Here is a 288,358-nt window from a genome sequence, read left to right on the forward strand (position 1 = left end):
CCTTTTAATTGATTTACCCCAATGCAAACAGAGTCTGGGAAAGTTTTCTGAAGACCCTAGTATGTTTCCTGAAGGGTTTCAGATCCTAACTCTGGCCTTTGATTTAACTTGAAAGGATATCCAAATAGTCCTATCTACTTGCTGTACCCTGAGGAAAAACAGAGAATTTTGGCCGCAGCCCATGAGTATGCTGACCAACTCACGAAGGACTAGTCCAAATATTGCTTTATGGGTAGAGATACAGTCCCAATTCAGGAGCCTAATTGGAATTATAATTCCTGGGAAAGAACAGAAGCCAGGAAGCACATGATCCAATGTGTATTAGAAGGGATGAGAAAGTATATCAAAAAGCCAGCTAACTATGAGGTTAAAGGAGTGACCCAAGAAGAAAAAGAAAACTTAGCCATCTTTTAGGGACAACTTGTGGAAGCTTTTAGAAAATTTACTAACATTGACCAGTCCATTCCCTAGGATCAATCCATGCTGGAACAGCATTTTATCAGCCACTCTGCCCCTGATATTAGGTGGAAACTCCAAAAGTTACAATCAGGCCCACAAACCCCAATGCCCCAACTCCTAGAGGTGGCCTTTGGGGTATTTAATAATCAAGATCAAGCTAAGGAGGAAGAGAGAACCTGACATGAAAACAGGCAAGCCAGGGCTTAAGCTAAACTGATGGCCATAGCTGTCACCCATGCCTTGCAACCTCAGAACAACCCAAGGAGGCCAAGGAAGTTTTAACCATTTGCTTGGAGATAAATCAGAAAAGGGGAATGCTTCAAATGTATGTCAACTGGCCACTGGGGATGAAAATGCCAGAAAGAAACTCCTGTCCATGCCCACTCTATCAACAAACAGGTCATTGGAAGTGGAAAATGTCCTCAGTCCCAAAGGGAATGGGGGTTTCCACTACTAAGATAGCCATGCTGGATGACTGAGGTGGCCCAGGGATTCTGGTGGCTCCTGCCAATGAGATATCCATCTCCACTGAGGAGCTCCAGGTGGTCCTTGATGTGGCTGGTAAGAAAATCAGCTTTTCTAACTGATACAGGAGTTACCTATTCTGTCCAGATCTTTCTCATTGAGCCTCTTTCCTCCAAAAGTTGTACTGTGACAGGTGTTGACAGAAAGCCTCACACTCATTTCTTCACTGGGTCTCTCACTTGCCAGTTTAAAGGGTGTTTGATCTCACAGGTCTTTTTAGTTGTGCCTGAATGTCCTACCCCACTAGTGGGGAGAGACCTTCTGGACTCCCTCAGAGCCATATTATAATTAGGAAGCTCCAAAGCAGCCCCTTTGCTTGACTCTAAGACAAATCAGCTAGAAAAGCAAGGTTTTATTCCTAGTCATATTCTACACTCAGTAAACCCTGAAGTTTGGGACAAAGGAATTCCCAGAAGGGCCGTAAGTGCCCAACCTGTAAAAATTAGCCTTAAGCCAGAACTCGCTTATCCTAACAAGAGACAGTACCCCATAAAGTTGGAATCAAAAAAAGGTTTGAAAACCCTCATAGAAAAATTCTTAAAACATGTTCTTTTAGTGCCTTGTCAGTCTTCATGCAATACCCCTATTCTACCAGTTGTTAAGCCAAATTTAGAATATCAAATGGTATAAGACCTTAGAGCAGTAAATGATGCAGTGGTTCCTACATCCTGTTATGGCCAAAGCTTATAATATATTAGTCCAGATTCCTGGAGATGCCAAATGCTTTAACTGTGCTTGACCTCAGGATGCCTTCTTTTGCATACCAGTTTATCCCTTATCTCAGTATGTTTGCCTTTGAGTGGACTAACCCTGACTCAGGCCAAATGCAACAATATACCTGGATAGTATTATTGCTTCAAGGGTTTCAGGACAGCCCACACTTGTTTGTCTATGCCCTCAAATAAAATAAATAAAAGAAAGGGTATGTAGATGTACATAGTACATAGATAACATATTAATATGTAGTCCCACCATGGAGGCCTCAGATCAGAATACCATTCAAGTTCTTAATATCCTGGAGGTCCAGGGCTATAGGATCTCCCAGAAAAAAAGCACGAGATCTCAAAGCCACAAGTTAAATACCTGGGATATATTATAAACCCTGACAGTCATCTTCAGATAGAAAACAAGCTATATTAGGTCCAAATGCCCTGAAGACCTAAAAAAATACCTTTCATACTTTCTTAGGCATGGCAGGACTTTTCAGAATTTGGATTCCAGGATCCAGACTAATGGCTAAGCTTCTATATGAATCCACTTAAGGCTTAAATACAGAATCACTACTTTGGACCGGGGAACAAGAAAAGGCTTTAAATAATATCAAACAGGCCCTCACCAAAGCTCCTGTTCTGGGTCTCCCCAATTTAAAATAATTTATCTGGTATATGGCTGAAAAACTTGGGACAGTCCTGAGGATCATTGTACAAAAGCTACTAGAAGTTCCACAGCCTATAGGCTATTTTTCCAAACAACTAGATTCCATGGTCCAAGGGTGGTCTGGTTGTCTCCAGGTGGTAGCTGCCATTGCTTTATTAGTGGAAGAAGCTAACAAGCTTACCTTTGGACAGCCACTGGAAGTCCAGACTTCCAAGGGATTCTGGAGATTAAAGGCCACCACTGGCTAACTGGAGACTGCCTTAATAAGTATCAGGCTTTACTTCTTGACTCCTCAGAGGTAACCCTCAAAACCTGCCACACCCTCAACCCAACTAAACTAATGCCTCTGGAAAACCCAGAACTAACACATTCCTTGAAATCCTAGACCAGGTTGAAGCCTAGAGGCCTGATATAACAGATCAGGCCATAGAAAAGCCTGAGGAAGAATGGTTTACCGATGGCAGAGTTTCATTAAAGATGGAGTCAGGAGGGCAGGGTATGCCATTGTGAGTGTTTATAGTGTTACAGAAGCAAAACTTTTGCCACGTAACTCTTCAGACCAGAGTACTGAGCTAATAGCCATAACTTGAGCTTTAACCTTGGAGGAAGAGAAAATTATAAACATATGTATATAGACTCAAAATACGCCTTCTTTGTTTTACACGCCCATGAAGATATCTGGAAAGAGAGAGGACTTTTAAATGCAAAGAATTCCTCTGTATGGGGCTCAGATTTTACATCTCCCAGAAGCAGCTCAAAAAACCAAAACTACTAGCAGTCATTCACTGCCGTGGGCACCAAAAGGAAAATTCTCAAATTACCCAAAGGAACAACAGGGCAGATTGGGAGGCAATAATGCCCATACCAGCTAGAAAACAACATGGATAAAATTCAACAATGAGCCACTTGGCTTCAGCAGACAATTAATCCTTAATTAACCAATCCTTACTATTTATTGATGTTAGTCACTCAGTCATGTCTGACTCTTTGTGACTCCATGGACTGTAGCGCACCAGGCTCCTCTATCCACGAATTCTCCAGGCAAGAATACTGGAGTAGGTTGGCATTTCCTTCTCCAGGGGTTCTTCCCAACCAAGGGATCAAACCCGGGTCTCCATCATTGCAGGCAGATTCTTTACCATTAGAGCCACCAGGGAAGTCACTATTCATTATGGGTGGGGAAATTAAAAACTAGTTCTCTAGTTTGTTCTCTTGGATCCCACAAGGTATAAAAAACTTTCTGGCAGGAGATTTTCATTTTCTTATAGCCCTTTTCTCTTTAGTCATCATGATTTATGCTATATTTTGTCTAGTGCTTTGTTGTCTTCCCTACTATTGTAAACCTGTGACTAACACTTTTTGGTCCAAGAAAGAGACCAGTTCAGTTCAGTTTAATTCAGTCGCTTAGTCATGTCTGACTCTTTGTGACCCCACGGACTGCAGCACACCAGGCCTCCCTGTCCCTCACCAACTACTGGAGTTTACTCAAACTCATGTCCATTGAGTCGGTGATGCCATTAAGAAGGAGACCTAGGACCAACAAATCCAGACCTTCCATTCTAAAAATAGAGAAACATGTTAAACTTTAACCCTCAGATTAGTAAAAAAAACATATACTGAAGCAGAGTGGCTTCCTGGCAGGGGTGACACTGCCTCCCCTCTTTGATCAACAGTTAAGGAAGCCCTCCCAAAGTTACCCTGGTTCCTTTCCTTTATAGGCCCTTTAGTGGCTATTGTTGTTCCTCTCATTTTTAGCCTTCATTTTTTTAACCTTTTGGTTAAAAGGTTAAAGGTTATGTCTTTTAGGCTCCAACAGTTTGAAGGAAGGCTCAGGATGGCTCAAAAAATTCAACCAATTCCAGTGGAGGACGGCCCAAATCCCTATAGGTCCTTGGAATAGTCAACGAGGGACTTCTATACTTTTAGGGTAGGCCAGGGTCTATGGCCCTGATTCAGTAGGAAGAAGTTTCAGAAGAGAACTTCAGCCCCCTAATCCCTTAAGAATAAGGGTGTAGAGTCTCTAAGGGGGAATGAGACAGATCGGGACCTGGGGCCCTTTGCTGCAGTATTATAATCCTTGTACCTGGACATAACTCTCCTGGAACAACAACATACAAAGAAGCTCTAAAGGACTGAAAATAACAGCATGCATGCAGAGTTAGGGCAAATTCTGGACAAAAGATACAAAGAGACCAAAAAACCCGGATGCCACTTCTGAACAGCCTGGAGAAAGGGTTTTGGGGGCAAAAGCAAGGTACTGATCATACCCCCTACACACAAAACCACCAGAGAGGTTGGCAAACCACCTATGCTATCCTTCTATCCCAACTCCTGGACATATCCCTACACTTACTTCATATAAGGAACAAGCTCCACTCAGTAAGGAAGCAAGAAAGGGAATCTCTTGTTCTCACTCCCCACTGCTGCAGCAGGAACCCCAATAAAGTCTTGCCTGAATTTCTTGTCTGGCCTGTAGTGAATTTCTATTGATTGGGGAAGGCCAAGAAGCCTTGTCAGTATCATGAATATAATTATGAAAACTGCCTTGACCTCACAGACTCTGAAGAATCTCATGAACCCTCAGACCACATTCTGAGACTCTCTGATCTAGATTTCCCACTTCCCAATATGACATGGAGCCATTCAATTAATTTCTACATGTTTTCTTACTTGCAAGATGAAGGAAATTTAGGCTGGGTGACTTTCTGAAATTGCTTGCAATTCTCAGATAGGAAGACAAATGATTAACATAATAATTATTCATAATCCTCCCTAAGTTTATTTATTTCCCATTAGATCATGATTATGATTCACTTCAAATTTGATAATATGCCTTTTCCAGTCAAAAGTAAAGTATTGAGAACAGAGCAGTCATAGAAAAGGTAGCCTGTACATTTTCTCCCCAAGCAACAGTTTCCAATCCTTCCCTCCTTTCTCCTTAACAAATTAGTTTCTGAAACAGTAAAATAGTTATTGAAAAATATCCTTAAGTGTTGTGAACAATTAAAATATTTTTACTACTGCTTCTTGGCAACTGTAAAGACAATACCTATAGAAATTACATAAAGAAAAAGAGAAAAAAATCAAAACCTATCAGTACAAAAACAAAAACAATGACAACAATGAAACAAACTAACAAAACACAAAGGAAGCCAGCAAAGAGAAAAAGAGGGATAAAAGAACTACAAGACAATCAGAAAACAGTCAACAAAACAAAATGGCAATAGTAAATCCTTTCCTATCAATAACTACTTTAAATGTAAATGGACTAAAATACCCAATAAAAAGATACAGTGATTACATGGACTAAAAAACCAAGATCGCACTGTATGTTGCTTACAAGAAACTTACTTTAGATTCAAGAACACACATATGCTGAAAGTAAATGGAAGGAAAATAATATTCTTAGCAAATGATAAGAAAAAGAGAGCAGGAGTGACTACAATTACAGCAGACAAAATAGATTTTAAGTCAAAAACTGTCTCTAGAGACAAAGGTCAATATATAATGATAAAAGGGTCAATTCAAAATGAAAATATTGCAAAGATAAATATATGCACCAAACATCAGAGCACCTAAGTATACATGGAAATATTAACAGATCTGAAAGGAGAAATTGACAGCAATGCAATTATAGTAGATTTCAATAACTCACTTTCAATAATGAATAGAATATCCAGACAGAAAATAAACAGTTGACCTAAACAACACTATAGACTAAATGGACATCACAGATGTATACAAAACTTTCTACCCAACAGCAGAAGAATACATTCTTTAGAAGTGCACATGAAACATCTCCAGGATAGATCATGTTATGCCACAAAACAAGTCTTAATAAGTTTAAGAATATTGAAATCATACCAAGTATCTTTTCCAGCCACAGTAGAATGTAACTAGAAATCAGTAACAGCAAGAAATGGAAAAATTCATGAATATTTGGAAGCTAAATGACATACTCTTAAAGAACCACTGGGTCAAGTAGGAAATCAAAAGGTTAAAAATGATTTTGAGACAAAAATAAAAATGCAGGATACCAACATGTATGGGATGCAGCAAAATCAGTACAAAGGGGGAATTTTATGGTGAAAAAAATGCCTACATTAAAAAAGAAGAAAGACTTCTCTAGTAGTCCAGTGGTTGGGACTTTGCCTTCCAAATGCAGGGGCTGCAGGTTTCATCTTGAGTCAGGGAGCTAAGAACCCACTCGCTTTGTAGTCAAAAAAACCAAAACATAGAGCAGAAGCAATATTGTAACAAATCCAATAATGACTTTAAAAATGGTCCACATTTTAAAAAATGAATGTAGATGGAAAAGTTCTCAATAAAATACTAGCAAACTAATTCAACAGCACATCAAAAAAGACCAAGTGGGATAGGTCTGAGATGCAAGGTTGGTTTAACATATGCAAATCAATCAATAAGATATACTACATTAATGGAATCAAAACTACATGATCATCTCAATAGGTTCAGCAAAATCATTTGACAAATTTCAACATCCATTCATGATAAAAGCTCACAAAAAATAGGTATGGAAAGAACTTACCTCAATACAATAAAAGCCATGTATGAAAACCTCACATCATAATCAGGGAAAATCAGAAAGTAAAGATGCCCACTCTCCATTCAATATAGTACTGAAAGTACTAGCAAGAGTAATCAGACAAGAAAAAGAAATAAAAGGCATCAAAATTGGAAAAGAAGAAGGAAAATTATCTGTTTGCAGATGACATAATCCTATATATATAGAAAACCCTAAAGACTCCATTAAAAACTTTTAAAACTAAGAAACCGATTCAGTAAAGTCATAGGATAAAAAGTCAACATATAAAAATCAGCTGGATTTCTTTAAGCCAACAGTGATCAATCTGAAAGGAAGAAAATCCCATTTAAATAGCATCAAAAAAATAAAAAGCTTAGGAATAAATTTAACTAAGGAGGTGAAATATCTGTTCACTCTCAACCAAAAAACATTGGTGACAAAAGTGAAAAAGGCACAAATAAATGTAAAGGTATCTGTTTTCAGGCACTAGAAGAATTAATATTGTTAAAATGTCCATACTACCCAAAGCAATCAGATTCAATGTAATCCCTAACAAATTCTTACAGCATTTTTCACAGAAAGAGAACAATCCTAAAATTTGTATGGGTCCACAAAAGACCCTGAATAGCAAAAACAATTGAGAAAGAATAAAGCTGGGAAAACTGGATAGCCACATGCAAAAAATCATTGCCAAGACCAATGTCAAGAAGATTTTCCCTTATGTTATCTTTTAAGAGTTTTATGATTTCAGGTCTTACACTTAAGTATTTGATCCACTTTGGAGTTATCATTGTGTATGGTGTAAGATATGGGTCCAATTTCATTCTTTTGCATGTGACTATCCAGTTTTCCCAGCAACATTTATTAACATTAAAGGAAGTGTTCTTTCTTCATGGTGTATTCTTAGCATCCTTGTTGAAAATCAGTTGATCGTATATGCTTGGGTATGTTTCTGGGCTCTGTATTCTGTTTCATTGGTCTACGTGTTTGTTTTTATGCTAGTAACATACTATTTTGATAGATTTCTAATGTGATTTAAAATCAGGAAAAGCCTCCAGCTTTATTCTTTCTCAGTTGTTGTTGCTATTCAGGGTCTTTTGTGGACCCATACAAATTTTAGCATTGTTCTACTTCTGTGGAAAAAACCCTAGTTAATTTTGCAGTATGATGCTTTCTGAATGTACTGAAAACAGAATTTCCCAGTGGTTTCTACTCATACCTTGACCCCGTCCTTGGAAATTCTCACCCATTTGTCCTAGGCTCTTCAGATATGTATCCAGGATTGAAGGAGTTGAGAACCACTCCTTGACTCCAACATAATTGAATAGCCTTTGCAGATCATTTGATGGGGATTACTTTGTCAACAAAGGTCCATCTAGTCAATGATATGGTATTTCCAGTAGTCATGTATGGATGTGAGAGTTGGGCTATAAAGAAAGCTGAGCACTGAAGAATTGATGCTTTTGAGCTGTGGCATTGGAGAAGATTCTTGAGAGTCCCTTGGACTGCAAGGAGATCCAACCAGTCCATCTTAAAGGAGATCAGTCCTAGGTGTTCTTTGGAAGGACTGATGTTGAAGCTGAAACTCCAATACTTTGGCCAACTGATGCGAAGAGCTGACTCATTTGAGAAGACCTTGGTGCTAGGAAAGGTGCTAGGCAGGAGGAGAAGGGGAAAACAGAGGATGAGATGGTTGGATGGCATCATCGACTCAATGGACATGGGTTTGGGTAAGCTCTGGCAGTTGGTGATGGACAGGGAGGCCTGGCATGCTGTGGTTCAATGGGTCGAAAGAGTTGGACACGACTGAGTGACTGAACTGAACTGAACTGATGTGGAGCAGATTCTAGCTCTGCTTGCTGTCAGTTGGCTAACTCTTGGCTTGTTGCTCAGAGATTCAAGATCTCAAATTCATCATGGTTGTGGAGGCTTGATGTCCAAAACAAAGGTATTAGTAGTGTCACGGTCCTTCCCAAACCTCTGGGGGAGGATTCAGTCTTGCCTCTTCCAGTTTCTGGTAGCCTCAGGCATTCTTTGGCATGCAGATGCCGTTACTCTAATCTCTGCCTCTGTCATCAAATGGCTATGTTCTCCTTGTGTCTGTCCTCACACATTTTAAAGTGGAGTCAAGGAGTGGTTCTCAACTCCTTCAATCCTGGATACATATCTGAAGAACCTGGACAAATGGGTGAAAATTTCCAAGGACGGGGTCAAGGTATGAGCAGAAACCACTGGGGAATTGATTTCAGTACATTCAGAAAGCATCATACTGCAAAATTAACTAGGGTTTTTTCACAGACATAGAACAATGCTAAATTTTGTATGGGTCCACAAAAGACCCTGAATAGCAAAAACAATTGAGAAAGAATAAAGCTGGAGGCTTTTCCTGATTTTAAATCACATTTAAAACGTTTTAATGTGTTTTAAATGTCCACATTTAAAACGTTTTCACATTTTTCTGCCGTATTTACTGAATGAGTGATATTCACACAAACCCTATTTACCAGGGCCTGAAAACTTTTGTTAACCAGAAGGAGTTCATTAAAAAACTTTACCACACTTGTGTTAGAGCTGGTCTTGTTAATCATCTTAGAACATTAACTATAATTTTAAACATTAAATTAGGATGGCTACACAAACGGATGCAGAGACCACACAAACAAGATGTATTCTGAGCTAGAGGTTAAATGATAAACTAATAGATTTCATGTGATCTTAAAATATGAAGAATAGTGTTAATATCTCTGAAAACTTAGAGAGAGCATGACCACTTGAAATTGCTATGAAATCTTCACTTGATATTATTACACTTTTCATTTTTTTCAAATGCAGATAGAAATGGCAGGACCTTAGGGAAACCAAAATCCTATAGTGAAATATTATTTTTGAAAAGGACACTCAGCAACAAGTCTAGAAAGCTGTTCTTTTCGTTCTGAGTGCTCTCCTTACAAAAGCCTTAACACCCGAGTTTTAACATGAAGGGAAGTCAGCTGGGAGAACAACTGGCTCAAACAAGTACTCACTTAGTTAATTCCTAATTATTCCATAGCTGAAAATTTTATTTTCAGATTATCAATGCCTAAACTTTCTTCTTCCTTTGTGTATTAGACCTTTGGTCATTTTGTCATTCCTCCCCATTATCACTAGGCTAAAATGAGATAAAAGAAAGGATAAGCAACTGATTTTCATATGTTAATAAATCTGGTGGTGAATAGGAAATTGAAATGGGACTTAAAATTTTTATGAATTTCATGTATTTATGACAATTCCTGACCACCATGAAGTTCACTGTTCTAGTGGCAGTTACTTATTGTTGTACAAATGAGTGATATGTTGCATTGAAAGGAAAATAAACACAAGGAGGGAATATATAAGGCTAGAAAACCTACAAACTAAATTAAGGGAGTCAAACATGGGAAAAATCAGAAACTTTCAGGAGTGTGGAGTATTTAGATACTGCCTTTACAGAAAAATTTTGCTGAACACTGGACTAAACCACCTGAGATTTCTTCAAATTCTGATCATCTATATGAGACTATTAATTTTGAAAGTATTAACTATAATTGCATCTTATTTTTAAACTTGCAGCATCTAATTTATGTAGTGGCTTTTCTTTATAGACAACCTGGCATATAATATTACTGGTAGGAGAAGGGTTTGTTTTCCATGTTTCATGAGTACTGTTAAAGGCAGCATCTGTAGACCCTTTTTTTTTTATATCATCAATATTTGAAGTAGGTAAATGAAACTTTGGAAATAGCAGTTGAAGATTCCTATAATTGAGACCAGAAGAAAAACTGAGGCTACTGATTTCTTACTTCAATGCACCTCTTGAAATACAGAAATAAAACACTAGCAACATACTACAGTGTCAGCATATGTACAAAACACATCTGTGTCATGAACCACACAACATGGGTATAGTCAAAACACTTATCCTGTATCCATTATCAGTAACTTCCCATCTACCCCCCACCATACTATCTATATGCAACTACTAACCTACCTTCTATCTTTATAGATTTGCATGTTCTAGAATGAAAGCCTACAATATGCAGGAAGCAGCCATAAGTAACACGGATTTGTTCTTTTTTATGACAATAAAAATATTCCATGGTTTGGATAGAAAAGATTTTATTTACCATTCATCAATTGGTGTATATTTGAGTTGTTTACATTTTTGGTTGTTAGGAATGATGTTACTATGAATGCTCATGTACGAGTTTTTGTGTGAACATATATTTTCAATTCTCTTAGGTCATATATCTAGAAGTAGAACTTCTGGGTCATACAGTAACTCTATGTTTAAGTTATTAAGGAACTATCAGACTGTTTTCCACATAAGCCACACCATTTTACATTCCTACTAGCAATGTATGAGAGTTTCAGTTTCTCCACATTTTTGCAACATTATTATTTTCTTTTTGATTACAGTCAGTGTGAAGTGGTATCTCTTTGTGGTTTTGATATGCATTTCTCTAATGACTATCTTTTCATGTTTTTATTAGACATTTGTATATCTTCTTTGGAAAATTTCTATCCAGCTCCTCTGCTCATTTTTAATTGGGTTATTGGATTTTTAAATTATTGAGTTGTAATTATATTCTTTATATATTCTGGATACAGCCTGTTATCAGATATGATTTGTAAATATTGTGTCCCATTCTAAGGGTCTGTTTCTTCATAGTATCATTTGAAGCACAAAAGTTGAGTTGTTGAATTGCTAATTTGATGATGTTCAACTCATCTGTTTTTCTCTTTTATTACTTGTGCTGTTTAGGTCTCATCTGAGAAACAAGTGCTTAATCCAAGGTTATGAAGGTTTATTTTGTTTTCTTCTAAGAGCTTTAGTTTCCATACATTTAGGTTTATGATCTACTTTTGACTTTATTTTGCATGTGGATATCCAGTTGTTGAAGCTCCGTTTGTTAAAGAGAATGTTCAGTCTTTATTGAATCATCTTGGCACCCGTTGTCAGAAATCAGTTGGCTATAAATGTAACGGTTTATTTCTGGACTCTCAGTTTTACTCCACTGATTTGTATTTCTAGCCTTAGGTCAGTAATATATGCATCTTGATTACTGTAGCTTTGGAGTAAGTTTTACAGTTTGGAAAGTTGAGTCCTCTAGCTTTGTTTTTATTACCTAATTGCCCTGACTAGATCCTCCAGTGCAACAGTGAATAGAAGTGGAAAGACCAAACATTCTTGTCTCATTCCTGATGTTAGGAGGACAGCATTCAGTCTTTCACTATTAAGTATAATGTTAACTGTTTTTCATAGATGGCCTTTATTAGGTTGATGAAGTTTCCTTGTATGTCTAGTTTATCAAGCATTTTTGTCATGAGAGGGTATTGGATTTTGTCAAATGCTTTTTCTGCATCTAATGAGATGATCATATGCTTTTTGCCCTTTATTATGATGGTGTATTACATTGATTTGTGCAAGTTTTATTAATTTTGTATGCCTCCCACTTGACTATGCTGTACAGTTGTTGGATTGTTTATCAGTATTTTTTGAGGATTTTAGTATCTATACACATAAGGGATATTGTTCTCTAGTTTTCTTGTGGTATCTTTTATTTCAGTATCAGGATGATACAGGTCTCACAGAATGAGTGCAAAATAATTCCCTCCTTTAATTTTTTTTTGGGGGGGGGGTGTTTGTGAGGTATTGGTATTAATCTTTTCTTAACTCTCTGGCAGAATTCAGTGACGAAGCACTGGGCTTTGTCTGGGCCTAAGCTTTTCGATTAGTTTTGGATTAGTAATTTAATCTCTTTACTGCTTACAGATCTATTCAGCCTGGCTATTTCTTCTTCAGTCAGTTTAAGAATTTGCCCACTTCCTCTAAGTTATCTACTTTGCTGTCATACAATTTTTCATAGTCTTTTACAATCTTTTTATTTCTGTTAGATCAGTAGTGATATCTGCTCTTTCATTTTTTTTACTACTATGAATCTTCAGTATTTCTTACTGGTCAGTCTAGTTAAAAGAGTTAACAATTGTGTTGATCTTTCCAAAGAACAAGCTTGTGATTTTGTTAATTTTCCCCATTAATTTTATATTATTTCTTTTCTTCTCCCTTTAGGTTTAGTTTGGTCTTCTTTTTCTAGTTTAAGGCAGAAGTTCAGGTTATTGATTTGACATGTTCCTTTTTTAAAATATAGATATTTACAGCTATAAACTGATCTCTAACAAAAATTTTAGCTGCATCCCATGTTTTTGTTGTGTTTTCATTTTCATTCATCTCAAAGTATTTTCTAATTTCCCTCGTAATTTTTTGACCCATATTTAAAGTGTCTGATTGCCTTCTGAAGTCCCCAAGTTTTTTTCCTTTATTACTAATTTCTAATATACTGTAGTCAGGGAACACTCTTTATATGATTTCAATCTTTTTAAAACTTATTGAAGCTTGATTTATGGCACAGCATATGGTCTATGAAGACTGGTCCATGTACACTTCAGCAAATTGCATATTTCATTTTTCTTTTTGATCTTCTCTATAGTTTTCTATCCATTATTAAGTGGGGTCTTGAAATCTTCCACTGTAATTGTTGAATTGTCTATTTCTCCTTCTAAGTCTGTCAAGCTTTTGTTTCATCTATTTTGACAGGTTCTTAGGTGCATACATGTTTAAAATTGTTATATCTTCCTGACAGATTGAATCTTTAATCATTGCAAAATTTCCATTTTTATCTTTCAGTTCAGTTATTCAGTCGTGTCCGACTCTTTGTGACCCCATGGACTGCAGCACGCCAGGCTTCCCTGTCCATCATTAACTCCTGGAGTTTACTCAAACTCATGTCCATCGTGTCAGTGATGCCATCCAACCATCTCATCCTGTTGTCCCCTTCTCCTCCCACCTTCAATCTTTCCCAGCACCAGGGTCTTTTCCAATGAGTCTGTTCTTTGCATCAGGTGGCCAAAGTATTTTTATCTTTAGTAACATTTATTTAAGGTTTATTCCATCTGATATTAGTATAGACACTCTAGAAGTTTATGGTTGGTGCTTGCATGGTATATATATTTTTCCATCTTTTTATTTTTGATACTCCAACTTTATGGAGTACTTCTCCTATAGACAGCATGTTTGAACAAATTGGACTTATGAATGTGCTCTTGGAATGGAACTTGTTCACATGTAGGAGACATACTGCATTGAGCTCCTCTAGTATATTTCTTATTTATTGTACTTCTCAACTTCATAATTTCCAGTTGGTTTTTTTTTTCCTATTTCTTTATTGACAAATCTTTACTACATCCACCATCTGGGTCCTATCTAAGGCAACGTTTATTGCCTGCTTCCTGCCTCCCTCCTCCCTTGTGCAAATGGGTGACTTGTTTTCTTTGCATAAAACTCAACATTTTATATAGTATCTTTTAATATCTGTGGATAATGATCCACCTCCTCCGGGGGACTGTTATCTGCTTGGTTATTTTCCCTGCAGTGTGCAGTCTGATATTAGGCTTTCTCTTCTTTTAGTCTAGGTACCCAAGTGTTGCCCCTGGGTTGGCATAAAGCAATTAGTGGTCAGTAAGATTTTTACCCTTTACCATTGGATGTGTGTGTGCTTGGAGGGTGCTACCATAGTATAGAGTTTACTTTTGACCTATATTTAGCCAGAGACTAGTACTTGGAGGTTCCTTTTTTGTTCTGAGTGGGCAGTCTTGGACATACAGTGTTTCAAATTGCCAGGAATGCGTGCGGTTTTACTTTTAAGCCTGTGTTCCTAGGAGTCACATCTGGGTGAGAGCAACTTTTTGCTCAGTCAGTATTTTGTCTAGTTCCATGTGCCAGTCAAACTTCTCCCATGTGCTGATGGTCTTCATGTATTGTGAAATACTTTTAAGTCTGTCCCATGTTCCACTCTGACTGTCCTGAGTGAGTGCAGCCCAGCACATGCACTCAGACTTTTCAATTCTCAGAGCTGCCTGTGTTCCCAGGAGGCACTTCTGGGCTCTCTCTGGTTTAACTTCTGGCTGCCCTACTGATTTGCTTGCACCAGCTCCTCCTAGTAGCTCTCCACCAAGATCTCCAATGTTTTTGACAATGTTTTCTCCAATGTTTTGATCTCCAATGAGTTCTGCATGCTTTGTTTCAATGAAATCAGTACCCTCAGGTAGACCTGTGGAACTTTTTGTATTCATTGAATGCCTTCCCCTTTGGAAAGAACCTCTGCATCAATGAACCAGAGCTGGGGGCAGAGGGCCCTGAGTGAAACCACCACTCTATGAAAAGGCACCAGGACATGGTGGCAGTCCATGGTACTCCTGGTTTATCGCTCCTTGAGTGAAACCTGAGTTAGCTGAGGTGGAAAAAATCAGGGTCCCAGTATTCTCAATCTGTGCATGGAGTGGTTCCACCCTAAGAGTGGGGGGTTGGGTGGTAGAAAGGATCTCTAGTCCTCTTGCTTGTGCTTTCCTGGAATACATTTTTTGCAGCACAGTGTTGGGGAGAAGACAAATGCAAGCAGTTACCTTGCAGGGTGAAACTGTAGCCCCACAGTAGGAGTTCGGGAAAGAGGAGCCCTATCTCTCCCTAACATCTTCACCACACTTGAAAAGAACAGAGCATTGAGAGAAGAGCTTCTGTAACAAAGACCTGGTGAAGTGGAGAGTATGTCAGTAATTCCTCAAATGTCAGACTCTTGCTGTTCTTACTGAGACTTAATAGGTTTCTCAAATGAATGTTTTTCCATTTGCTTTATGCCCTTTGGATAATTTCTAGATACTTCAAATGATTTTTTAAAAAATAATTTTTTACCAGTTAGGCTGTTATTTTGTTGAAGGTCTACAGAGCCCCTTACTTTACCATGCTGGATGTCTCAACCTCAATATATTTTTGAACATAACTTCTGGGTCAAAATGTGGTTCAGCAAAAAGCATCAAAGACTGATGCTTTTGAACTGTGGTGTTGGAAAAGACTATTGAGAGGCCCTTGGACTGCAAGGAGATCAAACCAATCAATCCTAAAGGGAATCAACCCTGAATATCCATTGGAAAGACTGAGGCTGAAGCTAAAGTTCCAATACTTTGGCCACCTGATGCAAAGAGCTGACTCATTAGAAAAAATCTTGATGCTAGGAAAGATTGAAGGCAGGAGGAGAAGGGGACAACAGAGGACAAGATGGCTGGATGGTATCACTGACTAAATGGACATGAGTTTGAGCAAACCCTTGTAGATGATGGACAGGGAAACCTGGCGTGTGCGGTCCATGGGGGTCACAAACAGTTGCACACGACTGAGTGACTGAACAACAACAACAACAAAGAAATGGACTGGATGTCAGGACCCAGAATTTTCATCCACTTGGCTAACAGTAAGTTCAGTGACTTCTCCTGAAATAGTTTCCTCATTTTTAGAATGAAGAAATTTTATTAAAGGACCTCTAAATTCCTTCCAGCTCTAAAATCCAATGATATTATAAAACAGAAAGTCATCAGTGAAAAACATTCTAGTGTAGCTGTGTGAGAACAAGAAATACGCAAACAATCCATTGCCTTTGTTTTAAACCAAAAATGTTCCAACCCATTTCTAGTTAAAGCTAGTACATTTCCAATTCTACCTAGCTAATCAAAATACTAATTTAATGCATGGTTTGCAGTTAAGGCATTTTTCTACCCTAAAGGTTTCTTTCTTAGTCATTAGAACTGAGAAACTGGGGGCAATAGAAGGTTGCCTTTCACTGACTGGTCATTAGAAGTATGACAGCTTAATGCTAAGTGAAAGCACTATAATTTGCTACCATTTTACCCATATTATGAGCACTGGAAACAATTACTTTCTCTTTGAGACAACTTCAAGTTTTCACTTTTTGCATAAGGCTGTAAGGCCATACTCCCAGAGTGTCTATTAAATCTGTACTTATTTGGAGTGTGTGAATAGCAAAATATTAATTCTCCCTATGCATTGCAGAAGAGTTGCTTCAATGGGACACCCATTTCGAGCCACAAAGACATAGTTTATTTAGTACTGATTATCTGCACAGATTGTTACAACAATACATCTGTGGTAAATATGCTTCCACACTGAGTTATTTTATCTTAAACAATTTTAACCAGCTGATTTGACTTCATACTGTCATTTACTATGCAGTTTATATTCAAAATCTATATACTCAAAGCAGGAGAGAAGGGACCTTTCTATAAGAAAGCTGACTTTGTAAACATATTTAAATGCTTTCAACTACCAATACACAGCAGAATATCCTATGATGAAGTTACAAGGTAAGAGAATCATGAGTATATACTGGTCAAAGTTGCATTTCCTGAGACAACCAGCAATAAAGAAGGATAGGAGCAAGATGGCAGTGTGTGCAAAGTGATCCAGAAATAAGGAATCATATTAATTTTAAATATCTTGCCTTTAAAAGCAAAACATATTTTTAAACTAACCATCTTCACACACTGAGCTTTGTCAGCATCTAAGGGAAAAGGCAAAATATTTAACTAAAGGTATAGAAAAGGTTCAAATCCCTGCAGAGGAGAAGTAAATGCATATATTGAGTTTATCCAAATGCTAAGACCTCCTTCTAATTCTCACAAGTGACCATCAGACTTGAGCTGTTCAAAAATTTCCAAAGGAGCCCATCTCCTCACCAAAATATTTCTATGTTAAAACCTTCAGGAAGGCATCTGGCCCAGTTTTTATGATCCCAAATTACCTTGGCTTCAATTTAATCTTTGTAAACTGGGATTCCCTTAGGAAGAAAGTAAAATCTTCAATCTTAAAAATAAAGGGATATTAAGAAACAAAACACTATCCCCTGCTCCATTTTCAGAGCCTATATGCCAAAATTATAGCTTATTAATCCCAAGACATTTAAAAAATATTATTTTGTGATATTAACTTTGAAATTTGTACTTTTGTGTGTAATATTTTAATGTAAAATTAGTACATTATGATAAATGTCCCTATCTTGGAACTTCCTCTGAGTGAATAATCCTAGGAAGTTTTTCTTTCATTTTAATTTGTCTACTATGTCAGTGTATAGAACCACCTTAATAAGATGGAGTTAAGAGAAAAAAATTTAAGACTTAGTTGTAGCCCCTACAGTAACTGTGTTTTTCAGGTAATTAAAGCTTTTATTAGCTGAAAATACTGGTTAATGACCACAGTGACCCAATGGTCTAGAGACCACCTCCAATCATATGAAAGTACTTTCAAATTTCTTAGTGGGGGAATTATCCCCACCCTAAAAACATTCCTGTCCTTCTTTGACTATATGTTTCCCATATCACAAAATCACTTACTTTGAAAACCACTATTCACATTCAAAATGAATATTACTAATGGTTATTTCAATTTTACCTGCTTGATTATGCAACAAAATTAAATATTTTCTATCAGCAACATTAAAAATGTACAGAGGAATTAACAGAAGCAGAATTTCTATCTAGACTAACCATTATTTCTAGTAATGGAGCTGGGTTATTCAAAGGACATGTTTTTTTGGTTGCTGTTCCTCAGAAAAGCAATCACATCTATGGTATTAGAGTAAGAAATGTCCCAAACCTCCCCTCATATTGCAGCTGATTAAGCATCTCAGTGTTAACTTCAACTCCAAAAGCAAAATCCTACCACTTGCTCTGGTATCAAAGACTAACCACAAAATACTAGCTTCAAGCTACTTATCTCATCATCTTTATATAACAAAACTGGAGACTAGACTTAGATAAGCTTAGATATATACCTACTAATGACAACAACATAAATCGGAAAAAAAATTAGTCTCATCCATACCAAATTATCATTTAAAACACAATAAAACCACAGACCAATAAAATAGATATTTTAACACCTTTTCTGAGAAACAAAGCCTCATTATATACAGTTATGAGAAACAAAGCCTTATTATATACAGTTTTTCAAGCTGAATGATTACTACCAAACAAATTAAAGCAAATTCAAGCTGGAAAAGGAAAGGAACTTTCTAAGTGAATATATACCAACATTTTATTAATTATTCCTAACCAGTAAAACTTAATTATTTTGTTTGGGCTCCTCCTTGTTATTTCAAGCTTAAACTCATTAAACTACCGAAAAAGGAAGGGAAGATCTGGTAATAAAGTAATTCTGAAGTGTCAACACAGATTAGAGGCTTGATCATCTAAATATTTTTGTAATCCTCTATTTGTCTAAAGGTTATTAATAATTGTTAAATAGATTTTGCTTTATACACATGTGTGTGTGCACACATCCCATTCGGTTGTTTCTTTGTATAAATTCAGATAGCAAAAGCAGTGCATTTAAGATGGAAACAGAAAATCCAATTAACATCCTAAGCTTTTTAGATCACTCCCAGTATGCTGCTGCTGCTATATCGCTTCAGTCGTGTCTGACTCTGTGTGACCCCAGAGATGGCAGCCCGCCAGGCTCCACCATCCTTGGGATTCTCCAGGCAGGAACAGTGGAGTGGGTTGCCATTTCCTTCTCCAATGCATGAAAGTGAAAAGTAAAAGTAAAGTTGCTCAGTCGTGCACACCCAGTATAGTAAGTCTCAAATTATAACAAGGTTTGAGAGTCTTTAAAGACAAATTATGATTTTTTGTCCAAAACAAAAGCTACATCTCATTTGGTGGAAAAATAAAATTCCCAGCACTAGATGACAGTGATAATGCTGATTAATGATGAACATTCTATATATCAACATGAGAATCAAGGTTTTTCCTCTTAAAGATATATGGTGGCAAGTATTTCTAAAAACTTAAGTATTGTTATCTATCATTCAAGTATTTCGATGGAGAAAGAAAAATCTACACTTTTAAAAAAAGAAATAGATACTTTTCTTCTAAATTGTCAGCATAAAACAGATTTGAAAAACTACAAAAATTTTGGAAACCAAGCTGATTTATCTGGTTATTGATATCAAATGACTGTCAGGCCTCAAAAATGGAAATGGGGTATAGTCAAGTAGTAACAACAATTATGCTTTGATCACAACTAAGGCAGTAACAAGAAAATAATTAGGAGATAAATACAGATTCCACATCAAATAGATTGTGAAAGATGTAAAACTCAATTCCCTTTTCAAATAAATCTTATCTAAAAGAAGGACTATAGAAAATGGGAATGTCTAATTTTTTTTTTTAATAAAACAATCCTGCCTCAGTGCAAATGTGTAGTCAAGGTAAAAAGACGAAGGAAGGAAGGAAATGAGAGAGGGAGGGAGTGAGTGAGTAAGGGAACGATGAAGGAAGAAAAGAAAATGTGAAAAGAAAATGTTTCATATGACTTAGCAGGAACAGTTTCCACAGCCTTTGACACTGTTGAAAATTTCTTCTTGTAGTCTCTTCCTTTCTTCTTCTTTGGACACATTTTCTTTCTCTGCATCCCATTTGGGGTTATCATGGTTCTGCACACGGCTGCTCTGTGTATGCCACATTTCTGAATAGATACTGCTAGGGTTAGCAAGCAAATCATGGTGGGTACCACGTTCAGCTACCTTACCCTAATAAGCAAAAATAAGAGAAACATATACAAAGTCATATAACTAGCATAATAATTGAAAACACATAATACTTTCCAAGTAAGAATTTTGAAAGATTGCATTCATTAAAATAATTTTCCCTATTTCTTAATTACAGTATATGTGGGAAAATTCAAGGTAGGAATGCCTTTGTTACTGCTGAGCTACCAGTATGATAAAAAACCAAAAAGCTATGAAATTCTATATAACATAAAGTATTTCACTTAAAAAAAATAAAGTCTGAATTTTTTTTTTCATTTTGAAGAGCAGAAAAGGAAGGTGAAGATTTTCTAAAGGTGGTGTTTTCTGTAATCAGTAAATCATATTTAAATCAAAAGCACAGTTATACAGAGATTTAAAGGATTTAAAAATAATATGCCAAAACCCTATGTGTACTTTGAAATAAACAAGATTCCTCCATGATGTTTATTTCTTCCAGTAGCTATTTTTCTTTTTTTTTTTTTTTGAATTTTTAACTTAATTTTTTTCCCCCATTTATTTTTATTAGTTGGAGGCTAATTACTTTACATCATTACAGTAGTTTTTGTTACACATTGAAATGAATTAGCCATGGATTTACATGTACTCCCCATCCCAGTCCCCCCTCCTACCTCCCTCTCCACCCGATCCCTCTGGGTCTTCCCAGTGCACCAGGCCCGAGCACTTGTCTTATGTACCCAACTTGGGCTGGTTATCTGTTTCACCCTAGATAATATACATGTTTCAACAATAGCTATTAAACACTGCATAGATTTGGTATTGATGCCAAACTCTTACATCTGCAATTAATTTGTCTCTTGAGAGCTACTGTTAAACATACTGGAAGACAAAAGTAATTTTGTCACTTTCAGTGGTGCTCCTGGTGATATGACCTTTAAAAATATAACCTTAAGCTAAATAACTGAAATTTGTATGTGCCCACTTCTGAGTGGTTAATTTAAGCATCTCCTTGATTTGGCTGGAGAGTCTGAGAATTATTTTGCTCTGCTAATTGAATTCCTCTGGATCCTGCATGTAGTCCTCAACCCCAAGGTGTGTGGACAACTTCATTGGCATAAAAGTCCCCATGGTTACATATTTTATACTTTTTTATTTACCACTGTAAAAAAACAAAATAAAATTCTCAATGAACAGATACAGAAAACAAATTTATGGTCACTAAAGAGGACATGGAGGGGAAAAGGACAGTCGAGTATGGAGTTAATAGATACAAACTACTATATATAAAATAGATAAGCAAAAAGGATTTACTGAATAGCACAGGGACTTTCCTGGTGGCTCAGACGCTAAAGAATCCGTCAGTAGTGCACGAGACCCAGGTTCAATCCCTGGGTTGGGAAGATCCCCTGGAGAATGGAATGGCTACCCACTCTAGTATTCTTGCCTGGAGAATTCCATGGACAGAGGAGCCTGGCAGGCTACATTCCATGGCATCGCAAAGAGTCAGACATGATTGAGCAACTAACACTTTCCTTTCACTCACAGGGAATTTTATTCAATATCTTATAGTAACTTAAAATGGAATATAATCTAAAAAAAAAAAACCTGAATCACTAACACAACATTGTACATCAATTATACATCAATTAACAAAATCTTCTATGAAAGCTGCATCAAAAAATATTAGAAAGAATGGAACTATTTTTGCAGAAAAGTAATGAAATAAATTATAAAAATTTATCCTGTAGTAAAAATGTGTAGTTTAAATTATTTTACTTGTATTAAAGCATAAATGTACATAGCTTAAAAGTAATTACAAAGCTGATAAAAAGTACATTCTTTTGTCTCCTCCTTCTCTACTCTTGAATACCTCCTTCTTATCCCCCAATTTGTAGCTATTTATTCTAGCATTTACACACACAGATACATATTAATGAGATCCAGCACTTTCAACTATTCCACTTTCCCATGCCTCAAATTCACTCTCCTAATAACATTGGTTATATCATAAATGTTATTTAATATACAGTGTTTGCTTTATCATAACTATGTATTACCTGTTGTCAGGTACTAGGACTTTATATATACTTTCTCCTAATTTCTTATTCTTCCTGGACTTAGTAATTGCCTTATTTTTTAATTTGCTTAATTTTCTATGTCACTATTGGTAATCCGTTCTAAACTTTAAGCTTGTCTGAACAGTGTTTTCCTCATTATCAACTATGTTATGTAATCTATTATTTAGCAACCCCCCCACCAGAAGATATTTCTCTTACAGCTTTTAAGCTGTTTTCCTTATCCTCAATTCTGAAATTTTATGATAATTTGTGTATTCTTTTTCCTCCCTCCGTTTATTGTGGTGGCTATTTGCTAGGCCCTTTCAATCTGGAAACTCAAGCTCTGAAGTTCTGGACATTTGGGGGATATTAGTCTTTGGTTATATCCTTCCTTTGTCTGACTGCCTTTTTCTAGAATGTTAGTCAAATGTTGGACCTCTTAAGACTAATTTTCTTGTTTTCAAATCTTTCCTCTATTTTCTCTCTTTTTGTTTTACTCTTTAGAGATTTCCTTGACTTTATTTCAGCAATGACAGTTTTGATTTCCAAAATCTCTTGTTCTCCAATTGTTTCTTATTTATTTACCATCCCATTTCAAATTTGAAATGATGCAAGAATGGCAAAAATGAACACCTATATATGCTTCTCCTGGGTTAGCAACTGTTACTTTTTCCACATTTGCTTTCTCTCACTTGATCCTATCTCTAAATTTAGATTACTTTTTGCTAAATTATTTAAGAGTGAATTGTGGACATCATAACATTTCACCCTAAGTATTTGATTAGCATGTATCTCCTGAAAGGGCTTCCCAGGGGGCACTAGTGGTAAAGAATCCGCCTGCCAATGCAGGAGATGAAAGGTTTGATCCTTGGGTCAGGAAGATCCCCTGAAGAAGGAAATGGCAACCTGCTCCAGCATTCTTGCCTGGAAAATTCCACGGACAGAGGAGCCTGGTGGTCTACAGTCCATGGGGTCACAAAGAGTTGGACATGACTGAGCATGTACACACACACACCTGAAAACAAGGACATTCTCCTATATGACTGGAATACAACTATATCACACCTAAGAAATTCATCTAATTTATAGTCCATATTCAGATTTTACCAATGATCCCAATAATACACACACACACACACACACACACACATATATACATATTTTCCATCCAGGATCCAATCAGGATCAACATGTTGAATTTATAAGTTTTCTAGTCTGTGTGAGTATAATAACATTTCTAAAATATCCAGGCTTATTTTCTAAAGAATGAACTTCAGTTTGTATTTCTCTAGTTTTTCCTGATTCTTAGATCTAGGCTAAACATTTTTGCTGAAATACAATATAGGTGATGATACGTCCTCAGTGTATCATATTAGAAGATATATGATGTCAGTTTCCTCCATAATTAATGATATTAAGTTTGATCATTTGGTTAAGGCAATGTCTACCAGATTTCTCTATTTTAAAGGTATTTTTTCTTTGTAATAGTAAAGTAATCTATGGGTTAAGTGACTATTCTATTCCCCAATAGTTTTTTACCATATGGTTTTAGCAAACGATGATATTTATCTAAATCTTTTACTACAATGGTGGCTGTAAAATGATTTTCTAAATGTATCATTGCTTATATGTGTGTTAACATTCTTCTTTTTATTGAGTTACAATTACCATACAATATTGGGTGGGATGGAGGGCCATGAAGGAGAGGATATATGTATACATACAGCTAATTCACTTTGTTGTACAACTTTGTAAAGCAACTACACCCCAATTAAAACAAAAGAAAGCATACAATATATGTTTCAGATGTATAACACAGTGATTGTTTTTATATATTATGAAATGATTACCTAAGTTCAGTTACCATCTGTCACCATACAAAGTTATTATATTATTGACTATATTCCTTATGTGTAAATTAGTTTGTACCTCTTAATACCCTTCACCTATTACATCTATCTCCCCACTCTCTCCCCTCTGGCAATCACCAGTGTGTTCTCTGTATCTATGGTCTGTTTCTGTCGTTTGTTCATTTGCTCAGTTTTTTCAGACTCCACATATGAGTAAAATCATACGGTATATATTTTTCTCTGATGTATTTTCATTTGGCTTGGCATAATACCCTCCAGGTCCATTATGTTGCTGTAACTGGCAAGATTTTATTTTTAAAGAAGAGCTTTCCCTAAGCATTACTATAGAATTATAGATTTACTTTTTATTCAGTGTGTTGTAATTTATAAGTATCATTTTTTAATGTTCAAATTATCCCACATTTGGCCAGTGGGAATCCACTCAAAATGCTCCTTCATTCTTTTTGTTGAGGAATAGCATGTTGTGTAAGATCTAGGTGCTAGTTATACTCAGTACTACTGGGATTTCATTGCTTCTAGACCTTTTCCCTGAACAGTTAGGAACTTTTCATCATAAACTAATGTTGATAATTCTGTTCCAATATAACATCACGAGGTTCTTCCTCCCGTTCTCCTATTCCATATCTGTATCTTTCTTCTCCCAAGTAAGACCTTTATTTCTCAACAACATCAATATATTAACTCATATGCTCAGTCATATGATACACAGAAAATAGTTTCAAAATAGATACTCCCATACTACCAACAACAAACTTACTAAGTTCAAATCTGAGTTATATTTATCCTTATATTCTACTAAGGCTAAAAAATAAGAGTAATATGTTCAAAAGTTATTACTTGGGTTGGTTCTACATGCTATTTTTCTTCTTCATGGTTATGTTATCAATTCTTTATGCAGATAGTTTTATTTTTTTTCTGTTTGCTTTAAATTCATATATTTTTTTAAATTTAGTTTTTTTCACTCTCCTGTTTCACCTTCATCAAGAGGCTCTTTAGTCCCTCTTCACTTTCTGCCATTAGAGTGGTATCATATGCATATCTGAGGGTGTTGATATATTTCCCGGCAGTCTGGATTCCAGCTTGTGACTTATCCAGCCTGTCATTTCACATGATATACTCTGTATATAAGTTAAATAAACAGGGTGACAATATACAGACTGTCATACTCCTTTCCCAATTTTGAACCAGTTGTTCCATGTCTTGTACGCTTCTTGACCCACATACAGGTTTCTCAGGAGACAGGTAAGGTGGTCTGGTATCCCTATCACTTTAAGAATTTTCCAGTTTGCTGTGATCCACATAGTCAAAGACTTTAGTGTAGTCAATGAAGCAGAGGTTGATGTTTTTTTGTAACTCCCTTGCTTTCTGCATGATTCAGTGAAATGTTGGCAATTTGATCTCTGGTTCCTCTGCCTTTTCTAAATGAAGCTTGTACATCTGGAAGTTCTCGGTTCACAAAGTGCTGAGACCTAGCTTGAAAGATGTTGAGTATAATCTTACTAGCATGTGAAATGAGCTCAACTGTACAGTAGTTTATAATCTTTGGCACTGTCCTTCTTTGGGACTGGAATGAAAACTGACATTTTCCAGTCCTATGGCTTATACTTGTTAAGGTACTTTTAATGTTTTATATTTATAAGAAAAGGCTCTATGTATATGATGGCATACAATTGAAAAGTTCAGTAAAAAGCATAAGAGCATATTTTACTTCAGATACTTAAACATCAATGAGATAATAAAGTATATTTATAAAACTTCCAATTTTAGACATTCTGGACAATTATACTGAAAAAAATCAGTATACTCTTTAGTGAATATTAGCATTTTTGAGCAAGTGGTAACATAAAAAAGAAATAATATCCATATCACGGAAGTAAACATCCTATAAGAAATTTTAGTGATGCAAAAAATTCTCTCTCAGTACAGAATGTAGAGGAGAATGCTTCTCTCTCAACTCCCAGTACTTATGCTTTCAAAATGATAAAGAATTGAAGGTTTACTTGTTAGACGGTAAAAATAAACATAGAGAACATCATTAGAAATAATCAAGTACAAAGGTGGGTGGAGATAAAATATCCCTACAGAGAGGAGAAAAGTAAAACTATTACAATTTTCAAATCTACCAATTGCAATAGTGGCACTCTGATCTGTTCAGAATATTTAGAGAGTACACTCTTATAGTAATTCCCTCAGAGAAATAAAGTAGGCTGTCATTTTTCTTACTTTCCTCATGAAGAAAAATACAAAATAAAAATGGCCATGTTTGAAAATGACCACTTTATTTTATGGTAATTTTCTTTTAAACATCAAGGGTGTGTGCAGGTATTAGGAAAATGAAAATATGAAATACACTGAAGACATTAAGCAAACATTCTGTACGGAGCAAAAATGAATGCAGAAAAATTGTTTTAAATACAAAACCTTTAAAAGTGTTTCTAACATATTACGATTTAATGCTTTCCTCATCTAACTTTGCTCTTAAAATGTTAATAAAGTGTGAATTAAGCTCCTCATCCCTCCTCCTCTTCCTACTCCTTCCACCCCCTTCGCAGCCTCCGCCTCCACTTCCCTGCACCCACTGAGGAGCTCTGGCAATAAGAGTGGTGGCCGCGGTGGCAGTAGTGCCTGCAGCTCCAGCTCAGGTCCATCTCACTCTGCAGCAGCCATTAGACCCCCTGCACTCCAGCTCGATGGGCTGGGAGCAACTCGCTCCTCTGGGCCACAGCGACACCGCCCTCCTTTGGTGCTCCTCCCCGAGGAGCCGAGTTTGCGCTGGGTCAGCCTGTCCGCCTGGCACTGCCCTGGCCCTCTCGGGCCACATGAGACTGCCCATGCCCAGCTCCGCTGCCATGGGCTGTCTTGAAAACAGAATAGACTGAGGACCAGCACAACGAGGAGAAAGAGCAGCGTGAGGCCAACAAGAAGATCAAGAAGCAGCTGCAGAAGGACAAGCAGGTCTACCGGACCATGCTCCATCTGCTGCTGCTGGTGAATCTGGTAAAGGCACCACTGTGAAGATCCTGCATGTTAATGGGTTTAATGGAGAGGGTAGCAGAGGACCCACAGGATGCAAGGAACAACAGGGATGGACTATATAACCCCTAGATGATGGCTTCAATTTCTCATCTTCCTGGCTATGTCCTATCACACTTCACATGCTGGAATTGCCAGTGTTCAGTTCAGTTCAGTTCAGTTCAGTTCAGTTCAGTCACTCAGTCATGTCTGACTCTTTGTGACCTTGTGAATTGTAGCACACCAGGCCTTCCTGTCCATCACCAACTCCAGGAGTTTACTCAAACTCATGTGCATTGAATCAGTGATGCCATCCAGCCATCTCATCCTCTGTCGTCCCCTTCTCCTCCTGCCCCCAATCCCTCCCAGCATCAGGGTTTTTTCCAGTGAGTCAACTCCTGGAATGAAGTGGCCAAAGTATTGGACTTTCAGCTTCAGCATCAGTCCTTCTTAAGAACTTCTAATAAGAATACTATTGTGTTGTTGGGGGATGGGCCCCAACACCTAACCTCTAAAGACAACTGAAAAAATTTTTTAAAAACAAACAAAAAACAATAACAAAAGTAATCCCTAACTGAAAAATATGTAGTGTATCAACCAACCAAAGCATCTAAATAAACAGTAATTGACAGCTTACTGTACCAAAAGTTGGCATTTGAGAGCTATGATCCCTCTCTATTGAACCACCTCCCTATTGAACCACCTCTTGTGTACTTCCTAGATGCTATACTAGATTCCTGATTGAACCCTACTAATACCTACTAACAGCCTGCTCTTCTACTGGTGACTCTGTTCTACAAGTAAAACTTAAGTATTAACAAATGTGATAAATAAAAATTCTCTGCATGTCTCAGCAAAAAAAAGAGTGAATTAATACATTTTATTCATTTTTGTAAGTGGCATAGGTTGTTCCTATCAATGGAGATAAAAATGGAATCCTATCAGGATACAATCTTATTCAAAGAACACAAATTTTAAAATTTTCTTTAGAAACAATGTAAGTTGCTTGTGTTTGCAATAATTTCTAATGTACTTCAAACATTAAACTTTAAAGTTAAATGTCTTACCTGGTTCAAGACAATAATTTCATCTGCATCAACCACTGTTGACAATCTGTGTGCAATGAAAATAGAAGTTCTATGTTTCACTGCATCCCTCATGGCACCAAGAATAGTCTGCAAGTTTGACAACAAGAACAGTAAGGGGGAGAGATTTATCTATTAGGTAAATGTAAATTAAAATATCAATATATTTCTTAAAAGAACACATAAAATGCCAGTTAATTTTGTTACATAAACTTTATACCACTACCAAATATTGTACCCAATCTAATAGTTACGAACAAGAGAACAAATCAAAGAGAGAAGGCAAACATGACCACATTATCATGGAAAAAGCTAGCTTTAAGATAGGCAACCACTTCTTTAAATTAGGTGGATATTTCCCATACTTAAAAACAAACAAATAAAATGAATCCACTGATGGCGGGAGAATAGCTAGGTATGATGTTTATCTGGCCAGACAGCAAAAACAAAATAAATAGGTAACCAAGTGATATGATGCAGAGAAATTTTAAAAAATCAAGAAAAGATATAAGACTCAAAGAGCACAGGAGCATTTTATTTTCCTTAGTTCTAACTCAGAGGACAGAAAGATTGACAAGGATAACTGTTCATGTCTAACTTGAAGAAACTTCTTTTTCAGAAGTATTCTGACTTCTTGAGGTATTCTGGAAAACACATCTTTTTTGCTTACTGTCTATAAAATATAAGAGAGGGCTTCCCTGGTGGCTCAGTGGTAAAGAATCCACCTGCAAGGCAGGAGACACAGGTTTAACACCTGGGTTGGCACAATTCCTTGGAGAAGTAAATGGTAACCCACTCCAGAATTCTTGCCTGGGAAATCCCTTGGACAGAATAGCCTAGTGCGCTATAGTCCATGGGGTCACAAAAGAGACATGACTTAGCCACTAAACAAAAATAACAAAAAAGTAAGGCAGCTGTATATATATTCAGCTATACTTGGAAACCTGGGTCTAAGTACAACTAGCTAGATGGAAATAGCAATATGGGGGATGGGGATAGGACCAATGTCTTCCTATAGGCATATCTAATCACTGTATTTATTAAAGGAATAAAAATACCTGAGTAGATGGTTACCCAGGAAAAGAAGACCTTAAACTTTACTATGGCAATTCAAACTTACTAAATCTTCTGATAACTCATTCCCTCAGCAGGGGACTCTCTTCTGCTGGCAATTAATGGATTATGCTCCTTGAGATAATAAAGGTATGTGACTCAAATAATGACTGTTGTGGGGACTCTGAATTTGCAATACATGTGGATGACACATTTTTAGATTTAAAGTTCTTGTAAGCAGATTCCTAGTCTGCTCGTGAATGGGGTCTAATGCAGCTTAAGGTTCTCTTTAAATATAACAAATTGTCAGATTAGCTTAAGATGGCAGAGTAGAAAGACATGAGCTTACTCTTACATAAACACCAAAATCACAACAGACTACTGAATAACCAAAGGCAAAAAAAAAAAAAAGCTTGAACCTAGCAAAAAAGATACCCTACATCCAAAGGCAAAGAAGACACAATAAGATGGTAGGAGGGGCGCAACATGATAAAAATTATACCACAGAAGTTCTTCCACAGGAGTGAAAGTCCTAAGTTTCACGTCAGGCTTCCCAGCCTAGTTCCAAAGAGATGGGGAAAGCAGAAATGCCACTCTAGGAGGACAGACACAAGGTTGTGTGTGCACCAGGACCCAGGATAAAAAAGCAGTGACTTCATAAGATACTATGCAAGACCTATCTGCTAATACTAGAGGGTCTCCTGTAGAGACAGGTGGCAGCTGTGGTTCACTATGGGGATAAAGACACTGGCAGTAGCAGATCTGTGGAGTGCTCATTGATGTGAGGCTACCAGGAAGCCACCATTAACCCCACCCCACCACAGACAAGTGGCTTCAAGTCTCCATGAGCATGGCCCTACCCACCAGAAGGACAAGACCCAGATCCACTCATCACAGGGTAGGAACCAGTCCCTCCCATCAGGAAGCCTACACAAACTCCTTAGACAGCAGCATCCACCAGAGAGCAGACAGCAGAACCAAGATGAACTACAATCCTGCAGCTGGCAGAATAGAAACTATATCCAATAGAAAGTTGGATAAAATGAGATGGCAGAGGAATATGTCCTAGATGAGAGAACAAGATAAAACCCCAGAAGAAAAACTAAGTGGAGACAGACACCTATTAGAAAAATAACTCAGAAATGATAGTGAAGAAGATCCAAGATCCTGAGATTAAAAAAAGACCAAAGATTGAGAAAATGCAAGAAAGGTTTAACAGAGACCTAAAGGAACTAAAGAACAAACAGAGATGAATAATACAATAACTGAAATGAAAAATACATTGGAAAGAATCAACAGCAGAATAACTGAAGCAGAAGAAGAGATAAGCGACCAGAAAGACAGAATGGTAGAAATCACAGAATAAAGAAAAAAAAAAGAAAAGAAAAGAAGTCAGTCTAAGAGACTTTTGGGCCAATATTAAACACAACAACATTCACATTATAGGAGTCCCAGAAGGACAAGAGAGAAAAAGGACGTGAGAAAACATTCTGAAGAGACAATAGCTGAGAACTTCCCTGACATGGGAAAGGAAACAGTCATCCATGTCCAGGAAGCACAGGGAGTCCCAGGCAGGATAAACCAAAGTGGGATATACCGAGACACATAGTATTCAACTTGACAAAAATTAAAGACAAAAAAATACTAAAAGCAACAAAGGAAAAACAACAATTAACATACAAGGGAACTCTTTAAGGTTATAAGCTTATTTCTCAACAGAAACTCTGCAGGTCAGAAGGGATTGGCACAATATATTTAAAGCAATGAAAGGGAATAACCTACAACCAAGAATACTCTACCCAGCAAGGTTCTCATTCACATTTGATGGAGAAATCAAAAGCTTTGCAGAAAAGTTAAAGCTAAGAGAATTCAATATCACTAGACTGACTTTGCAACAATTACTTAAGTTACTTCTCTAAGCAGAAAAGAAAAGGCCACAAATAGAAACAGGAAAATTATGAATGGAAAAACTCACTGTATATAAAAGAAAATATACATTAAAGGAAGGAAACAATCTACACAAAAATATGATATCAAAGCCAGCAACTGTGAGGAGAGGAGAGCACAAATGCAGGGTATTGGGAACAAATTAGAAATTAAAAGACCCGCAACTTAAAACAATCTTGCTAATATAAAGACTGCTTTATCAAAACTGGGCTTCCCTGGTGGCGCAGCAATAAAGAATCCATCTGCAATGCAGGAGACACAAGAGACTCGGGCTCAATCCCTGGGTTGCAAAGATCCCCTGGAGAAAAAATGGCAACGCACTGCCAGTATTTCTGCCTGGAAAATCCCATGGACAGAGGAGTCTAGTGGGCTATGGTCCATGGGATCACAAAAAGTTGGATACGACTGAAGTAACTGAGCATGACAAATACCAAAACCTCATGGTAACTGCATACCACAAAACTAAAATATTAACAGATACACATACAAATAAAAAAAAGGAATCCAAACACAACACTAAAGTTAGTCATCAATTTACAAGAGAACAAAAGAGGAAGAAGAGAAAAAAAGACCTACAAAAAAATCCGACAAATCAAAACAGTGAACAAATGGCAATAAGGATATATATATACATTGATAATTACCTCAAATATGAATGGATTAAATGCTCCAACCAAAAGACACAGACTGGCTGAATAGATACAAAAATAAGACCACTCTATATGCTGTTTATGAGAGACCAATTTTAGACCTAGGAACACATATGGACTGAAAGTGATGGGATGGAAAAAGGTATTCCATGCAAATAAAAATCAAAAGATGGAGTAGCCATACTCCTATGAGAAGAAGCAGACTGTAAAATAAAGACTGTCACAAGAGACAAAGAAGGACACTACATAATGACCAAGGAATCAATCCAAGAAGAATATATAATAATTATAAATATACATGCATCCAATATAGGAGCACCACAATACATAAGGCAAACACTAAGAGCCATAAAAGGGACAAATCAACAGTAACACAATAATAATGGGGGGACTTTAACACCCCACTCTCTTCAGTGGACAGAACATCCAGACAGAAAATTAATAAGAAAATACAAGCTTCAAGACAGACTTAACTGAGATTTACATGACATTCCATCTGAAAGCAGCAGAAAATACTTTCTTCTTAAGTGCACAGGGAACATTCTTCAGGATAGATCACATTTTGTGCCACAAATCAAGCCTCAGTAAATTTAAGAAAACTTAAATCATATCAAGCATCTTTTCTGACCACACTACGAGATTAGAAATCAATTACAAAAAGAAAAAAAAAACCTGTAAAAAACAAAAACACCCAGAGGCTAAAATATATGTTACTAAATAACCAACATGTCACTGAAGAAATCAAAAAGGAAACCAAACAATATCTAGAAACAAATGACAATGAAGACATGATGACCCAAAACCTTTGGGATACAGCAAAAGCAGTTCAGAGAGAGAAGTTTACATAGCAATTCAATCCTACCTCAAGACACAAGAAAAATATCAAATAAACAACCTGACCTTATACCTAAAGCAACTAGAGAAAGAAGAACAAAAAACTCTTAAGTAGTAGAAGGAAAGAAATCATAAAGATCAGAGCAGAAATAAATGAAATAGAAATGAAGAAAACAGTAACAAAGATCAATGAAACCAAAAGTTAGCTCTTTGAGTAGATCAACAAAACTGATAAACCTTTAGTCAGACTCATCAGGAAAAAAAGGGAGAAGATTTGAATCAATAACATTAGAAATGAAAAAGAAGTTACAACACTACAGAAACACAAAGGATCATAAGAAACTACTACAAGCAACTATATGCCAATAAAACGGACAACATGGAAGAAATGGACAAATTCTTAGAAAAGTATAACCTTCCAAGACTGAACCAGGAAAAATAGAAAATATGAACAGACCAATCACAAACTCTGAAATTTAAACTGTGATTAAACATATTCCAACAAACAAAAGCCCAGGGCCAGATGGCTTCACAGGTGAATTCTATCAAATATTTAGAGAAAACCTAATATCAATCCTTCTCAAAATCTTCCAAAAAATTGCAGAGGGAGGAATACCCCCAAGCTCATTCTACAAGGCACCATCATCCTGATACCAAAACCAGACAAACGTATCACAAAAAAAGAAAATTACAGGCCAATATAACTGATGAAAATACATCCATAAATTCCCCAAAAAATACTAGCAAACATAATCCAACAACATATTGAAAGAATCATACAACATGATCAAGCTGAATTTATCTCAGTGATTTAAGGATTCTTCAATATATGCAAATCAATCACTATGATAAGCCATATTAACAAACTGAAGAATAAAAACCATATGGCCATCTCAATAGATGCAGATAAAGATTTTCACAAAATTCAACACCCATTTATGATTAAAAAAACTCTAGAAAATGAGCATAGAGGGAACACAACCTCAACACAATAAATATGACAAACCCAGAGCAAACATCATTCTCAATGGTGAAAAACTGAAAGCATTTCTGTTAAGATCAGGAACAAGACAAAGGTGCCCACATTCACATTATTCAATAATTACTGAATTATTTCATTTTTTGGAAGTCCAAGCCATGGCAATCAGAGAAGAAAAATAAAAGGAATCCAAATGGGAAAAGAAGTAAAACTGTCATGATAACATGATTCTATACATTGAAAATCCTAAAGATGCAATCAGAAAACTACTAGAGCTAATCAATGAATTTAGTCAAGTTGCAGGGTACAGAAATCTCTTGCATTCCCATATACTAACAACAAAAGATCAGAAAAAGAAATTAAGGTGACAATCCCATTTACCACCGCAAAAAAAAGAATACCTAGGAATAAACATACCTAAGAAGGCAAAAGACCTATATGCAGAAAACTATAATGATGAAGGAAATCAAACATGACAAAAAAGATGGAGAGATATCAAGTTCTTGGATTGAAAGAATATTTTCAAAATGATTATACTACCCAAGGCAATCTAGAGATTCAGTGCAAGCCCTATGAAATTATCAATGGCATTTTTCATAAATTATAGACAAAAAAAATCTTAAAATTTGTATGGAGCCACAAAAAACCCTGAATAGACTAAGCTAACTTGATAAAGAAAAACGGAGCTGGAGGAACTGGGCTCCCTGGCTTCAGACTATACTACAAAGCTACAATCATCAAAACAGTTATGGTACTGGCACAAAAACAGAAATATAGACCAATGGAATAAGACAGAGAACCCAGAGTTAAGCCCATGCATCTATGGGTACCTTAGTTTTGACAAAGAAGGTAAGAATATACAATGGGGCAAAGATAGCCTCTTCAATAAGTGGTGCTGGGAAAACTGGACAGCCATATGTAAAAAAAAAAATGAAATTAGAACATTCTTTAACACCATACATAAAAATAAACTCAAAATGGATTAAAGACCCAAATTTAAGATGAGATATTATAAAACTCTTAGAGGAAAACATAAGCAGAACATGCTTACACAAATTGCAGCAATCTCTCTTTTGATTCATCTCACAGAGTAATAGAAATAAAAACAAAAGTAAATGAACCCTGACTAAACACAAAAGCTTTTGCACAACAAAGGAAACCATAAACAAAATGAAAAGACAACCCACAGAAGAGAAAATATTTGCAAATGATATTACTGATAAGCGATTAGTCTCCAAAATTTACAAACAGCTCATGCAGCTCAATATCAAAAACAAACAACTGAATCAAAAAATGGACAGAAGACATAGAGACATTTCTACAAAGGAGACACACTGATGGCCAACAGGCACATGAAAAGATGCTTGACATCACTAATTATGCAAATCAAAACTACAATGACGTATCACCTCACAATAGTCAGAATGGTCATCATCAAAAAGTCTAGAAACAATAAATGCTGGAGAGGGTGTGATGAAAGGAGAATTTTTCTACACTGCTGGTAGGAATGTAAAACGGTACAGCCACTATGGTTAACAATATAGAGGTTCCCTCAAAGCCTAAAAACAGAGCTACAATATGATCCAGCCATCTCACTCCGTCCTATAATCTGGAAAATAAAATGGCTCAAAACGATATATGCCAGGGTTCAATGAACCCAGTGTACATTATGGCACTGCTTACACAACAGTCATGGCCTGAAGCAGCCTAAATGTCTATTGACAGATGAATGGATAAAGAAAATATGGTATATGTACATAATGGAATATCATTCAGCCACTAAAAAGAATGAAATAATGCCATTTTCAGCAACGTGGATGAACCTGAAGATTATCATACTAAGTGAAGTAAGTCAGAAAAAGATAAACATCATAAGATATTTATATGCAGAATGGGGGAGGGTTAGATTGGGAGTTTGGGATTGACATGTACACAATGCTATATTTAAAATGTCAGATAAAGAGGCTGGGTTTCAAGATGGCGGAGGAATAGGACGGGGAGACCACTTTCTCCCCTACAAATTCATGGAAAGAACATTTGAACGCTGAGAAAATTTCACAAAACAACTTCTGATCGCTAGCAGAGGACATCAGGTGCCCAGAAAAGCAGCACATTGTCTTCGAAGGGAGGTAGGACAAAATATAAAAGATAAAAATGGAGACAAAAGAGCTATGGATGGAGACCCGTCCCGGGAAGGGAGTCTTAATAGAGGAAGTTTCCAATCACCAGGAAACCCTCGCACTGGCGGGACTGGGGGAAATTTTCGGCAATCTAACTGGGAGGAAAAATTGAACAAGGCCCACAGATTACGTGCCTAAAAGCAACTCCCAGCAGAAAAGTACCCCCAGACGCCCGCACCCGCCAGCAACAAGCGGGGGTGGAACGGAGAGGAGCGGGCGGCATTGCTTAGGGTAAGGACCAGCCCAAAGACCCTGAGAGCAACCAGAGGGAGCGTTTTTAAACTGTGGGATAGCAAGGGTCAGAATTAACCGGCCCGAACACACTGCTGGCGGTTCGCAAAACAAAGGGACTGAGAAACTCCAAAGAAGAGCCTGCCCATCCCCGCTGGGGGTAGGAAGCAGGGGGGAGGGGAAAAGGGCAAACTCAGCCCCTGAGAAGCCACCCCCTCCCACACTGCAAACAGGCCCCCGGTTCCTATCTAAAGACTTCCTGAGACCCGACTGGCGGCGCATGCTGGGGCCTCGGAGGGAAAAAGTGCGCCGTACCCGGGGAGATTGCGCCCAAGCCTCTGGCTGCCTGAGCCGCTCGCCACGGAGGGAAAAGGCACGCTGCATCCGGGGAGAGTGTGCCCAAGCCTCTGGCTGCCTGGGCTACTCGACGCGGAGGGAAAAGGCGCGCCACACCCGGGGAGAGTGCGCCCAAGCCTCTGGCTGCCTGAACCGCTCAGGCCAGGGAAGGCACAAAACGCAGGCGCAACCGAATCTGCCCCTTTGTGGCGTACCCGAAAACTGGAACCGCACTCAACGCAGGGCCTGCTCCATATAGAGCAGCCGGAAGCCTGAGCAGTGTAGACTGGGAAAGCACTGACACCCGTGAGCGAGGCAAACGCACTGTGGCCGGTGAGTGCTATCCACACAGAGCGCTATCTGTCTGCAGTGCCTCGCCCTCCCCGTAGCAGGACTGAACTGAACTAGCGAACCTAAATAAGAGATCACCTCCGCCCACCAGTGTCAGGGCGGAAATTAGACACCGAAGAGACAGCAAACAGAAGCCAAATAAACAAAGGGAACCACTTCAGAAAGGACCAGTGCAACAGATTAAAATCCCTGAAGGTAACACCGACTACACCGGAAGGGGCCTATAGATATCGAGAAGTGTAAGATGGAAAGAGGAGCTATCTGAAATTGAACTGAACCTACACTGACCGCAACAACTCCAGAGAAATTCCTAGATATATATGTATATTTTTTTTAATTAAAAAAAAATTTTTTTTCTTTCCCTTTTTTAAATTTTTTATTTTTTCTCTTTTATTTTCTTTTAAAATTCCCTATTACTCCCCCATTACTCCTCAACTTTCATTTTCATATATTTTTATGATTTTTTTATAAAGGGAAAAATTTTTTTTTCTTTTTTTTCTTTTTCTTGTTTTTCTCTCCTATTTCCTTTTAAAGTCCTCTAATACTCCTCTATTATTCCTTAATTTTCATGTTCATTTCACTATAACCTTGCCAAAAAAAAAAAGAGAGAGAAACCCTATTTCTAAATGGAACTTCATATCCATTTCTAAATTTTTTTTGAGTTTTTGTTTTTGTTTTTCGTGTATTGTATTTCAAAGAGTCTAACCTCTACACTAGATTTTTAATCTTTGTTTTTCAGTATGTGATATAAATTTTAGACATTAAGAATCCAATATTCAGTTCCCATTTCTATTCAGGAGTGTGGTGATTACTCTCCCACTTTTGACTCTCTGTTTTCTACCTCAGAACACCTCTATTTCCTCCTTTCCCCTTCTCTTCCCAATCCAACTCTGTGAATCTTCGTGGGTGTCTGGGCTACGGAGAACACTGGGAACAGATAACTGCGTAGATCTGTCTCTCTCCTCTTGAGTCCCCTTTTTGTCCTCCTGCTCACCTCTATCTCCTTCCTTCCTCTCCTATTCTTCATGTAACTCTGTGAACCTCTCTGGTTGTCTCACACAGTGGAGAATCTTTTCACCATTAACCTAGAAGTTTTATTATCAGTGCTGTATAGTTGGAGAAGTCTTGGGACTATTGGAAGAATAAAACTGAAATCCAGAGGCACGAGACTTAAGCCCCAAACCTGAGAAAACCAGAAAACTCCTGACTACACGGAACATTAAGGAATAAGAGACCATCCAAAAGCCTCCATACCTACAACAAAACCAACCACCACCCAAGAGCCAATAAGCTCCAGTACAAGACATACCATGCAAATTCTTTAGCAACACAGGAACACAGACCTGAGTGTCAACATACAGGCTGTCCAAAGTCACACCTAACACATAGACCCATCACAAAACTCATTACTGGACACTCCATTGCACTCCAGAGAGAAGAAACCCAACTCCATGCACCAGAACGCTGACACAAGCTTCCCTAACCAGGAAACCTTGACAAACCAATCGTCCAACCCCACCCACTGGGTGAAACCTCCAAAATAAAAAGGAACCACAGACCACAAGAATATAGAAAGCCCACTCCAGACACAGCAATCTAAACAAGATGAAAAGGCAGAGAAATACCCAACAGGTAAAGGAACATGAAAAAAGCCCACCAAGTCAAACAAAAGAGGAGGAAATAGGGAATCAACCTGAAAAAGAATTTAGAATAATGATTAAAAAAAAGTCAATTAAAAATTAATAATGAAATAAATGAGATCAAAAACACTCTGGAGGGAACCATGAGTAGAATAACAGACAGAAGATAGGATAAGTGAGTTAGAAGATAAAATGGTGGAAATAAATGAAGCAGAGAGGAAAAAAGAAAAAAAGAATCAAAAGAAATGAGGACAACCTCAGGGACCTCTGGGACAATGTGAAACGCCCCAACATTCGAATCATAGGAGTCCCAGAAGAAGAAGACAAAAAGAAAGGCCATGAGAAGTTACTTGAGGAGATAATATCTGAAAACTTCCCTGAAATGGGGAAGGAAATAGCCACCCAAGTCCAAGAAACCCAGAGAGTCCCAAACAGGATAAACCCAAGGCAAAACACCCCAAGACACATATTAATCAAATTAACAAAGATCAAACACAAAGAACAAATATTAAAAGCAGCAAGGGAGAAACAACAAATAACACACAAAGGGATTCCCATAAGGATAACAGCTGATCTATCAATAGAAACCCTTCAGGCCAGAAGGGAATGGCAGGACATACTTAAACCAATGAAAGAGAATAACCTACAACCTAGATTACTCTATCTAACAAGGATCTCATTCAGATATGAAGGAGAACTCAAAAGCTTTACAGACAAGCAAAAGCTGAGAGAATTCAGCACCAGCAAACCAGCTCTTCAACAAATACTAAAGGATATTCTCTAGACAGGAAACACAGAAAGGTGGTATAAACGTGAACCCCAAACAACAAAATAAATGGCAACGGGACCATACCTATCAATAATTACCTCAAATGTAAATGGGTTGAATGCCCCAACCAGAAGACAAAGGCTGGCTGAATGGATACCAAGGCAAGACCCCTATATATGCTGTCTACAAGAGACCCACCTCAAAACAAGGGACACATACAGACTAAAAGTGAAGGGCTGGAAAAAAATATTCCACGCAAACGGAGACCAAAAGAAAGCAGGAGTCACAATACTCATATCAGATAAAATAGACTTTCAAATAAAGGCTGTGAAAAGAGACAAAGAAGGACACTACATAATGATCAAAGGATCAATCCAAGAAGAAGATATAACAATTATAAGTATATATGCACCCAACATAGGAGCACCGCAATATGTAAGGCAAACGCTAACGAGTATGCAAGAGGAAATTAATAGTAACACAATAATAGTAGGAGACTTTAATACCCCACTCACAACTATGGATAGATCAACTAAACAGAAAATGAACAAGGAAACACAAACTTTAACGGACACAATGGACCAGCTAGACCTAATTGACATCTATAGGACGTTTCACGCCAAAACAATCAACTTCACCTTTTTCTCAAGTGCACATGGAACCTTCTCCAGAATAGATCACATCCTGGGCCATAAATCTAGTCTTGGTAAATTAAAAAAAAACTGAAATCATTCCAGTCATCTTTTCTGACCACAGTGCAGTAAGATTAGATCTCAATTACAGGAGAAAAATTATTAAAAATTCAAACATATGGAGGCTAAACAACACGCTTCTGAATAACCAACAAATCATAGAAGAAATCAAAAAAGAAATAAAAATATGCATAGAAATGAATGAAAATGAAAACACAACAACCCAAAACCTATGGGACACTGTAAAAGCAGTGCTAAGGGGAAGATTCATAGCATTACAGGCCTACCTCAAGAAACAAGAAAAAAGTCAAATAAATAACCTAACTCTATACCTAAAGCAACTAGAGAAGGAAGAAATGAAGAACCCCAGGGTTAGTAGAAGGAAAGAAATCTTAAAAATTAGGGCAGAAATAAATGCAAAAGAAACTAAAGAGATCATAGCAAAAATCAACAAAGCTAAAAGCTGGTTTTTTGAAAAAAATAAACAAAATTGACAAACCATTAGCAAGACTTGTTAAGAAACAAAGGGAGAAGAACCAAATTAACAAAATTAGAAACGAAAATGGAGACATCACAACAGACAACACTGAAATACAAAGGATCATAAGAGACTACTACCAGCAGCTCTATGCCAATAAAATGGACAACTTGGAAGAAATGGACAAGTTCTTAGAGAAGTATAACTTTCCAAAACTGAACCAGGAAGAAATGGAAGATCTTAACAAACCCATCACAAGCAAGGGAATCGAAACTGTAATCAGAAATCTTCCAGCAAACAAAAGCCCAGGACCAGATGGCTTCACAGCTGAATTCTACCAAAAATTTAGAGAAGAGCTAACACTTATCTTACTCAAACTCTTCCAGAAAATTGCAGAAGAAGGTAAACTTCCAAACTCATTCTATGAGGCCACCATCACCCTAATTCCAAAACCAGACAAAGATGCCACAAAAAAAGAGAACTACAGGCCAATATCACTGATGAACATAGATGCAAAAATCCTTAACAAAATTCTAGCAAACAGAATCCAACAACATATTAAAAAAATCATACACCATGACCAAGTGGGCTTTATCCCAGGAATGCAAGGATTCTTTAATATCTGCAAATCAATCAATGTAATATACCACATTAACAAATTGAAAGATAAAAACCATATGATTATCTCAATAGATGCAGAAAAAGCCTTTGACAAAATTCAACATCCATTTATGATTAAAACTCTCCAGAAAGCAGGAATAGAAGGAACATACCTCAACATAATAAAAGCTATATATGACAAACCCACAGCAAGCATCACCCTCAATGGTGAAAAATTGAAAGCATTTCCCCTGAAATCAGGAACAAGACAAGGGTGCCCACTCTCACCACTACTATTCAACATAGTTTTAGAAGTGTTGGCCACAGCAATCAGGGCAGAAAAAGAAGTAAAAGGAATCCAGATAGGAAAAGAAGAAGTGAAACTCTCTCTGTTTGCAGATGACATGATCCTCTACATAGATAACCCTAAAGACTCTACCAGAAAATTACTAGAGCTAATCAACGAATACAGTAAAGTTGCAGGATATAAAATTAACACACAGAAATCTCTTGCATTCCTATACACTAACAATGAGAAAACAGAAAGAGAAATTAAGGAAACAATACCACTCACCATTGCAACAAAAAGAATAAAATACTTAGGAGTATATCTACCTAAAGAAACAAAAGACCTATACATAGAAAACTATAAAACACTGATGAAAGAAATCAAAGAGGACACAAACAGATGGAGAAATATACTGTGTTCATGGATTGGAAGAATCAATATTGTCAAAATGGCTATACTACCCAAAGCAATCTATAGATTCAATGCAATCCCTATCAAACTACCAATGGTATTTTTCACAGAACTGGAACAAATAATGTCACAACTTGTATGGAAATACAAAAAACCTCGAATAGCCAAAGTAACCTTGAGAAAGAAGAATGGAACTGGAGGAATCAACCTGCTCTACTTCAGACTATACCACAAAGTCACAGTCATGAAGACAGTATGGTACTGGCACAAAGACAGAAATATAGATCAATGGAACAGAATAGAAAGCCCAGAGATAAATCCACGAACCTATGGTCACCTTATCTTCGACAAAGGAGGCAAGGATATACAATGGAAAAAAGACAACCTCTTTAACAAGTGGTGCTGGGAAAACTGGTCAACCACCTGTAAAAGAATGAAACTAGAACACTTTCTAACACCATACACAAAAATAAACTCAAAATGGATTAAAGATCTAAATGTAAGACCAGAAACTATAAAAATCCTAGAGGAGAACATAGGCAAAACACTCTCCAACATAAATCACAGCAGGATCCTCTATGACCCACATCCCAGAATTTTAGAAACAAAAGCAAAAATAAACAAATGGGACCTAATGAAACTTAAAAGCTTTTGCACAACAAAGGAAACTATAAGCAAGGTGAAAAGACAGCCCTCAGATTGGGAGAAAATAATAGCAAACGAAGCAACAGGCAAAGGATTAATCTCAAAAATATACAAGCAACTCCTCCAGCTCAATTCCAGAAAAATAAATGACCCAATCAAAAAATGGGCCAAAGAACTCAACAGACATTTCTCCAAGGAAGACATACAGATGGCTAACAAACACATGAAAAGATGCTCAACACATCACTCATTATCAGAGAAATGCAAATCAAAACCACAATGAGGTACCATTACACGCCAGTCAGGATGGCTGCTATCCAAAAGTCTACAAGCAATAAATGCTGGAGAGGGTGTGGAGAAAAGGGAACCCTCTTACAGTGTTGGTGGGAATGCAAATTAGTACAGCCACTATGGAAAACAGTGTGGAGATTTCTTAAAAAGCTGGAAATAGAACTGCCATATGACCCAGCAATCCCACTTCTGGGCATACACACCAAGGAAACCAGATCTGAAAGAGACACGTGCACCCCAATGTTCATCGCAGCACTGTTTATAATAGCCAGGACATGGAAGCAACCTAGATGCCCATCAGCAGACAAATGGATGAGGAAGCTGTGGTACATATACACCATGGAATATTACTCAGCCATTAAAAAGAATTCATTTGAATCAGTTCTAATGAGATGGATGAAACTGGAGCCCATTATACAGAGTGAAGTAAGCCAGAAAGATAAAGACCATTACAGTATACTAAGACATATATATGGAATTTAGAAAGATGGTAACGATAACCCTATATGCAAAACAGAAAAAGAGACACAGATGTATAGAACAGACTTGTGGACTCTGGGAGAAGGCAATGGTGGCATGTTTCAAGAGAACAGCATCGAAACATGTATATTATCTAGGGTGAAACAGATCACCAGCCCAGGTTGGGTGCATGAGACAAGTGCTCGGGCCTGGTGCACTGGGAAGACCCAGAGGGATCGGGTGGAGAGGGAGGTGGGAGGGGGGACCGGGATGGGGAATACATGTAAATCCATGGCTAATTCATTTCAATGTATGACAAAAACCACTGCAATGATGTAAAGTAATTAGCCTCCAACTAATAAAAATAAATGGAAAAAAATAAAATAAAATGTCAGATGTCCCTGGTGGTATAGTAGATAGGAATTTGCCTACCAATGCAGGAGACATTGGTTTGATCTCTGGTCCAGGAAGATTTCACATGCCATGGAGAACTAAGCCTGTGCACTACAACTACTGAGCCTGCATGCCACAAGTACTGAGCTCTAGGGCCTGTGAGCTGCAATTACCGAGCCCATGTGTCTAGAGCCTATGCTCCACAATAAGAGAAGCCCAAGCACCACGCTGAAGAGCAGCCCCACAACTAGTGAAACCTGCACATCACAACAAAGACCCAGTGCAGCCAAAAATAAATAATTAATTTTTAGAAAAGTCATTCCATTAAAAAATATATAAATAAGATTTCAAATTTTTAAAATAAATAAATAGAACAAATCCTCATGCTAAACAACTGACCTGGAAACTAAGCTGTTTTAAACATATGGTAGAACAACTAGTATCCCCTGAACCTTAACTCCATATGCAAATATCAATATATGTCATACATGTTGTGAAGCTGAATTCAGCCCTATCCTTCAACAACATGGTTTTACTATATATTCATGTAAAATGTAGGTGAATGGAGGCAACTGACAAATTACATCACTCTTATCTTCAGTGCTTGGAGAAGGAAATGGCAACCCTCTCCAGTATTCTTCCCTGGGAAATCCCATGGACACAATCTTCAGTTCTAGATTAAGGGGATTCATTTATGATGTTATGACTGCCGGCAAGTCTTTAGTTTAATACAAAAATGTTATGAAGTCTACTGTGTTTTTTGGGTAGTACCATGACATCAATTTCATAACATCTTAGAGCTTCACAATACTTGTTGTAAAATGAACATAAATTGATATCAGCACTGTAGCACAATACTTGTTGTAAAATGAACATAAATTGATATCAGCACTGTAGGCTGTGTGTGTCAAGTTTACACCTTAGTGAGCTGCTCCATGATAACTGAAAGTTTTTCTGGTATGTACTGTGTCAGAACCATTTACATGACTTGTTTCAGTGTGTGTTATGTGGCAGATTAGGTGATTCCCAGAGCTTTGCAAGATGCAAGCATTATACAATAAGATCAAAAGGTGCCACATAGTTTCAAAAGGAGATATATTTGCAAACAGACTTAAAATATGTGATATTCTGGCATTCTTACTGTCAACACTTCCTTTATCAGAGAAAAGGGCTAAGCACCTCCTTTTGAAGCTCATTCAAAAAGCAAAAGAATGTAGCTACTTACTGAAATTTCCATGGAAAAAAGTTAAGCAATGAGAATTGAAGAGTTTTATGTTTTCACCATCATTTACCTCTTCAGTAATTGAGTCTAATGATGAAGTAGCTTCATCATACAGAATGACTGGGGGGTTCTTCAAAATGGCTCTTGCAATTGCTACTCTTTGCTTTTCTCCTCCTGGTAAAGAAAATTTTAACAGAGTATAACATAAAGACATATTTTATATTTCCAGTATTTTTCCATTAATCATAACCACCAAGTAATACCTTCAATATTTATTTTTACTCTTGATTATTCATTTTACTCATTTCTAAGAGTCTATATTCATATATAATATCCCTTGACAAACTATATTCCCTGGAACATTAATGTAATTCTGGATTCTGACTTCATGGCAGGCAAAAAGAACAAAGAGGGGAGGTGACAATTTCAATTCTAGAATTACTTCTCTCACCAAAAATATGCTCATGACATACATTATTTTATATGTACTTTATATTACTTCCCAATGAACAGTGACTTCAGATAGAAAAATTCCAATATGACAGAATCCACAAAGCCAAAAACAAATTCAATATATGAAGTCTGAAAACCTGAAGACATGAAACTATGAATATCTAAATTTAATTCTTAATATAACAAAGTACCATTCAGCCAGTATTCTGAAAGACTTTTTTTTTTTACAGAAAGCTATTATTTTCACAGCACTCTTTCAATGTTAAGGCTGTATCCTAGGACCTCTTATTTCACCTTAGTTCTTTGCTATAGGGCTCTAGCACAGCAGAATTTTAAAACAGAAAGACTACAGAGGCCCAGAAAAGTTAAGTGATTTGCTCGAGGTCACAGAGCAAGTTCTGGCAGAATCTGAACAAGACTCGACTAATTCCCAGTCCAATGCTTTTTCTTTCACAATGTACGAACCCACAATTACTCCTAAATATACTCTAAAGAAAATAAAGAAACCTTCCTTTCTTCATTGGGACTCTCATAGGTCTAAGGCCATCAATCTTACATAAAACTTTGGTTGGAAGTATAAAAGATTCCCTGGTGGCTCAGACAGTAAAGAATTTGCCTGCGATGCAGGAGACCAGGGTTTGATCCCTGAGTCGGGAAGATCCCCTGGAGAAGTGAATGGCTACCCACTCCAGTATTCTTGCAAGCTGCTTGCACACAGAATGTACCTAGTCAATGTTGTGATGCCAGTTTATCATGAGAAATAAGATTCATTAAAATTCATGTGGATATTCTTCATTCTCTTTTTCTTACCCTCATCCCTAATCTATAAAGCTCCCCCCGAAACTAAGCTAGAATGAAGAGTAAATGCAAAGAGTGTAGGATGTTTATATGAGTTACATTAATACTTTCAGGCACTAGATATTATCATACTTCCAGAGTTCAAATAATTCAGGGCAAAGAAACATTTTTATGAATCCTCAAGAAAATTCACTTTAGGATAGTCCATTATAAAACTTAATAATCATCTCTAATTAAACACTTAAAATGAAGAAGCCCTAAAATTTACTTGGTCACTGAACCAACAAAGACAGGAAAATGAAGCTGGCTATAAGGAAGTATACCAAGTATCAGGAAGTCTCAAGTATCAAAAATATCCCATAATAATCTAAGAAATTATGAGGAGATACACTGTGCTGTGCTTAGTTGCTCAGTCGTGTCCAACTCTTTGCAACACCATGGGCTGTAGCATGCCAGGCTCCTCTGTCCATGGGGGTTCTCCTTGCAAGAATACTGGAGTGGGATGCCATGCCCTCCTCCATGATCTTCCCAACCCAGGGATCAAATCCAAGTCTCCCACATTGCATGTGGATTCTTTACCATCTGAGCCACCAGGGAAGCCCATGAACACTGGAGTGGGCAAGGAATTGAACTGGGGTCTCCTGCATTGCAGGAAGATTCTTTACCAGAAGATACACTATTTACTATCAAATTACTTGTCTCTACTCTTCTTTCCCATGTGAATAATGATCTTGGCTTTCCTTCAAGATAATAAGTTAACACTGATCTCACCATGTATCAGTAACTTACTATTAAGCACTTACAGTGTTTGCAGCTGTGAGTGAAAAAAAAAAAAGAGACCTGCATGATTTTATAACAGTTACTTCTAGCATGTTGAACTGTTCATTTACAGTGATAGACAGGAAACTGGGAACTTTGCCAAAAGAGACTAGATAAGCATTAGGTTTGTACTCTGTCATTACATTTTTTAGTAAATGGTTCTGACAAATTAAAGTTTGAAGGGTGAATATAAGTGGGGGCCAGGTCTAAAATCTTTGATTACCTGAAAGCTTGAGTCCTCGTTCCCCTACTTGAGTGTCATATCCATGTGGCATTCGAAGAACTGCATCATGGAGTCCAGCTAATTTTGCCACTGCATATACTTGCTCGGGTGAAGCACTGATGTTTCCATATAAGAGGTTGTAGTAAATGGTATTATGGAAGAGGACAGCATCCTGGACCAGATTTATGTATATACACACATAGATACGCATATTTCATATTTTAAAAATTCAAACAATAGTAAAGACATAAAGAGCAGAATGTGATAAAAGGGGTCTTTTATTAATATCATCCCTCATGCCCTCTCCACTTCCCTTCCCAGAGCTAATCACCATGAACTGTTTGTTGTGTATCATTCCAAACTTTTTCTGATACATTTATATGCTTAAACATACACCTTTTTTTTTCACCCAACAAAAGTGGGGCCATACCATATAAGTTGTTTTTTTCACTTAACACATTCTGGGGATTGTTCATGTCAATAACAGAAACATACCTCATTCTTTTTAACAGTTCTGTGATACTAAGGATGTATCATATTTATCTTATCCATTCCTATACTGATGGATATTAGTTAAAACTTTTGCTACCATAAACAATGTTGAAATAAAATATCATTGTATAATGACTTATACATACCCATGTATTTCTATAAGAAGGATTCCTAGAAGCAGACTGATGGGTTACAAGCATACATTTACCCTTGGGTAGTACGGCCCAACTATCTTCCAAAAAACGCTCCAACAGCATATACTCCAACCAACAATGTATGAGGGTGCCAGGTCCCCATATCCTCAACAACCCTGGATATTAATAAGTTTTCATTGTTGCTACTTTTATGGGTAAAATGTGGTTTTTGTTTAAATTGGCATTTCTCTTATTACTAATGAAATTGAATATATTTTCATATATTAATATCTCAGAAGCTTTTAAATTGGATTTAAAGCACAGAAAGCAAAGAATTTATGCATTATAGATATTTGGGGGGAGAAAGTTCACTGCAAGCATTCATTTGATACTTCAATTTATTCTGACATGGCACACTAAAGCTAATTTACTTAATGCAAGTATCTACTTCCCACCTTAAGTATCCAATGGTTGTAAGGCAACAGTTAGTAAGATGAAACAAAATGATTCTATTGATTAACAGTAACCAATACAGTCAATTAATTAAGATCTTCTTTAATATCATAATCAGCCCTAGAGTTACAGATATTATTTCAAATCATATTTTAATAACTTTTACACCTACTACTAATATAAACTTTTCTTGTATGGAGGTGGTAGTTCAATCCAATGAGTTTAAAGTTCTGCAAAGAGAAAATACTTATTTTTAAATATTTTCTATTTAGAAAAAAAAATGCTAACTGGAAATGTTAAAAATACAAAATGTATGGTAAAATAAAAGTTAATTAAACAATACATAATCCCACCAGCCAGCAATAACTACTATTAACATGTTGGTGTATTTTCTCCAATTTTTTTCTGTTACATGTATTTATTTAATATTATAAATTGGAGATATTACATTTTGTTTAGAAATTCTTTTTCAACAAACTTTGTATCTGAGTATTTTTCCATGATACTCAATACTCTTTACAACATGATATTTATATTGTTTCCAATTTCTGCTATTATAAACAAACTATAATGAACAGCTTAGCATATAAAAATCTGTTCACTTCTCTTTATTTCCTTACTAAAACTTCCTAGAGACAGAATTACTGTAATAAAGACTAAATATTTTTCAGACTCTTGTTATATACTGCCAATTTGCTCATCAGGAAAGCTGTATGCTTCCTCCAGCAAGAGACTGGCCATTTCACATAGCCTTACCCAAACTAGACATCATGAATTTTTAAATCTTTACCAGTCTGATAGGTGAAAAGTGGTATACCACTGCTGATTTAATTACTAAGATTTCTAATGAGGATAAGCATCTTTTCTTTCATTTATTGACCATGTATATTTTTCCTTAGTGAATAAAACGCTTTATTTTTCAAAATAATTCAACATATAGTCTACAAATCACCTAAATCAAAATCACCTAGGAGGCATATTTGCAAATGCAGGTTTCCGAGGCTCACACTGCCCTCATAAACAGTGTGCGAAAGGGAGTTGGAATTTCAATAATCTCCCTAGGTGACTCATGCACTCCAAATTTGGGATTCTCAGTGAAAGGGAGGACAGGCAGAGTGGCATGCGTCAGATCACTTGAGGACCTTTTACTAGCTACATAACATGGACAAAGAAGCCTGGCAGGCTACAGTCCATGGGGTCACAAAGAGTTGAACACAACTTAGCAACTTAACCACCTATGCTACAACTAAGTCCCAGGTCTTTCTATTGGCTTTCAGCATCAGAAAAGCTTACAACCTATAAGGCCATCTCCTTATCTTCTCAGAGCTTACTCTGAACTTGTTTCCCCCTACAGTCACTCAGCAAATACTTGTTAAATGCTCACTATGGGTCATGCACTGTGTTTGGTACTTGGGGACAAGGCATACCAACTTGAAGTTGGCAGCCAAATTGTTTTATAATTTTTATAGATTTACTATGTCAAAAACTGCTCAAATAATAGTTTTCATTTACTGAACAGTTATGTGAGGGACATTGTACTTGGTGCTTTACACATATATCTCTAATCCATATTAATTCTGTCCCATAAGAAAAATGATATACTTATTTTACAGATGAGGAAACTGAGGCCCACAACTATACAACATATAAGGGTTAAACCTGGGCTTAGAAAAAAGTTCTGACTCCAGTCTGACTTCTTTCCTCTATGTTATGTTTTCTTCCTAAGGCTTAAAAAAAATCTTCCCATCATGAAGATTTTTAAATTCATGTTTTTTGGTAACAGAATATGGCCTGTAGGGCCTAACGCTTCCAACTTAAATTAACATATATTGACTCCTTGGATCCAAATTATTCTAGTAAAAGATCCAGCAACCCAACAAATATTCCCCCAAATAGGTATTTTTCCTTTTTGAAATACCTGAGGTACCACTCCCACTGCCCTCCGAAGGCTTTCCAGGCTCACATCTTGTATATTTTGACCAGCAAGGTAAATGTTACCCTTTCGAGGCTCATAGAAGCGAAATAATAGCCTCACTATTGTGCTTTTCCTGAAATGGAAAACAAGGAAAGGTTACATAGCTCCAACTGGCATTAAGGAACCCCTATTTTAAACTACAGTAATCATTTTATTATGACAAAGAAAAAATATTACATTGGGAATCATCAATGATGCAAAATTTTATAAACAACTAAATTACCCACCCTGACCCACTACCTCCTACAATAGCCACTTTCTTTCCTGCAGGGACTTCAAAAGATATTCCATTAAGGACTTTCTGCCCCTCAATGTATTCAAAATGCACATTATCAAAGGCCACCGTAGCTGTCTGTGGTGTGATCTGAAGGGGAGATGCCATCGCTTTGTCCTAGCAGGGAAGAGAAAAAAAAAAGCCACTTTATACACCGCCTAGAGTATTGCTATGCAGATAATTTTCTAATTCACAGAGATAAAAAGGAAAATAATGGGAAAGGAGAGAGTTTATAAGTGGAGTTAGACCACTTCTATGCATGCTTTTAAAGATCTGTTTTTTTCCTCACTGCTAAGGCAAAAATCCTGAATGCTCTGATTTCTAATCAATTTGTTTTGGGGAAGAAGAGAGATGGTGGGCAGGGGAGAAAGGAGGTTGAGACTATAAGGACAGGCAATAACATTTTGTATCATTATTAGCAAAAGTAAATCAAGTGCAAATACAAATAATTGAAGTTAACAAAATTTAGTGTCTAGGTATAAAATTCTTTGCTAATGTTGTAAGGTTTCTAAACATAGAAGTAAAAGCTGTAACAGCCTTTTAATACACATTATAGTCCCAATTCCTGCAAAAGATAAATTAGTTTGCTAACATGGTGATATAAGACTGTTATCCCAGAATAATATCATTATGGGATGATGCTTATATGCTTTTAAAAAGGTATTAAATACATTACTTACTTTAATTCGGGTGTCTACCTTGAGTAGAGTAAACAAGGTGTTCATATCTATAAGTGCTTGTCTAGTCTCTCTGTATACAGTTCCCAGAAAGTTAAGGGGTAATGAAAGCTGAAAAAGCAGTCCATTCACCATTACTAAATCTCCAACAGTAAGGGTACCTTAAAATGCAGTTGGTAGAGAAAAAAAATACTTTAGATGTCATGAACTTTCCAGTTTAAGATAAAGAAGTTTACAGTTTATTACTGTGGAATACAGTTCAAAACATACATAATCAGCAATGGTAAGGCTTACTCTAATTCCAAAGCATTTTAACCCAAGATTTAGGAATATAGGGAACTAAATATGTGCTCAGTGGAATGGGAAAAGCCTACCCATACACTACACATGATATATAAGAAAAAAGAATGGTTTAAAAAAACAGAATGGTTTAAAAATGCAGACTGAAATGGAAGGCTGAAAATCTTTCCTTTCTTCCTAAGATACTAGCATAATATAAAGTAGAATTTTTTAAAAGTATAAATTAAAACATTGGAGCAAATGGATATCATGATTGGGAATGATCAATCATATATTAAGGTCACAGTGAATGAAAGAATCCTAACTGAGCAGGCAAGTTACAGAAAAGAGGCAAGGATATTATTTATTTTTGAAATGTTTTACAAATGAACAGCCAATAGATAAAAGCGTTACTAGTAATTTTTTTATAAGACTTTTCACGCTTTAGTCCTTTGGACTAAACACTAAGTTAATTACACTTCTTTCCAGGTCCACAAGAGAAATTAGAAATATTAGATGATAAAAAGTATGTTACTCCTAAAAGAATCAGATTGAAACCCCACAAACAGCAATCCCCATCAATGAGAAAATCAGTGCTAAATTTGTAGCATTAAACAAAACAACATACCATCAAGAAAACATATTGTGATACAAAAATGAAAGTACTCCAAGGATGTTATAGTACCTTATTAAATATGCTTTATATTTAAGACTAAAATACATATTCCTTTCACTAATATTTATTTATAAAGGTGAAGTAAAACACTGACAAACATGAAAACCACAGATCTATTACCTGCCACAATTCCCTGACTGGCGAGCACCATTATGGCTGTTAAGCCAACACTGAAAATAGCACTTTGACCAAAGTTCAGCATAGCCAGAGTAGAGGTACTTTTCAATGAAGCAGCTTCATATGTCTTCAAAAATCCATCATATCTTTGTGCTTCATAATTTTCATTATTAAAATACTACAAAATACATAAAAATAGCAATTACATACAAGTATAATTGGAATCAGACTTCATCTATGGATACAATTTTGTATTGCACAGGAAATTTTAAAAACTAACTTTCATTACATTGGACTATGGTATGCCTGCAGTTTTCCACAATGAACAGTATTTTAAAAGTCCATAAAATTCATCCCCAAAATATTTAAAGAATGCCTAGTTAATTTAAATCCAGATCTATAAAAGCTGTCAAGGGACTTCCTTCACAAAGCCTTCCCTTGATCCCCTGAGACTCTCTGAATTCACAATTTCATTGCCCCCACCACATTATGCCTTTTTGTGTCATCACTTGCATACTTTAACTCTCCCAATGCTTGGCAAATTCTGGGAGGGCAAGAATTAAACAGCAATCATTGATTTTACTGCCCTCCTCATTACAAGACTTAGCATAGTGCTTTGCACACAAGAGGCATTCAGTAATATTTGTTAAATGGAAAAATGAACAAATAAATGAAAGAATTAGTGAAAAGCACTATGCTAGGCACTATGAAGGATAGAGAGTCAAATCTCTGTGTGTATTCTGAATCAAATGCTAACTATACTATCACTTATAAATTAATTTAGAAGGTAAAGTTCTGATGGTGCCACACAAAAAATGAGGTAGAAAGAAAGGATAATTCCTAAATAAAAGAAAAATAATAAAGTACTATTATTTCATCATACCAAGAGATCTTATCCTAATCTGCAGCTCTAACTTACAGCACCTATAATATTAAATGGCAGAACAAATCTTAGTGCAGTGTGAAAGGAAGAAAAAGCCAAATTAAACATATTACCTTCACAGTTTCATAATTCAGCAGCGAGTCTATGGCAGCATTGCCTGCATCATTATCTGCTTTGTTCATTTCTATTCTAAATTTAGTTCTGTAAGACAAAGGTGCATAGGTATGGAATGTCTGCTATAGAAGCATAACTAACTTCTTCACCTTGACTGACCTCTGGGGAATACCTTACCTCCACTGTGTGATGGCAACTGTGAATGCTGTGTATGCACCAAGTGTCCCAAGGGTCACCAATGCAAACTGGGCACCACATCTATAATACTGGAAAAGGCAAAAAAAAAGAAATGAGCTTGGTCATTATTCCTGTCAAATAGTTTATAATATATAATAACAAACCTCAAAGATTCTAATTAAAAATATGTTGGTATAAAGTTGTATACATGGAAAACTAAGTAAGAAAACAAATACCTTAGAAAACCAACTTTAAGTTATACACATACTTTTAATTATAAAATATGAAATGGTGAATCATTATGCCTAAAATGTTACGAATGGTGAATAGCAAGAAACCTAGATAATCTGAGCATACCAGTCCAAAGTCATATACCATAATGTCTGCTAACAACAAAAAAACTGCAAGCATTAAGCATTAGCTAAATGACTGATCTATGTGTAGAACTGAACAACTCTTTACAATAACAACATGATAAAAGACTTTAGATACAGTCCCTTGAAGCTCATGGCAAAATAATTAAACTGCATAATCCTTCTGGCATCATGGAATTTTGCTTTAAAATCATCAGCATGCAACAGTACAAAAGCTTCAAGTACTAAACATCTACTAACAAGAATGCATGATAAAAGGTTGTCATGAAAAATGTTTTACTTACCAAAACACCACTGACAAGAGTCACCTCAAACATGATGGGAAGCAGATTAAATACTAAAGCACTCAGGACAAAACTAATACCCCTTGTCCCTCTGTCAATAGCCTTTGATAAAGCTCCTGTCTGTCTGCTCAGGTGGAAAGCCAGATCCAGGTTGTGAAGATGGAGAAAGACATTTTTGGCGATTCTTCGGATTGAATTTTGGGCTACCTTGCCAAATACTGCATTTCGAACTTCATTAAAAAAGGCAGCTCCTGCTCTTGATACACCATCTAACAATACATTCAAGAAAGAATGGGGTGCAAAAACATTAGAATTGTTGCAGTGCAAAAAATGGCAAGGGCTCAGAAAGTGTTTTTACAATGAATGAGCATATCACAGAATACTTACACTAAAAGAAATCTAGAAAACATCTAGCTTAGTAAGTATTAATTTCCACCAATATGAAAATCTTTCATTGTTATTTACCCCCATAAGGTTCTAGATGTTGAAAGATTTTTTCCAAGTAAATACTTTTACTAAATAGCAACCCCAAAGATCCTGCTACTGGGAAAGATTGAAGGAAGGAGGAAAAAGGGATGACAGAGGATGAGATGGTTGGATGGCATCACCGACTCAATGGACATGAGTTTGAGTAGGCTCTGGGAGTTGGTGATGGACAGGGAGGCCTGGTGTGCTGCAGTCCACGGGGTTGCAAAGAGTCGGACATGACTGAGCAACTGAACTTAACTGAACTGAGCCCATAAGGTCTTATTATAGATAAATGCACAGTATCTGTTGAGGTTTTAAGATCTAATTCAATTCTCCCAAGAAACAAATGATAAAATTGATATCCTGAAAAATCCAAGTGCTTTGACTAAGCATGCCCCAATTCAGGTCTGAATTTCATAGAGTATCCTTTCTATGGCATGGGGACACAAAGCATTATATTCTTTATAAATTGCAGATCTGTGTCATGGCTACTGAATATAATTTAAAAACATATTAATACACATATATCATTATTTAGCCATTTCCTGTTTAAAAGCTAACAACAGCAGCAAGAATATAACTATAGTCTTGCTAAAAAGATATCTTAGAGGGAGTCTATTAGAAGTGGTTGTTATGAATTTAATGTCTTATTTCATGTTATTGCTTTCTAGAACTTGGAAACTTTTATTATATAATTTTTGGAAAGTATATCATACAAAAAACATTTAAAAATCACCTATCAAAAAAAATTGCACATAACACAAATATCCAAAATGCTAAGTTGTGTTTGTGGTAAAAGGTCATATGCTCAAGTATGATGAAACCCTCTTGAAGAAAGTCAACACCTGTAGACAGATTAAAGAACCACACATACAGCCAATCAGAACTGCTGTTGCCATGGTTGCAACTGTATTTGGTGCATCACTCAGGTTCAGCATGTTTCCCGACATCTCGTTGAGGCTGTCTACAGCATATTTAAACATGAAGGGAACCACAATATTCATGGCCTAAAAACATAAAAGTAACAATTATCCATCATATACAAATTATATTTTTTACAAAAGTACAAATATTTACCTTAAACTAGCATTTATGGGAATGTTTAGATATTAAACCATTTACCATGGAATCATTTTTCCCAGTTTATAAAGATAAAATCTTTGGCAGTGGGAGAGCCGTCATTTCAGGATTCCTACCTCACACTGACTGTCATGTTAATATTCGTTTATAAGCTATGTGCATTAGTCAAATGCTCCCGCCTCCATGAAATCACCCCTGATCATCCACTCAAAAATGCTTTGTTATCTAAAATCCTACAGAGCTCATGGCACATACAGCAAATTGCCTTATGTTATAGTTATTTGTGTATATATTTTTCTTTTCTACCAGATTCTTGACAGTCTATATCATATTCCTCTTTCTGTCCCACTTACATTGAGTACAATGCTTTGTAGGTAGAAGGTATTCAATAAATATGTGTAAAATTATTTATTCACCAAAACAATGGTAAAACTGAAATTACACAGCAAAAAGATCTCAAAAGCAGATAAATTATAAGTATCTGTGGCTGATTCATTCACCACTGGCAGGGGAAAAAGAAACAACACTGATAGATATATTTGCCCCAGAAAAAATCCCTTTGCTCCAATACCATATAAAACAAAACCCAATGAATACCAAACTAAATTTTCAAACACCAACCTATTAAAAAAAGATTAGGGGTACAATGCTTACATATATTCAAGATAAGTTAGTCAATCACTCACATTTCAAATTTTCTATAAAGTTATACTGTTAAAAACACTAACCATCATTTAGAAAAAGGAAGTTGGTAAAGCTGGCCATTTTCTTTGAAGAAATTAAATTAACATACATTAATAATGTGAAAACAATTTTATAAGACTTAACAAAAACAATGAAATCCCAGTTCTCACTAGCTCCATCATTATATCATTCATCTTTGATAAAGAGAAAGAATATGGTCAATAAACCTAAGATTAGCTACAACTGACAAGAACTACGTAAACCTTACCAATCAAAATTTCAAATGTATAAAAGTGTCTTAGCAACCAAGTAGGTACTGTAACATTTAATATCATTAAAATAGACAGCAGATGTTGGAATATTTTTAAAACTCAATGCTATGGAAAAAATTGCTTAAAACTTTAAGATTTATAACTTCCCAAATATAATCTAATAAACAGTTGTTTTCAAGTAATATAAAAATTTCTAAATTCTGATTCCCATATAATCATATAGTCTTAGGCATTTTGCTTCTACTTGAAATGGTCTCCCTGCTCAATTTACCTCTCCACTTTGTTCTTCAAAACCCACTTTGAATCTCATTCGCATCATGACACCTTTTCTAAAATCTGTAGCCTTTTTGGCACTTTCTATTTTCTAACCTTTCTTTTTTTATAGTTTAAAGCACAGCATTTATAATTTTTACCATATATTTATCACTCACTTTATCTCCAGGTGCATGTGTATGGATAACTCAGTGGAAACCTTTTGCAACAAACATTTTGTAAAAATAGCTATACAAGTCAGCAATGGTGCCTAGGTACCTATCACAAAGGTGAGAGCTGAATGAAATGGGTATTACCTCTAAAATTGAGAAAACTTAGGTTCTATGATTTTTAATGACTTGTTTAGTAAGCAGCGGGGCTGGAATTAAAATCTAGGTCCACTTTGAAATTCAGCATTTTTTGCAGTATACCATAAGCATATCAGCAGCTTATACAGCAGGGCCAATAGTATTTAATTACTTTTGTACCCTAAAATGAATGGAGAAGGAAATGGCAACCTACTCCAGTATTCTTGCCTGGAGAATCCCATGGACAGAGGAGCATGGCAGGCTACAGTCCATGGGGTCACAAGAGTCAGATACGACTTAATGACTAAACCACCACCACCACCACCCTAAATGGATACTCTTTAAGTGTAATGCTTAAACCAGTTACAGCTGGTAACAGATGAAAAATATTTAAATAAATCTGCACAAGTAATTTAAATAAATTTGAACAGATTCCAGGTTTTCTGTATAATAAGGCTAAATCCCCTCACTTGCATTCTAGTATACCAGGGACTCTTTGGTGGCTCAATGATAAAGAATCTGCCTGCAACTCAGGAGACACGGTTCAATCTCTGGGTCAGGAACTTCCCCTGGAGAAGAAAATGGCAACCTACTCCAGCATTCTTGCCAGAGAAATCAAATGGACAGAGGAGCCTGGCAGGCTAAAGTTCATGGGGTTGTAAGAATCAGTCATGACTTAGCAACTAAAACACTACCACACTTTTGAGTGCAAGAAAAAGTGATAGTTACAGCTAGCATGCAATTCTCACAATGCACAGCCCATTATATCTTTGCCATACTTAGAGTAAATCGTTACTGAAACTAACGTATCACCAAGAAAATTGTGCAATTTTATTTTTTTTAAACATATTTGCATTTGGTCAAATTGGGAGCATCCTTATAAGCATATAAAGAATTTGAATGTCATCTGTCTGCAGTTAGCACAGTGCTAAGAACATACACTACCTGTAATGATAACTGTTGATTACTGTCAGTTTCCCAATAAAAGTAATTTTTAAAAGAAAAGGAAAAACACCAAAGAAATGGAAAATATTACATGTAGATGTTATCTACATGTAGACCATTAGTATACCATTACATGTGATTTCCACTGATAATGTGATATTTTGAGGATGTGTTCAGTTGCTCAGTCATATCTGACTCTTTGTGGCCCCATGGGCTGTAGCCTGCCAGGCTCCTCTGTCCATGGAATTTTCCAGGCAGGAATGCTGGAGTGGATTGCCATTCCCTACTCTGGGGGTTTTCCTGACCCAGGGATCAAATCCACATTTCTCAGGTCTCCTTCTTTGGCAGGTGGATTCTGGGACTGAGGGTGGTGGTGGTGGCAAATATTAATTTTCCCCTAATATTCTGCCTTCAGCAGAACTAGACTTAAATCATCTCAGACAATTGTGATTTTTTAACTTTTCATTTTGAAATAATTATAGGCTGACAGGAAGTTGAAGAAGTAGTACAGAGACTCATAACCCTTCACCCAGCATCTCCTAATGATGGCATCTATTATATAGCTGTAGTTCAATATCAAAACCAGAAATATACATTGGCACATTACTGTTAACTAGGCTATAGAACTCATTCAGTTTTCATCATTTTAAAATGTATATTAGTATATGTGTGGTTTGTATGTGTTATCTATATGGTTCTATGCAATTTTGTCCCATGTTCAGATCCATGTAATCATCACAACAATAAAGACACAGAATTGTACCATCACCACAAAAGAACTTCCTTATGCTACTTATTTATATTCCTTCATCAAAGATGATGCATCTATCAACAGCTCATCTCTTTTTACTGCTGAGTACTAGTCCATGGATGTAGCAGAATTTATTCAACCACTCACTCATATCTTAAGAATATTATGGTTGCTTCTAGTTTGGGGCTATTATAAATAAAGATGTTATGAACATTTTCATACAGGTGGTCATATGTTTTCATTTCTCTGTGATAAATGCCCAAGTGGGTAATTGCTAAGTCATACAGTAAGCCTACACTGAACTTTTTAACACACTGCCATACTCTTTCAAAGTGGCTGGTACCACTTTATATTACTACCTGTAAAGTATGAATGATCCAATTCCAGTGCATCCTCATCAACATTTGGTATCATCACAGTTTTTAAAAAAATTTTGAAACTATTTTAATAGGTGTATAGTGATATTTCATTGTGGTTTTAATTTGCATTTCCATAACAGGAAAGATCTTTGCATGTACTCTCTGCGGTTCATATACCCTCTCTGATAAAATATGTTTGTGTCTTTTGTACATTCTACATTCGGATTGTTTTTTGCTACTGAATTTTAGGAATTCTTTATATTCTAGATATAGCCCTCTGTTGGTTATGTGATTTATAAATATTTTCTTCCAGTACATAGCTTGTCTTTCATCCTACTGAGGCACCTGAATTCCTAGCCCACCTAGAGTCATAAGGAGTCCCTTTCCCTAGGAAACAATGGAGGCCAAGGTAAGAACCAGGACTTTCAAATCCATTTGCAGAGCAGTGCCATGAGAGGCCTGCTAAACAGAAATATTTAAATGAGATCCAGTCTCATAGTACCCCAAATGCCTAGGTTTCAATAAAAAAATCACTCATCATCCCAAGGATGCCTAAGATAGCAACTTGAATAAGAAAATGCAATAGACAGAAATATTAGAACTACCTGACTAGAATTTCAAAGTAGCTATCATAAAAGTACTTCAAGGAACATTTATAAACATGCTTAAATCAACAAAAATAGAATGTCTCAGCAAATAGAGATAAAAGAAGCAAATGAAAAATCTGAAACTGAAAAATATAACTGAAGTAAAAAAACCTGAATGGATGAGATCCATGGCAGAATGAAGAGAACAAAGGAAAGAATATGTAAACTTGAAGATAAAACAATAGAAATTACCAAATATGAACAACAGAGAGAAAATAGACTTTAAAAAAAAACAGTAAACAACACCCAGAAACCTAAGGGGCCATAAGAAAAGATCTAGCATTCCTTTTCAGAGTGCCAGAAGAATAAGAGAAAAAGTGTGAAACTGGAAAATGTATTCAAAGAAACAAAAACTCCTCTAATTTGGCAAAAACAAACCCAAGAATTCAAGAAGCTGAGCAACCACAAATAGGGATAAATTCAAAGAAATCCACAATTAGACACATCAACATTAAGCTTCTAAAAGTTAAAGACAAAAAACTACTAAAAGAGCTAGACACAAATAATACATTAAGTATAAGAGAAAAACAATTTGAAGACAGAAGATTTCCAAGGAGGCTAGCAGGAAGTGGCATTTTTCAAGTGGTAAAAGAACTGTCAATCAAAATCCTATCACCACAAATTAGCCTTCAGAAATGAAGGGAATAGCAACACATTCTCAGAGTAAAGAAAACTAATAAGAATTCATTAACAGCAGACTTCATACTCATGGGAAATGCTAATAGAAGCAGTATGAATCCCAGAACATTAGGATTGAAGGAAAAGTAACAGAAATGGTAAATATCTAAGCAAATATATAGCATACTCTTAAGTTCTATAAAATACATTTGATGGTTTAAAGCAAAAATTAAAACACTGACTGATAGGGTTTTCAATGTATGCAGATGTAACACATAAAATGATTTGTAAACATAAAGGGGGTCTTAGAGGGTGGTCAAGTTTTTACATTTCACTTGAAGCGATAACGTTCTGATTCTAAGTAGACTGTGAAAAGTATATTATAATTCCTAGAGCAACTACTAAAAACTTATACAAAGAGATAGACCAAAAGGCACAATAGATAAAATGGGATAGCAAAACCTGTTCAAATAATGCAAAATATGGTAGGAAAGGTGAAACAAAGCAACAAAATAAAGAGACAACTAGCAGAAAACAAATAATAAAGTGGAAGACCACTATTTTCAATAGCTAGGACATGGAAGGAACCTAGTTGTTCATCGACAGATGAATGGATAAAGAAGTCATGGTACATATATGCAATGGAATATTACTAAGCCACAAAAAGGAACACATTTGAGTCAGTCCTAATGAGGTGGATGAACCTAGAGCCTATTTTACAGAGTGAAGCAATTCAGAAAGAGAAAAACAAATATCATGTATTAATACATATATATAGAATCTAGAAAAATGGTACTGATGAACTTATTTGCAGGGGAGTAACAGAGATGCAGACATAGAGAAAAGATTTGTGGACACAGTGGGGGAAGGAGAGGGTGAGACAAATAGAGAGAGCAGCATTGAAACATATATGTATTACCATATGTAAAACAGATAGCTGGAGGGAATTCCCTGTTCCCAAGGAAGCAGTTCAAATCTGGGGCTTTCTTACTACTTGGGGGGGGCGGGTGGAGGGAGGATGAAGTGGGGTATGGGAGGGAGGTTTAAGAGGAAGGGGACATACATACGCCTATAGTTGATTCATGTTGATATATGGCAGAAACCAACTTAATATTGTAAAGCAATTACTCTCCAATTAAAAATAAATTAAGATAAACAAACTCAACTCAGGTCAGCTCTCAAAAATAAAATGGGAGCCCAAACTCTGAATACATCAGTAATTACCAATACAATTAACATTATAATGAGCAATATAAATGAACAATTATTAATGTATCAATAAACAAGCAATGAACAACTGGAAACCAAAATTTTTAAAAATTTACAACACCCCCCGCCACAGAAACAAATCCTTAAGTATAAACCCAGGGGTTCTCAACCTTCAGTACTACTGACATTTAGATAATTTTTTCTTATAGGAGGGGCTGTTCTATGTACTTCAGGATGTTTAGTGTCTAAACTCTACTGACCACAAGCTAGTAGCACTCCCCAGCACTGTGCAAATGTGACCAATAAAATGCCTCTAAAGTGTTAAAGTTGTAGTCATTGTGTCCAACTCTTTGTGACCCATGGACTGTAGCCTGCCAGGCCCCTCTGTTCATGGAATTCTCCAGGCAAGAACACTGGAGTGGGTTGCCATTCCCTTCTCCAGGGGATCTTCCTGACCCAGGACTGAACCTGGGTCTCCTGCACTGCAGGCAGATTCTTTATTGTCTGAGCTACCAGGGAAGCCCTAGATACTGCCAAATGTACCCTGAAGGGCAAAATCACCCCTAATTGGAACCACTGATCTAATCAAATATGTACAGTATCTATATGTTGAAAGCTACAAATGCATATGAAATAAATTACAGAAGATCTAAATAAATGGGGAGACATACTGTGTTCATCAACTGTAAGAATCAACATAGTAGGGGGCATCAATTTTCCCCAGTTGCTCTAGAGATTTATTAAAAATCCATTTAAAAGTCCCATCCAGCTTGTTTGTAGCAATGATTGAAGAAAAGAAACTAGAAAAGTCAAAATAATTTTGGGGAAAAAATCAGAAGAACCATACTACCTCTCTTTAAGATGAACTATAAAACTACAATATGGAAGGCATTGTGGTGGTGATGAATGGAGAGACACATAGATCAAAGAAACAGAATTCAGAAAATGATGACATACAACTATCTATCTATCTGAGAAAGAATAATGGCTCCCTAAATATCTCCATGTACTAATATCCAGAACCTAGAAGATGCTACCTTACATGGTAAAATGGACTTTGCAGATGTGATTAAAATAAAGAATATGAGCTGGGGAGAGTATTCTGGATTATCTAGGTGGGCCAAATATAATTAAAAAGGTCCTTACAAGTGGGAAGTAGGAGGTCCAAAGTAAAGAAAAAAACGATATGACTATAGAATCCAAGAGTTAAGAGTCAAGAAGACTGAAGATGCTGCTAGCTTTAAGATGGAGGAAGGGGCCTCAAGCCAAACGATGCAGGTGACTTCTAGATGCTGGAAGTGAACGTGAAGTTGCTCAGTCGTGTCCAACTCTGGGACACCATGGACTATACAGTTCAAGGAATTCTCCAGGTCAGAATACTGGAGTGGGTAGCCTTTCCCTTCTCCAGGGGATCTTCCCAACCCAGGGATCAAAACCAGGTCTCCCACACTGCAGCGGATTCTTTACCAGCTGAGCCACAAGGGAAGCCCCAAGAATACTCAAGTGGGTAGCCTATTCCTTCTCCAGCAGATCTTCCCAACCCAGGAACTGAATGGGGGTCTTCTGCATTGCAGGTGGATTCTTTACCAACAGCTATCGGGGAAGCCCAGAAGCTGGAAAAGGCAAGGAAACTGATCCTGTCCCAAGAGACTCAGAGGGAGCACAATCCTGCTAAATGTCTTTATTTTGATCCAGTGAAATCTAATTTTGGACTCCTGACCTTTAGAAACATAAGATAATAAATTTCTGTTGTCTAAGTATTAAATTTTTGAAAAGTTGTTATAGCAGCAATAGGAAACAAAGAAAATTCAATGGGGAGAGAGGAGAGCCTTCATGTAGGAACAACCAGACAAAACCATGAAACTTCATTTAAATGAAAAACAATAATTAATGCAAAATGGAGCATAGATCTAAATGTAAATATAACTTTTAGATGAAAACACAGGGAAAAATCATAATGACCTTAAGTTAGGCAAATAGTTCTTAGACATAACAACCAAAGCATAATCCATAAAGAAAATAATGATGAACTGAAACCTATTAAAATTTAAAACATTTATTCTATATAAGATACTATTAAAGGAACTGAAAAACAAGCTATACACTGGGAGAAAATATTTGCAAATTATATATCTGAGAAAGGTCTCATACAGAATATATAAATAACTCACTAAACTCAACAGTAGAAACAACAGTCCAAATAAAAATGGACAAAACATTTGCACAGACACTTCATCAAAGTGGACATATGGATGGCAACAAAGCACAAGCAAAGATATTCAACATCATTAGCCATTAGGGAAAGGTATATTAAAGCCACAAGAAAGCACTATGCCTGATGATACTAAGGGTAGTACTAGGTTTGTGCAAACGTAATCGTGGTTTTAGACCATGAACTTTAAATCATTATAACTAGGCTCAAATACATCTTTATTAATCAAAATAAGAACCATCACAATCAATACATTTTTGCCAATGAGGAATTAGTTTGTTTATTCTTATACCATAAAAATCTGTGCTTCAGGATTCAACAAACTTTTTTGGAAAGTATTTTCTGCACCTGCTGGCTGTGGAATCATTTTCCCCACAAAAATGGTGTCAAGATACTTGAAAAAGTGGTAATCAGTTGATGAGAGGTCAGGTGAATATGATGGATGAGGCAAAACTTCATAACCAAATTCATTCAAACTTTGAAGCACTGGTTGTGCAACGTGCAGCCAGACACTGTCATGGAAAAGACCTGGGCTCTTTCTGTTGACCAATGCTAGCTGCACACATTGCAATTTTTGGTGCATCTCACTGATTTGCTGAGCATACTTCTCAGATGTAATAGTTTTGTCAGGACTCAGAAGGCTGTAGTGGATCAGACTAGCAGCAGAACACCAAACAATGACCATGACCTCATTTTGGTGCAAGTTTGGCATTGGGAAATGCTTTGGAGCTGTTTCTTGGTTCAACCGCTGAGCTGGTCATCATCAGCTGTCATATAAAATTCACTTTTCATCACGTGTCACAATCTGATCAAGATATGGTTCATTGTTGTTACACAGAATAAGAGAAGACGACACGCAAAATGACAACTCTTTTTTAATTTTTGGTCAGCTCATGGAGCATCCACTTATTGAGCTTTTTCACCTTTCCAATTTACTTCAAATGCCAAATGACCATAGAATGGTTGACACTGAGTTCTTCAGCAACTTCTCATGTAGTTGTAAGAGGATCAGCTTCAATGACTGCTTTCAACTGGTCACTGTCAATTTTCAATGGCTGGCCACTATGCTCCTCATCTTCAAGGCTCTTGTTTCCTTTGCAAAAACTTCTTGAACCACCACTGTACTGTACATACATTAGGTGTTCCTGGGCCAAATGCATTGTTGATGTTTGGAGTTCTCTCCACTGCTTTACAACCCATTTTGAACTTGAATAAGAAAATCACTTGAATTTGATTTTTGTCTAACATCATCTCCATAGTTTAAAGTAAATATAAAATAAACAGCAAGTAATAAGTTATCAGCAAAAAACATAAAGCGAGAGATGTGCATTAATATGATGTATAACATAACCACATTTATTTAAGAATGTATTCCAATATCAAAGGTAAATTTCAACAATGCAAAAACCACAGTTACTTTTGCATCAACCTAAGGAACAACATCCCAGGTGGTGCCAGTGGTAACGAACCCCCTGCCAATGCAGGAGACATGAGTCTTTCAATCCCTGGGTCTGGAGGATGCCCTGGAGGAGGGCATGGCAACCAAATCCAGTTTTCTTGCTTAGAGAACCCAAGGGACAGAACAGCCTGGGGGGCTACAGTCCAAAGGGTTGCAAAGAGTTGAACACGACCGAAGTGACTTAGCATGCATGCACAATAAAAAGAAGTGAAGCAACTGATACTCTCATATATTGCTAGTGGAAAGACAAACAGCCACTTTAGAAATTAACCTGGCAGTTTCTTATAGAGTTAAAAATACACTTACCATAACCCAGCAATTCCACACCTAAGTATTTATCCTGGAGAAATGAAAACTCAGATTCACACAAACACCTGTACTTGAGTGTTTACAGCAACTCTAGTTATAATTGCCAGGAGTGTGGAAAGAAACAAAATGTCCGTCAGCAGGTAAATGGATCAATAAACTCAAGTATATCCAAACTATGGGATACTGTTCATTAATAAAAGAGAATAAACTAGTGATAGAATCAGCAACTTGCATGAATGACAAAGACATTACATTGAATTAGAGAAGCCAACTCAAAAGCTTATATATTTTATCTTTCTATTTATATGGTATTCTCAAAATGACAAAACTACAGTGATAGAAAAACAAATCAGTGATAACCGGCAGTTAGGGGTCTAAAGAGGATATATCTACAAATGGGTTGCAAAAAGGAGATTTTTTGGAATGATAACACTTTTCTGGGCCATGCTGTGACAGTAATTATACAAATATATACCTGGTAAAAATCATAGATCTATAAATCGAACAGAGTATATTTTATTGCATGTATACTAAAAATAAAGCCAGTATCACAGATCACACTACATCCAGCTCCCTTAGGGGCTGGAATTATCTAAAAACAAAGCTAGATGATATTGTATTTCATAAAAAGTGACTCAATATGAACTTTCATATTAAGAAACTAGTTATTTTTACTAAATTATAACCATATGACAAATGAATATGAAATAACTACAAAGTATCCATGAATTTAAGTTCAAGAGAAATAAAGGAACTTATTCTCACAAAACTTTTTTCTTTCCTAGATGAAAAACTTGAAGTTATATATATATAAATAATCTGCTAAACTCCTGAATTTTCACAGAGACTTGTATATCATTAGGGAATTGAAATCATTTAATTTTAACATCCAAAGGTACAATTTGGGACATGGAAGAACAAAGTTAAGGAAAAAGTAAAATCACCATAAACAATGGTCAAAGGTGCAATGTCAAAGATGACAGAATGATCTCTGTTCGTTTCCAAGGCAAACCATTCAACATCACGGTAATTCAAGTCTATGCCCAAACTACTAATGCCGAAGAAGCTGAACTTGAACAGTTCTATGAAGACCTACAAGACTTTCTAGAACTAACACCCAAAAAAGATGTCCTTTTCATCATAGGGGACTGGAATGCAAAAGCAGGAAGTCAAGAGATACCTGGAGTAACAGGCAAACTTGACCTTGGGAGTACAAAACAAAGCAGGGCAAAAGCTAACAGAGTTTTGCCAAGAGAACACACTGGTCACTGCAAACAACCTCTTCCAACAACACAAGAGATGACTCTACACATGGGCATCATCAGATGGTGAATACCAAAATCAGATTGATTATATTCTTTGCAGCCAAAGATGGAGAAGCTCTATACAGTCAGCAAAAACAAGACCAGGAGCTGACTGTGGCTCAGATCATGAGCTCCTTATTGCCAAATTCAGACCTAAATTGAAGAAAGTAGGGAAAACCACCAGGCCATTCAGGTATGACCTAAATCAAATCCCTTACAATCATATAGTAGAAGTGACAAATAGATTCAAGGGATTAGATCTGATATTCAGAGTGCCTGAAGAACTATGGATGGAGATTCATGGCATTGTACAGGAGGCGCTTATCAAAACCATTCCCAAGAAAAAAAAATACAAATAGGCAAAATGGTTTTCTGAGGAGGTCCTACAAATAGCTGAGAAAAGAAGAGAAGCAAAAGGCAAAGGAGAAAGGAAAGATATACCTATCTGAATGCAGACTTACAAAGAACAGCAAGGAGGGATGAGAAAGTCTTCTTAAGTGATCAATGCAAAGAAATAGAGGAAAACAATAGAATGGGAAAGACTAGAGATCTCTTCAAGAAAATTAGAGATACCAAGAGAACATTTCATGCAAAGATGGGCACAATAAAGGACAGAAATAGTATGAACCTAACAGAAGCAGAAGATATTAAGAGGTGGCAAGATTACATAGAAGAACTATACAAAAAAGATCTTATTGACCCAGATAACCATGATGGTGTGATCACTCATCTAGAGCCAGATATCCTGGAGTACAAAATCAAGTGGGCCTTAGGAAGCATCACTATGAACAAAGCTAGTGGAGGTGATGGAATTCAAGCTGAGCTATTTAAAATCCAAAATCCAGATGATGCTGTGAAAGTGCTACACTCAATACGCCAGCAAATTTGGAAAAATGCAGCAGCAGCCATAGGACTAGAAGAAGTCAGTATTCATCCCAATCCCAAAGAGAGGCAATGTCAAAGAATGTTCAAACTACCACACAACTGCAATAATTTTACATGCTAGCAAAGTAATGCTCAAAACTCTCCAAGTGAGGCTTCAACAGTACATGAACCGAGACCTCCCATATGTTCAAGGTGGATTTATAAACGGCAGAGGAACCAGAGATCAAATTGCCAAAAACCACTGGATTACAGAAAAAGCAAGGGAATTCCAGAAAAACATCTACTTCTGCTTCACTGACTACACTAAAGCCTTTGACTCTGTGGATCAGAACAAATGGTGGAAAATTCTTAAAGAGATGGGAACACCAGACCACCTTAACTGCCTCCTGAGAAACTGGTATGCAGGCCAAGAAGCAACAGTTAGAACTGGACCTGGAACAACAGACTGGTTCAAAATTGGGAAAGGGGTATGTCAAGGCTGTATATTGTCACCCTGCTTACTTAACTTATATGCAGAGTACATCATGCAAAATGCCAGGCTGGATGAAGCACAAGCTGGAATCAAGATTGCTGAGAGAAATATCAATAACTTCAGAAATGCAGATGACACCACCCTTATGGCAGAAAGTGAAGAAGAACTAAAGAGCCTCTTGATGAAAGTAATAGAGGAGAGTGAAGAAGTTGGCTTAAAACTCAACACTCAAAAAACTAACATTATAAAAAAAAACACTAAGATTATGGCCTCTGGTCCTACCACTTCATGGCAAATAGATGGGGAAACAATGGAAACAGTGAGACACTTTATTTTGGGGGGGGGGGGATCCAAAATCACTGCAGATGGTGACTGTAGCCATGAAATTAAAAGATGCTTGCTCCCTGGAAGAAAAGCTATGAGAAACCTAGACAGCATATTAAACAGCAGAGACATTATTTTGCTGACAAAGGTCCGTCTAGTCAAAGTTATGGTTTTCCCAGTAGTCATGTATAGTTGTGAGAGCTGAACCATAAAGAAGGCTGGAGGCCAAAGAACTGATGCTTTTAAACTATTGTGCTAGAGAAGACTTGGATTCCATGGACTGCAGGGAGATCAAACCAGTCTATCCTAAAGGAAATGAACCTTGAATATTCATTGAAAGAACTGATGCTGAAGCTCCAATACTTTGACCATCTGCTGCGAAGAGGTGACTCATTAGAAAAGACCCTGAAGTTGGAAAAGATTGAAGGCAGGAGGAGAAGGGGACCACAGAGGATGAGATGGTTGGATGGCATCACCAACTCAGTGGAAGGATGTGGAAGCCTGGCATGCTGCAGTCATGGGGTCGTAAAGACTCAGACACGAATCAGAGACTGAACAACAAATGACTATTACTGTACCTAAAGATAATAGACTTCACTGAGTTTAAAATCTGAATTGAGAGTTTTTCTTAAAAACCCAGTCATTATCTTAACTTTGCCTTATTAAAATGTGTTACTGCACAGTGATGGATTGAGGCGGCTTGTTGTTGTTCATTTGCTAAGTCTTGTCCAGCTCTTTGCAACCCCATGGACTGTAGCATGCCAGGCTTCCCTGTCCTTCACCATCTGGAGCTTGCTCAAACTTATGTCCATTGAGTTCGTGATGCCATGCAACCATCTCATCCTCTGTTTTCTCCTTCTCCTCCTGCCCTCGATCATTCCTTGCATCAAGGTCTTGTACCAAAATGCCCGGCTTTTTGGCCTTTTTTTTTTTTTTAAGTTTTTCTATTTTTTTTCCTTTTCCCCCCTTCATGTCACACTGCTGTTTATCACTTATGACTATCAATGGGCCTAAAATGTCTTCATCCTCTTCTCAATTTACTAGGAACTGAGAACTAAGCTTACCAGAAATATGTATCAATAAGAGCCAAAGGACTCTGATGAGCTTCTTTTATAGTTTCTTTTGCTTTGTTACATCCAATGATCTTGCATCTTACAAAGGTTTGAATTGAGTGGAGTGAATTCCATTAAAATGAGGCTGTTATAAGTCTGATCCATAGATAAATCAGACATTAGCATATAATTTTCTGCTGACTGCACAGAAGAGTTACATAAATTAGGGTCCTAAATGTTGAAACTACTACTCCAAATGTGGCTTATATCAGTCTGAGTTTCATTATTAGAAAATGTCATGGTATTTCTTAGCTATAGCAATAAACAAAACATAATTCTTCTTATTCTTACCTTTGCTCCACCTAAAAATCCCAAGGAAATGGCAACTCTAGCTCGTAGATCTGGTCTGTCTTTGGGCCATACATAAGAAAGCATTGCTTTTATGATTTTCCGAGTATCAACATCTTTTAACTGTTGGAAGAGAGAACAAAGCAGAGAGTATAACATGTCATTCAAATATAAGTATAGTTTAGTAATGTAGAATTATATAAATATTTGAGGAAAATACAAAAAACATTACAAATATAACTTTTATTCTGAATCTAAGGTCAATATCCTTTAAACTGAAACTAATTCAACAGATTTTCAAAAGCTACTTATTTCTCTTTATTTCTTACTTTCAGCTATAGCAATCCTCATATTGCCAAAAAGTTATTCATATACTGTACACTTATTTCTTATCTACTAAGCTATCAAAATATTATATAAGATTTAAGAAACATTTCTATATTTTCATCTTCATGGTCAAAATCTTATACACACACACACACATACATACACACACTCTTTATCTGTATGTTTATATAAAATATTTTGGAACCCTAATTCCAAACTCATGATAGAGCAAAGTTACAATACAGTGTTTAGTAAAGTATGAGTCTTGGGATTGACTATACAGAACAGAAGTTGGGTTAGGATTATTTAAAAAATTCAACAAAACCATATGTTTCAAGTCATACTTAATCTGACTTAAATCTACTGTACATTTTTCTTTTTCCCAAGTTCCCAAGGCAACATTCCCATTAATAAATCTTTTTATTTTAGTTTCAGCATTTGGAAACAGAATATTAAGAATCAAAATCACACTTTCCCAAAGCCAAAATAAGATCAGTGTGTGTACACTCTCAAACTACTATATTATTTTAGTTGGTGAAATAATCCCCATTTTAAAACTTGAAGTATCTACTCAATTTCTCAAAAACATATTAAAAAAGAAAAGTAAGTTAATGTTCATTGTTGGTGAAAGTGTATGGAAATAGGTACTCTAATAACTGTTAATGGGAGAGTGCACTGAAATAATCTTTCTGCAAAGTAATTTGATATCTGCCATTAAGCTTTGAAAATAATTCTGCCCTTTATGTCAAGAATTCCACTTCTGGGAATTTAATGCTTTAAAAACATATGAATATTCTCCAAGTTGAATCAATCTTACTTCCTGAAAATCTCTTGAATTTGTCTTGTTCTTTCTATTTCCACCACAAGTGTAATCTATCACCATTTCTCACACAAACCACTGCAACAGTCTCCTAACTGATCTCCTCCCATCCACTCTGCTCCTTGTCCAATTAGTTCAGCCTGCAAAGAAATATTGTTCTCAGTTTAAAACTCTTCAATGGCATCCTATCAATCTTAGGATTAAGATCAAAGTCCATAACATGGCTTATAAGGCTCTGCTTGGGCTGGCCCCTAGCTACCTCTTTAGTCCTATCTTATACAATTGATACCATTGTTCATTATACCTTTCTCCAAACTCCCAAAATAGACTATAATCTGTCCTGCCATGGGGCCTTTGCACAATACCTTTCACTTTGTCTGGAATAATCTCTCTCTCTCTCTGTAATACCAACTCGCCCTCAACTCCTTCCAACTAGTTAAAACTGCCAGCTCACGCAGCACTTCCTCAATGAGGTCTTCTTCCTTAATCCCAGTCAGGATCCTTGGCTCTATTCTCTCACAGAACAATATTCCTTTTCTTTCAGAGAATCCATTTCAGTTATAAACTATATATATAGCAATGTGATTACCTGATTAACTGCTCTCCTGCTAGAATGTAAATTCCACATGGGTAGTAATTTTGTGTTTTTTGCTCACTGTTGTTGTTCAGCCGCTCAGTTGGGTCCGACTTTTTGTGATCCCATGGACTGCAGCACACCAGGCTTCCCTGTCCTTCACTATCTCCCAGAGTTTGCTCAAACTCATGTCCATTGACTCGATGATGCCACCCAACCATCTCATCATCTGTCACCCTCTTCTCCTCCTGCTCAGTGTTGTAACTCAATACTATATACAATGGCTGACACACAGTAGGCAGTCAGTGAATATTTATTAAACAAAGACATGAAAATTTATCTTATAAGGATGTTTATTTGCATGCTGCTTTGATAGGGAAAAAACTGGGTTTAAACTAAATGATCACAATGGAGAATTATGTAAATAAGTCACAGTGAATGCATACAGCAAAATATAGCCATTCAGAAATATATACAGTGAAATAGAAACATGTTAAGTGAAAAAAACATAGTACAAAATGTATGTTCAGTGGAAAAAATGTTATATGTGTATGAGTTTTACACAGGCATACAAGTGGGTCTGGAAAGCAATACCCTTAAAGTGTTAACATTGAATCATTGATGATTTTTTATATTCCTTTTTGCTTTCTTATTTTCTGTAGTTCACATACAATAAGAAGAAAATGTAATTCATTTTGAGAGGGAAGAGTTAGATAATTTCAAGTAGATCTGCACAGCAAAGAATCAGGGGAAACTGTCAACATAAACCTAGGACAACATATTATACAGGGCAGTTTTTATATTATAGTTATTTTATCCAAGGCTCAGTATACTATTTTTCTAGTCTGTTTTATTCAGTTTATGGAGTAAATAGTAAAAGAAACAAAACTGTCTATATTTATTGAAAACAAGACTACCTTCTTAAGCTGGTTTAAATAAACTGTATTACAAAGACAGGAAATGCTGAGAGTATAATTCTTAATGCTTTATTTTACACACATATATAATCACACATATGAGCTTTCATAACTGGTAGGGTATTTTTAAAAATGGAATAAGGCTGTAATTTCAAAATTCATGTTTTGAATTGAACTACTACTAAATAAAAATAATTTAATGTGTTATAACACAAACTGGGACATTTCAACCACTCTCCCATTTCACAAGTTTCATCTGTCGTATTTTTCTTGGTGGAATAATGGAAAAAAGGCCTTGTTTCCATGTATCTTTAGAAACACTCTTTCCTGTCAAAAACCTTCTACAACATACCCCAAAATTTCTTCAATAAGGACACAGAGAAGTTATGGCTAAGAGCAAGGAAATTATCCTAGTTGGCTTAATAGTGCATAAAATGTCACCACTTCATTCAACAAAATGGGTTCTGAAGTTGTGTAATCATGCATTATGAGTCCATTAGGCTATAAGTACATGCCTTTCAGTTGCAGTGTAGATAATCAACTATAAAGTTTGGAAAATAATGACAGGCCAATTCAAACAACCATTTCAGAGGCTGAGGCATATTTTTAAAGTATTTTAAACCAACTTATTACTGCTGCACAAGAGTAAAAAAAAACTGAAGGCCTCAATATGGATCCTGAAATACACCACCTTTCAAAATTACCACAGTTAATTCATACTGGACACCCAATGGTAATTTTGAAAGACGAAAGATTATCTAAGCTAAAAAAAGACTAGTCACAGCTTAGAGACTGAATCAGATATAATCTTCACATCAACTAATCTTTTCATTTCAGACTGAGCAACAAATATAGCATAGCATATACACCATTTTAAGATCATATTATTAAAGAAAGGTGAAAATGTAGGAAATGGTTAAGAAGAATGATAAGAAATTGAATTATCTGAAAACACACCATGTGAGGAGTAATTACAGTATGGGGGAAAAACTCCAATTTTCTTAAGAAAAGAAAATTCTTTCTCAAGGGTCAAAATTCCTGAAGTAATCAATGTAGTTTTTCTTTAAACCATGTTTATTTATGAAATTCTTTAACTTTTCTGTTTATAATTTTCACAATAAATACAATTTAAAGGTCATTTAAAAAACATAACCATGATAACTATATATCATGACAATAGAAGTTCTCTAAAATGAATGCTATAGAAATACCATTAAAAAGGCCTGTAAAAGTAGCAGTCAATCTGCTTTCCTACCCTGCTAACATATGTAATGTGGCCTTCCTGCCATAGCTAGATAGCCTCAAATTCAAAACACAAACCTGATACTTTAAGCCCCATTAAACTAGAAAACTACTACTATATTAGTATGAGGAATAAAAGTTTTTAGAAAGGTCTCATCTATATACTGGAATTAGCTAGCCATAATAGAGGGAAACAATTAGATTCAGAATAAAACCACAAGAGTAACAAAAGAAGGAATTCAAACTGGCTCACTAAGATCTTTGAATGGTAACAAAATTGTACCTATTCTTTTTCCCTAGAAAGCATTTTTGGAAGAAAAGGTTTGGAGACATCAAAAAGCTGTCAAAGAAGAGATGAAAGTAAGTGAAAACAAGCTGGACAAAAACAAAACAGCAGGTGTCAGAGAAAGAAGCTTAATTCATAACAGACACAATGTCCATAAATATTTAACTAATGAATTAACTCTTCTTAAACACATAAGGACAAGTTCCAAGAAGAATACCTAAATGTATTCAATTTATCAATATACAGTTCTTTAATTATCTTTAATCTGAAAACTCTGAATACCTAAATGCTTGATTTATTAAGTTATCACAACTTTGCACAGATTTATAAATATTTACTTATTTGGTATTAATATACAGTTTAATAAGCTTTATGAGTCTGGGGAGATAAGAAAAATAATAAAAGGAATATCTACTTGTACAGAGGGAGCTGAAACTGCAATCATAGCATGGTATGCCAAAAACAAACATGAACGAAACATCAGAAGCACCTGACCCAATAGGGTATAACTAGAAAGCCACAAATTGTACTGCTTATATGCAGCAGTGTTCAATTCAACAGGATGACCTGAGGGAAAGATATAGTTGCTCACAGTCATAAGTGTTGTCAATGAATGTTTATGTGTGAAAGTCGCTCAGTCGTGTCCAACTCTTTGCGACCCCACTATGGACTACACAGTCCATGGAAATCTCCAGGCCAGAATACTGGAGTGGATAGCCTTTCCCTTCTCTAGGGAATCTTCCCAACCCAGGGATCAAACCCAGGTCTCCTGCATTGCAGGCAGATTCTTTACCACCTGAGCCACAAGGGAAGCCCAAGTCTACAGTGGGTAGACTATCCCTTCTCCAGCAGATCTTCCTGACCCAGAAACTGAACTGGGGTCTCCTGCATTGCAGGCGGATTCTTTACCAACTGGGCTATCAGGAAAGCTCTTGTAAGTGAATACCTACAGCTAACAATCATGTAGACAGGACACAAAAAGGACAATTAAAAAAAAAATTAAAACACACCTGAGTAGCTCACCTGGTAGAATTTCAGATATTAAAGATAACCGTATATTGATAAATTGAATACATTTTGCTTCTCAAGTCAGTAACTTCTTATTTCTCATCAGAAAAGGCTGTCCAGCACTGAATCAAGAGCATTTTTTTTTCCTACCAAAAGTCCATTTGTTTAAAGGGAGTGGAGCAATCTGGTCTCTGATAGGAAAATGAAGGAGTAAGAAAAGAGAAAATGATCTGTTGATAAAGACAACAGAATCACTTTTTCTTTAGCTGATGAATTTATATATGAATTCTAGTTTTAGAGACATTCCTAAATTTCAATAGCAAGAAATGTTCTTACAGAATCAAGGGAATTTGTTTAGAAGGAAACGAGTTAGGGTAAAACTTATGGAAAGGAAGAAAAATATACTAAAAATTTTTGGATGCTACTTGTTTTGTATAAATGTGGGTCATAGGCTGAATGTTTTCTCCCTAAAAACTAATTAAGCAGAGAATTTGGAAATGCCCACAATTTTGAGGAGAAGCAAACTGTCCAAAGAACTGTCTTTTCAATCCAAGCTAAAGATAACTAACTGCAATTAAAGGAATGATTTTAACCACTACTTCAATAATCTCAGGGATAACAGTAGCTTGATAAAAGCCAGGCAAAAGATAAGAAACTTGAGTAGATATTTAACAGAAAAATCTAGAAAGTACGTGGAAAACTTTTCCCACATTATTGGAGATATAAGTATAAAAAAATGGCTTATTCTATGAGATGGAGTTGTACCCAAGTCAATTTAATAGTTATAATTAAAAAAAAACTATGAAGTTGAATTATATTCACAACGGCCAGTAAGTGAAAACTTTATCCCAAAAGGAGGTCAATTTGAGAAATCAAATAAAGATCACAAGGCTGCTTGATGATGGATGTTATCAGAGCTGCAAAACAGCCTCTCCATGTCATCCAGGTATTCCTGTACACTGGTCTGTGTGTCAACTCATTTATTCCTGTACACTGGTCTGTGTGTCAACTCATTTTAACAAGTTTGAGGGCTTACTATTCCATTCTCTCCCCAATCTTCAATTTTTTAATATCCTAAGTTGCTACTTCACTTGATTATACCAATATTTATATCAAAGACTCTGACTGCTCTAGTAAATGCTCATCTCTCTTTTAATACTACTAGCTTCTGACAGCATTCAATCAATGAAGATATCTTTACACTTAAAAATGAGCTAATGCTTTCACTGTTGGGATAACAGTAGCTTGATAAAAAGCTAGGTCAAAAGATAAGAAAAAGCTGAGTAGATATCTAATGGAAAAATTTACAAAGTAACTAGAAGACTTTTCCCACATTACTGGGGATAAAATGTCAAGGAAAATCTGGGAAGTAGTCCTTATATTAAGTTCTGCATTATTCATGTATTTATTCAGTTCAGTTCAGTTTAGTTGCTCAGTTGTGTCCGAACTCTGTGACCCCATGAACCGCAGCATGCCAGGCCTCCCTGTCCATCACCAGTTCCCAGAATCCAGCCAGACTCAAGTCCATTGAGTTGGTGATGCCATCCAACCATCTCATCCTCTGTTGTCCCCTTCTCCTCCTGCCCTCAATCTTTTCCAGCATCAGGGTCTTTTCAAATTAGTCAGCTCTTCACATTAGGTGGCCAAAGTATTGGAGTTTCAACTTTAACATCAGTCCTTCCAATGAACACCCAGGACTGATCTCCTTTAGGATGAACTGGTTGGATCTCCTTGCAGTCCAAGGAACTCTCAAGAGTCTTCTCCAACACCACAGCTCAAAAGCATCAATTCTTTGACGCTCAGCTCTTTTTTATAGTCCAACTGTCACACCAATACATGACCACTGGAAAAACCATAGCCTTGAATAGATGACCTTTGTTGGCGAAGTAATCTCTCTGCTTTTTTTTTTCCATTTATTTTTATTAGTTGGAGGCTAATTACTTTACATCATTACAGTAGTTTCTGTCATACACTGAAATGAATTAGCCATGGATTTACATGTATTCCCCATCCCGGTCCCCCCTCCCACCTCCCTCTCCACCCGATCCCTCTGGGTCTTCCCAGTGCACCAGGCCCGAGCACTTGTCTCATGCACCCACCCTGGGCTGGTGATCTGTTTCACCCTAGATAATATACATGTTTCAATGCTGTTCTCTTGAAACATCCCACCCTCGCCTTCTTCTCTCTGCTTTTTAAAATGCAATCTAGGTTGGTCATAACTTTCCTTCCAAGGAGTAAGCGTCTTTTAATTTCATGGCTGCAATCACCATCTGCAGTGATTTTGGAGCCCCCAAAAAGAAAGTCAGCCAGTGTTCCCACTGTTTCCCCATCTATTTGCCATGAAGTGGCCGGATGCCATGATCTTAGTTTTCTGAATGTTGAGTTTTAAGCCAACTTTTTCACTCTCCTCTTTTACTTTCATCAAGAAGCTCTTTAGTTCTTCTTCCCTTTCTGCCATAAGGGTGGTGTCATCTGCATATATGAGATTATTGATATTTCTCCTGGCAATCTTGATTCCAGCTTGTGCTTCATCCAGCCCACACTTTCTCATGATGTACTCTGCATATAAATTAAATAAGCAGGATGACAATGTACAGCCTTGATGTACTCCTTTACTTATTTGGAACCAGTCTGTTTTTCCACATCTAGTTCTAACTGTTCGTTCCTGATCAGCATACAGGTTTCTTAAAAGGCAGGTCAGGTGGTCTGGTAATTCCATCTCTTTCAGAATTTTCCATAGTTTATTGTGATCCACACAGTCAAAGGCTTTGGCATAAGTCAATAAAGCAGAAATAGATGTTTTTCTGGAACTCTCTTGCTTTTTCGATGATCCAGCAGATGTTGGCAATTTGATCTCTGGTTCCTCTGCCTTTTCTAAATACAGCTTGAACATCTGCAAGTCCACGGTTCACACATTGCTGAAGCCTGGCTTGGAGAATTTTGAGCATTACTTTACCAGCGTGTGAGATAAGTGCAATTGTGTGGTAGTTTGAGCATTCTTTGGCATTGCCTTTCTTTGGGATTGGAATGAAAACTGACATTTTCCAGTCCTGTGCCCACTGCTGAGTTTTCCAAATTTGCTCATATATTGAGTGCAGCACCTTCGCAGCATTATCTTTTAGGATTTGAAATAGCTCAACTGGAATTCCATCACTTCCACTAGCTTTGTTTGTAGTGACGCTTCCTAAGGCCCACTTGACTTCACATTCCACGTTGTCTGGCTCTAGGTGAGTGATCACACTATCATGATTATCTGGGACATGAAGATCTTTTTTGTACAGTTCTGTGTATTCTTGCCACCTCTTCTTAATATCTTCTGCTTTTGTTAGGTCCATACCACTTCTGTCCTTAATTGAGCCCATCTTTGCATGAAATGTTCCCTTGGTATCTCTAGTTTTCTTGAAGAGACTTTTAGTCTTTCCCATTCTATTGTCTTCCTCTATTTCTTTGCACTGATCACTAAGGAAGGCTTTCCTATCTCTCCTTGCTATTCTTTGGAACTCTGCATTTAGATGGGTATATCTTTCCTTTTCTCCTTTGCTTTTTGCCTCTCTTCTTTTCACAGCTATTTGTAAGGCCTCCTCAGACAGTCATTTTCCTTTTTTGCATTTCTTTTTCTTGGAGATGTATTTATTAGTACAGGATTATCTTCCTGGCATAGGAAATGGCAACCCACTCCAGTATTCTTGCCTGGAGAATCCCATGGACAGAGGCGCCTGGCAGGTTATGGTCCATAGGGTCACAAAGAGTAGTACATGACTGAGCATGCATGCACAAGGTTTTTTTTTTTTTTTTTTTACTGTATGATTTCTCTTTTTTTAATTTTTTTTAATTTTTATTAGTTGGAGGCTAATTACTTTACAGTATTGTAGTGGTTTTTGTCATACACTGACATGAATTAGCCATGGATTTACATGTATTCCCCATCCCAGTCCCCCCTCCCACCTCCCTCTCTACCTGATCCCTCTGGGTCTTCCCAGTGCACCAGGTCCGAGCACTTGTCTCATGCATCCAACCTGGGCTGGTGATCTGTTTCACCCTAGATAATATATATGTTTCGATGCTGTTCTGTTCTCTTGAAACATCCCACCCTTGCCTTTTCCCACAGAGTCCAAAAGTCTGTTCTATACATCTGTGTCTCTTTTTCTGTTTTGCATATAGGGTTATCGTTACCATCTTTCTAAATTCCATATATATGTGTTAGTATACTGTAATGGTCTTTATCTTTCTGGCTTACTTCGCTCTGTATAATGGGCTCCAGTTTCATCCATCTCATTAGAACTGATTCAAATGAATTCTTTTTAATGGCTGAGTAATATTCCATGGTGTATATGTACCACAGCTTCCTTATCCATTCATCTGCTGATGGGCATCTAGCTTGCTTCCATGTCCTGGCTATTATAAACAGTGCATGCACAAGATTATAAAAATAAATATACTAATAGATGCTTCTTTATCTAAATATACTAATATCTAGTATCTATCAAAATATACTAATTTAGGTATCTAAATTAGTATGGTGATTTAGTTGCTAAGTCATGTCCAACTCTTGTGACCCCATGGACTGTAGCTCACCAGGCTCCTCTGTCAGTGGGATTTTCCAGGCAAGAATACTAGAGTGGATTGCCACTTCCTTCTCCAGGGAATCTTCCCGACCCAGGAAATGAACCCAGGTCTCCTGCATTGCAGGCAGATTCTTTACCAACTAAGCTATGAGGGAAGTCCCTACATCAGTATAGGATTATCTAAATATACTAATATTATCTAAATACTATCTAAATATACTAATTATCTAAATATACTAATAATATATAGTTTATTTAAATAATAATAAGTTTATCTAAATATACTAAAAGATGCTTCATTAAAAGAGGGACATAACAAAGTTTAAATGCAGAGATAAAGTCCAAAAATCCTTCAAAAATTTGAAGATTCTATTATAAAACAAGCAATACTTTAATTCATCTATTTTTAAAAAGAGGAGCTTCCAAATAGTGAAACTGCCACTCTTTTTTTCACCACCCCTTTACTATAGCCACAATGGGTAAAGGAATGATTTAAATGCCTTCTGAACAGAATTATTAATGCTTATTAAAAGTTTGGAACATACAAGTACAAATGCACAGAAAGTAAAGCGATAAGAATTTCAGTTGGTTATAAGTTAAAATCTATAGTTTGTAGAGTGATAAAATTTCTATATGGTACTGTAGATATCCTGCCATTTAAACTGTTAAGTTTCTGGGGACTTCCCTGGTGGTCCAATGGTTAAGAATCCATCTGCCAATGCAGGAGATGCAGGTTCAATCCCTGGCTCCACATGCTATGGCGTAACTGAGCCTGTGTGCAGCAACTACTGAAGCCCACACACCCTACAACCCATGCTCTGCAACAAGAGAAGCCATTGCAATGAGAAGCCTATGCACCACAACTAGAAAGTAGCCACCACTCACTGGAACCAGAGAAAGCCAGCAAGCGGCAACGAAGAGCCCATGCACCACAATGAAGACCCAGCACAGCCAAAAATAAATAAATAATAAATTAAAAAATAAACTGTTAAGTTTCTCAATAGCAGGGACTATGTCTCGTTCATTATTGTATCTCCAGTTACTTAACATAGTTTTGCACAAGGCAGGTATTCAATACATACATCTAAAATAAATGGATAATAGTATAGGACTTATAATAATCTCACATAGTAGTAACAGCAGATAATATTTACTGAACATTTCCTGTGACAGGCACTATTCAAGAGCTTTGAATGGTGTGAATCATTCAAATTCCCTTTGCTGTGTTTATCATCCCCATTTTCAAGATGAAGAAACTGATACATACAGAGATTAAGTAACTTGCTCAAAGTGTTTCCAGTAGCAAGTGATGGAGCCAAGATTCAAATCTAGGCAGTCAGTCTCCACAGCTCAGGCTCTTAAGTAAAACTCCATACCACCTCTTCCGAAATGAGTCTGAACAAGCTCTAGGAGGTAGTGAAGGACAGGGGAGCCTGGCGAGCTGCAGTCTATGGGGTTGCAAAGAATCAGATACAACCTAGTGACTGATCAACAATAATAACACTGCCTCTTTTCTAGTGTGCCTTCATGCTTTATTGTTCTCTGATTACTTTTAGCTAATGAGGCTAAAGTAACACAAAGATGGCAGGGAACAAAGGAAAAAGAGACCAAATATAAAGATTTACAATGAGTTTTGCTTTGCTTTTATTTTATTGGAGAATAAAGAATCTATCTTAAAGTCTACATTGCTTGAGTCTAAGAGACATGACTGCTTTCCTGCATTATTCAACATATTTTTGGTATGTTTAGAGCATTACTTATAAACTCTCCTTAAGAGGCCTTGCTGACAATCCTGAAAGCTGACAGACTGATGCAAACAACATGGTGTCATGCCATATCCATATATCAATAATATACAATAAATGTCAGTATTTATTTTTTAAAATTCTATTTTATAATGCACTGTTTCTAAAGACAACCAGGACAAATGTTAATATGCAAAAATGGGGCAGAAACATGAATGTGATGTGTTTTAAATTCTGTGAGAGAAGTTACATGGGGGATTAAAGAAACAGGGTGAAAAGCACTGGAAAGGTTTTCTTATCAATCACCTCCCACCAATAAAATAGTAAATTCATTTACCTCTCTGAAATTCAGAGAGCGCTTTTACATAAAATTTGTTCACTTGCCACTAACCCTGAAAATATCATTTCTACTTAGAGATACCATGTACATACTGGTTGGGTGAAGTTAGAGGAAGAAAATAAAGGCAAACTTAGAGAAAGAGGGCCAGATGGAGAATTGTATAACAGTATTCCAATGACAGTTCCACTCACTTAGAAAAAAGTGTAGTGCAATTTCAATCTTTTGATTTCAGTGACCCTACTGTTTAATCTTGTCTGTATAATGATAATGATAAAGAATATGGATAATTAAATAAATGGATCTGGTAAATGGAGTATTTACCATGAAGCTAGGGGACATTCTAGAATCTTTCTAAACCAAGAATATAGAAGGGAAAATGTTATCATTAACACACACACACACACACTACTTGTAAGAGCTAAATGTAATATGTAATTTATCTCATAAGGATAGATGATAAATAACCTCAACAAATACTACTTAAAATAATGTTTAGGTCAGTAACTAACTTTTTTATTTTTTAGTCAATCATTACATTTTTTGTCTTAAGCCTGAGAAAAACTCATCTACATAACCATATAGTTTTGTATTAGAAAATCTGCAGTTACATGAGTCAATCAAAATATTCTGGAATATAATAACTATATATATACATATATATAATTATAGCTATCTTCCAATCAGCTATAAGAATTTTCAGGTACTTGTTATTGTCTCTTACCCCTTCTTTCGGGTCTGTGTGGAGTCCTCCTCCTGCATGACCATGCCAACATGTCCTCTTTTCTATCAGTGGCCATGCCTGGAGAGCCTAGTTGAAGATAATACCAAGCCATCCATTAGCTATTAAAGAATCTCAGATCTTCAAAAATTTGACTTAGGCAGTCTAATCTGATGAATGTCGCCCCAACAAATTCAGAGGCATAGCTTTGAGCCTAGCATAGCTAAGTAAAATACCTTCATAATAAGCTTACAGATACACTTATACAAAGAATATTGAGATGTAACAAATTACTCATACAGAAGTTATTTTCTCTAAATAGTTTTCAAAATTAATATTTAAAAGATTTAACTTGTAATGTACTTCTATTTGATTTATACCAGCTTTCTTATTGTCATTTGCTATTAAGTACTGTGTAATCCTTAACTCTTATTACTGGCAAATATATAATACAGTTAATTAACTGCATCCCACTTGCTTTCCATGTGTATAACATTCTTGTTTTATAATTCAATATAGTTGATTTTACATAACTCATTCTTATTATTTTGACTTGCATATATATATAGAAACAAAGTATCTTTAACTACGTCACAGTCTATCTTATGTTACAGTAATTTGTATAAATCTTTTGTTTTTATTCCTACATGGTAAATTTCTTAAGATTAGGGACAGTCTCTCAAATCCTTGTATCTCCTATGGCCCATACCACCATGTCTTGCAGATGGGCGTGTTGAATTAGTTTATAAAACAAAGCTATCTACAAATTTCTCAACTAGTCTTGAAAATATCCAAACATCTTGCGTTTTATAATTTTTTAAAAGGCTCTATATTACTGATCAGTTTAAAAAAACAAAAATTAAATCTTTTGGAAAATATATAATAGTTGAAAAGATAGTAAAGATTAAGCTTTTTAAAATTTTAGTCTTGCTAATTTGAAAGTGTTTCCTCAAAAAAACACTTAATAAAGTACATGGATATAATAATGCTTCTCCAGTAGCCATAATAATAATTAGTGAACAAGGGCATAGTTCTTTACAATCACAACTGTGTATCAATACTGAATCCTAAGAGTATCAGCTCAGGGTCAAGCTATGAAAGTAGAATTACAGAAATCAAAAGTACCTTCTTGTTCTCATCAGTTGAGACACAAAAAGTAATTGCCATAAATGGGTCATTGATTTTTGGATCAACAATTGTAAAGCATTTTTAAAGGAAAAACATCAAAAAGTAATATTTACTGTGACAATGTCATTTTGTGACATTTTTTTCCCTTTAAAAGACTGATAAGTTATATCAAAGGGTCTGGTAAATAACTCACAAAATAATGAGGTCATCAACAAAGCAAAATATTTTATATATTTATAAAATATACATAAATAATGAGAAGATGGAGCACATTCTCCCTTAAAACTTTAATAATGGAAAACCTAATTCGTTTCTACAGCTTCTGCATAAATTAGAACAATGCCTTGTACCTTAATGGGAAATAACTGTTAAACAGAAAGAAAAAATAAAGGAAGTACTTACTACTCAGGAGCTAGACTGTCTTCTAATTTTCTTGTCTTTCTATCTTAAGAGATTTATTTGTTTCTTTTAAAGCACTGAGAATTTTTAAAGGTGTCTTTCACTTACATTAGCAATGAAAATCAACCCTCATTAATAGGTAAACTCAGCATTACCTACTCCGCGGACTCTAATAAGCTCAGAGTCCCTTGATATTCTGCTATGTGAACATCTTCTAAGGTAAAAAGAAACTTTACTCACTTAAAAAATGTACAGTATTCCATACATCACATACAAATTACAGGATAAATGTAAGCATCAATAAGCTGCCATTACATTTATAAAAGTTTTCTAAAAGCATTACTCTTGTTGGCATTGATCTCAAAAGATTCAAATAAATCTCTCCAAGTGTAGAAAAACGTCAAGATTTCTTTCTCCATTTCCAGTAGCAGAAATATATCTTGTTATTCATTTGCCAGTATTTAGAAAAAAAATAAAAATTAAAACTATTTGGAAAATATGTAATATAAATTAGAAAATGCTCAAAGGGCTAACACATTTTTCCTAGCTATATGCAGAAGAAATGTATGCTTCATCTTACCCTTGTAGCATCTAATAACTCTCTTGAATTGCCTTTTCCTAGTCTCTGCCATGAAGTATGTCTTAATAACTCTGGGATCTGCAGAAGAGAACAAAAAAAGAGGTCAGAAATTTCAGAGTGGACAGTTAATATTCAAATATTTCTTTTATAGTCCAGGTGCTGTGCTGTGCTTAGTCGCTCAGTCATGTCCAACTCTTTACGACCCCAAGGACTGTAGCCTACCAGGCTCCTCTGTCCATGAGGATTACTGTTCATGAACATGCATAAACTAAAACCATAGCCAATATGAGAAAGATGCTTCTAACACATATCTAAAATGGCAAAAAATGTGGCCCAGATATAAAATAAATTATATTGCCCATTAAAAGTATCAAATTGTACTTTCCATTTACCCTCTTTCTCCCTAGGTTTCTCTTTGTTTCTGAAAGCCTCTGAAGTCTTCAAATCCATTTCTTTCTTAAATGGTTACTCTGCTCTTTTCAAACACTCCTCCCTTTATTGCACTTTATTATGCACTCCTTCTTTAGTCTTAATTCTGAATGCTACATTTAGATAATGGTCATAAGATCAGTTTTGTCAAGGTTTATAATCAGGTGATGGACTCTTGGGCTAATCTATTGTGTTGATAATATTCCAAAAATGGAATTGAAAGAAAGCAGAAAAAAAATAGACATCTCTAAAATGGACATACATCCTTCTAAAATGCACCATCATATTAGTGAAGAAAAATTTGCATATTAGGTTAAGAGTCTCCCAAAAAGCAGGTAATATGTGGGCTTTCCCTAAGCTACAAATGAGTTGTAGAAATGATTAATGTTTTCATATAAAAGTCAATGCGGTACACTGCAAAAGAGCAAACATTAAATCAACCAAGAAAACAATCTCCATATACACACAAAAAAGCTAACCAAATTATTGAGAAAATTAACTCAGTTGCTTTCTAGAATGTAACCAGTGGGAGCAGTTTCTGTTTATGTATACTTGTAAACAGGGGCTTCCCAGGTGGTGCAGTGGTAAAGAATCTGCCTGCCAATGCAGGAGATGCAAGAGAAAAGGTTGAACCCCTGGGTCAGGAAGATCCCCTGGAGGAGGGCATGGCTACCCACTCCAGTATTCTTGCCTGGAAAATGCCACAGACAGAGCAGCCTGGCAGGCTACAGTCCAGGGGGTCGCAAAGAGTCAGACACAACTGAGCACATACTTCTAAATATATAGGCATTCCCTAAATTACAAAAATTTCAAAAATACTAATCACTATTTGCACTGTCTTGCCAAGCCCAAGCTCCTACAACATGTGATGTACCCTCAAATCTCTACAAGACTTCTATTGTCAATGATGCCTTTCTGGTGCTTATGTCAATTGTTCTCCTTACAGCTTTTCACCATGCTAACTAAGACCTCAAACAAGCTTTACTCCCTCATTTTCCTATTTTTCATAATCCCCCAGTTCAAGTAACTATAAATCAAGTAAGATATCACACGTTTACACATGCATATACAATTTAATCTTCTTTGCCTTTCAAAATTTGCCCCGTTATCTCATGATGACTATCTATCTTCTTTATTCTCTCTCAAAACACTGCCTCTATACTGCCAATAGGTAAAAGATAAATGTTGGTGATACACTCAAATTAACAACAAAAACATACTTTCTAAAGTGACATTACTCAAAATAAAGAAAATTTACCATAAAATCTAAGTAAGCCCCTGAAAGTACCCATAAAATCCCTTCAAATTTTCTAGCTATCTCTTTATCCTTCTCTAATCAAACCATATTTCCCTTATGCATCAGGATTCAATGTAAATAAATTTTAAATATTCATATTCACAAAGAACCTCATACTAAGATAGCATTGTAAAATTATGAGCTATTTCATGCATATAAAAAGCTCGGAAAATAATGAATACAATATGTATTCACTACCCCACCTAAGAAATAACACATAAAAAGAAAGACCTTGACATGCTCCTCTACAATGTCATCTCTTTCCTGATCCCCAGAGAAAATCATTTAAAACATCTTTCATTGCAAAAGCAAAAATGACAGTCACATAATGTGTTAACTCCTTTTGAGGGCTAGTCCCATCACTATTTAAAATATAATTTCTACAAGTCTGTTCTATACATCTGAGTCTCTTTTTCTGTTTCAGCCCAGGTTGGAGGCATGAGACAAGTGCTCGGGCCTGGTGCACTGGGAAGACCCAGAGGGATCGGGTGGAGAGGGAGGTGGGAGGGGGGACCGGGATGGGGAATACATGTAAATCCATGGCTAATTCATTTCAATGTATGACAAAAACCACTGCAATGTTGTAAAGTAATTAGCCTCCAACTAATAAAAATAAATGGAAAAAAAAATAAATAAAATATAATTTCTACTAAAAAAATGCTCTGATTTCTAAACAACAGACTTACAAACACTTCTGAAACACAATGTATTTGTAAGTTAGGGATTACCTCTACTATTAAAACGCTGGATGAAGGAGTTTATAGCAAAAAAAAAATTACTTAAAAATGGAGAAGGCAAGAGAGGGGACATATGTATACCTATGGCTGCTTCAGGTTGATGTCTGGCAGAAACCAACACAATTCTGTAAAGCAATTATCCTTCAATTAAAAAATAAATTTTTTAAAAAGTCAAAAAATGAAGGAGGGCAACAAGAGAAAACAAGATGATTAATTCTTTAAAATTTGATTAGAAAACTAGAGGATTGAACTAGATGCTCTAAGGTCCCTTTTAACTCTAAAATTCTGTGATTTTTATGGAATAAAATGATAATGCTGCAGTTATTAACTGGATTTTAAAACGCTTAACTGGGATTATACTTATTTCTTCAACAAATCTGGCATCTGATTTTATTTATAACCCCACCCCTCAAAAGACACACACAGAAATAAACCATATATTACTGAAAATAATAGGTACAACCAATATACACAGATACTCTACAAATGGAATATACTGGAAGTAACAATCTGCCAGTCTGTTTGAAGAGGCAGACAGATTAAAACACTGGAGAGTCATGTTTATTTTACCTAAAAAAGAAGAAATTCTAGCAGAGCCTAAAAGTCAAAGATTCTGTGGCATCCAAGCATAATAATGTATGCTCTCATTTTGATCAGCACTATTTGTCCACTAATTAATATAAATATTAATCTTTGATAGACAGTTGCATAGGCACAATATTCTACTATGTGTAGACATTCAATTATTACTTACAAAAATATTATCAACACTAAAACCATCAGTCTAGCAGACAGAACTACCTCCACGTAATGAGACTAAGACTCAAGCAAGCAAACCTACCCCAATTACATTTTTCCTTTAAGATACAAATTACATTTTACTAAAAAATAATCCTATTGGGCTTCCCTGGTGGCTCAGTGGTAAAGAATTCCCCTGCCAATGCAGGAGACGCAGGTTCAATCCCTGATCTGGAAAGATACCACAGCCGTGGAGCATCTAAGCCCATGCTCCACAACACTGAGCCTGTGCTCTAGAGCCTGGGAGCCACAACTACTGAGCCCCTGCTCTAGAGGTCACCGTGCCACAACTACTGAAACCTACTTGCCCTAGAGACCAAGCCAAGCTCTGCACAAGAAAAGCCACTTCAATGAGAAGCTTGAGCACCACAACTAGAGAGTATCCCCTGCCCACTGCAACTAGAGAAAAGCCAATGCAGCAATGGAGACCCACCACAGTGAAAAAATAAATAAATTAAATTTAAAAATAATCCTATTATATAATGCTTTAGTGATTATTAAATATGACTGTATCCTTTTTATTTATTTGCTGCACAGTCTTTAGTTGCAGTGAGTGGGGGTTACTCTCTAGTTGTGGTGTGCAGACTTCTCAGTGCAGTGGCTTTTTTTGTTGCAGAGCATGGGCTCTAGAGTGCTCAGGCTTCAGTAGCTGCAGAATACGGGCTCAGCAGTTGTGGCTCATGAATTCTAGAGCACAGGTTCAAGAGTTGTGGTGCACAGGCTAAGTTGCTCCACAGCATGCGATATCTATCCCGATCAGGGATCATACCTACGTCTCCTGCATTGACAGGCAGATTCTTTACCAATGAGTCCCCAGGGAAGCCCAAATGTATCCTTTTTAGAATAGTTATTTTTCATAATACAAGTTATGTTCAGTGTTTATGACACTTGAAGAAATACCTAATAATAGGTTAGAGAGCAATATATAAATTGTCAATTGGAAACAAAACTAAGTTTACAACTATCCATCCATGATGCATGTACTGCTTAACAATATCAAATAGTCATGCATGAATACTGTTATCATTAAAAAACATCAAACATTTAAAATTAAGCTCTCAATATATTTTAAGGAGAAACTATCATAATTTAAAATTACATTTATCTCACTTTAAAAGTTTAAAAGTCTGAGATAAATGCTATTTGAACTTGATTTTCTTCCCAATTTCTTCAAAACTAGCTGGGAGTTGCAGGGGGCAAAAAGGAGAGAAGGAAGTAGAGAGGTGGGTGGAGGACTTGAGGGGTAAGAATGGAAAGAGGAAAGAAAATGTGACTTTTTGGATTTTGTAATTGTATTTCTCAATTGTAAGTTGAAGGATAAAAAATTTCCTTCATTATGTTAGATATTCAATAAACGTGTGTCAAATGAACAAATAAATGGCAACATAGCTCAAGGATCACGGGCAGCTCACATCACCTAAGTATTCATTCATTAAACCACAAAATCATCAAACTACATCACCATAAAATTTGATGACTCTAGAACAGGGGTTATCAATTTTTTTTTCTCTCTAAAGGGTCAGAGAGCAAATATTTTGGGGTTTGCAGGCATACCACCTGTGTCACAACTACTCAACTCTTGTCACTGTAGCATAAAGACAGCCACAGATAATACACAAATAAATATGTGGCTATGTTCAAATAAAACTTTACTTATGAACACTGAAATGTGAATTTCAAATCATTGTCATCTGTCAAAAAAATTATTTCATTTATTTTTATTAGTTGGAGGCTAATTACTTTACAATATTGTAGTGGTTTTTGCCATACATTGACATGAATCAGCCATGGATTTACATGTGTTCCTCATCCTGAAACCCCCTCCCACCTCCCTCCCCATCCCATCCCTCTGGGTCATCTCAGTGCACCAGCCCTGAGCACTTGTCTCATGCATCCAAATTATTTTCCCACTCACTAACAAATGTTAAAAAAAATTCTTAGCACAGAGGCCCTGCAAACATAGATGGCATACTGGACTTGGCCCAATGGCCAGTAACTGCTGGTAACCTGCTCTTGATTTCTAAAATTCCTTTCAGCTGCTCCCTGCAGCTTCTAAGGATTCTCATAATGTCACAGCAAAACAAAACACTTCCACAAAAAAAAATTACTATCACAAAAAATAAACTCACGAACAAAAATTATCCACAGAATTCCCCTTTTCCTCAACCAATTTTCCTTTTTATCTACCAATTTTTACATCTCTGAGGGCATAACATCAGCAGCAGGCCTATTTAGTAGTTTGCACAAAAACTCTTCATATGTTTGTTTAGGCAACTTCTGTAAAGAAAGTTTAGACTTCATTCCCCATTCATATAAGAAACTCTTTGTCATCACATTTTTGTCATCATGAAACCTGTTAACTGTTTCATACGTTTCATCTAAGTGTTGGGAAATTCCATGCTGTTTGCTAATAAAGTAATAAAGAATTACAAGGCATTTGCCAAATTCAGGGTAATAAAAACTAATGACTCAATGTTAAAAGGTAAAAAAACTAACAAACAAAAAAAAACCACACACAAAACTTCAGAACCAGTTCATTTTAAATCATGAAATTAGGGAGAAAATACATGAAGAGAACCTCATCATATTAAAAGTAATTCAGCAAGGGCATATTTTAGAGACATTTAATTAGTGGATTATTTCTCTGGGCTGACTTCCAAGAACTTTAGGAAACTGGTATAAATCTCTGTGCTTCTAAGATTCCTAGCCCTATTGTGTTTGTGCACAGAATGGAGACATTGCTACACAGAGTGCAGCTGGAATGCTGAGATAATATGAAAGAAGTTGAGAAAGTAGAATTGGACCTATTTTTTGCTACTTTACAGTTTCAACTTCCATTTTGTTTTGTATATTTATTAATACGGACTTTGGAGAAAATTCTGAAGTACGTTTCTTAACTCTAGGTTTCATTGCGGACAATCTGAATCAGTAGCAAATCTGACACTTTTGTTTAGTAATATTTTTCTATAAATGTTCTCATTATGTTTGCTGCATTTTACTGATATATCAGATTGCCACTGGTGAGCAAATTACCTGGGATAATTACCCTAAACTCATACAGGATAGGGTTTTCATTTACTTGCGTCATTCTGCAAGGCTCACTTATGCAGGTCGTATCCAAAATACTTTTGTTTTCTTTATATGCATTCCAACAAAATCTAATAACAGTCAGTCCTTTGGTAGAAAAGACATAATCTTCGCTTATAACACAGGTAAAGATTTAAAATATTGATATAAACATAAAGCAAATTCCAGGACTTATAAATGATACCTAAAAGGCTTCAGATGAGCACTAGATGAAAAAGGTATTTTAAGGAAGGTATTTGGTTTTGTGAATTTTAAATCCCTTTAGACTTATTCATATTTAGTTTCTTTCCAGCATTCTAAAAGTTAAGTTCTTTTATAGAGGTTGGTAAACACACACAGCTGGAGCTGATAGCAATCTGCTATTCCCTTCAACATGGGTGTCTCCTCTTTATCGTTTTGCTACCTCCTTTTTCTAATAATGTGCTAGTAGATTTTTCTTTCTCTTCTATCTGCCTATTTTTTTTTTATCTGCTTATTTTTTTAACTGTTAGTTTAGTTCTTCTCGTCGCACTCAAACCTCAGAAGGTTGCTAGCCTCTACTCTGTTATCTCCTCATGGTCTTATTTAACAAAGAAAAGATGGAGAACACAACTGTAATATTTCTCATAACACAATTATTGTCCAAAACAATTGACTTACTTTCACAAAAGAAAAAAAGGAACGTTTTCAAAAGATACTGCACCCCTTCAAAAATATATACACAAAAATTTCTTAATTTTTCTCTTTCATTTCTCTCTTTGAGCCCTGAAAACTGTTGAGTTTTTTTCTAAAACTATCCATTCTTCTTCTCAATTGCACTTTGAAAATTCATAAGGTGACCATAATTCATACAATGGCTAGAACACTTGTTTTCATACAATGTCAGGAAGAAAACTAACAGCTCTCTTACAAGTATTTTATGAGCTGCATATTTTTCCAAATGTCTTCAAGAGAAGCAACCTAGAGCCTTAAAGTCATTCTAAAACTGTTTCAAGAGTAAACAAACCTTGCTGTAAATTGCCATATTAATGTTTTTAAATTGGATACACAGCTGCAATACAAAAAGGTTTTTATCTTACACACTGTACACAACAAATTTAAATAAGTGTTCATTACGTTTTCAAAGTTTATAAGCTAAAGCTAACAGATGTGGGCAAAAATATCACAGAAAGACCAATGCAAAGGTAGAATATATCTTGATCACCCTTCCACCATCGTCCACCCAAAAATACCCTTAAATTTTAGTTCATTCCTTGAGATCCTTAGCCAGAACAGAACAGCAGATTAGCTGAAGGCCAGAGTAGTTAGCATTTTATCCTATTTTTGTATTTTAATTTGGATTTGTTTGCTGAGATACTTTTTCATTATGAAGCAACATGGATTAGAAGCAGCTATACTATCTACAGACATACCACCCTGACAGCACCTAAGCTTGTCTGATATTGGAAGCTAAGCAGGGTCTGCCTGGATAGTACTTGGACGGGAGAAGCAGCTTTACTATAATCATTTTTAATAAGAACCACAGCAGCCACCATTCACTAAACAATCATTATTTGGCTGGCCTTTTGTCTAATACTACATTATCTCATTTAATTTTCACTATAATCCTACAGGGTATCTACTATTATTACTATTCCCATTATACAAACTAGACATGAGGCTCTGAAAGACTACCATGCTCAAATTCATATAGCTAGTAAGTGGTGGAATGGAGATGGACATTTCTAACAATATCAACATTGTCATTGGATCTAGTGAGTTTACTTTAGATCATTGAAAAAGCAAGATAATTCCAGAAAAACTAGAACTGTAAACTACTTTTACTTTATTGACTACACCAAAGCCTTTGTGTGAATCACAACAAACTGTGGGAAATTCTTAGATAGATGGACACACCAGACCATCTTACCTGCGTCCTGACAAATCTGTATGCAGGTCAAGAAGCAACAGTTAGAACTGGACATGGGAACTACAGATTGGTTTCAAATTGGGAAAGGAGTACATCAAGGCTGTATATTGTCACCCTGCATATTTAACTTATATGAAGAGTACATCATGTGAAATGCCAGGCTGGATGAAGCACAAGCTGGAATCAAGACTGCCGGGAGAGATATCAATAATCACCACCCTTATGGCAGAAAATGAGGAAGAACTAAAGAGCCTCATGAAGGAAGTGAAAGAGGAGTGTGAAAAAGCTGGCTTAAAACTCAACATTCAAAAAACAAAGATCATGGCATTCAGTCCCATCACTTCATGGCAAATAGATGGGGAAACAATGGAAACAATGACAGACTTTATTTACTTGGGCTCCAAAATCACTGCAGATGGTGACTGCAGCCATGAAATTAAAAGACACTTACTCCTTGGAAGGAAAGTTATGACCAACCTAGACAGCATATTAAAAAGCAGACATATTACTTTCCCGACAAAGGTCTGTCTAGTCAAAGCTATGGTTTTTCCAGTAGTCATGTATGGATGTGAGAGTTGGACTATAAAGAAAGCTGAGAGCTGAAGAACTGATGCTTTTGAACTGTGGTGTTGGAGAAGACTCTTGAGAGTCCCTTGGACTGCAAGGAGATTCAACCAGTCCATCCTAAAGGAAATCAGTCCTGAATATTCATTGGAAGGATGGACACTGAAGCTGAAGCTCCAATACTTTGGCCACCTGATGCAAAAAACTGACTCACTGGAAAAGACCCTGAGGCTAGGAAAGACCAAAGGCAGGAAGAGAAGGGGATGACACAGGATGAGATGGTTGGAGAGCACCACCGACTCAATGGACATGAGTTTGAGCAAGCTCCGGGAGTTGGTGATGGACAGGGAAGCCTGGCATGCTGCAGTTCATGGTGTCACAGAGTCAGACATGAATGAGCAACTGAACTAAACTGAATTTACCCTTCCTGATTGATAACCCTGAAATGCCTAGGTTAATTTTTCTGTTGTTAAGTAGGAAGATGCTCCATTATTTGTTTGCTTTTTTTTCAGTAAAAAATAACAACACAACTGTGTGTTAAACATAAAGGGCAACATCATCAAAAGTGGCAGAATATGAAACTTCAAAAAAGTGTACCTCCACTAAAACAATGATTAAACTGTCAAAAATTGACAAAAACAATTTTTCTAAAACTTTTGGAATCAACAAAAAAAATGTACAGCAAGCAGGGAATTGCATAATGAGGAAAGAAATTGCTAAATTTCAGCAGAGAGCATTATAACATTTGTGCATACCCACCTACCATATCCCATTCCCCAGATCAGAGGTAGCCATGGTGATCAATGGCATCTCTCATTCCTCCTATGGCTGGCTGCTACCAGAGGTGGAAATGTGAGGCTCTTTGCTCAAAGAACTGTGGTTGTATTTTTTAAACTGTCTGGCAACTTCCTAAACACCTTGCTCAGGAGCTTACCTTGTTGTGCATCCTTCAGAACTCTCTACAGGTTGGAAGTGTTTAATGTTGTTTGTTGTAAAGTATATAAAGTATACATACTAGCTGCAGATGCCTGGAGCAAAAGATAATAGGGCAAGCAGGATAAAGAATAAAAGTCTAGGAAGAGAGTCTGGGGCAGGAGGTACATGGGAAAATAAGGAGTAGAAATGTTATATTTTTTAAAAAGCAATGAAAGATAAATAAAGGAACACAAAAGTATATTAACATTATTTAATATGATGTGGATGGTGACCGCAGCCATGAAATTAAAAGATGCTTGCTCCTTGGAAGAAAAGCTATGACAAACCAAGACAGCATATTAAACAGCAGACATTACTTTACTGACAAAGGTACATATAGCCAAAGCTATGGCTTTTCCAGTGGTCATGTATGGATGTGAAAGCTGGACCAAAAAGAAGGCTGATTGCTTCTCGGCCTTTTGGCTAAGATCACGTGTAGAAGGCTGACTGCTACCAGAGGTGACTGCTACTGTGGTGCTGGAAAAGACTCTTGAGAGTCCCCTGGACTATGAGGATATCAAACCAGTCAACCCTAAAGGAAATCAACCCTGAATGTTTATTGAAGGACTGATGCTGAAGCTGAAGCTCCAATACTTTGGCCACCTGATGCAAAGAGCTGACTCATGGGAAAAAACCTTGTTGTTGGAAAAGATTAAACACAGGAGGAAAAGGGGACGACAGAGGATGCAATGGTTGGATGGCATCATCGACTCAATGGACATGAGTTTGAGCATCCTCCAGGAGACAGTGGAGGACAGGGAAGCCTGCAGTCCATGGATTGCAGAGAATAAGACACAACTGAGTGAATGAACAACAACATTGACCAAAACACTTTTATGAGAATTACATATTACAATGAAGAAGCTGAAGTAACCTTCAAGAAGGACAAAGTCAAGAACAGCTTCAGTGAAACAAAATGACCAAATTCACTTTATCTGCATGAGCCCCTCCCCCAACCCAGCAGAGCTCAGTGCCAAGAAAGATTACTCAGACTTGCAACTTCTCCTTCAGGGGAAAAGAGGGAGTGCAACGTGTCACCCACATCTCAGAACTATAGAGTGCTGCCCAAGGTACTGGATTCTCTCTCAGCTTACTCAGAATGCTGATGGGCCAGAACAGTTTAGGTGCTTGCAGGCGGCTATAAACAAAGGAAAGCTGGCATGGCTTTGTGTAATTGGAAGGAGGCATGCATCCTGAGGCTTCCCTTCTTACAGTGAAGGAGAGGAGTGCAAGAAACATGTGCTCAATATACAACTTTCAGAGTGCTGCCCAAGAGACTAGTTTCTATCTCTCCTCACTTGAAGCTCTGACAGAACCAGCATAGTTTGCATGCCTGGCGAATGCTGAGAATGATGGAAAATGGCAAAGCAGTGAACACCCAGGACTGATCTCCTTTAGGATGGACTGGTTGGATCTCCTTGCAGTCCAAGGGACTCTCAAGAGTCTTCTCCAATACCACAGTTCAAAAGCATCAATTCTTTGGCGCTCAAGCTTGGTGCTCAGCTTTCTTTATAGTCCAACTCTCACATCCATATAAGACTACTGGAAAAACCATAGCCTTGACTAGATGGACTTTTGTTGGCAAAGTAATTCCTCTTCTAGGTTGGTCATAACTTTCCTTCTAAGGAGCAAGTGTCTTTTAATTTCATGGCTGCAATCACCATCCGCAATGATTTTGGAGCCCAGAAAAATAAAGTCAGCCACTGTTTCCACTGATTCCCCATCTATTTGCCATGAAGTGATGGGACCAGATGCCATGATCTTAGTTTTCTGAATGTTGAGCTTTAAGCCAACTTTTTCACTCTCCCCTTTCACTTTCATCAAGAGGCTCTTTAGTTTTTCTTCACTTTCTGCCATAAGGTGGTGTCATCTGCATATCTGAGGTTATTGATATTTCTCCTGGCAATCTTGATTCCAACTTCTGCTTAATCCAGCCCAGCGTTTCTCATGATGTACTCTAGACATAAGTTAAATATGCAGGGTGACAATATATAGCCTTGACCTACTCCTTTTCCTATTTGGAACCAGTCTGTTGTTCCATGTCCAGTTCTAACTGTTGCTTCCTGACCTGCATACAGGTTTCTCAAGAGGCAGGTCAGGTGGCCTGCTATTCCCATCTCTTTCAGAATTTTCCATAGTTTACTGTGATCTACACAATCAAAGGCTTTGACATAGTCAATAAAGCAGAAATAGATGTTTTTCTGGAACTCTCTTGCTGTTTCAATGATCCAGCAGATGTTGGCAATTTGATCTCTGGTTCCTCTGCCTTTTCTAAAACCAGCTTGAACATCTTGAAGTTCATGGTTCACATATTGCTGAAGCCTGGCTTAGAGAATTTTGAGCATTACTTTACTAGTGTGTGAGATGAGTGCAATTGTGCAGTAGTTTGAGCATTCTTTGGCATTACCTTTCTTTGGGATTTGAATGAAAACTGACCTTTTCCAGTCCTGTGGCCACTGCTGAGTTTTCCAAATTTGCTGACATATTGAGTGCAGCACTTTCACAGCATCATCTTTTAGGATTTGAAATAGCTCACCTGGAATTCCATCACCTCCACTAGCTTTGTTCACAGTGATGCTTCCTAAGGCCCACCTGACTTCACATTCCAGGATGTGCTCTAGGTGAGTGTGAGTGACCACACCTTCATGATTCTCTGGGTCATGAAGATCTTTTTTTTAAACCACCATATGATCCACCAATCCCAGATCTGAGTATTTATCCAATAAGAATTGAAATCAGGAACTTGAAGTTATATTTGCATGCCCACATTCACTTCAGCATTTTCAGTATTGCCAAAATTCTTGAAGCTATCTAAATATTCACAGATAGATAGCTAGATAAAGAAAATATGTTATGTCCAAACAGTGTAATATGTTTCATTCTTAAAAACAAAACTGGCAATTCCCTAGCAGTCCATTCATTAGGAATCCATGTTTTCACTGCCTTGTGCCTGGGTTCAATCCATGGTTGGGGTACTAAGATCACAGAAGCCATGTAGCATGGCCAAAAAAAGGGGAAAGAAATCTTGTCATATGTGGTGACATTAGTTAACCTGGAAGATATCATGCTAAGTAAAATAAGCCAGTCACAGAATGACTAATACTGTATAATGCTCCTTATATGAGGTATCTAAAGTAGTCAAACTCACAAAAGCAGAAAGTAATGTGGTTACCATGGACAGGGAGAAGTGGGAAATGGAAAGTTGATGCTCACTACACATAGAGGTTCACTTATGCAATATGAAAAAGTCCTAGAGATTTCTCATAAAACAGTGTGATTAAAATTAACAGTATTGTACTACACACCTAAAAATTTTTTAAGAGGATAGATCTCACTCTACATGTCTTTTTTTTTAAATCACGATAGAGGAAAAAATAAAAACTTATGGAGGAGATCACAAGGCAGTAGAAGCATAATATTTTCATCTTGAATTCTCATATTACAAACAGATAACAATACAAAACAAAGAACAGAACTTATGAACAAAATACACAACAAAATTAGGACACAGTAAAGTCCCCTTGCACCTCATAACACAACCACAAGGGGAGTTTGGTTCAGCAACATGATCTGCATGGTAATGGCAATTCTATAGCAATAAGCAAATACCATATGCAGACCTTAGACCAGGAAAATAGCCATACGGTACTCACCAGAAAACACATCGGCCAAATAAGGAACAATAGGTGAAACTGGAAGGGCTTTGGTCCATTCCACTAGCGGATGAATGCAAAGAGTATCTGATAATAAGTTCTAAAGGAGGTGGAAGAGCCTAATCCCATGAATGCTAAAAACTGACCAAAAAGGCTCCTTTTGAAGACACTATGAGGGACTACCCTGGTGGTTCAGTGGTTAAGAATCCACCTGCAAATGCAGGGGACCCAGGTTTTATTCCTGGTCGAGAAAGATTCCCCATGCTGCAAGAGAACTAAGCCATGTGCCACAACTACTGAGCCCACAAGGCACAATTACTGAACCCATGTGCCTGCAACTACTGAAGCTGGCATACCCTACAGCCTGTGTTCTGCAACAAGAGTAGCCATTACAATGAGAAGCCTGAACACCACAACTCGAGAGTAGCCCCTGTTCACCACAATTAGAGAAAGCCTGCATGCAGCAACAAAGACCCAGTGCAGTCAAAAATAAATAAAAAATAAATTTTAAAAAAGACACATTGAGGACAAACTGCATGAAGTGTAATTAAAATTGATCAGGACTAGGGCAGAAAGGAAAAGAAGACCCAGACAAAGGTAACAGTGGAAAAGAGAGGCCAGATATCACCAAAAAAAAAAAAAAGATGAAAAAAATTTTTTAAAAAGCTCCGCAAAGTTAGAAAACCAAGCTGAACCAAGCTTCCTTCTAAAATTTCAGCCAGAACAGTGTGGAGATTCCTTAAAAAACTGGAAATAGAACTGCCATATGAACCAGCAATCCCACTGCTGGGCATACACACCGAGGAAATGAGAACTGAAAAAGACATGTGTACCCCAATGTTCATCGCAACACTGTTTATAATAGCCAGGACATGGAAGCAACCTAGATATCCATTGGCAGACGAATGGATAAGAAAGCTGTGGTGCATGTACATGATGGAATATTACTCAACCATTAAAAAGAATATATTTGAATCGGTTCTAATGAGGTGGATGAAACCAGAGCCTATTATAGAGTGAAGTAAGTCAGAAAAACACCAATACAGTATACTAACACATATATATGGAATTTAGAAAGATGGTAACGATAACCCTATATGTGAGACAGCAAAAGAGACAATGTATAGAACAGTCTTTTGGACTCTGTGGGAGAAGGCAAGGGTGGGATGATCTGAGAGAATAGCATTGAAACATGTATATTATCATATGTGAAACAGATCACCAGTCCAGGTTCAATGAAGCATGAGACGGGATGCTCAGGGCTGGTACACTGGGATAACCCTGAAGGATGGGATGGGGAGGGAGGTGGGAGGGGGATTCAGGATGGGGAACACATATACACCCGTTGTGGACTCATGTCAATGTATGGCAAAAACCACTACAATACTGTAAAGTAATTAGCCTCCAATTAAAATAAATAAATTAAAAAAATAAATAAAATCTCAGCCAAAGTAATTTCATATGAAAATCAACAGGTGGGAGGAGCCAAGATGTCAGTGAGGGAAGACACAGAATCTGTGTCTTCCCACACCTAGGATACCTAACAGGAGCCAGTGGGGAACTTCCTGAAGACAAGTGGACCAGAAGAGACCCGGAGAGAACAGGTACCAGGTAGGAGGAAGTGGAGAAGCTCGAGGCCTAGGGACCAGAGATTGAGGGGCCGCTGGAGGAGGGGGAGCAGTTTCGGTGCTGAAAGAAATTTGGGTGCCTGGGGCAGTTTGGGCACCTTTGGGCCCTGGGAGCAGGCTATCTGCTCACCTGGGAAGGGTTATATCCTTGGGGATTGGAAGATCTACTGGGAAAAGCCCAAGGGGTTCCCCCTTTCACTTTGCAGGAGTGAGAAGCTGCTGGGGAAGGGGAGTAGTTTTAATGCCATAAGTGGTCTGGGCACCAGGGGCAGTTTGGGCACCTTTGGACTCTAGGAGCAGTGTGCTTGCTCGCCTGGGACGGGTTGGGATCCTTGGGGATTGGAGGATCCACTGGGGAAAGCCCCTGGGTTCCCCTTTAACTTTGCTGTGACTGAGGGGCTGCTGAGGAAGGGGCAGAAGTTCTAGCACCAGAAACAGTTTGGAAGCTACTAGGTACTAGGAGGGGGAGAGATCTCTGAGGGGATAGAAAGATCCACTGGGCAAGCCCATGTTGTTCCCCTTTCATTTGGCCCTGGGATGCATTCTGGAGCCCAGGGGCTTGAACATCTGCCCTTCAGGGTCCTCTCTATTCACCTGCAGAGCCCTTTGACCTCTGGGGCATACTACACTCTTCAGGGACCTCTCCACCTGGGTGGGCCCAATGGATGTGAGAGGGAGGGGCGAGGCTCCTGCAAGGAGAGAAAAATGCCTGTTGGCTTGGGAAGTCACATGCAGAGTTTCAGGAACAGGGAACTGCCTACTGTCACTCCCCGAACTCAGCCCTGGGGAGCCTCCTAAGGCTCCCAGGCTGAGCCCTCTGTCCTTCTGGACCACCTCCACTCTTTGGGGCCACCTCCCCACTCCAGGGCCCTCCTCCAGGCCCAGTCCTTTGCCATTTGGGAGCTCCAGACCCAGGGTCTCCCTCTATTCTCTGGTTTCCTCCCGTCTCCTAGGTCCCCATCCTCTTCAGGTCCCTGCACCCTTCCAGAGACCCTGTCTGCCTGCTGGACTGGCCCTCCACCATCTGGGACTCCTCTCTACACATTGAAAAGCAAAAAATAACATATAAAGGAGTCCTCAAAAGGCCAACAGCTGATTTTTCGGCAGAACCTCTGCAGGCCAGAGGACAGTGGCAGGATATGTTTAAAGTGATGAAAGAGAAAACCAACAGCCAAGATTACTCTACCCAGCAAGGACCTTACTCAGATTTGAAGGTGAAATAAAAAGCTTTATAGAATAACAAAATTTAAAAGAATTCATCACAAAAAAGAAAAAGAATTCAGCACCACCAAATCAGTCTTACAACAGATGCTAAAGGAAATTCTCTAGCAGGAAACTCAAGAGAAGAAACAGGTCCACAAAACCCTAAAGGATTAAGAAAAATGGCAACAGGAAAACACATATTGATAACATTAAATGTAAACAAGTAAATGCTCCAACCAAAAGACACTGATTGGCTGACAAAAACAAGATCTGTGCACATGCTGCTTCCAAGAGACCCACTTCAGGTGTAATGACACATACAAACTGAAAGTTAGGGGATAGAAAAAGATATTCCATGCAAATGGGAACCAAAAGAAGGTGGGAGCGGCAATACTTATATCAGGAAAAATAGACTTTAAAAGAGATAAGGAAGGACACTACACAATGATCAAGGTATCAAACCAAGAAGACAAAGCAATTATAAATATTTATGCACCCAACATAGGAATACCTCAATACATGAGAAAAACACTAAGACAGTGAAGGGGAAATCAACAGTAACACAACTGTAGGGGACTTTAACACCTCATACCAATGGCAGATCATCAAAACAGAAAATTAATAAGGAAACACAAGCACTAAATGACACATTAGACCAGATGAACCCAGCTGGTATATTCAAGACAGTCCATCCAAATGAAGAAGAATGCACTTTCTTCTCAAGTGCACGTGGAACTTTCTCCAGGACAGATCACATCTTGGGTCACAAATCAAGCCTTAGTAAATTTAAGAAAACTGAAATCATATCAAGCATCTTTTCTGAACACAATGATATGAGGCAAAATATCAATTACATGGAAAAAATTGCAATAAAAAACCACATGGAGATTAAACAACACACTTCTACATAACAAGAGGTCACTGGTGGAATCAAAAATACCTAAAAACAAATGAGAGTGGAAACATGATGATCCAAAACTATAGGATACAGCAAAAGCAGTTCTAAGAGGGAAGTTTAACAATACAATCCTACCTCAATAAACTAGACAAATATCAAATAAAGAATCTGTCTTTATACCTAAAGCAACTAGAAAAAGAACAACAACAAAAACCCTCCAAAATTAGTGAAAGGGAAGAAATTGTTAAGACTAGAGCAGAAATAAATGAAAAAGAAATTAAGGAAATAACAGCAAAGTTAAATAAACCTAAAAGCTGGCTCTTTGAATAGATAACCAAAATTGACAAACCACACCCAGACTCATCAAGAAAATAAGGGAGAGGACTCAAATCAAAAAAATATTATAAATGAAAAAGGAGAAATAACAACAGACAATGTAGATACAAAGGATCATGAGAGACTACTGTGAGCAACTATACTCCAACAAAATGGACAAACTGGAAGAAATTCACAAGTTCCTAGAAAAGTACAACCTTCCAAAATTGAACCAGGAAAAAACCAGAAATCATGAATGGACCAATCACAAGCACTAAAATCAAAACTGTGATTAAAAAAATCTTCCAATAAAAAAAAGCCCAGGGCCTGATGGTTTTACACATGAATTTTATAAAAAGTATAAAGAACTAAAACTTATCCTGCTCAAATTCATCCAGAAAATTAAACAGGAAGAAAAATTCCCACTCATCCTAGGAGGGCATCATCACCCTGATACCAAAACCAGACAAAGATACCACAAAAAAAAAAAAAATTATGAGCAACTATCACTGATGAACATAGCTGCAAAAATCCTCAAGAAATTTGAGCAAAAAGAATCCAACAGTGCATTAAGATGATCATACACCATGCTCAAGTGGGATTTTCCCAAGGATGCAAGGGTTCCTCAATATCCACAAATCAATCAATGAAATACACCATGTCAACAAAATGAAAGATAAAAACCAAATGGTCATCTCAACAGATGCAGAGAAGGCTTTCTACAAAACTCAACACTCACTTATGATAAAAATGATCCAGAAAGTAGCCCTAGAAGGAACCTACCTCAACATAATAAAGGCCATATACAACAAACCCACAGCAAACATCATTCTCAATGGTGAAAAACTGAAAGCATTTCCTCTAAGATCAGGAACAAGACAATGGTGTCCACACTTGCCACTATTATTTAGCATGGTTTTGGAAGTCCTTGCCATGGCAATCAGAGAAAAAAAAAAGAAATAAAAGAAATCCAGATTGGAAAATTAGTAAAACTCAGTCACTGTTTACAGATGACATGAAAACCCTAAACAATCCACCAGAAAATTACTAGAGTTAATGAATGTACCAAACCTACAGGATATAAAATTAATACACAGAAATCCGTTGCATTCCTATACAAAAACAGATAAAGATCTGAAGAAAAGTTACAGAAACAATTGCATTCATCACTGCAACAAAAAGAATAAAATAGGTAAGAATAAACCCACCTAAAGAGACAAAAGACCAGTATACAGGAAACTATAAAACACTGATGAAAGAAATCAAAGATGAAACAAACAGAATGAGAGATATACCTTGTTTCTGAACTGGAACAATCAATATAGTAAAAATGACAATACTATTCAAAACAATGTAGAGATTCAATGCAATCCCTATCAAACTATCAATGGTATTTTTCACAGAACTAGAACAAAGAATTTCACAATTTGTATGCAAACAAAAAAGACCATGAATAGCCAAAACAATCTTGAGAAAAAAGAATGGAATTAGAAGAATCAACCTTCCTGACTTAGTTCAGTTCATTTGCTCAGTCGTGTCCAACTCTTTGTGACTCCATGGACTGCAGCACGCCAGGCTTCCCTGGCCATCACCAAATCCCGGAGCTTACTCAAAGTCATGTCCATTGAGTCAGTGATACCATCCAACCATCTCATCCTCTGCTGTCCCCTTTTCCTGGCTTCAACTGTTCTCAGCAATAGGGTCTTTTCCTATAAGTCAGTTCTTCACATCAGGTGGCCAAAGTATTGGAGTTTCAGCTTCAGCATCAGTCCTTCCAATGAATATTCAGTACTGACTTCCTTTAGGATTAACTGATTTGATCTTCTTGCAGTTCCAAGTGACTCTCAAGAGTCTTCTCTATCACCACAGATCAAAACCATCAATTATTCAGTGCCCAGCTTTCTTTATAGTCCAACTCTCACACCCATACATGAATACTGGAAAAACCACAGCTTTGACTAGACAGACCTTTGTCCACAAACTAGTGTCTCTGTTTTTTAATATGTTGTCTAGGTTGGTCATAACTTCGCTTCCAAGCAGTAAGCGTTTTCTAATTTCATGGTTGCAGTCACCATCTGCAGTGATTTTGGAGCCCAAAAAAATAAGTCTTACACTGTTTCCACTGTTTCCCCATCTATTTCCCATGATGTGATGGGACCAGATGCCATGATCTTAGTTTTCTCAATGCTGAGCTTTAAGCCCACTTTTTCACTCTCTTTCATTTTCATCAAGATGCTCTTTAGTTTTTCTTCGTATTCTGCCATAAGGGTGGTGTCATCTGCATATCTGAGGTTACTGATATTTCTCCCGGCAATTTTGATCCCAGCTTGTGCTTCATCCAGCCTGACATTTCTCATGATGTACTCTGCATATAAGTTAAATAAGCAGGGTGACAGTATACAGCCTTGATGTACTCCTTTCCCAATTTGGAACCAGTCTGTTGTTCCATGTCCAGTTCTAACTGTTGCTTCTTGACCTGCATACAGACTTCTCAGGGGGCAGGTCAGGTGGTCTGATATTCCCATCTCTTGAAGAATTTTCCACAGTTTGTTGTGATCTACACAGTCAAAGGCTTTGGTGTGGTCAATAAAGCAGAAGTAATGTTTCAGCTTGTGCTTCCTCCAGCCCAGTGTTTCTCATGATGTACTCTGCATATAAGTTAAATAAGCAGGGTGACAATACACAGCCTTGACATACTCCTTTTCCTATTTGAAACCAGTTTGTGAACTATACAAAAAAGATCTCCACAACCCAGATAATCACAATGGTGTCATCACTCACCTACAGACAGACATCTTGGAATGTGAAGTCAAGTGGGCCTTAGGAAGCATCACTATGAACAGAGCTAGTGGAGGTAAGGGAATTCCAGTTGAGCTATTCCAAATCCTTAAAGATGATGCTGTGAAAATGCTGCACTCATAATATGCCAGCAAATTTGAAAACTCAGCAGTGGCCACAGGACTAGAAAAGGTCAATTTTCATTCCAATCACAGAGAAAGGCAATGCCAAAGAATGCTCAAACTTTTGCACAGTTGCACTCATCTCATATGCTAGTAAAGTAATGCTGAAATTCTCCAAGCCAAGGTTCAACAATATGCGATCTGTGAAATTCCAGATGTTCAAGCTGGTTTTAGAAAAGGCAGAGGAACCAGAGATCAAATTGCCAGAATCCATTGGATCACTGAAAAAATCAAGAGAATTCCAGAAAAACATCTATCTGTTTTATTGATCATGCCAAAGCCTTTGACTGTGTGGATCACAGTAAACTGTGGAAAATTCTGAAAGAGATGGGAATACCAGACCACCTGACTTGCCTCCTGAGAAATCTGTATGCAGGTCAAGAAGCAACAGTTAGAACTGGACATGGAGCTACAGACTGGTTCCAAATCAGGAAAGGAGTACGCCAAGACTGTATGTTGTCACCCTGCTTATTTAACTTATATGCAGAGTGAAAGTGAAAGTGAAGTCGCTCAGCCGGGTCCAACTCCTTGCAACCCTGTGGATGCTAAGGCTACCAGGCTCCTCCGTCCATAGGATTTTCCAGGCAAGAGTACTGGAGTGGGTTCCCATTTCCTTCTCCAGGGGATCTTCCCCAACCCAGGGATGGAACCCGGGTCTCCCACATTACAGGCAGATGTTTTACCATCTGAGCCACAATATACAGAGTACACCATGTGAAATGCTGGGCTGGATGAAGCACAAGTTGGAATCAAGATTGCCAGGAGAAATATCAATAATCTCAGATATGCAGATGACACCACACTTATGGCAGAAAGCGAAGAAGAACTAAAGGGCCTCTTGACAAAAGTGAAAAGAGCATAGAGAAGAAGTTGGCTTATAACTCAACATTAAGAAAACTAAGACCATCACTTCATGGCAAATAGATGGGGAAACAGTGTAAGACTTAATTTTGGGGGGCTCCAAAATCACTGCAGATGGTGACTGCAACCATGAAATTAAAAGACGCTTGCTCCTCAGCAGAAAAGTTATGACCAACCTAGATGGAATATTAAAAAGCAGAAATATTACTTTGCCAACAAAGGTCCATCTAGTCAAGGCAATGGTTTTTCCAGTAGTCATGTATGGGTGTTAGAGTTGGACTATAAAAAAAGCTGAGAACCAAAGAATTGAAGCTTTTGAGCTGTAGTGTTGGAGAAGACTCTTGATAGTTCCTTTGGACTGCAAGGAGATCCAACTAGTCCATCCTAAAGGAAATCAGTCATGAATATTCACTGGAAGGACTGATGCTGAAGCTGAAACCAATACTTTGGCCACCTGATGCAAAGAACCAACTCTTTGGGAAAGACCCTGATGCTGGGAAAGATTGAAGGCAGGAGGAGAAGAGGACCACAGAGGATGAGATGGTTGGATGGCATCACTGACGCAATGGACATGCATTTGAGTAAGCTCTGGGTGTTGGTGGTAAACAGGGAAGCCTGGTGTGCTGCAGTCCACGGGGTCATAAAGAGCTGGACACAACTGAGCAACTGAACTACTACTACATTACATAGTTACACATATTTTTGTATCATATAATGAAATAAAACATACTAAGATAGTATGTGCTCTGAATAATCATTTAAAAATCACACTAGCTCTAAAAAAAGCATTATCACTTGCTAGTCAGAGTTTTTCTATCCTATGTGCCAGCTTAAACTAAAATATCAAATTTAATGTTAAGGGATTAATAAACACTGATATTGTGATTACTCAAGATATAGGTGCTTATTAATGGAATTAATGAACTTATGAAAAAGACTCCAGAGAGTCTTCATAGGTAGATAGGTAGGCCTATCTACCATATAAGGATACAATGAGAAGATAGCTATTTATGGATCAGAAAGTGGGCCCTCAACAAACAATGAATTTCTGGATACCTTGATCTTAGACTTTCCAGACTTCAGAAGTGTGAAAAATAAATTTCCGTTCCTTATAAGCCATTAATCTATGCTATTTTATTAGAGCAGCCTCAACTCAGACAACCTCAAATAAACAACCTTAATTTTCACTTCAAGGGTTGACAAAGAAAAAAACTAAATCCAAAAATAGCAGAAAGAAGGAAATAATGAAGGCTTGAGCAGAAATAAATCAAATAGAGAACATTTTTTTAAAAAATAGAGGGAATTTCCTGGCAGTCCAGTGGTTAGGACTCAGGTCTCTCACTGCCAGGGGCCCAGATTCAATCCCTGGTTGGGGAACTAAGATTCTACATGCCACATGGGGTGGCCAAAGAATTTTTTAATTAGAAAAAATAAACAAATTGAGAAAATATTTGTAAATCATATATGTCATGAGGTTTAATATCCTGAATAAAGAAATCCTACAATTTAGCAACAACAACAAAACCAAACACCTCAATCAAAATCTGAGTAAAAGACATCAATAGACATTTATTCAAAGATATACAAATGGGCAATAAGCATATGAACAGATGCTCAACATCAGGAAATATTAGAGGAATGTAAATGAAAATCACCACTAGATACCACTTCACACCCCTTAGGGTGGCTATTATTAAAAACCAAGCAAACAGAAACCAAACAAACAAAACCCAGAAAATAACCAGTGTTGGAAGGACAATGAGAAATTGAAATCCTTGTGCATTATTGCTGAGAGTGTCAAATGGTGCAGTCACTGATGCAAATACTATGGCAATTTCTCAAGAAATTAAAAACAGGGTTCCTATATAATCCAGCTGTTCCACTTCTGGGTATATAACTAAAACAATTCAAAGTAGGGACTCAGGCATTTGTACATCCATTTTTATAACATTATTAATCACAACAGCCAAACGGTGGAAGCAGCCTAAGTGTACACTGACAGATGAATGGATAAACAAAATGTAGTATATGCATAAAATAGTGTTATTCAGCCTTAAACAGGAAGGAAATTCTGACACATGTTACAACATGAATGAACCACAGACATTATACTAAGTGAAAAAACACCAGTCACAATAAGATAATACTCTATGATTCTACTTATATGAGGTACCTAGAGTAGGCAAATTCAGAGACAGAAAGGACAAACACATGTCGTTTTGTTGTACTTCACAGAATTTAAAAAAAAAACAAATTGAAGGTTTGTGCCAATCCAGCATTGAGCAGCTCTTACTGACACCATTTTTCCTACAGCATTTGCTCACTTCATCTGTCTGTGTCGCACGTTGGTAATTCTCACAATATTTCAAACCCTCTACCAACAAAAAGGTTATGACACACTGAAGGCACATATGATGGTTAGGATTTTGGGCAATAAATTATTTCTAAAATTAAGACATATACATTTTTAATACATAATGCTATTGCACACTTAACAGACTACTCTAGAGTGTAAATAATAACTTGTATGTGCATTGAGAAAATAAAAAATTCACGTGACTGGCTTTGTGATATTTGCTTTATTGTGGTGATCTGGAACTGTGGTGATCTGCAGTATCTTCAAGGTATGCCGATAGAATGGTACTTGCCAGCGGTAGGAAAGGGCATCCTTGGTGGCTCAGTTGGTAAAGATATGCCTGCAATGCAGGTGACCTAGGTTCGATCCCTGGGTTGGGAAGATCCCCTGGAGAAGGGGACGGCTACCCATTCCAGTATTCTGGCCTGGAGAATTCCATGGACTCTATAGTCCATGGGGCTGCAAAGAGTTGAACATGACTGAACAATTTTCACTTTCAGAGGCAGGAAAACAGGGAGAATAGGGGGTTAGTTTGTAGTTAGTGGGTACAGAGTATCAGTTGGGGAACATGAAAAAGTTCTGGAGATGGATGGTGGTAATTACTGTACAACAATATGAATATACTAAATGGAACAGAACTGGGTACATTTCAATATGGTCACAGTAGTAAACTTAATGTTACATATATTTAACCATAAAAAAATAACCAAAAACAACTGGAGAAGGGAACTACACCATGCAACATGTGGGATCTTAGTTCTCTGACTAGGAATCAAACTTGTGCCCCCTGCAGTGGAACTGTGGAGTCTTAAATGCTGGACCACCAGGGAAGTACAAAAGAACCAAATTTTTTAAAAATATCAGAATTTATAGGATACAGTGAAAACAGTGTTCAGAAAGAAAGCTACAGCACTAAGTACACATTAAAAATGAAGAAAGGGACTTCCAATGTGATATAGTAGATAAGAATCGGCTTGCCAATGCACAGGACACAGATTTGATCCCAGGTCTGGGAAAATTCCACATACTGTGGAGCAACTAAGACTGTGCACCACAACTGCTGATCCCACTCTCTAGAGCCTGTAGGCTGCTACTGAGCCCACTCTCCACAACCAGAAAAGCTAACACAATGAGAAGCCTGTGCACCACAATAAAGAGTAGCCCTTGCTCGCTGCAAATAGAGAAAGCCTGCCACACAGCTACAAAGAAACCAGTGCAACTAAATTAATTAAGTAAAATTATTTTTAAAATGAAAAAAGATATCAAATAAATAACCTAACTTTACATCTTAAGTAACTATAAAAAGAAAAGTAAAAACCTAAGGATACCAGAAAGAAATAGTAAAAATTCAAGTGGAGATAAAGAAAGAAAAAAACAATAGAGGGAATCAACAAAAGCAAAAGTAGGCTCTTTGAAAACATCAATGAAATTGACAAACTTTTAGTCAGAATAACAAGGAGACAAGTAACTAAAATTAGAAATGAAAGTCAAAACATTACTACAGGCCTTACAGAAATAACAAGGATAAATAATTGTATGTCAACAAATTAGACAACCTAGATAATGAGGAAAAACTCCTCTCATAATAAAAATTACCAAACATGGTGCACCAGCCTCAAGCACTTGTCTCATGCATCCAACCTGGGCTGGTGATCTGTTTCACCCTTGATAATATACATGTTTCAATGCTGTTCTCTCAAAACATCCCACCCTCACCTTCTCCCACAGAGTCCAAAAGTCTGTTCTGTACATCTGTGTCTCTTTTTCTGTTTTGCATATAGGGTTATCGTTACCGGGGAGAGGGAGGTGGGAGGGGGGATCGGGATGGGGAATACATATAAATCCATGGCTGATTCATGTCAATGTATGGCAAAAACCACTACAATATTGTAAAGTAATTAGCCTCCAACAAATAAAAATAAATGAAAAAAAAATAAAAATTACCAAACATAAATCACTCCAAGAAGAAACACAAAATATGAGGAGATTCACAACAAATAAAGACACTGAATCAGTAATACAAAAATTCCCAACAAAGAAAATCCTAGACTATATTGCTTTGCTGGTGATTTCCACAAAGCACTTTAAAAAGAAATAATTTAAATCCTCCTCAAACTCTTCCCCAAAAACTGAAAGGGAAGGAACACTTTCAATCTCATTCTTAAAACTAACATTACTCAGATGTGTGTGTGCTCAGTTGCATCTGACACTTTATGACCCCATGGACCATAGTATATCAGGCTCCTCTGTTCATGGGATCTCCCAGGCAAGAATACTGGAATGGGTTGCCAATTTCTCCTCCAGGACATCGTCCCATCCCAGGAATCAAACCTGCGTCTTCTCTGTTTCCTGCATTGGCAGGCAGATTCTTTACCACTGAGCCATCTGGGAAGCTCCTTAGAAGAAAACGAAATACCAAAATCCCTTATCAATACAGATGTAAATATTCTAAACAAAATATTAGCAAACTGAGTCAAAAAGTATGTTAAAAGGATTACATACAATATTTAGGTAGGATTTACCCCCAGGAAAGCCACAGTGGTTCAACACAAGAAAATCAACAAACATACTACACCACATTAGTACAATAAAGGGGAAAGAAACATGTGATCATCACAACTGATATAGAAAACCAGCTAACATACCCAATGTCTTTTTGTGATAAAAACATTCAGAGAACTGTGAACAGAAGGAAACTGCTTCAGCATGATAAATCATGTAAAAATGACAGCTAACATCATACTTTGTGGTGAAAAACTGAGTGTTCTCCTTAAATATGGATGACAGCTTTTAACTACTGCTACTCAATACTGTACAGGAAGTTCTAACCAAAGCAATTATAAAAGATAAAAAGGTGGTTGAGGATGGAGAAAGTTAGAGGACACACATTTCAAGATCAACTCTAAACTTAACAACAACTGAAAGTGCAGGACTGACATAAGGATAGACATACACACTAATGGAATAGAATTCAGAGTCCAGAAATATACCCATACACTGATGGCAACTAATTTTTAAAAGGGAGTCAAGTGCATTTCATGAGGAAAAAAAAAACTCTCAAAAAATGATACTGTAACAGCTGAATATCAACATGTAAAAGGAAGAAGCTGGACTCCTACCTCAATCATATAGAAAAAGAAGACCTGAAACCATAGAACTCAGAAGAAAATATAGAGGGAAATCATCATAATTCAGATTAGGCAATAGAAACGCCAGAAGCAAATAAACACATGAAAAGGTTCTTAACCTCATTAGTCATTTAAAGAAAGGCAAATCAAAACTACAATTCAGTATGACTTCATTTTCATTAAGATCGCTATACTTAAAATCTACTCCCCCAAAAATGTCAGAAAATAAGACATGTTAAAAGAAATATATAGAAATTGAAACCTTCTCACATTACTAGTAGAAATACAAAATGATTCAACTGCTGCAGATAACAGTTTTGCAGATCTTAAAAATATTTAAACACAGAATTACCATATGACCCTGTAATTACACTCCTCAATATGTACACAAAAGAACTGAAAACAGGAGCACTGAATTATATTAAGGCAAAAACAAACAGAACTAGAAGGAGAAAGAAACAGTGATACAATAATAGCTGTATCACCCAGATATACTTTACAAGAACACACAGAACACTTTCTAGGATAAATCATACATTAGGCCACAAAATTTACATTAGCAAATGTTAAGAACACTGAAATCATATCAAGTATCTTCTCATACAACAATGGTATAACACTAGAAACTAATAACAAGAAGACAACTGGAAAACTCAAAAATACATATAAACTAAAATATTCCTAAACAACCAATGGATGAAAAGAAAAATATTAAAAGCAAAATTAGAAAATACCACAGTCGAGTTGGCAGAATAGGAGGATGCAGAATTATCTCTTCTCACAAGCACATAAAGAATATGTCTACAAACAACATCATTCTCATAGAGCACCTGCTTAATATTAGTGTAAGACACACTTAAAAAGACAAGAAAAGTCTCTTTGCAACCAGGTAGTATGAAAAAAAGAAAAAATGATTCAAAGAAGAAACCGGTATCCCTGGAAGAAGCTGATTTTGTTGGTACTGCTTCTTTTTTTTTAATTAAAAATTTTTCTTCCATTTTGACTTTATTTTTCTGTTGTTTAGTGTTTTTACTGTTTCTGTTTTTCATTTTTCTGTCTGTTTTAGATTTTCTTTGTGTTTCTCCTTAGTCTGCTTTATGGTTTTGTTTTTTCATGCTTTGTTTTTCTCATTTTATTCCTTGTTTTAATTTTTGAGTCCTTTCATTTGTTCTTTTTTTTCCCTTTCTGTCTGCTTCTTTGTTCCTCTTTGGTTTTGTTTTTATCATTTTGTTTGTGTGTGTACTGCTGTTTTTCTTCTTGCTACTTGCCATGGGTTTTGTTTGTGTTACATTTTCCTTTTCTTTCTTTTTTCCTGTGGTCACAATGCACTTCTGCACTCTTAGTTCCCTGGCCAGGCATGGGGCCTGGTCCTCTGGTGGAGGGCTGTCAAGTTCAGGACACTGTACCACCAAACGATTTCGAGACCCAGGAAATATTAATTAGCGATGGAAGTGTCCATCTCAACACAAAGATTCAGTTCTATCAAAGACCCTGCATATTCTAGCACTGCACACCTCATTCAAAACAAACACTCATCAGCAGACAGTTTGCCTGAAGTCACACTAAGATCACAGACACCTGAAAACACACCACCTGATACAACCATAAGGATATCCCCATAAGGATAATAGCTGATCTTTCAGTAGAAACTCTTCAGACAAGAAGGGAATGGCAGGACGTACTTAGAAAGTGAGGGAAGAGAAAAACCTACAACCCAGATCACTATACCCAGCAAGGATCGCATTCAAATATGAAGGAGAAATCAAAAGTTTTACAGACAAGCAGAAGCTGAGAGAATTCAGCACCACCAAACCAGCTCTTCAACCAATGCTAAACGATCTTCTCTAGACAGCAAACACAGAAAACGTTTATTAACTCGAACCCAAAACAACAAAGTAAATGGCAATGGGGTCATATTTATCAATAATTATCTTAAATGTAAATAGGTTGAATGTCCCAACCAAAAGACAAAGACTGGCTGAATGGATACAAAAACAAGACTCCTATACATGCTGTCTACAAGAGAACCACCTTAAATCAAAGGACACATACAGACTGAAAGTGAAGGGCTGAAAAAAGATACTTTATGCAAATAGAGATAAAAAAAGAAAGCAGGATGAGCAATACTCATATCAGATAAAATAGACTTTGAAATAAAGGCCATGAAAAGAGACAAAGAAGGACACTACATAATGATCAAAGGATCAATCCAAAAAGAAGATGTAACAATTATAAATATATATGCACCCAACATAGGAGCACCGCAATATGTCAGGCAAATGCTAACATGTATTAAATGAGAAATTAACAGTAACACAGTAAAAGTGGGAGACTTTAATACCACACTCACACCTATGGATAGATCAGCCAAACAGAAAATGAATAAGGAAACACAAACTTTAAATGATACAATGGACCAGTTAGACCTATTTGATATCTATAGGACATTTCACCCCAAAACAATTACTATACTAAATTTGAAGTATATAAAATTAACACACAGAAATCCCTTGCATTCCTAAACACTAACAGTGAGAAAACAGAAAGAAAAAATAAGAAAACAATCACATTCATCACTGTGACAAAAAGAATACAATACTTAGGAGTAAATCGACCTAAAGGAACAAAAGACCTATATATAGAAAACTATAAAACACTGACGGAAAAAAAATCAAAGATAACACAAATAGATGGAGAAATGTACCATGTTCATGGATCACAAGAACCAATATAGTAAAAATGATTAAACTACCCAAAGCAGTCCATAGATTCAAGGCAATCCCTATCAAGCTACCAACAGTATTTTTCACAGAACTAGAACAAATAATTTCACAATTTGTATGGAAATAAAAGAAACCTCGAATAGCCAAAGCAATCTTGAGAAAGAAGAATGGAACTGGAGGAATCAACCTGTCTGACTTCAGACTATATTACAAAGCTACAGTCATTAAGACAGTATGGTACTGGCACAAAGACAGAAATATAGATCAATGGAACAAAATAGAAAGGCCAGAGATAAATCCACGCACCTATGGATACCTTATCTTTGACAAAGGAGGTAAAAATACACAATGGAGAAAAGACAATCTCTTTAACAAGTGGTGCTGGGAAAACTGGTCAACCACTTGTAAAAGAATGAAACTAGAACACTTTCTAACATTATACACAAAACTAAAATGGATTAAAGGTCTAAAGGTAAGACCAAAAACTATAAAACTGCTAGGGGAAAACATAGGTAGAACCCTCTGTGACATAAAGATACAGCAAGATCCTCTATGACCCACCTCTCAGAGTAATGGAAATAAAAACAAAAAATAAACAAATGGGAACAAATTAAACTTAAAAGATTTTTCCCAATGAAGGAAACTATAAGCAAGGCGAAAAGACAGCCTTCAGAGTGGGAAAAAATAATAGCAAATGAAGCAACTGACCAAGAATTAATCTCAAAAATATACAAACAGGCCATGCAGCTCAATACAAAAAAAATTAATAAATAAATGACCCAATCAAAAAATGGGCCAAAGAACTAAACAGGCATTTCTTCCAGGCAGGACAGACAGATGGATAACAAACACATGAAAAAATATTCAACATCATTTACTATCAGAGAGATACAAATCAAAACCACAATGAAGTACCATCTCATGCCGGTCAGAATGCCTGCTATCAAAAAGTCTACAAACAATAAATGTTGGAGAGGGTGTGGAAAAAAGGGAATCCTCTTACACTGTTGGTGAGAATCCAGCGTAGTCCAGATACTATGGAGAACAGTGTGGAGATTCGTTAAAAAACTGAAAATAAAACTGCCATAAAACCCAGCAATCCCACTTCTGGGCATACAAACTGAGGAAACCAGAAATGAAAAAGACATGTGTACCCCAATGTTCATCACAGCACTGTTTACAATAGCTAGGATATGGAAGCAACCTAGATGTCCATTGGCAGACAAATGGATAAGAAAGTTGTGGTACATATACACAATGGAATGTTACCCAGCTATTAAAAAACAATGCATTTGAATCAGTTCGAATGAGGTGGATGAAACTGGAGCCTATTATAAAGAGTGAAGTAAGTCAGAAAGGAAAACACCAATACAGTATATTAACACATATATATGGAATGGAGAAAGATGGTAACGATGACCATATATGTGAGACAGCAAAAGAGACACAGAGATGAAGAACAGACTTTGGAATCTGTGGGAGAAGGTGAGGATGGGATGACTTGAAAGAATAGCCCTGAAACATGTATGTTTCCATGTGTGAAATAGATCACCAGTCCAAATTCGATGCATAAAACAGGGCACTCAAAGCCCATGCACTGGGACAACCCAGAGGGATGGGATGGGGAGGGAGCTAGGAGGGGATTTGGGGATGAGAGGACACATGTACACCAGTGACTGATTCACATTAATGTATGACAAAAACCACCACAATATTGTAAAATAATTAGCTCCCAATTAAAAAATAACTCAACATTGAGAAAACTAAGATCATGGCATCCAGTCCCATCACTTCATGGCAAATAGATGGGGAAACAATGGAAACAGTGACAGACTTTATTTTTGGGGGCCCCAAAGTCACTGCAGATCGTGACTGCAGCCATGAAATTAAAAGACGCTTGCTCCTTGGAAGAAAAGCTATGACTAACTTAGACAGCATATTAGAAAGCAGAGATATTACTTTGCCAACAAAGGTCCATCCAGTCAAGGCTATAGGTTTTCCAATACTCATGTATGGATGTGAGAATTGGACTGTTAAAAAAGCTGAATGCCAAAGAAGTGATGCTTTTGAACTATGGTGTTGAAGACTCGAGAGTCCCTTGGACTGCAAGGAGATCCAACCAGTGCATCCTAAAGGAAATCAGTCCTGAATATTCACTGGAAGGACTGAAGCTGAAACTCCAATACTTTGGCCACCTGATGCAAAGAAATGACTCACTGGAAAAGACCCTGATGCTGGGAAAGATTGAAGGCAGGAGGAGAAGGGGATGACAGAGGATGAGATGGTTTGATGGTATCACCAAGTCAACGGACATGAGTTTGAGTAAGCTCTGGGATATGGTGATGGACAGGAAACCCTGGTGTGCTACAGTCCATGGGGTCACAAAGGGTTGCACATGACTGAGTGACTGAACTGAACTGAACCCTGATGGCTCAGTGGTTAAGAATATGCCTCCAAATGCAGGAGTCAGGTTAGATCCCTGGTCTGAGAGTTGGACATGACTGAGTGACTGAATTTAACTGAACTGACTAAAGGAGAGACACACAGAGACACACATTACTAAAAATTAACAAAAACTAAACACAAATAAAAATGATAAAAGCAGCAAGGAAAAAGCAACAAGTTAACATATATTGATACCCACATAAGATCATCACTGGATTTTTCAGCAGAAACCCTGCAGGCCAGAAAGAAGTGGCAGGACATATTTAAAGTGATCAAATGGAAAAATGTAAAACCAAGAATACTCTACCCAGCAAGGATCTCATTCAGATTCAAAGGAGATATCAAAAGCCTTCAGTTCAGTTAAGGTCAGTTCAGTTGCTCAGTCATGTCTGACTCTTTGCAACCCCATGAATCACAGCACACCAGGCCTCCCTGTCCATCACCAACTCCCGGAGCTTACTCAAACTCATGTCCATCGAGTCGGTGATGCCATCCAGCCATCTCATCCTCTGTCATCCCCTTCTCCTCCTGCCCCCAATCGCTCCCAGCATCAGGGTCTTTTCCAATGACTCAACTCTTCGCATCAGGTGGCCAAAGTACTGGAGTTTCAGCTTCAGCATCAGTCCTTCCAATGAACACCCAGTACTGATCTCCTTTAGGATGGACTAGTTGGATCTCCTTGCAGTCCAAGGGACTCTCAAGAGTCTTCTCCAACACCACAGTTCAAAAGCATCAATTTTTCGGCACTCAGCTTTCTTCACAGTCCAACTCTCACATTCATACATGACCACTGGAAAAATCATAGCCTTGACTAGATGGACCTTTCTTGGCAAAGTAATGTCTTTGCTTTTTAATATGCTATCTAGGTTGGTCATAACTTTCCTTCCAAGGAGTAAGCATCTTTTAATTTCATGGCTGCAATCACCATCTGCCTTACAGACAAGCAACAGCAAAGAGTAATCAGCACCACCACACCAACTTCACAACAAATGACAATGCAACTTCTCAAGGCAGGAAACAGAAGAACAAAACAAAACAAAAACGATTAAGAAAACTGTAATAGGAAAATCCTTCAAGCTATATTTCGGCAACACGTGAACCAAGAACTTACACATGTACAAGCTGGGTTTTGAAGAGATAGAGGAACCAGAGACCACACTGCCAACATTTGCTGGATAATGAAGACAACAAAGGATTTGCAGAAAAACATCTACTTCTGCTTCATTGACTATGTTAAAGCCTTTAACTGTGTGGATCACAAGAAACTGGGGAACATTCATAAAGAGATGGGAGTATCCAGAACATGTTACCAGTCCCTGAGTAACATGTATAGGGGTCAAGAAGCAACAGTTAGAAACGAGCTTGGAAAAAATGACTGGTTCAAAATTGGGAAATGAGTACAACAATGCTGTATATTGTCACCTTGCTTATTTAATTTATATGCAGAGTGCATGCTAAGTTGCTTCAGTCATGTCCAATTCTTTACAACCCTATGGACTCTAGGCTACCAGGCTCCTCTGTCCATGGGGATTCTCCAGGCAAGAATACTGGAGTGGGTTGCCATGCCCTATTTCAGGGGATCTTCCTGACCCAGGGATGAAATCCATGTCTCTCTTTTTTTTTTTTCCCATTTATTTTTATTAGTTGGAGGCTAATTACTTTACATCATTACAGTAGTTTTTGTCATACATTGAAATGAATTAGCCATGGATTTACATGTATTCCCCATCCCAGTCCCCCCTCCCACCTCCCTCTCCACCCGATCCCTCTGGGTCTTCCCAGTCCACCAGGCCCGAGCACTTGTCTCATGCACCCAACTTCGCCTGTATTTGCAGGCAGATTCTTTACAAGTAGCACCACCTGGGAATCCCTATATGCAGAGTACATTATTTGAGATGCAGGGCTGGATGAATCACAAGCTGGAATCAAGATTGCCAGAAGTCTCAACAGATGAGACTACTCTAATGGTAGAATGTGAAGAGAAACTAAAGAGCCTCTTGATGAGGGTAAAAAGGAGATTGAAAAAGCTGGCTTGAAACTCAAACATTCAAAAACTAAGATCATGGCATCCTGTCCCATCACTTCATGGCAAAAAAAGGGGAAAAAGTGGAAACAGCGACAGATTTTATTTTTCTTGGGCTCCAGAATCAGTGTGGACAGTGACTACAGGCATGAAATTAAAAGACACTTGCTCCTTGGAACAAAAGCTATGACAAACCTATACAGTGTATTAAAAAAGTCGAGGCACTTTGCTGGTAAGAGTCCGTATAGTCAGATTACTGGTTTTTCCAGCAATCACGTACAGATGTGACAGTTGGACTATAAAGAAGGGTGAATGCCAAAGAATTGATGCTTTCAAATTGTGGTTGAGAGTCCCTTGGACTGCAAGGAGATTAAATCAGTCAACCCTAAAGTATATCAACCCTGAATATTCATTGGAAGGTCTGCTGCTGAAGCTGAAGCTCTAATACTTTGGCCACCTGATGCAAATTGTCAGCTCACTGGGAAAGACCCTGATGATTGTGAAGACTAAAGGCAATAGAGAAGAGGGAAACAGAGAATGAGATGGTTAGATAGCATCATCAACTCAACAGATATGAATTTGAGCAAACTCTGAGATAATGGAAGACTGAAGATCCTGACATGCTATAGTCCATGAGGTCTTGAACTGTTGAACACAACTTAGAAAGTGAACAACAACAACAGGAACATACATTATCATTAATCATCTTAAATGTAAATGGATTATATGTTCTAACAGAAAGACACAGACTGGCTGAATGCTCTCACACACATACAAAAACTGTTTATACACTGTCTACAAGAGACCCACTTCAGACATAGGGACACATACAGATGGAGAGTAAGGGTATAGAAAAAAGATCCTTTCATGCAAATGAAAATCAAAAGAAAGCTGGTGTAGCAATTTGCATATCAGATAAAATAGACTTTAAAATGAAGACTATTACAAGAGACAAGGAAGGACACTACATAATGATCAAGGTACCACTCCAAGAAGAAACAGAACAAATTTAAATATTTATGCACCCACAATAGAAGTATATCAATATGTAAGGCAAACACTAACAGCCAAAAAAGAGGAAATCTACAGTAATACAATAATAGTGGAGGACATAAACACTCCACTTATACCAATGGATAGATTAGACAGAAAATTAAGGAAACACAAGTGGTAAATGACATATTAGAACAGGTAGACTTAACTGATATCTATAGGACATTCTATGCAAAAACAGCAAAATAAACTTTCTTCTCAACTTCACAGGAAATATTCTCCAGGATAGATCACATCTTAGGACACAAATCTAGCTTCCATAAATTTAAGAAAATTAAAATCATATTAAACAGTTTCTGACCACATCACTGTAAAATTAGAATTTACAAGAAAAAAAAACATAAAAAAATACAGACATATAGAGGCCAAACAGTATGACACTAAATAACCAAAAGGTCACTGAAGAAACCAAAGAAGAAATCAAAAAATACCTAGAAACAAAAGGTCATTTTTGATGATGCAAAATCTATGCAATACAGCAAAAGCACTTTTAAGAGGTACATTTATAACAATACAATACTACCTCAAGAAACAAGAAAAATCTCCAACTAACGTCATACCTAAAGCAACCTAGAGAAAGAAGAACAAAACAAAAAAAAAAAAAAAAAACAAAGTTAGCAGAAGAAATAAAAAAGACCAGAGCAGAAATAAATGAAATAGAAATAAAACAATAACAAAAGATCGATGAAACTTAAAGTTAGTTCTTTGAGGAGATGAACAAAATTCATAAATCTTTAATCAGACTCATCAAGAAAAGGAAAAGAGAGGAGACGTGAATCAATAAAATAAGAAATGAAAAGGAAGTGAAAAAGAGACTACTACAAGCAACTATATGTCAATAAAACAGACAACCTGGAAGAAATGGACAAATTCTTAGAAAAGTACAACATTCCAAGACTGAACCAGGAAGAAATAAATATTATGAACAGACCAACCACAAGCACTGAAATTGAAACTGTGATTAAAATCTTCCAACCAACACAAGTTCATGACCAGATGGCATCACTGGTGAATTCTCTCAAGTATTCAGAGAAGAGTTAACACCTACTCTTCTCAAACTCTTCCAAAAAATTGCAGGAGATGGAACACTCCTAAATTCATTTGATGAAGCCACCATCACCCTGATGCCAAAACCTGACACACATCACAAAAAAGATTACAGAACAGTATCACTGATGAACATCGATGCAAAAAGCCTCAACAAAATACTAGCAAAACCGAATCCAACAACACATTAAAAAGACCATACACCCTGATGAAGTGGGGTTTATCCCAGGGAAGCAAGGATTCTTCAATATATGCAAATTAATCAATGTGATACACTATATTAACAAATTAAAGAAAAACCATATGATCATCTCAATAGATGCAGAAAAAACTGATAAATTCAACCCCTATTTACGATAAAAACATCCCAGAAAGTGGGCATAGAGGGATCTGACCTCAACACAATAAAAGTCATATATAACAAACTCACAGAAAACATCATTATCAATGGTCAAAAACTGAAAGCATTCTGTCTAAGATCAAAACAAGATAAGGGTGCCCACTCTCACCACCATTATTCAACGTAGTTTTGGAAGTCCTAACCACAGCAATCAGAGAAGAAAAAGAAATAAAAGGAATCCAGAATGGGAAAGTAGTAGTAAAACTCTCACTGTTTGCAGATGACATGATTCTCTACGAACAAAATCCTGAAGATCCCATCAGAAAACTACTAGAGCTAATCAATGAATTTAGCAAAGCTGAAAGATACAAAATTAATACATATAAATACCTTGTATTCCTGTACACTAACGATGAATGTTTAGAAAGAGAAATTAAGGAAAATAATCCCATTTACCACTGCAACAACAACAAAAATATCTAAAAATTAACCTTCCTAAGGAAGCAAAAGACCTGTAAGCAGAAAAATTAAGATACTGATGAAGGAAGTCAAAGACGATACAAACAGATGGAGAGATATACCATGTTCTTGAATTGGAAGAATCAATATGGTGAAAATGACTATATTACTCTAAGCAATCTACAGATTCAATGCAATTTCTACCAAATTACCGATAGCATTTTTCACAGAATTAGAACAAAAAATTTTATAATTTGTATGGAAACATGAAAGACCCAAAATAGCCAAAGCAACCCTGAGAAAGAAAAATGAGACTGGAGGAATCAACTTTTCTGATCTCAGACTATATGACAAAGCCATAGGCATCAAAACAGTATGGTACTGACACAAACAGAAATATAGATTAATGGAACAGAATGGAAAGTCCAGAGATAAACTGACACACCTAGGTCACCTAATCTATGGCAAAGGCGGCAAGAATATAAAATGGAGAAAAGACAGTCTCTTCAACAAGTGGTGCTGGGAAAACTCAACAGCTACATGTAAAAGAATGGAATTAGAACACTCCCTAACACCATACACAAAAATGAACTCAAAAGGGATTAAAGACCTAAGTGTAATGCCAGACACTATAAAACTCTTAGAGGAAAACATAGGCAAAAGACTCTCTGACATAAATCGCAGCAAGATCTTTTTCGACCCACCTCCTAGAGTAATGAACATAAAAACAAAACCAAATAAATGGGATCTAATTAAACTTAAAAGCTTTTGTACAGCAAAGGAAACCACAAAGAAGAATGAAAAGGCAAACCTCAAAATGAGAGAAAATATCTGCAAATGAAGCAATTGACAAAGGATTAACCTCCAAAATATACAAACAGGTCACACAGCTCAATATCAAAAAAAGAAACAGCCCAATCAAAAAATGGGCCCAAGACCTATACAGACACTTCTCCAAAGAAGACATACGGATGGCCAACAAACACACGAAAAGATGCTCAACATCACTAACTATCAGAGAAAAACAAATCAAAGCTACAATGAATTATCATCTCATGCTGGTCTGAATGGCCATCATCAAACAATAAACATTGGAGAGGGTGTAGAGAAAATAGAACCCTCTTATGCTGCTGATGGGAATGTAAACTGATACAGCCACTATGGAGAACCTTATGCAGAACACTATGGAGAATAGCATGGATAGAACTACCATATGATCCAATAATCCCACTATTAGGGCATATACTGGAGAAAATCATAATTCAAAAAGATACATGCATCCCAATGTTCACTGCAGCACTATTTACAATAGCCGGGACTTGGAAGCAATTTGAATGCCCATCAACAGAGGAACGGGATAAAGAACATGTGGTACATATATACAATGGAATATCATTCAGCCATAAAAAGGAATGAAACTGTGTCATCTGCAGAGATGTGGATGGACCTAGACACTGTCATACAAAGTAAAGCAAGTCAGAAAAAGAAAAATATAGATTAACGCATGTTGTATATAGAAAGATGGTACAGATGATCTTATTTGCAAAGGAAAACTAGGGACACAGACATAGAGAACAAACACACAAATACCAAGGGCAAACAGGGACGGGAGATGGCATAAGTCAGATGAATTGGAAGACTGGGATTGACATACATACAGTACACTGCATAAAACAGATAACTAATGAGAACCTACTGTATGGCACAGGGAACTCTACTTGATGCTCTGAGGTGATCTAAATGGGAAGGAAATCCAAAAAGGAAGGGATATATGTATATGTATGACTGATTTACTTTGCCGTACAGCAGAAACTAACACAGCAGTGTGAAGCAAATGTACTTCAATTTTAAAAATTAAAAAATACTTTGAGACAAAAGTGAAAACACAACATACTAAAACTTATGGGCTGCAGTGAAAGTAGTTCTAAGGCAAGTTTACAGTAATACACATTGGGGAAAAAGAAACAACTGAAATAATCAACCTAATGTATACCTCAAGGAACTAAAAAAATCAGAAACTAAGACCAAACTTAGCAGAAAGAAGGAAACAATACAAATTAGAGCAAAAATCAACAGAGAAGAAGAGAACAATAGGAAAGATTAAAAAAATTAGAAATTGGTTCTTTGAAGATAAAACAAAATTGATAAACCTTCAGCTAAACTAGCCAAGAAAAAGAAACACCAAATAAAACCAGAAATTAAGAGACATTATCACTGATACCACAAAAATACAAAAGATCATAAGAGTTATATGCCAACCAATCCAATCGGACAACCTAGAAAAATGGATACACTCCTAGAAACATTAAATCTACCAAGACTGATCAGGAAGAAACAAAAAATAGAGCATAGTGACTTTAGATAATAATATTGTATTTTATAATATTAACTTAAACAACAAGGGTCTGAACTGTGAGGGTACACTTACACAATCTGGGGTTGGTTGAATCCACAGATGCCAAGTCATGGATATGGAGGAAATGCCTATACAGAAAACCTACTGTATGTTACATGCAGATTTTGAACTGTGCAGATGGTTGGTTCCTCCAGCCCCTACATTGTTCAAGGGTCAAGTGTATATTTGAAAGTTGCTAAGAGAGTAAATTTGAAAGTGTTTATCACAAGAAAAAAAAAACACTAACTATGTGAGGTGATGGATGTTAACTAATTGTGCTAATCATTTCACAATATATACATATATCAAATAATTGTTTTATATCTTAAATTAATACTGCTATATGTCAAATATATCTCAATAAATCTAAAGAAGAAAAAATTGAAAACAGGAACTCAAACAAGTATAATACATGTGCATGCTTGTCTACAACAGCATGATTCACAATAGTCAACAGGTAGGAATGGCCCAAAGGTCCTCAACAGATGAATGGATTAAAATTGTGGTATATGCATGTATATACAAAGAAACAATATTGAGCCATTAAAGGGATGAGATACTGACACATTCTACAACATAGATGAACCTCTGAACTATTATGCTAAATGAAAGAAGCCAGACACAGAAGGTCACATATTGTAAGATCCGATTCGTACGAAATATCTAGAACAGATAAATCAAGAGACAGGATGCAGACTGATGGGGCCTGGGGGGTGATAGGAAAGGGGAAAAGTACTTAACAGATAAGGAGTTTTACTTTGGAGCAACGGAAATGCTTCAGAGTTAAAGGTGATGGCTGTACTACATTGTAGACATATTAAATGTCACTGAATTACTGAATTTAAAATGGTTATTTTCTGGGTCCCAGAGGGATCGGGTGGAGAGGGAGGTGGGAGGGGGGACCGGGATGGGGAATACATGTAAATCCATGGCTAATTCATTTCAATGTATGACAAAAACTACTGCAATGATGTAAAGTAATTAGCCTCCAACTAATAAAAATAAATGGAAAAAAAATAAAAAATAAAAAAAAATAAAATGGTTATTTTCATATTATACAAATTTCACCTAGTAATTTTTAAAAAGTAATAGAATATGGAGTTATATCAAGGGCATTTAATCAGAAGTAACAAATGAAAAGCCAGACATGCATTTCTGAAGATAAGTTTATCAATTAAAATAATAATCACAATTAAATGGTTTTTCCAGTCTTACATGAAATTAATTAGCATTCCTAGTTTTGTTATCAAAACCAGTAAATACATTTATTTGTGGATACTGGCAGTCCCTAGAACTCAGAACTGATTACTTTTAAAAATACACAGTCAATCTAGCATCTAGATCTTCATTTCTACATACCATTTTCCAATAAAAGGCACAAGATTCCTGGTAAAAATGGATGATTTCAACACCAGGTCAGGGAAAATATAAGATGAATTTGGACACTGCATGGTGTCAGAAAGTAAGGAAGCAATGAAAAAGGACAGATGTTGGTCCGAAGGACAAACAAGAGCCAATCTAAAGGAGCTTCTAGTGGCCCAGAGCTAGGACAACTAGAGCAACAAAATAAACGTTTAGATTATTAAGTTATAATCCATAGAATATATTTTATTAACATCTGTGAGTTCACCCTGATATAAATAAGTGAATAACTAAATGAGGGAGAAGGGAACAGCTCTTCTTTACAAAAGATATCCCATTAACAACTGTAAAACGAGGAAACAAAAAAACCAATGTATTTATTAGCTGAACATCACAGTAATAACTGTCGTAGGTATGCTAACAGTAGCTGGTGAAAGTTTAAGGAGAAACATGGTATTTGCATATTATCAAAGAATCTACCTCAAGATGTTTTTTAATTACAAAGGAGAAAATAGTACTTCTCACTGGAGAAACCCAGTAGACATCACCTTAATCATGCAATGGAGGTTAACATCACTAGTAATAAGACATATCAATACCATGTATCCTCTGATATTCTTGTTGTTGTTCAGTCGCTCAGTTGTGTCTGACTCGTCGTGAACCCCATGGACTGCAGCACACCAGGCTTACCTGTCCTTCACCATCTCCCAGAGCTTGCTCAAACTCATGTCCACTGAGTCAGTGATACAATCCAATCATCTTGCCTTGTCGTCCCCTTCTCCTCCCACCTTCAATCCTTCCCAGCATCAGGGCCTTTTCTAATCAGTAGGCTCTTCACATCAGGTGGCCAAAGTACTGGAGATTTCACTTCAGCATCAGTCCTTCTAATGAATATTGAGGGTTGATCTCCTTTAGGATTGACTGGTTTGATCTCCTTTCAGTCCAAGGGATTCTCAAAAGTCTTTTCAAACACCACGGTACAAAAGCATCAATTCTTCGGCCCTCAGCCTTCTTTATGGTCCAACTCTCACATCCATACATGACTACTGGAAAAACCATAGCTTTGACTAGACAGACATTTGTCAGCAAAGTAATGCCTTGGCTTTTTAATATGCTGTCTAGGCAATTTGTCATGGCTTTTCTTCCAAAGGAGCAAGTGTCTTTTAATTTCATGGCTGCAGTCACCATCTACAGTGATTTGAGAATCCAAGAAAATAAAATATGTCACTGTTTCCACTGTTTCTCCATCTATTTGCCATGAAGTGATGGGACTGGATGCCATGATCTTCGTTTTTTGAATGTTGAGTTTTAAGCCAACTTTTTCACTCTCCTCTTTCACCTTCAACAAGAGGCTCTTTAGCTCCTCTTTGCTTTCAAACATAAGGGTGGTGTCACCTGCATATCTGAGGTCATTGATATTTCTCCCGGCAACCTTAATTCCAGCTGTGTTTCATCCAGTCCGATATTTCTCCTGATGTACTTTGCATGTAAGTTAAATAAACAGGGTGACAATATACAGCCTAGATGTATGCCTTTCCCAATTAGGAACCATTCTGTTGTTCCATGTCCAGTTCTAACTGTTGCTTCTTGACCTGCATACAGGTTTCTCAGGAGGTAGGTCAGGTGGTCAGGTATTCCCATCTCTTTAAGAATTTTCCATAGTTTGTTATGATCCACATAGTCAAAGGCTTTAGCGTAGTCAATGAAGCAGAAATAAATGTTTTTCTGGAACTCTCTTGCTTTTTCTATGATCCAACAGATGCTGGCAATTTGATCTCTGGTTCCTCTGCCTTTTCTAAATCCAGCTTGAACATCTGGAGGTTCTCTGTTCATGTACTGTTGAAGCCTAGCTTTGAGATTTTTGAGCATTACTTTGCTTGAACATTCTTTGGCATTGCCCTTCTTTGGGGCTGGAATGAAAACTGACCTAATATGATGCAGTGAAAAGGACATAGCATAATGTTGTACTGCTTAAGACACTGTAATATGGCTTCTACCACCATATCACCATAAATACTAAATGAGCTACTAATTGTTAACTTCAGCAACATTTTGCATATTCATCTTATATGCCCTCTCTGTCATATAATACTATTGACCATTCCCTCCTTCTGTTTTTTTTAGATATTCTTTCATGTAGACCATTTTTTAAAATTTTTTATTTTTTTCCATTTATTTTTATTAGTTGGAGGCTAATTACTTTACAATATTGTAGTGGTTTTTGTCATACATTGACATGAATCAGCCATGGATTTACATGTATTCCCCATCCCGATCCCCCCTCCCACCTCCCTCTCTACCCGATCCCTCTGGGTCTTTCCAGTGCACCAGGCGCAGGCACTTGTCTCATGCATCCAGCCTGGGCTGGTGATCTGTTTCACCCTAGATAATATACATGTTTCGATGCTGTTCTCTCAAAACATCCCATCCTCGCCTTCTCCCACAGAGTCCAAACGTCTGTTCTGTACATCTGTGTCTCTTTTTCTGTTTTGCATATAGGGTTATCATTACCATCTTTCTAAATTCCATATATATGTGTTAGTATACTGTATTGGTCTTTATCTTTCTGGCTTACTTCACTCTGTATAATAGGTATAATGTAGACCATTTTTAAAGTCTTTATTGAATTTGTTACAATATTGCTTCTGTTGATTATGTCCTGGTTTTTTGGCCGCTAGGCATGTGGTTTCTTAGCTCCCCAACCAGGGATCCAACATACAACCCTCTGCAGTGGAAGGCAAATTCTTAACCACTGGACTGCCAGGGAAGTCCCCCCTCCTTTCTATTGATAAAACCCTCTCATTTCTTGCCTTCTAGCATACCAATCTATCCCTATTCCTTTAACGTCTCTGGCCAATGCATATTCTCCCTGTTGGGCTATTCTTTCATTTAAATTTTGGCAGTCTCATGAGTGTCTTCCTTAGCCCTCTATTTTTTTCTCCTTCTACATAATCTGCAGAAGTTATCCACGGCCACTATAAAAAAATTACCTCCATGATGATTCTCAAACTTTACTGCAAGTCTAAATCTCTTTCTAGAGTACCTACCCCATATATACAACAGTTTGTTAGACATATTCATCATGATGTCTCATAGATAGCTTCAACTCCACATACTCCAAGCTGAAATCACCATTTTCTCCAACTTCTCAAATCTGCTCCTCCACATCTTAGTTAATAGCATCACTCTCCATCTCGCTGCCTAAGCCAGATACCCAGGAAGTATACTCTTTTATTTTTTTCTTTACTCTCGGTATTGAATCACACAGTAACTCCTGCCCATTTTACCTCCTAAATAACTCTATAAACACTGTCATAATCTCCCTTGAGATTCTCATCCCTTCTCTCCAATATTACCATTAAATTCTCTGAAGTTCCATCAAGTCAAGTGTTTCCCCACCTTCAATCTCGTCCATTTTCAATCCACACTCCAAACTACAGCTTTTACAAAGAAGACATGTTGTTTAGTATCTTTTGCCCTAAAATACCCTCTTCTCCTTTATCAACCAGACCAGTATCTACCTACACAGCCTTCAATACTCACTCATAATTCTTTATTTAGAAAATTTTCCCTGACTTCTCTAGACTGAGAGTGGTTCCCATCAAAAACCCTACACATACCTCTACTAAAGCACTTAACATGCTTTATTTTGAACAGCTGGTTACCTGTTTTCTCCTCTAAATTGTGATTTCCTGGAGGGCAAAGGCTATGCCTTGTTCATAGTTGTAGCTCCAGTACCTAGTACAATGTCTGACAAATGGCAGGTAACCAATAAATGTTTGTTAAGACTGGCTAAAGATGGTATAATGTTCTTTTTGTAAATGTAAAGCTGTAATAGGCAGTAGTAAACTCTAGAAACATTAGTATGATTTTGCTACTTTTGTATGTATGACAATATTCTAAGCTAGTAACACTAACATATAAGAATTCATTTAAAAGTTTTACAGTAGGCTTATTTAAATAGATTTACTCAAGTTATTCATTAAAGCAATAGATTATAGTTACACAAAAGGTCCTAAATTAGAAGTAAAATTTATCAGTTTGAGTTGTGGAAAATAGAGCTAGCAAGAAGAAGGGGAAAGAGACGAGTGAAAGGACTTGGGTTGTAGTGTCACTAATTAGCTGGACTGCTTAAGCAGCATTCAAAACAGAAACAATGATAGTAGCCTAACCACACGAGCTGTATAGGCAGTCCTCATAAAATCCATTGCCAAAAATCATGTTTTATTACAGAACCATAAGCCAAAATTGCAACAGCAAAATTTAAAGCACTTTACAATTCACAAACTGCTTTCATATCTATCGTTTCACTTGATTCTCCCCAGAATAGTGGGTGATAGGTAAGTTTTATTCAAATGTCTATCATATAGCCTAAAAACACTGAGACTAAGGTAAAGTAGCTAAGACAAAGTAATACTCTCATGCTTCAAAATCTTTCATAATCCTTCAAAACCTTTCAAAATCGTTTCATGATATTAGACTGCTTGGTGACAAATCCTGACAACTCTTCCTCATGATAGGCAGTGCAGGCCCTTATCATTTCTCTTCTATATTACTTCAATATCCTCCTAACTGATGTCCCTCTCTCCAATCCCTGTCTATTTCCAATCTAGCCTTCAAACTCCAGGCAGAATCATATTCCTAAAACAAATTTGATAATATCATTCCTACTTCAAATTATTTTCTAGGCCAGCCATGTCCAGCAGAACTTTCTGTGATTATGAAAATGTTATGTTATCTATGTGGTTAAATAGCCACCCGGACACATGTGGCTATTGAACACTTAAGATAAGTCTTGTGTGACTAAGCTACTAAGTTTTAAATTTTATTTAATTTTAATTGAAATTTAAATAGCCACATGTGGCTAATGTCTACTGTATTGAAAGTACAGCTCTAAGCAAATAGGAAGCCCTTTTTTTTTCTGATCCTGGTGAAGACCGAAGAATAAATAAATAGGTTATACCAAAGTGTTTAGCTGCCTTTTTTCTTCTCTTTTTTTTTTTGTTTTTTAAACTTTCAGTAGCTGGTATGTACTATTTTGGTAATTTTTTTGTAAATACAAGAACTTGATTTTGAAAAAAGAAGCATGAGTATAGATCATTATTGAAGTGAAGAGAAGTGAATTTGCTCAGTTGTCTCCGACTCTTTGTGATACCATGGACTGTAGCCTACCACACTCCTCCATCCATGGGATTTTCCAGGCAGGAGTACTAGAGTGGGTTGCCATTTCCTTCTCCAGAGGATCTCCCCGTAGATGCTTTACCGTCTGAGCTACCAGGGAAGTTACAGATCATTATTAGGGAGCATAAAATATGTAGAATACCTATGTTACACAAATTGAAGAAAGTGCTGAAATGAAGAGGAAATACAGGGAAACAATATTCAATAAACCCACAATTGCCTAGTAAAGTGATAACCAAAACTGGCTAAATCTAAAAGTTGCAGAATATTTCCAGGAAAGCTTCTTAAACTTGTTAAAGACTGTTTTACATGTTAAAAATTAATCATTAAGTCATATGCAAGAATGCTAAAATGCATTACTAGTAGACAAAACAGAGTTCATATGAAGATATTAATACAACCTATTCAAGAAGATCAGAGCACCAACTGAAAAATTTAAACATGAAAATTTTGTCATTATAAAAACAACTTTACTAAATGCCAAACTAGAATAACAAGTGAAAGTTCCTTTTTACTGTCCTTTGGCCTCCCAATCCTCTCCTCTCCAGAAGCATGTTTGCAGTATACTATTCCAACTTTTTATGTATTTACATACACACATACTATCATGGACTGAATTGTGTCTCCTCCAAATTCCTGTTTAAGTCCTAACTCCCAGTGTCTCTAATGTGACTGTATACGGAGACAGGACATTTAAAGAGGTTAATTAAGATTAAACAAGGTCATTAGGGTGGACCCTAATATATGACTGGTATACTTAATGAGAAGAGATAAGACACAGACATGCACAGAGAAAAGACCTTGTGAGGACACAGAAGACAGACACCTAACAAGCCAAGGAGAAACGTCTCAGAAGAAATCAACCCCGCCAACACCTTATCTCAGACTTCTAGCCTCCAGAACTGTGAGAAAATAAATTTCTATTGTTTAAGCCACCAAGTCTATGGTACTTTTGAGGCAGGAGGCACATGGATCCCCCTAGGGTAAAGCAATTGGAGGTTCATTCTCTATTGACCAAAACTCCAAGACAAGAATAGCAGGACAATTAAGGGAGAAGGCTGGGCCCTGCCCAGACCACATATTTCTCATTCTCAAAGTCAGGAGACCTCCCCAACCACACATGCACAGAAAAGTTCATTGGAGGCCAAAGGGGAGTTATGTCAAGGGATGTTCCCTACCCATACACCTTTTTGGCAAAATCCCTCTTGGCTAGGAGATGTGTGCCACACATGGGAGGATACTGAGATTTACCACATATGGACTATGAACCAGGCAAATCAAAATGATTGGCCAAAGGATATCTGGAAAAAATACCCCATAAAAGTAATTCAAACTGCCATCAGGGCATGACTCAGGGACTCCCCCTCTGAGTCTGCCCATGTGCCTATCCACACAGATTGTACTCTTTTTCCTCATAATAAATACTTCACTTGCTTCACTGCTTTCCATCTTTGTGGGAATTATTTTCTGCAAAATCGAAGATCCAGGGCCCTTGTCACTGACCTCCAGTCTTGTGGCTAGGATCTGGGGCTTTCAATGCCTTGACCCAGCCCAATCTCTGGCTAGTAACCCAGCCCCGCTCCAAGCCATGGCAGGCTGAGGCCACCCGAGATCACTTTGTTACAGCAGCCTTAGCAAACACATACGTACAGACAGCTGTGAAGCCACTACAGTTAAGAATAGTTGAAGAAAGAGTTCATACTTGGCAGATATTTGTATACTTAAAAATATGAATATATTACAATGACAAGTTACTCAAGATCAGTTAAAAATAATTTGATAAGTAAACCAAAATAGAAGCTTCAACTTCTCTTTTCTAGTATGCTTTTAAAAGCATGATAATAAAAAAAAATCTTACACTTTTAGGATATAGTTTCTCACTCTAACATCTCTTTCACCCCTGGATGTGGTAAAGAAAAATTAGAGAACTAATAAACTAATAAATAGCCTGAAGTTAAAATTGCTACAAGCAAAAAAATTTTATATATCTTATCCCTCAAAGAACTCCATCCTGTAAGTCATTTTTTTAAGCAAAAGATGCCTACTAATAAAGTAACTCAAAAATTTAAAAAACATATATGCTTTGGTTATCAAGCAAACACTAACATTTGGTGACACTACCGTACCACAGTACCACCTAGTGACAGAAATGCAATGGACAAACTTAACAGGTTACCCTCAAGTTTAATAATTCCACAATCTGATTATGATTTTGCTGAAATATACACTTTATGTAGAAATAAGCCTTCCATTCTGAAGCATGGTGCTGAAAAAAATACCCTTTACATAGAAATGAGCCTTCTGTTCCAATGTACAGTACTAAAGCAAACACTATTTATTCCATGTTAGACTTTGTTTTGATTTGGTTAAAGGGTTTAATCACTCATTTCATTAGTATTCTCTGTGCTTGCTACATGTGAGACACTATGTCCTGTTCTGTAGAAGATAAAACAAGGTGATTGGAATGTACCTGTCTTTTAGGTGCATAAAATCTTATCTTCTCCACAAGACACACATGATAACTGTATTAGTAGAAAAAAGTGTTATCGGAATTCAGAGAAGGAAGAAACCAATGTCTTACAAGCTTATAAGGAATGGTTCTATTGGCATAAATTGGTCCTTGAGCTAAGATTTGAACAAAAGAAAGGAGTTAGTGAGAGGACATTTCAGACAGAGGGTATGATAAAAATGAAGGAACAAAAACAAAAAAGCACAAGGTTCAAGGAACAGTGAACAATCCAGGGTGTTGGAGGGGCAGGGTATTTATAGGGAAATAGTTAATAATATGGCCAGCAAGCTAGTTAGGTGAAAATTCTTTAGGGTCTTGAACAACAGGCTAAGGTGTAGAGTCCACTGAAGTCCACAAGCAGGGAAGTGATACTTAACAGAGTTATGTTTCAGAAAGAATAATCTGGATTTTTTTGGGGGGTGGGATGGGATGAAAGGATGAATGCTTAAGGTAGTAAGAAAAGTCATGCATAAACTTACACAGACCTAAAACGAGGGCAGAAGTTGAGAGACTGAAAAGGACAGAATAGGCCATTGCTACTACAATGAAGTATTCACCTACCTCACAGGGCTACTGTGAAAATCAAAGGATATAATAAAATATTTGAAAACTTTATTTACTCACTAGTGACAAACCTTACAATGGTGTGGAGAACAGAAAAGAAGACTTTAGGGAGATTTTAGAAAAAGAAGGAGAAAACAAAATGATTAAAAGACCTAATTTTGGTAAAGACTGAGTACTAAGGAAAATAATGCCTATAAGTAAAAAGAAACAGGATTTAAAATTATCTCAGGCTGATTCATGTCAATGTATGACAAAACCCACTACAATGTTGTGGGGTAATGAGCCTCCAACTAATAAAAAAATAAATAAATAAATAAAAATAAAATAAAATTATCTCAGCAATATAAAAATTATGTACATATAAGAACTGGAATTCAACAGGAAAATGGAAAATAAGTAAGACTGTGGGTATTTTTCTCATGTTTCTATTAGATGTGATTTTATACAGTTAAAAAGAGAAATATATAAATAAAATAAAAAAGGAAAATTATAAGAATCACATACAGAACAGGCAACTTTGCCTCTATTATATATAGTCTATTTTATAACATGGCAAAAACACACTCCACACTCCTTTGAAAAACCAACTTTAAGATCACAACACTGAGTATCAATGTATTACTGTATCTTCCATTTAATAAAAACAGGTTTTTATGCATCTGTGCATTTTTCCAGAGGGGAAGTTCATAGCCTTTATTAGATTCTCAAAGGACCTATTGTTCTAAATGAAAGTTTAGAACGACTATTATGAACTTTTATCCCCCCTACTATTAATTACCAATTCAAATCAGTATGTCAATGGTTTAGAGAATGTTATTTATTTAACTATTTCAGGATGAGGGGTTCTCTGAATTCCTCTTCTCAATCCCCAGCACCACTTATGCAAGTGGCAGAAGACCTTTAGACCTAGAAAGGTTTTAAGACCTTTTTATTTCCACTCCTATCATTCACAGCCCGTATTTAAGCTTCATTTTATAAAAATTTTTATAGTGATGCTGCTATGCTCCACCACTTTCTTAGAACATTTTCTACCTTCCCAGATGATTTTAGAACCTAGCTTACTTTCCCTCCACTCTAATTCCATCTCCCCAACACTAGAAAATACTACATTCAGCATTAATCTCAGTTCTCCTACTCCTACACTTAGATCAATAAGTAGTATCAGAAGAGATAGAATACAGTTTTACCCCATTAAAAATTCATGTGAACTTAAATGTAGCCTATGTTGTTCCTTGAAAACTACTACCAGTAATAAACTAGCCTCACAAAGTAGAGGTAGTATATATTCAAAGGGGTCAGTCAGTCAGTTCAGTCGCTCATCAGCTCCTTGTGACCAGCAGAAAACCTTTTGTAAAATGAGTGTTTGATTGCATTAAACTCCCTCTTCACCAATATCTTGCATATTGACCTTCCTCCGTTGCCTCTTTGGAGCAGTTTCTCAGAGCTATCTGAGGTGCTGTCTCCCAAGCTGTTGTCCTCATTTGTGCATCTTTTTAGTTGACAGTTATGGTGAGAAACCTATATGCAGGTCAGGAAGCAACAGTTAGAACTTGACATGTAACAACAGATTGGTTCCAAATAGGAAAAGGAGTACGTCAAGGCTGTATATTGTCACCCTGCTTATTTAACTTATATGCAGAGTACATCATGAGAAACGCTGGGCTGGAGGAAGCACAAGCTGGAATCAAGATTGCCAGGAGAAATATCAACAACCTCAGATATGCCTTCCTTATGGCAGGAAGTGAAGAGGAACTAAAAAGCCTCTTGATGAAAGTGAAACAGGAGAGTGAAAAAGTTGGCTTAAAGCTCAACATTCATAAAACTAAGATCATGGCATCTGGTCCCATGACTTCATAGGAAATAGATGGGGAAACAGTGGAAAACAGTGTCAAGACTTTATTTTTTGGGGCTCCCAAATCACTGCAGATGGTGACTGCAGCCATGAAATTAAAAGATGCTTACTCCTTGGAAGGAAAGTTATGACCAACCTAGACAGCATATTAAAAAGCAGAGACATTACTTTGCCAACAAAGGTCCGTGTAGTCAAGGCTATGGTTTTCCCAGTGGTCACGTATGGATGTGAAAGTTCGACTGTGAAGAAAGCTGAGCACCGAAGAATTGATGCTTTTGAGCGTGGTGCTGGAGAAGACTCTTGAGAGTACCTTGGACTGCAAGGAGATCCAACCAGTCCACCCTAAAGGAGATCAGTCCTGAATGTTCACTGGAAGGACTGATGCTGAAGCTGAAACTCCAATACTTTGGCCACCTCATGTGAAGAGTTGAGTCATTGGAAAAGACCCTGATGCTGGGAGGGATTGGGGGCAGGAGGAGAAGGAGACGACAGAGGATGAGATGGCTGGATGGCATCACTAACTTGATGGACATGGGTTTGGGTAAGCTCTGGCAGTTGGTGATGGACAGGGAGGCTTGGCGTGCTGCAATTCATGGGGTTGCAAAGAGTTGGACACGACTGAGCGACTGAACTGAACTGATGGCGACTGATGAAGGGAACCAGAGTGGACTTTCCTCTTTCACCTGAACTCCAAGAGGAATTAGAGCTTTGGTACCAGCAGCAGGCTCTTGCACCCATCTGATGCCCCAGGGAGTGCAGACGAATTTGGTAAGACTCGCCTGGTTCTCAGATCTCCCATATTGGTTGAGATCCTTAATTTTACTTGGTGGTGGAGCAGGTTACCTGTCCCCTCCCAGGAAAAAGATACTTGCAGGGGAGGGGCAGTTGAAATATACCAGGGCATACCTACTCAAGGTCTACATGCAAAGTGGGGCTCAGAGTGGGGCTCAATTGAAAATACTGAGAAATACCTGTTCAGCTGAAAGATACTTGGTGGGGAGGTTCTGGATGAAAGACACTGGGGGGGGGGGGGGTAGTGGGTGCTGGTTGAAAGATACCAAGGTTGCTCAGTTGAAGGAGACTGAACGGTCTGTGCTGAGTAGTTTACACACCAGGTAAGAGGCTAATGTACTGCTTTTCCTCAATTTGGCTGTGTTAATAGAATTTGTCAGGATAAAAGTGAAGAGTGAATTTTATCCATGACAAATTCAACTTAAAATGGGAAATAGATCCTCTCAAATACAGAAACAAGGGGCATCAGAAAGCAGCCTCTAATACTTCCAGCCCAGGTTAGTGAAGTGAAAGTTGCTCAGTCATGTCTGACTGCGACCCCATGGACTTAGAACTTGGTTCTAAGTCCACGGAATTCTCCAGGCCAGAATACTGGAGTGGGTAGCCTTTCCCTTCTCCAGGTGATCTTCCTGACCCAGGAATCAAACCAGGGTCTCCTGCCTTCGCAGATTCTTTACCAACTGAGCTATCAGGGAATCCCAGCATTATGCACATACAAAACTTATACTTGCATGTACCTATTTAAATGGGGAAATTATACTAAAGGAAATCTCAACCTAAAATGTCCAAATTGGGATTCTTATGATATTCCAAGGAGAAGGAAACAGCAACCCACTCCAGTGTTCTTGCCTGGAAAATTCCAGGGACAGAGGAGCCTGGTGAGCTGCTGTCTATGGGGTTGCACGGAGTCGGACCCACCTGAAGTGACTTACCAGCGGCAGCAGCAGCATGATATTCCAAAATTGCTATTTTTACAGACACCATTAGAAAAAGCCACACTCTGACTCCTGCCATGCTCACAGAACAAAGGATCGTGCACTAGTGAATACTGAAGGGGGGCAAGCTGGCTGCCATTTACGGCCTCAGAGGCAGAGAGGCAGGTGTACAACAGCCAGACACAGAAGGCAAGGGGTGGCCGCAATCTTGGCCCCAGAGATGGCATCTGCCACCAAGCTGTGAGCAGATCGCTAGTTGCTACCCATGTCTTCCTGGGATCTTGGACAGCTCAGATCTTCCAGGAGTCAGGAGTGTCACAACCTAAGGCCAGCTTCTCTGAGGAGACACATGGTCCACCTGGGACTATGCCCTTGCAGCTCACCCGGGAGCCCAAGTGGCTTTTCACTGGGAGGTGCATGCTCACCTTGGGCTGTGGCAATACCCATGTGCTTCAGCCACTGCAAGTGCTCCACACATATGCCAGTGGTATTTGCAGTGTCCCTCCCTCTCCAGAGCACAACTGAGAATTAATCTCCAAAATATTCAAGCAGCTCATGTGGCTCAATATCAGTAAAAGAAACAACCCAATCAAAAAGGGGCTAGAAGACATTTCACTAAAGACAACATACGGGCTAGAAGACATTTCACTAAAGACAACATACAGATGGCTAATAATCACATGAAAAGATGCTCAAAATAACTTACTATTAGAGAAATGCAAATCAAAACCACAATGAGGTATCATCTCACACTGGTAAGAACAGTCATCATCAAAAAGTCTACAAACAATAAATTCTGGAGAGGGTGTGGAGAAAAGGGAACACTTTAGCATTGTTGGTGAGAATGCAAATTGATACAGCCACTATGGAGAACAGTATGGAAATTCCTTAAAACACTAGGAGTAAAAAAAAATCTTATGACCCAGCAATCCCACTGCTAGGCATATAACCTGAGGAAACCAGAACTGAAAAAGACACACGAAACCCAAAGTTTATTGCAGCATTATCAATAGCTAGGACATGGAAGCAACCTAGATGTCTATCGGCCAATGAATGGATAAGGAAGTTTTTATGCCTAGACACAATGGAATATTACTCAGCTATAAAATGGAATGTATTTGAGTCAGTTCTAATGAGGTGGATGAACCTAGAGCCTATTATACAGGGTGAAGTAAGAGAAAGACAAATACCATATATTAATGCACATATACAGAATCTAGAAAGTTGGTACCAGTATCAACCATATTGATGTATGACAAAAACCTATGCTTTACAATATGGTAAAGCAATTATCCTCCAATTAAATTAAATAAAATTTTTTAAAAAGAAATTATCACTGGTAATGTTCACCAATCTACAGAATGCTAATATAAATGACAATTCATGGTTGCTTAAGGAAAGTATGATGTGTCTTTTCAGTATGGTATGAGGAATGGAATTGCATTTTATGAAGGGAAAAGAAAGTAGGTGTGACTTACACTTGGCTGTTTCAGGATGGGAAAGCAAAGTAATGGAGTAACAGGTACAGAAAGTAATAAGGTCTGTGGAAAGTGGAAAAGAGGTCAGTGCATGGTCAGTACTAAGTTCAATAGCATTTGCTGCTGGTCAAGAGAATAAATACACTTAATTTCACAATACATGGTAATATATACCCCAGTTGTTGTTCGTTGGGACTATGATACTGTAATATTTTTTAAAATTTACATCCAGAGAGGAAGTTATTCATGATGGTTTTGTGACAGCTGTTTTTAGGGTTTTGGATCACATTATAGATATTTAGAACCATTATCCTAAAAAAAAAGAACTATTATCCTGTGACTTACGTAGGGCACCTAATATGCTGAGTATCTTGCACTTGAAATCCTGTTTTATTGCTGGAGGTCCACATCTGTGGTTGATCTCTGCTGTTTTAAAAAATAAATGAAAATTTAAAACTCTGAAAAAATAAATTTAAGGTTTTTTTTTAAATAAGTTTACTTAAATGAATTTAAAAGTAAGCTGGTGTTAAAAACTTGAATTTGGCTTTTCTACCTGTTAATAGTACACGCTTTCTTCAGGTGTTGAACTGCCTTTGATAGATTTACATTCCTTTTCCTCTTAAATGATCTATTCTGTATTTACTTTTGCAATCCTTTGTTGTTACTTTGGCTAAGTGAATAGCTATTGTTTCAGAATGACCTATGATCCTATCTGACTGAGTGTTCTAAATCCTTTGGATATTTGACAAAACTTCCTAAATCAAATTCTAAAGAAGCACTTTTGAATTCTAGCTAACTTTGGGATGTTTCAGAGGGCCCCTGAAACATCCCACAGAGAGTAAACCAATTAGGTTCATTTGGTATGTTGAATTACATGGGAAGTATTGTCAAATGAGTAATAAATCTCAGGTTATATTGGATGGTAAATGTTACTGACATCCTAAAAATTATATGGAGTTAAAATTCTGATATGTCCTGGTAAAATATTATCACTCATAATTTTAGTTATATCTTAAAGTTTTGTCACAGCACTAACCAATTTTCAAAATACTGCTTCCTTTTCATGAAGATTTACAGAAAGAACTTTTGGATAAATTCAAGTTTCTGAACGGGGTAAGACATTAAAGGATTCTCAAGGGAAACCAGATGGCTTCACAAAGATTAACAAAATGACTGAATGAAGTGAATATGCTTATAACTTTTATGGCTTCTATCTGAAAAATTACTGGTTTGAATCTGTGTTTTCCAGGTATAAAGAAACCTTCCCCTCAAGCTGATTATAACTTAACAAGTTATAATTGATTATAACTTGTAATTATAACTTGATTATAACTTATAATTGATTATAACCAATTTGGTAAGATGTTATTTTTGTTAAGCAAAATTGAAACATTATCTTTTCTCTCTACCTGATGCCTCCAGAGATTGGAAACTCTTAGGTTTCCAGTACCTTTGTCAGATAATTTAGGAAGGCTATCTCATTAACAGCTCAAGAAATTTTGGAGACCTTGAGAAGGGAGGAATTCACCTAGATCTGTCAAGCAAAATCTGTGATAAGCCTTTGGTGTGACTTTCCTAGCCCTGAGAGGATTAAAAAAAAACAAGTTCAGTCTGAGACTCTTTTAATTATTTTAATTGGAGGATAATTACTTTACAATATTGTGATGGTTTGTACCATACATCGACCAACATGAATCAGCCATGGGTGCATATGTGTTCCCCCATCCTGAACGCCCCTCCCATCTCCCTCCCCACCCCATCCCTCTGGGTTGTCCCAAAACACCAGCTTTGAGTGCCCTGCTTCATGCTTGCACTGGTTATCTATTTTACATATGGTAATACACATGTTTCAACACTACTCTCTTGAATCATCCCACCCCCACCTTCTCCCACAGAGTCCAAAAGTCTGTTTTTACGTTGTGTCTCTTTTGCTGCCTTGCATATAGGATCATCATTACCATTTTTCTAATTCCACATATATGCCTTAATATATAACACCAAAACACTGTATTGGTGTTTCTCTTTCTGACTTCACTCTGTATAATAGACTCATTTCATCCACCTCATTAGAACAGACTCAAACGCGTTTCTTTTTATAGCTGAGTAACATTCTATTGTGTATATGTACCACAACTTCCTTATCCATTTGTTGGCCAGTGGACATCTAGGTTGCTTCCATGTCCTAGCTATTGTAAACGGTGTTGCAATGAACATTGGGGTACGTGTGTCTCTTTCAATTCTGGTTTCCTTGGCGTGTATGCTCAGCAGTGGGATTGCTGGGTTGTATGGCAGTTCTATTTCCAGTTTTTTTAAAAGAATCTCCACACTGTACTTCATTGTGGCAGTACCAGTTTGCATTCCCACCAGCAGTGTAGAGGGTTCCCTTTTCTCCACACCCTCTCCAGTATTTATTATTTCTAGTCTTTTTGATGGCAGCCACTCTGACCAGCATGAGATGATACATCACTACGGTTTGATTTGCATTTCTCTAATAATGAGTGATGTTGAGCATCTTCTCATGTGTTTATTAGTCATCTGTATGTCTTTTTTGGAGAAATGTCTGTTTCCTTCTTTGGCACACTTTTTGATTAGGCTGTTTGGTTTTTTTTGGTATTGAGCTGCATGAGCTGCCTGAATATTCTGGATACTCAGTCTTTGTCAGTTGCTTCGTTTGCTGTATCTTGTCCCATCCTATAAGGCTACCCTTTCACCTTGCTTATAGTTTCCTTTGTTGTGTAAAAGTTTTTAAGTTTAATTAGGTCCCATTTGTTTATTTTTGTTTTTATTTCCATTACTCTGGGAGGAGAGTCATAGAGGATCTTGCCATGATTTATGTCAGAGAGTGTTCTGCCTATGTTTTCCTCTAAGAGTTTTATAGTTTCTGGTCATACATTTAGATCTTTAATCCATTTTGAGTTTGTTTTTGTGTATGGCATTAGAAAGTGTTCTAGTTTCATTCTTTTACATATGGTTGACCAGTTTTCCCTGAACCACTTGTTAAAAGATTGTCTTTTCTCCACTGTATATTTTTGCCTTCTTTGTCAAAGATAAGGTATCCACAGACTTTATAAAAGTTTTAGCAAAGCAAAAAAAGGAAGTCTGTGATCAATTATGGTTATAAAATCATTAGGCAAAGCTTATTGAACCCAGATTTATTTCACAAACAAACTAGTTTTAATTTGGTTATATCTGGTAAAAACAATGATAATTTTAGGGAGAAAAGCTGTTTCAATGAACATTAAATCCCAGTTAATGGAGGTCTGTATCTGCTAAGACTCATTTCCTGGATAGTTCTTTGCTGTTATGGTATGTTAATATAAAACTTAATTGACTTATTAAAGGACATCCTAAATGTGCTTTTGAAGCTTATCTCAGCAATCTATCTTTGGATGAAGATCAAATGCCTCACAACCTGCAACTAGGACTATAAAATGACATAATTTAAGGGACTGTCTCCAACCCGGATGGAAAGACTTTTTATCAAGTACTCTTAACTACATCATGCACAGTGAAACTGAAGGGAAACTGATTCTTGTGTTCATAATTCACACTTAAAAAGGGCCCAGACACAAAACTGGACTGTAGAGAGGACTGCTGATCTCAAACTCACTTTGAAATGACACTTGAATAGAAGAGAAGCTACACTCACACCAGGACGAGAAGACAGCGACATCAGAAGTAGAGAGCTTGCCCAAAATGCCGGCCCTGATTCATATGATCATTTATAATGTTTTCTTGACTTCTTGGACCCTTGCTTATAAATCAAATATTTTCTATCATGGTCATGAGACTACTGCTGCTGCTGCTGCTAAGTCGCTCCAGTCCTGTCCAACTCTGTGAGACCCCATAGATGGCAGCCCACCAGGCTCCCCCATCCCTGGGATTCTCCAGGCAAGAACACTAGAGTGGGTTGCCATTTCCTTCTCCAATGCATGAAAGTGAAAAGTGAAAGTGAAGTTGATCAGTCATGTCCGACTCTTAGTGACCCCATGGACTGCAGCCTACTAGGCTCCTCCATCCATGGAATTTTCCAGGCAAGAGTACTGGAGTGGGGTGCCATTGCCTTCTGGACGTGAGACTACACTAGTTTTAAAACTCAATCCAATTACTGGGTTTATGGCCAATTATGTATGTCTAGTACTTCTAGGTTACCTTGGTGGATTTCCCCCCTCCAAAGCTCTGATTGGACTGCTCCTAGGAAATTTATTTTAGAAGACAGTTCAGTCCTATTCTGTCTACTCATGATATTACTAGATGGCCTCCTCTCACCTGGGCAATTAATAATATCTGCTCTGACCTTGGCCATAGATTTAAGTTTTCTCTTAGGGTCACTCAAAGTCAATCAGAGCAACAAGCTAAGTCTCAATCAAAAACTGTAACCTCTCATCTACTAAAAGGAAAACACTCACAACTATGGGATGAATCTACATAGTTAACACAAGGCTATGGTCATTTAAAAGCTCTTCTATGTTGGAAACAATTAAATCATACTAAGAATGATCAAGTTAGTAACATTATGAAACAAGGCTGGTGCCTTATTACCTTAGAGTCAGTGATTGGTACAGAACTGACAAGGTCAGGTGATCAGGGATTCACTGGATTGCATCTAATGGAACTTGGTGGATTGTGGTACTAATTTATGGCCTTGGCTTCTACTGGGATAGATAGGAAGGTGTAGTCTGGGATTCCCCTGAACTCAAGGTTATATACAAAACAAATTAGAGGTAACCCCAGCCAATCTACCATTGATACGAGTCTGATGATTCAAGAGATCTGTATTTTACTGGTATGACCATTTAGCAGCTATTTTTTGTGACTTCAATAGCATTGGAAAATGTAATTGACCACATTGAAGCCTTAACAACTTTCACTCAACAAGCTTTAAATAACAGTAACCAGGCTATTAGCCTACTGAACTCTGAGGTCTCTATGATAAGGAAGGCAATGCTACAAAACTGCATGGCCCTTGACATCCTTACAGCATCTTAGGGAGGCACCTGTGCCATAATTCAAACTGAATGCTGTGTTTTCATACCTGATGAATCTTCTAATGTAACACATTTGATGAACCACACGAAAAATCAGATTTCTGCCTTGAGTGACCCATTCCCTAGTCTTGATCATCTTTTAAAAAAACTGGTTTGCTATGGGAGGCTCATGACTGAAACATTTACTTATAATTCCACTAATGTTATTAATTATATTATTTGTATCTTGCCTGTTTTACAAGATAATATATATACTGATTCTTGTATTACCAAGAGTATGATTGAGCCTCCAATAAAAATGATGATGACTAGACTTGAAGCAGTCGATCAAATGTTTAGCCCAATATGCAATCAATGATTCTAACAGTGTAACTTTAGATATGGGAGGATGTAATGAGAGGGAATATTTTCCTGAACCATAACTAGAAGACAGGTGTCCAGAGATCTTTGACTATTAAAACCTAGTCAAGTAATAGCACATTGAGTGACCTGTCAGCAAAATCTCGAGAACTAGGAATGAGCCTTGCTAGCAATGTGGGACAAAATGGTCATGAAATGCCTTCCAAAGTATGGTCGAATTTATTACCATGAGGAGGCCTTATCAACTACAAATTAGCATTTGCCAGTCAACTACAAATTGGCACTTGCCAAGAGCATTCACCATCAACTGAACAACAAGAAGGATATTTGCCATCTGCCTGTGCTGTTATAGCTGCTGACCTTTGACACTCCCTGAAGGGAATTCAGGGTGGAGAGTGAGGCACTCTATCCTCCAGGAAAACTGGTGGTATAAGTCTCTATAGATAGATACTTTCAGGAACTGGTTTCAAGATGCCAATCTTTGCATCTCCTCTTATCTAGAAAAGCACTAAATCCCTTCATGAAGACACCAGCTCCTCCTGACTAGCAGAAAACCTTTTGCAAAATGAGTGCTTGATTGCACTGAACTCCCCCTTCAGCAAAATGTTACATATTTACCTTCCCTCTCTGCCTCACTGGAGAAGTCTCTCAGAGCTATCTGAGGTGCTGACTCCCTGTCTGCAGTCCTCATTGTGCCCCAAATAAAACTTAACTGGCAACTCTCACAAGAGCATCTTTTTTAGTCAACAGAAACCTGCGAAGAGATCCATGGACACATTACAGTAAAAATAATGAAAGTCAAAAAAAAAAGGGAAAATCTTGAAAGTTCAGTTCAGTACAGTTGCTCGGTTGAGTCCAACTCTTTGTGACCCCATGAACTGCAGCAGGCCAAGCCTCCCTGTACATCAGCAACTCGCACAGTTTACTCAAACTCAGATCCATTGAGTCGGTGATGCCATCCAACCATCTCATCCTCTGTCGTCCCCTTCTCCTCCTGCCTTCAATCTTTCACAACATCGCTGGGTCTTTTCAAACGAGCCAGTTCTTTTCATCAGGTGGCCAAAGTATTGGAGTTTAAGCCTCAATATTAGTCCTTCCAATGAATACCCAGGACTGATCTCCTTTAGGATGGACTGGTTGGATCTCATCTCAGTCCAAGGGACTCTCAAGAGTCTTCTCCAACACCACAGCTCAAAAGCATCAATTTTTCTGCACTCGGCTTTTTTTATAGTCCAACTCTCACATCCATACATTACTACTGGAAAAACCATAGCCTTGACTACATGGACCTTTGTTGGCAAAGTAATGTCTCTGCTGTTTAATATGCTGTGTAGGTTGGTCACAACTCTCCTTCCAAGGAGTAAGTGTCTTTTAATTTCACGGCTGCAGTCACCATCTGCAGTGATTTTGGAGCCCCCCAAAAAATAAAGTCTGACACTGTTTCCCCATCTATTTACCAAGAAGTGATGGGATCTGATGCCATGATCTTAGTTTTATGAATGTTGAGCTTTAAGCCAACTTTTTCACTCTCCCCTTTCACTTTCATCAAGAGGCTCTTTAGTTCCTCTTCACTTTCTGCCATAAGGGTGGTGTCATCTGCATATCTGAGGTTATTGATATTTCTCCTGGCAATCTTGATTCCAGCTTGTACTTCCTCCAGTCCAGTGTTTCTCATGATGTACTCTGCATATAAGTTAAATAAACAGGGTGTGACAACATACAGCCTTGACATACTCCTTTTCCTATTTGGAATCAGTCTGTTATTCCATATCCAGTTCTAACCGTTGCTTCCTGACCTGCCTACAGGTTTCTCAAAGGCAGGTCAGGTGGTCTGGTATTCACATATTTTTCAGAATGTTCCACAGTTTGTTGTGATCCACATAGTCAAAGGCTTTGGCATAGTCAATAAAGCAGAAATAGATGTTTTTCTGGAACTTTCTTGCTTTTTCAATGATCCAGAGGATGCTGGCAATTTGATCTCTGTTTCCTCTGCCTTTTCTAAATACAGCTTGAACAACTGGAAGTTCACGGTCCATGTACTGTTGAAGCCTGGCTTGGAGAATTTTGAGCATTACTTTACTAGTCCTGTGACCACTGCTGAGTTTTCCAAATTTGCTGATATATTGAGCACAGCACTTTCACAGCATCTTTTAGGATTTGAAATAGCGCAATTGGAATTCCATCACCTCCACTAGCTTTGCTCAAAGTGCTGCTTTCTAAGGCCCACTTGACTTCACATTCCAGGATGTCTGGCTCTCTGTGAGTGATCACACCATTGTGATTATCTGGGTCATGAATATCCTTTTTGTACAGTTCTTCTGTGTATTCTTGCCACCTCTTCTTAATATCTTCTGCTTCTGTTAGGTCCATACGATTTCTGTCCTTTATTGAGCCCATCTTTGCATGAAATGTTCCCTTGGAATCTCCAATTTTCTTGAAGAGATCTCCGGTCTTTCCCATTCTGTTGTTTTCCTCTATTTCTTTCCATTGATCACTGAGGAAGGCTTTTTTGTCTTTCTTTGCTATTCTTTGGAACTCTGCATTCAAATGGGTATATCTTTCCTCTTCTCCTTTGCTTTTCACTTCTCTTCTTTTCACAGCTATTTTTAAGGCCTCCCCAGGCAGCCATTTTGCTTTTTTGCATTTCTTTTCCATGAGGATGGTCTTGCTCCCTGTGTCCTGTCCAATGTCACAAACCTCCATCCATAGTTCATCAGGCACTCTATCAGATCTAGTCCCTTAAATCTATTTCTCACTTCCACTGTATAATCATAAGGGATTTGATTTAGGTCATACCTGAATGGTCTAGTGGTTTTCCCCACTTTCTTCAATTTAAGTCTGAATTTGGCAATAAGGAGTTCATGATCTGAGCCACAGTCAGCCCCCATTCTTGTTTTTGCTGACTGTATAGAGCTTCTCCATCTTTGGCTGCAAAGAATATAATCAGTCTGATTTCAGTGTTGAACATCTGGTGATGTCCGTGTGTAGAGTCTTCTCTTGTGTTATTGGAAGAGGGTGTTTGCTATGACCAGTGCTTTCTCTTGGCAAGACTCTATTAGCCTTGCCCTGCTTCATTCTGTACTCCAAGGCCAAATTTTCCTGTTACTCCAGGTGTTTCTTGACTTCCTACTTTCGCATTCCAGGTCCTATAATGAAAAGGACATCTTTTTTTGGTGTTAGTTCTAGAAATCTTGTAGGTCTTCACAGAAGCATTCAACTTCAGCTTCTTCAGCATTACTGGTTGGGGCACAGACTTGGATAACCATGATATTGCATGGTTTGCCTTGGAAACAAACAGAGATCATTCTGTCGTTTTTGAGATTGTGGCCAAGCACTGCATTTTGAACTCTTTGTTGACTATGATGGCTACTCCACTTCTTCTAAGGGATTCTTGCCCACTGTAGTAAATATAATAGTCATCTGAGTTAAATTCACCCATTCCATTCCATTTTAGTTCGCTGATTCCTAAAATGTCATTGTTCACTCTTGCCATCTCCTGTGTGACCACTTGCAATTTGCCTTGATTGACGGACCTGACGTTCCAGTTTCCTATGCAATACTGCTCTTTGCAGCATCAGACCTTGCTTTCATCACCAGTCACATCCACAACTGGGTATTGTTTTTGCTTTGGCTTCATCTCTTCATTCTTTCTGGAGTTATTTCTCCACTGATCTCCAGTAGCATACTGGGCACTTACTGACCTGGGGAGTTCATCTTTCAGTGTCCTATCTTTTTGCCTTTTCACACTGTTCATGGGGTTCTCAAGGAAAGAATACTGAAGTGGTTTGCCATTCCCTTCTCCAATGGACCACATTTTGTCAGAACTCTCCACCATGACCCGTCGATCTTGGGTGGCCCTACATGGCATGGCTCATTGTATCATTACACTATATAAATGTACATTTTTTCTATTTTCTTCTTTGTACTGATTTAAAAAGCAATCATATAAAAGTATTTATATAATGTTTGGTTGATCCTATAACATAGAGAGATGCAATACACTTGCCAATAACAGCACAAAGGAAATGGGTGGCAGCACAGCTGTATTGGGCTAAGGAATGAATCCTGATGGTAACTCAAACACAACAGAACAAATGAAAGGAACCAGAAATGATAAATATGAAGCTTAAAGTAACAAAAGCCATAAATATTTATTTACCCTCCTTTCTTATATTAACTTCTTTAAAAGTCATAAAATTATATAAAGTCATAATTATGACAATATATTGTTAGGACTGTAACATTTATAAATGTAATATATAAAGAAGTAAAGCAACAAAGTGGGGGAAGAAACCAGAACTATGCAAAAGTAATGTTTCTATAACTCACTAGAATTAAGTTATAAAATTCTTAGAAGAAAACATAGGATAAATCTTCATTACCTCAGATTTGGCAATGGATTTTTAGCTATAACACCAAAAGTATGACCAATAAAAGAAAAAAATTGATAAATTTGACTTCAACAAAATGAAAAACGTCTGTGCTTCAAAGGACACCATCAAGGACAAAAAAGACAATCCACACAATGAGAGAAAATATTTATAAGTCATATATCTGATAAGGGACTTGAATCTAGAATAAGGACTCTCATATCTCAATAATAAACAGAACAATAATTCAATTAAACATTGGGTAAAGGACCTGAATTGACATTTCTCCAAAGAATACATACAAATGGCCAATAATCACATGGATAGTTGCTCAACATCTTTAGTTACCAAAAAAATACAAATCAATACCACGAGGAGACATGACTTCACACCCACCAACATGGCTAGACAAAAAAGATAACAACTAACAGCTAGGATATAGAAAAACTGGTACCCTCAGACACTTCTGACAGTAATGTAAAATGCTGTAGTCACTCTGAAAACCAGTTTGGCAGTTTCATAAAGAATTAAACATAGAGTTACTATATGACCCAACAATTCTACTCTTATGTATACACCCAAGAGAAATGAAAATGTTATGTCCATATAAAACTTGTTTTATGTGGGCAAACTGTTACTAGATTTATCATGGTGCTCATTTTATAAGGTATGCAAATGTCAAATAATTATGTTAGACACCTAAAACCAGCATAATGTTGTATGCCAATTATATTCAATAAAAAATAGTTAAATAAAAAAAAACTTGTACATGAATGTTAAGCACCATTATTCATTACAGGCAAAAGATGGAAACAACCTGAATGACTATCAACTGATGAATGAATAATCTTACATCCGTATCATCAAATATTATTCAGCTCTAAAAATAAATGAAGTATTTAATGCATGCCATAACATGGATGAATCTTGAAAACATAATGCTATGAAGCCAGTCTCAAGACCAAATATTAAATGATTACATTTATGTGAAATGTCCAGAACGGACAAATCTATAGATACTGAACATAGATTAATGGTTGTATAAGTCTGGTGGGGAAGGGGGAATGACGGTGATAGCCAAAAGGTTTCTTTCTGAGGTAACGAAAATGCAAAACTGACTATGGTGATGGTGGTATGTATTGCTGAATATACTAAAACCCATTGAATATAATAAATCCATTGAACTGTACACTTTAAGTGGGTAACTTTTAGATATGTGAACTAATCCCAATAAAGATGTTTTTAAAAATGAAGAAAGTACATTATCAGTGTCAGGATCAAGAGTTAAGAACTCATTAAACATAGATTTAAAAGGCATTATGGATTACGTATATGATGCCTCAATTTCTACCATATCAATATTAATGAAATAAATCCAAAATTCTGTCATTCAAAACTTGTAAGTCTTTTTAATATGAATTAGTGTAACAGAGAGGCAACTGTATAATAATCATTATAATTTAGGTCTTATCATATAAAAAATTTCCATTTTAAGAAAAAACTTTTTCTTAATAAATAAACTCAAATAAATAATAATAAACTCAAAATGGATTAAATACCTAAATGTAAGGCCAGACACTCTAAAACTCTTATATTAGAGGACAGGATAGCCAGAACACTCTGACATAAATCACAACAAGATCTTTTTTGATACGCTTCCTAGAGTAATGAAAATAAAAACAAAAATTAACAAATGAAGCGAAGCCAAGTTACTCAGTCGTGTCAGACTCTTTGTGACCCCGTGGACTGTAGCTTACCAGGCTCCTCAATCCACGGAATTCTCCAGGCAAGAATACTGGAGTGGGTTGCCATTTCCTTCTCCAGGGGATCTTCCCAACCCAGGGATCAAACCTGGGTCTCCCGCGTTGCATGAAGACGCTTTACAATCAGAGACACCAAACGGGACCTAGTTAAAAGCTTTTTGCACAGGAACAGAAACCATGAACAAACAAAAGGACAACTCACAGAATGGGATGCGACAGACAAGGAATTAATCTCCAAAATATACAAACAGCTCATGCAGCTCAATAGAAAAAAAATGCAAATATGGGTGCAAGACCTAAATAGACATTTCTCCAAAGAAGACATACAGATGGCCAAGAGGCACATGAAAAAATGTTCAACATCACTAATTATTAGAGAAATGCAGAATCAAAACTACAATGAGGCATCACCTCACATCAGTCAGAATGGCCATCATCAAAAGATCTACAAACAATAAATGTTGGAGAGGGCTTCCCTTGTGGTACAGTGGATCAGAGTCTGCCTGCCAATGCAGGAGACCCGAGTTCAATCCCTTGCCTGGGAAGATTCCACATGCGGTGGAGCAACCAACTCCATGCACCACAACTACTGAGCCCACGCTCTAGAGCCTGCAAACCCACACCACAAATACTGAAGCCTGTATGCTCTGGGGTCCATGAGCCACAACTACTGAGTCCACATGCCACAACTACTGAAGCCCTTGCACATAGAGTCTGTGCTCTGCAGCAAGAGAAGCCACTGCAGGGAGAAGCCACTGCAACAAAGAGTAGCCCCCACTCACCACAACTAGAGAAAGCCTGCATGCAGCAACAAAGACCCAGCTCAACCAAAAATTAATTAATTTTAATTAACTAACTGGGAATGTAAATTGTTACAGCTGCTGTGGCAAACAGTATGGAGGTTCCTTAACTAAAAATAGAGCTACTATATGACCCTTCAATCCTGCTCCTGGGCAAATATTCAGGAAAAAACATAATTCAAAAAGATACATGTACCCCAATATTCATTACAGCACTATTTACAATAGCCAGGACATGGAAGCAACCTAAAGGTCCATCAACAAAGGAATGAATAAAGAAGATGTGGTACAAAAATACAAGGGACTATTATTCATCCATAAAAAAGAACAAAATAATGCCATTTGCAGCAACATGGATAGACCTAGACACTGTCATACTGAGTGTAGGAAGTCAGAGAAAGACAAATATCATGTGATACTGTTTACATATGGAATCTAAAAAAAAAATAGTATAAATGAACCTATTTACGAAAAGGAAATAAGAGTCACAGATGTAGAAAGCAAACTTATGGTTACTAGGGGAGAAGGAGGTAGGCATAAACTGGGAGATTGGGACTGACATGTACAAACTGCTATATTTAAAATGGATAACCAACAAGGACCTACTGTATAGCACAGGGAACTCTGCTCAGTGTTATATGGCAGACCGGATAGGAAGTGAATTTGGGGAAGAAGGGATACATATTTGTATGGCTGAATCCCTTTGCTGTCCACTTGAAACTATCACAACATTGTTAATCAGCTATACTTCAATATAAAATAAAAAGCTTTAAAAAATAAAATAAAAAACTAATAACATATTATATAGTACAGGGAACTCTACTCAATATTGTAATGATCTATATGGGAATAGAATCTAAAAAATAATAGATATATGTATATGTATAACTGATTCACTTTGTTGTACTAACACAACATTGTAAATCAACTATACTTCAATAAAAAATTATTTTTAAAAAATGAAGAAAGTATCAGTGTCAGGATCCAGAGTCAAGGACTCGTTAAACAGGAAAAAAGGCACTATGGATTAAGTATATGATGCTTCAATTTCTAACATATCAATATTAATGAAATAAATATAAAATTCTGTCATTCAAAATTCTTAAGTTCTTTAATACTAATTAGTATAGTAGAGAGGCAAGTGTATAATAATCATTATAATTTAGGTCTTTTCATATGAAATCTTCCCATTTTAGGAAAAAACTTTTAAGCATTTCCCTCTATGAATTATAGATTAGACAACTGTCTAGTATAATTATTAGATAATGGGTTTCCCAGGTGGCTCAGTGGTAAAGAATCTGCCTGCCAAGCAGGAGATGCAGGTTTGATCCCTGGGTCAGAAAGATCCCCTGGTAAAGGAAACAGCAACCCACTCCAGTATTCTTGCCTGGAGAATTCCATGGACAGAGGAGCTTTGTGGGCTACAGTCCATGGGACTGAAAGAGCTGGACACAATTCAGTGACTAAACAACAATTATTAGATAAGTATCTTTATAATTCAACACACATTCACTGTGTGATTAGTGTCTGTCACAGTCTTAATTACCCTTATGTAAATATCTAACACACAAAAGGCAATAAACAAATGAAAGGCCTTAATGGCTGTCATTTATCTATACTAGAACTTAGTCTCCTCATCTGCAAAATTAGAAGGCCTGGATATGATCTTTTCTAAAGTAGTACCATTCAATAGAAATTTCTACAATAATGGAAACGTTCCATATCTATATGGCTATTCAGCCTTTAAAATGTAACTAACACAACAGAGGAATTAGATTTTTAATTTAAACAGCCACATGAAGCTAGCAACTACCACACTATACAGCACAGCTCTAAGGCATATTCCTGTGTGAAAAACACGTTTCCCAATACATCACTGTAACCACATACAGGTGGGAATATCTATGTATGTGCACGGCTCGGCTTAAAAAAAAAAAAAAGAGCTCCCATATGATCTAGCAATTCCATTTCTGGGAATATATACAAAGGAAATGTAAACACTAACTCTAAAAATATCTGTACCCCCATGTTCACAATAGCATCACTTACAATAGCCAAGACATGGAAAAAACCTAAGTGTTCATCAATGGATGAATGGACAAAGCTATGAGATCATGCATGCATGCGTGCTAAGTCACTTCAGTCATGTCCGAAGCTTTGAGACCCTATGGACTGTAGCCTGCCAGGTTCCTCTGTCCATGGGATTCTCCAGGCAAGAACACTGGAGTGGGTTGCCATGAACTCCTCCAGGGGATCTTCCCCACCCAAGGATCAAACCCGCATCTCTTAAGTCTTCTGCACTGGCAGGTGGGTTCTTTACCACTAGCACCACCTACTAAGCCCCAGGAATGACACACATACACTCATAAAACAATACTTCCCTAAATACATATAAAGCATTGCTATTTTTCTTTCCTATTCTACTAAATTTCATTTTTTTTTATTAGTTGGAGGCTAATTACTTTACATCATTACAGTAGTTTTTGTTATACATTGAAATGAATTAGCCATGGATTTACATGTATTCCCCATCCCAGTCCCCCCTCCCACCTCCCTCTCCACCCGATCCCTCTGGGTCTTCCCAGTGCACCAGGCCAGAGCACTTGTCTCATGTACCCAACCTGGGCTGGTTATCTGTTTCACCCTAGATAATATACATGTTTCAATGCTGTTCTCTTGAAACATCCCACCCTCGCCTTCTCCCAGAGTCCACAAGTCTGTTCTATACATCTGAGTCTCTTTTTCTGTTTTGCATATAGGGTTATCGTTACCATCTTTCTAAAGTCCATATATATGTGTTAGTATATTGTAATGGTCTTTATCTTTCTGGCTTACTTCGTTCTGTATAATGGGCTCCAGTTTTATCCATCTCATTAGAACTGATTCAAATGAATTCTTTTTAATGGCTGAGTAATATTCCATGGTGTATATGTAACACAGCTTCCTCATCCATTCGTCTGCTGATGGGCATCTGGGTTGCTTCCATGTCCTGGCTATTATAAACAGTGCTGCGATGAACATTGGGGTGCACGTGTCTCTTTCAGATCTGGTTTCCTTGGTGTGTATGCCCAGAAGTGGGATTGCTGGGTCATATGGCAGTTCTATTTCCAGCTTTTTAAGAAATCTCCACACTGTTTTCCATAGTGGCTGTACTAATTTGCATTCCCACCAACAGTGTAAGAGGGTTCCCTTTTCTCCACACCCTCTCCAGCATTTATTGCTTGTAGACTTTTGGATAGCAGCCATTCTGACTGGCGTATAATGGTACCTCATTGTGGTTTTGATTTGCATTTCTCTGATAATGAGTGATGTTGAGCATCTTTTCATGTGTTTGTTAGCCATCTGTATGTCTTCCTTGGAGAAATGTCTGTTGAGTTCTTTGGCCCATTTTTTGATTGGGTCATTTATTTTTAAAAACAGTGCTGATCCAACCACTAATGATTTCATAACACAGCACTAAGGTTCCTTTCAGCTCTAAAATAAACTATACATACTAATGATTTGTTCTAAAATTATGCACTGTTTATTTTGTAATCTTAACCATAAGTAACTAATTAATCTGAAAATTTGCCTCAGGTTCTATCAGGGTCCACTTTAAAAGCCTTATAATCATCTCCCTGTTAAACCCACATTTTCAAAAAAAAAGAGACAAGAGTTCCATGCCTTTAAGAAGTAGAAAACAAAGGTAACATCTTTTCCTTGCTTTTTACACTTCAGAAATGGTAACCAAAGGAAATGGCAGGAAGTAGAGGAGAGTGGAGGAAATTGTGGGGATAGTATTCATGTAAAGAGAAAGCTAACTTTTTTATTGCCATTACTTCCTCTGAAACTCTTAATGACTTCTTACCCCTCATTCTTGGAGCCTGAAAGTCCTACAAATTTTATCTTAACTTCATATGGCTTATTAGGGGACAAGAGAATAAGACTGGTTCCCAAGAGATCATATGTTACAAATTTCAACTACAAAATGCTTTAAAAAAACTTTAATAAAAGGATCTGATTTGCTGCTCTAGCCCAATCTGCCATCTCCTGTCATGAATTCCTCACTAGTCTAAACTATAAGCAGTTCTACAAAAGGTTCATGCTCTCTCTTACCTGTGTGCCTTTGCACATGCTATTCCCTCTTTAACTAACTTCTAATTTTTCAGATCTTGGCTTCAATACTTCAGTTACTCAAGGCAATGTTCCCCACCTCAAGATTAGTTTTGATGCCTCTCACGTATATTCTTACAGTACTTTATACGTTCCCCATCATTGCTCCACTGTATTATAATTGCTTTAAATATTTATTGACAAAGAAAACTTAAGAGGTTGTTCATCATATAAAGCTGACAACATTTTAATGATTCAGATGAACAAGGGGTGCCATTTAAGCTTTTTGTCAATTATAGACAATAAAAAGATACACTGAAGTACCAGCATTATACAAATAACAATTTAAGTAACTATTCTGAAGTGAGAGATAATAATGAATACAAATATTAAGACGCACTGTAGCCACAGCTACATTTATCAGTTAAAGATAAGATTATGGCTTCCAAAATGACCTGTGTACACACAGGAACACTATTTTCAGATCAAAGTATAAAGATGTTTACATATAAACTTAGGGCGGTCTATATTTTGGAGACAGAGATAATTACCGTTTGAGCCTATCAAGGAGCACTGTCAGCAAGGGAGCTAACTGGAGCTAACTCAATTTGCCGCTGGTTTATAAGTAGCTAAATGGCAACCCACTCCAGTATTCTTTCCTGGAGAACCCCATAGACGGAGGAGCCTGGTAGGCTACAGTCAACGGGGTTGCAAAGAGTCGGACACGACTGAGCGACTTCACTTCACTTGTAATCTTCCAGCGCCCTCCAAATTGCTACTTCCCGCTGAGTAAAATCTCAACCATTGGCAAATTGGTCCCAAAGTCTTATTACTAACTTTAGGAAGTAACCCAGTTTTCCTTGCATTTAGAAAAGTAAGCTGTCTGGGAATGGTGTCTGAGTGTGTGTGTTAGTCGCTCAGTCGTGTCCGACTCTTGCGACCCAATGGATAGGGGCCCGCCAGGCTCCTCCATCCGTGGGATTGTCCCGGCAAGAATACTGGAGTGGGTAGCTATTTCACTTCTCCAGGGTATCTTCCCCATCCAGGAATTAAACCCTGGTCTCCCGCATTGCAGGCAGACTCTACCGTCTGAGGCACTAGGGAAGACTATGGTGGTGTCTACCCTACCTCTATAATTTCGAGGAAAAACTGGAAATTATGAGCGTCACCAGTGCTCCAGGTGCCCTCTGCCTGAAACCTTACGTCCCGTTCCCACTTACTGTACCCTAAAGATTTTCTTCACCCTCTCCTCAAATTTCTAACCCTAATTTCCTTCACTAATACTGCTCCAAACTAGCCCTGACAACCTTTCTTCTTTGCACAGTTTCTGACTCAAAGATACAAGAGCAATTTTTTACCTATAGGTCCCCTTGTCCTTCAGCCTACACATTCCAAGTGAAGGGCATCTCACCTGAGAGATTCCAGCAGTTCCTGAGCCGCGGAGCTGACGTGACCTCCACTGCGGACCTGGGCCCCGGAAAGAGACTAGAGGCCGAATCAGAATCACCCCGTGCCGGCGCTTTTCGAAAGCAGCCGCCGCAACTGCCCAGCGCCAAGAATGTATCGCGAGCAGCGCCATTTTAAGCGAGGAAAGAGGAACTGAAGAAGAGGATTGTGGGACGCTGGCGGTCGGAACTCGCGGCCTTAATCTTTCTCCTCCTCCCTCTCTCCCTCCCAGGCGGAGACCGGAAATAGCTTCTCTGTGAAGATTCAGCCACTTTAGCGTAACTGCTTCCCCCCGCCCTCCAACCCCGGCTGGTTTTCGAGTGTTTTTCTTACACAGCCGGGAATATCGGGATAACATTGTCTTTCTTAGCTTCGATATGTCAGGTAAAACACAGGATGCGCAGTTAAATTTGAGTTTCAGATAAACGGTGAATTATTTCTTAGTATAGTTATGTCCCAAAACCATATTCCAGCAACCCTATCTTGTCGGTTATCTCACTCTTCTGCTGACTCCAACTCGGTGGCAATATCCCCTCTCTCCATTTTCCCTCTGAATATTCTCATCACTCTCCAGTGTACTACTGCTTAGGGCAGATTAAACTACAGATATTGATGTCCCCAGGGAGGGAGCTTCATCTGTGAGATTCACATGGTGCGTTGTTGTTGTTTAGTCGCTAAATCGTGTCCGACTCTTTTGTGACCCCATGGATTGTATAGCCCACCAGGCTCCTCTGTCCATGGGATTTTCCGGGCAAGCATACTGGAGCGGGTTGCCATTTCCTTCTCCCTGCTGTGTTGTAAGCGCTTTCATTTGGCTGGTTGTTTTTCTTCGCACAAACTTTGGAGCAGTTTTCCGTTGGTTTTCTGTTGCTCTTGGGAGGGTTTTATACGCACAAACACACACACCCCTTTACTCTGCTAATTTGCCTTTGTACCTCTTCCTTTTGGTTTCTGCAGTATCTAATTATTGTAAAATAGCTAGATTTGCTGAAGGATGGTAAAATGAAAATATATGCAGAGAAGTCCGTGTTTAAGGACGCATTTATATTCTTTTGTCACCACTATCATCCAACAAAATGATGTTGAAATATGTTTATGGTTATCTCGGAAACTATATTTCTAAGCATAAATGCTACCTGAAACCCTGGAAACAGTAGTGTGGTTTGCAATATTCTATTCACTGCTGCATTCTCAAACTTTCACATAAGACAGGCAAATAATTATGAACTAGTTATGTAGAGGCACCGTGGACTAATGATAAGTCTGATAAAGACAAAGGATATGCATGACCCATGCAGTTAGCTTTACCTTGTTTCAGGATTCATATTACACTCCAGGTTTCCAGAGAAGAAGATGCTTGAAAGGAATTATTTATAGACTAAAGGAATTGTTTAAGACTGAAGTTTCCAGTTGAAGGGAATTCATGTGAAGGAAATGGCATGTTTAACAGCAAGAAGGCATGAGAAAACATCTCCGGGTTCAAGAGTCTAGGGAGTGTGTGGCATAGTAGTAAGAGATGGGCCTGAGTGAACAGAGATGGTAAAGGGGCTTGTATTTCATTCTAAGTTAATGCTTGATCCTATATGAGTGAATGGTTTTAATCAGTAAGAAAGTGAAAGTTGCTCAGTCCTGTCTGACTCTTTCTGAGCCCATGGACTATATAGCCCATGGAATTCTCCAGGCCAGAATACTGGAGTGCGTAGCCTTTCCCCTCTCCAGGGGATCTTCCCAACCCAGGGATTGAACCCTGGTCTCCCACATTGCAGGCAGATTCTTTACCAGCTGAGCTGCAAGGGAAGCCCTTAATGGGGAATGTAACATGATTAGATCTGTATGTTCATTAAACCACTCTGGCTTAGTAAGGTTGTACCGGAGGGAGTTCAGACTGGAGTCATGAATTTAAGGCAATAGTCATAAAATAAAGACCTGAACCTGGCAGTAGCAAGGGCAGTAGGTCAATTCCAGAGGTATTATGGAGATAGAATTGACAGAACTTAGTGACTAATTTGATATTTCTGGCTTCTCATTATCTAGTTGACAAATCAGTCATGGCTTCTTTCATTAATGTCTACTTAAATCATCATTAATAAACATTTATTCAGCATCTATTCTGTTAACAACACTTTACACTAGAGAAGCCCTAGATTCTACCAATGATTTCTATAATAGCTGAGTATTGCTACTGAATCTTTCTACCCAAGTAAAGTACTCTCCAGTAATGCTCTAATTTAAAATAAAATTCAGGAACCTAGGGATTCCCTGGTGGTCCAGTGGTTAGGGCTCTGTGCTTCTACTTCAAGGGGCATGGGTTTGATCCCTGGTCAGGGAATTAAAATCAGGCATGCTTCGGGGTGGAGCAAAAAAAAATTTTAAACTGTGGGAACCTATACAATATATATTTTGTGATAGGCTGTCAGATATAATGTGACAAGATAATATCTTAAATTTATATAGTTTTGGAAACACTCACACACATTATCTTGCTGGATCTTAGTAACATTTTTGTGGGTATTTCTTGTTGCTAGTAGATAAAGAAGACCAGGGTCATGTTGTGTTAGAGTCAGAACAAGAACTGTGGTATTCAAGCTACTATTCCACTGTTGTTTACACTAAAGATGTTACCCACACTCAAATGCAAGATTTAATTGAAAGTCTCTATGGGCCATATAGAATTCTCAGATTTTAAATAAGGCATAATCTCAGAAGTCTGAAACATCTGATCCTACTGATGATTTCTCAGGAGTTTTGAGATGTTTCATTACAATCACCTACAGGCATTATTGTCATGGAGCAACAGCTGTAAGGTTTTTGACTGGAGTCACATTTTTACCAAAGTAGTTTTATTGTAAGTCAACTCCTCTGATTAAGAAATGTAAATAACATTGAAATAACAAAGTAGTTACTCTCTGATGAGCTAAACTGAATCAAATATGAGCCAAATAAATGAAAGAAAATTTCCAGTGCACCCAGAAATAGAACATGAAGCATAACAAGAGTTATGCACTGGGGAGAACTGCAGCAATAGGCCAACTTGGCCTGCAGTAACTTGACACATATGTGTTGGAAATAAACTAGAGAGAGGAAAACACAATAAAAGTCACTATAAATAGCTGTTGAAATTCATACCTTATGAATCCTCACATCAAGTCTTCAGAATATGTATTATTTATTCATATTCCCATATTTATGAGGAAACAGGCTGGGTCAGGTTGTAATTTGATAGAGGTCACAGAGCTAATGGGACAAAGACCAAACCTAGGTTTCATGACTCTGAATATGGTGCTGTTTTCACTTAATTACACCTGAAATGTGGAAGAAACACTTGAGTACTTCAAGAACGCCACAGTAGTCTTTTCTAGTTCTAGAAAATGCCAAAACTTATCCCTACCTCAGTGCCTTTGAATTTGCTTTCCCCTCTACCTGGAACTTTCCTGTATACCTGGAACTTCTTCCTTCCTGGAGACTTTTTGATGACTCAAATATCACCTGCTTAGAGAAGCTTTTCAAAAGCATCTTATCTAAAGAAGTCACCCCCTGATCCTACCATTCTCTATCATTGCTTTTTTTTTTTTAACCCTAAAATCTTGCTATTCTAAGAGTGGTCCGCAGACCACCAGCATTGGCATCACCCAGGATGCCAGTAAGAAATGCAGAATCTCAGCCCTCCCCCCACCAGACTAATGATTCAGAATCTGCATTTTAATAAGAATTCCCCAGTTTATTCATATACACATTAAAATTTTAGAAGCACTTTCACATTAAAATTTGAGAAACATATCACTTTCTAAAACTAACTTGATTTTGTGCGTTTTTAATGTTAAGAAATATTTCATCATAACTGAAGATTGAGAAGGAAAAGATAATGGACACCCACGTACCTGTAACCTGGCTTAGTCATATACTAACATTTTACTATATTTGCTTTATATTTTGAAAAGAACAATTTAGTGAAGACCCCTGTTTTAGCCCTCTCTAGCCCTAGTCTCTTTGTCCATGTACATTTATTCCTGTTTTATTCCTTTATGTTACTTTGGTGGAGTTTGGAAAGAAGGAGACAAATAGATTTGAATAATTCACCATGATTATCATGATGTCTTACATTTTTTATGAAGTGTGTATATACTTAATACAGACTGGTTTAATGAACATACAAATCTAATCATGTTTCTTTCCTAATTAAAACTATTCACTTGCTATAGGATCAAGCATTAACTTCTTAGAATGAAATACAAGCCACTTTACAACAGACAAGGATTGTACAAGAAAATTATATGTCAGTTTTAAGACTAGATCTTAGTTCCCCCACCAGAGATTGAACGTGAGTCCCATGCAGTGGCTTCCCTGATGGCTCAGCGCATAAAGAATCCGCCTGCAATGCAGGAGACACAGCAGATGTGGGTTTGATCCCTGGGTCCAGAATATCCCCTGGAGGAGGAAATGGCAACCCCTCCAGTTTTCTTGCCTGGAGAATCCCATGGACAGAGGAACCTGGCAGTCTGCAGTCTATGGGGTCACAGAGTCGGACATGACTGAGCATCTAAGCACACACATCCCTGCAGTGGAAGTGCAGAGTCCTGAACACTGGACCACCAGGGAATTCCTTGATAGACAAATTTTAGAAGATAGATACTATATAGAAACGAGATATATGAAAACATCAGAAAGTATATTTAATAAAATTCAACGATCATCCAAGATTTCAAAACTCTTTAGTCTTCTCTAAATTGGTAAAGGGTATCTCTCCCACCATAAATAAAAATATTTCAAGCATTTAACTTAATGATGACGATTTAGTAGTGTTTTCCTTAAAGATGGGACTATGCCAAGGGTGCTCACTTACCCTCTACTATTTAACATTGTATTGGATAGAAGTAATGGTCAATGCAATAAATGAGAAGTAGAAACAAAAGGTATAAGGATTGAAAGAGAGAAAAGAGCAGTATATTATAGATTATTTTTCCAGTTTAAAAAAATAATCTATTGATAAACTAATAAAAAACAATATAGTTATACAAGGTTGCTAAGTAGAAGGTTAAAAAATAATCAGTACCCTGTAGAGGATATAACAATTTTAATTTTAATTTTACTTTACAACATTGTATTGGTTTTGCCATACATAGACTTGAATCCACCATGTGTGTACATGTGTTCCACATCCTGAACCCCACTTCCAACTCGCTCCCCATCCCATCTCTCTGGGTCATCCCAGCAGAGCAACAATTTTTAACTTGTCTGAATTTTCTACACCTTGTTACTTATTTGTGTGCTTTGTTCTGTTAACATCAGTAGTAAAATGTAGCACCATGGATGTGGATTTGTCAATTTCTTCTTGTAATTTGTACGTTAAGTTGATATTTTTAATATAAGGTGCATACAGGTTAATGATTGTTTTATCTTCATGGTGGCTGAAAAATTATTAAGTCATTTCCTTTTTATTAATATTAATAATTTTCACCATGAGTTCTCTTTTGTCTGATAGTAATATCACCATATCATTGCCTAGTGTATTTTTTCTACCCCTTTATTGTTAGCCCCTCTTATTTGATAGTTTTAGGTATGCCTTTGTAGCAGCACACACCTGAATGTGTTTTTATATCCATTCTGAGTCTCTTTTAATAGATACCCATGATTAATTTACATTTATATATTAACTATAAACATATTTGGGCTGATTTCTATTATTTTGTGTTTTATTTTTGCATAGTTTTTGTTTACTTCTTTTTCCCTTCTTTTCTGCCTTCACATGAATTTATTGAAATTTTCCTCCCTACTGGTTTGAAAGTTATGTATGTTATTTACATTTCTTTCAATGATTATACTTGTAACTTTAAAGATACTTATGTTACTATACATTTTTCTAACACAGTCTAAAAGTAACATTTCTAGCCTTCTCCCCCAAAATAAAAGAATTTTGGAACTCCCAAGTTTCCCCTTCTATCTTCCTAGTTATAGTAGTTTAGATTTTTATTCTATCTACCTCTTTGAATTAATTATTATCATGATTTTTTATAGTCAATACTTATTTAGGTATTTCAACATGATTCACTGATGTTTTTGTTCAACATTGCTTAATTCCATCACGCTTCTTACTTCTGATTTCATTTTCAGTCTTACTGGAATGCATCCTTTCAGTTCAGTTTAGTCGTTCAGTCATGTCCAACTCTTTGCAACTCCATGGACTTCAGCATGCCAGGCTTCCCTGTCCATCACCCATCGCCATCACCATGCATCCTTTAGCAGTTCTTTTACTGAAGTTCCGTTGCAGTATACTTTGAGTCTTGAGTCCTGAAATATCTTTATTTCGCTGATTATCAAGTTCTAAGTTGATAGATTACTTGATTAGATTTCCGTGGGCCTAAGTTTTTCCATTATTACATACTCTGGTTTTCTTTTTTGGTGGTAAGAGTCTTTGTATACTTTGTAATTTTTAGTTATGCTCTCTTTTTTCAGAGAGAATTGTCTCCTGGGTTGTAGAGGTGTCACTATGGAGCAGTTTTGTGTTTGTTTCCACAGTGTCCCTATAAAAGTTTAGGGCCAGTTTTTACAGTTTATTCTTTTAGCTTTGCTTTTCTATACCATATATGTAGTATGCATGTGGACCCTACACCCATGCATAGTGAAGATTTTTCATGGAGGACCTACAGCTGAGAATGGATTTCCTGCTTATAAATCCACATTCACAGGCTAAGGGTCAAAGTTTTAGCAGTACTTCCTACTGCAGGAAGCTCAATTTCAGCTCACTACCCACGCACTGGGTCTGTGGCTTACCATGCATTTCAGCAAGGCGTTAAAACTCCAGTCATGTGAGGGTGGAGGAACAGTTTGACTACAAAGAAACATGAAAGAATTTGGTGAGACTTTCATATCATGATTGTGGTAGTTGTTATACTACTTTATGTGTGTATTAAAACTTGCAGAACTATAAACCAAAAGGGTGATTTTATTTTGTACCTAAATTTTAAAAAGGAAAAATAATACCCCAAACTTTGCATTACAACTATGTCTGACTCCCCTTAGGAGCATTGAGCTTCAACTCTTGTTTACTCTTCTGACTTTGCATTTCCTCTTCATTTCTGACACATAGAGAGTTTCTTTGTTTTCAAACTCAGTTATGCATTTTTTAAAACTAGGGGAGTGTTATTTTATCCAACTTGTCTATGTGTTTGGAGGGTGTAGAAAAGTGTTTCTCACATCTTGTCAGTTAACCCTGTTGACTCCATTATATACTTCTTGATCACTTGACACTTATACTTTAAGGAAATAGAGCCCAAAAATTACTCCAAAAGAAAAAAATAAGGGAAACTGCACAGAGATGCTTATATCAGTGTAAATCATAATGACAGCTTTTGAAAACAATTCCAGCTCTTACATAAGCAGTTCAATGGAAAACTTCAATGACAATTATATGAAAAGTATATGACTTGTGTTTGTATATGGAAGAGTGTACATGAAATAATGTTGAATAAGACATAACACAAAGATATATAAATATATATATACACACAGACACAAACACATACATATATGTACACATAAACATATATACATATAAATATGTGTATGTATATGTGTATGCACATGCATACTAAATCACTTCAGTCTTGTCCAACTCTTTGCAACCCTATGGACCGTAGCCCACCAGACTCCTCTGTCCATGGGGGTTCTCTAGGCAAGAGTGCTGGAGTGGATTGCCATGCCCTCCTCCAGGGGATCTTCCAGACCCAGCGATTGAGCCAGCTTCTCTTATGTCTCCTGCATTGGCAGGCAAGTTCTTTACCACTAGCGCCACCTGAGAAGCCCGTATGTACATATACATGTACACATATCCACATTTATTATTGTTAGGATATATCAGACTATTGATATATTTCAAAGGACACAGTACAAAATAAATAATTGATGTTTTGAAATTACGTTTATCACTCCCCTTCTTTTTCTAAGATTTTGTTTTGATGTGGACCATTTTTCAAAAGTCTTCGTTAAATTTGTCACAATATTGTTTCTGTTTTATGTTTTGGTTTTTTGGCCATGAGGCTTATGGCTCCCTGACCACAGATCAAACTGGTACCCCCTGCATTGGAAGGTGAAGTCCTAACCACTGGACCCCAAGGGAAGTCCCTTCCCCCCTTTGTGAGGGGAACATTTATTGAGCATTTATTCTCTTCTAAGTACTCTGCTTTAACTGGTATCATCTAATTTTGTCCTCTCATAAGCCCATATAGAGTAGGTTCTGTTATAACCTCCACTTTTCAAATGAGGAAAAGGAATCTTAGGAGTTACTCAGGAACACATAGCTTGGAAGTGGTTGATATCTAAATCCAGAGGGTCTTATTCCAAAGCCCAGGCTCCTTACCACTGTGCCATTAGAGTGTTTTTCTTTTTAAATTTCCTTTCATTTATTTATTTATTTTTGGCTATGCTGGGTCTTTGTTGCCGTGTGCAGGGTTTCTCTAGTTGCAGCTAGTGGGAGCTAGTCTTCATTGTGGTACCAGGGCTTCTCATTGCAGTAACTTCTCTTGTTGCAAAGCACAGGGCATGCACGCTTCAGTATTTGTGGCACTCGGATTCAGTAGTTGTGCCGCAAGGACTTAGTTGCTCCACAACATGTGGAATCATCCCAGACCAGGGATTGAATCTGTGTTCCTTGCATTGGCAGGTGGATTCTTAACTACTAGACCACCAGGGAAGTACTAGAGTGTTTTTTTTTTACCATTTATTTTTATTAGTTGGAGGCTAATTACTTTACATCATTACAGTAGTTTTTGTCATACATTGAAATGAATTAGCCATGGATTTACATGTATTCCCCATCCCAGTCCCCCCTCCCACCTCCCTCTCCACCCGATCCCTCTGGGTCTTCCCAGTGCACCAGGCCCGAGCACTTGTCTCATGCACCCAACCTGGGCTGGTGATCTGTTTCACCCTAGATAATATACATGTTTCAATGCTGTTCTCTTGAAACATCCCACCCTCGCCTTCTCCCAGAGTCCACAAGTCTGTTCTATACATCTGAGTCTCTTTTTCTTACTCAGCCATTAAAAAGAATTCATTTGAATCAGTTCTAATGAGATGGATGAAACTGGAGCCCATTATACAGAGCGAAGTAAGCCAGAAAGATAAAGACCATTACAGTATACTAACACATATATATGGACTTTAGAAAGATGGTAACGATAACCCTATATGCAAAACAGTACTAGAGTGTTTTAATCATAGTTGTTTGTGTTAAAAAAATTTAAACTCCTCTATTCATGGGATTTTTCAGGCAAGAATACTGGAGTGGGTTGCCATTTCCTCCTCCAGGGGATCTTCCTGACCCAGGGATTGAACCCACATCTGCTATGTCTCCTGCATTGCAGGCAGATTCTTTACCAGTGAGCCATTGTGGAGGCCCCCCAAACTTAAAACTCATGCAAAATTTTAATTATTTTTTAGCCTAATAAAAGTTTAGAGATTTTATTCAAATTTTACTGCTTTACTTCCAGGGGCAAAATCTTCTACAAATTTAAAAATTATCTGGTTCATTTGCATGTTATACAAAATAATCATATCTTAATCCTTCTCATGTATAATAGCAACAGCTATTAATTATTGAAAGCTTAACCTATAATAAGGACTTGCTATATGGTTTACATGCATGATCTCATATAATCTTCCCCAGTGTTGTATGAGGCAGGTAATATTATGATCAACTTTTATTTTCTGCTTAGGAAAACTGAAATTTGCATAAGTTCAGGAACCTTCCCAAAGGTACTTACATATTAAGAAGCAGAGCCAGAACTCAAACTGAAGCTTGACCCTAAAGCCTGTGCTGTCAACCTAAACTGTAATGTCTCTTCATATGTTGTCAACATGACCCGCAGAGTTTAAGGAGCATGCCAAAGCTGTTTTCACTTCCTAATATTGTGGGCAATCCTGTGTATTGTAACGCAGCAACCAAGTTTTCCTTGGCAAAGAATGATCTTGTGGAAATTTTCATGGGACTGTGGGACTCCATGCAGATGGCACAGTAAGAATCATTGTTTTTCTGAAAACTATGCATACCATTGCCCAGAGAATAATCAAGTGAGTCCCTTAGAATTGTTGCTAGATAGACCATGATTTCAAGTTTCTTCAAGATCTATTTAACTTGCTAATTTCATAGCTCCATGATTTTATTCTGGTGTTAAAGAATCAATGAACTGTGAAAACTTTTTAAAAAATCTGTGTGCCATGTAAGTCCATGATGAAGCTGTATGCAGCATGATGTTTTTAATCTTTCAGAACTCACTTCAGTTTCCATCTTAAAGTGCCTGATCCAAAGGCCAGCAGAGTGAAATGAGAAAATGAGAATTGAAAAATCAGAGAGTGTTATGTGGGAAATTACTTTAATGAGGCATGTTACAAAGGGGCTGGTAGACTTGAGTATGACATCAATTTTTAGGCTGAGCTTGATGAAGATTCCTTTCAGATCTTAATGTAACATCTTGAGTTTAACATCTCTGGCTATTAAAACTCATGATTATGTGACTTCTTGTTTATCAGAAAATCATTGCTCTCCTTATGTTTGAATGAGGTTTTCCAGCAAAATCAGATTTTTAAAAAGATCTATTAATTATCCAGGCAACTGCAATAATTATGACACAATGTCACAATTGTGTCTCTATGACACAATCATGGAGAAGGAAGGGAACACAGGTACATGTAGGCAATACTGGATGATATGATTTAAAAAAGAGTCCATATGACATTGTATTCACTTCCTGTTGCTTCATAACAAATTAGCACAAACTTGGCAGCTTAAAACAACATACATTTACTAATTCACAATTTCTGTGGGTCAGGAGTCTTGGTCCAAATCAGCTGCATCTTCTGCTCAGAGCCTTACCAAGATAAAATCAAGGTGTCAGTCAGGTCTGCAATCTCACCTGAGATGTGGAATCCCTCCCTCTTCCTAGCTCCCTGACTGTTGGCAAAACTCGCTTCCTTGAAGCTGTAGGACTGAATTCATTGTTTTCTGATGGATGTTGGCTGGGAACTACTTTCAGTTTCTATAAGCATCCTCAGGTTCTTTCTAGGTGACCCCCTTGATAAGCAGTGAGGTTAGTTGCTTTTTCAAGTCCAGAAAGAGAATTCCTTTTGCTTATTTCTTAATTGAGATAAAATTGGTGTATAACATTGTATTAGTTTTAGGTTTACAAAAAACTGATATGGTATAAAATTGTTGCAAAAATGATTATCACAAAAAGTTAAATTAGTATCCATCTCCCTACATAGTTACTAATTTTTTTCTTGTGATGAGAACTTTTAAGATCTACTCTCTCAGTAACTTTCAAATAAATATTCAACACAGTATATATAACTACAATCACCATGCTGTATATTACATCCTCATGACTTATTTATCTTATAATTGGAAGTTTGTACCATTTGACCACCCTTTTACTTCGATTCTTTCTTTCAGGAAAGGCCTAAATCCCCTTTTAAAGGGCTTTCCTGATTACATGAGGCCCAGTCTGAATAATCTCTCTTTTGATTAACTTAAAATCAACTGATTAGGGACCTTAACTACACCTACACCTTTTTCATCTTTGCCGTATAACATAACCAAATCGAAAGAGTGCTATCCCATCATATACACAAATTCTTCCCACACTCAAAGGGAAGGAATTATACAGGGCATGTACACTAGAGGGCAAGAATCTTGGGGGCCATCTTTAAACTTTGCCTATGATGAAAAACAAGTTCAAGATCAAGTTGTAAATTAATACTTATGTACACAGAAAAACATATGCATGAATGCTTATAACAGCATTATTGATAATAGCCAAAAATACTCATCAACTAGTGACTGGATAAATAAAGTGTGATATATCCATATAATGCAATATTATTTGACCATACAAAGGAATGAGGTGTTGACACATTACAACATGGATAGACCTTGAGAGCATAATGCTAAATGAAAAAATTCAAAACACCACATATTGTATGGCTCCATTTATATGACATTCCCAGAATAAGCATATCTGTAGAGACAGAATGTAGACTAGTGTTTGCTCAAGACTTTGGGGTTTGGGGTAAGTGCTGGAGTGGCTGCTAATGAGTATGGAGTTTTCTTCCTGGGATAAAATGTTCTAAAATAGATTGTGGTGATGATTGTACAACTCTATGAATAACGTAAAAGCCACTGAATTATATTCCTTGTATAAGTGAATTAGATGGTGTGCTCTGCTCGTGCATGCATACTCAGTCATGTATGACTTTTTGCAACCCTGTGGACTGTAGCCTGCGAGGTTCCTGTGTCCATGGGATTCTCTAAGCAAGAATACTGGAATGGGTTGCCACTTCCTCCTCCAGGGGATCTTCCTGACCCAGGGAACAAACCTGTGTCTCCTATATCTCCTGCATTGACAGCCGAATTCTTTACCACTGAGCCACCTGGAAAGCCCGGATTAGATGTACATGAATTATATTTCAATAAACTTGTTAATAAAAGATCAAGTTGTACTACTTGGCAACTTCTTTGAAATTCAGGAATTTAAACTTAGTTTCCTCATCCTTAATGGATATAATAATACCTACTTTACAAGGTTGCTGTGAGGATCAAATGATATAATTATGAGAATTGTTTTGTAAATTGCAAAATGGTATACAATTTTTATTTACTTATTTTTGACTGTACCACATGGCATGTGGAATCTTGGTTCCCTGAGCAGGGATTGAAACTTGGTCCCCTACAATAGAAGCACAGAGTCAACCACTGGACTGCCCGGGAAATTCAGTGCTATAAAACTTTAGAAAATTGTTATTATGTAGTCTATAAGTCTGCAATCAAGGCAAATCAAACTAATTCTTTTTCAGACTGTCTTCATAATAGTACTCAGTAGAATAATTCTGATAGCTGCTGTCATGGTCCAGGCACGGGTTGGAAAAGAATTTCCAGACATGAGACAGAATGAGAGGGAAATAAAGTTTATTAGAGTGGGAGACACTGTTAGAACAGTGAGCCAGCTCAAGGGAGAACAAATGTTGAACAAGGGTACTTCAGTTCAGTTCAGTTGCTCAGTCGTGTCCGACTTTTTGTGACTCCATGGACTGCAGAACGCCAGGCCTCCCCATCCATCACCAATTCCCAGAGTTTACTCAAACTCATGTCCATTGAGTCGGTGATGCCATCCAACCATCTCATCCTCTGTCGTCCCCTTCTCCTCCAGCCTTCAATCTTTCCCAGCGTCAAGGTCTTTTCAAATGAGTCAGCTCTTTGCATTGGGTGGCCAAAGTATTGGAGTTTCATCTTCAACATCACTTCTTCCAATGAATATTCAGGACTGATTTCCTTTAGGATGGACTGGCTGGATATCCTTGTAGTCCAAGGGACTCTCAAGGTTATAATTCTTCAACACCACAGTTCAAAAGCATCAATTCTTTGGCACTCAGCTTCCTTTACAGTCCAACTCTCACATTCATACATGACTACTGGAAAAACCAAAGCCTTGAATAGACGGACACTACACCTACTACTTTTTAATACACTATCTAGGTTGGTCATAATTTTCCTTCCAAGGAGTGAGTGTCTTTTAATTTCATGGCTGCAGTCACCATCTGCAGTGATTTTGGAGCCCCCCAAAATAAAGTCTGACACTGTTTCCACTGTTTCCCCATCTATTTGCCATGCAGTGATGGGACTAGATGCCATGATCTTAGTTTTTTGAATGTTGAGCTTGAAGCCAACTTTTTCACTCTCCTCTTTCACTTTCATCAAGAGGCTCTTTAGTTCTTCTTCACTTTCTGCCATAAGGGTGATGTCATCTGCATATCTGAGGTTATTGCTATTTCTCCCAACAATCTTGATTCCAGCTTGTGCTTCATCCAGCCCAGCGTTTCTCATGATGTACTCTGCATATAAGTTAAATAAGCATGGTGACAATATGCAGCCTTGACATACTCCTTTTCCTGTTTGGAACCAGTCTCTTGTTCCATGTCCAGTTCTAACTGTTGCTTCCTGACCTGCATACAGATTTCTCAAGAGGCAGGTCAGGTGGTCTGGTATTTTCATCTCTTTCAGAATTTTCCACACTTTATTGTGATCCACACAGTCAAAGGCTTTGGTATAGTCAATAAAGCAGAAATAGATGTTTTACTGGAACTCCCTCTTTTTCGATGATTCAGCATATGTTGGCAATTTGATCTCTGTTTCCTCTGCCTTTTCTAAATCCAGCTCGAACATCTGGAAGTTCACAGTTCACATTGTTGAAGCCTGGCTTGGATAATTTTGAGCATTACTTTACTAGCGTATGAGATGAATGCAAGTGTGCGGTAGTTTGAGCATCCTTTGGTATTGCCTTTCTTTGTAATTAGAATGAAAACTGACATTTTCCAGTTCTGTGGCCACTGCTGAGTTTTCCAAATTTGCTGGCATATTGATTGTAGCACTTTCACAGCATCATCTTTTAAGATTTGAAATAGCTCAACTGAAAATCTATCACCTCCACTAGCTTTGTTTGTAGTGATGCTTCCTAAGGCCCGCTTGACTTCACATTCCAGGGGTCCTTAGTCCACCTTTATACCCAGGGTACAAGGAGTGGGAGGTCTTGTGAGTCATTTGCTGATTGGATGAGGCATATATACTGAGTTGGAGGGGAGGAAGAGTAAGGCAAATATCTACTCCCTATGTGGTAGGAGGGGAGACAGGTAATACTGCTCAGGAGGACCTGAAATCCATTAATAGTTACAACATGGAGGAGGGAAGGACGATAAGGGTCTGTTTTTTCTGTTCTTGCATTCCAAGACCCTCCTTGGTTTTATCTGCTCTTTCGTCCTTGGGTCACCACATTCTTCCTTCTCTTTATTATATTTAGGGCCAGTTCTTTGGCCCCTTTTGATACCCTACTCATGTCTAACTATCTACCTATTTCCCTTCTCATGCATTTGCAAACCCTGTCTCAGGGGAGAAGGGGCAATGACCACTCTGGCTTCTTCAGGTTGTACAGGGCCATCGTGGGGCTCTGGGTTCCCTTTGCCTGCTCTCTGTCAGGGTGCATCTATGGAGGGAGATGAGATCCATGGAATGATAAGGTGACTTGTTTCAACATTGTCTATGTGTTTGTTGGTCAGGGAATATTCTTGTCATACTATCACTTGGAGATTTGTTGTATTTTAGAAGAAACAAACTTAACAAGCAAGTTAAAGGTATGTGGCCCAAAGATTAATAGAAGTAGAAAAGCTGCTCAGGGACTAGCCAGGAGAACCAGGACCAGACATTGGTTTGTGACATTAGTGTTTCTCTAGGTACAAGAAGATGCAAGAATTTGGGCTCATAAAATCTTTACCTGAAAGTATCTGACTATCTGAAGACTGGTTCTTGTGGGTTTTTCCCAGAGCACAGAGTGCCTTATTTCTGATCTCCACCCTGAACTCCTTTCAGGGGATATTGACGGTCAGCAGCTTGCAGTGGTCATGAAGTAATCCTTGTAGAGGCAGCTGGCAAGTGCCAGCTTCCAGTCAGCAGGGTCCCTTCATAACCACATATTTGACCATGCTTTGTGGGCATTACATGGCCATTGTGTCCTGTGGTGCTGGGAAGGCTTATTCCCAGGTTTAACGAAGATTCCATTGACAGGCCACTCAATGTTCTATTATTGAATCAGGCCTTGTGAATAGCAAAAGTCTCTGGACCATACCTGTCTTACTAGCCTCTTGGTCCAGGAAAATATTCCCTCTTGTTGCTTCTTCCCATATCTAGAGTTACATTATTACAATTATTGATCTCATATGGAAGTGCCTATCAGCATTTTATCACAGACTCAGTCACACATTTGGTAACATAAGAAACAATCTTCTGAAACAAGCGACATAGAAAATAATATGGCTAGCAGTTATTAGTAAGGTCACAAATAAGAATTATGTCAAGTACTTTCATTAGGTAGAGTCCAGTATACCCTAGGTTATCTGACTTTGTTTGTTAAATAACTATAGCCTGGTGTTAATCTCCTGGTTGTAGATCATGGAGCATCTGATCTTTATCCAAAGACTGGTTACTGAGATAAGCTTTAGAAACAAACTTAGGGTGTCCTTTTTAATAACTTAAATCTTTTAGCAATATAACATAACAACAAAGAGCTATCTCAGAAGTGAGTCTTAGTAAACATTAGACCTTAACTAACAATACAAGAAACTTAGTTTAACAATTAACAAAACTTAATATTCAGTGAAACCTGATTTTTTCATTATTAGGGCATTAACCCTGTAGCCAGAGAAGGCTTTAACTCATCAAATAAAAATGAGGTTTGTCAGGGATCCAAGAAAAGCCAAGCAGCCATCTTGGATTTCCCATAGCCCTGACTCTTTGATTTACAGCTATTGTTCACCCATTTTTAATTCCCTGATTTAGGAGTAGACTGTTGCCATGTTTTAAGGACATCAGGATAGCAAAGTCTAACCGTGAGGGCTTATTTTTTGTAGAAGCAGAATGAACTTTGTCTACATGTACAATAATCTTAAATAGTGCTTCTTTACCAAAGTAACAAAAGATTTTAAAAACAAATATAAATCACTTAAAGGCAAAGAAATTCATAATCTGTTATCGAAAGTTTCATTCTAAGAAAACTGTGTTCTCTTAACATAGAGAGTAGACTAAATTCCAGTCTGTTACCAGTTTACCAGATAACAAACAAACAAAATTTGTTTATTGGTTAATCTTAGAAAAGTCTTTTCCATAAATCTTGAAGTAGCAGTATTCTTGCAAAGGCATCAGGGTGAAAACCATAGAAGGCATGTTTAAAATCTGATTAAAAGATACTTACTCCTTGGAAGGAAAGTTATGACCAACCTAGATAGCATATTTTAAAACAGAGACATTACTTTGTCAACAAAGGTCTGTCTAGTCAAGGCTATGGCTTTTCCAGTGGTCATGTATGGATGTGAGAGTTGGACTGTGAAGAAAGCTGAGCACCGAAGAATTGGTGCTTTTGGACTGTGGCATTGGAGAAGACTCTTGAAAGTCCCTTGGACTGCAAGGAGATCCAACCAGTTCATCCTAAAGGAGATCAGTCCTGAATATTCATTGGAAGGACTGATGCTGAAGCTGAAACTCCAATACTTTGGCCACCTCATGCAAAGAGCTGACTCATTTGAAAAGACCTTGATGCTGGGAAAGATTGAGGGCAGGAGGAGAAGGGGACGACAGAGGATGAGATGGTTGGATGGCATCACCGACTCAATGGACATGGGTTTGGGTGGACTCTGGGAGCTGGTGATGGATGGGGAGGCCTGGAGTTCTGCAGTCAATGGGGTCACAAAGAGTTGGACATGACGGAGCGACTGAACTGAACTGAAAATGCAACTGACAAAGTAACTTGGTCATTGCTGTGACTTGTAACACTTTACCATGATAACTAGAATTATAACTGACAATATTTTATCAGGGCATATCAGATCTACATGAATTCCTCATAATTTTAGGATATCTATATTAGTAACACCAACCATACAGTATAACCTGAGAAAATTTATCACCCTTCGACAGTACTTCCCATAAAATTTAACATGTCCAATGAACCCAGGTCGTTTAATAGCTCTTTGGGGTGTCTCAGGGGCCCTCTGAAGCATCCCAAAGTTAGCTAGAAGTCAAGTTATTTAGGAAGTTTTGTTGATAAATATCAAAAGGGTTTATAACACTCAGTCAGATAGAATCATACAGATCACTATGAAACTATATATTCACTTAGCCAAAATAACAAAGATTTCAAAGGTAAACATAGAGCAGATTACTTCAGAGGTAAAGAAACTTAAAATCCATTATCAAAGACAGTTCAGTATCTCAAGAAAGCTTGCATTTATGCACAAAACTCCTCCCTTGGGGTGCACTTTCCATCAAACCTTATCAATTTCTGTACCCATTACTTTGTTCTCCCATCCTGAAACAGCCACCTGTAAGTCAGATCTACTTCCTTTTCCCTTCATAAAATGTAATTTCATTTCTCATACCTTCTTTACTGAAAACACACATCATACTTTCCTTAAGCATCCAAGAACTGACCTTTATATTAGCATTCTATAGATTGGTGAACACAGATACCAGTAACAATCTCTAAAAATATTCTAGAGAACTTCTGAGGATGGCATCACACATTATTCATTAGTAGTCCAAATCTCTTTAGTTTCTGTGTAAGAGGAAATTAGTGTTAAGTAGCAAATGTTTCAGAATCTTATTTTATTTAGAAATGACCTAGCTATTCAATAAAGTTCCATCACTTAGTTAAGCACTACCCTAGAAATTCAGGTTACTAAAATCTACTGAGACTGTTTTAGACAGACATTTATAAAGTATAGTTATTCTTAATAGAGTTTATACAAAAGCTCATATCTCATTTACATTTTTTTTGAAGTTTCTTCACTCGGGGTACTTTCCTTGCTGATAAACTTGTAACAGATATAACAATATAACAATACCTAGTGTACAATAAACCTAGGCACAATGAAAATATTATACTTAATGTTAATGACTCTTAGATGTGTCTATATTAGATTAGCAAGCAAACATAATACTATATATTTAATATTGAATATGTCCCAGTTCACGTGAATCTGATATTCATTTAGGTTAATTTCTCTTGTATTTAGAATTGTCTGATTCATAAGTGCTTACTTTTCTTTAGGCTAATTAAATTAGAACTCATTTACAACTTCAGCAATATTAAAAAAAAAAACAAAAGACACACACTGAGACATACATAAATCCAGACAGACAGAAATCTCATAGTTTTCTGCTTGATATTTAAAATGTCTCTTTGACCACCCTTTTTTATTTTTCATTTATTTTTATTAGTTGGAGGCTAATTACTTTACAATATTGTAGTGGTTTTTGTCATACATTGACATGAATCAGCCATGGATTTACATGTATTACCCATCCTGATCCCCCCTCCCACCTCCCTCTCTACCCGATCCCTCTGGGTCTTCCCAGTGCACCAGGCCCGAGCACTTGTCTCATGCATCCAACCTGGGCTGGTGATCTGTTTCACCCTAGATAATATACATGTTTCGATGCTGTTCTCCCAAAACATCCCACCCTCGCCTTCTCCCACAGAGTCCAAAAGTCTGTTCTGTACATCTGTGTCTCTTTTTCTGTCTTGCATATAGGGTTATCATTACCATCTTTCTAAATTCCATATATATGTGTTAGTATACTGTATTGGTGTTTATCTTTCTGGCTTACTTCACCCTGTATAATGGGCTCCAGTTTCATCCATCTCATTAGAACTGATTCAAATGAATTCCTTTTAATGGCCGAGTAATATTCCATGGTGTATATGTACCACAGCTTGCTTATCCATTCGTCTGCTGATGGGCATCTAGGTTGCTTCCATGTTCTGGCAATTATAAACAGTGCTGTGATGAACATTGGGGTGCATGTGTCTCTTTCAGATCTGGTTTCCTCGGTGTGTATGCCCAGGAGTGGGATTGCTGGGTCATATGGCAGTTCTATTTCCAGTTTTTTAAGAAATCTCCACACTGTTCTCCATAGCGGCTGTACTAGTTTGCATTCCCACCAACAGTGTAAGAGGATTCCCTTTTCTCCACACCCTCTCCAGCATTTATTGCTTGTAGATCCCCCCCCCTTTTTTTTGAAGTTCTAATTTGCCCAAGGCTGAGGTCTCAGGCAAAGTGGGTTGTGTATTTCAGGGACATGGAAAGGGTTAACTTCAAGTGTTTCCTTCAGTTCGGTTCAGTCGCTCAGTCGTGTCTGATTCTTTGCGACCCTATGAACCGCAGCATGCCAGGTCTGCCTGTCCATTACCAACTCCCAGAGTTTACTCAAACTCATGTCCATCGAGCTGGTGATGCCATCCAGCCATCTCATCCTCTTTCGTCCCCTTCTCCTCCTGCCCCCAATCCCTCCCAGCATCAGGGTCTTTTCTAATGAGTCAACTCTCCTCATGAGGTGCAGGCTTTTTAACAAGCTAGTTGTTTTTAATTGCATATGCAAGAAGAACTGGTTTTGAAGCATAGAGGGAAGTTTTTGATCCTTCAGGCTTTTGAATATAGGAAAAAGACCTGGACCGAAGGGAACCTCAGAATCCTTTCCTAGAGATCATATGGATATGAAAAGTTGAGTAGGGGTCATCTAGGAAATCTGAAGGAGAGAGACAGAGGGGGACAGAAGAGAGGGAGGCAACGGAAAGACACATGCAGCATGAGTTTCTCAAGTCTGGATTCTGACCGAGGGCCATGAAGGACTGAAGGTAAGGAAATTTTGAGTCTTTCCCTGCTTTTGGCAAAAGCTGGTGTGCCATTCAGAGGCCATTTTTTGGGTCCCCCAGTTAGTATTGTGGCTAGGCTTCTTGCAGGGTCAAAATTTTCCAGTTTCTGAGAATGTAGCCAAGGGGTGAGTCTGAAAGAGGCTCCCAAGAAGTACCAGAACCCATCCTTAACCTATGTGCCATAGAATGGGGGCACTGAGAGTCACCAACTGGCAAAAAGGCGTCCCTTTTTGTCTCAGTGATGTCTCCGTGCAACTAATGGCACAAAATGGCCGACCGTCCCAACAGTCACATCTGACAGTGCGGCTAAGGCACCGTGTGGTCCAAGCAAAGAAAGACAGAGCTAAGGCACCATGTGACCCAGGCAGGGAAAGACAGAGATTCCTGGGAGCAACCAGGTGACGCACCATTTGGCGATTCCCTGAAACGTGGAAAGCACTCTTGGGATGGCTCAGAGGCAACACCTAGGCTCCTGTAAATCAATCTGGACCAAAAAGGGAAAGAAGTGAAAGTGACAGGGAAGAAGGCTCAGGAATCCACCTTACAATCCTGTTGGGGAGGAGGTGGCCAGGGGATGATGGTCTCTGTTTTGCTTCAACCACTATGTGCCTGATATGGTGCATGGAAGTTGTCTTGCTGGGGGCGGATGCCCTTGTGGCCTGATCCATTCCACGTCCCCGTTATCTTCACATGGGAGTCTTCATGTGGCAGGCACCCTAACGGCTTTTAAGTACCTGACCCATGCCCACACAATATTGGTTGGCCTAGTCCTCAGTTGAAAAGAAGATAAAGGAGAGATCCTCACCCATTTGGGCAGCAGCTACTGGGGCTCAGTGAGCAGTGGGGCCTTTGGAACACACCAGAGGGTAACCCTGGCCAGAGTTCCTCAGTTGCTTCCACAGCACTTGCCTGTTTGCAGAGGGTCCCTATGAGAAAGGAGAAGTGAGGAGGTAGGGAAGAGCCCAAGTCGCCATATGGGCCACCAAAAATGTCGTGGTCTGGGCGTGGGTTGGAAAAGAATTTCCAGACGTGAGACAGAATGAGAGGGAAATAAAGTTTATTAGAGTGGGAGATGCTATTAGAACAGCAGGCCAGCTCAAGGGAGAACTGACGTTGAACAGGGGTCCTTAGTCCACTTTTTTTTTTTTACTTAGTCCACTTTTATATCCAGGGTACAAGGAGTGGGATAGAGGTCTTGTGGGTCATTTGCTGATTGGATGAGTCACATATACTGAGTGGGGGAGGAAGAGTAAGGCAAATATCTTCTCCCTATGGAGTAGGAGGGGAGACGTTATACTGCTCAGGAGGACCTGAAATCCATTAATAGTTACAACATGGGGAGGGAAGGATGATAAGTGTCTGTTTTTTCTGTTCCTGCATCCCAAGACCCTCTTTAGTTTATCTGCTCTTTCATCCTTGGGTCACCACAGCTGGGTTTCACCATTGTACATTTACAGAAATAAATCCTTCTTGCCCTAGTATGTACAGTTCCTTTTATTCTCAACAGAAATGGAAAACAGTTGCTCATTACCATCTATCCTTTCATCTACTTGAAGTCCTTTTTTTAAAATTATTTATTTGACTGTGCTGGGTCTTAGCTGCAGCAGGCAGGATCTTTTGTGAACTCTTAGTTGCGGCATGTGGGATCTAGTTCCCTGGCGAGGGATAGAACCCAGACCCCCTGGATTGGGAGTGTGAATCCCTAGCCACTGGACCACTAGGGAAGTCCCTACTTGAAGTCTTAAATTTAAAATTCCTTAATCTCACCCATACCAGCAAGCTAATTCAGTTTCAAAGCTAAATAGGCACAAGTTCTATAACCTTCACTAGTAAATCTTCATAAATTAAAATACTATTGCCCCTCTTCTGATCCTTTTATATGTAGAAGACAAATAAGGGCTGCAGGCTTTAAAGTAAGATCTGCCTTGAGGTCTAGCTATAACAAACAATGTTGAAAGCAAAGGTCATAGGAAGGATAAGAGATCAGGGACTGCAGGCAACATGTTATTTGGTTGAAACTAAAATGAATCCAGAGATTACAATTCTGAAGTAGCAGATGAAATTACAGAGGAGAAGATTGACAGGCATGTCAGTGACATGTTAAAATGCTTGCAATATAATACTGAAAGGAAAGGCTAAATTAAAAAAAAATTGTAGATAAAGTATATTCATGTGGATAAAAATTGAAAGAAAAGTGATTAACAGCTAGTTGGTTAATTTTTTAATTAGTCAAAATTTTTAAAGCTTTCTAATATTACTTTCTGTTTTAAAATAATAAATATAATGTAAAACAAGAAAGTATTCTCATATCATGGAAAGTTCCTAAAATATAAGTCATTCTATAGTCTGATTCTGGAGACACATTATGAGTAAGATGAAAGTGAAAAATTATCAACTGAGCACATAACCAATAAAAGGCATCTTAAATTTAGCATTTAAACATGATACCAAGTACACTGTAAGGTCATTTAATTTCAACTGCATTCCCAGTGGACATGAGGCATACTCATAAAAATGGTGCAAGGAAGGCAAGCGTAATGAGGTTATTTTTTAGAAACTTTAAAAGGTCATATCAGAGGAGAATTTTCAAGTCATTATCCAAATATCTCTTGTGACACCCAACAAAAGGTTTAAGAAAGTATCATAAATCGTTATAGAGAAATTACCAAATCCTAACTTATCTGAGGAATCTGAAATTTTTACCTTGTCCATGATTATTTAAAAATAATAATACTATGATCTTCTACTACCATAACAAATATTAAACAACTAATGTATCTATGATTATTTAAAAATAATAAATTTCTGAGCTTCTCCTGCTACAATTAAAAATAAAAAATACTAAATGATCATATTTACAGAATATGTCCACGTGAGTTCAATCCCTGGGTTGGGAAGATCCCCAGAGGAGGGCATGGCAATCCACACCAGTATTCTTGCCTGGAGAATCCCCTGGACAGTGGCGCCAGGTGGGCTATAGTCCATAAGGTCACACAGAGTCAGACATGACTGAAATGACTTAGCACAGACATGGACAGGACCCCGCAGGGCATTCCCAGGGATGGAACCTGTTCCCAACATCCTCCACCTTCCTTTGCCTCTTGTTTGTAGAAAAGCTTAGCTTCCTAGGCTTTTCCCAAATTTCCAAAGAGCAAATTTAATCAGAGAAGTGAGAAAAAGCAGAAACAAAGGAAAAGTATCAAGCAAGACAAAATAATAATAGTTTAGCCATAAAACAAAGTCAGTGACCTTTAGTTCCTCCCCAGGGCAATTGATAATATCCTGAGCCATATCCTTGAATTGTTTTGGAGATACTAAAACCCCCACCAGGGAAAAGAAGTTAATTTCAAGCTGACCACAAGTATAGAGATCACAGAGATCTCAGACATGTTAAAACTGGAAGGTTGATGATGTTAACTCCCAAAACACCACTTTGTTACCTCATCACCAACAAATTAGAAGGATGTACATGAGCAGATCATGAACCTTGAAATCCTCTACCTAACACTGACTTTAAACCCCTTTCCTGAAAGCCATTGGGAAGTTGGGTCTTTTGAGCATGACCTGCCCATTTTCCCTGCCTGGCCCGACATTGGGCACCTGAAATAAATGGTGTACTTTCCTTGCTGGTGTACAAGCAAGCTCATACATCTGATGAGCTTTCCTACACCTATATTGAGCGAATCCAAGTTTGGTTTGGGAAATGTTTCTTAGCCTTGAAAACTACTTTGTGATGGATTAATCTTACTTTTTAAACTTTATTTTCCTGATCAATAGTTCACAATATTGCTCACTATCAAATTCAAGTTATTCAAAATCATACTATCTCTTTAACTGACTCTCAGTCAGTCAGTTCAGTTGTTCAGTCGTGTCCAACTCTTTGTTACCCAATGGACTGCAGAACGCCAGCTCACCCTGTCCATCACCAACTGCCGGAGCTTGCTCAAATTTGTGTCCATCGAGTTGGTGATGCCATCCAACCATCTCATCCTCTGTCGTCCCCTTCTGCTCCTGCCTTCAATCTTCCCCAGCATCAGGGTCTTTTCCAATGAGTCGGTTGTTTGCATCAGGTGGCCAAAGTATTGGAGCTTCAGTCTCAGTGTCAGTCCTTTCAAGGTTTATTCAGGACTAATTTCCTTTAGGATTGACTGGTTGGATCTCCTTGCAGTCCAAGGGACTCTCTAGAGTCTTCTCCAACACCACAGTTCAAAAGCATCAATTTTTTGGCACTCAGCTGTCTTTATGGTCCAACTCACACATCCATACGTGACTACTGGAAAAACGGTAGCTTTGACAAGATGAACATTTGTCGGCAATGTTTCTGCTTTTTTAATATGCTGTATAGGTTTGTCATAGCTTTTCTTCCAAGGAGCAAGTGTTTTTAAATTTCTGGCTGCAGCCACCGTCTTCAGTGATTTGAGAACTCAAGAAAATAAAGTCTGTCACTGTTTTCATTGTTTCTTCATCTATTTGCCATGAAGTGATGGGACCAGATGCCATGATCTTAGTTTTTTGAATGTTGCGTTTTAAAAATTTTAAGCTTTTTCACTGTCCTATTTCACTCTCCTATTTCTCCTCTCCTATTTCAGAGGATTTTTAGTTCCTCTTCACTATCTGCCATAAGGGTGGTGTGATTTGCATATCTGAAGCTATTGACATTTCTCCCAGCAATCTTGACTCCAACTTGTGCTTCATCCAGCCCAGCATTTCCCATGATGTAGTCTGCATATGAGTTAAATAAGCAGGGTGACAATATATAGCCTTGACATACTCCTTTCCCAACTAGGAACCAGTCCATTGTTCCATGTCCGGTTCTAACTGTTCTTGACCCCCATACAGATTTCTCAGGAGGCAGGTAAGGTGGTCTGGTATTTCCATCTCTTGAAGAATTTTACACAGTTTTTCATGATCCACACAATCAAAGGCTTTAGTGTAGTCAAAAAAGCAGAAGTAGATGTTTTCCTGGAATTCTCTTGCTTTTTCTATGATCCAATAGATGTTGGCAATTTGATCTCTGGTTCCTCTGCCTTTTCTAAATCCAGCTTGAACATCTGGAAGTTCTTGGTTCATGTACTGTTGAAGCCTGGCCTGGAGAATTTTGAGCATTACTTTGCTAGCATATGAAATGAGTGCAATTGTGCAGTAGTTTGAACATTCTTTGGCATTGCCCTTCTTTGGGATTGGAATGAAAACTGACCTTTTCCAGTCCTGTGGCCACTGCTGAGTTTTCCAAATTTGCTTGCATATTGAGTGCAGCTCTTTCACAGCATCATCATTTAAGATTTGAAATAGCTCAGCTGGAATTCCATCACCTCCACTAGCTTTGTTCGTAGTGATGCTTCCTAAGGCCCACTTAACTTTGGATTCTAGGATGTCTGGCTTTAGGTGAGTGATCACATCATTGTGCTTACCTAGGTCATTAAGATCTTTTTTTATACTTCTTCTGTGTATTCTTTACCACCTCTTTCTTTGCATTCATCACTTAGGAAGACTTTCTTATCTCTCTTTGCTATTCTTTGGAACTTTGCATTCAGATGGGTATATCTGTCTTTTTCTCCTTTGCCTTTCACTTCTCTTCTTTTCTCAGCTATTTCTAAGGCCTCTTCAGACAACCATTTTACCTTTTTGCATTTCTTTTTCTTGGGGATGATTTTGATCACGGTCTCCTGTACAATGTTAGGAACCTCTGTCCATAGCTCTTCAGTACTCTGTCTATCAGATCTAATACCTTGAATCTATTTGTGACTTCCGCTGTTCATAATGTATAATAATTAAGATTAATCTGATTTAAAAAATCTGTGTCTTTCAACTTTTTTTCTCTGTATTTTAGGCATTTTCCCCTACCTTCTCCCTATTTACCGATTACCAACCTATTGCAAAAAGAAATTGCATTTGAGAAGAATGGTTTTGCAATAACAAATAAAAATAGAAGTGCCACATTTTCCACTCAGTAGGAATAGAACTGGAGAGCTAGAATTTGGTAGAATGTCCAAGGTTTTCTAAAGAAGAAGAAGTCTTGACAGAGTATTGTAGCCTCTTCCACAAATCTAACTCCATAATGCATATGGGTACATGACAATATAATATCTTATTTTATACATTTTTTGAGAAATAATTGACATACATCACTGTGTAAGTTTAAGGCATTCAGCATGATGGTTTGATTTACATATACTGTGAAATTACTACCACAATAGGTTTAAATAACAACCATTATCTCAAATAGATAAGATAAAAATAAAAGGAAAAAAATTCTCCTTGTGATGGAACCTCAGAATCTACTGTCTTTAAAACTTTCCTACATATTTTGCAGCAGTGCTAACTATAGTAATCATATTGTATGTTATATCCCTAGTGCTTATTTATCTTATAAATGGAAACTTGGTTTTTTTTACCACCTTCTTCAAATTCCCCTTGCCTCACCCACTGCCTCTGATAATCACAAGTCAGATTTCTTTTTCTATGAGTTTAGTGTTTATTAGGTTCCACCTATAGGTGAATTTATACAGTATTTGTCTTTCTTTGGTTTATTTCACTCGGCATAATGCCTTTGAAGTCTATTTACTGTTGTCACAAGTAGCAGAATTTCCTTGTTTCTTGAAGGTTGAATACATGCTCAATTATCAAAAAACAAGGAAAATAGATAAAGAAATTGTGAAATTATATATATACACACACAAATATATGTGTGTGTGTATAGATATATAATGATCTCACTGAGCTTCCCAGGTTGCCCTAGTGATAAAGAACATGCCTGCCAATGCAGGAGATATGAAAGGCTGGTTTGATTCCTGAGTTGGGAATATCTCCTGGAGGAGAGCTTGACAACCCACTCCAGTGTTCTTCCTGGAGAATTTCATGAACAGAGAAGCCTGGCAGGCTATAGTCCATAAGGTCGCAAAGAGTCAGATATGACTAAAGCAACTAGCATGCATGCATGCATGATCTCATAACTTTATCCATTCATCCACTGATGGACATTTAGATTGTTTCCATGTCTTGGCTATTGTAAATAGTGCTGCTATGAACATGAGAGTGCAGATGTTTTCAGAGTTAGTGTTTATGTTTCCTTTGTACACATTCCTGGAGATGGAATTGCTTGATGATACAGGAGTCCTTGTTTTTTTGGCTGAGCCATGCAACTTGTGGGATCTTGGTTCCAGGGATTGAACCCTAGCTCTTGCAGTGGGAGAACGGAATTCTAACCACTGGACTGCCGATGAATTCCTGAGAGTTCTATTTTAAATATTTTTAGAAACTGCCAGACTGTTTTCCATAGTGACTGTACCAATTTACAATCCCATCACCAATGCACAAGGGTTACATTATTTCCACGTCTTTGTGAGCATTTATTTTCCTTTATTTATATAATTTTAATTTTATTTGAATACAGTTGATTTACAATGTTGTGTTAGTTTCAGTGTACAGCAAAGTGATTTAGTTATACACATACATATATTCATTCTTTTTCTAGATTCTTTTCTCATATGGGTTGTCACAGAATATTGAGTAGAGTCCCCTGTGTTATACAGTAGTCCTTGTTGGTTTTCTATCTTATGTATTGTAGTATGTGTAGGTTCATTCCAAACTCCTGATTTATTCCTCAACCTACCTTTCCCCTTTGGTAACCATAAGTTTGTATTCTACATCTGTAAGTCTGTTCTTGTTTTTTGCAAGTGCATTTTAAAAATGTATCATTTTAAAAAATTTGATTCCACATATAAATGATATTATATGGTATTGTCTTTGTTTGATTTATTTTATTTAGTATGACAATTTCTAGGTCCATCCATGTTGATGCAAATGGTATTCTTTCATTCTTTTTTATGGTGAGTAATATTCCATTTATGGTCTCATAAAATGAATGCAAAAGTGTTCCCTTCTCTTTGTTTTTTTTTTTTTTAATAATTTGAGAAGTATTGGTGATAATTCTTTAAATATGTGGTAAAATCCACCACTGAAGTCATCTGGTCATGAGCCTTACTTAATTGAGAGATTTTTTGATCACTGATTCAATCTCTTTACTAATAATTGGTCTTTTTTGACTTTCTTCCTGTTTCAGTCTTGTTAGATTGTATGTTTTAAATGTATTACATTTTCTTTATTCATTCTTCTGTTGATGGCCATTTGGGTTGCTTCCATGTCTTGGATATTATAAATAGTGCTGCAATGAACATTGGGGTGCATGTATCTTTTTGCATTGTGGCTTTCTCCAGATATATGCCCAGGAGTGGGATTGCTAGATCATATAGTAGTTTTGTTTTAGTTTTTTAAGGAACATCCAAACTGGTTGTACAAGTTTACATTCCCACAAACAGTGTAGGAGGGTTCCCTTTTCTCCACACCCTCTCCAGCCTTTATTGTTTATATACTTTTAGGTGATGGCCATACTAACCAGTGTGAAGTAATACCTCATTGTAGTTTTGATTTGCGTTTCTCTGATAATTAGTGATGTTGAGCATCTTTTTATGTGCTTTTTGGCCATGGTGTCTCTTATCTTTTTGATGATGGCCATTCTAATAGGGGTGAGGTGATATCTCCTTTAAAAGAATATATATGATCTTAGAGGGAAAGATTTCAACCTTACACAATTGAGTATGATGTTAGCTGTAGGTCTGTCATATATGGCCTTTATTGTGTTGAGACATGTTCCTTTTATGTCTAATTTGTTAAGTGGTTTTTATCATGAACAGATGTTGAATTTTTTCATGTGATTTCCCACACATATTGAGATGATCATATTCTTTTCTTTCATTTTATTAATGGGATATATCTTATTGATTGACTTGCATATATTGAACCATTCTTGCATTTTTGCAACTCAGATAAAAATTCCACTTGATGATAAATAATCCTTTTAATATTCTGCTGAATTTTGTAGAGAATTTTTTCATTTATATTCATTAGGGATATTGATCTGTAGTTTTCTTTTCTAGTCATGTCCTTCTCTGACATTGGGATTATGATAATTCTGGTCTCATAAAATGAATGCGAAAGTGTTCCCTTCTCTTTGGTATTTTTTGAATAGTTTGAGAAGTATTGGTGCTAATTCTTTAAATATGTGGTAAAATCCACCACTGAAGTCATCTGGTCATGAGCTTTACTTAATTGAGAGACTTTTGATCACTGATTCAATCTCCTTACTAATAATTGGTCTTTTTTTACTTTCTTCCTGTTTCAGTCTTGTTAGATTGTATATTTTAAATAACTTTTCCATTTATTCTAAATTATCCAGTTTGTTGGCATATAATTGTTCATAGTAGCCCTTTATGATCCCTTGTATTTCTGTGGTACCAGTTACAATGTTTTCTTTTTCTTTTATAATTTTGTTGATTTGAGTACCTTCTCTTTTTTCTTGGTTAGTATCGGGAAGATCCTCTGGAGAAGGAAATGGCAACCCACTCCAGTATTCTTGCCTGGAGAATCCCATGGAGGGAGGAGCCTGATAAGCTACAGTCCACGGGGTCACAAAGAGTTGGACACGACTGAGCTACTTCATTCACTCCCTCATAGCTAGCTCATATTTTCAAAGAACCAACTGTTAGCTTAATTAATCTTTTCTATTGTTTTTCTCTTTTCTATTTCATTATTTCTGCTCTCATTTTGTTATTTCCTTCCTTCTGCTAACTCTGGGCTCAATTTGTTTTTCTTTCTCCTTAAGGCATGAAGTTAGGGTCTTCTTCTTTTCTATAAGGCATGGAGTTAGGTGGTTTATCTGGGGAGACTATGATATCTTGGTGCTTGTATTCCTTAAGACCATTCAAATTCCTATACTCAGATTCTCTGCTAACCAAATAGTTTTCTATCTAGTCATATTTTTTGCTTTATGAAAGATAATAAATTAAATAAAATGTGCAAAAGGTAAATGACTAGTTTTATGAATTCTTTTAAAGGTGAATACCTTTTAAAGTGGAAGTAGCTACTATTCATGTGAAAAAATAGAGCATTGCCAAATTCCTACAAGCTCCCAATCACAAACCTCCCCTCCCACACAAAAGGAAACTAACAAAATCCTTACTTTAGCTAGTTTTGCCTTGTTTTCAATTTTATTTAATGGAATCATACAGTGATTTCTGCAACTGGTATTTTTAGTCAACAATTGTTTGCAAGATACATTCATGTTATTGCATGTAACTGTATAAGTTATTTTATTAGTGCATAATTTTCCATTGTATGACTATGCCACAATGTGGTTATCTACTCTCTTGTTGAAGGATATTTGGATTATTTCCAGTTTGGAGTCATTATGAATAATGCTGCTATAGACATTCTTATACATCCTTTGGTGCTTGTATTTCTGCTGTGATTATACTGATTAATGCATTTTTTTATTTGTAAGCATCTTTATGTATTCTGCTATAAGTTCTTCATTGGTTATATGTTTTAAAAAAACTTCTCTCACATTGAGTCTTTTAAAATTATAGTAACAGCCCTCAGCATACAACTTTTGTTGTTGCTGTTGTTCAGTTGCTAAGTTGTGCCCAACTCTTTGCCACCCCAAGGACTGTAGCCTTCCAGGCTTCTCTGTCCATGAGGTTCTCCAGGCAAGAATACTGGAGTGGGTTGCCATTTCCCTCTCCAGGGGATCTTCCTGAACCTGGGATCAACCCATGTCTCCTGCATAGGCAGGCGGATTCTTTACCACTGAGCCACCTGGGAAGCCCAACACAACTTTAGTATTGCTCTTTAATAGACTCATGGTCTGGAGTATATATGTCTCTCTATTTTACCTATAATATTGGTTCAAGTGATTTACCAAATATGGTAAATTTATTTCTGCATAGTTTTTAAATGCTATGCTTGACCTTTCATATACATGTAATATTATAATTTCAAAGATAGTTTTCAAATATTACTGTGCAACAAATTGTTTCCACTAGCATTGAAAAAGGAATTGTCTAAGTCTTCAGGTACACAATGGCTCTGGATCTGGAAAGATTGGTTCCTTAACTGAAAGGACAAGAAGAAACAATACAGATGAAATAAACTATCATTTCTGCCAAGAACTACATAAATCTAACAAGCCAATAAAGGACTCATGTAGCCTGCCAGGCTTCTCTGTCCATGATATTAAAGCGATAGAAGTTTTCAGGTGATCAGCCTCCTGGTTTGAACAAAACTAACAGTTCTCTTGTAGTTCAGTTGGTAAAAAAAAAAATCTGCCTAAAGTGCAGGAGACCTGGGTTTGATTCTTGAGTCAGGAAAATCCCCTGGAGAAGGAAACGGCAACCCAGTCCAGTATTCTTGCCTGGAGAATTCCGTGGACAGAAGAGCCTGGTGGACTACAGTCCGTGGGGTTGCAAGAGTTGTACACGACTTGGCAACTAAACCACTGCCACAACAGTTGTCTAAGTTGTGGGCTTTAAATAGTAAAGCCTTTTAATAATAAGGCTTAGCCTTAAAATAATTTTTCCCAGAATGAGCTTCTTATCTTTTTTCTTTAGTACTTATGATGTGCTATAATTAAAATTAATATGAATATTTAAAACTCTGTCTTTCAACTCCTTTATATTTTGTACATTTTCTCCCTACCCCCTCCCTGTTTACCAAATACAGTAACAGTTTGCCCTGTTATTCTTTATTTTTCCCCTTGACCTTCCATACCAGACTCTTTTATTGTGTGTGCAATCTTCATGCCTAGTGATTATACCACACACACCCACACCTCTTGGAGGTTGACTGATGGTATTGCAGAGTGGTTTCTAAACATCTGGTATTATAAAAGGTGGCGTATACCTCAAAACAAGGAAATAACAGGAAAATCTACAATACTCATTTTTTCCTTAATGTACATTATGTGTTCTTTAATTCACTCAACATTTCTATAACAAAGCAAGATGACATAACAAAAGCAGTGTAATGGGTGCAAAATTAAGTGCCACAATAATAGGTCTTTGTCCTTTAGTTGAAGGAGCTCATAAAAAAATCTAGTAAAGGACATAGAAATATAAAGAAATAACATGCAAAGTAGAATTATCAATAGTAGGAAGAGCAAAATTATGTTGGTGAAAAGGGGAAAAATAATTTTGACTGAGAAGGGGCAAAGACCAGAGAAAATGTCATGCAAAAAATATTTGACCTGAGTTTTGAAAGATAGGATTTCAATAGAAGGAAAAGTAGAGAGGAGAGCATTTCAGGTTAATGAACTGACACAGGTAAGAGTATACACTATTTACTACAATATAGTCAGAGGAATGTAGCAGATGAAGCTACAGAAGTAGGACAGGTAAGATTATGGAAGTCTAATAATAATATTAATAAAAACAAACATTTGCTGAACTTTTGTTTTATACCAAGCAAACAGTATGATTTAATCAGCTCTATAGGATAGGTATTAACTTTTAGTCCCATTTCATTTATGAGGAAATTTAAGTTCAGAGCGTAAGTAAACAACTTCAAGTTTAACAACAACTTGGTCTGCAAAGATTCGAGCCCAAATCTACTTTATTTATAGGCCTATGTTCTTAACCACTAGGCTGTACAACTTAAAGATTTTGGAATTTATTTTGTAAGCAGTGGGAGGTCATTTGAGGAGGGGACTGAGTATGATTCAACTTGTGTTAGGAAGCCAACTGACAACAGTGAGAAGGATTGATTGGAAGGGAGAGAGACTAAAGATAAGGAAACAAAGTAGTAGAATATGGCAACAATTAAGTTGAAAGATGATGAGGGACTGAAATAGGTAGTGGCAGAGGAAGTGAGAAGGAACAGATTTAATATTGTGAGAATATACTGGATAGCATTTGGTGACTGCTCAGATAGGAACAGGCTTCCCAGGTGGCACTAGTGGTAAAGAACCCACCTGCCAATGCAGGAGACATGAGACACGGGCTTGATCCCTGGGTCAGGAAGATCCCCTGGAGGCCCTGTGCATGCTAAGTTGCTTTAGTCGTGTCAAACTCTTTGCGACCCCATGGACCATGGTAGCCCGCCAGGCTCCTCTGTCCATGGGATTCTCCAGGAAAGAATACTGCAGTGGGTTGCCATGCCATGCCCAAGATATCTTCCCAACCCAGGGACTGAACCCACGTCTCCTGTGGCTCCTGCATTGCAGGCAGATTCTTTGCCACCAGGGAAGCCCCTGGAATCCCTAGTGCATGGAAACCCACTCAAGTATTCTTGACTGGAGAATCCCATGGACAGAGCAGCCTGGCAGACTATAGTCCATAGGGTCACACAGAATTGGATACTACTGAAATGACTTAGCATGAGGGCAGATAGTAACCGTGGAAAAAAAAACAAGAAGATTTTTAATTATGATGATTGGGAAGATAATGGTCCATTTAAGAAAGGGGAAACAAAGAAAGTATCATAGGTCTTGGGGTGCACTGTGAAGAGTGGGATGGAAGAAAGTAATGAGTCTGGTCTGAAATATGTTGCATTTGAAGTCTTATAAGAGAACACAGAAAGAAATTGGCATCTGAAGTAAAGTGAATAAATATTTCAAAGCTCTTTTGCCACACACATATGAGACTGCACAGTTTCAATTATAACCTTCTGCATTTAAGTCAGGGTAGCAATTCATTGATTTTACATAGCATTTTAAGTCATAAAGTTGCAAGTTAAATCCAAGTGGTTTAATTCAGTGTATACAACCCATGAAAAGACAAAAGGATATGACACTGAAAGATAAATTCCCCAGGTCGGTAGGTGTCCAGTATGCTACTGGAGAAGAGTGGAGATATAACTCCAGAAAGAGTGAGGAGACAGAGCCAAAGCAAAAACAACACCCAGTTGTGGATGTGTCCTGTGATGGAAGTAAAGTCCAATGATGTAAAGAACAATATTGCATAGGAACCTGGAATGTTAAGTCCATGAATCAAGAAAACTGGAAGTGGTCAAACAAGAGATGGCAAGAGTGAACATCAACATCTTAGGAATCAGTGAACTAAAATGGATTGGAATGGGTGAATGTAAACGAGATGATCACTATATCTACTACTGTGGTCAAGAATCCATTAGAAGAAATGGATTATCCCTGATAGTCAACAAAAGAGTCTGAAATACAGAACTTGGATGTAGTCTCAAAAATGACAGAATGATCTCTGTCCATTTCCAAGGCAAAACATTCAATATCACGGTTATTCAAGGCTATGCCCCAACCAGTAATGGTGAAGAAGCTGAAGTTGAATGGTTCTATGAAGACCTACAAGACCTTCTAGAAATAACACCCAAAAAAGATATCCTTTTCATTATAGGGGACTGGAATGCAAAAGTATGAAGTCAAGAAACACCTGGAGTAACAGGCAAATTTGGCCTTGGAGCATGGAATGAAGCAGGGCAAAGGCTAATAGAGTTTTGCCAAGAGAAAGCACTGGTCATAGCAAACACCGTCTTCCAACAACACAAGAGAAAACTCTACACACAGACATCACCAGATGTTCACCACTGAAATCAGACTGATTATATTCTTTGCAGCCAAAGATGGAGAAGCTCTATACAGTCAGCAAAAACAAGAATGGGGGCTGACTGTGGCTCAGATCATGAACTCCTTATTGCCAAATTCAGACTTAAATTGAAGAAAGTGGGGGAAACCACTAGACCATTCAGGTACGACCTAAATCAAATCCCTTATGACTATACAGTGGAAGTGAGAAATAGATTTAAGGGACTAGATCTGATAGAGTGCCTGATGAACTATGGATGGAGCTTCGTGACATTGGACAGGACACAGGGAGCAAGACCATCCTCATGGAAAAGAAATGCAAAAAGGCAAAATGGCTGTCTAAGGAGGCCTTAAATATAGCTGTGAAAAAAAGAAGAGTGAAAAGCAAAGGAGAAAAAGAAAGATATACCTATTTGAATGCAGAGTTCCAAAGAATAGCAAGGAAAGACAAAAAGCCTTCCTCAGTGATCAATGCAAAGAAATAGAGGAAAATAATAGAATGGGAAAGACTGGAGATCTCTTCAAGAAAATTAGAGGTACCAAGGGAACATTTCATGCAAAGATGGGCTCAATAAAGGACAGAAATGGTATGGACCTAACAGAAGCAGACGATATTAAGAAGAGGTGGAGGAATACACAGAAGAACTATAAAAAAAGATCTTAAAGACCCAGATAACCATGATGGTGTGATCACTCACCTAGAGCCAGACATCCTGGAATGTGAAGTCAAGTGGGCCTTAGAAAATATCTCTGTGAACAAATCTAGTGGAGGTGATGGAATTCCAGTTGAGCTATTTCAAATCTTAAAAGATGATGCTGTGAAAGTGCTGCACTCAACACGCCAGCAAATTTGCAAAACTCAGCATTTGCCACAGGACTGGAAAATGTCAGTTTTCATTCCAATCACAAAGAGAGGCAATGGCAAAGAATGTTCAAACTACTGCACAACTGCACTCATCTCACATGCTAGCAATGCTCAAAATTCTCCAAGCCAGGCTTCAACAATACATGAACTGTGAACTTCGAGATGTTCAAGCTGGATTTAGAAAAGGCAGACGAACCAGAGTTCAAATTGTCAACATCTGCTGGATCATCGAAAAATCAAGAGAGTTCCAGAAAATCATCTATTTCTGCTTTATTGACTGTGCCAAAGCCTTTGACTGTGTGGATCATGACAAACTGTGGAAAATTCTTAAAGAGATGGGAATATTATACCACTTTGTCTGCATCCTGAGTAATCTGCATGCCGATCAAGAAGCAAGTTAGAACTGCACATGGAACAACAGACTGGTTCCAAATTGTGAAAGGAGTACATCAAGGCTGTATATTGTCTCCCTGCTTATTTAACTTATATGCAGAGCACATCATGGGAAATGCTGGGCTGGATGAAGCACAAGCTGTAATCAAGATTGCCAGGAGAAATTTCAATAACCTCAGATATGCAGGTTATTGTCACCATTATGGCAGAAAGCAAAGAAGAACTAAAGAGTCTCTTGATGAAAGTGAACAAGGAGAGTGAAAAAGTTGGCTTAAAACTCAACATTCATAAAACTAAAATCAGGGCATCTGGTCCCATCACCTTATGGCAAATAGATGGGGAAACAATGGAAACAGTGAGAGACTTTATTTTGGGGGGCTCCAAAATCACTGCAGATAGTGACTGCAGCCATGAAATTAAAAGATGCTTGCTCCTGAGAAGAAAAGCTATGGCCAACCTAGATAGCATATTAAAAAGCAGAGACATTACTTTGCCAACAAAGGTTCATCTTGTCAAGGCTATGCTTTTTCCAGTGGTCATGTATGGATGTGAGAGTTGGACTATAAAGAAAGCTGAGCACCGAAGAATTAAATGTTTTGAACTGTGGTGTTGGAGAAGACTCTTGAGAGACACTTGGACTGCAAGGAGATCCAATCAGTCCATCCTAAAGGAAATCAGTCCTGAATATTCATTGGAAGGACTGATGTTGAAGCTGAAGCTCCAATACTTTGGCCACCTGATGCGAAGGACTGACTCATTTGAAAAGACCCTGATGCTGAGAAAGATTGAAGGTGGGAGGAGAAGGGGACGACAGAGGATGGGATGGTTGGATGGCATCACCAATTCGATGGACATGAGTTTGAGTAAACTCCGGGAGTTGGTGATAGATAGGGAAGCCTGTTTGCTGCAGTCTGTGGTGTCATAAAGAGTCAGACATGACTGAGCGGCTGAAATGAACTGAACTGATACAATCCACAGTAAAAAAAAATTTAGTGCCTGATACAACTCCTCAAATGTGAGTGATGATATTGATAATGTCAAGTTTCTATTTTAATAGTTATATGGTTTCTTCTAGAAACTTCTTAAAATATTCGGTAATTATGAAAACAAAATATCACTTGAGAAGTGTTTTCCCACTGTCCTTACTACAATGCCTTGTGTAGGGAACCTTTACATTGCTATTGAAGATGTGTGTGTTTTATTAAATAAACATAAAGGCAGACCACCTTAATAAAATAATATACAACAAGCTTGAGAAAATGAAGTGACTATTACTGAGATAAGACATGGCAGGAGAATTTTAATGATAAAGAAAGAAATGATTCAAACAGCTCAAGTAGATCAATATAAAAAAGATCTAAGTAGACATTTTTCCAAAGATTACCTATAGATGGTTAAGAAGCACATGAAAGATGGTCAACATCACTAATCAGAGAAATGAAGATAAAAAGTACAATGGGATATCACTTCACAACATTTAGAATGGCCAACATCAAAGTCTGCAAACAATAAAGGCTGGGGAGGATGTTGACAAAGGGAATTCTTCTACACTGTTGATGGGAATATAAATTTGTATAACCACTATGGAGAACAGTATGGAGATTCCTTAAAAAAAAAAAACTAAAAACAGAGCTACCATATGACCCAGCAATTCCACTGCTGGGCACATATCCAGAGGACGCCACAATCTGAAAGGATATATGCACCTCTATGTTCATTTCAGCCCTATTTACAATAGGCAGAACATGGAAGCAATCTAAATGTCCCATTTGCAGCAACACGGATGGACCTATTTACAAAACATAAATAGAGTCACACATGTAGAAAACAAACTTACGGTTGCCAAAAGGGATGGGGGGAGGGATAAATTGGGACTTTGAGATTGACATATGCATACTACTGTATATAAAATAGAAACTAACAAGAACCTACTGTATAACACAGGGAACTTTATTCAACACTTTGTAATGACCTATATAGGAACAGAATCTAAAAAAGACTTTAATAATCCATGAACTGATCTACCAAATCAATGCAATCCTTATCAAAATTCCAACTGCTACTTTTTCTGAATGAAAAAGCTGATCATAAAATTAATATGGAATTGCATGGGACACAAAAGAGGCAAAACAATCTTGACAAAGAAAAACAAGGTTGGAGGACTTTCAATCCATGATCACAGGATGTCTTTTCATTTATTTAGATCTTATTTAAATTTAATTTTTTAACATGTAGTAAGTTTTAATACATATCCTGTTGAATATGTAAATTTAATTATCTGGGGTACAAATGAGAATCTAGAAGTGAATTCCTGATTGAAACATCAATTGCTGGATCCTTGTTTCTAGTAGTACAGTAGTCTAGTAGATTAAGTATCTTGATAACTCTCCTACTGAAAACTAAAAGTGTTGGATAGCTGCATCAACAACTTCAAAAGAAAAAAAGAGTAAGAAAAAAAAGTGATGTGAAAAAGCAAGAGAAAAGTGAAACCCTGAACATAGCTTTCACAGTGAAGGGATACACTGCTGCCAGTTAAATTGGGCTTCTGTTTTCACAATCTGGTGGGATGTAGGGAAAGAAGAGAAAAGCCAAGTGCTTATTTCAAATGGAAAAGAAAAGAAGATCCATTGTAAAGTTCACATACCACTGACATCACTTAGGGGAAGAGTTATAATGTATGACAAAAACCACTACAATATTGTAAAGTAATTAGCCTCCAACTAATAAAAATAAATGGAAAAAAAATAAGAAAAAAAAAATAAAAAAAATTAAAAAAAATAAATAAAAGTGAAAAAAAAAATATCCAGGAGTGGAATTGCTAGGTCATATGGCAGTCCTATTTTTAATTTTTTGAGGGATCTCCATACTGTTTTCCATAATGCCTGCACCAATTTGCATTCCTACCAACAGTGCACCAGGGTTCCCTTTTCTCCACATCCTCACCAACACCTGTTATTTGTTTTCTTTTTGATAATAGCCAATCTAACAGGTGTGAAGTGATATCTCATTGTAGTTTTGACTTGCATTTCCCTGATGATTAGTGATGTTGAGCATCTTTTTAATATGCCTGTTGGTCATCTGTACATCTTCTTGAGAAAAATGTCTATTCAGGTCCTCTGCACATCTTTTAACCAGGTTGTTTTTTGATGTTGAGTTGTATGATTTCTTTGTATGTTTTAGATATTAACCCATTACCAGATATGCCATCTATAAATTAAACAACTCTTCTTAGAGCCATAAGAGAAGTGAGGTCAGAGAGCATATTACAGCTTCCAAAATTGGAGAGAGCAACAGATAAATACAGCAAATTATAACTTACCAAAGCAAAACTGCGTGAATAGAAATCTCTGTAAGAACCTGTGCCAGAATAGGGGAAAGTGAACTGCAGTTGAACTGCTGAAAGAATGGTGTGCCAAGTTTGAGAGATAAAAACTGCTGGGGGACTCAATCATCAGGAGTCCTTCACACATCTGTCAGTTTTACCTCCTGGAATTCTGTCAGGTTCTCATAGTGAATATAGGGGGAAATCCCTTTTTTGCTTCCATCAGTGGAAGAGGAAAAGGAATAATTTTGAAATGTGCAAGAGCATTCTATTCTTCTTAATAAGATCTATACTGTTTAATCAGATCCAATCTGTTGGGATTTATCAGAGCCTAGCTGATCTAGAGGAAGGGAAATAACCCAAACTAGCTCACTCTATGCTTCCACATGAGGGAAGGGAAATACACAGTTGCAGCCCTCTATAGACATACTGGGGCTTCCCTCATAGCTCAGTCAGTAAAGACTTTGCCTGCATTGCAGGAGACCCAGGTTTGATTCCTGGGTCGGGAAGGTCCCCTGGTGAAGGAAATGGCAACCCAGTCCAGTATTCTTGCCTGGAGAATCCCATGGACAGAGGAGCCTGGCAGGCTACTTTCCATGGGGTCGCAAGAGTCGGACATGACTTAGCGACTAAACTACTACTACTATAGACATACTATCCCACCTAAAGGAGGGGCACAAGAAACTAGTGTGAAGTTAACAGTTCAGAGGCACAGGCTCACTAAAAGACTGACACCTATTTATAGGATTATAGAATGCTTCCTCCATCCCCACATATTACTACCATATTACTAAAGTTATGTGTGGCAGTTCTTTTTATTCACTACATCTTGTTCAGTTATCTAAAAATATTACTGGGCATTCTAAAAGGTAAAAATACAGTTTGAAGACCAAAAGCAAGCATATGAACCAGACTCAGATGTGGCAAGGATGGTGGAATGATCAGACTGGGAACTTAGAACAATTATGATGAATATGTTAATGGCTCTAATGGACAAAGGAGACAGCATGCAAGAACAGATGGGCAAAGTAAGTAGAGAGATGGAAATCGTAAGAAAGGACAAAAGGAAATCCTGTATGTCAAAACACCATAACAGAAATGAATGTCTTTAAAGGGCTGGACTTTAAAGTAGACTGGATTTGACTGGGGAAGGAATCTCTGAGGTTGAGGATTTCTCAATATAAACCTCCAAAACTGAAAGGCAAACCAGGAAAAGAGACTGAAACACACCAGAACAGAATATCCCTGAAATGTGGGACAACTACAAAAGGTGATACGTAAGCATAATAGGAATACCAGAATGAGAAGAAAAAAGAAGGAAGAGAAGAATATTCCAAATAATAATGAGGGGGAATAACATCAGCAAGATGGCAGAGTAGGAGCTATCAGCCTTTGTCTCCTTCCAAAAACAAAGACAGCTACTCATGAACAAAAATGGTCTTGGAGGGCTCAAGAATCCGATACAAGAACCTATAGCAAGAATAGTGATGTCATCAAGATGACAGAGTAGGAGACTCCAACTTCTGTTCCTCCACAAACATCAACAATTAGACAACATTTGGTAGAGAAACTATGGAAAACAGAATGGAGTTTCCTCCAAAAAATAACGATACAACTGCTATATGATTGAACAATCCTACTTCTGGGTATGTATCTGAAAGAAATGAAACTATTATCTCAAAGAGGTATCTGAACTCCTATATTTATTGTAGCACTATTCATAATAGCCAAGACATGGAAATAACTTAAGTGCCCATCAATGAATGAATGGATAAAGAAAGTGTAGTACAAGATGGAAGATGTTGGAGGAATAAGATAGGGAGATCACTTTCCTCCCCACTAATACATAAAAAAATTAATCTGCATGTGGAACAAGAACTCCTACAGAACACCTTTTGAATGCTACCAGAAGACCCCAATCTTCAAAAAGGATAAACCAATCTCCTTAGAATGAGGTAGGGCAAAAGATAAAAACATAAGAAGAGATAAAGGATTTCAGGATGGGGGCTTGTGCCAAAAGGTAGAAAGTCGTGAAGGAGGAAAAGTTCCTGCACACTAGGACACCCCCTCACAGGTGGGGCCAGGGTGGGATTCAGAACCTTAGAAGGCAGTGCAAAGGTGGGGGCTCAGAGGGCAAAACAGAGAAAATTCACCACAGAAATCACTGCCAAATATCATTTCTCAGCCAAGAAATGAATCACAAGCTTCCATCTGGAGCGATGGTGGGGGCGAGGTGCTGAGGCTCAGGTGCAGGTGTCAGATCTCAGGGAGCAGTTAGGAGTGGGCTGCCATGAGGATACTCTGAGGGGGCTACTTTAACACAGTGGAGGGAGTCCAGAGAAAAGACTGAATGTCCCAGAGTGGCAAGAAGTCACTGTTGCAGGGACACTAACGGGACACTCGCAGACAGTAGCTGAGTGGCCACTGGCGCAAGTCAAAACCAGCAAAACCAGAGTGCCACTGTGAAATTAGAGTGACTTAAGAATTCTTGTCCTGAGGGAATAATTCCTCCAATGCTTTGGCCTTGAGACCAGAGCTCTCTGAATCACTTACCTAGACCATCTCTAATTCCTGAGTCTGAAAAGAAAAAAAAAAGGGAACAAAGCTTTTATAAAATTTTCTTATCCCAATCATCATTTACAGTTAGTGAGCTTTATATTGTGATATCTGATTCATAACTAAGTTTGGAAAACAAAGCTCTGAGATATCTTGTTGTGTCTATTTGGATATATGTATGTCTCAGTATGTGCTTTTGTGTTTGGGTAATATTGCTGATCACTGAGTTTAGTTTGTAAATGACCTCTAATTTAATTGGCCTAAAGAAAAGTAAGTGCTTCCCAGGTGGCGCTAGAGGTAAAGAGCCAGCCTGCCAATACAGAAGACAGAGATGTGGGTTTGATCCCTGGGTTGGGAAGAGCCCCTCAAGGAGGCCATGGCCATCCACTCCAGTACTCTTGCCTGGAGAATCCCACAGACAGAGGAACCTGGCAGGCTATAGTCCATAGGGTTGCAAGAGTCAGACACAACTGAAAAGACTTAGCACACACGCATACCACTGCCAAAGCTGGGGAAACTACCTGAAGCAGTGAACAAAATATCACTGATGCGGTGCCAACCCCAGAGGTAGCAGCTACCACCAGGCTGTGAGTAGGCACAGGTTACTGCCCAAACCTTGCTAGAAGCTTAAATAGTTTGGTTCCTCCTATGGATCCACGATCTGGGGCCAAGTCCTCTGGGAGAGCACAAGATATCCCTCAGACTGCAACAACATCCAGCAGGTCTCTGTTGCTGCAGGCTCACCCTGGTACATCCCAACTGTGACTGCCATATTCTTCCCTCTCTCCAGCCGAAGTGAACAAGCAAGCCCTACTAAGCCTTGGCATTTGCTCCCTCATGTCTGGGTGGGAAACAGACTGTGGACTTCAGGGGCAACTGTGAAATTTAGGAGAGAGTATAAGTTGGAGCCAAAGCTATGGTTTTTCCAGTAATCATATATGGATGTGAGAGTTGGACTATAAAGAAAGCTGAGTGCTGAATAATTGACGATTTTGAACTGTGGTGTTGGAGAAGACTCTTGAGAGTCCTACTTTCACCTCTTTGGTCCATCATTGCCAAAATAATCACTCTCATTTCCTTTTTTCAGAACACCCAGTAACTCATCTCCTACTGCATCAAGTGGAACAACCCTCTGCCTGGCTTTCTAGTCACCTATCCTACCTTACAATCTTATTTCTCTCCATTTTTCAACATCAGTGATTCTCTACTCCTCTACATCAGTGGTTCTCAAGCTTGAGCAGGCATCAAAATCATTGGGTTGGCTTGTTAATATGCAGGTTTTTGGGGGCCACCTCTAGACTTTCTGATTAAGTCTAGGTAGGGCTCAATATATATATTTCTAACAAGTTCCTTGGTGATGTTGATGCTGCTGGCTTGGGGGAAACTCTTTGATAACCACTGCCTTCCTTTGTCTCTCTACTTGACCTAGTTTTCAGTCTTCTTGTATTCTGTCAGTCCCATTAATCTATTCTTTTCTTCTATGTGCATCCATTCTATTTTCTTTGCCTAGAATGTTCTGTCCTCCACTTCCCTCCTGGGCTTAAGAACTTATCCAGTTCAATTCAAGACCATCAATCTCTCTGTTCTGACTAGTGTTGCTCAATACAATGCACATTACACAGTTTAATCCTTTATTTTATGCTATTTGCTTTTATTTCATTCATGTGACTTGTATGTCCAATAATGTAAATATTTTATGGCAGGAATTATATTTTTTCTGCATCTCCCAAAGATAGAATCTAGCACAAGACTGAATACATTACATATAAGGTGTCTAATAACTACTTAACTGATTGATTTATGTGGTCAGCTCATAAATTTTTTTCATGAGATCATATGCTTTTCATTATGTCCATAACTAGACACTGATGAAGGAAAATATCTCAGAGGTTTGACTTCTGCTTTTAGCCTTAAATGCAGAAGCCCATGACAACTTTTATGCCAGCAGAGTGAATCTTGTCTGTCACACCTTCCCAACTTTGTGTCTGTCTTAATGTACTCAGAATTACAAGGCAATGATTATTACAATGATATTATATAGAAAAACGTGCATGATTGCAGCCTTATACTTAATGGCAAATAATAGCTGAGTGTTTCATTCCAGCTTAGAATGAGGACGTATGCAGTAAAAAAGCAATTTGATGCTGGTCACCACTTTTAAAATCTTCAAATCCTTTTGACATTTATGACACTGGCAGATAGTCAAAAGACACAGTATTTTATTTCAGTCCATGTTAGAGAGGTTGCAAAGTTATTTCTTTGGTCTGTGTTGCTTTATTGAGCAGAAGATGTGGTGTTCAGATGAAAAAAAAAAAAAGACCTTGCTGAAGTTTATAGTTGCTTGGGGCTGTGGTTTTTGCAAAATGCATTCAACATAAAATTTAAAATATATATATGTAAGTCAATCATGAAGCTCAACAATTTGTTTTTATATTTGACTGCCAGAAATGTTATAATGCTCAACAGTGACTAAAGACGGTATCAGTTCAGTTCAGTTCAGTCGCTCAGTCGTGTCCAACTCTTTATAGCAAGACACATTCAAGGACAATGATGTGTTCTAGATTTCTGGATTTTTTCCCTGAAAATAATGTGGTTTGCCTTGATCATAATGAGCCAGCAAAGCAATACCACTTTATCTTCTGTTTTAGATACTAGAAAATTCTAAATTTCAATGGCATTTATTTACTTGTTTCCAAAATGTCAGGTTTAAAAAAAATGCCTTGGAGTTTATTACATGTATAAGTAATTTTAATATCTTTAAAAAACAGTAGCATGAAAATAAGAACCACTGCTCCTTTGTTTGTACTAATTAAAACTTTGGCTTTGTAGTAACTTAAAAGAAGGATTTTCTTCTGAACTGTTCCCTAGAAAGCTGATTATCAGCTCATGGGTCAAGGGATTGCAAAAGGTAGTGTCACAGTATAAATACATCACGACAAATGTTTAGTAAGTATTTGTTAATGCAATCATACCCAGCAGGTCATTGGAACCCCTGTCCATAAATATAGTCTTAAGAGGTTCTAGTATTGCTCTGTGGCTGCTTGTCTGGAACTTGAAGAATTGAGGAAGAGGGGTATTTTCAGTTTGGAGCCACCTTGGAAAATTCACTCTGGTACCATAGCTCAGAAAATCATATGAATTTAAGAGTTATGTGTCCAAGTATACCTGCTGCTGCTGCTAAGTCACTTCAGTCGTGTCCAACTCTGTGCGACCCCATAGATGGCAGCCCACTAGGCTCCCCCGTCCCTGGGATTCTCCAGACAAGAACACTGGAGTGGGTTGCCATTTCCTTCTCCAATGCATGAAAGTGAAAAATGGAAGTGAAGTCGCTCAGTCGTATTTGACTCTTAGCGACCCCATGGACTGCAGCCTACCAGGCTCCTCCGTCCATACTTAAATATAGTCTTGCAATCTGTCAAATAATATTTACAATATAAATTTGATATCTTATAAGAAAAAATACTAGCCTTTACTATATTCTTCTCACTTTACATGTATTTACAAATTTAATTGTAACAATAACTCTGTGATGCAAGTAGTATTTTTAGCCTGTTTTAAAGATGAGTAAACCAAGGTACAGAGAAGTTATTTCAGTTTCTTAGGGTAAAAGCCTCTTTACATTAAACTGTATGCTAGAGAAGGTTTAAAAGGTCTCTTTTACATATACACAATGGAATATTACTCAGCCATTAAAAAGAATTCATTTGAATCAGTTCTAATGGAATGGATGAAACTGGAGCCCATTATACAGAGTGAAGTAAGCCAGAAAGATAAAGACCAATAAATTCCTAGATAAACATACTCCTCTCTTTCCCTCACTTAATCATGCCTAGTTGTTGAGACCACATGACTACAAATAAATTATCACCATATACTTGATGATGTGCATGCATCCTAAGTCTTACTCTTTGCAACCCTATGGGCTGTAGACCACCAGGCTCCTCTGTCCATGGGATTCTCCAGGCAGGAATACTGAAGTGGGTTGCCATGCCCTTCTCCAGGGGATCTTCCCAAACCAGAGATCAAACCCTGTCTCTTATGTCTCCCACTGGCAGGCAGGGCCTTTACCACTAGCACCACCTGAGAAGCCCCTTACTTGATGACAGTATATAACCTAATTAGAGGCTAAGTATATAAGAAGAAATTAGCAGCTACCCCAAGTGCTTGCTTTTTCAAATTTGAATACACAAAATTATAGGATAAGGAAGGAAGGAAAAGGCAAATGTCACAGTCTATTTCCCACGAGCTCACTATTCAAGTGGGAGGCTGAACCTAACCTACTGGGTCACTGATTATGGGATTTATGGTGGGAAACTGGGTCATCTCTAAAGCATCAATCCTCATTTAATGTGGGCATTGGAAGATAACAGCCAGTAAAGTAATGTATCTACATATATGGGTTCCAGGTTAGGACTAAATTGGGTTACAATCCCAGTGCCATCACTAATTACCTCTATATCCTTTGCTAAATTGTTTCATGTTTTTATGAAACAGTTTCCTCATCTATAATTATGGAGGGTAGGGGCAGGTAATAATAGTAGTATCTATCACATCAAACTGTTGAGAGGATTGTTCAAAACATAGTGCATACAAGTTCTTAACCCAGTGTCTGACACCTGGTAAGTACCCCAAAGGTCATTATTAGCAAGTGACATTCCAGGTAGGAGAATAAAATAGATAGGGGTCTGGTATTAGGTATACAGGGCTTCTCTGGTGGCTCAGATGGTAAAGAACCCTCTTGCGACGTGGGAGACCTGGGTTTGATCCCTGGGTTGGGAAGATCCCCTGGAGGAGGGCATGGCAACCCACTCCAGTATTCTTGCCTGAAGAATCCAATGGACAGAGGAGCCTGGCAGGCTACAGTCCATGGGATCACAGAGTCCGACATGACTGAGCAACGAAGCACAGCACAGTACGTTAGGTATACAAGGATGAGTAACAACAAATAAGACTAGAAAGAATTCACTGTGGGTCATAGGAAGGCCCAGAATGTCATGCTAAAGAATTCAGATTTATTTTATAGTCATTGGGGAGGCACGGAAGGCTTGTGATCAGGCAAGTCCAAATACCATCAAATATAGTCTCAGAGCAATGTGTCGGTTTTTAAATGGAAAACTAAATCAATTCATTTTGACAGACTGAAGTGACATGTGTGAGCATATCATGTCTGTCCAAACTCATTGTCGGTTCAATTCAGTTGCTCAGTGGTGTCTGACTCTTTGTGACCCCATGGACTGCAGCATGCCAGGTTGCCCTGTCCATCACCAACTCGCAGAGCTTACTCAAACTCATGTTCATCAAATCGGTGATGCCTTCCAACCATCTCATCCTCTGTTGTCCTCTTCTCCTCCCACTATCAATCTTTCCCAGCATCAGGGTCTTTTCGAATGTCTTTGCATCAGGTGGCCAAAATATTGAAATTCTGCTTCAGCATCAGTCCTTCCAATGAATATTCAGGACTGATTTCCTTTAGGATGGACTGGTTGGATCTCCTTGCAGTCCAAGGGACTCTCAAGTCTTCTCCAACACCACAGTTTGAAAGCATCAATTCTTTGGTACTCAGCTTTCTCTATAGTCCAACTCTCACATCCATACATGACTACTGGAAAAACCATAGCTTTGGCTAGATGGATCTTTGTTGGCAAAGTAATGTCTCTGCTTCCTAATATGCTGTCTAGGTTGGTCATAGCTTTTCTTCCAAGGAGTAAGTATCTTTTGATTTCATGGCTGCAGTCACTATCTGCAGTGATTTTGGAGCCCCCCAAAATAAAGTCTGTCACTGTTTCCATTGTTTCTCCATCTATTTGCCAAGAAGTGATGGGACTAGATGCCATGATCTTAGTTTTCTGAATGTTGAATTTTAAGCCAACTTTTTCACTCTCCCCTTCACTTTCATCAAGGGGCTCTTTAGTTCTTCTTTGCTTTCTGCCATAAGGGTGGTATTATCTGCATATCTGAGGCTATTGATATTTCTCCTGGCAATCTTGATTCCAGCTTGTGCTTCATTCAGCCTGTTATTTCACATGATGTACTCTGCATATAAGTTAAATAAGCAGGGTGACAATGTACAGCCTTGAAGTACTCCTTTCCCAATTTCGAACCAGGCTGTTGTTCCATGTCCGGTTCTAACTGTTTCTTCTTGACCTGCACACAGATTTTTCAGGAGGCAGGTAAGGTGGTATGGTATTCCCATCTCTTGAAGAATTTCCCACAGTTTGTTGTGATTTAGACATTCAAAAGTTTTGGTGTAAACAATAAAGCAGAAGTAGATGTTTTTCTGGAAATCTCTTGCTGTTCCAATGATCCAATGGATGTTGGCAATTTGATCTCTGGTTCCTCTGCCTTTTCTAAATGCAGCTTGAACATCTGGAAGTTCACGGTTCACGTACTGTTGAAGCCTGGCTTGGAGAATTTTGAGCATTACTTTGGTAGCGTGTGAGATGAGTGCAATTGTGTGGTAGTTTGAACATTCTTTGGCATTGCTCTTCTTTGTGATTGGAATAAAAACTGACCATTTCCAGTCCTGTGGCCACTGCTGAGTTTTCCATATTTGCTGGTATATTGAGTGCAGCACTTTCACAGCATCATCTTTTAGGATTTGAAATAGCTTCAGCTGGAATTCCATCACCTCCACTAGCTTTGTTCATAGTGATGTTTCCTAAGGACCATTTGACTTCACATTCCAGGATGTCTGGCTCTAGGTGAGTGACCACATCATCGTGGTTATCTGGGGCCATGAAGATCTTTTTTGTATAGTTCTTCTGTGTATTCTTGCCACCTCTTCTTAATATCTTCTGCTTCTGTTAGGTCCATACCACTTCTGTCCTTTATTGTGTCCATCTCTGCATGAAATGTTCCCTTGGTATCACTCATTTTCTTGAATAGATCCTAGTCTTTGCCATTCTATTATTTCCCTCTATTTCTTTGTACTGATCACTGAGGAAGGCTTTCTTATCTCTCCATGCTATTCTTTGGAACTCTGCATTCAAATGGGTGTGTCTTTCATTTTCTCCAGTGTCTTTAGTTTCTCTTCTTTTCTCAGCTATTTGTAAGCCCGCCTCAGACAACCATTTTGCCTTTTTTCATTTCTTTTTCTTGGGGATGGTCTTGATCACTGCCTCCTATACAATGTCACAAACCTCCATCTGTAGTTCTTCAGGTACTCTATCATAGCTAATCCCTTGAATCTATTTGTCTCATTGTAGTCTTTGCTTATGATCATTATTATATAATTACTAGTACAGTAATAATTTGCATTTAAGTTTTATACTTTCTATTGAAACTTGAAAGTGCTATTAGACCTGACTGTGAATCTACAATTATAGAAGAATTTGCCCTGTTACTCTGACATTCTAAATTGTTCCTCAGAGTTAAACAATGCAAAGGAATAAAAGGCAAATAAATGTAGTGGTGGTGGTTTCGTTGCTAAGTCATGTCCAACTCTTTACGACCCCATGGACTGTAGCCTGCCTGGCTTCTCTGTCCATGGGATTTTCCAGGCAAGAATATTGGAGTGGGTTGTCATTTCCTTCTCCAATAAATATAGTGTTGGAGGGAAAGGTGATTTATTAAAAGAAAGTCAGGAAATTGCAGCTCATTCCCAGGTAGCACTAGTGGTAAAAACACACCTGCCAATGCAGGAGATGTAAGAGATTTGGGTTTGATGCCTGGCATGGGAAGATCCTCTTGAGGAGGGCATGGCAACCCACTCCAGTATTCCTGCCTGGAGAATCCCATGGACAGAGGAGCCTGGCAGGCTACAATCCATAGGTCCACACAGAGTCAGACATGACTGAAGTGAACTAGCATGCACTCACTTGATCCTCAGAGCTCAGGAATGCTGGGCCTCACATGCCAGAGAAGATTTCAGGGTAATTCTTGGGATGGTCTTTTGGTCAAAATAGAGAGGTCCAAAACTGGCGATTCTGAGAAACACTAAGTCAGGAGTTAAGAGGGACTGGAGAGAGGAGGGAAGAAATAAACCATAAACAGAAGGATGAAGAAGTGCATTGAAAGTCAGAGTTATAAATAGGTAAATAGCTAAGATTTTCAGGGCAGAGCCCCCAGAAGCTAAGGGGAAGACTTAGGCAGAGTGAGTTTGGATTAAGATGCTATGGACCAAGGACATATCTGAAGTCCTGTCTCAGAACATATTGAAGAAGGTGAGTGGGAGGCTGTTTATGAGCCCTGAATAAACTATGAAATTACAGAAATTAAAGTCATGGCATCACACTTGAACTGTGAAACTTGTAGAAGGAAGAATTTTAGCTCATAGGCAATTATCAAGTGGAAACAGTTTACCTTGAGAATCATGACTATTTTTTTATGTCATGAAATTATTTGTACACTAGTAGACCACTTCAGTATTCTTGCCTTAAGAACCTCATGAACAGTATGAAAAGGCAAAATGATAGGACACTGAATGATTAACTCCTCAGGTCTGTAGGTGCCCAATATGCTACTGGAGATCAGTGGAGAAATAACTCCAGAAAGAATGAAGGGATGGAACCAAAGAAAAAACAATACCCAGTTGTGGATGTGACTGGTGATAGAAGCAAGGTCTGATGCTGTAAAGAGCAATACTGCATAGGAACCTGGAATGTTAGGTCCATGAATCAAGGCAAATTGGAAGTGGTCAAACAGGAGATGGCAAGAGCGAATGTCGACATTCTAGGAATCAACGAACTAAAATGGACAGGAATGGGTGAATTTAACCCAGATGACGATTATATCTTCTACTGTGGGCAGGAATCCCTTAGAAGAAATGGAGTAGCCATCATGGTCAACAAAAGAGTCCGAAATGCAGTACTTGGATGCAAACTCAAAAATGGCAGAATGATCTCTGTTCATTTCCAAGGCAAACCATTCAATATCACGGTAATCCAAGTCTATGCCCCGACCAGTAATGCTGAAGAAGCTGACATTGAACGGTTCTATGAAGACCTACAAGACCTTTTAGAACTAACACCCAAAAAAGATGTCCTTTTCATTATAGGGGACTGGAATGAAAAAGTATGAAGTCAAGAAACACCTGGAGTAACAGGCAAATTTGGCCTTGGAGCATGGAATGAAGCAGGGCAAAGGCTAATAGAGTTTTGCCAAGAGAAAGCACTGGTCATAGCAAACACCCTCTTCCAACAACACAAGAGAAGACTCTACCCAAGGACATCACCAGATGGTCAATACCGAAATCAGACTGATTATATTCTCTGCAGCCAAAGATGGAGAAGCTCTATACAGTCAGAAAAACAAGACCTGGAGCTGACTGTGGCTCAGATCATGAACTCCTTATTGCCAAATTCAGACTTAAATTGAAGAAAGTGGGGAAAACCACTAGACCATTCAGGTATGACCTAAATCAAATCCCTTATGACTATACAGTGGAAGCGAAAAATAGATTTATGGGACTAGATCTGATAGAGTGCCTGATGAACTATGTACGGAGGTTCATGACATTGTACAGGAGACAGGGATCAAGACCATCCCCATGTAAAAGAAATGCAAAAAGGCAAAATGGTTGTCTGAGGAGGCCTTAGAAATAGCTGTGAAAAGAAGAGAAGTGAAAAGCAAAGGAGAAAAGGAAAGATATTCCCATTTGAATGCAGAGTTCCAAAGAATAGCAAGGAGAGATAAGAAAGCCTTCCTCAGTGATCAATGCAAAGAAATAGAGGAAAACAACAGAATGGGAAAGACTAGAGATCTCTTCAAGAAAGTTAGAGATACCAAGGGAACATTTCATGCCAAGATGTGTTCCATAAAGGACAGAAATGGGATGTACCCAATAGAAGCAGAAGATATTAAGAAGAGGTAGCAAGAATACATAGAAGAACTATACAAAAAAGGTCTTTCTCACCCAGATAATCACAATGGTGTGATCACTCAACTAGAGCCAGACATCCTGGAATGTGAAATCAAGTGGGCCTTAGAAAGCATCACTATGTTAACAAAGCTAGTGGAGGTGATGGAATTCCAGTTGAGCTATTTCGAATCCTAAAAGATGATGCTGTGAAAGTGCTGCACTCAATATGCCAACAAATTTGGAAAACTCAGCAGTGGCCACAGGACTGGAAAAGGTCAGTTTTCATTCCAATCCCAAAGGAAGGCAATCCCAAAGAATGCTCAAACTACTGCACAATTGCACTCATCTCACATGCTAGTAAAGTAATGCTTAAAATTCTCCAAGCCAGCCTTCAGCAATACGTCAACTGTGAAATTCCAGATGTTTCCAGGTTGGATGCATGAGACAAGTGCTCGGACCTGGTACACTGGGAAGACCCAGAGGGATCGGGCAGAGAGGGAGGTGGGAGGGGGGATCGGGATGGGGAACACATGTAAATCCATGGCTGATTCATGTCAATGTATGACAAAACCCACTACAATATTGTGAGGTAATTAGCCTCCAACTAATAAAAAAAAAAAAAAAAGAAGAAGAAGAAAAGGCAAAGGTACCAGAGATCAAATTGCCAACATCCGCTGGATCATCGAAAAAGCAAGAGAGCCAGAAAAACATCTATTTCTGCTTTACTGACTATGCCAAAGCCTTTGACTGTGTGGATCACAGTAAACTGTGGAAAATTTTGAAAGAGATGGGAATACCAGACCACCTGACCTGCCTCTTGAGAAATCTATATGCATGTCAGGAAGCAACTGTTAGAACTGGACATAGAACAACAGACTGGTTCTAAATAGGAAAAGGAGTACGTCAAGGCTGTATATTGTCACCTTGCTTATTTAACTTACATGTAGAGTACATCACGAGAAATGCTGGGCTTGAAGTAGCACAAGCTGGAATCAAGATTGCCAGGAGAAATAACAACTTCAGATATGCAGATGACACCACCTTTATGGCAGAAAGTGAAGAGAAACTAAAAAGGCTCTTGATGAAAATGAGAGAGGAGAATGAAAAGTTGCCTTAAAGCTTAACAGTCAGAAAACTAAGATCATGGCATCTGGTCCCATCACTTCATCACAAATAGATGGGGAAACAGTTTAAACAGTGTTAGACTTTATTTTGGGGAGCTCCAAAATCACTGTAGATGGTGATTGCAGCCATGAAATTAAAAGATGCTTATCCTTGGAAGGAACGTTATGACCAACCTAGATAGCATATTAAAAAGCAGAGACATTACTTTGCCAACAAAGGTCCATCTGGTCAAGGCTATGGTTTCTCCAGTGGTCATGTATGTATGTGAGAGTTGGACTGTAAAGAAAGCTGAGCACTGAAAAATTGATGCTTTTGAGCGGTGGTGTTGGAGAAGACTCTTGAGAGTCCCTTGGACTGCAAGGAGATCCAACCAGTCCACCCTAAAGGAGATCAGTCCTGGATGTTCATTGGAAGGATTGATGCTGAAGCTGAAACTCCAGTACTTTGGCCACCTCATGCGAAGAGTTGAGTCATTGGAAAAGACCCTGATGCTGGGAGGGGTTGGGGGCAGGAGGAGAAGGGGATGACAGAAGATGAGATGACTGGATGGCATCACCGACTCGATGGACATGAGTTTGAGTAAACTCCAGGAGTTGGTGATGGACAGGGAGGCCTGGCATGGTGTTGCAAGGAGGACACAACTGAGCAACTGAACTGAACTGAACTGAACTGAGGCATAAATTATGCAGAACTGAATTCTCCCTCATGCTCATCACTGTCCTTAGGAGAGAATGAAGGGACGCATCAGTCAAGTTCTTATTGATGATTTTTGAATTTATATTTGGCACAATAGGGAACTAAGTAAATTATGGTACTTATGGAATTTGATACAGCATGAAAAAGGATATATATGGAAACCAAATTGAAATGAAAAGCAAATTGTAATAAAGGGTTAAAATTATATATGATCTCCAATTATAGCTATTTGAGCACATTTTTATAAAATATATGGGTAGAAACTGGAAAGAAACATAGAGAAATAAAAATAAATTTGTTATACCGGTGGAGATAGAATATTTTCTATTCAAAATTTTATGATGTATCCCTTTAATATGATGCTTTTCCCCTTTTTGTTTGTTTTTCCTCTCCAAGAGTAATTAATGCTTGTGACAAAACAGTTTAGGGAATAAAAAATTATGGAAAGGAAAAGGAAAAGTTCTCAAATTCAGTTTTCACTCACATGAATGTACATATATTTCTCCATATAATAGTAAGATGAGCCCAGATCTCAGTTTGAGACAATTGGGAGATCACTGAAGATTCCAATATTGATTCCTTTCTTTTCTTAGTCCATTCTTTCTTTCTGGCTGATGTCATACAATGACTTCAACTACCACGTTTTAAAGACTTCCAAGCCTTGACTAGCTTTCTTTCTTGAACTTTAGACTTCTATACACAATTTCCACCTGGATATAGCATAAGCAGGAGAAGGAAATGGCAACCCACTCCAGCATTCTTGCCTGGAGAGTCCCATAGATGGAGGAGCCTGGCAGTGTATAGTCCATGGAGTTGCAAGAGTTGGACATGACTTAGCGACTAAACCACCACCATACCATAAGCCTCTCATATTCAAAAATTCTATCATCTCTGCACCTTCCAAACCTGCTTCTCTTCCTTATTCCCTCCTTTAAACAATCATGGTTCAAATAGTTTTATAGACGAAATTCCTTGGCTCCTTCCTTTCCCTCACCAACAACACTAAATTAATTTGCCTATTTCATCCATTCCACTTTTAGAGTATCTTTTTTTATCTAGTTTACTTCTTCCTTCTCCTCTGCAATTGTCCTATCTCAGACCATTATCGTCTCTCACACAACCTATTGTAATAGCTTCTCCCTGCTTCTAGTATTGTTACCCCTTTACTATAAGCTCCACTTTCTGTCAGAATCATTCTTTCAGAACAGAGTTTGAATCACATAATTTTTCTCAAAAATTTGCCTAAATTTTAAAAATCTAAGCACTTAACATGGCTTTTCAAGTATTTCAAGATCTGGCCCTGACAGTCAACTTGTATACTAAATCTCTCCACTCATCCTAAACTCCTGTAGCTCCTTTTTGGAACACTTCTTGGTTTTTGTCCCCTGCCCTTGCACTTGTTCTCTAGTCACTAAGATCTTAAATTTCAGAGCCTAACTCAAATATCACCCTTTTCATGAAGTCAGTGTTATGTGCCTCACTGGAAAGCAACTATTTTTCTCTTTCTATTCTCACTGAACACTACCTGAGCTTCTTTTATAGCACCTATTTCAAACTTCCTTGCATCATAATGATTTGTGTCATGACAATGAACTTTACTAGACTGCAAGTTGCTTGAAGACAGAAATTGTGTTGCACTGATTGCTTATCCCTGAAGATATCACAGTGCCTAGAACACTGAAGATACTGTTTTGAATTGAATTAAACTGAATCCGTGACCTGAGACTGATGAGGATTCGTCCCTCCTTGCTTTTTCTCACAACAACTACAGGACTCAGGATACAGTTTGGTTACAAATAAACCTGTATATTAGAGAGTTGTTCTTAACCAGAATGTATTCTGTTTGCCTCTGACCTGGAAACAAATTAAAAAGCCATGTCCTAGGCCCAAATCTCTAACTGTTCCTTCTTTTCAATAATAAGTCTAGTCTGAGCTCATAAAGGCCAGTGGAAACAATCTTGTCAGAGTAGTGAGAAATGCATGATTCATTTATCAACTAGCTGGGGTTTGGGAAGGAACTGAGAGATCTATCTGTTGAAATCTCATCATTCATCAGCAGTACCTTGTCCTAGGAAGCCAGCCTGCTGTTAGCTACTTACTAATTTTAATTCATTTTCCTCTTCTCCCAAAGGTTCTTGGGTTAGTTTATTGACTATATAAAAAGAATCAGAAAAACCACCACAAATTGTGGGATTAACATTGACTTGTGTCAGAAAACCTGGATCTTAATCATGATTCAGCCACTAACTTGCTATAGAATATTGGGTAACTGACTTCCTTTCTCTGAGCCGAGTTTCTCTAATCTGTAATCATTAAAAAATCTTTTTATTTTTAACCTGTAATCTAATTTTCAATCTTTTTAAAATGTGTAAAACAGTTTTAACTAAAGATGGCAACTCCATAAAAGGAGAGGATAAAGAATGAGATGACTTACACCAGCCAGAATTGCCATCATCAAAAAATCCACAAACAGTAAATGCTGGAGAGGGTGTGGAGAGATAGAACCCCTCCTACACTGTTGGAGAAATGTAAATTGGTTTAATCACTATGGAGAACAGTATGGAGGTTCCTTAAAAAACTAAAAATACAGCTAACATATGACACTACAATCCCACTCCTGGGCATATATTTGGAGAAAAACATGATCTGAAAGTATACATGCACCCCAATATTCACTGTAGCACTGTTTAAAATAGCCAAATATGGAACCAACCTAAATGTCCATCAACAGAGGAGTGAATAAACAAGATGTGGTATATATACACAATGAAATATTACACAGCCATTAAAAATGAAATAACACTCTTTGTAGCAACACGGATGGACCTAGGGATTGTCATACTGCATGAACTAAGTCAGACAGAGGAGAAATATCATAAGCTATCCCTTATTTGTGGAATCTAAAAAGAAATGATACAAATGAACTTACAAAACAGAAGGAGACTCACAGACTAAGAGAATGAACTTATGGTTGATGGAGGGAAGGGATAGCTAGGGACTTTGGGAAGCTAAGGTACACACTACTATGTTTAAAATGGATAACCCATAAGGACCTACTGTATAGTGCATGGAACTCCGCTCCATGTTATGAGGCAGCTTGGATGAAAGGGGGTTTGGGGGTGAATGGATATATGTATATGTATGGCTGAATCCCTTCTCTGTTCACCTGAAACTATCATAACATTGTTAATCAGCTACAAACCAATATAAGATAAAATTTTTAAAAAAATGGGATGACAAGAAGTATTTGGTCTTCATAAAGCAGTACAAAATAGATTCATTATCAAAGATCATTTAATTTCTAATTGAGGTATGATACAATATTATTTTGGCTTCATATGCACAACGTAAGGAGAAGGCAATGGCAACCCACTCCAGTACTCTTGCCTGGAAAATCCCATGGACAGAGGAACCTGGTAGGCTGCAGTCCACGGGGTCGCTAAGAGTCGGACACGACTGAGTGACTTCACTTTCACTTTTCACTTTCATGCATTGGAGAAGGAAATGGCAACCCACTCCAGTGTTCTTGCCTGGAGAATCCCAGGGACGGGGGAGCCTAGTGGGCTGCCGTCTATGGGGTCGCACAGAGTCAGACACAACTGAAGTGACTTAGCAGCAGCAGCAATACAACACAGTGATTCAGTATTTGTATGTTATGAAATAATCACCTCAGCAAGTCTAGTTAACATCTGTCATGATACATAGTAACAGAATTCCTTGCGTGAGACGAAAACTTTTAAGATTTACTCTCTTAGCAACTTTCAAATATGCAACAGTATATTTACCATAGTCACCATGATGTCCATACGTCCCATGATAACCGGAAGTTTGTACCTTTTGACTGCTTTCACCCATTTTGTCCCCTCCACACCCTGAGTCTGGCAACTACAAATGTGTTCTCTGTATCTATGAGCTTGTTTGATCTTTTAAAGATACCATGTTTAAGTAAGATCGTATTTAAGTATTTGTCTTTCCCTGTCTGACTTACTACACTTAGCATAATGCTCTCAAGGTCCATCCATGTTGTCATGAATGGCAAGATTTCATTCTTTTTATGGCTAAATAAACTTTTATCATATGCCTGTAGTCTGTTTATGACTGAATAACATTCCATTATGTGAGATGTATTTTCTTTAAAAAAAAACTAATTTATTTATTTTAATTGGAGGCTAATTACTTTACAATACTGTGGTTGTTTTTCCCATACATCAACATGAATCAGCCATGGGTGTACATGTGTCCCCCTCCCATCCTGAACCCCCACCCCACCTCCCTCCCCATCCCATCACTCTGGGTTGTCCCAGAGCACCGGCTTTGAATGTCCTGCTTCACACATCAAACTTTCACTGGTCATCTATTTTACATATGGTAGTATACATGTTTCAATGCAAATCAAAACCGCAATGAAGTACCATCTCACGCTGGTCAGAATGGTTGCCATCAAAAAGTCTGCAAACAATAAATGCTGGAGATGTATTTTCTTAATCCATTCATCTGTTGATGGACGCTTAGGTTTTTTTCTATATTTTGGTTATTATAAGTAGTTCTGCAATGAACATAGGGGTGCATATATCATTTTGAGTTAGTGTTTTCATTTTCTTTGGATAAATACCTAGAAGTGGAATTACTGGATTATATGGTAGTTTTATTTTTAATTTTTTGGGGAATCTCCATAGTGGCTAAACCAGTTTACATTTCCACCAACAGGCACAGGAGTTCCCTTTTCTCCACATCCTTGCCAACATTTGTTATTTTTGTATTTTTTATAATAGTCATTCTCAAATGTGTGAAGTGATATTATTGTTGGTTTTGTTTGCATTTCCCTGATTATTAGTGATACTGAGCATCTTTTTATGTACCCCTTGGCCATTTGTATGTCTTCTTTAGAAAATGTCTATTCAGAGCTTCTGTCCATTGTTTAATCAGATTGTTTGTGGGGTTTTGCTATTAAGGTATATAAGTTATTTTTCAGATATATCATTTGCAATATTTCACATTCAATAGACTGCTTTTCATTTTGTTGGTGGTTTCCTTTGATGTGCAGAAGCTTTTTAGTTTGATGTAGTCCCACTTGTTTACTTTTGCTTTTGTTGCTTTGTCTGAGGAAACAGATTAAAAAAAAAAATATTGCAAACACCAAAGTTTTTGGTGACAAATCCAAAACCTCATCACCAAGACCTATGTCAAGGACCTTACTATCTCTGTTTTCTTCTAGGAGTTTATGGTTTCAGGTCTCACATTCAAGTCTTTAATCTATTTTGAGTTAACTTTTGTGTATGTGTAAAATAATGGTCAAGTTTCATTATTTTGCATGTGGTTGTCCAGTTTTTGCAACATCATTTATTTCAGAGACTGTCCCTTCTCCATTGTATGTTCTTGGCTCCTATGTTGTAAATTAATTGACCATATATGCCTGGTTTTATTTCTGGGCTACCTAATCTATTCAATTGATCTGTGTGTCAATTTGAAATTTCAGAACTGAATAGATAGCCCAGAAAAAACCCCATCAGATAGCATGATGCCTCCAGCTTTTGTCTTTTACTCAAGATTCCTTTGACTATTCAGGGAAAGACCATTTAATTTTTAAAGATCAATAATACGAAAAGCGTAAATTGAAGTGCAAGAAAAAACTTTTTATAAATATTATTTAATTAAAGATTTTAAATTTATTTTCTCCCACAGTAGTTAAGCATGCCTTTTAAAATAATAAGAGCTGAGAAAAATTAGCATGTGCATCATTCAGAATTAGTGGAGGCAACATGCAAAGTCTCTAAAAAGATGAAGTTTGACCAGGTCATGTGTAAAATCCTTTCATGCTTTGACATTGTGTAGGGTATGACAATGGTAATGAACCCATAAAAGTAGTAGGTGGTCAATAAACTTATACACATTGGGTAAAATTTATTATGTGTTTATTATGTGTTCTCCACAAACTGGAGAACAACAATACCAAAGAAGTTCTCCCACTGTTGTGAAGGTTCTGAGCCTCACATCAGGCTTCTCAGCCTCGAGATCTGGCAAAGAGACTGGGAATCCCCAGAGAATCTGACATTGAAGGCCAACAGGATTTGATTACAGGATTTTTACAGGACTGGGGGAAAATAGAGACTCCACTGGTGGAGGACACAAAAAACTCTTGTGCACACCAAGACCCAGGAGAAAGGAGCAGTGACCTCACAGAAGACTGAATCAGACCTACCTGCTAGTGTTGGAGAATCTCCTGTGGAGGTGTGGGTAAGCAGTGACTTAGTGCAGGGACCGTTGGCACTAACAACAAGCAGTCCTGGAAGTCCCTTGGCATAAGTTTTCTTGGAGGTTGACATTAACTCTATCATAGAGTTCAAAGACCCCAGGGCTGGTTGGTCTCAGGTCAAACAACTAACAGGGAGGGTGTGCAACTCTCCCCACCCCATCAGCAGATACTTGGATTAAAGTTTTATTGAGCATGGCCCTGCCCACCAGAGCAAGACCCAGTTTTTCCCACTGCCAGTCCCTCCCATCAGGAAGCTTAGACAAGCCTCTTAGCCTCCTCCATCAAAGGGCAGACAGAAGAAGCAAGAAGAACAACAACTCGCAGTGGCTAGAATGAAAACCACACTACAGAACATTAATCAGAATGAAATGACAGAGGGTTATGTCCCAGATAAAGGGACAAGATACAACCTCAGAACAACAACTAACTGAAGTGGAGATAGGCAACCATCCAGGAAAAGAATTCAGAATAATGATAGTGAGGATTATCCAGGATATCAAAAACAGAATGGAGAAGATGCAAGAAATGTCTACCAAAGACTAAGAATTTAAGAACAAACAGAGATGAATAATACACTAGAAGGAATCAATAGCAGAATAACTGAGGCCAAAGAATGGAAGTGACCTAGAGGACAGAATGATGGAAATCACTGCTACAGAACAGAATATAAAAAAAAAAAGAATGAAAAAAAAAAAAAAAACCAAACAGAAGATAGTCTCAGCAACTTCTGGGACAACATTAAACACACCAACATTTGCATTATAGGGATCCTAGAAGGAAAAGAATGAGAGAAAGGACCTGAGGAAATACTTGAAGAGATAATAGCTGGAAACTTCCCAAACATGGGAAAGGAAATAGTCAACCATGTCCAGGAAGTACAGAGAGTCCCAGGCAGGATAAACCCAAGGAGGAACACACAGAGAGACATAGTAATAAAAATGATGAAAATGAAAGACAAAGATAAAATATTTAAAGAAATAAGGAGAAAAGGACAAATAATATACAAGGGAACTCCTATAAGGTTATCAGCTGATTTCTCAACAGAAACTCTACAAGCAAAAAGGGAATGGCATGATATAGTTAAAGTGATGAAAGGGAAGAAACTACAACCAAGAATACTCTACCCAGAAAGACTCTCCTTCAGATTTGACAGAAAAATAAAATACTTTCCAGACAAGTAAATGTGAAGAGAATCTACCAAACTAGTTTTACAACAAATGTTAAAGGAATTTCTCTAGGCAGGAAACACAAGAGAAGGAAAAGGCCTACACAAAATAAAGCCAAAACAATTAAGAATATGATAATAGGATCATATATATTGGTAGTTACCTTAAATGTAAATGGATGAAATGCACCAACCAAAAGGCATAGACTGGCTGGCTGGCTGGAAACATGTGCATGCATGCACTTCCACTTACCACATCACACTACTTAACCCTCCAAACTGTATGTAATATTTTATATGGTTAGGTTAATCATGGTTCCACTATGGCTTGCAATTGTTGTTCAGTGGCTAAATCATGTCTGACTCTTTGCAGCCCCATGGACTGCAGCACACCAGATTCCTCTGTCTTTTACTGTCTCCCAGATTTTCCTGAAATTTATGTCATTGAGTCAGTGATGCTATCTAAACATCTCATTCTCTGCCACCCCTTTCTCCTTTTGCCTTCAATCTTTTCTAGCATCAGGATCTTTTCCAATGAGTTGGCTTGTTACATCAGATGGCCAACATATCGAGCTTCAGTTTCAGCATCAGTCCTTTCAACGAATATTCAGGACTGATTTCCTTTAGGATAGACTTGTTGGATCTCCTTGTAGTTCAAGGGACTCTCAAGAGGCTTCCCCATAGTTTTGGAAGCTTTGGCCACAACAATCAGAGCAGAAAAAGAAATAAAAGGAATCCAGATAGGAAAAGAAGTAAAACTCTCACTGTTTGCAGATGACATGATATTCTACACAGAAAACCCTAAAGACTACCAGAAAATTACTAGAGCTAATCAATGAATAGAGTCAAGTTGCAGGATATAAAATTAACACACAGAAATCCCTTGCATTCCTATACACTAACAATGAGAAAATAGAAAGAGAAATGAAGGAAACAATACCATTCACCATTGCAACAAAAAGAATAAAATACTTAGGAGTATGTCTACCTAAAGAAACAAAAGACCTACACATAGAAAACTATAAAACACTGATGAAAGAAATCAAAGAGGACACAAACAGATGGAGAAATATACCGTGTTCATGGATTGGAAGAGTCAATATGGTGAAAATGAGTATACTACTCAAAGCAATCTATAGATTCAATGCAATCCCTCTCAAGCTACCAATAGTATTCTTCACAGAACTAGAACAAATAACTTCACAATTTGTATGGAAATACAAAAAGCCTCGAATAGCCAAAGCAATCTTGAGAAAGAAGAATGGAACTGGAGGAATCAACCTGCCTGGCTTCAGACTCTACTACAAAGCCACAGTCATCAAGACAGTATGGTACTGGCACAAAGACAGAAATATAGATCAATGGAACAGAATACAAAGCCCAGAGATAAATCCACGTACCTACAGACACCTTATCTTTGACAAAGTAGGCAAGAATATACAATGGAAAAAAGACAACCTCTTTAACAAGTGGTGCTGGGAAAACTGGTCAACCACTTGTAAAAGAATGAAACTAGAACACTTTCTAACACCATACACAAAAATAAACTCAAAATGGATTAAAGATCTAAATGTAAGACCAGAAACTATAAAACTCCTAGAGGAGAACATAGGCAAGACACTCTCCGACATAAATCACAGCAGGATCCTCTATGACCCACCTCCCAGAATATTGGAAATAAAAGCAAAAATAAACAAATGGGACCTAATGAAACTTAAAAGCTTTTGCACAATGAAGAAAAGTGTAAGCAAGGTGAAATTACAGCCTTCAGAACGGGAGAAAACAATAGCAAACTAATCAACTGACAAATAATTAATCTAAAAAATATACAAGCAATTCCTGTAGCTCAATTCCAGAAAAATAAATGACCCAATCAAAAAAATGGGCCAAAGACCTAAACAGACATTTCTCCAAAGAAGACATACAGATGGCTAACAAACACATGAAAAGATGCTCAACATCACTCATTATCAGAGAAATTCAAATCAAAGCCAGAATGAGGTATCATTTCATGCCAGTCAGAATGGCTGCTAGAGGATGTGGAGAAATGTGAACCCTCTTACACTATTGGTGGGAATGCAAACTAGTACAGCCACTATGGAAAACAGTGTGGAGATTTCTTAAAAAGCTGGAGACAGAACTGCCATATGACCCAGCAATCCCACTTCTGGGCATACACACCGAGGAAACCAGATTGAAAGAGACACGTGTACCCCAATGTTCATCACAGCATTGTTTATAATAGCCAGGACCTGGAAGCAACCTAGATATCCATTGGCAGATGAGTGGATAAGGAAGCTGTGGTACATATACATTATGGAATATTACTCAGCCATTAAAAAGAATACATTTGAATCAGTTCTAATGAGGTGGATGAAACTGGAGCTTACTGTAGAGGGTGAAGTAAGCCAAAAAGAAAAACACCAATACAGTATACTAACGCATATATATGGAATTTAGAAAGATTGTAACGATAACCCTATATGCGAGACAGCAAAAGAGTCACAGATGTATAGAACAATCTTTTGGACTCTGTAGGAGAGGGCCAGGGTAGGATAATTTGGGAGAATGGCATTTAAACATGCATATTATCATATTTGAAACCCATCCCCAGTCCAGGTTCGATGCATGATACATTGTGCTCTGGGCTGTTGCACTGGGATGACCCACAGGGATGGATGGGAAAGGAGGAAGGAGGGGTTTCAGGATGGGGAACACATGTACACCCATTGTGGATTCATGTCAATGTATGTCAAACCACTACAATATTGTAAAGTAATTAGCCTCCAATTAAAATAAATAAATTTATATTGAAAGAAAAAAAAACAAAGAATTTTTTGGTAGTATCAAGAGAAAAGTCACTGGCAATATACAATGGAATCTCCATGAAACAATCAATCAATTTTCTCAGCAGAAACCATGAAGACAAGAATGGTGTAGGACGACCTATTCTAAGTACTGAAAGAAAAAAAAAATGCCAAGAATACCATTCCCAGTAAAACTGTTCCTCAAAAATAGAGAGATATTTTCACAAACAAAAGTCAAGGAAATTCATCACCACTCGACCTACCTTATAAGAAAATGCTATTGACAAGATATAGAAGCAACCTAAGTATCCATCAAAACAGAGGAACATATAAAGATGTGGTGTATATACAATGGAAAGTCACTCAGCCATAAAAGAGAATGAAATTTTGCCATTTGTAACAATATGGATGGACCTGGAGGGTATTATGCTTAGTGAAGTAAGTCAGACAGAGAAAAACAAATACTGTATGTTGTCAATTAAAAGTGGAATTTAAAAAATCATTTTAAATAGCTATAACTAAAATGTTTAAAGATACACATAGGAAAGAATGTAAATTGTGACAACAAAGTGCGAGAGAAGTAAAAGCATATGGCTTTTGTCTATGACTGAACTTAAGTTATTAATAAGTTAGGCTGTTATAAGATATCTTATATAACTCACAAGGTAACCACAAAACATAAATATCTCTAGAATTTACATGAAAGAAAAATAGAATGGAATCAAAACATGCCAATAAAAAAAAATCAACAAAACACTAAGGGAGGCATCTCAGTTCTTAATATATCATTTTATAGGTCTCTTTTACACTTTTTATACAAGGTATACTCTTTTATACAAGATGGTATAATTTTTTTAATACAAGACCTGCCTTTCTTGCCCCCACAGATCTTCCAGGACTTGTTTAAGATTTACAGGAGGGGTTTTATACTCACAAGTAAACTAACTTCATAAGGCTGGCAATATGTATTTGAAAAGTCATTCAAAAATAATGGAAGAATGGGGAGTAAATAGTCAAGAAGATAAGATATATATCTGAAAAATATCCAAGTAGAAATTTTGAGGTCATTGGAAACAACAGAATGAAGTCAAGGTGTACATCTGAAAGGTGATACAGCTATTCAGTTGGAAATAAAAGTGAATCAAACTATTTGTTCAGAACGGTTATCCTTTTAATTAATAGATTTTTTTCACAAGAAATTTAAAATTACAATGCAATGTTAATAAGCATAACCAATTCAACTTGAATTAAAGAACTGTTGAGTTTATGGCACAAAAGAATTGCCAAAGAATTCATCAGAATACTAAGCATTAATAGAAAATTGTATCAGAGTTACGCAGCTCAGTCATAAAGTATGATTTTTGGTCCACAGGTCAAATCTGGTATTGCAGGTGAGACAGAGGAATATAATCTGGATGAGTCTCTACTATAGGAGATGACTACAATGTGGATTAATCTAAGGACCTGGACTCTAGAAACAAATTGACTTGATCTCACTTAGGCTCCAATCTTGTTTCCTGCACTTTATCTATCACCTTTGTGACATTATCAAGTTAATCTCATTACATCTGTTTTTCTATCTATAAAATGGGGATAACAAAATAGAGTCTGCTTCCTAAGGTTGTTGAAAGGCTTAAAAGAGATAACCAAAGCATATTGCATGGAAAGTAGAGTTAATAATTTAATAATAAATTAACTCTTCTGCCTTCTCTCAACTTTACTACTTTCATGTGGCTATAAATTAGGTTCCTAAGTTTCAATTTTCTCACCTGTAAAACAGGAATTATCATACAGAGTCTAACTGTTTCACAATGTTGAATGAGATAACCTATATAAAAGTGTTCTGTATAGGTAGTATGTATATGCATGTGAAGGATATCCACTGATATATGCAATTGGTTAACTGCTTCCTGTACTTTTTAGTGAAAGTGAAAGTTGCTCAGATATGTCTGACTCTTTGCGACCCCATGGACTATGCAGTCCATGGAATTCTCCAGGCCGGAATACTGGAGTGGGTAGCCTTTCCCTTCTCCAGGGGATCTTCCCATCCCAGGGATTGAACCAAGGTCTCCCATATTGCAGGCAGATTCTTTACCAGCTGAGCCACAAGAGAGGCACACTTAGGGCTCATCTCAAATTTATAACTCAAAAGAATAAACATCAACATCTGAGGAATCAGTGAACTAAAATGGACGGGAATGGGCAAATTCAGAAGACCATTATATCTACTACTGTGGGCAAGAATCCCATACAAGAAATGGAGTAGCCCTCATAATCAATAAGAGTCTGAAATGCAGTACTTGGGTGCAAACTCAAACATGACAGGATGATGTCAGTTCATTTCCAAGGAAAGCCATTCAACATCACAGTAATCCAAGTCTATGATCCTACCACCAATGCCAAAGAAGCTGAAGTTGATCAGTCCTATGAAGACCTAGAAGATCTCCTAGAACTAACATCAAAAAGAGATGTTCTATTTATCATTGAGAATTGGACTGCACAAATAGGAAGTCAAGAGATACCTGGAGTAACAGGCAAGTTTGGCCTTGGAGAACAAATTGAAGCAGGGCAATGGCTAACTGAATTCTGCCAAGAGAATGCACTGGTCATATCAAATATCCTTTTCCAGCAACACAAGAGATGACTTTATACATGGATATCACCAAACAGTCAATACCAAAATCAAATTGATTACCTTCTTTGTAGCTAAAGATGCAGAAGCTGTATACAGTAAGCAAAAAAACAAAACAAAACAAAACAAGACCTGGAGCTGACTGTGGCTCAGATCATCAGCTTCTCAAAGCAAAATTCAGGCTTAAACTAAAGAAAGCATGGAAACCACTAGGCCGGCCAAGTATGACTTAAATCAAATCCCCTATGAATATGCAGTAGAGGTATTGAATAGATTCAAGGGATTAGAACTTGTAAACGGTGTGCCTGAAGAACTAAGGACCGAGGTTCATAATTTTGTACAGGAGGCAGAGAACAAAACCATCCCAAAGAAAATGAAGAGCAAGAAGGCAAAGTGGTTATCTGAAGAGGCCTTACAAATAGCTAAAGAAAGAAGAGAAGCAAAAAGCAAGGGAGAAAGAAAAACGTATGCTCAACTAAATGCAGATTTCGAAAGAACAGCTTGGAGAGACAAGAAGGACTTCTTCAATGGACAGTGTATAAAACTAGAAGAAAACAGCAGAAGGGGAAAGACTAGAGATCACTTCAAGAAAACTGGAGATATCAATGGAATATTTTGCTTAAAGATGGGCACAATAAAGGACAAAAAATCGTAGAGACTAGTCAACACTGAAGAGATCAAGAAGAGATGGAAAGAATACATGAAAGAACTGTACAAAAAAGATCTAAATGAACTGGATTACTACAATGGTGTGGTCAGCCACCCAGAGCCAGACATTCTGGAGAGCGAAGTCAAGTGGGCCTTAGGAAGCACTGCTGTTAATAAAGCTAGTGGATGCAATGGAATTCCAGTAGAACTATTCAAAACCCTAAAGGATGATGTCATCAAGGTGTTGCACTCAATATGTCAGCAAATAAGGAAGACCCAGCAGTAGCCACAGGACTGGAAAAGGTCAATCCTCATCCAAATTACCAAGAAGGGTAGTACTAAAAAATGTGCTAACCATTGGACAATTGCACTCATCTCCCATGTTAGTAAGGTCATGTTTAAAATCTTGCATGCTAGGCTTCAGCATTATGTGAACCAAGAACATCCAGATGTCCAAACTGAGTTTAGAAAAGGAAGACAGAACCAGAGAGCAAATTGCCAACATTTTCTGGATTATAGAGAAAGCTATGGAATTCTAGAAAAAATATCTACCTCTGTTTCATTGACTATGCCAAAACCTTTGACTGTGGATCATAATAAACTATGGAAAGCTCTTAAAGAGATGGGAATATCAGACCATCTTACCTATCTCCTGAGAAACCTGTCAAGAAGGAACAGTAAGAACCCTATATTGAACAACTGATTGGTTCAATATTGAGAAAAGAGTATGATCAGGCTGTCTGCTGTCACCATGTTTGTTTAATCTATATGCTGAGCACATCATGAGAAATGCTGGGCTGGATGTTACAAGCTGGGATCAAGATATGCGGTAGAAACATCAACAATCGCAGATATATGGATGATACCACTCTAATGGCTGAAAGCAAAAAGGAACTAAAGAACTTCTTGATGAGAGTGAAGGAGGAGAGTAAAAAACCTGGCTCAAAACTAAATATTAAGAAAAAAAACCCAACATTGAGAACATGGCATCCTGCCCCATTACTTCATGGCAAATAGAGGGGGAAAAGTTGAAATCGTGACAGATTTCCTCTTCTTGGGCTCTAAAATCACTGCAGATGGTGACTGTGGTTGTGAAATCAGATGTTTGCTTCTTGGCAGGAAAGCTATGACGAACCTAGACAGTGTATTGAAAAGCAGAGACATTACTCTGCTGACAAAGGTGCATATAGTCAAGGCTATGGTCTTCCCAGTGGTCATGTATGGTTGTGAGAGCTGGACCGTTAAGTGGGGTGTCAGAAGAATTGATGCCTTTGAACTGTGGTGCTAGAGAAGACTCCTGAAAGTCCCTTGGACAACAAGGAGATCAAACCAGTCAATCTTAAGGAAAATCAACCCTGAATACTTGTTTGAAGGACTGATGCTGAAGCTGAAACTCTAGTATTTTGGTCATCTGATGTGAACAGCAGACATGTTGGAAAAATCCCTGATGCTAGGAAAGATTGAGGGCAGAAGAAGAGGGCATCAGAGGATGAGATGGTTGGATGGCATCACTGATGCATTGGACATGACCTTGGGCAAACTTCGGGAGATGGTGAGGGACAGGGAGGCCTGGTATGCTGCAGTCCATGCAGTTGCAAAGAGTCGGACATAATTGGGTGGCTGAACAACACTATGTAGATGCATGTGAAGGATGTCTACTGATACATGCAGTTGGTTTATTGCTTCCCAAACTTTTTAGGGCTCATCTCAAATTTATAACTCAAACCTAAAATGAAGTTTACAGTCATCTCAATTATTACAGGAGACTTTTCCTGCTTTTTCTTTATCTGGCTGTATATTTCCATCAAAAAGTGGGAAACAGAAGCACTATATTCACATCTGTCAATTTTGCTGTTAGTATCTTTGGTGTAGGCTTCTTTGCTGCTTATTATTATCCTTTGGTTTTCAAAGATCCATACTACCCACTATGTCTATGACCTCTACAACCACAGAGAATTCTAAGATCTTCATCCATTTTTCTTTGTATGTGTTCCAGCACCTAGAAACATTCCTGGCAAATAGGAAGGACTCAACCACTTTTGTTAATGGAATGATTTCATGAATCTGTAGGTGTGTGTAAAAAAAGACTGGATTTAAGTTGAAAAGACTGTCTTGACTCTACTCTATTTTATGTGACTTTGGAGAAATCACTTTAGGAAAAAGAATTACATAGATATCATCTATAAACAAGGCTTGATAATCCTCAAACTTTTTTTGAGAATTAAAAGAGAATGTATAGAAGCTCTTTATTGACTATAAACCACCAAATTTAAGGTGTTCTCATAAATCATTAGTGAATTTTACTTCAATAGCATCTTAAATAATTAAACTGACTAAATAAATAGATTTGCTAATGATTATTGGTTAGTACAGGTAAGTATACAAATAGCTGTTTCCTAAAAGAGTGAAAACACAAGAAACACAAGTACAACAGTGGTTGTACTGCTCTAATTCATAGTCTGTGGCACTGAGAACAAAGTCATTTGCCTGATGTGACACTAAACAAAATGACTTCAGTACAGTTTTGGTCGATGTCTCACAGTACTGTGTTTAAATTATCAGTAATAAAAAATAGTATATTTCCATGTTTTCCATTGGAGTACTCATTGGCAAAGTAGCCATTTAATTGCTTCTGCCCACTTCAAGTTAGCAGATTCAGTTTTTAAATCCAGAGAACCTTTGAGTCATACTCTGTGCTAGGAGAAAAGATGCACAGACTTTCAAAAAGGAATGGGATTATAGTACAGGGCTGCAATTTTCATCCAATTAAACTTAAGCTGTCTATAATTACAACCAATAGTGTACTGACTTAGAGGGTCAGACACAAAGCCGAGAAAATGGGAGACAAAAAGGGCGAAAAATTCCATTAATACCAGTAGAGAAAGAACAACCAAACAAAGAGAAAATGGAAAAGAGAGCCAGATCAATACTCAAATCTCACCAAAGGCCTTGATATTCCTGTTATCCATTAATCATATTTGTTTGAATCTCTGCATATGCTGGTTATGCTACTGTGTGGAACAAGGAATTTTAAGAATTGGCTTTTGGAGGGCAAAATAGAATTATAGAATGTCAAAATTGGAAGAACATTTAGGGGTCAAATAGTTACTGCATCTCACTTATAGATGAGCAAAGTCAAATCCAGAGACCGAAGGGAACTTGTTAAATACTGCTCAGTAATTTTTTAGTAGAATTAGTAGGTTACTGACTTTCAGGTTGTAGCTCCTTACAAAGGGAGCCAGTAAGTCACCTGCTCTCAAAAAGTACTGCTTTAAAAAAAAAATCAGAATTTCTGGGTTACATTTGAAAAATAAAGATTCTTGGGTCCCACCTCAGATCTACTGAATCAGAATTTTAAAGGTAAGTCATAACAATCTGCATTTGAACAAACTTTACAATTGCTCTAATACACAAAGGAGTTGAAAAATACTGTCCTAGACATTACCTCAAGCCTTTATACTGAGACTGCACGCTAAAAAAATCTTTCCAGATATTTAAAAGAAACAAAGCGGTAGTGGACCTGAAATGCTGTTAGAATTCCCATGGTAACTGTACAGTATAGGGCTCAATCAATAAAGATAAGGAAAGCTCTAGCAGCCAAGCAAGCTTGGGAAGCTGCAGCTGGTAGAACAGTCTAGTAGAGGGCTGGCTCTTCAGTTGGCTGCTAGACTTCTAATGTCTTTTTGTGTTACACAGGCAAGTTTACAGTAGATTACAGCAGTTCCTTAAGTTTAACTTTTCTGGCAAGACACAAATTCTGAAAACGTGGGCCTCTGTGTGTCACCATTTTATCACCCTCCACTCCTAGTTTTTTCCTGGTTCTATCACTCACTCAAATTCTGTATGCAGAATCCCTACGAGCTCCCAGAAGATCCGAGAACCAAAGTTCCCTAGCCTCACCCGTTTGTCAGGTTCGGTCAAGCAACCAGGGTGATGCAAAGGGTTAACGAGCGGTGTGCTGCAGAGCGGCAGGGAGCAAAGCCAATCAGGAGTTTAAGCGGGCCCGTACGTCTGGTTTGGGCGGAGCCTGGACGTAGAGTACAAAAGGGAAGGGCGGAAGCCAGGGGTTGAGAGGGCAGAGGGGGTTAGAGGTTGCGAGATGGTTGGGAGAGCACAGGAGCTTTGACCGTTTCTCCGTGCTCTTCTTTATCCGTAGGGATCGGTAGCTGCGGGGACAGCCCGGGGATTGGTGTATGGCCACGGAGTTACGGTGTCCGGACTCCATGCTCTGTCAGAATCAGCAAGTAAACTCTTCCTCGACCCAAAACCCTGAGCCGCAGCAATCTGGAGACCTGATCCCGGCCCACGCTGAGGGAAACAGCGACTCCGCGGCCAAGCTGACTCTCCTCAGCGGGCACGCCAATTCTAGCGTACCGGCTGAGTGGGACTCTCAGGTCTCCGGCGGCGCCACCCTCAATCCAGAAAACAACGGTGGCACTGGCAACTATGACGCTCCAGCCAGCGATTCCCTCCTAGGGGACTGCGAAATCTCCCGGCAGATCGGGGCGCAGCTTAAGCTCCTGCCAATGAATGATCAGATCCGGGAGCTGCAGACTATCATCCGGGACAAGTAAGCCAGAGCGTAAGGGGTAGGGGAGGTGGAGGGTCTCGCGGCGGTGGGCGGGGATTGGAAATAAAATTGGCTAAGGTTCTTGGCGTTGGGAAGCTGGTCTGTTGGGATCTGGGCAGGGCCTTTTCTTTGAGGTGCGGTGTCACATGACACAGGCCTTCTACCCTTTCCCAGTACCGGTGCTTAACGTCGCTTTGTGTAGGGAGGAAGCATTTTAGATAACCTCCGGTTTCCTCTTTGTCTCGAGTCATTCCTCAGTCATTCGAATGACTGGATTCCTCATTCATTCGAATCAGGTGAACGTGCTATCTGTTCTGTGCCTCTTCACGTGGGCAGCAACAATTTCTGGGTTATGGGTTTACCACGTTTAGCAGATACAGGGCAGATGGCATAGCTCTTTCACTTCATATCGTTTAACAGACTCCCAAATTGTTTCCTTGTCTCCAGTTTTTCTTTCTTCTGCATGTTCCCCCGAATGACTGAACATTTAATCTTCTTAATATACTGCTTTGATTAGCTAACTGCCCTACTCAGCAGCCTTCTTTTTTTTATTTTTTTAAATTTTTAAATTTTTTTTCCATTTATTTTTATTAGTTGGAGGCTAATTACTTTACAATACTGTAGTGGTTTTTGCCATACATTGACATGAATCAGCCATGGATTTACAGCAGCCTTCTTTGGTTTCTCCGAGCCTACCAAATAAAGTCAGGATACTTAGATGAACATTAAGGCCCTTCTTCATGGTTCCTAGGAACAGTTCTGAAACATCCCAACTTCTGCTCGCACCTGGAATTCTCTTTACTTTTCCTCTCTGTGTTCAAATCCTACCTATTCTTCAACATTAAATGCCTGCCTCTGCCAAGAAGCTTTCCTTCAATCATTCTTCTTGCTAATCTTTCCTGGCCTTTTTAATGCAAGATTCACCATCTGTTTGTATGCTGTTGTTTTGCTCTAATCTCACTTATTCAGTTTTAAGCTCCTTGAGGGCAGAAATCTTATCTTTTACATGTTTGAATTCCAGCTGTGTCTTTCAAGCAATTGTCACTCAATTACTAAAAGTTCTTTGTAGCTCTTAAAGTTATATTTGTGAAAGTATACTATTTAACTGTTTTTAATTAATCAGTGTTGAAAATTGTGGTCTTGTGAACTAATGAAGTAGTGATCTTAAAAAGTAGGAGGCATAGATTTGGCAGTTGTGGCAGGGGGAACTGAAATAAAACTTATCTGTAAAAAGGAAAATAGGATGATTCTTGTTTCTTTAGAGCAAGAGTTACTGACCTTGTATCTTGGACCTGTGCTGTCTTGGACCTTGTGTTGCACCTGTAGATGGGCTTCAGGGCTTTAACAAACCTTCAGAAATTATCTGGCAAATGTTCTTTGTATGTCTGTTTGTAATTTTTTTAAATGGCATCTTTATTGAGCTATATTTATGTACATACAGTACACCTTTTAAAGTGTACAATCCAATGGGTTTAAAGTATGCTCATTGCTTTGTAGCCATCACCACATTAAATTTTAGAATGTTTTTATCACCTCAGTAAGAAAGCCCATACCCATGAACAGTCACTCCCCATTTCCCTCCAGCCTACCAAGAACCCTCGACAATCACTCAACTACTTTCTGTCTCTATTGATGTGCCTATTCTGGACATTTCATGTAAATGGAATCATACAACATGTGGCCTTTTATGACTAGTTTCTTTTATTTAGCCTGGTGTTTTCAAGCTTCACCCATCTTCTATCAGTACACTATTTCTTTTTGGCTGAGTAATATTTCACTATTATGTATATACCACATTTTGTTTATCCATTCATCAGGTGATGAACCTTTGGGTGGTTTGGTTTCCATTTTTTGGCTAATATGAATAATGCTACTATGAACATTTGAACATGTGTCTTTATATGGGATGAGGATTCCTTTGCTTTCATCAGATTTCACACACAATTTTTATAAAACTTGGAGAGGGCATGGCATTCAGCATTCATATATGACTATGTGACAGTATCAATACCTGATTTTACTTCATTACTCAGAAAAGCCCAGGTGATATAGTAAACCTGGGCATAAGCAAAATTTTTTTTCTTCTGAGTTGGGAAGGAGACAGCAGGATCCAGAGTGATCTTAGGGAAAGATGTTTAGCATCTCCGTGCTTCAGCTGTATTATTTGTAAAATGAATATGTTCATAGTATGAAACTCCAAGGAGGCTAAAACAAGATACTGTCTTTGAACATTTGTTATAAATTCTGAAGAGCTATGTGCATTTGAGGCATTTTAAGCCTTCATGTGCATTTGAGGCATTTTAAGCCTTCATGTTTAGATTTGTGCATGGTTCAGATTGAATAGGTGCTGGTTTTTTTCAGCTATTGGGAGACAGTATAGGGAATTTAACTGTATGTAGAATTCACATTCTTTTTAAAAACTTTTTGTTGGAGTATAATTGCTTTACAATGTTGCATTAGTTTCTACTGTACCACAATATGAGTCAGTTATACATATACTTATATCCCTTTTTTTTAGTTTTTCTTCTTATTTAGGTCACCACAGGGCATTGAGTAGAGTTCCTTGTGCTATATAGTAGGTTCTCATTAATTATCTATTTTGTACATAGTAGTGTATAAATGTCAATGTCAATCCCAGTCTCCGAATTTCTCCCAACCTCCCTTCCCCACTTGGTATTGATAAGCTTGTTCTCTACATCTGTGTCTCTATTTCTGCTTTGCAAATATTCAAAGCTGCAGTAATCAGGGCATTATGGTACTGGTACAAAAACAGAAATATAGATCAATGGAACAGAATAGAAAGTGCAGAGATAAACTCTTGCACCAGTGGTCACCTAACCTATGACAAAGGAGGCAAGATTATACAGTGGAGAAAAGACAGTTTTTTCAGTAAGTGGTGCTAGGAAAACTCTACTGCTCCATGTTAAAGAATGAAATTAGAATACTCCATAACACCATGCACAAAGATAAACTCAAAATAGATTAAAGACCTAAATGTAAGGCTGGACACTGTGAAACTCTTATAGGAAAATATAGGCAGAATACTCTAAGTTATGCAGCAAGATTTTTTTTGACCCATCTCCTCAAGTAATGAAAATAAAAACAGAAATAAACAAATGGGACTTAATTAAATTTGAAAGCTTTGCATATCTGTAAAGCAATTATCCTTCAGTTAAAAGAATTTTTTTAAAAAGCACTATGTCTGTGTTTCCACTGTTGCCCTGCAAATACTCTCATCAGTATCATCTTTCTACATTCCATATATACATTAATATACGATATTTATCTTTCTCTTGCTGACTTACTTCACTCTAAAATAGGCTCTAGGTTTATCCACCTCATAAGAACTGACTCAAATGCATCCCTTTTTATGGCTGAGTAATATTCCATTGTATATACGTACCTCAGCTTCTTTATCCATTCGTCTGTCGATGGACATCTAGGTTGCTACCATGTTCTAGCTATTGTAAACAGTGCTGCAGTGAACATTGGGGTACATGTATCTTTTTCAATTTTGGTTTCCTGAGGGTATATGCCTAGGAGTGCGATTGATGGGTTATATGGGCTCAATAAAGGACAGAAATGGTATGGACCTAACAGAAGCAGAAGATATTAAGAAGAGGTGGCAAAAATACACAGAAGAACTATACAAAAAAGGTCTTCATGACCCAGATAATAACAGTGGTATGGTCACTCACCTAGAGCCAGACATCCTGGGATGTGAAGTCAAGTGGGCCTTAGAAAGCATTACTATGAACAAAGCTAGTGGAGGTGATGGAATTCCAGTTGAGCTATTTCAAATCCTAAAAGATGATGCTGTGAAAGCACTGCACTCAATATGCCAGCAAATTTGGAAAACTCAGCAGTGGCCACAGGACTGGAAAAGGTCAGTTTTCATTCCAATCCCAAAGAAATGCAATTCCAAAGAATGCTCACAGTACCACACAATTGCACTCATCTTACATGCTAGTAAAGTAATGCTCAAAATTCTCCAAGCCAGGTTTCAGCAATGCATGAACTGTGAACTTCCAGATGTTCAAGCTGGTTTTAGAAAAGGCAGAGGAACCAGAGATCAAATTGCCAACATCCGCTGGATCATCCAAAAAGCAAGAGAGTTCCAGAAAAACATCTATTTCTGCTTTACTGACTATGCCAAAGCCTTTGACTATGTGGATCACAATAAACTGTGGAAAATTCCAAAAGAGATGGGAATATCAGACCACCTGGCCTGCCTCTTGAGAAATCTGTATGCAGGTCAGGAAGCAACAGTTAGAACTGGCCATGGAACAACAGACTGGTTCCAAATAGGAAAAAGAGTATGTCAAGGCTGTACATTGTCACCCAGCTTATTTAACTTATATGCAGAGTACATCACACTGAAATGCTGGGCTGGATGAAGCACAAGCTGGAATTAAGATTGCTGGGAGAAATATCAATAACCTTAGATATGCAGATAACACCACCTTTATGGCAGAAAGTGAAGAGGAACTAAAGAGCTTCTTGATGAAAGTGAAAGAGGAGAGTGAAAAAGTTGGCTTAAAGCTCAACATTCAGAAAACAAAGATCATGGCATCTGGTCCCATCACTTCAAGGCAAATAGATGGAGAAACAGTGGAAACAGTGTCAGACTTTATTTTTTTGAGCTCCAATATCACTGAAGATGGTGACTGCAGCCATGAAATGAAAAGACACTTGCTCCTTGGAAGGAAAGTTATGACCAACCTAGACAGCATATTAAAAAGCAGGCATTACTTTGCCAACAAAGGTCCATCTAGTTAAGGCTATGGTTTTCCCAGTAGTCATGTATGAATGTGAGAGTTGGATTATAAAGAAAGTTGAATGCGGAAGAACTGATGCTTTTGAACTGTGATGTTGGAGAAGACTCTTGAGAGTCCCTTGCACTACAAGGAGATCCAACCAGTCCATCCTAAAGGAAATCAGTCCTGAATATTCATTGGAAGGACTGAAGCTGAAACTCCAATACTTTGGCCACCTGATGTGACGAGCTGACTCATTTGAAAAGACCCTGATGGTGGGAAAGATTGAAGGCAGGAGAAAGGGATGACAGAGAATGAGATGGTTGGATGGCATCACCGACTCAATGGACGTGAATTTGAGTAAACTCCAGGAGTTGGTGGTGAACGGGAAGGCCTGGCGTGCTGCAGTCCATGGGGTCACAAAGAGTCGGACACGACTGAGCGATTGAACTAATAGTGGTTTTTTTCCTAGTTTTTTTTTTTTTTTAAGGAATCTCCGTATCTTCTTCCATGGTGGCTGTATCAATTTACATTCCTACCAACAGTGCAAGAGAGTTCCATTTTCTCCACACCCTCTCCAGGATTTGCTGTTTGTAGACTTTTTGATAATGGCCATTCTGACCTGTATCAGGTGATAGCTCATTGAAGTTTTGATTAGCATTTCTCTAATAATGAGTGATGGTGAGCATCTTCTCATGTGTTTGTTAGCCATCTGTGTGTCTTTGGAGAAATGTCTGTTAAGGTCTTTTCCCCACTTTTTGATTGGGTTGTTTGTTTTTCTGTTATTGACTTGTATGAACTGCTTGTATATTTTGGAAATTAATCTTTTGTCAGTTGTTTCATTTGCTGTTGTTTTCTCCCATTCTGAGGGTTGTCTTTTCACCTTGTTTACAGTTTCCTTTGCTGTGCAAAAGCTTTTAAGTTTAATTAGGTCCCAATTATTTATTTTTGTTTTCATTTCCTTTACTCTAGGTGGTGGGTCCTAGAAGATCTTGCTTTGATTTATGTCATTGAGTGTTCTGCCAGTGTTTTCCTCTAAGAGTTTCATAGTTTCTGGTCTTATATTTAGGTCTTGGTACTGATGAAATTATTTGCAGGGCAGCGATGGAAACACATAGAGAACAGACTTATGAACATGGAGGCTGGGGGAGGAAGGAGAGGGTGGGATGTATAGAGAAAGTAACATGGAAACTTATATTACCATATGTAAAATAGATAGCCAATGGGAATTTGCTGTATGACTCAGGAAACTCAAACCAGGGCTCTGTAACAACCTAGAGGGGTGGGATGAGGAGAGGAGATGGGAGGGAGGTCCAAGAGGTGGGACATATGGCTGATTCATCTTGATGTTTGGTGGAAACCAACAAAATTCTGTAAAGCAATTATCCTTCAATTAAAAAATAAATTACAAAAAAAACCCTTTTGTATAGCAAAGGTAACTGTAAACAAAATGAAAGACAACCCCCAGAATGGGAGAAAATATTTTCAACAAAGTAATCAACAAGGGATTAATCTCCAAAATACAGAACTCACATCCTTATTAAAAAAAAAAAAAAAACAAAAACCATGGAGAGAGCCTAGATAATTTTTATCCTGCTATGATACAGAATAGAAAAACTCACTACAATTTTTGATAATTAATTGATGCTAATTTTGATAACTAATTGACTTGGAAGCCTGTCATGCTGCAGTCCATGGGGTCGTAAAGAGTTGGACACGACTGAGCGTCTGAAATGAACTGGTTTGATGCTTAGTTATTTAGGATGGAGACAGTTAGTTTTGTTTTTGTTACTCAAATTTGTTTGTTAATAGAGGCCTCTGTTCCTTTATCTTCAATAATTGGTATCCTCTCACACAAACAGGACCTGTTGTTTCATCCCCTTTGGGGGACTGGTATAGAGTGCTGGTGGTTAAAGCAGCTATATTTACATGGGTATAGTTGTCGTACCTATCACAGTCTGTCTTCCTTGGACCCTTATGCTTTCCTCTATTTTGATGTGACATTATGTATGTGCACTATGGAACTGTCTCATGATAGAAGCCATTGGAGTACTTGTTATTCCTTTTATTGTTCCTCGTCCTTAGTATCTATTTAGTGAAGGAATTGCTTTCTAAATTGATTTTGGCATGGAGAAATGGAGTTGAGTAAGAGGACTGCATGTTGTAAATACATAAAGCAGGCAAGATTGAGAACATTGCACTGATTTTAAATGTGTTTAGTTTTTTGAACTGCACAATATTTTCACCATAATATGTTGGTTGTATTATTGAATTTCAAAGAAATTGTTTTCTGAGTATCCAGTAATCTAAATATCAAATGATCAGATAATTTACTCAAGTCACACAGATGTCACTGGTGAACTCAGAAACAACTGCTTCATTTACAGTTTTTGTTGATGCAATGGATTTAAACCACACATCCTTCCCTTTCTGCCTACTTTATATAGTAAAAGCAGCAAAATCTGAGTGTAATGCACAGTTCACTTGAACATAATTCATGACTTCATATATAAGGTAGTGCAGTGTATTTAAAAGGTCACCACCACCCCCGCCGTTATTGTTGTTGTTGGTTTTCTTTTGTCTCCTGAAACATTAAAGTAAAGCTGTTTCATGAACTATTGCATGTTTCTTGTATATTTGCCCTCAAAGGGATTTTGCCATGGCAGCAGGCAGCTTGAATGAAAGTTGAACAATCTTATTTAAGTCCATGAGATAGCACTAAAGAAGGAGCGCACTCAGCCTTGTGGATTTTTTTAGTCACCTGATGGGAAGACAGTTAACTTCAGGATGAATGAACATCCTGTGCAGCCATAATATGAAGGCAGCTTGATGTGATTTGAGTCATTTGGTAATGTTCTTAACCAAAGCTGTTCATTTGAATTGCTTGAGGCGTCTTTTTTTTTTTTTTTTTTCCTTTGGAACCATCCTTAGAGTTGAATAGTAGTTGGGTGGAATCTGAGCACTTGTAGCTTTTCAGATACCATAGGTGCTTGTGCTGTAATCAGTCTGGGCCACTGACCATGGGAGAATGGCTATTCTCCCTTGCATCGTGATTTGGCTGGTTTTGGTTGTGGGGTGTAGGCTGAACCAGGGATTCTAAATTGCACAGAGCCAGCCTAGAGAGCCTGGCCTGGCATCACCTTGAGACTGAAGAAAGTTCAGAACCCCTTCAGCTTGTACAAAACCAAAAATCAGTCACAGAAAACTCTGTGACCTACAAGTTATTTAAATCATGCACATGATTTTGGTTTTCTGTGTGAATTTTCTAACTGGCTTAAGGCCAGGAGTGAGGGTGTTGCTTCTTTATACATGTCTCTGTTGTATTTTCCAATGCTGGAAAAGACTCTGATGCTGGGAAAGATAGAAGGCAGGAGGAGAAGGGGACGACAGAGGATGAGATGGTTGGATGGCATCACCAACTCAATGGACATGAGTTTGCGCAAACTCTGGGAAATAGTGAAGGACAGGGAAGCCTAACGTGCTGCAGTTCATGGCGTCACAAAGAGTTGGACACAACTGAGCGACTGAACAACTTTTTCTACCTGATCTCAAATGTTTACTTTGAACTCTGCCTTGAGGTTTAATTAATAAATAATTAATGCCACTATTTTATGAGATTCTTAAGGTGCTAAAGAGCTGTGATCCTGATGACTTATACTTGGCAAGTAGCACTCTAAAAACTATTTTTTGTTTTTGTCTGCTTTTGTTTTTCACATCAGATTAGGTTTGCTCCAAGACTGGAGTTTTGTTTTTTTGAGGGGGAAGGGAGGAGGAGGAAAATAATTTCTAAATCATCTGCATACCATGACAAACATTGGAGCTATTCTTTTTGTAATAATTACATAACAAAATAGCTATGGTAGTAGAACTTGCTATTCCTGATGGCTCAGTGGTAAAGAATCCACCTGCAGTGTAGGAGACGCAGGTTTGATTCCTGGGTTGGGAAGATCCCCGGGAAGAGAGCATGGCAACCCACTCCAGTATTCTTGCCTGGAAAATCCCCATGGACAGAGGAGCCTAGCAGGTTATAGTCCATGGGGTTGCAAGAGTGGGACATGACTTGGTGACTAAACTACCACAACCACCATGAAAGTAGAGCTTATGTTTTTTGGATCTTCCACTAAACATTAACTCTCAGTGAAATATTCCTTCGGTTTAAACCTGCCAGAAAAACTATTTTTACTTCCCTTTAACCTGTTGCTTAAACAAAAACAAACAAGATCATATTAGGGCTAAAATTGAGTCCGAATTAGTTCTTCCTCCTTAGCTTAGTTTGCTCGGTAAATACAGGACTCTCAGTTAAATTTGAGTTAAGATAAACAGTGAATACTTTTCTTAGTATAAATATATCCTAAACATTGTATGTGACACACTTCTGAAATACAAATTTAGCTGGGTGTCCTGTATTTTTATTTGCTAAATGTGGCAACTTTATGCCCAGACTTAACTTCTCCCACAGCAAATGCTAAAGACAATCCTTGTGTATAATCCTCATTTAAAAAAATAGTACCTAATTCAATACTGCTAGGGTTTGATTTATTTATTTTTTTATTTTAAATCTTTTTTTGAATTTATGGGGTTTGATTTAAATTAAATTCTTTAAGTTATGAGTCACATTTTAATTTAATCATTTTAAAAGGGTGTATTCTTATATTAACTTTAATTATATACCCTTTATACTCACAAAGAAGGGCAATGACAAAGAGTGTTCAAACTACCACAAAATTGCACTCATTTCACATGCTAGCAAATTAATGCTCAAAATTCTCCAAGCCAGGCTTCAACAGTACATGAATTGAGAACTTCCAGATGTTCAATATGGAATTAGAAAAGGCAGGGAACTAGAGGTCAAGCTGCCAACATCTGTTATATCATAGAAAAAGCAAGAGAATTCCAGAAAAACATCTATTTCTGCCTCACTGACTGCGCTAAAGCCTTTGACTTTGTGGATCACAACAAACTGGAAAATTCTTAAAGAGATGGAACCTTACCTGCCTTCTGCAAAACCTGCATACAAGTCAAGAAGCAACAGTTAGAACCGGACATGGAACAATGGACTGGTTCCAAATTGGGAAAGGAGTATGTCAAGGTTGTATATTGTCACCCTCTTATTTAACTTACATGCAGAGTACATCATGTGAAATGCCAGGCTTGATGAAGCACAAGCTGAAATCAAGATTGCCAGGAGAAGTATCAAAAACCTCATATGCAGATGGCACCACACTTATGGCAGAAAGCGAAGAAGAACTAAAGAGTCCCTTGATGAGAGTGAAAGAGGAGAGTGAAAAAGCTGGCTGGCTTAAAACTCAACTTTCAGAAAACAAAGATCATGGCATCTGGTCCCATCACTTCACGGCAAGTAGATGGGGAAACAATGGAAACAGTGACAGACTTTATTTTTTTTTGGGAGGGGGGCTCCAAAATCACTGCAGATGGTGACTGTAGCCATGACATTAAAAGACTCATACTGCTTGGAAGGGAAGCTATGACTAAGCTGGACAGCATATTAAAATGCATGCATTACTTTGCTGACAAAGGTCTGTCTGGTTAAAGCTATGGTTTTCCAGTAGTCATGTATGGATGTGAGAGTTGGACTATAAAGAAGGCTGAGTGCTGAAGAATTGATGCTTTTGAACTGTGTTGTTGGAGAATACTCTTGAGAGTCCCTTGGACTGTAAGGAGATCAGACCAGTCAATCCTAAAGGAAATCAATCCTGAATATTCATTAGAAGGACTGATGCTGAAAGTGAAACCAATACTTTGGCCACCTGATGTAAAGAACCAGCTAGAAAAGACCCTGATACTGCTGAAGATTGAGGGCAGGAGAAGGGGATGACAGAGGATGAGATGGTTGGATGGCATCTCTGATTCAATGGATATGAGTTTGAGCAAGCTCCGGGAGATGGTGAAGGGCAGGGAAGCCTGTTGTGCTACAGTTCGTGGGGTCGTGAAGAGTTGGATGTGACTGAGTGAGTGAACAACAACAACAATAAACTCTTTACAAGCCACATTATAATAGTAGCTTCTCCATCTTAAAAAGGAACATTTTAATGATTAAAGGAACATTTTAATGATTTAGCTGCCATAATCTTGATTTCATTATTTGCATTGTATGTAAATGCCTGTCTGATTCACAGGGAGATAAATATCATTAAAATATACCTAAAAACTGGTTACTTTTTAGTAAACGTTCCCTTATTATAGCAAAATATAAATAATAGCTTTATTCAGGGACTTAGCTTCAGGCTGGGAAGAACCTTGGAATTCTTCACCTCTGTAAGCCTCTCTACTTTCATTACTAAAAAAGTGGTATTGATAATAGCAGACTCTACTTGTTAAGATTATGTGAGGATTAGATCAGATAATGCATCAAAAATGCTTAATACTTAGCACCAAGGAAGCTTTTAATAAATGGTGATCTGTGGGAAAGGGAGTAATATATGTATATTACTGTTACCTATTGTTACTTCTGGACCGTTTAAGAAAATCCTTCTAAATAAATCTGTATGCTTGGGTGTTTGTGTACAGTTATTAAAATGATTTTTCTTATAAAGAGGCGAGGTTTTCAAGTTTATTTTGAATAGATAAGTAGCAGGTAGTGATCAAATGACAGTTTTTGCTGTAGAAATTGAAATTGTAATTGCCCCAGGAGAGGATGTCTTCTAAAATATTAGAGAATTCCTCTAGTGGTGGTAGTGGTAGTAGTAGTAGTAGTAGTAGTAGCAGCAGCAGCAGCAATAGAAAAGTAGTTAGTAGTAGTAGTGAGGTCTAAGAAGAGAGGAGATCTCTACTTGAAGTCTTAATTTTTTCATATTATATAACATTCCTCTCATAGTTCCATATGTTGTGGATGATTAGTAAATACCTATTGGCCCATTTTGAAAGAAAGGTCAGAGATTTCTCCTGATTTCATCTTGGTTTGGGTCTGCTTTGAGATGTCCATGTTTTAGACTATATACAATTGCTATAGCTTCTCTGGAAACTTTAAAGTGCTTTACACACTGTCTCAAGTAGGGAAGAGTCCAATTTACCAAATCCACATTGAAGTGAGGATATGGTTTCTGGCCTGATTCTCATTCTTTTGTTGTTTCACTGTGAAGATCTTTTTTTTTTAATGGTATCTTTGGCTTTCATTTTTCATTTTGTTACTACAGATGTGTGGCACATTTGTTGGGCAAAGTGTCAAGATAAGTTGACACTTTTCTCAGATATGATTAGGTCTGCATTATTAATCCTGTTTGGAGTTCACACAACTTAAAAGGTACTCAACATTAATTAGATTTCTGTACTTTGAATTATGAGCGCCTGGATATCACTGTTTAAATATTTGAATATATTATACAATAATCCAGGGGTGTGTGTCAGTGTGTTTGTTGTTTTGTGATGATCTTGTATTAGATTTTATTTGGGAAAGTTATCAGATGCAAAATGATTAAAATATCCCTCAAAACTTTGTTTCCAGTATGATAGATTTTTTTAAAGAATGGTTTTGAACCTCGAATAGCCAAAGTAATCTTGAGAAAGAAGAATGGAACTGGAGGAATCAACCTGCCTGACTTCAGACTATACTACAAAGCCACAGTCATCAAGACAGTATGGTACTGGCACAAAGACAGAAATATAGATCAATGGAACAGAATACAAAGCCCAGAGATAAATCCATGAACCTATGGTCACCTTATCTTCGACAAAGGAGGCAAGGATATACAATGGAAAAAAGACAACCTCTTTAACAAGTGGTGCTGGGAAAACTGGTCAACCACCTGTAAAAGAATGAAACTAGAACACTTTCTAACACCATACACAAAAATAAACTCAAAATGGATTAAAGATCTAAATGTAAGACCAGAAACTATAAAACTCCTAAAGGAGAACATAGGCAAAACACTCTCCGACATAAATCACAGCAGGATCCTCTATGACCCACATCCCAGAATTTTAGAAACAAAAGCAAAAATAAACAAATGGGACCTAATGAAACTTAAAAGCTTTTGCACAACAAAGGAAACTATAAGCAAGGTGAAAAGACAGCCCTCAGATTGGGAGAAAATAATAGCAAACGAAGCAATAGACAAAGGATTAATCTCAAAAATATACAAGCAACTCCTGCAGCTCAATTCCAGAAAAATAAATGACCCAATCAAAAAATGGGCCAAAGAACTAAACATACATTTCTCCAAAGAAGACATACAGATGGCTAACAAACACATGAAAAGATGCTCAACATCACTCATTATCAGAGAAATGCAAATCAAAACCACAATGAGGTACCATTACATGCCAGTCAGGATGGCTGCTATCCAAAAGTCTACAAGCAATAAATGCTGGAGAGGGTGTGGAGAAAAGGGAACCCTCTTACACTGTTGGTGGGAATGCAAACTAGTACAGCCACTATGGAAAACAGTGTGGAGATTTCTTAAAAAGCTGGAAATAGAACTGCCATATGACCCAGCAATCCCACTTCTGGGCATACACACTGAGGAAACCAGATCTGTAAGAGACACGTGCACCCCAGTGTTCATCACAGCACTGTTTATAATAGCCAGGACATGGAAGCAACCTAGATGCCCATCAGCAGATGAATGGATGAGGAAGCTGTGGTACATATACACCATGGAATATTTCTCAGCCATTAAAAAGAATTCATTTGAATTAGTTCTAATGAGATGGATGAAACTGGAGCCCATTATACAGAGTGAAGTAAGCCAGAAAGATAAAGACCATTACAGTATACTAACACATATATATGGAATTTAGAAAGATAGTAATGATAACCCTATATGCAAAACAGAAAAAGAGACTCAGATGTATAGAACAGACTTGTGGACTCTGGGAGAAGGCGAGGGTGGGATGTTTCAAGAGAACAGCATCGAAACATGTATATTATCTAGGGTGAAACAGATCACCAGCCCAGGTTGGGTGCATGAGACAAGTGCTCTGGCCTGGTGCACTGGGAAGACCCAGAGGGATCGGGTAGAGAGGGAGGTGGGAGGGGGGACTGGGATGGGGAATACATGTAAATCCATGGCTAATTCATTTCAATGTATGACAAAAACCACTGCAATGATGTAAAGTAATTAGCCTCCAACTAATAAAAATAAATGGAAAAAAAAAATAAAAAAGAATAAATAAAATTTCAAAGTCAAAAAACAAAAACAAAAAAAAAAAGAATGGTTTTGAGACAGAGGTGAATAGAGTTATGATTTGAAATGAAGTATATAGAGTGAATAAGACCTGGGATCTGGTTTACATTAAAACATCTTTATTACCACATACTTTAGTCCAGTGTTGGGTCTAAAGTAGGGGCCTAGAGATTATATGCAACTTGATTGATCTAACAGGAAATATCTGCTTAATGAAACTCTGGTGTTAACAATGTAAAGGATTTAGATGTGGATATTAAAGACCACTGTGGGTTTTGTTTAAAATGCAACCAACTTGCTGTATTCTAGCTTTAATTTAATTTCTAGATTGATTCAGAGTAAATGGAATGAGTCTGAAGTCTATCAAAAACAGCAATGTATAGGTTAGTAATTACTGTTTGTAGTGGGATGACTTTGAATTTTACTGGAAGTCAAATAACTATCAAGAGATGATGGTTCTTATTAGGTTCTCACATCGTGTACTTTTTTTGAAATGTAGAGAAATGTTTATCATGCAGAAGTTGTCAACTGAAGCTGATATTTTTAAGGAGAGTGTGAATATGTTAAAATGTCTTATTCTAAAGTAAAATAATGAATTTGAGCAACTCCAATCATTTAACCTAATATAAATTTTCTTTGTAATATATTTATGTGTAACTGATCAGAAATTAAAGACAAACATTTCAGGTGTGTTCTCAAAATATATTACTGGATATTTTTTTAAGACTTTTCTTAAAGAATCTAGACTTTTCTACCCTATTGAAAAACTGTGTTCTGGCTGCTTACATAATTTTGTGTAGGTCTACCAAACAGGGTAGTAGTCTTAAGTATTTTTTGTGTGTGTGTGTGGTTCACTGACTTATTTCTTTGACAAGCATGTTGTGAAGACTTGTTATAGAAATGAAAGGTGCTGATGTAATAGTATATTTTTATTTGAAAACTGCAATACATAAAATAATGCCTGTTTTATTTATTTATTTATTTTGGTTGTGCTGGATCTTTGTTGCTGTACAGGCTTTTTTCTAGTTGCAGTGAGTGGAGGCTACTCTGTAGCTGCCATGCAGGGGTTTCTCATTATAGTGGCTTCTCTTGTTGTGGAGCATGGGCTCTAGGGTGTGTGCACTTCAGTAGTTGTGGCACATTGGCTCAGTAGTTGTGGCTGCTGGGCTCTGGAGCACAGGCTCAATAGTTATGGCACATGGGCTTGGTTGCTCCGTTGCATGTGGGATCTTCCCGGATCAGGGATTGAATTGGTGTCTCCTGCACTGGCAGGCAGTTCTTTACCACTGGGCGACCAGGGGAGCCCCTAAAGACTGTTTTAAATGAGCTCTCTGTGTGTAGTCATGTGGATAGAGTTTTCTGAGTTTAGGGAGTATTTATATATAAAGAATACAGACCTAGACCTATATTCTTGCTTTATTTTAGAGAGTTAGTATCTGTAATAATGAAAGAACTGTGGTTACTCTAAGAAACCTAACACCATTGTGTAAGGGATATTTCATTGCTTTTTCCTGCCAGAGAAAGTAAATGCAGCTGGAAAAAGAGTTGTGATTAATGGGTATACTGATACTAAATGGGCTCGCATATGTCATTTTGATGCTATGTTGGGGAATATTTTAGGTATGCAATGGGCAGGCAGCTGGGGATTTTCAAGTATATAAACTGTAAATCAGTCAGGTCATTTAACTTACATGAGAGGAGGAGGAACAATAATAGGTTTTTACAAAAGAAAAAAATGTCAGCCTTATAACATTTCTCTTTTGGTTGTTTAACAGTTTGTGGGTAGGTGCAACCCTGGATTATTATTACTTGGGTACCTCAGGATCTGAAAATACTGACCAGAAGGAATTGTACAGGAAATTGGTAGAAAGATCTATGGAATAAGCTATTTGATTGAAAAACAGAAAAATTTATCAATAGTTTGAGAAAGAGGTCTTGTTAATTAGCTTATGTGTTCTTGGAAGCAATAACAAAATAGAGGATTAACTTGTTTGTACAGTTCTCATTCCAAAAAGAATTAGAGGCAAAGCAGACTGTTACTTATGTTGGTAATAAGGATTTTAGATTGGGGTGAATGGTGTGTGAGAATGGGGAGAACCTGGTTTTCTTACTGCAAAATTTTTTTCTTAACTTGAGCTCTGGATATGCTGCCATTCTCCAGGGGGAACTTGTTCATCATCTGGTTGAAGAGTATATACTTGAGCAGTTCAGTGGGAGGCTACGTGATCTTTTCAATTTCTGTCTCTAATGATAATCAGATGAGCATTTTCAATAATATTTATCAAGTCATTCCATTTAGGTTCCTGTATCCTAGTGAAAAATATCAAGTCTCAATAATAGTCTATTACAGATAAGCTTTTAGCATGTAATAGGTTTTAATATCATTGTTACTGTATATATGTTAAGTAATATTTCACTTTAAAGCTCTAATCTAGACTAAAACTTGTACTTTTTTTTTTTTTAGGACAGCCAGTAGAGGGGACTTCATGTTTTCTGCGGATCGTTTGGTAGGTGGATGGAGGCTTTCAATTTTCATTTCATTGTTGTTCCTAGTGTTATAATCATAGTAGCCCAAGGGCTTTTTGTTTGAGAACATTCTGGGGTTGAGAGAGATGGTACCAAGTAACATCTTGCTAGACTTTGCAAGTGTTGTTTCTACTTTTGCATTAAAACTCTCAGTCCCATTCACCTCAAATCATTGCCTACAAACTCACTGTCTATAGTTCTGACGTACCACTACTTTTCAAGAGGATCTTGGTAACTTGATCCTGAGTCTTAAGTACCTCTTCTTAGGCCAGTAAAGTGAAGTAAATTAAAAGGAAACCAAAGATGTAAAGAGACCTAGTAGTTACCCTTGTGGTGTCCATAGAATGCACAAAAGCTAATAGCTATCTTATAGTTTACATGGGGATGGATGTCTATTTTGCCTCTTGTTTTCTGTAGTATCTTCACATGTGGATACTGTCTACACTTAGGGAATTCCTGTTAAGGATTGACCAAGCCCAATTCTGTTTAGCTAGTGTCATCTGAGAGGATCTCAGGCCAAATTGGGCTGTCTTAGGTAAGCCCTGTTTACTTCTTGTGTTTAGTTTACAAATCTAAGTTTGTTTAGTGCTTGGAATGAGGTTGACACATGTTCTGCTGTGGTTGCTAGTATTCATCACTTCATGAAATATACATTGAACTCATGTGAGTCAGACACTGTGCCAGACTGTGTTGTAGGTGGGAGGAGATTGAGTGGTAAAGCATAAAAACATGGTCCCTGATCTTGTGTGGTTTACAGTCTAAATACTGTTCTCATTGTTTAGTCTGGGAAAGAAAGAAAAGTGATTTATTAAGCTTATAGTTATAACCAGATAGTAGAAGACAGATTATTAAAGGGAATGTGATGATATTGGTGGGGGGAGGTATGAAACTCTTCATTTACATTTTTCCTAGGGAAATCTTTATTCCAAAAGAGTGTAGACAGTACATATTCTACTTTTGACTTTTAAGTATTCTTGGTTCAAAGGCCACTTCTATTTGAGCTTCCAGGGGCAGTAAAAATCCTTGGATTGCATCAAGATAAATGTAGTTGACATTCTTGGAGTGATAGGTTATTCTTTTTGCTTTTATCAAACCAAAGGGTTCAAGATAGCTGTATCAGTGGCTGCTGTGGGGAAAAACAGAGATCTTGGTATTCACTGATAGAAAATGATTTCTCTCTCTTTCTTTCTTTTGCTCTCCTTGTGCCATTTTCCTATAGAACATAGGAATTAAGATCATGGTTATTATAAAATGCTTGCTTGAAAGGGCAGGTATTATATCTTAGTCAAATGAGATAATAAGGACCCGGGGTAAAATTCACCTGAGTGGATGGTAATTTTGGACCTCTCTGTTCTCTGCAGTTGGATTTGAAGATCCTGATATTGGGGGTGGAAGGTGTGGAAGGTCAGTTGTGGTTGTGGTAGGGATTGGAGCTGTTGAGGTTTCTGGTGATGGGAATTTCTAGTATACTGTCTCTTCTAGCACAAAGGTCCTATTATAGTTGACATTAATTCTGTCTTGAGTTTGTCAGGATTGGCTTTCCTGGCACTCAGATTTTGAATTTTAACTCTTGAGAATAGGTTAAACCCTTCTTCTGGTTTATGTTCTCCTGTAAAGCTTGGACACACTAATTCTTGTCCCAAAGTTGCAGGAGATGGGCAGGTGGTAAGATTTCTTAGAGTAGTATTACTAGAAGGAAAACAAGGCTCTTCAAAGAAAATGATCCTCTTCTTTCCTTGTACTTTGCTCATAAGAAACATTAGTCTCCACAGATGGTGGTGGCTAGAGGTGACTATGCACACACACACACACACACAGTATTCATGAGGTTCCTAGACCCTCTGGTACTCCAGGTTGACACAGTGCAGCCTATTTAACATTTATCATTTTAATGGCAGCAGGGTGTTTTGTTGTGATAACAGAGCATAGGGCTTGACATTTCTCCCTGCTGTTCTTAATCAGTAATATAATACTGATTGGAGAAAATGTGCTCTACAGACTCAGCAGTGCCTTTTTGTAGTGGCCTCTGGATGTTCGTAGGACTATCTGATGGGTTTTGGATATTATATAACTGCAAGGATATTCCTTGTAGTTCTGATGGATTCTTTGCTTTATACACATTAAGATCATTAGGAGCCTTTTTTTTTTTTAAAGCTGAAGTCCTAATACATTCAACTGGATCCTACTTCAAGCTCAGTAAATTGGTTCAGTTCCATCCACTCATTTATTTCCTCCTAAGAAATTCAGGCTTTATTTCTCATCATGGTGGGCCTTTGTTAAAAAGCATCCACCTTAACTATTTCAAAGTACTAAACAAGGCAAAGCAGCGCCGGCCGCTTCCCAGCCAGGCTGAAAGAGCTTGGGAAGCTAGCTGGCCTTGTTGGCCCTAAATCACATACTGGATGGCCTGGCCCCAGCTACCCTCGCCGAACTGTGCAAAGAAGGATGCTCCTGGCTCTCGTTGGCCTCCCAGGTTTGCTTTCCTTCTTTTCCCAAAGGTGGGCCCTTAGGTCCACCGTCCAGACCCTGCGGCCGCTGGGAAAGCCAAACCCCGAGTGTCCTGAGAGTAACTGGAAGTGCCCTCCCAGGCGGAGGGGCAGTGCCGGCCGCAGCCGGGGAAAGGGAAGAATTGAGTATTGCTAATAACTATGGACTGGAGACCTTTTGGAGCCAAAAGGAAGACAGTCTTGAGTCTTTCTTGTTGTGGGTTGTAAATACCACATGAAGAATGAGTGCATGTGATGCTGGAAACTTGTAGAGAGGAACTACTCATGACTGAAAGGCTTAAAACAGATGTATCTTTCAAGTTCTTATCAAAAAAAATGACTATGAAGAAAATGATGGGTCAGAAAGACCAGTGGAAAACTCCCTAGGAGAGAGCCATAGAAAATGTACACTTCAGAAGAGAGATATAATCAGAGAACTCAAAAAAGGAAAATACATCATGTATGCCCTCAGAAGGGTAAAATTATTTTTATTCATGTGCATGAGATTACTCAAATAGATGATCAGATATACCAGTGCCTTGAACGTGAGCAAAACTTTTGTGAAAACTTAGCTCTTACTATGTGTGAGAGAACCCACACTGGGGAGAAACCTTATAGATGTGATATGTGTGAGAAAACCTTCATCCAAAGCTCAGATCTTATTTCACATCAGAGGATCCACAGTTATGAGAAACCTTATAAATGTAGCAAATGTGAGAAGAGCTTTTGGCACCACTTAGCCCTTTCAGGACACCAGAGAACGCATGCAGGTAAAAAATTCTATACATGTGATATCTGTGGCAAGAATTCTGGTCAGAGCTCTGATCTGCTTGTCCACCAGTGAAGCCATACAGGCGAGAAACCGTATCTGTGTAGTGAGTGTGATAAATGCTTCAGCTGAAGTACAAACCTCATAAGGCACCGAAGAACTCACACGGGTGAAAAACCATTTAAGTGTCTGGAGTGTGAAAAAGCTTTTAGTGGGAAATCTGATCTTATTAGCCACCAGAGAACTCATACTGGTGAAAGACCCTACAAATGTAATAAGTGTGAGAAAAGTTACTGACATCGGTCAGCCTTCATTGTTCAAAAATAGTACATACTGGGGAGAAGCCCTATAAGTGTGGTGCCTGTGAGAAATGCTTTGGCCAGAAATCAGACCTTATTGTACACCAGAGAGTCCACACAGGTGAGAGGCCGTATAAATGCTTGAAATGTATGAGAAGTTTTACCCAGAGTGCCAACTTAATCAGGCACCAGGCAACTTGCACTCACACTTTTAAATGCCTTGAATATGAGAAGAGCTTCAGCTGTAGTTCAGACCTTATTATGCATCAAAGAATTCACATGGAAGAGAAACCGCATCAGTGGTCTGCATGTGAGAGTGGCTTCCTCCTAGGCATGGACTTCATTGCTCAACAGAAAATGAGAACTCAGACAGAGGAGCTGCATTATAAATACAGTGTCTGTGATAAAAGCTTTCACCAGAGCTGAGCCCTTCTTCAACATCAGACAGTCCACATCGGTGAAAAACCATATATCTGTAATGTGGCTGAGAAAGGTCTTGAGCTCAGCCCTCCCCATGTATCAGAAGCCTCACAGATGTCTTGACCAGACAAGAAGTTATTATACCATAAACAAACAAACAGAAAAAGATGTATTTACAATGTAAGATAACTCATTTAAGATGGAGAACTCAAAGCAAATCGCAGATTTTCTTCAGAGCCCAGATTTTATTGGGGACCAGAAAATCTGCAGTTATAGGAACTTGAGATATGGTTTGACCAGAGAGCTGTCTTTACAGAACTGTATCAATCACTCCAGTGAGAAACCTTACAAATTCCCTGAGTTTTTTGAAAACCTTCAGTCCAAGCTCATTTCTGATCACCCACAAGAGGATTTATACAGGTGGGAAACTTACAAGTTCGTTGACTGTGAGAAAGCTCTCTAGCAATGCTCACCTCTCCTTTTTCCAAGAGAATTCAGATCAGAGGATGATATTTTTTAATGCCTTGTGAAACAGTGCTTCAGACAGTATGCACGCCTCATTGGACGTCAGAAAGCCCCACTGGAAAGAAACCCCAACAGTTGTGAAAAAAGCCTCTTAACATAACTGTGACTTTATTACCTATCAGAGAAGCCATACAGGTGAAAATTTGTGTGTTTGCCTTGAATGTGGCAAAAGCATTAAATGGAGAGCCTTCTTGGGTTTGCAACCCCCCCCCCCAAAAAAAAAAAAAGAAAATCTGATGAAGGACCTTATGAATTCTCTGAATGAGAAAACTTCTGTCAATGATCAGTTCTTGTACACCAGGGAACTTGTATAAGTGAAAGACCCTATAAATAACCCTAAGTCTAGGGGAGAAAAAAAAATCCTTGCAGGAAATCTCTACCTTATTGGGCCCCAAAGAAACTACTCTGGAAAGCATTTTGTAGACCTCTATAGAGGTCTAACTGTGAACCGTGTACATTTAACAGGTATGAGAAGAACTGTTCTCATAGTTAGTTGACCCCTGTAGTAGAGATGACTTTTAATGGAGTCGACATGCAAGCAGTTTTGTTTAAATACCCAGAAACTTGTTCTGGGAAGAGCTAGGGCAGATCAGAGTAGGCCTGATGGGTAACTCAGGTAAAGATGCTTTTCTTTTATCTGAACCACTGAATGATTGCTTTATTTTCAGTTTTTAAAATTTGGAACTCCAATAAAAGAAAGGACTGTAATTGAAAAAAAATAAATAAACAAGGCAAAGCAGTTCCCGGTGGGCACTATTTCCAGAGTTACCAGAAGTATATTATGTCCAAGTGTCCCTGCCATACTCTTGCACTTGCTGTGGTTTTGCATTTCTCATAATATAGCCTGGACTAACTGAATGAGAATCAGAAGGCATACTTGAGCCTTTAGTGGCAATCACGTGCCTCACCAAGGTTGGATACCTAGCAGCAAGCAACATGACATTTGGTTCTATCTCTGAATCTAACAGAAAATCTAACAGTTCCATAAAAACATCTACTTCTGCTTTATTGACTATGCCAAAGTCTTTGACTGTGTGGATCACAGAAATATGTGGAAAATTCTTCAAGAGATTGGAATACCAGACCAACTCACCTGCCTCCTGAGAAATCTGTATGCAGGTCAAGAAGCAGCAGTTAGAACTGGACATGGAACAACAGACTGGTTCCAAATCGGGAAAGGAGTATGTCAAGGCTGTATATTGTCACCCTGCTTATTTTAACTTATATGCAGAGTATATCATGCAAAATGCTGGGCTGGATGAAGCAGCATCTGTAATCAAGATTGCTGGGAGAAATATCAATAACCTCAGATATGCAGATGACACCACCCTTACGGCAGAAAGCAAAGAAGAACTAAAGAGCCTCTTGATGAAAGTGAGAGAGGAGAGTGAAAAAGTTGGCTTAAAACTCAACATTCAGAAAGCTAAGATCATGGCATCTGGTCCCATCACTTCATGGCAAATAGATAGGGAAACTGGAAACAGTGACAGACTTTATTTTGGGGGGCTTCAAAATCACTGCAGATGGCGACGGCAACCATGAAATTAAGAGACACTTGCTCCTTGGAAGGAAAGCTATGACCAAACCTAGACAGCATATTAGAAAGCAGAGACATTACTTTGCCAACAAAGCTCTGTCTAGTCAAAGCTATAGTTTTTCTAGTAGTCATGTGTGGATGTGAGAGTTGGACTATAAAGAAGGCTGAGTACCGAAAAATTGCCACTTTTGAACTGTGGTGTTGGAGAAGACTCTTGAGAGTCCCTTGAACTGCAAGGAGATCCAACCAGTCCATCCTAAAGGAGATCAGTCCTGGGTGTTCATTGGAAGGACTAATGCTGAAGCAGAAATTCCAATACTTTGGCTACCTGATGCAAAGAGCTGACTCATTTGAAAAGGCCCTGATGCTGGGAAAGATTGAAGGTGGGAGGAGAAGGGAACAACAGAGGATGAGATGGTTGGATGGCATCACCGGCTCCATGGACATGAGTTTGAGTAAACTCTGGGAGTTGGTGATGGACAGAGAGTCTTGGCGTGCTACAGTCCATGGGGTCACAAAGAGTCAGACACGACTGAGAGACTGAACTGAACTGAACTGAATATAACACATGATAGGGTCGCCCTTCCTACTGCTATAAGTTAAATCCTTGCCTAGTATGTTGTTGACTTTTTGCCCGGTGTTAAACTCCTGAGGCTAACAGCTAACAGGAGATTCTTGGCAAGTTCTCAAATTATTCTTCCTTTGACTCTCTAGATCAGACTTGTTGTGGAAGAGGGATTGAATCAGCTACCATATAAAGAATGCATGGTGACCACTCCAACAGGTAACTAGGGCTGTTACTCTCATATTCTCATAAAAATTCTGGGCTGGAATTGGGGGAAAATGAGCAGAAAGCAGTCTGAGTAAATCAGTATGCAAAATGAGGCATCTGCATGGTGCTGTTCTTTTAAACAACTTATTAAATTTGGGGACATTTAGTAAAGAAATTTATGTGAATGACTTGTTAATAGCTTACTTGTCAGTTTAAGTTAAAGGTTAATAAATATTCTTCAGCATTCAGATGTTACCTTTGATGACAGCACATTGGGACCCAAGCTAAGAATTGCTGTCAGCTTACCTTCACCTTTGTGGGGAAGATGCTGGTGTTAACAAATGAGTAGGGTGGTTTAGCAATGGAAACTCCAGGTAAAAGAAGGAAAAGTAAAAAAGAAAATAAAAACGATGAGGATTGGAGAAGAGGATTTAGATTTGTTCTGCTCTAACAGAGAGCAGTCAAGGATCCCTATTTTAGGGATTTGAAATTCTGATATGGTTCTTTATTAAATAATGGAAACTGTTATATCCAAAGGTTGATTTTGTGAAAATTAGGGACTAAGCTTGCTGCATCAAAATTGATACAAATTCAGTCTGAGACCAAGGTATGAATGTGTCTTGATAATTACTTCAATCTTTCTCTTCTGCTTTTAAACACATAATGCAGGTTAATAAAAGTGGACAGGAATAAGGAGGCTCTCTGCTGTGGCTCACAGTGGGCTCCTAGTTTGAATTTATGGGGTTTCTAGCATTCTTGGAATGCAACAGTTCTCCTCAGAATTCAATTTAAGAAACGTGTATGTGAATATCATGCTATCATAAGGCTTATTCCTGCTCGATGAAGTCTGCCTCTCCCAATTATTCCCACAGGTTTCTTATGAAGAATTAACTATGAAAAATCATGACTCTTCTTATTGCTTTCACAGGGAACCTAAGATGTTATACAGTATGTCTGGTCAAGAGTTGTTCTGTGCCCATCTGCTTTAAACCATAGATACTTTATTAAATAGTTGCTCCAATGATGAAAGATAAATTATTTGGTTTTATTCCCCCAACAGGGTACAAATATGAAGGAGTGAAATTTGAAAAGGGAAATTGTGGGGTCAGCATAATGAGAAGCGGTAGGTTTGTGTATGTGTGACTTTGTCTCTTTGCATTCTTAGATACAGTTGCTGTTTTCTGAGAGGCAGGCTTGTCTCCTGAGCTTAAATCTCACCACCTGTATTATCTATCCTCATAGTGTCTTTGAATCATAGTCCATGTGTTGCGGAGTTTGGCTAATTTTAATTGCAGAGCATCTTCCCTAGTGGTGGGTACCCATGGGCAAGCCAGCTTTGAAAAATTCAGAGGAGAGTGGAAGAATAGGAGGATGTAATGATACTATCTTGGAGAGAATAGGGAAGCTTGAAGATTGATGGAATATGTAATAGCACAAATTCAGACCTATAGAACTTTGAGCACCCGACTAGAGAAAATCTTTGTTCTGATTTTTAAATTTCTTTTGTGAGGAACAGTCCTACCTGTCAGGAGCTGGACTGAATGGTTTAATATTTTTAGTTTTATATTTGATGAGTATGTGATTATGTAGGCAAAAGAACTTAACTGTGATTAACCCTAGGTATTTCCAATTGCTAGTTTAATGTGTTTGTGTTTGAGTCCAACCAGTTGCCCTTGTAAATTAACCTTTGTGCAGCAAAATCACATACCTGTAATTAGGACCTATACCTGTTACATGGGGATGATTATTTCCATTTGACAACTTAATTCATTAATTATTCTTTGTACAAGATCCAGGGTATGGTAGAATCCCCACTTGCTTGCATTGGAAATAGATGGATTTTTTTCCCTTTGGCTGAACCTTGTGCATGTGGGATCTTAGTTGCTCTGCCAGGGACTGAACCCATGCCCTCTGCACTGGGAGTGTGGAGTCTTAATCTCTGGACCACCAGGAAAGTCCCTGGATTTTTTTTCACATATAAACATTCCCATTGCTTCTCTGGCTATGAAATTCTGTTTGTGAACAATTGGGTATCTCAAATAGAATAGGAGCTTTAAGCTCCTTTTTTAAAAATAGAAAGTAGCTCTTAAGTAGTGATGGGATTTTCAGAGCAATGCTGTTCAACCTTTTAAAACTGGTAAAGACAATGGAAATGACTTTTAAGGCACAATTTCTTCTGTTTTAGTCCAGCTTCTGCCCTAAAGGCAGCAACATGATCCTTGCACCCCTAGTGTATACCAGATGACCTTGGAGTGATGCACAGAGAGGGTGTTTTTAACTTTAATAGCTTTTGGTTTATTTCCATATCTACTAGAAAGAAACTTTTTATATTTTAACTAGTGATATAAAGTTTCCTCTTAAATGTAAACAAAAATAATTAAAGAAAAATATTAAGTAAATAACTGTACAAGAAGAATTTTGGTGTGGCCTAAAATCTTGAAGATGATGTGAGAATGATTGACTTTTAGCAAATACTTCCTTAAATGAATTCAGACTCAAAAATAGCTTTACCTTCAGAAACCAAGGGGATGATGGTGGTTTTGGTCTGGGTCTCTGGGGGAAGAGGGAACAGCTTATTACTTTTTCACTGTTTGCCAGCCAAGCCTCTGCCATTGAAGTCATTGCTGGGACTACATGATATCTCTTGATGTCAGCTTGATCTAAATGGAGAGCCTTTGGTCTATAGCCCTCATTCTTCCATAATATTCTATATTTTTGTCAGATGAAAGTAATACAATGTCCTTAAAATAATAGAATTAAAATGTTCCTGATATAGAAAAGTTCAGAGAGCAGCTTAAATGCTTTATTACCTGTAATCATGGAAGCATGACAACTCTAAAACTTGTAAGCCAGCAGTAAAGTTAGCTTATCCTAGTTTTGTTGACTAGCCCTTAATCTAGCTTCATTGACCTGAACTAAGTATAAAACCATATTTTATCAGAAGTGAAAGCTGTTAGCTTAAGAAGAATTGCTTCCATTTTGACAGTGTCTTTATTGTGTTAATAATAGTCACAAGCTCTACTTTGGCTTATTCTTGAACTTTCACTCTATCTACTCTTAATCACTCTTTCTTTTTTATTTCCTACTTCAAGGTGAGGCAATGGAACAAGGTTTACGAGACTGCTGTCGATCCATACGAATTGGAAAGATCCTGATTCAGAGTGATGAGGAGACACAAAGAGCCAAAGTATATTATGCCAAGTTCCCCCCAGACATTTACAGAAGAAAAGTCCTTCTGATGTATCCAATTCTCAGTGAGTTGCTTGCATTTCATTTGTAACCTTTGATTAGGGTTAAAATTCAGCTTAGTGCCTACCTTCTAGGTACCCTTCTTTAAAGATGAAACTGTTCCTAAATGTGTTCTTTTTTTGTTTTTCTCAGTTGGATTTGGAGTTGACCTGGGTAGTTCTCTGGGGAATTTTTATTGTGTAATAAGAAAATACACATTAGTCAAACTTTATTAGCTCCAAAAAACTTCTATTTTAAGATTAACAGATTGAAGCAAAAGATTTAATGAGGCAAAATATATAGAACACAGAATATATACTGAAATATGTCCCTTTTCTAGCTCAGCGTATAGCAATGATTTTCTCAAGGATTTATCCTCTTTGGAGGTAATAGTTTTTTCTCCTATTACAGTCTTTTCCTATGCTTGCTCAGATCCTAGAGTTTGGGATAGCAGGTGGGTATTACATTTGACATCTCAAATACTGAATGAATTTAGGGCTTGTGCATTTGAAAGCTGAGAAGTATGTGGGTTACATCTGTTATTGAAAATAACATCATTTATAAAAAACAGACATCTTTTTTTTCATTTATTTTTATGAGTTGGAGGCTAATTACTTTACAATATTGTAGTGGTTTTTGCCATACATTGACATGAATCAGCCATGGATTTACATGTGTTCCCCATCCTGATTCTCCTCTCCCATCTCCCTCCCCATCCCATCCCTTTGGGTCTTCCCAGTGCACCAGCTCTGAGCACTTGTCTCATGCATCCAACCTGGGCTGGCAATCTGTTTCATATTTGATAATATACATGTTTCAATGCTATTCTCTCAGATCATCCCACCCTTGCCTTCTCCCACAGAGTCCAAAAAAACCCCAGACATCTTCAAATGAAGCTTTATCTAGTAGTATCTTATCTTAGATTACTAAACTGCTTTTACTTTGAAGCAACTTCAAAGATATTTTGAGATGAATGTTAAAGTTGCCAATGCATTTGATTTTCATTTGATTTCAGGTACTGGAAATACTGTAATTGAAGCTGTAAAGGTTCTCATAGAACATGGAGTTCAACCTAGTGTTATTATCCTACTCAGTCTGTTCTCCACTCCTCATGGTGAGTTCAACAAGAGGCAGCAACTGGGGCTCTCGATGGTCATGGAGTGGTTAAGTGTGCATCTGTCCAACCATTCATCCTAAAGAAAAGTTCATTTGCTTTCATATTAATTCCTAACTGAAATTTGATAATTATAACTTGTGTTTGTCATCTCTAAGCTTAGTTGTAATATTTTACACCATTCATCCATTCTAATGTTGTTCAAATTCAAATGGAAAAGTATGAACTAGCCACACTGAAGGGAATTGCAATTGTTTTCATAGTGGCCCTGTTTGAGTAGAGCTTGCTGGTGGCTGAAAGGTCCCCATTTCTCCTGGCTCCCCACCTGAGTCTGAGAACTGCTCTCAAACAGCAAGGTTCTAGCTAGCCCTGTGGTCCTTTGAAGTAAGCTTTGTAGTATGAAGCAAAGAGCGGAAGTTTTTAAACTTAGACTTCTGCTCAAAGGGCATGATGAAAGAACTTGCATTCTCCATTTCCTGAGAGAGGTAAGCCTAATTTAAGACATTGGGTTTCTTTGCCATATAAGCTAAGATAATTATGAAAGTATCCTAAAAAAATAATCATAAAGGTATGGAGAAGTTTAGTGTTTAGGATAGTCATTAGAGAGACTATCATTTTCATGTAAGAAAAAATTTGAAAGTATATAACTGACTTACTTGGAAATGGTTAAATAAATATACAGTTGACCCTTGAACAATGTGGGTTTGAACTGCATGGATCCACTTATATGTGGATATTTTTCAGTAGTAAATACTATAGTACAACACAATCCATGGTTGGTTGAATTCATGTATGTAGAGGAACTACAGATACAGAGGGCTGACTATAAGTTATATGTGGATTAGCCTCCATGTTGTTTAAGGATCAACTGTATGTAATATTATAAAACTGTTAAATCATGTTTTTGAAAAAATATTTAATGATGTCAGAAAATCTAAATGTAAGAGCAGAATAAATAGCTTTAGTGAGGCTGACCACTCAGCCATCACCACAGTCTCCTGTTGACCTTCAGAACTATGAGTTAGGCTGCAGACTTTTTTAAGAGTCAGAAAATGAGTGACTTTAGCTTTACATATAGGAAGGTCATATCTAGGACCTGCTTACAGTTTTTCTCACGTTTGATCAATCTATTTTTAGCAACTTTATTGAGATATAATAGACATACAATATATCACATATTTAAAATGTAAAATTTGATATCTTTTGACATCATTGCAACAATAAAAAAATTTGGTCAATCAAAACAACAGAAACACAACAGCATTAGAATAGGATAAAATGTCATCACCAAATTTAGAGATGACTGATACAAATTATTATGACTACCAAAATCAGACTTGGATTTAACATGAAACCTAATAAGTCTTTCCTCAGCATGAGAGGCTAGACAGATGCACAATACTATTTCAATTTTTATTTTAAATTAATAGTGGTTGTCTTAGGGTGGTGGAATTCTAAGTGACTTATGTTATTTTTTAAGCTTTTTTTTTTTGTATTTTCCAAATGTTCTGCAATGAATTTGTATTTGTTTCATAAGAAAGAGAAATGTGTTGCTTCTAGTTAGAGCATTTCCTCATTTCCAAAGGTTCCGTATCTCAGTCAACCATCAAGAGGCTACAGAGAAACTACTTGAGAGAGTCACACTTAGTAGGCCATTGATTATTTTGCTGTTTCATAATAAAAAATTACCTGTAGTTCAAATGTTGATGGTTATAAAGGCTGATTTGCTTGGTCATCTGTCTATATAACAGAGGTAGCATTGTAAATTTTGAGATAACCAGATAATTATTGGGTTTTCTATCTTTGGAGTAGAAAAGTAACTGTGTTAGTTCTAATAGTATACATTAGAATAAGATACTCATTCTTTGACATTATAGATGAAAAAATCTTATTCTGTGGCATCCTTGCTATGGCTTTTTAGTTTGACTGGGATCCAAGCTAGTCCCTGTCCTTTCCTCCTCCACCTCCTCCCCACCCAGGCTAGAGTTATAAATTCTAAAAAACTAGCTTTCTGTGACATATCAAAAAAATCTTAGCACTTGTTTCAACAGTGTTCCAATTGAGAAACCATCATCTAATGTATGATCCTGTTTCCAGAAAGGACTGTATTCTCTCTATTTCAGCAGCCTTTAAAATAAAACAAACAAGACTCATTAGGGGAAAAGTTGCTATAACTGAATATTTTTCATGTATTGAATACAAAACAGTTTGATTCTAAGAATTTATTAGTGAATGGTGGAAACATAGTCTGACTACTGTAAAAACTTTTCAGGTATCAGAAATTATATAAATAAAAGATTAAGCAAGTCTAACTATTTGTCCAAAGGTCATTGCTCTCTGTCTTCTGTCAGTAGTAGACCTACTGATTGACCATAAAATTACTGAATTCCAGGTAATGTTAACAAAAAAATCCCACCATAATGACAATTTTTCTTTTATTTTTTAAGGTGCCAAATCAATCATTCAAGAGTTTCCAGAGATCACAATTTTAACTACTGAAGTTCATCCTGTTGCACCTACACATTTTGGACAGAAATACTTTGGAACAGACTAAGTTATTGGAGGAAAATTATTCTTCTGTGTAATATTACAGTTATGTTTTGAGTTTCTGCCTGTTTGGTTATTTCACTTAAGGAATGACATAGAAAATTGTGTTAAAGATAGTTTGTAATGTTTGGAAGTAGGTATAGTAAAAAGGAAATACTTGAGGTTTTTTTTTGTTTAGTTATTTCTTAACTGTTGGTACCGAATTCAACAATGAAGCACATACAACTCTGAAAATATTTTAATAATGCTCTTATACAAATTGCTGATCCCTCAGTGCATTGAAACTTTTCCCTAATTTATGAATCTCAGTCTAGAGGTTGCTTGCAGCCACAAATAAAACCCAAATGGAAGTCAGTTCATTGGTCCCCTATAGTTTGCATTTTGTTTAGTTTGCTTTTAGTTCTAGGGAGATTTCATGCATGTGGCTGTTGTCACCTTCCCCTACTCTTTACTTTGCGGTACTATACATGTTGGTAACTTGGAGAGAATGAAAAAAGAATACCTCCTAGAATTTTACGTTTCCGCTAATATCCTCACTCAACTGGCACTCAGTTGGCACTCTTCAGTCAAGCCATTATGTTCTTCATGGCTTGTTCCCTACCCTGTGCATTGTTGGTAGGTGCCTTGTCAGTGTAATGCAGTGAAGAGGACAGTGGGGCATTTTCAGCACTGGAACTGTGACATTAATTTACTTAGTTTGAACCAAGGATATCTGGATGCTGACAAAGGAGGGCTAAATAGTGTTAATGGTATTGATGCACTAGAAATAAATTAGTTGGTGTTGATTTTTCTGAGATATGGGAGGAAAGATGGTTTCTTGCTGAGTTTATGGCCAATAAGTAAATTAAAATGCTTCATTTTTCACTTGGATGTTTCTACTAAAAGTCTTTGATTTGGAGCTTAGTTATGTTGCATGTTTGTCAATTATAGTTGTATTAAAATGGGAAAAATACCTTGATATAGAAAAACCCTAAGATTTATATGTGTTCATATTTAGGCTTCTGAAAACAAGAGAAATCATCTTAGAAATCGATGTTCACATTCTGAAACTTGCTTGTAAAACCCTGATCTCATTTTACATTGATATTAAAACATTTTAACAGTGGTGGCTGGTTGATTACTTGATTAATTATACTCCCATAGCTCCGTAGGCAGCTGTTGTGGCTTCTGTTTAAAACAAACAAACAAACAAAAAAAACCCCAAAAGAGCAGCAGGCAGTTTCTTAGAAAGAACCAAAGCTGATAGAAGTCAGCAAAGATTTGGGAAAAGGAAGAAAAACTGGTATAGAATGGATTACATTTTCCCTTTGGAGTCTAGAAGCACTTCACTGTATTTTCCCCTTTATTTTTGAATACTGTCATAACAAACCAAGATTAATAGATTATCCATATTACAATTCTTCCAAGGCAAATGTTGCTTTCATGTTCTTATCATCTATACTTGTCAGTTAAGTATTTTGATACAATGTGGATTTCCTTCTTTCCTGATTAGCAGAAGCTGTAACTGAAGTGCATTAAAACCAAAATCTTTCTCTCCTTGTCCCAGGAAAGTTGTAAGTCAGCAAATTTAGATAGAGACCAGATCTTCTTTAGGTTGATGCATTGAATTAGTTGGAAAGATGATGTCTACCACTGTAGGCATCAGTGCTTCTGAGTTAGTGCTTATATTAGAATTTCAATATTTTGTTAGAAGTGACTTTCTAGAACATGAGACAAATTCATATTTGAGTATAATTATAAAACCATATTTCAAGCAAATTAATTTTATATTATCAGCTATTTAAATTTAATATGTCTCTGTTCCTTTTCTTCACTATACATGATTGGTAATTGATTATATTTGGCTCCCACATGAAAAGAATTCCTACTATAGGCAGTAGGAATTATTCAGTGGGGTTACATTTCCCCTGGAGATTTCAAGAAGAGTTGTAACTATATCTTCTGAAGTTTAGATCTTTTTAGCAAATGAAGCATTATCTGCAGGGTTAATCACTTGCCTGGTGGCTTCCCCTGGTGGCTTGACGGTAAAGAATCCACCTGCAATGCGGGAGACCCAGGTTCAATCCCTGGGTTGAGAAGTCATGGCAACCCACTCTAGTATTCTTGCCTGGAGAATCCCCATGATAGAGAAGCCTGTCAGGCTACAGTCTTTGGGGTTACAAAGAGTTAGACACAACCGAATGACTAAGCACAGTACAATCACTTGCCCAGACTCTCTGAGCCCAGGAAGTTTTCTAAATGACAAAAAATTAGCATACTATTCAAAACTGTATTGTTTTTAATGACATGAACTTCACCACGGTATAAACTGTAGACTCCTTGTTGAAGAAATCCTCACACAATAAAAACAAGAAGCAATATACATCACTGTTTCTCAAAAGTTGAAGGTACTGCAGAATCACTTGGAGGGCCACAGATAGCTGGGCCTCACACCTAGAGTTTCTGGTTCAGTAGGTCTGAAGTAGGGCCCAAGGACTTGCATATGTGAATTCCTTGGTGATACACATGTTGCTGGTCTGGTGGCCATAACTTGATTTCAGACATTCTTTTTTTTTTCAGACATTTCTTCTTACATAAGCATTTAATGGTACAAATTTCCTTATACATACTGGTTTAGTTATGCCCCACAAATTTAAAGATGTGTTTTCATTTCATTTGGGTCAAAATACTTTTTCATTTCCCTTTTGATTCCTTCTTTTACCTAAGGCTGTTTAGAAATGTGCTATATAATTTTCAAATATTTATTGGATTTTCTAGATTCCTTTTCAGTATTGACTCCTAATTTAATTCAGAATGCATTTCATATGATTTGAGTCTTTTTCAATTTTAAATTATTTGTTTTATGGCTCATAATATAGTCTCTCGGTAAATCTTCCCTGTGTGCTTTAGAAGCATGTGTATAACTACTGTTGTTGCATGGAGTGTTCTATAAATGTCAGTTAGGTTATGTTGATTGATAGTGTTGCTCAGGTCTTTGATTTATTTACAAATTTTCTGTCTGTTCCTTCCATCAATTATTGAGAGGGGGTGTTGAAATCTCTGACAAATTTCGGATTCATCTGTTTCTCTTTTCAATTCTATCAGTTTTTCCTTCATGTGTTTTGAAGCTCTGTTGTTAAGTGCATAAACTTTTAAGATTGTTATGTCCTCTTGATGGATTGACACTTTGTCATTATGAAATGTCTCCTTTTATCCATGATAATATTCTTTGTTCTGAAATCTACTTCGGCTGTTACTAATATAAACATTCCAGCTTTCTTTTGATAGTATATGGTATATTTTTTCTCATTCTTTTACTTTTAACCTATTGTGTTTTTATATTTAACCCAGGATTTCCTTCAGGAAGCCTGAAGTTAGATCTTTCTTTTTGTAATCCAGTTCAACAATCTATTTTTTAATTGGTGTGTTTAAATCATTTTAATTAACATGATTATTGATATGCTTTTTTTAACCTGCCATTTTGCTATTTGCCTTCTGTTAAGTCCCATTTGTTCTTTATTTGCTTTGTCTTCTTTTTGAGCTTCTTTGGATTAATTGAATATTTATGATTCCATTTTGTCTCTTTTAATGATTTATTAGATATAATGCTTTTTTAGTGGTTTCTTTAGGGCTTATAGTATATATAACTTTAACTTATCACAATCTATTTCACATTTCAGAACTTAAAATGCTTCCATTCCCCATTCCCCAGCCTTTGTGCTGTTATTGTCATACATTTTGCTTCTACACATGTTCAACTCTGTAATGTGTTGTTATTATTTTTTGCTCTCAACAGTTATCTTTTAAAGCTATGTAAGAAGAAATAAGGGGAAAAGTGATTTTAATTTATCCATATTGGGTACTTTCTATTTCTTTGTGTATATTCAGGTTTCACATATTATTTTTCTTTCTACACAAAAGACTTCCTTTAATATTTCTTATAGTGCAGGTCTCCCAGTAAGAGGTTCTTTCAGCTTTTGTATGTTTGAAAAAGTCTTCATTTCACCTCTGCTTTTTTTTTTTATTCTTTGGCTGTGCCATGCAGCATGCAGGATCTTACTTCCCCAACCAGGGATCTAATCTGTGCCCTGCTGCAGTGGAAGTGTGGCATGTTAACCATTGGATGGCCAAGGGAAGTTCCTTCACCTCTGCTTTGAAAGATAGTTCACCAGTGTGGAATTTTAGGTTGGCAGTTTTTTTTTTCTTTCAGTAGCATAAAGATGTTGCTTCCTCATCTTTCTTGCATGTTATTGATACATCTGCTGTTATTCTTTCATTTATATTTAATGCAACTAGTAATAAAGTAGTGTTTACATCTGCCATTTTGCTATTTGTTTTCTATATATCTTATATATCTTCTTTTGTTTCTCTATTCCTCCATTACTGCTTTCTTTTATGTTAATTGGGTATTTCTATGTGTGCTTATGTCAAGGTTCCCCCAGACCACTCACAGAACTCATTAGGAATCAGAATTCATTATGTTTATGATTATGATTTATTATAGCAAAAGAATATGAAGCACATTCAGCAAGGTGCATAGGATAAAGTCTGAAGAAAATCAGGTACAGGCTTCCAAGAGTCCTCTTCTGGTAGAACTGCACAGGATACACTTAATTCCTCTATCTATAGATGGGATAATGTGTGCAAAGTGTAGTCTACCAGGGAAGTTCATTTGCTTAAGACTCCAGAGTTTTTATTGGGATCTGGTCACATAGGTACCCAGTGCCTGCATGATTGATCAGTTAGCAAAACAGATCACCTAAGGAAAGCAAATGTTCACCATATATCACATTATTTACACAGACCACCTAGATATATTGGTACAGTGTATCTCAAAGCTCTGAGTGTACAGAAACAGTGCTGTGAGTTAAAATATTCTAAGAGCTCAATTCCTAGTAGTTGGACAAGAGCCTTTAGTGAAAATAAACTCTTTAGGGAGTGTGCAAATTTTGAGCAGCTAAGACCTGCTTAGTTAACTCTTTCCTGCAAAATTTGCACTCTTGATCTTTGGCTCACTTACAGGAAAATGATGGTATTTTTCTTAGTACCTGTATTTAGTATAGGATTTATATAAAATATACAGTAATATATTAACATGAATATGTCCAGCATGGAGGTACTGATAGACATGAAGAAACAACTAGTCCATCCTATAAAACCATTATATAAATCTCCATATTTTTGTATTACTTTGTCTTTGGCTGATAGTTATTTGTACCTTATGATAAACTTGTGTAGAAACACATTAATTAACTTCATTGGATCACATTAATTAACTGATGTTAACTACATCTAGTTCCTTTTAACACCAACCAGTTTCCATTGATACCATATTCTGAGGAGTCTTTGATTTCCCAATAGATAAACTTATCAATATTAATATGAGGTAATATAATTTTACCAGCAATGCCAATATTAAACTCTTTCACACTATGGTTATAGTCCAGTTTTGTTTCTTTCCACATACTAGTAAAAATCAGAGAGGTATCTATTATACTTACCAGCATAACTGGCCTTTATCCATTTACAAGATGTTATTATGGGTGGCTATTGTTGCAACTGGCCAGGATTTTGGTAGTTTCCAGGTTCTAAGTTATATGTGTATTAATTTGCTAGTGTTGCCATAACAAAATACCGTAGACTTAGTGACTTAAACAATAGAAATTTATTTTCTTAGTTCTGTAGTCTAGAAATCCAAGATAAAGGTGTTGGCAGGTTTAGTTTCTTCTGAGGACTCTTCTTGGCTTGCAGATAGCTGCCTCCTCTGTCCTCACATGGTCTTTCCTCTATGCGTACACATCCCATGTCTCCACTTGTGTGCCCTCATTTCTTATAAGGATACCAGTCATAATACATACTTCAGTTTTTCTGAAGTTGCTTCAGGCGTGTCTGACACTTTGCGACCCTATGGACTGTAGCCCACCAGGCTCCTCTGTTCATGGGATTCTCCAGGCAATAATACTGGAGTGGGTTGCCATGCCCACCTCCAGGGGATCTTCCTGACCCAGGGGTCGAACCCGCATCTCTTACATCTCCTGCATTGGCAGGTGGGTTCTTTACCACTAGCGCCACTTGGGAAGGGCTATGCTAATGGCCTCATTTTAATTTAATCACCTCTTTAGAGGCCCTGTCTCTTATACAGTCACATTCTGAGTTACTGGAGGTTAGGGTCAACATATGAATTTTGTCCCTAATATGGAAACAAAGCTAGTCATCTCTTTGTAGTTCCCATGATTTTACTGAGACTTTCCATTGTGTGCTGTTGTGTAGCAGGGCCTGTCTCTTACAGCAAGAAGAGTGTAATTCAGTATGGTTCTGATTCCTGTTAACTACACTACAGGGTATATCTTATTTTGATCCATTTTTGGGATGAAGGGTAGCAAAGTTACATCAATGCAAATAACTCTTTGCTCCCAGAGAACTTCCATAAGTCTGAAGGTCTATAATGTTTCCAGAAATGTGCCCTAGCTGAAGAGTCAATGATCCATTGCTAATTCAGGCTCAGCCTGTTTTAAAATTGTCAAGAGACCCTGTTGAGGATTAGAGTGCAAGGCTTTTCCTAACCTTGAGGCCTAGCATTGTACAACATTATTCATTGAATCTGCCCACTCTAGTTCACTAAAGCTCCATCATCTCCCCCGGCTGATTCCCATTCTTTTCTTCTGCAAGAGTATCCCTGCTGATTGGTCTATTCTCACTAAAACAAGTTTTTCTTCTGTTTGCCACTCATTAAAACTGAAATGAGTTTGTCTTGATGCTTAAACTGGTACCTTTCTCTCCTAAAGTTCTCTTCTATATCATGACCAATGTCTTCTATCTTATGGAACAGTCTACCAGGCATATTGTTGCCACTGTATACTAATTGCCTAAGTGTGATTAGGATACACATTTTGTACCTGAAAGTGTTGGGTCCTTCATACTAAGGTTATATGGATAGTAGTTACACCTAGATGTAATTTACTCTGCTGCTGCTGCTAAGTCACTTCAGTCGTGTCCGACTCTGTGCAACCCCATAGATGGCAACCCACCAGGCTGTGATTCTCCATCCTGGGATTCTCCAGGCAAGAATACTGGAGTGGGTTGCCATTTCCTTCCCCAGTGCATGAAGGTGAAAAGTGAAAGTGAAGTCGCTCTGTCGTGTCTGACTCTTCATGACCCCATGGACTGTAGCCTACCAGGCTCCTCTATTCATGGGATTTTCCTGGCAAGGGTACTGGAGTGGGTTGCCATTTCCTTCTCCGAGTATGCCATAAAGGCCTCCCCAAGCCCCCCTTGCCTCAAAGTAGAGTCATTTCCTGTGGGGACACAAGCTAAACCTATGATGCCTACTACCTTATTCCTATCAGAAACTCATTGTGTCTATTTTATTTAATAGCTTTACGCCCACAGAAACTAGGATATGCACAGCACATTTTAGCATCATAGGCATGCAGCTGCTATATTCTGTCCATAATAGCCAGGAATATAAGTATTAGGTGGCCAAAGCTTACAGTCAACACAGTGATCAGTTTTCCTGTAGCTATATGGTGCATGATTTGATAGTTTAGTAGAGCATAATTATTAGAAGTTTTTTCTTGAATGATATTGTTTATAAATCAAAAGATTATTAATAGGGTTCCATTCAGCCATTAACAGTTGATCCTGTTCATCATCATAGAACATGACCAGAATGTCTCAGAGTAATACCATTCAGATTTGCAGGTTTCTATTTAACCTTGTCAAGGTCCAAAATGGGACTGGCCTTGGCACACATACAGCTTCACCCTGTGTCGGGCATCTGGTGTAATTATACCAGTCTGCGTGCATAAATATTTTTCTCTTCCTCTGAACCTCTCTTGAAGAACTGGTGTAATGTTGGACCCCTCTTGTTCCATTAAGCCATTTATTCATTCTTTTACCTTCAGTTACTATCTTTCCTTCTTTGTATTTGTTATTGATTTTAACCCAAACCTTCCCATCTTTGGAAGGAAGGTTAGATTCAGTGATAGTGTTGGTTCAAATTGCTAGCAACAACAGTGAGTCTAGCAAATGCTTTCCTTTCAGTCCATTTCCATTCATACAGAGTAGGATTACACAGATAAAGAACTAGTGGGCTATCTTGGCCACTAGGCTATACAGCTGCAGTCATTGTCAATTCCAGTTTTGCAGTAGGGGGGTGAAAGTGATAGCTTATGGTGAATGGTGCCAGATTCATGATCTCAGAAGAAGATTTAGCTTTGGGACCAGGGACCAGGCTTGATCACTCAAGAGCTTTTGTGTAGCAGAGTTTTATTAAAGTAAGAAAAGGGACAGAGAAAGCTTCTGACATAGACATCAGAAGGGGGATGGAGAATGCTCCCTTTGCTAGTGTTAGCAAGGGAGTTATATACTTTTTAAAATTGGTTATTACAATTAATCAAAAGAATGTCTCAAGGTTGTAAAAATTTTACCACACCCACTATCACAATTTACATTTTAGGATAACAGGATTAGAATTTAACAATAGAAAGATCCTACCAGACCCATTCCCTTAATATACATTCTAAGATAGGATTAGTCAGAAGGTTTTCAGAAAGGAGAAACTGTCCTCAAGCAGGATACACTGTTGTTATATAATCCCTAGTACAGAGTTTAAACTGAGTTGTTTGTTGTGTAATCATCAATTCCAGGCTTAAAAAAAAATTTTTTTATGTGACTAAGACTAAGGAATGGAGAGTGAGAAAAAAAAAAGTTTGTCCTTTCCTCCTTGAGAATTCCAGACCCCTCTCTCCTTGGGGGCTTCCATGGTGGCTCAGAAGGTAAAGCGTCTGCCTGCAATGCAGGAGACCCGGGTTTGATCCCTGGGTCAGGAAGATCACCTGGAGAAGGAAATGGCAACCCACTCCAGTACACTTGCCTGGAGAATCCCATGGACGGAGGAGCCTGGTGGGGTACAGTCCATGGGGTCGCAAAGAGTCAGACACGACTGAGCAACTTCCCTTTCCCTCTCCTTGGGGACCTCCAGACTTCTTATCAACCTGCCTAGGAATTGACTGAAATCCATCCCAAAAGGACCTGATAAATTCTGGCGTAAAGGTTTGAAAGTATAAACAGAGTTTCTTGCTAAGGGATCATCATGGTTCTGGAAAGTACTATTGTAGTCCTGGTCCTGAAATCACTGGATCAAGTAGGAAAAAGGAAAGTTGAAGTGATGTGGGGAAGGGTTGTATAGTTTTAAAGTATCCTCCCTGCTCTTACTTTCATAGATCCCCTACAAAAGTAGAGGAGTCTCAGTTCAGTTAAGTCGCCCAGTCGTGTCTGACTCTTTGCGACCCCATGAATTGCAGCATGCCAGGCCTCCCTGTCCATCACCAACTCCAGGAGTTTACTCAAACTCATGTCCATCGAGTCGGTGATGCCATCCAACCATCTCATCCTCTGTCGTCCCCTTCTCCTCCTGCCCCCAATCCCTCCCAGCATCGGGGTCTTTTCCAATGAGTCAACTCTTCGCATGAGGTGGCCAGGGTATTGGAGTTTCACTTTCAGCATCAGTCCTTCCAATGAACACCCAGTACTGATCTCCTTTAGGATGAACTGGTTGAATCTCCTTGCAGTCCAAGGGACTCTCAAGAGTCTTCTCCAACACCACAGTTTGAAAACATCAATTCTTTGGCGCTCAGCCTTCTTCACAGTCCAACTCTCACACCCATACGTGACTACTGAAAAAACCATAGCCTTGAATAGACAGACCTTTGTTGGCAAAGTAATGTCTCTGCTTTTTAGTATGTCGTCAAGGTTGATCATAACTTTCCCTCCAAGGAGTAACAGCCTTCTAATTTCATGGCTGCAGTCACCATCTGCAGTGATTTTGGAGCCCACAAAATTAAAGTCTGTCACTGTTTCCCCATCTATTTGCCATGAAGTGATGGGACCAGATATGATCTTAGTTTTCTGAATGTTGAGCTTTAAGCCAACTTTTTCACTCTCCTCTTTTGCTTTCATCAAGAGGCTCTTTAGTTCTTCTTCACTTTTTCCATAAGGGTGGTGTCATCTGCATATCTGAGATTATTGATATTTCTCCCGGCAATCTTGATTCCAGCTTGTGCTTCATCCAGCTCAGCATTTCTCATGATGTACTCTGCATATAAGTTAAATAAGAGGGTGACGATATTCAGCCCTGATGTACTCCTTCCCCGATTTGGAACCAGTGTGTAGTTCCATGTCCAGTATTAACTTTTGCTTCCTGACCTATATACAGATATCTCAAGAGGCTGGTCAGGTGGTCTGGTATTCCCATATCTTTAAGAATTTTCCAGAGTTTGTTGTTGTCCACAGTCAAGTCTTTGGCATAGTCAATAAAGCAGAAGTCGATGTTTTTCTGGAACTCTCTTGGTTTCTTGATGATCCAACGGATGTTGGCAATTTGATCTCTGATTCCTCTGCCTTTTCTAAATCCAGCTTGAACATCTGGAAGTTCACAGTTCACATACTGTTGAAGCCTGGCCTGGAGAACTTTGAGCATTACTTTACTAGCATGTGAAATGAGTGCAGTAGTTTGAGCCTTCTTTGGCATTGCCTTTCTTTGGACAATATAGGTAGCCTCTATGTCCTGGCTATTGTAAATAGTACTGTATGAATATTGGGGTACATTTGTTTTTTAGAATTGTGATTTTCTCAGGGTGTATGCCCAGCAGTGGTATTGCTGGGTCATATAGTAGATTTATTCCTCGTTTTTTTTTTTTTTTTTTTTTTTTACAGAATCTCCATATTGTTCTCCATAATGCGTGCATCAGTTTATATTCCCATCAGCAGTGTAATAAGGTTCTTTTTCTCCACATCCTCTCCAGCATTTATTTGTAGGTTTTTTTGATGATGGCCATTCTGAATTGTGTGAGGTGATATGTCATTGTACTTTTGATTTGCATTTCTCTAATAATTGGTCATGGTTGATCATCTTCATGTGTTTGTTGGTCATCTGTATGCCTTCTTTGGAGAAATGTCTGTTTAGGTCTTCTGCCATTTTTTGATTGGACTGTTTCTTTTTCTGATTTTGAGCTGTATGACCTCTGTACATTTTGGAGATTAATAATTTTTCAGTTGTTTCATTTACAATTATTTTCTCCAATTCTGAGGGTTATCTTTCAATCTTGTTTATTGTTTCCTTTGCAGTTTTTAAGTTTATTTAGGTCCCACTTTTTAAAAAATTTTGTTTTTATTTCCATTACTCTAGGAGGTGGTCAATAAAGATCTTGCTGTGATTTATGTCAGAGTGTATTGCCTACATTTTCCTCTAAAAGCTTTATAGTTTCTGGTATTAAATATAAGTCTTTAATCCATCTTGAATTTATTTTTGTGTATGGTGTTTGGAAGTGTTCTAGTTTCATTGTTTTATATATAGCTGTCCAGGTTTCCTAGCTCCACTCGTTGAAGAGACTGTGTTTTCTCCATTGTATATGTTTGCTTCCTTTGTCAAATAAAATGTGCCCCTGTGGGTTTGAGTTTATCTATGGGCTTTGTATCTTGTTCCATTGGCCTATACTTCGGATATTCTGCCAGTACCATACTATCTTGATAAATATAGCCTTTCAGTATAGTCTGAAGTCAGAAAGGTTGATTCCTCCAGCTCCGTTTTTCTTTCTCCAGATTGCTTTGGCTCTTTGGGGTTTTTCGTGTTTCCATGAAAGTTGTGAAACTTTTTGTTTTAGTTCTGTGAAAACCCCTAGTTTGATAAGGGTTGCATTGAAAATGTAGATTGCTTGGGGTAGTATAGTCATTTCACAATATTGATTCTCCCAATATTGATTCTCTCCAAGATCATGGTCTCTCTCTCCATCTGTTTGTGTCATCTTTGATTTCTTTCATCAGTATCTTATACTTTTTTGCATACAGATCTTTTGTCTCTTTAGGTGTATTTACTCCTAGGGATTTTATTCTTTTTGTTGCAATGGTGAATATGATTGTTAATTTCTCCTTCTGATTTTTTATTGTTAGTGTATAGGAATGCAAAGGATTTCTGTGTATTAATTTTATATCTTGTGGTTTTACTATATTCATTGATTAGCTCTAGTAATTTTCTTGCGGGCATCTTGAGGGTTTTCTATGTAGAGAATCATGTCATCTGCAAATAGATTTTACTTCTTTTCCAATCTGGATTACTTTTATTTCTTTTTTACCCCCTCTGATTCCCATGGCTAGGACTTCCAAAACTATGTGGAATCACGGTGGTGACTGGGCACTCTTCTTATTGTGGATCTTAGAGGAAATGCTTTAAGTTTTTCACCACTGAGAATAATGTTTGCTATCAGTTTGTTGTTGTATATGGCCTTTAATATGTTGAAATAGGTTCCTTCCATGCCTACTTTTGGAGAGTTTTTTTTTTTTTTATCATAAATGGGTGTTGAATTTTGTTGAAAGCTTTCTCTGCATCTATTGAGATGATCATATGGTTTTTATGTTCCAATTTGTTAATATGGTGTATCACATTGATTGATTTGCATATATTAAAGAATCCTTGATCCCTGGGATAAAACCAGCTTGATCATGGTGTCTGATCATTTTAATGTGTTATTGGAGTCTACTTGCTAGAATTTTGTTGAAGATTTTTATATCTATGTTCATCAGTGATATTGGCCTGTAATTTTCTTTTTTTGTGTGATATCTCTGTCTCATTTTGGTATCAGGGTGATAGAGATCTAATAAAATGAATTTAGGAGTTTTCCTTTCTCTACAGTTTTCTGGAAGAGTTTGAGCAGGATAGGCATTAGCTCTTCTCTAAACATTTAGTAAAACTAACCTGTGAAACCATCTGGCCTTGGGCTTTTGTTTGTTGGACGATTTTTTATCACAGTTTTGATGCCAGCATTAATGTTTGGTCTGTTCATATTTTCTATTTCTGTCTGTTTCAGTCATGGAAGTTTGTACTTTTCTAAGAATTTGTCCATTTCTTCCAGGTTGTCCATTTTATTGGCATATAGTTGCTTGTAGTAGTCTCTTACTATCCTTTGTATTTCCATGTGGTATGTTGTAGCTTCTCAATATTCATTTCCAGTTTTATTGATTTGAGTCTTCCCCATTTTTAGTTGATGAGTCTGGATAATGGTTTGTCAATTTTGTTTATCTTCTCAAGTTCAGTTCAGTGACTCAATCATGTCTGACTCTTGGTGACCCCATGAACTGTAGCACATCAGGCTTCCTTGTCCATTACCAACTCCCAGAGCTTGCTCAAATTCATGTCCATCGAGTCGGTAATGTGATCCAACCATCTCATCCTCTGTCATTCCCTTCTCCTCCTTCCTTCAGTCTTTCCCAGCATCAGGGTATTTTCCAATGAGTCAGTGCTTTGCCCTGGGGTGATGGTGGCCTCCTAAAATGAATTTGGAAGTTTTCCTTCCTCTTCAATTTTTTGGAACTATTTCAGAAGGATATAACTATTCTTTAAATATTTGATAAAATTTACCTGTGATGCTTTGAGGTTCTGGACTTTTGTTGTGTTAGTCAGTCATGTCCGACTCTTTGTGACTCCACAGACTGTAGCCCACCAGCCTCATCTGTCCATAGTCTTCTCCAGGCAAGAATACTGGAGCGGGTAGCCATTCCCATCTCCAGGGTATCAAACCCAGGTCTCTTATATTGCAGGAAAATTCTTTACCATCTGAGCCATAAAGGAAGCTCATAAAGATGGAAGTACTTGGGACAGAACCCAGAGCTTAATACATGCTAAGCATGTGCTCTGCCACTGAGCTATACCCCTATTAATTTGTTGGGATGTTTTTAATCACAATTTCAATTTCAGTGATTGTGATTGATCTGTTCATATTTTCTGTTTCTTCCTGGGTCACTCTAGGGACACTACCTTTCTAAGAATTTGTCCATTTCTTTCAGAGTAGCCATTTTGTTGGCATACAGTTATTTATCGTAGTCTCTGATTCTTGGTATTACTGTGGAGTCAGTTGTAACTTCTCCTTTTGCATTTCTAATTTTATTGATTTGAGCACTCTCACTTTTCTTCTCTGTGAGTCTGATTAAAGGTTTATCAATTTTGTTTATCTTTTCAAAGATCCAGCTTTTAATATCATTGATCTTTGGAATTGTTTTCTTTGTCTCTATTTCATTTATTTCTGCTCTGATCTTTATGGTTTCCTTCCTTGTACTAACTTTCAGTTTTGTTTCATCTTTCATTGCTTCAGGTGTAAGATTGGCTCGTTTATTTGAAATTTTTTCTTGTTTCTTGAGGTAAGATTGTATTGCTATAAAATTTCCTCTTATAATTGCTTTTGCTTCATCCCATAAGTTTTGGACCATTGTGTCTTGGTTTGTCACTAGGTATTTTTAATTTCCTTTTTATTTCCTCAGTGATCCATTGGTTGTAGAGTAGCATATCGTTTAGCCACAACATGCTTGTGTTTTTTAGACTTTTTTTCTTGTTGTTTATTTCTAATTGCATAACATTGTCATCAGAAAAGATGCTTTATATAATTTCAATTTTCTCAAATTTACCAAGTCTTGCCTTGTGGTCCAGCATGTGGCCAATCCTGGAGAATGTTTTGTGTGCACTTGAGAAGAATGTGTAGTCCAACTCATCTAAAGTGTCATTTAAGGCCTGTGTTTCCTTATTAGTTTTCTATCTGGATGTTCTGTCCATTGATAAAAGTGGGGTATTAAAGTCCCCCAGTATTATTGTATTACTGGATTGATTCTCTCTTTATGTGTCTTAGTATTTCCCTTACATATTGAAGTGATCCTATATTGGGTGCATATATATTTATAATTGTACTATCTGCTTAGATTGAACCCTTGGTCATTATGTAGTGTCCTTCTTTGTCTCTCTCTTTTTTTCATTTATTTTTATAGTTGGAGGCTAATTACTTTACAGTATTTTAGTGGTTTTTCCATACATTGACATGAATCAGCCATGGATTTACATGTGTTCCCCATCCTGATCCCCCCTCCCGCCTCCCTCTCCATCCCATCCCTCTGGGTCTTCCCAGTGCACCAGCCCTGAGCACTTGTCTCATGCATCCAACCTGGGCTGGTGATCTGTTTCACCCTTGATAGTATACTTGTTTCAATGCTATTCTCTCAGAACATCCCACCCTCTCCTTCTCCCAAAAAGTCTAAAAGTCTGTTCTGTACATCTGTGTCCCTTTTTCTGTTTTGCATATAGGGTTATCATTATCATCTTTTAAAATTCCATATATATGCATTAGTATACTGTATTGGTATTTATCTTTCTGGCTTACTTCACTCTGTATAATGGGCTCCAGCTCCATCTATCTCATTAGAACTGATTCAAATGAATTCTTCTTAATGGCTGAGTAATATTCCATAATGTATATGTACCACAGCTTTCTTATCCATTTGTCTGCTGTTGGGCATCTAGGTTACTTCCATGTCCTGGCTATTATAAACAGTGCTGCGATGAACATTGGGGTGCACATGTCTCTTTCAGATCTGGTTTCCTTGGTGTGTATGCCCAGCAGTGGGATTGCAGTTCTATTTCCAGTTTTTTAAGGAATCTCCACACTGTTCTCCATAGTGGCTGTACTAGTTTGCATTCCCACTAACAGTGTAAGAGGGTTCCCTTTTCTCCACACCCTCTCCAGCATTTATTGCTTGTAGACTTTTGGATAGCAGCCATCCTGACTGGCGTGTAATGATACCTCATTCAGGTTTTGATTTGCATTTCTCTGATAATGAGTGATGTTGAGCATCTTTTCATATGTTTGTTAGCCATCTGTATGTCTTCTTTGGAAAAATGTCTGTTTAGATCTTTGGCCCATTTTTTGATTGGGTCATTTATTTTTCTGTAATTGAGCTGCAGGAGTTGCTTGTATATTTTTGAGATTAATCCTTTGTCTGTTGCTTCTTTTGCTATTATTTTCTCCCATTCTGAAGGGTGTCTTTTCACCTTGCTTATAGTTTCCCTTGTGCAAAAGCTTTTAAGTTTCATTAGGTCCCATTTGTTTATTTTTACTTTTATTTCCAATATTCTGGGAGGTGGGTCATAGAGGATCCTGCTGTGATTTATGTCAGAGAGTGTCTTGCCTATGTTCTCCTCTAGTAGTTTTATAGTTTCTGGTCTTACATTTAGATCTTTAATCCATTTTGAGTTTATTTTTGTGTATGGTGTTAGAAAGTGTTCTAGTTTCATTCTTTTAGAAGTGGTTGACCAGTTTTCCCAGCACCACTTGTTAAAGAGATTGTCTTTTTCCCATTGTATATTCTTGCCTCCTTTGTCAAAGATAAGGTGTCTGTAGGTACATGGATTTATCTCTGAGCTTTCTATTCTGTTCCATTGATCTATATTTCTGTCTTTGTGCCAGTACCATACTGTCTTGATGACTGTGGCTTTGTAGTAGAGCCTGAAGCCAGGCAGGTTGATTCCTCTAGTTCCATTCCTCTTTCTCAAGATTGCTTTGGCTATTCGAGGTTTTTTGTATTTCCATACAAATTGTGAAATATTTGTTCTAGTTCTGTGAAAAATACCATTGGTAGCTTGATAGGGATTGCATTGAATCTATAGATTGCTTTGGGTAGTATACTCATTTTCACAATATTGATTCTTCCAATCCATGAACATGGTATATTTCTCCATCTATTTGTGTCCTCTTTGATTTCTTTCATCAGTGTTTTATAGTTTTCTATGTATAGGTCTTTTGTTTCTTTAGGTAGATATACTCCTAAGTATTTTATTCTTTTTGTTGCAATGGTGAATGGTATTGTCTCCTTAATTTCTCTTTCTGTTTTCTTATTGTTAGTGTATAGGAATGCAAGGGACTTCTGTGTGTTAATTTTATATCCTGCAACTTGACTATATTCATTGATTAGCTCTACTAATTTTCTGGCAGAGTCCTTAGGGTTTTCTATGTAGAGGATCATGTCTTGTGCAAAGAGTGAGAGTTTCACTTCTTCTGTTCCTATCTGGATTCCTTTTATTTCTCTTTCTGCTCTAATTGCTGTGGCCAAAACTTCCAAAACTATGTTGAATAGTAGTGGTGAGAGTGGGCACCCTTGTCTTGTTCCTGATTTTAGGGGAAATGCTTTCAATTTTTCACCATTGAAGATAATATTTGCTGTGGGTTTGTCATATATAGCTTTTATTATGTTGAGGTATGTTCCTTCTATTCCTGCTCTCTGGAGAGTTTTTATCATAAATGGATGTTGAATTTTGTCAAAGGCTTTTTCTGCATCTATTGAGATAATCATATGGATTTTATCTTTCATTTTGTTAATGTGGTGTATTACATTGATTGATTTGCTGATATTAAAGAATCCTTGCATTCCTGGGAGAAAGCCCACTTGGTCATGATGTGTGATTTTTTTAATATGCTGTTGGATTCTGTTTGCTAGAATTTTGTTAAGGATTTTTGCATCTCTGTTCATCAGTGGTATTGGCCTGTAGTTTTGTTTTTTTGTGACATCTTTGTCTGGTTTTGGAATTAGGGTGATGGTGGCCTCAGAATGAGTTAGGGAGTTTACCTTCTTCTGCAATTTTCTGGAGGAGTTTGAGTAAGATAGGTGTTAGCTCTTCTTTAAATTTTTGGTGGAATTCAGCTGTGAAGCCATCTGGTCCTGGGCTTTTGTTTCCTGGAAGATATCTGATTACTTTTCAATTTCCATGCTTGTGATGGGTCTGTTAAGATCTATTTCTTCCTGTTCAGTTTTGGAAAGTTATACTTTTCTAGGAATTTGTCCATTTCTTCCAAGTTGTCCATTTTATTGGCATAGAGATGCTGGTAGTAATCTTTTATGATCCTTGGTATTTTAGTGTCTTCTGTTGTGATCTCTCCATTTTCATTTCTAATTTGGTTGACTTGGTTCTTCTCCCTTTGTTTCTTAATGAGTCTTGCTAACGGTTTGTCAATTTTGTTTATCTTTTCAAAAAACCAGCTTTTAGCTTTGTTGATTTTCGCTATGGTCTCTTTTGTTTCTTTTGCATTTATTTCTGCCCTAACTTTTGAGATTTCTTTCCTTCTATTAACCCTGGGATTCTTCATTTCTTCCTTCTCTTGTTGCTTTAGGTGTAGAGCTAGGTTATTTATTTTAATTTTTTCTTGTTTCTTGATATAAGCCTGTAATGCTATGAACCTTCCCCTTAGCACTACTTTTACAGTGTCCCATAGGTTTTGTGTTGTTGTGTTTTCATTTTCATTCATTTCTATGCATATTTTGATTTCTTTTTTGATTTCTTCTATGATTTGTTGGTTATTCAGAAGCGTGTTATTTATCCTCCATATGTTTGAGTTTTTAATAGTTTTTTCCCTGCAATTGAGATCTAATCTTACTGCATTGTGGTCAGAAAAGATGACTGGAATGATTTCAATTTTTTTGAATATACCAAGGCTAGATTTATGGCCCAGGATGTGATCTATTCTGGAGAAGGTTCTGTGTGCACTTGAGAAGAAGGTGAAGTTGATTGTTTTGGGGTGAAACGTCCTATAGATGTCAATTAGGTCTAGCTGGTCCATAGTGTCCTTTAAAGTTTGTGTTTCCTTGTTCATTTTCTGTTTAGTTGATCTATCCATAGGTGTGAGTGGGGTATTAAAGTCTCCCACTATTATTGTGTTATTGTTAATTTCCCCTTTCATACTTGTTAGCATTTGCCTTACATATTGTGGTGCTCCTGTGTTGGGTGCATATATATTTATAATTGTTATATCTTCTTCTTGGATTGATCCTTTGATCATTATGTGGTGTCCTTCTTGGATTCTTTTCACAGCCTTTATTTCAAAGTCTATTTTATCTGATATGAGTATTGCAACTCCTGTTTTCTTTTGTTCTCTGTTTGTGTGAAATATTTTTTTTCCAGCCCTTCACTTTTAGTCTGTATGTGTCCCTTGTTTTGAGGTCTCTTATAGACAGCATATATAGGGGTCTTGTTTTTGTATCCATTCAGCCAGTCTTTGTCTTTTGGTTGGGGCATTCAAACCATTTACATTTAAGGTAATTATTGATAGGTATGGTCCCGTTGCCATTTACTTTATTGTTTTGGGTTCGTGTTTATACAGCCTTTCTGTGTTTCCTATCTAGAGAAGATCCTTTAGCATTTGTTGAAGAGCTGGTTTGGTGGTGCTGAATTCTCTCAGCTTTTGCTTGTCTGTAAAGCTTTTAAATTCTCCTTCATAGCTGAATGAGATCCTTGCTGGGTACAGTAATCTGGGTTGTAGGTTATTCTCTTTCATTACTTTAAGTATATTCTGACATTCCCTTCTGGCCTGAAGGGTTTCTATTGATAGATCAGCTGTTATCCTTATGGGAATCCCTTTGTGTGTTATTTGTTATTTGTTTCTCCCTTCCTGCTTTTAATATTTGTTCTTTGTGTTTGATCTTTGTTAATTTGATTAATATGTGTCTTGGGGTGTTTCGCCTTGGGTTTATCCTGTCTGGGACTCTCTGGGTTTCTTGGACTTGGGTGGCTATTTCCTTCCCCATTTTAGGGAAGTTTTCAGCTATTATCTCCTCGAGTAACTTCTCATGGCCTTTCTTTTTGTCTTCTTCTTCTGGGACTCCTATGATTCGAATGTTGGGGTGTTTCACATTGTCCCAGAGGTCCCTGAGGTTGTCCTCATTTCTTTTCATTATTTTTTTCTCTCTGCTTCATGTATTTCCATCATTTTATCTTCTACCTCACTTATCCTATCTTCTGTCTCCGTTATTCTACTCATGGTTTCCTCCAGAGTGTTTTTGATTTCATTTATTGCATTATTCATTTTTAATTGACTCTTTTGTATTTCTTCTAGGTTTTTATTAAACATTTCTTGCATCTTCTCAATCTTTGTCTCCAGGATCTTTATCTGTAACTCCATTTTGTTTTCAAGATTTTGGATCATTTTTATTATCATTATTCTAAATTCTTTTTCAGGTAAATTCCCTATCTCCCCCTCTGTTGTTTGACTTGGTGGGCATTTTTCGTGTTCCTTTACCTGTTGGGTATTTCTCTGCCTTTTCATCTTGTTTAGATTGCTGTGTCTGGAGTGGGCTTTCTGTATTCTGGAGGTCTGAGGTTCCTTTTTATTGTGGAGGTTCTACCCAGTGGGTGGGGTTGGACGGTTGGCTTGTCAAGGTTTCCTGGTTAGGGAAGCTTGCATCGGTGTTCTGGTGGGTGGAACTTGATTTATTCTCTCTGGAGTGCAATGGAGTGCCCAGTAATGAGTTTTGAGATGGGTCTATGTGTTAGGTGTGACTTTGGGCAGCCTGTATGTTGACGCTCAGGGCTATGTTCCTGCATTGCTAGAGAATTTGCATGGTATGTCTTGCTCTGAAACTTACTGGCTCTTGCGTGGTGGTTGGTTTCAGTGTAGGTATGGAGGCTTTTGGATGGTCTCTTATTACTTAATGTTCCGTGTAGTCAGGAGTTTTCTGGTTTTCTCAGGTTTTGGGCTTAAGTCTCCTGCCTCTGGATTTCAGTTTTATTCTTCCAGTAGTCTCAAGACTTCTCCAACCATACAGCATTGATAATAAAACTTCTAGGTTAATGGTGAAGAAATTCTCCACCATGAGGGACACCCAGAGAGGTTCACAGAGTTACATGAAATAGAGGAGACGGAGGAGGGAGATAGAGATGAGCAGGAGGAGAAAAAAGGGGACTCAAGAGGAGAGAGACAGATCTACGCAGTTGTCTGTTCCCAAAGTGTTCTCCGTAGCCCAGACACCCACAAAGATTCACAGAATTGGATTGTGAAGAGAAGGGGAAGGGAGGAAATAGAGGTGTTCTGAGGTATAAAATGGAGAGTCAAAAGTGGGAGAGAGTAATCAACACACTCCTGAATAAAAATGGGAACTGAATATTGGATTCTTAAATGTGCAAAATTTATATCACATACTGAAAAACAAAGATTAAAAATCTAGAGTAGAGGTTAGACTCTTAAAAATACAATATTAAAAACAAAAACAAAAAGACAAAAAATTTTAGAAATATATATGAAGTTCAGCTTAAAAATAGGGCTTCTCTTTTTTTTCTGCAAGGTTATAGTGAAATGAAAATGAAAATTAAGGAGTAGTAGAGGAGTAATAGAGGACTTTAAAAGAAAATAAGAGAAAAAAAAAACAGGAAAAAAATTTCTTCCTAATTAAAAAAATCGTAAAAGTATATGAAAATGAAAGTTATGGAGTAATGGGGGAGTAATAGGGAATTTTAAAAGAAAATGAAAGAGAAAAAATAAAAAAGAAAAGAAAATAATTTTTTTTAATATATCTAGGAATTTATCTGGAACTGTTACGTTCAGTGTGGGTTTGGTTCAGTTTCAGATAGCTCCTCGTTCCAGTTTACACTTCTCGATATCTATAGGCCCCTTCCGGTGTAGTTGGTGTTATCTACAGGGATTTTAATCTGTTGCATTGGTCCCTTCTGAAGCGCTTCCCTTTGTTTATTTGGCTTCTGTTTGCCGGTCTCTTCAGTGTCTAATTTCCGCCCTGACACAGGCAGGCAGAGGTGGTCTCTTGTTCAGGTTTGCTAGTTCAGTCACACTGCGGGGAGGGAGGGGCACTGCTTTCCCCGTTTACGCTGCTCAGGCTCCCGGCTGCTCTATATGGAGCATGCCCTGTGTTGTGTGCGGTTCCAGTTTTCAGATATTCCACAAAAGCACGGACTCAGTTGTGCCTGCGTTTTGTGCCTTCCCCAGCCCGAGCAGCTCAGGCAGCCAGGAGCTTGTTGGGTGCACTCTCCCTGGGTGCGGTGTGCCTTCTCCCCTCTGCGGCCCCAGCCTCAGTTTCCGCCTGTGCCGGTGGGGTGCATGCGCCTTGTGTTTAGCTGCGACCCTCCCGGAGGATGTCGACCATCCAGAGTCTCAGGAAGTCTTTGGAAGAAACTGGAGGCCTGTTTGCAGTGCGGTAGGGGATGCCGTCTTTGGGGCCGAGTTTTCCCCTTTCACTTCCCCCCTGACTCCTGCCTCTGGTGGGGCTGGGCCAGTCTGCAGCCGGCTAGCTCTTCTCTGGACTTGCTCAGACCCTTTGTTCTGCGTATGGCCGGCAGTGTGTTCAGGCCGGTTAATTTTCTCTCTCTTGCTATCCCACAGTTTAAGTTGCTATCTCACAAAAGCTCCCTCCGATTGCCCTCAGGGCACTCAGGCCCGGTCCTTACCCTAAGCAATGCTGCCTGCTCCTCTCTGTTCCGCCCCTACTTGCTGGTGGTGGATGCAGGCATCTGGGGTACTTTTCTGCTGGGAGTTGCTTTTAGGCACTCACAGTAATCTGTGGGTTTTATTTATTTTTCCTCCCAGTTAGGTTGCCCTCCAAGATTCAAAAACTTCCGCCAGACCCACCAGTGTGAGGGTTTCCTGGTGTTCAGAAACTTCCTCTATTAAGACTCCCTTCCCAGGACCGGTCTCCATCCCTAGCTCTTTTGTCTCTCTTTTTATCTTTTATATTTTGTCCTACCTCCTTTCGAAGACAATGGACTGCTTTTCTGGGCGCCTAATGTCCTCAGCTAGCGATCAGAAGTTGTTTTGTGAAGTTTGCTCAGCATTCAGTTGTTCTTTCGATGAATTTGTAGGGGAGAAAGTGGTTTCCCCATCCTATTCCTCCACCATCTTTGCTCCTCCCCCTCCTCCATTTTTGAATGAGTTTTGTTGGATATAAAATTGTTGGTTGACAATTTCTTCCTTTCAGCATTTTAAATGTCATACAACTGTCTTCTTTTTGCCATTTTTTTTTTTATGAGAACAGTTGTTCATCTTATTGAAGATCACACACATGTGACATATTATTTCTGTCTTGCTGCTTTCAAGATGCTTTCATTTCTTTGGCTTTTGACAATTTGCCTATACTGTGTCTCAGCCCATATCTCTTTGAGTTTATCTTGCTTGGAGCTGGTTGATTGTTTGTCAGTCTTTAAATGTGTGTCTTTCATCAAATTTTATTAGTTTTCAGACATTATTTCTTCTAATATTTTTGTGTCCCTTTGTCTCCTCTCTCCTCCTCCTCATTCCTCTTCTTTCTCTACCTTCTCTTCTCCCTCTTTCTCATTTCCCTACCCTCCTACATTCTCCTCTTCCTTCTTCTCTTCTTCTATTTCTTCTTCTTCCCTCCCTCCTTCTCTTCCATAATAAACTCTGTTCACTTTCCTTCATTCTTTTCCTTTCTGCTCTTCAGACTTAATTTCATAATTTTTAATTTCACTGATTCTTTCTTCTGCCTGCTAAATTGGCTGTTAGATCCCTCTTTTGAATTTTAATTTCAGTTATTTTACTTTTCAGGTTGATAATTTCTATTATTTTTTATTTCTATATTTTTATTGATATCTTCATTTTTAAACCTGCTTTAAAATTCTCTGACCATGGTTTCCTTATGGCTTTTATCATATTTATAACAGTTGTTTTAAAAACTTTACCTAGTAAATTCAATATCTGGGCTTCTTCAGGTCTGTACCAGGTCTGTTCCTGTCAATATATTTCTTCTTTTGTGCCATAATTGCCGGTTTTTTGAATACTCTTTTTAAGACATTGAGTATTTGAATATTTGTTGTTGTTCAGTTGCTCAGTCATGTCCAACCAACTCTTTGTGACCCCATAGACTGCAGTGTGCCAGGCTTCCCTGTCCTTCACTATCTCCTGTAGTTTGCTCAAACTCATGTCCATTGAGTCGGTGATGCCATGCAACCATCCCATTCTGTTACCCCCTTATCCTTCGCTTCTCAATTTTTCTCAGCATCAGGGTCTTTTCCAATGAGTCAGCTCTTCATATCAGGTGGCCATAATATTGGAGTTTCAGTTTCAAGATCAGACCTTCCAATGAATATTCGGGGTTGATTTCCTTTAGGATTGACTGGCTTGATCTCCTTGCTGTCCAAGGGACTCTCAGGAGTCTTCACCAGCACCATGGTTTGAAAGCATCAATTCTTCGGTGCTCAGAATTCTTTGGGTCCAACTCTCTCATCCATACATGACTACTGGGAAACCATAACTTTGAATATATGATGCCAGCAAAGTGACATCTCTGCTTTTTAATATGCTGTTTAGGTTTTTCATAGCTTTTCTTCCAAGAAGCAAACTTCATTTAATTTTATGGCTGAAGTCACTGTCTGCAGTGATTTTGGAGCTGAAGAAAATAAAGTCTGTTACTGTTTCCATTGTTTCCCCATCTATTTGCCATGAAGTGATGGGACCAGATGCCATAATCTATGTTTTATGAATGTTGAGTTTTAAACCCGCTTTTTCACTCTCCTCTTTCACCTTCATCAAGAGGCTCTTTAGTTCCTCTTTACTTTCTCACGTTAGGGTGGCATCATCTGCATGCCTGAGGTTATTGATATTTCTCCCAGCAGTCTTGATTCCAGCTTGTGCTTCATCTAACCTGGCACTTTGTATGATATACTCTGCATATAAGATAAATAAGCAGGGTGACAATAGATAGCCTTGATATTCTCCTTTCCCAATTTGGAACCAGTCCATTGTTCCATGTCCGGTTCTAACTGTTTGTTGCTTCTTGACCTGCATACAGATTTCTCAGGAGGCAAGTAAGGTGGTCTGGTATTTCCATTTCTTTAAGAATTTTCCACAATTTGTTGTGATCCACACAGTCATCACAATAAACTGTGGAAAATTCTGAAAGAGACGGGAATACCAGACCACCTGAACTGTCTCTTGAGAAACCTGTATGCAGGTCAAGTAGCAATAGTTAGAACTGGACATGGAACAACAGACTGGTTCCAAGTAGGAAAAAGAGTCAGTCAAGGCTGTGTATTGTCACCCTGCTTATTTAACTTATATGCAGGGTACTTCATGAGAAATGCCAGACTGGAGGAAGCATAAGCTGGAATCAAGATTGCTGGTAGAAATATCAATAACCTCAGATATGCAGCTGATACCACCCTTATGGCAGAAAGTGAAGAAGAACTAAAGAGTCGCTTGATGTAAGTGAAAGAGGAGAGTGAAAAAGTTGGCTTAAAGCTCAATATTCAGAAAACTAAGATCATGGCATCTGGTCCCATCACTTCATGGCAAACAGATGGGGAAACAGTGGAAACAATAATTGACTTTATTTTTTTGGGCTCCAAAATCACTGCAGATGGTGATTGCAGCCATGAAATTAAAAGACACTTACTCCTTGGAAGGAAAGTTATGACCAACCTAGACAGCATATTAAAAAGCAGAGCCATTACTTTGCCAACAAAGGTCCGTCTAGTCAAGGCTATGGTTTTTCCAGTGGTCATGTATGGATGTTAGAGTTGGACTGTGAAGAAAGCTGAGTGCCAAAGAATTCATGCTTTTGAACTGTGGTGTTGGAGAAGAGTCCTGAGAGTCTCTTAGTCTACAAGCAGATCCAACCAGTGCATCCTAAAGGAAATCAGTCCTGAATATTTACTGGAAGGACTGAAGCTGAAACTCCAATACTTTGGCCACCTGGTGTGAAGAGCTGACTCATTGGAAAAGACCCTGATGCTGGGAAAGATTGAAAGTGGGAGAGAAGGGGGCAACAGAGGATGAGATGGTTGGACCAACTCAATGGACATGGATTTGAGTAGACTCTGGGAGTTGGTGATGGACAGGGAGGCCTGGTGTGCTGTAGTCCATGGGGTTGCAAAGAGTCAGACACGACTGAGTGACTGAACTGAACTGAACATATTAATTTTGAGGGGACATAATTCAATTCATAACACCAGGGTTTGCTGGTTTTATTTTTTTATTTTGGAAAACTGTTGTCATCTGTTTGTTTAGTGACCTTTTAAAAATAGTTATAGTTGTGTTTTTTATTCCATTTTACTTTTTATTTTCCGTGTGTCTTATTCTTTTTCCTTCTTTTATTTTGCCTTTGCTGATTTTTCCTTTTGGCCATACTCTATGGTTTGCGAGATCTTAATTCGTCAACCAGGGATCAAACCCATGTCCCCTGCCATGAAAGCATGGAGTTCTAACCAATGGACTGTCAGGGAATTTCCTCATTATATTTAAGTGGATATTTTGCACTGTAATTTTTTTCTACTTTTTGGCTGTACCATGTTGCCTGTGGGATGTTAGTTCTCCATTCAGCAATCAAGCATGTGCTCCCTACAGTGGATGTGCTGTGTCTCAACCCCTGGACCACCAAGGAAGTCCCAATGCTGTAATATTCTAACTTTTAAATATTTTACACTATATTTTTATTAACTTTTACAAACTATTTTTATATACAATGTGTTCCTGTTTGTCTGTAGTCACTGAAGTCTCTGTTCCTTTTGCTCATGTTCAGCTAATGCTTTGACAAATTTTTCTTGAATGCCAAGAGATAAAATAAGGGATAATTAAAGAAACATAAAAGAGAAGCTAAATCAACCTCCCCAATCAAACACCTCTTCCAGTTTTTGCAGATTGACTCTGTTTAGGTGCACTCCTTTAAGAGTTTTGCATTGAACCCAAGGATAAGCCCAAAGTAAAAGCTTAGAATTTCTCTCTTGCCCTGGACATGGGCATGGGTATTTAAATTCACCTGTATCCCTGAGTGCATTTGGATATCCTAATTTTTCAAAAGACCTCCCTCAGATTTTCCTCACAGACTTTAAGTGGTTTATTGTCTTAGTCATATCTGCTGCTTCAGGCATCTGTAGAGTTTATTTGTCCTTGTGGTATTTTCCAGCAATGCCCACAACTTTTCCATTCTGAGTTTCAAGTTTGGAAACTAAAGACTGTCTTACATCAGTCCTTCAGGTTTTTCCTCAGACAGGTTGAACAGACATACACAAGTCAGTTCAGAGTAAGTTCTGCTCTGCTTCAGCTAGAAGTAGAGAGCAAAATCCCTCAGGGGAAACATGGTCCGCCACCACTTCAAGACTGCTGCTGCATCAAGGAGTGGGTATGACAATGGTAAATAAAAACGCCAGAATGTTTTCCTATGATTTCACATTTTCTTTTTCTTAATTCAATGTTCACTTGGTTGCTATAAACAGCTGACTGTTTTCCAGATTTCTGACAAAGTTTGTTCTGTTTCTACTGTTTTTTATTTTAATTTTTAAAATATTTTTGTGAAGGACTTCCTTGGCAGTCCAGTGGTTAAGACTCTGTGCTTCCATTGTAAGGGGCACAGGTTCAATCCCTGGTCTGGAAACTAGGATCCTACATGCTACCTGATGTGGCCAATATACATACATACACACACACACACACATATATATCTCAGAGAACAGGAACTTAGATTGGCCTGCTTAGCCATTTTGTTGATGTAAGTCTTTTAATTTTGAAAGATGGTTTTGTTGGATGTAAAATTCTTCACTGATTTCTTTCAGCCTTTTTAATATATCTCCTTTCTATCTTCTGGCATATATTGTTTCTGGTGAGAAATAAACTGTTGCTCTTATTGAGACTGTCTTGTACATCATGAGTCATATTTCTCTTGCTGTTTTCTATATTTTCTATTTGTCTTTGAGTTTCAAATTTTTTTAAGGTGTCTGAGTGTAGATCTCTTTGCATTTACCCTATTGGAGTTTATTGAACTCTTGGATGTATAACCTAATGTTTTCATTAAATTTGGGAATTTTTCAGCCATTATTTCTTTGGATAAATTTTGTGTTTCTTTCTCTCTCTTTTCTCCTTGTAGTACTTTCATTACATGTATGGTGGTTTATTTAAAGGTGCCCTTCATTTAACCTTACTTTTTTTTTCATTTTCTTTTTCCTCTCTGTTCTTTGGATTACAATAATTTCCATCATGTATCTTCAAGTTTGCTGATTCTTTCATATTCTAACTCAACCCTACTGCTGAGCACCCCAGTAAAATTTTCATTTAAATTATTTTAGTTTTCAACTCCAGAATTTCCTATTGTTGGGTTCTTGGTAAATTTTTGTTTATTGATTCTACTTGAAAAAAAGATTCATCATACTTTTATTGCTTTGATCATGGTTTCCTTTGAGCATACCTATTATAGCTGCTTTGAAATGTTTTCCTGCTAAATCCAAGCCCAATCCAATGTGGGCTCTCTCAAAGGCAGCTGTGTTACCTGATTTTCCCCTGTGTATTGATCATACTTTGATCTTTCTTTGCATGTTCCATAATTTATTGTTGGGAATTGGTAATTATTATAGTAACTCTGGCATACTGATCACTTTACCTCTAAGGCTCATTTTTTGGCTTGTTTTTTAGTTCAGAGACTCGGATGTACCAATTTATTGAAGTCTATTTCTGCTACAATGTGAAGTATCTGATTTCACTCTTCAGAGCATGCAGCCTTGGGCATGCATACAGCCCCCATGTGATGACATAATTTTAGCAGGTCTCTTTATTATTGTATCTTTCCCTTATATCTGTTGTCTGCCTCTGTTAGTATATTTATTCAGCCATTTGCCTCTACAAATTGCTGGGTGATTGTCCTATTTATTAAAACAGTGACCTGGGTCATAAATTGCTGTACTATATAGTCAAATTAAATTTGGGCAGTTTTTTTCAGCAATAGTATTTGAAACCAGTTTTCAAGATTTGTTTCTATTACAGGAGAGCTCTTGTTTGCTGTGTGGGGGTGGAAATTTTTTGCCATTCCCACTTCTAAGTTATTTGGCTGGTCTAATAATTAAATTGATATAAGACAGATTAATAAGAAAAAAACAGAAGTTTAATAACTTGCATACTTCCTGTATACATGATAGATACCCAGGAAAACTAAGTGACTCTCTGAAATGGATGAAGCTATCACCTTAAATACTATCTTCAGCTAAAGACAAAAGATATTGAGGGTGGGAAATAAGTTACGGGAGGTTAATAGGAAACCATAGTAAACAAAGATAAGGTAGTTAAACAGATTGAAGCCATTGCCTTCTCCATTGGTTTTAGAGATTTAGAGTCATCCTTCTCTTTCTGGTGCAAAAAGAGAGATTTGCTTACAAATGTAGAGTTCCCTTATAAATGTAAATGTGCCTTACAAAATGGTAAAGTCTACTAAGTGTTCAGAGCTTCTCTCCTGTCTGTTGTTTTTTTTTTCTTTTTTTAATAATCAGCTTAAAATAGTCAATATGCCCCATATTTGGGGGTGGCAAAATCTGCTCTCCTTCAGTTGTTTCTTTCCATGATTCTCTCTGTTAAACATCTAGCTGGTCTATAGCTTCGTTTATTTCTCTAGTGGAGTTACAGGAGAGGTCCCCAAACCCTGGGCTATGGACAATTAACAGTCTGTGGCCTGTTAGGAACCTGGCTGCACAGTAGGAGGTGAGAGGAGGGTGAGTGAGCAAAGCTTCATTTTCCCCACCCCATCACTGCCCACTGCTCCCCATCACTCCCCATTGTTTGCATTACTGCCTGAGTCATCACCTGGCATTACCTCTTGAACCATCACCCGAATTACCACCTGAACCATTCCCACCCCCACCCCCATTCCCCACCCCACCCTCACCTCTCTCCAGGGAAAAATTGTCTTCCATGTAACTGATCCGTGGTGCCACGAAGACTGGGGACTGCTGAGCTATATAGGATCCCCTTCGTTGCTTACTACTAAAATCTCCATTGCTTTTAAGAGCACCCTTAGGCTTAAATTACCCTACATTGTATTCTAAATAAATTGTTTTCTTGAGGGAAAGCATTAACCTATCTGTTCTTATTTCCTGCCTCTCATCCTTGAGCAAAATCTCGACACCACTGCCCCAGAACAGTTGGCAGGAAAAGTGGCCTAATTCTTTCAGACTAAAACTTCTGATTTATTAGCAAGGTGCTAATTGAGGGTAGCAACCTCTCGTCTTCTTGGCTTACCTTTCCTGGAGCTCTCCCCTTGGGAGCCTCTCCCTGCTGCCTGAGCAAGCCCGTGTAATGATGATCAGCCACTGGAATTCTCAGCCTGCCTTGCCTGGATGTGGAACTTCTGTCCCACAGTTGTGGGCTGGTGGATGAAGAGTCCTAAAGTTCTAAATCACTCTTGCCTAGGAGAGAGCTTCTGCCACATGGAACTGGAGGGTGGGATGAGGGTGGTCTGCCACTACAGAGCAAATACCATAGATTTCACTGGTAAATTGGGGGAGGGGGAGATTTGGGCTGCATCTACTTGGGGTAGAGCTTAAAACATGCTGAGCTGGTGAGGGGTGCAAATGCAGGGAGCAGATTGTATTTCAAATGCCATAAACTTGCCATTAGTAGTGACTTTTAGTAGATTTTCTTACTTCATTGTTTCTTCATTTGCTATATGCTCTGAGAAGGAGTCCCAGAGACTTAAAATGCCTGTTTTAAAAATAATTTTTGATGGGAAAAGTGTCTGTGGAGTTGAAAGTCATTCAATCATGTCCGACTCTTTGCAATCCCATGGACTGTAACCAGCCTGACTCCGCTATACATGGAATTCTCCAGACAAGAATACTGGAGTGGGTAGCTATTCCCTTCTCCAGGGAATTTTCCAAACCCAAAGATTGAACCCAGGTCTCCTGCATTGCAGGTGGATTCTTTTTTTTTTTCCATTTATTTTTATTAGTTGGAGGCTAATTACTTCACAACATTGCAGTGGTTTTTGTCATACATTGAAATGAATTAGCCATGGATTTACATGTATTCCCCATCCCGGTCCCCCCTCCCACCTCTCTCTCCACCCTATCCCTCTGGGTCTTCCC

General features: G+C 37.7%; 2 protein-coding genes and 1 pseudogene across 4 annotated transcripts; 2 read left to right on the forward strand and 1 right to left on the reverse strand.

The window, feature by feature from the left end:
* Positions 1–16,848: 16,848 nt before the first annotated feature.
* ABCB7 (ATP binding cassette subfamily B member 7) lies at positions 16,849–156,533 on the reverse strand. 2 transcript variants are annotated; one of them, XM_070461858.1, is made up of 17 exons: positions 156,320–156,533; positions 138,536–138,598; positions 84,601–84,678; positions 82,497–82,583; positions 69,955–70,074; positions 55,336–55,468; positions 53,994–54,262; positions 53,336–53,424; positions 53,158–53,245; positions 52,165–52,339; positions 51,093–51,250; positions 50,366–50,529; positions 50,082–50,211; positions 47,085–47,256; positions 44,862–44,965; positions 28,324–28,431; positions 16,849–20,358 (listed from the first exon to the last, which is right to left on the reverse strand). In XM_070461858.1, exons 1-17 carry the CDS (start codon positions 156,485–156,487, stop codon positions 20,143–20,145), a joined length of 2,322 nt encoding a protein of 773 aa, XP_070317959.1. In that variant the 5' UTR covers positions 156,488–156,533; the 3' UTR covers positions 16,849–20,142. The 2 variants fall into 2 exon arrangements, with proteins under 2 accessions (XP_070317959.1, XP_070317960.1); XM_070461859.1 differs by lacking the exon at positions 138,536–138,598 and having other exon boundaries at positions 156,320–156,532.
* A 70,768-nt stretch (positions 156,534–227,301) lies between these two features.
* Positions 227,302–259,042, forward strand: UPRT (uracil phosphoribosyltransferase homolog). Of its 2 annotated transcripts, XM_020882477.2 has the most exons (7): positions 227,303–227,814; positions 244,179–244,221; positions 250,991–251,060; positions 252,109–252,171; positions 254,141–254,302; positions 255,292–255,390; positions 257,838–259,042. In XM_020882477.2, exons 1-7 carry the CDS (start codon positions 227,438–227,440, stop codon positions 257,942–257,944), a joined length of 921 nt encoding a protein of 306 aa, XP_020738136.1. In that variant the 5' UTR covers positions 227,303–227,437; the 3' UTR covers positions 257,945–259,042. The 2 variants fall into 2 exon arrangements, with proteins under 2 accessions (XP_070318116.1, XP_020738136.1); XM_070462015.1 differs by lacking the exon at positions 252,109–252,171 and having other exon boundaries at positions 227,302–227,814.
* Positions 244,229–251,061, forward strand: LOC139033163 (zinc finger protein 322-like; annotated as a pseudogene).
* Positions 259,043–288,358: the final 29,316 nt, after the last annotated feature.

This window comes from Odocoileus virginianus, chromosome X (assembly GCF_023699985.2).
Source record: "Odocoileus virginianus isolate 20LAN1187 ecotype Illinois chromosome X, Ovbor_1.2, whole genome shotgun sequence".
Taxonomy (NCBI): Eukaryota; Metazoa; Chordata; class Mammalia; order Artiodactyla; family Cervidae; genus Odocoileus; species Odocoileus virginianus.

Bases quoted from the DNA above. Each gene is read 5' to 3' on its own strand.
- ABCB7 (XM_070461858.1), bottom strand. From the start codon at position 156,487: ATGGCGCTGCTCGCGATACATTCTTGGCGCTGGGCAGTTGCGGCGGCT. The intron at 138,599-156,319 runs GTGAGATGCCCT...CACTTTCCACAG, and splicing joins GAACTGCTGGAATCTCTCAG to ACCTTATTACTTTCTGTACC. The intron at 20,359-28,323 runs GTAAGACATTTA...TTTGCTTATTAG, and splicing joins AAATTATTGTCTTGAACCAG to GGTAAGGTAGCTGAACGTGG.
- UPRT (XM_020882477.2), top strand. From the start codon at position 227,438: ATGGCCACGGAGTTACGGTGTCCGGACTCCATGCTCTGTCAGAATCAG. The intron at 251,061-252,108 runs GTAACTAGGGCT...TTCCCCCAACAG, and splicing joins CATGGTGACCACTCCAACAG to GGTACAAATATGAAGGAGTG. The intron at 252,172-254,140 runs GTAGGTTTGTGT...TCCTACTTCAAG, and splicing joins GGTCAGCATAATGAGAAGCG to GTGAGGCAATGGAACAAGGT.